Source organism: Acomys minous, assembly GCF_964271855.1.
Source record: "Acomys minous genome assembly, chromosome: 10".
Classification (NCBI taxonomy): Eukaryota; Metazoa; Chordata; class Mammalia; order Rodentia; family Muridae; genus Acomys; species Acomys minous.
This window is the reverse complement of record NC_140491.1, coordinates 28,973,133-29,261,490: the sequence shown is the minus strand read 5'-3', so window position 1 is coordinate 29,261,490 and position 288,358 is coordinate 28,973,133. Positions and strand designations below refer to the sequence as shown.

The 288,358-nt window shown below is 41.1% G+C and overlaps 2 long non-coding RNA genes and 1 pseudogene across 3 annotated transcripts; all 3 read left to right on the top strand.

Annotated features, from left to right (window-relative positions):
• Positions 1-118,959: 118,959 nt before the first annotated feature.
• Positions 118,960-268,650, top strand: LOC311606711. Its single transcript, XR_014782417.1, has 3 exons — positions 118,960-119,015; positions 262,475-262,528; positions 268,521-268,650. It is a non-coding gene; the product is annotated as an uncharacterized lncRNA (long non-coding RNA).
• Positions 203,281-204,078, top strand: LOC311606446 (glyceraldehyde-3-phosphate dehydrogenase-like; annotated as a pseudogene). Its single transcript has one exon. The product of its transcript is annotated as a glyceraldehyde-3-phosphate dehydrogenase-like (transcript).
• On the top strand, positions 213,389-217,426 carry LOC311607240. The gene is made up of 3 exons (XR_014782567.1): positions 213,389-213,718; positions 214,841-214,918; positions 216,653-217,426. It is a non-coding gene; the product is annotated as an uncharacterized lncRNA (long non-coding RNA).
• Positions 268,651-288,358: the final 19,708 nt, after the last annotated feature.

Sequence of the window (288,358 nt, the reverse complement as noted above, 5' to 3'; positions counted from 1 at the left end):
TTAAATAATATTCAATTTATTGTTTGATAATTTCACACATTTATATCTGTGGTTTCCTTTGTGACACACAAGCTTACCCAGGGCCCTATGAATGTCTACAGCTTTGGAACCCTCTGCTGGGCTCACCTGTGTGTGTACAAGTGTTCAGATTTTTTCTGAAAGCTCAATAGTTTCTATCTACAGCTGCCTCCATTCCCCCAGTACACATGTCCAGATGATTTTCATCTTCCAAGCATTAATCTTTATTTTTTTTCCCTTGAGCTCACTTATCTTGGTGACATGGCTGGCTTCTTTAGTCATTGAGCCTAAAGCCCCTCTTCTGTAAGAGGGTTTCTCTGAGCACACATGGAAAGTACTTTATATCCCACTCTCATATTGCTTATTCTCACCTCTTCATAGTCCTTTCACCATCAGAATTCCTTTTACAATTCCACAGACATGGCATTTCATCAATCCATGCATTCGTTTACTTGCAGTCTATTAAACACGTAAACAAACTTGATGCAAAGTATATGCTCACAGAACATCTACTGAGAATAAATGAATGAATGAATCTTTATTTTTGTATTTACAGGTGGATCTTTGTTTCTGTGGAGAATGTTCCTTTTCTTCCTCAGAACTTAACATCAGAGTTCCCTTACACAATAGGCACTTTATGACTGCCCTGATTATCCTTGAGTCTTTGTGTATGGGCAAAGAGCAGTTTTTGTTTGGATTCTGAAGGGCCAATTATACATTGACAGGTGTGCATGACTGCATTATGACAGAGGAGACACAGCTGGGACAGTGTCATGGAAATACCAGAGTTCTGATTTCATCATATCTAGGGGACTTTTTATATTCCCAGATGGTTGTCTTGTGCAATTCAGATGGTTTATGCTGCCTTTCTTGGCCTTACTGTTCACCAGTTATTTTTTACATCCGGATAGGAAAAGTATCTCATCTCACATGTCTTGCCCATGGTCATCTTTGGCCTTCACAGTCTTTTAATCACGCTACCCTATGTGGTGTCATGAGTAAACTTAATGGTGTTAATCTTTGGCTTTAAACAGTGTCTGCACCACTTGTCAGTTGCATGTCATTGGGCACATAACAATCATGCTCTCTGTAATGGTTACAATTGATATAAGGACCGTCAGTATTATAATAGCTCTGGTCTTCACTGGATGCCTATGATGGAAATGAGAGAAACTATGAATAGGACGTAGATCAGTACTGGTCCAGAGGATGTCTGCAACGAGATACAGTGAGATGATAGTCTCACCTATGTTAACCTCCAATGATGTCTCCAGCTCATTGTGTGCTTCCTCTGAACATAAACATCGTTTAATTAAGTTTAGACAGGATTTTGTTGCCTTCAAAAGCCATGACCTAAAGTTTCGTATGACTCTTGGCATATGGGGAAGGCAGATTACATGTTAGCTGAATGAGCAGAATCACAGGTGCATCTGGGGCCTTCTGCTAAGAAGCCTCTCCTTAATAGAACTCCTTAATGGAATTCTGTCCACTGGGACGGGGATATTAAAATAAATCCCACCATGGCTTTGTGAGTCAGCAATGCTGTTTCTTAATCATGTAACTTCCCTATTATTCAACAGAGTTTGCTTTCCTCTTTGAAACAAAGTATGAATTTGAAACTAAAGGCCCCCCCAGCCCCCCATGTGCACAAGGACAGTTTCCTGCTACCAAGCTCAGTCGCAGGACTGTGCAGAATCTAGAAGGTGGGATCGATATGAAGCCTGAGCTCCATGTGCCAATCCTTGCCTACTGTTTCCGCAGGGCAAGTGTGGGACAAGCACCATTCCTTGAGAACTGCTGCACCTAACAGATGTGGCTTGAGCACATCCAAAGTGTGTTATGGGACATTGCATCACTGGCTTACTAGTCTCAGGGTTCTATTTTCTTGAAGTATGCTTGATAGTGAGGAGCCAAGAAAGACTGCATTCTAAATTTCAGTGGCTGGCACAGAATAAAGCCTCAGGAAATTTGTTTCCTTTTTCCTCCACTTTTTTTTTCTGTTTTTCCTCTTACTTCTTCTTTCTCTTTTTCTTTTCATCCGCCTGTCAACTTTTCATCTCTCTTTTTTTGCTTTTCATCAACTGTTTAGGATCATTTATACACATACAAGTTCTAACTACTTTGGGATGTATTTATATACAAAGAAATACAGTGTAGATGCTCCATCAATCAAAGTAAAAATAAGATGGCAGAAATTCAGAAAAATTGATTCTTACCAAATGTTTGCTCATAACACACTAAACACTTATCTTGAAAACAAGTGTGTCTGATAAATGTTTATATTTGTTGAGCCCTATGGCTGAATCTGTCAGCCCTCTGAGGCCTTGAGGTAAGAGCCGAGCCTGGCTCGAGTTTGAGCAACAGTCTCTGGTAAATACTTCCGCATTGGAGACTCAGCACGGTCCGAGCCCTGCCTGCCAACAGCCATGTAACACAAAACAATTGGTCCCACAATATCAGGCCCCTTTACGTCCTGAGAGACGTCATATCTCCCTACGCCTTATACCCTGCCCACTCACTATACTCTATATAAGAGAAACCTGCCTTAATAAAGTTGAGACAGCGCTTTGACGAGACTACAGGCTCAGTTTATTTTTCCTGCAGAAGTCCTAGGAGGAGGCTGGGTTGCCAACACTCACCATCCCCGCTCAGCCCCCAGGGAGAGGAAATGGCGGTCCGAATCCTCTCCCTTTCCAGCCCTACCTGTCGGGTAAGAGACCTGACATATATTCTCATTTAAAAATAAGGATAAAGGAATTGATAGTGAGCAAGAAGAGATAATTATTCAAGGTTGGAAAGTCTGTAAGTAACTGACACAGCGCATGAATTCAAACTTGTCACACTCAAATAAAACAACCTCCACTGCGAAAAAAACATATTGAAGTGATCTTCTCTCTGGTATCCTATTGCTAACCTTTCTACTTGCTGCAGGATGTAGAAAAATGGCGAGGATGCCCTACATAATAAGTGATGTTATTTTGGAAATAAATTGAGATTGAATTTTCCACAAAATAGCCAAAGTTGTATTTCACTATTCTTTTGATCAAGTTGTAATTTTTCACACACCCCAGTTTCTTATTCTGTGTAGTGGGTGTGTGTAAGTAAAAAGAAATACTCCAGAGTGTTGGCCATCTTTACCATCCTCTGGTCCTGAAATGTCTTCACATTGATGCCTTCTGTCACATTGACCTCTTTGGCATACACTTCTGGTCCTGAAATGCTAATTTTCTTCACAGCATCTGATGGAATGCCAGGCACACACCATCCACTCAATAACCAGCTGTTGGTAGTTTGTACAATCGAAACTGGATCCAATTCAATGTCTGGAGTTTTTATTTTAACTGTCTGATTCAGTAATGTGCCAAGGCAATTTTATATCATAGATGAGGCTGATTTGTAGAGGCGGGGGGGGGAAGCTCTGATTATTGAATGCCTGCCAAGTGGCAGGCCCTGAGCAGAGGTTTGGGATGCAGGAGAAATCAAACCCCTCTTTTCTCAGAAAGTTTGAAAACAGCGAAGTGATTCTGAGGAAAATCTCCAGGTTACTTAGCTGATGTGGGATGAGGACTGAACCCAGATGTGCTTGGGTTTGCAGCTGGTGCTCAGCAAACTGTGAGCAACAGTATCCAGTGAGTCTTCAGGTCTTAGAGCCTTGGGCCTAGAGATTAGAGACAAGACTTTTGAGTGACTGTGTGAGTTGGGAATCCAGTCCTGAAAACAGATCACATGGTTCCCGTTCAGGTAATCATTGAGAAATATTTTATCAAATCTCTTGCTGTCTGAGTCTTAGCAGTGAGACAACACCATCCATTTATCCTCTATCCATCCTCATAAAGCTGCCAAAGGGCTCACCGGCCCTCATTCTACAGAACTGAAGCCTAATAGCTCAGGCATTTTCTATAAAGGTGCCTCTGGATTCTTAAACTCAACATACATTTTTTCAATTTTTTTTTTATTAATTTATTCTTGTTACATCTCAATGGTTATCCCATCCCTTGTATCCTCCCATTCTTCCCTCCCTCCCATTTTCCCCTTATTCCCCTCCCCTATGACTGTTCCTGAGGGGGATTACCTCCCCCTGTATATGTTCATAGGGTATCAAGTCTCTTCTTGGTAACCTGCTGTCTTTCCTCTGAGTACCACCTCCACGGGACGTGGTCAAAGGTGAGGCACCAGAGTACCTGTGGAAGTCATACCCCACTCTCTACTCAACTGTGGAGAATGTTCTGCCCATTGGTTAGATCTCAACATACGTTTTTTAAAAAAATTAACGATTTTTGGATTAAAGACATGTCTCAGTAGAGAAGAGTACCTGCTGATTTTTTTTCAGAGGACCCTGGTTTGAGTCCCAGCACCCACATCAGGCAGCTCACAGTGCCTACGATGCCAGCCCAGGATTCAATGTCCTCTTCTGACTTCCATAAGTACCTACATTCAAGTCGTGCTCAAAAACTAACAGAGGAACACGCACACATGAACACAAATAATAATTAGTAACTAATTGAATAAATGACTCAAAACAACAAATTAAAAAGTAATGTCTTTAATCCCAGCACTTGGGAGGCAGAGGCAGGCGGATCGCTGTGAGTTCGAGGCCAGGTTAGCCTACAAAATGAGTCCAGGACAACCAAGGCTAACACAGAGAAACTCTGTCACAAAAAACCCAAAACCAAAACCAAAAAGAATAAAAAATAAAAAAAGAAAGCAATATGTCACTTTTGGATTTTATGTTATTTTATTTTTAAATAATTTTTATTAATTTATTCTTGTTACATCTCAATGGTTATCCCATCCCTTGTATCCTCCCATTCCTCCCTCCCTCCCATTTTCCCCTTACTCCCCTCCTCTATGACTGTGACTGAAGGGGACCTCCTCCCCCTGTATATGCTAATAGGGTATCAAGTCTCTTCTTGCCACCAGGTCTCCACCTCCAGGGGACATGGTCAAATATGAGGCACCAGAGTTTGTGTGAAAGTCATACCCCACTCTCCATTCAACTGTGGGGAATGTTCTGTCCATTGCACTTTTGGATTTTAATTATCTACACATGCATTTGCGTACAAAGGAATTCCATTCTGCAAGTACAGTTATGGGAAAGACTGTCAAGACTGTCTGTCCTTGGTCATCTATAACCATTTTTCCAATATCTGTCTCCAATGGTCTCTTTATTTATATAAATATTGTGTTTTACAATTTTAAGCATTCACTCAGTATGGAAAAATGAGGGTTTGATTGTAAGTTATATTCCTTTGAATTTACCACAAGCTTACTTTCAATCTTCCACCTATTATAAAATTATATATTTAAGAAATTGAACTTCCATTACTTAATATTAGCTTGCTGCAACAATGTACGTATGTGAATTGTTGGTCTGTTTAGTTAGCTATGATGAATTTATTTCCTAGTGCAGTATTTTACGACCTCATTTGTTTACTTATTCTTAACTGTGCATTCTTATCAATGTGCTCAGAGTTTCTCCTGAAACTCTGAGTGAACTCTTGAGTTCACTTACTGGACGGGCCCTTATGCAACTTTTGATTATTAATTTCTTACTCATCTTCTTTTGACAATTTCCCTAGAATTATCATTATCTCGTCTCTTGCTTTGGTTTTCAGTGGCATTGTACCATTAAGCCTTTCACTGCCTGGTTTTGGTTTGCACATTCTAACATTCTTCAGATCCTGGTTCTCACTTATCCAAAAATATCTTAAGTGTACTGTTACCTTAGGATATGGTCACTCGATATTAAGACTGGGCATAAAATACTAGTTAAAATATTTTTCTCTTAGATAAAAAAAAATCCAGCATTTTCCCATCATCCTAGAGTTATGGGAATAATTTGAAACATTGTAGGGAGATTTGTGTAAATGTATCTGCCAAAGCTTCCTGGATTTTACCGTTAAGATCTGAACAGCTTACTGTAATAAACTATAATTCAGTAAATAATAAAGTAAAAAACATCCTGAAAACAGTATAAATTTTAAGGCTACTTTAATCAAAGGACAGGATAAGTGGCCAATGCCTTGAGCAGAATCGGAGTTGCATTTACACAACTCTCCTTTGGACAGAATGTTGATCCCCTTTTTGGGGGGATGCTAGTAGGATTTAAAGCATGACAGACGGCAGATGTCTTTGGCGTCTGTGAGCCATTTGCGTTGGTTCAGCTTTCCTCCTCTTCACTTCTTTCTGAATGCCCAGCTTTGCTTTTTGAGGTCTGTTAGCCTGGATAATGTAGGGAAAATTTTTGATATTTTATCCATTTATCTGACTTCATTAAAGCCATCAGCAGCTTGCTATCTCTCTTGGGCCCCATTCAAGTCTTTTTCCATCTCTTATGTCAAAGATGTCACTGCTCAAATGACAGAATCCTTCAGCCAGGTCTTCCTCCAATCTCTAGGAAGTCCTTCAGGAGAAGTCAGAGTAGAAAAGAGAGTACATATTAGCTCTGGATCTCAGGGCCTGCCTTCCCGTGACCTCGCAGTCACTTCTATGTCACTAGAATCTGTCCCTTGATGCTCCTGACTCTGAGAACAGCCAGCTATTCCTATCTGGGTTACTCATCTCTGTCTCCTAGGAATGTCACATGAGAACTCAAATCCATAGAGCAGAACCAATCCAATGACGTCAACATGGAGCAGGGGAGAAGAGACTGTTACTCCTGTGGTGAGCTGGAGGGAGTCCTCATGAGTTCTGACTCTAACCGCAGCCCCTGCTATCTCTCATAGAACAGGCATACTGTGGCATTTAAAATAATATGCCAGAATTATCATGACACCCAAGTCTCTCCTTCATTTCTCAAAAGGTAATTTTCGAGCTTTCTAAGTTCAGAAACATGTTACTTCCTATCCATCCATGATCTAACACTTTGAGGAAGGAGCAGAGAACACCTGTAATGTGACATTTGCTCCCCTTCCCACCCGTCAGCGTAGCAGAAGGTGCCCTCCGCTGTCTTCCCGAGGCTACCAAATTGAGATTAAAAACGTGGAAAGCTCTGGGGCCAGAATCACATAAATATTTGAAGAATAGTTCTCGTTTCATGTTGCATTTGAAGGAAGCATTTCTTTTTATGTTCCTTCCTTTCAATTAGTTTATTTTCTGTGGAATGCTAGAAAGTCACTCTGTTAATGTATATTAAAATGTGTCCCTGACATTTTAAGAAGAATTTTCAATAATGGCTGTAACTTTCTGTCATTCTAGGTAGTGTGGTGGAAAAAAAATGGAAATTGGAAAAACTCAAGTGAGTGGTTTTTGGTGTTTAGAATTTTATATCACTATAGATTCATCAATATTTATTAGGTACGTCAGTGTGTAAGACTAGCATGTTATTTAACATTGGTCTAATAATGATGATGCTGCTAATTGATATTAGATAAATTGATTAGGTCCTATTATAATTTTGTTATTTAAATATCAAAGGCTATAAATTATTGTCCTCTCTCTCTCTCTCTCTCTCTCTCTCTCTCTCTCTCTCTCTCTGGAAATCAGCTTTAGAGAGTAGAGATGGAATACTTTGATTTCTCTAGCATGTCCTAAAAGCAGAGGTTCCAATGCAGATTCAACTGGTTCTAATGTTAGCTTTTAAAAAAAAACTGTTCAAGCAGAAGCAGTTGCTCCTTGTGCCCATCCCCCCTTGCTTTGCCTAGTTTCTAGCTATTAGCTCTGACTTCTCGAAAGCCTCACTGGGGTCACACTGTGCATACCTCCCATGGCTGAACTGCAATACTGGAGTGCCCCTTCCCCCCTTCCTGGCTGTGCTTTAAAAAAAAGTATCACGGGACAGGATTAGAAATGTCCTGCTCATCCCCAGGCACATGGTCTATGCTCTTATAGAACTCTCCAGGAGCCCTCCGTTTTCTGCTTTCTGCTTTCCACGTTACTTTCCCAAATAAGAAGTGGGAAGGAAAAGAAGTGCCTTATTTAGAAAGAAATTCGGAACTCTCCAAGGAGTGACAACCTGTGATATGAGCACAGGCTGGGAGATCTTCAGCTTTGCTCATCGCACTGTAGGCAACTTAGTCCCAAAAAGGCAGGAGTATCTATCTATACATTGAGAACTACAGTGTGGCTGTGGAGGGCAGGTAGGATGCTGAGAGAGGCAGAGGAGTCCGGGATTCACGCCAAAGGAAGGACTGAAGAGGAGAAGACAAGAATGAAGCCATTATAGAGGCAAGCAAGGCCTGGGCACATAGGCAAGGGTTGCTACAGAGTGCTTTTCCCATGGTGTTTGCATTCATCGATACTGCAAGACAGCAGAATTGGAAAACATGTCATTCGTGTATCCTATGCTATAGGTTGTTGGGGCTAGAGAGATAGCTCCATAGTTAAAAGCACATATTTATTGCTCTTGTGAAGGACTGGAGTTCAGTTGCCATACTAGGCAGTGCATAACCACCTGCGTCTCCAGACCACAGAATTTGATATTGCAAGTAAATGCTAACTGTGATAGAGTTGTCAACTGGACGGTCTAGCATCATCTGGGAGACAGGCCTCTTAGTAGACTTATGGGAGACTATCTTAACTACACTTACTGAAGTGGGGAGACCTGCCCACTGTGCTTGACATGCATGTCTGACTGAGGGAAAGTACATAGGTGCGGAGTTTTGTTGTTTTCTGCTTCTTGGCTGAGGAGATGGTGCGACGGTGGTCAGGTGACTGTGTGCACTTGCCTCTATGACTCTGAGGCTATGATAGTTTGGAACCTGGAACCGTCAGTTAAAACGAACCTACTCTCCTGTACTTTTATTATCTGAGAGGTCAGGGTAGTTTACTACAGCAACTGAAACTAAGACAGATTTCAATCTTCCTCGTGCTCTTCATGGCAAGTGTTATTATTTTCCATTTTAAAGATGATGAAACAGAGGCATAGGACAGCTAAGGTATTTAGAGCTGACAAGAGATGCACACTTGAAAGTAGGGGAAGAAAGACGTACATGGACAGTATAACTCCCGTTGGCTATCTATGCTTTACTGAATGGTGGGAATTATATGTATGCAGAGCTTTGGGAAAAAAAAAAGATCTCTGACCCTGAGCAGGGCTGAAGTTTCTATGTCTGTGATGAAGTCTTTTCTCCAAACATACAGATTCTGCAGCAGCACTGGGCCACAGCTTCTGACCATCTGGAAGTTGTCTGCATTCGGAGCTACTGTTTCCTGCTGCCATTTGCATTGACTTCCCCGTTATCCCTCTCAGCACTTTGTTGTGTCAGAGACTGAACTACAGGCTCTGTCTAACACCAGTAGGCAGGGAGGCAGGAAGGGGCCGTGGCAACTCACCACTATTGAAGACTGTAACTTCTGCCTGAATTAAACAGAAGCAAGGGCTCTGCGATGTGCCTGCTGCTGGCAATCGATAAAGACTGATTGGTTGGCTCATAATGGCCCTCCAGTGATGTTCATGCCTCGATCCCCAGAACCTGTACCTTATGCCACCTGGTAAGAGGGCCTTCAGAAAAGTGATTAAAGATCTCAAGAAATGCTAATCCAGGGAGCTCAAAGGAATCATAAGGGTGCTTATAGGAAGGCAGAAGGAAATGTGAGCGCAGAAGTAGAGGCTGGACTGACAAGCACTGAAGAAAGAGGAGGGGACCATGTGCGAGGCATCACACATGGCTTACAGAAGCTGGCAAAGGCATGGGTATAGATCAGTGCCTGGACTCTCTGGAAGGAGCTTACTCTTGTGACCCACTTGGGACTCCTGACCTCCATACTGTGAGAGAGTAAATGTCTATGTCATTCATAATAATTGGAAGTAGGAAGACGTGAAGGCACTGGCTAATAATTCCATCTGCACGGTGTCAGGATAGCTCTGTGTACTGATAGTCAAGCCAGAAATTGAGTGCCAAGAATGGGAGTTTTAAAGTGAAAGTGTCCTGAATTTGAATCCTGGCAGGGCTGCTTACCAGTTCCGTGGCTGTGGCACATTATCTTCCATGCCTCTTAAATTATTCATGTGTAGTTTGGAGCTTGCACCAGCTCCCTTCCAACATTCCTGTGATTGTGTCAGACGGCACATCAAATGATCTGAATTCTGGCCTTTGAATTATACATTTGCTTTGTTCTCATCTTATTACCCCCTTCTGTCATCCAGTAAGTATATTCTTTCTAAATAATCCTAGCCTAGTCACCTAACTAGTCACTACACTTCTAGACAGCACTACATTTCTCTCTTTCATAAGTCAAAGGTAGTTCTTGCTTTAAGATTTTATAAAGAGGTTCGTGGAAGAAAATATGCCCTTGCAGTGAATTCAATTGTTATATACGATGCAATGAAAATATACAATCACCCATTTCCCCTTCTCAGGGTCCTTGCAGCTCTGATCTGAGCCAGCTCCAACCTTAAGAATAATGGCTACTTTCTTTCTTGTATATTGACCCTGGGGTGGTAGCTGACTCTGACTACAAAGCTGTGCATCCCTAAGGCCAGCCTTTTGGTATCTGTGTCATGGCATTTCTCTGCAGTTTGTAGAAACTGACACCTATACTTTGCAGACGTTTCTTCCTTTCACTTACACACCCCACCCCCCTGCAATGATCTCTGGTAGTCTCTGCTTCCTTCTTCTATAGAGGAAGTATATTTACATTTTTACTTGTAGAGTAGAAAAATCACAGCTTTGGGGGTCAACCCTGCCTCCTGTATTTCAATGACTAAAACTGTAGGTAGGAAAGATGTTTTCCTCAAGGTTGCCAAATACAAATAACCAAAACACTATGGGCGTAACATTTATCTAATTCCTGCTTGTTTCATAGTTTATATTATATATGTGTAATAATATAAATGTATATGTAAAAAAAAGACAGAAAAAAGAGAAATACTGAAGGGGGAAAATCCTCCGTAGGCATGTTTCCCACTGTCTTTCCTGGTGTCTCTGTCAGAGATGTTCAACTTCGACCACTGAGTCCAGTGAAACTGACTTTTGCCTAAGACACTCATAGTTGTTTGGCTCCTTGGATCCCCTGCAGAATAGTTTTTTTTCTTATATGTACAAGAAGAGTTAGTTTCTGATACCTAGTACTGGTCTTTCTCAAATATAGAGCTGCTGTGAGATAATCTCTAAAGGCAGATTCAGCAGCACGAGACCCTACTACCTTCTAGGCTAATTCACCTGTCCCTTTGTGACACTGAGAATATGCTAGCAAATACAGGCCTCATAGCATAGGCTGAGCATGTAAATACCACAAAGAAACACATAAACAAGTGAATGTGCCTCTTCTTCATGTATGTCTTGTATGCATGCTTACAATACCATGAGTTAGAAGAGCATGGATCCCTATCATTAGTGAAAACACAGTCTTAGTATGTACAAGTTGTTGGATCCATGACACTTGAAAAGAAAGATAGGATAAGCCAGCATTACCTCTTTTCTTTTTCCTCAATCATGTCTTTGTTGAAGTCTTGCTTAGGCTCTGAGGTAGCATCCATGTTAAGGTTGACTTTACCTGCATACCTCCAAGACACATAGAGGCAGAGACATCTTTAAGGAATGTGGGGTCACTGTGCTTATATCACAATTAGTACTAAAGTCAGCATTTCCCCAAAACAATGAGTTGCAGGCACAGATGATTCTGGAAAGACAAAGTTCTACGTATGGAAAATTAGAGTTGCATTGAAGAGTTAGCATAAAAACCACAGTGAAATATTATTCTGCTTTTGTGGTTTTATTACTTATGGGATGAGAGTTCACATCAAACTGTCAGATTACTAACTTCCCAGGGTTTTCTGGTGCAGTGCCACGAGGGTTGAGGAACACTTCCACTTGCTGGTGAAGAAAGAGGAAGATAGTGTTAACTGAGGGCCAGACAAGAGATGGATTAAGAACATTGTGGGTCAGCATTTAGAGACACAGATAAAACGGTTTTAAATAGCAAGCCCCAGGCAAGTGCCCTGCCTTCAGTGCTGTGATCACAGGAACCTGCAACAGGGCAGGAACCCTCCAAAAAACATCTAAGAGCAAAGAGCAAGAACATGCAGTGGGGCGAGTGAGGGCAGGTGTGCACACAGTTAAATATATCCATCCCCTCAAAAAAAAAAAGAAGTTCATCTTGCCCTAAGAGCTGATGTGTGAGATGGGTCTAAAGATGAAAGCAATACAAGTTTATTGTAGTTACTGGGGCTTCTCTCTTGCATTCTGTGCAACTGGAAGGAAGTAAAGGAGGATGATGACAGACACAGAATAAAAGATTCCCTTTAACACCTATAGGGCTGAAATGCAGGACTTGGAGAGAGCCACTACCAAGCAGGCCTCCTGACACCGATGGTCATCCCTGGACAGAGTCACCCACTTGGGCATATGTGATGCCAAACCCTCCATTCCCTTCCCACATCAGGGTCTATCTTGAGATGTAGACCATAACATGTTGTTCCCTAAGGGGCTCCTTTCTATGTGATGAGCCATGTCCCAGGGTCTTCTTGACAAATTATCAGGAGCTATAAAGCATCAAAAACGTATTTCCTTACAGTTACAGAATTCAGAAATCAAATTGATAAGAGGGCTGCGTTCCTACAAAAGCTCTAGATGAGGGTTATTCTTTGCTTTAGTTAGCTTCTGGTGGCTCCATGTATTCCTTGCCTTGTAGCTATTTTGCGCCCATCTCGGTCTCTATCTTCAAATAGGATACCTGCTATTGAATAAAGGCTCCACCTTAAACCGAGGATGATGTCATTATGAGATTCTTACCTTATTACTTTGGCAAACCCCATTTGCTAAATAGGATCATATTCATAGATTTCAGGCGTTAGCCCTTGTGCTTCCCACTTTAGGAGTCGTTCTTCATGATGATTACTTTTAAGTGTCATTTGTCACGGTGTAGCAAGAGAGTCTCAGTGACGGATTGTCTAGAGCAAGTTAGTCTGTGGGCACACCTGGGGCATTGTCCTGATTAGGTTAATGCTTAATGGAAGACTCAGCCCCAAAATGGGTCTGAATTGGGTAAACCTAGAGGAGTGCACTGGGCAGTGAGTACGCACACATTTATTCTATCTCCTCTTTTGTGAATAGCCATGCCTAGCTGACTTAACTTCCCTGAAATGAAGGACTGATTGCATGGGATTGTAAGTAAGCCAAATAAAACCTTTTCTCTCCTAAGTTGCTATTCATTGGAGTATTCACCACAGCAGCAGGAATACAGTCAGATATTCCTCAACACACCACACTCTGCCTACCCTCTCCTGCCTCCAAACTCATGACCAAGATAGGTCCGTCTTGTTCCCATTGTGAATAATACATTTAAAGCAAACAAGAAAGAGCTAGTGTTTTGACTACAGGGGTCCAGTCACTTCCGGGAAGGGAGCCATTGTTCTTTTGACAGTACAATAAGGTAGTTATGAACTGACAGGTCAGGCACTTTGCAGAGTGGTTTTCAGATGTTGCTTGATTCAATTCTCCCACAACCTGTAGAGGAAAGACTTCCCTTAGTATTTTTGAAATGAGGGAGCTGAAGCACAGGGTGCTGGGAAACTTGCTGGAGCTGAACACAGGTCATTGGTCATTTGGGATTCACTGAAAGTAGGCTGCTGGTGGGGACTCTTCTTAGCTCCTGACTCACTATGCCACGTGGATCCCGATCCAAGACTCTGGGACAGTGATGTCTGGTGCTCTCCACTACACGTTCAATAGAGAAATGGTTCAGCAAATTATGTTCTCCATTCTTATGCCACTGAACAGGAACTTAATGTCCTGAAAACATTTCATGATACTTTGAAATCTCTATGAGATAATGTTGCATGAAAATAATCAAATAATTTAAGAATATATAATTTTAGAAAAATAAGCCAGACAGAGAATGGTGCAATGATAATATTGGTGGTTTCTAGCTTGGAATATTGTTCATTCTTGTTTCCTTTATAGTTTTCAGATTATCTGTAACAAATCTATATTGCTCTCATGGCAGGGTAAAAATCAAGACAAAAACAAAACGAAACAAAAAACTGGAATTGTCCCAGTATCTTATCTCATAAGATAAGAAGCATAAATAGAGCAATGAAAAAAATATCTCATCCTCAAGCCTGTGGGAAAGTAGAATCAGGAGAACATCAAACGCCAAAGCATGGTGATTGGAAGGAACCACATAAGTACATCCACAGTGGTGAGGACTGTGTGCCAGTGAGCCGAAGGCATATGGTGGAACCCAGACTGTCCCGAGGCTATCACTGCTTTTGGAATCAGACACCAAGTAGGCTTCAGGGAGATCAGAAGATGGCTTAGCCTCTCATGGGATAAGTATCAGAGCTAATTCATTTTATTCACTCAGTATTACATGTTCTGAATGTGAGCTGGGTTAGAGTCTGACCTCTGTAGTAATTAGGGAGCACCGTGGCAGACCACTCAGTGGGACAGGCTTTCTTTTGTCCCCTCCAAATTGTAGTTCTCTTTAAAACAAGCCTGGGGGGGTGCTTAGTCCAAAGCACATGGGCACCATGTTCCTAAAGGAATAGAGCCCCCTCCAACTACTGTAAGTGGAAAGTGTGCCATGGAGATACATGTAGACAAGAACCAGACTGAGGTCCAAAAGGCTAAGGAGGCTTCAGTCCCCAAGGCTACCCAAGGGCCAATTACCATGTCTATCTTGTCTGCCTGCACGATGTAGTATATTTTGGCATAGTAACCCCCCTTTGTATTTCATATATGCTAACTTCTGTCTTGCAGTCAGTGGGCTTTTCTTGTTCTGTATGTTTGTCTCCACTTCATAGGTAATTCATCATTTTGGCATGTCCCCTTTAATCTGTCATCTGCTATGGCTTTGAGCAGCAGCTTTCTTTGACAACGGTGCCATTGCTCAATAGCAGGGCACTAGCTAACTCATGGGTCAGCTGCTTTGCCCAAGCTTCTGTGTCTTTCGTCTGTTCCAGTTCTTATGGATCCTGTGAGTAGGGAATTTCCCATAACTGGATGGCGTCCATGGAAAGGGCTGTGAGAAATGGATGTTCTACATGGTTTGTGCAGTAAGGAAGCCCCCCCCCCAATCCATTTTGGAGGACTTTATTGGAGGTTAAGGTTTAAGTAGAAGGTCAGACTTACATATTTCTAAGCACTTCCAAGTCAAAGTGTGGTCCTATCCATTATTAATCCATCATGTGCTATATGTTATGCCCTCCAGAGACCACCTCATAGACACTCTTAAAGGCAAAGAGAAAGTCTTTATTGCTTGTTGGTGGTTGTAGGGGGATCAAACCCAAATCATATGGCCCTGAACCTAACAGCTCTTTGTCTTTTATGCACAAAATCCACATTCTGATCATGACAATACAGTTAGCAAGAAGCAGAGCTACAGAAGGCAAAAACAAACAAACAAACAAAAAACAAAAACAAAACAAAGTTAGTACATTCAGGGACTGTCTTAGAGTTTTTTTTTTTGTTGTTTGTTTGTTTTGTTGGTTTTTTTTTTCCTGCTACAAAACACCATGACTAAAAAGCAAGTTGGGGACGACAGGGCTTGTTTGGCTTACACTTCCATATAGCTGTTCATTATTGAAGGCAGTCAGAAGGGGAGTTCCAACAGGGCAGGAACCTGGAGGCAGGAGCTGATGCAAAAGCCTTGCAGGGGTGCTTCCTCCTGGCATGCTTCCCATGGCTTGCCCAGCCTACTTAATTATAGAACCTAGGACCACCAACCCAGGCAGGGCACCACCCATAATAGGCTGGGCCCTCCCCCATCAATCACTAATTAAGAAAATTTCTTACAGCTGGATCTTATGGAGGCGTTTTCTCAAACATGGTTTCCTCCATTCAGAGAACTCTAGCTTGTGTCTAGTTGACGTAGACTAGTCAGCACAGGGAGTTATTTGGAACCATGGAGTAGGTCTCTGTTCCTATTTTGCAGGTGTTGGGACCTATGTGATGGGTTTTAAAGTCAGAATTGCCTCCACCATGTGTCAATTGTGCTAGGGTCTGGGAGCCTGTTACAGTTGTCTCTCCAGTATGACTATCTGACAAATTGTAAATCTCTTTGTGTGAGAAAAGTTTTGTCTGTCTGGTCCAGAAAACTTTCAGCTTTCTGCTCTATTAGTGTGGGACTCCTAGGGGTGAATTCCAGGTTTTTAGGATCTGTTTTTTCAGTAGTCCAATAGTCAAAGTGAGGGACATAAGTGTCTCTTCAGAATATTTCTCCCACCAGGCCAGATACACTTCCTTACTGTCTGTTTGAATACTTCAATCCTGAGGGGGAATATGTTAATGCATGAAACAATATTGTGAAAAATGCAAGTAGGAACCAAATAATATCTTGCTCTTCCGTGTGTGTGTGTGTGTGTGTGTGTGTGTGTGTGTGTGTGTGTGACTATTGTGAAGAGTTTCCTTTTATAATTTCTTTCTCAACCTATTTGTCTTTTGTATATAGGAGGAATACTGTTTTTATTTTCTTGAGTTAATTTTGTATCCAGCTACTTTGCTGAAGGTGTTTATCAGCTGTTGGAATTCCCTGGTTGGATTTTTGGGGTCACTTATGAATACTATCATATTATCTGGGAATAGTGATACTTCGATTTCTTTCTTTCTAATTTGTATCTCCTTGATCTCCTTTAGTTGTTTTATTGTTCTAGCTAGGACTCCAAGCACTATATTGAAGAGATATGAAAAGAGAGGGCAGCCTTGTCTTGTGCCTGATTTCAGTGGAATTGCTTTAAGTTTCTCTCTGTTAGTTTGATGTTGGCTATAGGCTTGTTGTATATTGCCTTTACTATGTTTAGGTATGTGCCGTATATCCCTGGTTTCTCCAAGACGTTTACATGAACGGGGATTGGATTTTTTTCAAGTGCTTTTTTGGCATCTAAGAAGATGATCATGTGGTATTTTTACTTCAGTTTTTAGAGGACTCAGGCAGTCCTGATGAGACTCGAGAGGCTGGAGTCAGTTGGTAGGGGAGGAGGCCACTCCCTTTTTGAGGACTCAGGGATGGGGAGGGTGGGACCAGAAGGAGATGGAGAAGGGGGCTATGATCAGGATGAAAAGTGAATAAATAAATAATAAATAAATTTAAATAAAAAACTCAAGCTGGGTTCAAACTTATGATCCTTCTGCCCCATCTTATCAAGAAAGTGTTGGGATTATAAGCAAATATCTATGTTGGGCTAAATCCACTTATAAGTGAGTATACCATGCATGTCTTTCTGGGTCTGGGTTATCTCACTCAAGATGATCATTTCTAATTCCACCTATTTGCCTTCAAATTTCAAGATTTTCTTGTTTTAATAGCTGCTACTTATTCCATTGTGTCAATGTACCACAGTTGCTTTGTCTATTCTTCGACTGAGGGAGAACTAGGTTGTTTCCAGATTCTAGCTATTATGAGTAAAGTGGCTATGAACATAGTTGAGCAAATTTCCTTGTTGCATGACGGCGCATCTTTCAGGTAAATGCCCAGGAGTGGTAAAGCTGGGTCTTGCGGTATCATCACTATTACTAATTTTCTGAGAAAGTGCCAGATTGATTTCCAAAGTGGTTGTACAAGTTTACACCCCCACTAGCAATGAAGGAGTGTTCTCCTTTTTCCACGTATTCACCAACATGTGCTGTCATTTGAGTTTTTGATCTTAGCCATTCTGACAGGTATAAGATGGGATCTCAGAGTGGTTTTGATTTGCACTTCCCTGATGACTGACAGTGAGCATTTCTTTAAGCATCTTTCAGCCATTTGATATTCCTCTGTTGAGAATTCTCTGCTTAGTTCTGAGCCCCGTTTCTTAGTTGGGCTATTTGGTTTGGTGGAGTTTAATTTCTTCAGTTCTTTATATATTTTGGATATAAGCCCTTTGTCAGATGTAGGGTTTGTGAAGATCTTTTCCCAGTCTATAGGCTGTCGTTTTATTCTGTTGACAGTGTCCTTTGCCCTATAGAACCTTTTCAGTTTCATAAGGTCTCATTCATTAGTTGTTGATCTTAGAGCCTGGATTGTTGGTGTTATGCTCAGGAAGTTGTCTCTTGTGCCAATAAGTTCTGGCTCTTTCCCAGTTTTTCTTCTAAGGGATTTACTGTGTTTGGTTTTATGTTGAGGGCTTTAATCTCCTTGGACTTTAGTTTTGGGCAGGATGATAAATATGGATCTACTTGCATTTTTCTATATATGTATATTTTTTCTATGTCTTGGATTCAATTACATTGATCAACCAGCCTATTTCTATGCCAGTACCATGCCATTTTAAATACTATTGCTCTACAGTACAGCTTGAGATCAGTAGTGGAGGTTCCTCTGGAGAATCTTTTATTATACAGGATTGCTTTAGCTATTCTGCATTTTTTTGTTTTTCCATATGAAGTTGAGAATTGATCTTTCAAGGTCTTTGAAATTTGTATAGGTATTTTGATAAGGATTGCATTGAATCTGTAAATTGCTTTGGTAAGATGGCCACTTTTACTATGTTGATTCTCTCAATCCACGAACATGGGAGATCTTTCCAGTCTCTGATGCGGTTGAAGACCAGATAGTTTAGTTTTACAATTAAGCTTACTTGTTTAGGGGTTAAGATATTTTTATGTCTAGATAGATGTTTTAAGTTGATAATGATGAGATAGGATAGATATTGATTTACATTCATAATTTTAGACTCACCAAGATAGGAAAGGTGTTTTCTTCAAGGGTTCCAAATACAAATAGCTAAAACACTATGAATGTTACATATATATACATATATATATAATTTCTGATTGCTTCCTGCTTCTTCTTGCTGTAGGTAGTTTATTGTATATATGTGTGATAATATAAATACATATGTAAAAATTTAATAAAAAATTTTCTTGAAGACATCATTGATCAACCATCTTAGGTTTGTTCTCTGCTCTTTCTCATCACCAGGGTCTGTTTTGTTCCTATTGCTCAGATTTGATCTCATGTTGGGCAAGTGGTGGCAGATGTCAAGGAGTTAGTGCATTAAATCAATTAAAAACCCATTTTAAGCAACTAAATACTATAAAAGGGATGGCCTTTAGGTCAGGCATACATGGAGTCTATTCTGTTTGCCCTGTGGGTAATGTGATAGCCTCCCAATATATTTCATGTCCTTTGTAAGAAGCTCTACTGCTGCAGAATGCTATCAGCTAACAATTAGTCAAAAGTCTTTATCAAATTATTAAGAGCAAAAGCTTTTGAAGAATGTTCATGGACAAAAGTCATGAATCTTGCAAAAGAGTAAAGCTAATTTATAAGTTACATCCCCATTCATGAATTAGTCAACACTCAATATTTTTAAATCATAATGATGCAATGCTTGCTGTATTCAGTGTTAAAGTCTAATTGTCCTTGAAGAAGATAATAATCACGATATAATTAGGAATATGCAAACATTAAACCTGGTTAGCATCACTGAGAATTTTAGTTTAGAGAACTTCATTTTCATAAGCTGTTTTCTTACGGTTTGTGTCATAGAAGGCCCAATAGTACATACAAGAGGTGCAGCAACAGTTAACATCTTTGCATAAAAAATTACCAGAAATTCACACACACGCGTGAACACACACACACACACACACACACACACACACACACACACACACACACCACATCACACCACACATATTCATCAACTATTCAAGTAAAATCCAGACTCTTTAGCTTAGTATAATAAAGATGCAGGACTGAGAAAAACAACTTTTTATCCCATACTTTGTTAGAGGAAGCAGATATATGCCAAGGTTTCAAATTGCAAAATTGTCCAGTTTGTATATTTTTTTTGGTGCCTCCTTCAGCCTGTAAGATACTAAGAGGTCAGCGCTGTATCTCATGAGTAATGGATCCTTTGCACAGAGTGTAGGCAGGATCTCTGAAAGCCCATCATCATCCAATTGGTTTCAAGAATCAGTGTTTTAAAGGAACTGGAGAAAAATGATGGCAAGGTCTATTACAACAGTAAAAGATTCCATCTCTGGTATCCATTGCTCATTCAAAGTTAGGTATAGCTGTGGGGGTGGAAGGGCTTCTCTTATTAGCTTTCGGTTGTGGCTTGTCCTTCCATAGTACCCTATGTGGTCCCACGTGGCATCTTGTGTTTCTACACAGTTGGTGTGGTTTATTCCAGCTCTTCCATCTGGCTCAAGGCCAAGGAGAAGCATGGGTATTTTTCTGGCCTTCCGTGCCCATTGCTCAGGCCAGCACTGGCTGTAGGCCTGGTTTCTGTCACTTCTTCAGGCACACATGACTGCTGAGAAAGCCCTGTGCAAAGGTCAAACTTTCTCAAGACTCCAAACCAAAGTCCAAATACTCAGTTTTCTGCCTTGCTGAGTATAGATAAGGAATTGGTGCTGATGAAGTGGGAGGGCGGGGAAATTTCTCTGTGAGGAAGTGATGCCAGCAGCTGCTGGCTCCTTCCAGTCTTTCCTTTCCATCTGACGTCAGTGTGTTGTGGAAGGCCGACATCACCAAATATGCCTTTCCTTCATGGTTGTGTTGGACCAGTCTATGCCCAACAAGCCACAGATTTACCTACCTGTCCTTGAGAAGCCAATTAAAACACCTAATGTAATAACAAAAATCAGATTTATTCAACGTGGCCATATTGCACAGATGAACAAAGTGTGTCCTCTTTGCTAAGCCCATCTTCACCAACATGGAACTTCTGACTAAAAAGCCTGGTGGAAGATGCAAAGTTAACTTAAAAATATGGTAAATCAGAAAAGATAGGAAAATGCAGTAATGCTCTTTTTTTTTTCTAGGCTACTGCATAAAGTCAAACGACTAAGCATTTACCCAGTAATTCATCTTTCAAAACTGGACACTTATTTTCACAAAGCATAAAAAACACAATTTTGTGTCTTAAAAAGACTTTGAAGTGTTGTCTTGAGGGAACCACTAAAGGAACTCTATCTTGGCCTCTTGTTACATTGGTGTATCTCTCCACTGATTGCTAAATTATGGTTCCAGAAATTTCAGACAGATTTGACCTAATTGGGGATACTGCACATGAAATGAATTTCAGGGCTGGGACCTTCAAAACTGCGTGGGCTAATTAACAGAAAGAAGAGTCGAACCTTTGCTCTGTTGGACTTCTTAGTAGTTACTAAATGACTGGATCAAGTCCAAAAACAGCTGGGAAGATGCAAGAACTTCAGGATGTAATTCTTAGGTACTATGTAGAGTAAAAGACACAGTCAATACTATTCCAGGTACACAGGAATTTATTTTACTCTACTTATTTTATTTTTAATCATAGTCCATGTTTAATCTTGACACATAAGTATTAAGTTCATGTAGGACTACTTAGATTATACATTCTCAATTTAAACTGAGGCCAGTTAAATAAAGTCAGAAAAAATGCAGAAAAAATATATTTATTAAGTGTTTAAATCTTTTTGTTTTGAACAAATTCTCTTTTGAATGCCTGTCTGCCCCTTTAAGTCTAGGCCCGGATTCTAATCCCAGATCCTACTAGCTGGGTTTTTCTCATGTATAATGTTCCATTTACACCTGCTTTCTCTATATTGTTGTGGCTGTTGCAAACATCATGTGACTTTGAATCCTTCTCAATAATTATTTTTCACACTTAGGCATGCCAGTATTTTATTATATTTTGGTAAAATACCACAAATGTCATAGTTTGACCTACCAGTGCACCATGTTCCCCTGTTCCATAGATTGCTGGGCTTAGCTGAGCAATTCTTGCTTGATTTCTCTCCAATAGCATCCAAATGGCCACTGAGACAGATCTGACACACTGACTTAGCTTAGAGCTAGCTAGGTTTTCCTTCGCCACATGGCCTCTCTTCACAGGAGAACAGTCTTTTCCCAGGTCAAGGTTTAACAAGAGCTGTAGAACCTTCTAAACAATACCTTTACAATATTACAATGCTGAAAAGACAGGTGCTGTCCCATGACCTGAGCCAGCAGGAGGTGTTGAGAGAGAGGACTTGGGATGAGAAATAAAGATGACACCAGGAGGTTTTACCTAAGCTGATAACTTATGCCAAGCAAGTTTATTAAGCAGCACAGATTCTTACATGGTGTGTGTGTGTGTGTGTGGTGTGGGGGGTGTGTGTGTGTGTGTGTGTGTGTGTGTGTATGTGTGTGTGTGACCAAAGTCAGAAGAGAGCTAAATCAGACAGTGTTGCCCAAAAGAACACAGGATACATAGAACACAGCTACTCTAGGATTGATAAGTACAACTTGAGAAGAGTCAGATGCCCAGACACTGTAACCTTGACTCCTCTGAGGCCTTGGCTCCATCCCCAGACCAGACTTTGCCAAGTCTACCACTGGACTAGATCAGAGCAGTAACATTCCCTTTGTCCTTTTATCCTGTTCTCAGAGAAAGGCTTGTGCCAACCTAGTTCTTTATAGTCTCACCAGCTCACTAAGATTAGTGGGGAAGACAAAACACTAGCCAAAAACTATAGCTTCTAACCACGCTAAGCATAATTCATCCCAATGTTATACGTGATGATCCTTACTGAGGGTAGGCCCCCAAAGTCCCCTTTGAGACACAGTCACTGGCAAAGAGTAGAAAATGGCTCAAAGGCAGAAGAAGACCACCCCCCTGAATGAATACTGAAGTGGACAGTGCTACATTTCTAAAAAAATAAGACAGCATAGAGGCTTTTCCTAATAGCTCCTCTAATTAAATTACACTTGGCCTTATCTCTCTTGGTTCCTGACCTCTGTTCTATGATTATTTTCTCATTGTGGCACTTAACACACCTGACATACTTTAAAAAAAAATTCTGGACTTATTTTCTCTCTGTTTTAAATACTAAAATGTAAGTTCCATGATTTAGGAAATTATTTTCTTTTTCTATTTTGCTCCCTCCTGTTTCTTGAAAATGGCTAATAAATAATATACAGTCAACATATGTGTAGACTGCATACATACATTGCTTTCAGCTTCTCTTAAATTTTCATTTTTCTTTATGCATTACAAGCTAGTTTTATATCCTATATTCATTTGTTATGCATGGAGAACATTGCATGGGCATCAGGAAACCCTGGATACTATGTCCCATCAGGGTGCTGACTTCCCACTTGACTCTGGACAAATGACTTGGCAGCCTTGTGTTGGTTTCTTCATACCCACAGAAAAGCTCTGGCTTCTGCAGCCTCCTCTTGGCCCAAGGATCCATCAGTCTTTGATTTTTTTTTGAACAGTGAAATCATTAGAAAGGGACCCAAGACTTAAACCAACTGATCTAATTCACACACAAGAGGGCCATGGAGAAAAGAAATAAAATTTTCAGAGGCAGCAGGCTGACAGGTTGTGTGATCTGTGGAGGAATCTGTGATTGTCTTTATCAGAAAGATATGAAGAATTAAAAAATAATAAAACCTTCATCCTCTAGAACCAGACTACAAAGAAGGAAACATAAAAAAATCATCCAATATTTTTTAAGGCTGACCAACACTTGGTCTGTCCTGGGCAGATCTAGTGTAGATAGGTAAAGAACACATTTCTACGAAGACTTTAAACATTATAGAATCAAAAAGTGCAGACTAAGAGAAGGAGGAAGCTGCATTTAGCTGCTCATTTCTGCTTCTCTCAGAGAGGCATATTTTATTCAGGTGGCTCTGATGGCAGCAACATCACAGAAGGACTATGTCCCAGTGACAGAAATGGTGTCCCGCACTTTGTAGGTATGTTCCATGGCAGGCATGGCCGTGGGATTGAGGCAAAAGGTGTGTTTCATGTACAAATGAAAGGAAGGTCTCATACTCAGATGGTGAGAGAGACACAGGGAGCCAACTTTCATTGAGGTTCAGGTCCAGGCCACAATCACTGCTTAGAACCAAGCCACCACATGGGACCCTACAAACTCTTCTTACATAGGCATCAACATGCACATGCATTCTGTTGGCCAGGGTAGAGCTAAGAGTGTCCTCAGAACTGGAACTTTAATAATCTTTCATGTCAGATGAATACAACCACTGACTCACTGAAACCACATTGAGACAAAGACCAAGTGATAGTTACTATTGCCCATCCTTGCCAGAAACCATTGCTTAATAGCATGGAAGAGAGACAGGGAGGGCACGATGGTGATTTGCATGTAATTTTCCTGTACATGTAAGAAACATTTTGAGCAACCGAAGCTTAAAAGCAGAAAATGCAGAAGCAAGAACAATCATGCCTCAAAATCACCATAAATGTTGGGGTCTGGAGTGTGCTATGTGCTGTGTGCTGTGTGCTTATATACCAGGCCTAGTCTATCATATGTTTTCTCCTGAGGAGAGGATTATATTTGAACATATGGACCGTCCATTCCACTGTGTTACATGCATCCAGTTGGTTGAGGAAGCCATGCTGGGCTTCTGAAAAAGGGAAAAAGAAGGAGCTAATAATGAGGAAGGTCGTGGGATTATTAGGAATGAAAAAGCCTTGAGACTGTTGGCAATACAGCCTTTGCTTCCCTAGCACCCGGGTCTAACATCATAGTCAGTACCAGTCATGAAATTTCCACAGACATAAATGGTAGCGTGGAGAAATAAAAGTTATACTGAATCATCAGAACCATGAGGTAATGATATCATGACGGGTGTGGAAGTGTTTGGGGAAAGCTAGTGTCACCCCAGGGCAAAAGAGAGATTGGAAATGCTAAGTCACGAGTAGAGAGAGTAAAGGCAGCAAACCTCAGGCTTTGCATCTCTAGCAGCAGATGTTGGATATAAATGTTTACTAAACAGCTTCTGCCTCAAAACTCTTTGGTGTTCCTTGTTTAAAACTATCCAGAGAGAGCAAGTTTTTTTTTTTTTTAAACAGAAACCCAGGAACAGATGGGTAGCTGGGAAGGCCGTCTTTAGCCTTGAGCACAGTGTGGCTCTCAAGATGAGCCCTTGCTCTCCAGGCAGCAGGCATTGGAAGGATGGATATTTCTTATGTGGTTCAGCAGCTACCCCGACTAAGGAAGCTTCTCTCTCACCACCACACATTTCTATCTTTCTTGTCCCAATTTCTAGTCTGGATCTGACAATGTAAACGTTGGACATGTGACTATTTTCTTTGAACCATTCCGAAATCTCAGTGATAGCTAGGCAAGTCAATGTGAATTAAACAATAGCATGACATGTCATTGTTGGGTAGCAAATAGTTAAAATAAAGGAAACTCCTTTAAATAGTCCTTTTCAATCTTCCTAATACTGTGACCCCTTAACTCAGTTCCTCACGTTGTGGTGATTCCACTTATTTTTGTTGGTATTTCATAATTGTAATTTTGCTACTGTTATCAATAATAGTGCAAACAGATTTGGAGATAGAGGTTTGCCAAAGGGTTTCAACCCACAGGTTGAGACCTACTGTCTTAGAATGAGCCAGAGTAAACAGAACACATATAAGATAGTGAATATTAATCACAGTGATAGCTTGGTTCTCATCATAATCAAAGGGAGGCAGAAGATAGTAAAATGGCAACCTTCAAACTCTTTTCAAAAGAAAAAAATACCTTGAGAGTTACAATTCCACCTCATGAAGGGGTCTGATTAAAATAGTATAAAAATATAAATTTTAGATAAGTGGAAACAATGACCGACAAAACTGGACAAGAATCAACAAAGAAGAAAACAAAAATAAAGGGAGAAAAGGAACAAAACTACCCAATGACTGATCTGGTTGTGTAGTTATACATTTTTAAAGAAAATATGAAAATTCTGAGGCCTGACTAATCAATCAATCTGAGGATACAGAAGAATAAGGAGTAGAAAGCTTGTGTCCATCTACAGTAACACTTGGAAAAAGTAAAATTAAAACTTCAATAGTTTTCAATCTCACACCAAAAAGACCAGCACTAGAATAGCAAGGAATGAATCTCCTGTAAACTGTTGAAAGACCTATATGTGGAAAGCCAGGAGTGTTGTGGAGTGGGCACTGATGTGTGATTTAATGTATGTATGTATGTATGTATGTATGTATGTATGTATGTATGTATGTATGCATGTATGTGTTTGTCTTGCTAGAAGGTTAACTATTGATGTTAATCCTTTCAAAATATGATTCTAGTCCATAAGATTCCAATCAAAATTTCATTGTAATTTTGTAGACACAGGCTGATGCTAAAATTTACCTTGAAAAAAGAATACATATTTACCTTGAAAAAGAACACATTAAAAGACCTTATGATTTTTAAGACCATAAAAAAATCACAATAATGAAGACAGTATTTTACCATGAAAAAGATGGACAAATCAAAACCATGAGAGCAAGAAGCCCGATGGGATGAAGTCATCTTCTGCTGAGGTGCTAATGCGGATTAGTGAAGAAAACAGTGTTTTGAGCAAAGACACAGGGAATATTCCGACTGGCCTGGGAAGCTGGACAAGCTCACAAACACTTGTGAGGCACGCATGAAGCACCAGGCTCAGCCCTCACCACTGCAAATAGAAGCAGAAGAATCAGAAATGCAAATACATCTTCAGCTGTGCAGCTCATTCAAGGCCACCCCCTGATACATAAGACCCTGTCTTGGAGAGGAGAAAGGAGAAAAGAGAAGCTCAGACACTAGGAAAGTAGCTGAAGATGCTGCTACACCTCTGAGCATGAGAGCTAGTGTCACGTAGGAAAGCTGCTCTGTGTCTTCACTGTAGGAATGATTTTTGTTAGCATAGCATTCAGCCATAAAAGCAGATAATCAGGTGGCAGGCTGAACTTGTTAAAAATGAATGCCGCAGCTCATCAAAAGTAACTTTCAGAAATGAAAAGACAAGGCCAAAATTGAACAGAATAATTTATAATCCTGTATCTGGAAGTGGATTTATATTCCTAGTAGGTAATCAGTTCCTACAGTTCAATAATAAAGGGAACAAAACTTTAAAAATTAGCGAACAAACACTAGAGCAGACCCCACATTAAAAAAAAAGACATATAAGATTCAATAATTGCAAGAAAAGACACTTATCAAGGTTAGATATTAGAGAAATGCATATTGAATCCACTGATACACGTAAAACAGACTGGGTGATATATTAGTATATACAAAATAGGCTGACTAGACTATAAAGGACAGACAGTATCAACCACGAGGGAGAGTGTATAAGCAAGAAGAAGATTGATAACACCATTAGGAGGGAAACACCAGGAAAACTATGTGGAAATTTGTTGTAATGTTTAATATACAATAACATTATAATCATTAATTTATTCCCAGATTCTTATCCTGCAATGATCATGTGACAAGAAGGGAGACTTTATATAGTCTCTTTTTACATAGTCATAGCTTAAGTCATGGTATCAATAATTCAAAGAAATACGAGATACAGAATCTTAAAGCCATTCCAGTGGCCACCAGTAAAAGAAATTGGTAGACAGCAATGAATACAGATGGGTGGAAAATCAAAATAGGCCGACACATATGATCGTCAAGAACACATAAAACAGATGCAAGCTAAAAACAAAACAAACAAACAAACAAACAAAAACCAAACACTACACCAGAGGGATGACCAGAGGGTGACACTCTGGGTTGCTGGTAGATTTGATGGTAAAGGAGTGACTGAAGGTTCTGAGACCCTAAGTCCTGTTGTATCTTAAATAGGGACACAGCTCATTTATAAAGTACCTTCCCAGCATCTTAGAATGGAACAGCGGTGAACAAAACAAAAGGCAAACAAACAAACAAGAACAAACAAAAAGCCTTTACAAACTCACAAGTTATTTGGCCAGATGAGATGGCCCAAGAGGTAACGGCACTTGCTGCAGAAATTGATAACCTGAGTTTTATCCCTAGAAGCCATGTAAACACAGGCTGAGAACTGACTCCACAAATGTGTCTTCTGACCTCTGTGAGCACTCCATGACATACATGCCCCACACAACACGCATGTATACACGCACATTAATAATAAACAAAACTTAAAAGTGAGAAAACAAACCCCAGAATGCATACATGATTACAGAAGTGAAAAGCATATTAAGATTAAGCACTTAAGATCCATGGGTTTCAATGGTAGTATTAATAATCGGGTTATAGAAAATATAATGTAAAAATCGGCAAGAAAACTAAGAAAAGACAACAGCCGCTTCCAAAGAGAGTGGAATGAGGATGCATTTAAGAAACTTCACCCATCTTACACATCAAAGGAGAACAGATATTCCATGGTCATGCTCATCTCTCTAGGGTGTCTACACCAGTTTATGACAGAGCTGAGCCATCAGGACTTCAACTACAACAAAATATATATGACACGGATTCTGTGAAATATATTAGTAGGAAACAAATTAAGAGCAATTCCTCTGTGGTTCATGGCGGACTCCCTTTGTTTTTCTCAGTATAGTCACTTTCCTTGTAGAAAGTATGTTTGAAGCTGTCTAGTAGACCAAGCATAGCTGGTCAGATATAGAAAGATACTGTACCTTGGGACACTATCTCTTCTGGCAGTTGTGGTGATAATGCAGAACCATGTAGTAGGGACAGGGTGTGAGAAGCCTATAGTAGCCAACATCTAAAGAAATTGGCATTGTAAAAAAAAAAAAACAAAACACCAAAAACTCCTTTCTTGTTATAAGCAAAAAATAAATTTTCTATTCAAGGATTTGGTATAAAATGATGTCAAATGTAGATATCGATTTCCTCAGCACAAGGTGGAGCCATTTGGGATTCTAAGCAATTATTGCTTTTGTCTGCTGGGAGACTGTATTTTTATAGCGTTTTAGCTGTGACCCTAAGACCTCTTTTGTTGTTATTTTCAAGCCTGGCTTGGTCTTGAATGTTATCGTCAGAAACTTCGTGTTCCTTTCTCCGATGGCTTCAATGAAGTGGAGACTCGGATCAGTGTGCTTTCCTGGTTCCCATTCTGATCTCTCCAAAGTACAGCACCCTAGGCAGGATATGAGAAAGGATGCAGGCAGGGCTGGATAGGGTCCAAACCTGGTACCTCAGCTAAGATGGAACAGTTTTACCAATTATGCTTCAGTTTCCGTAACTCTCAAATTGCACACACCAAAGCCTACCTATTTTGCAAAATTATTTTAAGATTTTAATTATATTTCTCAAAACTTTAATATATATAAATTCAATTTTTGAGAGTTTTATACATGTGTATTATATTTAAACCATTTTTACCCTTCCCTCTTCCCCTCCAACTCTTTCCATGTCTTCTCTACTCTATTTCAATTCATGACATCTTATTTGTGTAGACACGAGTATACATACATATGTATATACAAATTGAAACTATTGACTAACTCTTTGAGAATTTCATACATGCATACAATGCATTTTAATCATTTCCATGCCCTACTACTCTTCCTAACTCTGCCTTAATTCATCCTCCTATGCCCATCCTCTCCTAATTTTGCTCTCCCCACTTTCTGATCTGCTCTCTTTAAAAAAAACAAAACAAAACAAAACAAGCTGTCAAGTTCAATTGAATTGATTTACTTGTGAATATGGGGCCATAGGGTGCCAAATAGAAAGACCATTGCCAGGTGTGCGATACCCCACCTCAAGTTCCTAGTCAGAGTTATCCTGGCAACTTCCAAAAAAATATAGACTATAAACATCACTCCTGGCCACATCCAGACCTTGATGGTAAGACCTCACAGATGAAAATAGCACATACTTCAGCTACATGAATTTTATTTTCTCTCCCCCATATATGAATAATGTGTGTGTGTGTGTGTGTGTGTGTGTGTGTGTGTTCTGTAAAAGAGAGGGGAGAGAGAGAGGGGGGGAGAGAGAGAGAAAGAGAGAGAGATTCAGGAAAACATCCAGAAGTTAGTCCTTTTCTGCAACCATGTGCATCCTAGGTATTGAACTAGCTTGGCTGGAAGTGTCTTTACTCACTTATCAGCCCTAGTTAAACATAATTAAATGTATTCTAAGACAACTCAAATAATAGTACATGGCCAATTGCTAGGTTGTTTTTTGAATCACCCCAACTCCTATTGTGTTGTGAGCTTTTACTACAGAAAATTCTTTTGTAGATTTACTTGCTTCTGAGAATGACTCCTCTTCTGTACAAGAGTGCACATCCTACTTTCTTATTTACACATTTCAACCCTTTTATTAAATTCTAATGAACAGTCCCTGGCTGGCTACTTTACAGAAGGCACATGAAGACATTTTTATGGAGACAGTCATAATTCTCAGCAGTGCAACTAACTTATAGACACATACAGCTGGTGCCAGATTGATTTCCAAAGTGGTTGTACAAGTTCTCACTTCCACCGGCAATGGAGGAGAGTTCCCCTTGCTCCACATCCTCTATAGCATGTGCCATCACTTGAGCTTTTAATCTTAGCCATTATGACAGGTATAAGGTAGAATTTCAGGGTCATTTTGATTTGCATGTCCCTGATGACTAAGGACATTGAGCATTTCTTTAAGTGCTTCTCAGCCATCAGAGATTCCTCTGTTCAGAATTCTCTTTTTAGCTCTGTGCCCCATTTTCAATTGGGTTACTTTGTTGGTGTTTACTTTTTTTGAGTTCTTTATATATTTTGGATACTAGCCTTTTGAAAAATGTAGGATTGGTGAAGATATTTTCCCAATCTGTAGACTGTCACTTTGCTCTATTGACAGTATCCTTGGACATAGAGAGCCTTTTCTTAATTTATTAATTGTTGATCTTAGAGTCTAATCTGTTGGTATTCTATTTAGGAAGTTGTCTTGTGTGCCAATGAGTTCAAGGCTCTTCCCCCATTTCTCTTTTAATAGATTTAGTATATCTGGTGGTATGTTGAGGTCTTTGATCCACTTGGACTTGAATTTTGTGCATGGTGATAAATATGGATCTATTTGCATTTTCTGCATGCAGGCATCCAGTTAGAACTGCACCATTTGTTTAAGGTGCTGCCTTTCTCTCCCCCAACCCCCATTGTATGGTTTTAGCTCCCTTGTCAAAAATCAAGTGGGTATAGGTGCGAACGTTTATTTCTGAGTCTTGGATTTGATTCTGAGTCTTTGATTAACCAACCAGTCTATTTCTATGCCGATACCATGCAGTTTTTATTACTAGTGCTCTGTAGTACAACTTGGAGTCAAGGATGGTGATAACTCCAGAAGTTCTTTTATTGTATAGGATTGTTTTAGCTATTCTGTTTTTTTCCATATAAAGTTTAGAATTTTTCTTTCAAGGTCTGTGAAGAATTGTGATGGTGTTTTGATGGGGATTGCTTTTGTAAGATGACCACTTTTACTATTTTAAACCTACCAATCCATGAGCATGGGAGATCTTTCCATTATCTTATATATTCTTCAATTTCTTTCTTCAGAGACTTGAAATTCTTGTCATACAGGTCTTTGGCTTACCTGGTTAGAGTTACACCAAGCTACTTTATATTATTTGTGGCTGTTGTGAAGGATGTAGTTTCCCTAATTTCTTTCTCAGCCCGTTTATCATTTGTATAGTGGAGGGCTACTTATTTTTTTTAATTAATTTTTTTTTATCCAGACACTTTGCTGAAAGTGTTTATCAGTTGTAGAAATTCTCTGGTGGAATTTTTCCAGTCATATGCGTAGTATCATATCATCTTTGTATAGTGATATTTTGACTTCTCCCTTTCCACTTTGTATCCCATTGATCTCCCTTAGTTGTCATATTTTTCTAGTCAGAACTTCAAGTACAGTATTTAAGAGACATGGAGAAAGTGGGCAGCCTTGTCTTGTTCCTGGTTTCAGTGGAATTGCTTTGATATTCTCTCCCTTTAATTTTGATATTGGCTATTGACTTACTGTATATAGCCTTTATTATGTTTATGTGTGGGCCTTGTATTCCTGATCTCTCCAAGACTTTTATTGTGAAGGGGTGTTGTATTTTTTCTGCATCTAATGAGATAATTGTGTGATTTTTTTTCTTCCAGCTTGTTTATATGGAGATTACATTGATGGCTTTTTGTATGTTGAACTATTCCTGCATCCCTGGGATGAAGGCTAGTAGATCATGGTGGATGACATGTTTTATGTGTTCTTAGATTCAGTTTGTGAGTATTTTGTTGAATATTTTTGCATCAATGATCATGAGAGAAATTGCTCTGTAATTCTCTTTCTCTATTGAGTTTTTGTGTGTTTTATGTATCAGGGTGACTGTTGCTTCATAGAATGAGTTTGGTCATGTTCCTTCTGTTTCTATTTTGTGGAACAGTTTGAGGAGTACTAGTATTAGCTCTTCTTTGAATGTCTGGTAGAATTCTGTGCTAAAATCGCCTGACCCTGGGCTGTTTTTGGTTGGGAGACTTGATGACTACTTCTATTTCCTTAAGGCTTCTAGGACTATTTAAACTGTTTATCTGATCTGGATTTAACTTTGGTAAGTGAAATCTACCAAGAAAACCATCTATTTCTTTCAGATTTTTTCAATTTTGTGGAATATATACTTTTGAAGTAAGACCTAATGATTTTTTTTTGGATTTCCCCAGTGGCTGTTGTTATGTACCCCTTTTTATTTCTGATTTTGTTAATTTATATACTGTCCATCTGCCTTTTAGTTGCTTGGCTAAGGGTTTGTCTATCTTGTTGATTTTCTCAAAGAATCAGGTCTTGGTTTCATTGATTTTTTTTATATTGTTCCCTTTTACCCCCTAACTTATTGGTTTCATTCCTGAGTTGGATTATTTCCTGTTGTTTACTCCTCTTTGGTGTATTTGCTTCATTTTGTTCTAGAGCTTTCAGGTGTGCTGTTAAGTTGTTAGTATCTGATCTCTACAACTTCTTTATGAAGGATCTTAGTGCTATGAACTTTCCTTTTAGCACTGCCTTCATTGTGTCCCGTATGTTTGGACATATTGTGCCTTCATTTTCATTGAATTCCAGAAAGTTTTAAATTTCTTTCTTTTCTCTGTCCCTGACCCTGTGGTCATTGAGTAGGGAGTTGTTCAGTTTCCATAAGTTTGTAGGTTTTCTGTTGTTGTTGACTTCTAGCTTTAATCTATGGTCATCTGATAAGATGCAAGGGGGTTATTTCAATCTTCTTTTATTTCTTGAGGTTTGGTTTGTGACTGACTATGCGGTCAGTTTTGGAGAATGTTCCATGAGGTGCTAAGAAGAAGGTATATTCTTTTGTGTTTGGGTGAACTGTTCTGTAGATATCTGTTAGTTGCATTTGACTTGTGGTGTGTATTAGTTTCATTATTTCTCTATTTAGATTCTGTCCAATAATCTGCACATTATTAAGAGTGGTACATTTTAGTTTCCCACTATTAATGTGTGGGGTTTGATGTGTGATTTAAGCTTTAGTAATGTGTGGGCATTCCAGACTGAGTGTCTTTGGGGCTTATGGCCTGGGGCAGTTTCCTCAAGGTAACTGAGGAAAGGATAGGGTGGAGGGCGCCCAGAGATGAGTATCTATTGGCTGGCTCAGAGATGACCTGAAGGAACCTGATTGGTTGACCAAACCTATATTACCTGCTGTCTCTTCTAGATAAAGGTGCCTGTAGCAGCTCGCCCTTGGTCTGTTTTCACCAGATTTCTGGTATCCTTGTGGTGACTCTGTGCACTGCTCACCCCCTCGGCCTGAAGCCCTGCCTTCTCCCATGGGCTGGACCCTCAGCCTGGGCACAGCATGTGCCCAATGTGGCTTTGGCCCCCTTGGCATTGGTGAGATGTCCTCTGATTCTCTTGGTGAGGCGAGTAAGCCCCTGCTGTGTTCCCTGTGCTCCATAGCTGCTCCTGCGTGAATGTGCATGCAGCCCCTCCTTCCCTCTTTTCCCCAGGATTGGGTCAGATTGTGTTTTCTTTATTGCTTCTAATTCCATTTTTAGGTCTTGAACAATTTTATTCATTTTTTTCTCCCACTTGACTGTCTTGTCCTGTATTTCTTTAAAGGGTTTATTCAATTCCTTCATCTGTTTGATTCTATTTTCCTGTATTTCTTTGAGGGATTTATTTTCCTCCTTTAAGAATTCTACTATTTTCGTAACCTCAGATTTAAAATCATGTTTTTGAGCTTCAGGTGTGTTATTATCTCCAAGGCTTGCTGTGGTTGGATATCTGGTTTTGAGTGGTGTCATATGGCCCTGGGTTTTGTTGCTCGTGAGCTTATGCTGACCTCTAGCCACCTGGTTGTCTCGGGTGATAGCAGGCCTTGTGGTCTCTGATGTCCAGGTAGTTTGGGAGTAGGCAGAGAAAGCTCTAAGCAGAATGTTGCAAGGTCCCCCACTGATCTCCTTGGGATGACGGACAATGGAGGTTGGGTCCTACCTATAGTTCACCTCTCTGCTGGCTGTCAGGTGGGACAGGTAGATAGATCAGGGTAATGACCAGCTGGCTTTGTCCTTACAAAATCAGCTGGGCAGTGAATGGTCACTGGCTCTGCAGAATCAGGAATTGAATGCAGCCATGTAGACCTTCGGTAGCCAAGGAGGTGCTGTGCTCCTGACATTCAGATTGCCTGGGCTCCACCATCTTGTACCCAGCTGGTCTCTGCAGGGGTACCAGCAGATTAGGGTTGGGATGCTGATGCTGACTGCAGTGTGTAGCACTGCTGCCCTCAGGGGAAGGGGAGGTATATGATGTCTGATTCCTGGAGTGGAGTGCCCCTGCAACTTGGAACCTGCCCTGCATATAGGCAGAATGCACCAAGTGCCTGGGGATCCTGTGTGACTCCTCCAGTCACCTCCATTTTGATCATGCGCAGAAACAGTGTAATGCTACCTTCTATAAAACAGAAAATATATTCAACAGATGCCATATATGTTGGCACTTTGACTTTGGAAATCTCAGGCTCCAGTCCTGTGCAAAAGCATTTCCGTCACTGGAGTTTTTTGTTACAGCACCACAGGCTGACTAAGGCATATTCATGCAGTCACATAGAAATTTTATAGTTGCATAATTGTAACAAGACAGCAGAGTTCTTAGAAGTAAAAGGTAGGATGACTGAGGAGAGGCATCAGATAGGCAGAATGACTGGAGTGTACTAAACACAGACAGGTGATCTTTTACGGAACGTATCAGTCTTTGTTACCGAATCATACACTGCATGTTTAAAGGGCAAGGAGTCTGGCTCAAGGTCATCTCAATGCTAAAAGTTAGACTCAGAATGTGAGTATGGGTATTCTGAAGCTCAGACCTCAGATTTGCCTTGGTGATAAAAGGAGCAACTGAGAGTCTGCATGCTTTGCTTTGTTCTGATATTTTTTCCCCCTGTATTAAATATCACACAGGCTAGGAGTCAAATGCTTATTCACATGGAGCTTTTTGGCTCAGACTCCATTGTAATTAGACTTAAGAAGCACCATAACTATCTGTGCCCACTGGGTACTATTAAATGCTGCACAGCATTATGGAAATTCAGATTTCCCTAGCTAGAAGCCATCCTTGCTGGCGGGTTGAAATATAATCTCTTAGCCTGATACTTAAGCCCATCGTTATTAGACCAGAGCTCTTAGCTCTTTTCTCCAGGATTTCTAAGAGCAGAGAATACCAGTTGCTCTCCAGGGAGATGGGGGTGACAGAGGACACGTCCGACCTCTGTCTTTTAACTCTCCTTCACCTATTCTCCTTGTAGCTGAGTCCCTTGCCCAGAGCCACGGCATCTGAACTCCCGAGCAGGAGAATGAGGCCTACATGTGAGACTTAGTGGTTGTGTCAAGAGCTAAGCTTTTTTTTTAGAGAGAAGAACTCATTTTGGCTTTCACTGCAATGTTTGCCTCTGCCCTAGAAATCATGGAGAACTTGCCGAACTTCATGAGGCTGATGCTTAGCCTCCTTGTCTAACATCTACACATCATGGCTTTAGAGACCAGAAAGTGGGAAAGAGGAGAAGACAGAGTGGGTGATGTTCTAAAGCCCGTGAACCCCTCCTGGAGACCCATTCATGCATTTTGACGTCAAGGCCCCAGATAAATTTGTCATCTTTAGTCACAGGCTTGATTTTATATTCTGGGATCTCTGCAGACCTTTCCTCTAGCGACTTTAGGTGTCACCCAGCTAAGTGTATCAGTCTCCCAGGGCTCTAGCAATAAGGTATCTAGGGCATCCAAAAATAACATCTTCTTACAAGCTTTGACAGTTGGGGTTTGAGGTGAAAGTGGGTAGCAGAGCCATAGTCTCTCTAATGTTTCAGACAAGGTCCTTCCTTGTCTGCTGGGAGATTCTCTCTGTTACTGGGACTCTGTGGGGATTTCCGTCTTGTAATGTATCACTCCAGTCTGGCTTACCTAGATACAGTAACTTGTTCACAACTTGCTAAACATGCCTTTCCCACTACATATTGACCCTGGTCATTCTCGTAACTTCTTAGTTGGGACCATCTGAGGATCAACTTCAGTGTCCTGTTTTTATGTATTTTTTTAAATTAAATTTTATTTTATTTTCTCTACCTCCATCTCCTGGCTTTCAGTCTCCAGTTTTAAAACCTGCTCACATCCTGATCACTTCAGATTTCCTTTTCTGCCCAAACCTCTTCCTTGAGGCTAGGACTTCTCTGCTTGTAGGTTTAATTGATTCCAAATTAAACATAACTGATAAAGAGCTTTGTTTGCTCTCAAGAACTTTCACAAACAGCCCCCCTCCCACTATCAGCCCCTCAGCAAATCCTAACTTTACTTTCAAATACATCCCAGCTGAGACTTTGTGAGATTCCCAGTGTTTATATTCTGTCCTTTCCTCATGTTCTTAGATTTTTTACCCAACTGAGAAGTCACACACTTTCCTTCTCACCTAAAGGCCACAGCTACCATAATTACAGTTTTTAAATCCCACTTCCCTGAAAGTGATGAAAAATTTTTCTGTTGTCAGGTTTTTTTATTCTGCTTTTCATTAATGCTTTATCTATTACTATATATGACTTGTGTGCTTACTCATTAACTGTGTTCTGTGCATTTCCCCCCTATAATGCAGTTTTTTTATTAGCTCTTACAGTCCTTTGTTAGTGACCGTCTATCACATTAAACACTGTCTGGGACATAACTACTGCTCAATAAACAGTCCTTGAACAAATACAAATCCTTGTATTCTTTCTAGGGAATCAGGTCTTACTCAACCTTCAGGGTTGCATGCATCTGCTCACATTTTCCTAAAGACATTTAAAATATCTTTTCACCTAGAACTAACCCTGCTCTTCTGGTATCCCCATGGATATTGATCATATATAGTTACTTGACATGTCCTATTTCTAATCAATAGTCCATTGTCTGTATCTTTTCAAATAATGATTTCAAAAAGAATAAAGGGATTTTTCACTAACATTCTACAGAATGAAAATTTCAATTCCTAGCGCTATGGAAAAATTATTTCTTAAAGCAGCAAGATCTTACAGTAGGTTTTCTAGTGGGTAAATGAGACTCTCGAAGAAAACCATGGTCTTTGACTCCACTTTTCTGTCTTCTCAATGTCAGTGAACTGCTTTACCCTGGGGGTCACCACCTCCCAGGCTAATGTAAGGGAGTAGGTTGCCTGCACGCACTGCCACAGAGTGCTTTGTATTCTGCATGAGAGATATTGAGGCACCTCGCAAAGTGGGAACAAAAGGTGATAGATTCAGTACTGCTAAATCAAAGCTGTATGCTGCTCACAGTGGTGGCTTTATGATTTTTCCCCTTGTAACCTTTATTGTCATGAGAAGAGATAAAATTCCAAGCGCCCGAGTGTGGGATACAAGACAAGGCTGGTGCTGCCCTCATCAAGTCACTCAGATGGAACCAAACAACACTAACCACAGTGAAAGTCCTGGAGGACGAGAAGGGTCAAAATCAAGAGAGTATAATAGTAGAAACGTTGAAGGCAGGAAGCTTTTTAAAATATAAAAATGCAGTCCTTTGAGTGCCTTTGCAATATAAGACCACACAACCACTGCATAGGTACCACGTGATGGAGTTAGGGTATATCCTGTAGTCCCTCCCCATCACACACACAAAAACTTATTTGCAGCAAATTTTCTCCTTATAACCATATATTCTTTCCCACATGCAACTCTCAGTTTGAGCTAAACAGAAATCAATCCTCTGGTTAGTTTCTAAAAGTAGTATAATTTAGCTGCATCTTGTAGTCTTGTTAAAGACAGCCTGATATGATCACAGTGGAGGGCTAAGGATAGGCCCACACTGCTTCTTAGCATGACCATACTTAAAAAACAAAACAAAACAAAACAAAAAACCCTCTACTATGTGGGTGTGAGAGTGAGCAGTCTGCATAATGTACATATGCAGAATTGTACAAAGAAATAATTTCTCTCTCTTCTATTTTGGTATCACATTGTTTACTTACAAAATACACTTCAAATTGAATATTCAAATCACTATCTCTCAAAAGAAAACTTTCACAACGGTTTTGAATCAGCGGGGCAGTGGAATTTAGTGCCTGTAGAGACAGACTGTGGGTAGGAACAAAGCAGGAAGGTGTTCTCCTTAGTAATCTACGTCCTCTGTCAGTTTCCCACCAGGTCTTCATTTTACAAGTCGTGCAAGTCCTCTGTGGTGTAAGAGAATGGTCTGATGTTTGCAAGAGAAGAAGTCAGTTGGGGAGGTAGGCTGACCCCACAGGCTCTTGTTCACTGTGCAGTTGCCATGAGTATGAGGTAAAAGGTCATCATCTCTACAGGTACGTGTATTTTCAGCTCTGGGGTTGCATCCAGTCAGGGGGATTCCTACTTGTGCATCGTATAATAGGCTTACAGTAGGAGCTTATGGATTCTTAGCTTCTTTTCCAGTAGTACAGGTAATAAATAAAACAAGAAATAATCTTAAGTGGTCTTGTGAAGAAAATTCAACTAACATGGTGAGAAAGTTGCTAAAGTATATCTCACTTGGCTGCTTATTTTTTCCTCGCATTGATTTCAATTTACGTTAAAAAATCTGTGTGTGTGTGTGTGTGTGTGTGTGTGTGTGTGTGTGTGTGTGTGTGTGTTAGTGTGAGTTCCAGTGTGCAATATCACATATGTGGAAATCACATACACACAAAATCTTGGGGGATAAATCTTCAAATTCTACCTTAATTACCTTATTTTAGACAGGGACTCTTTTTTTTTTATAATCCACATTTTTTTATTTATTGGGACAATGTCTGCTCTGAAACTCTTTGCAAAGTACATATGACACCTTCTGCATCTTTTCTCAGACCGTGTTCCATGTGAGCCGTAGGTGTTTGAACTGGTCTTCATCATGATCTGCAACAAGGATGCTTGTTATTTACCACTGGGTACAGCAGGCTAGCTGACCTGTGAGCTTTGGAGAATTCCCCTGTCTCCAACCTCCCATTTAATTTGCTGTAGGAGCATTGGGAATACAGGAATACAGGAATACAGGTCTACACTGCCATTCCCTGTTTTATGTGGGTTCTGGGGATCTGAACCCAGTTCTTCATGTTTGTGCAGTGGGCACTTTGTGTTCTGGGTCGTTTTCTCAGCCTCACATTCAATATTGAGGATGACATCTGTTACAAAGTCAAAGGGACAAAATAGAAATAAACAAGTGTCCTCCTTTCCCACTTTGGCAGCGATCTGTGCTCACTCTTGTTCTTCTAAACAACAGCCAGGTTGGTCAACATCTTGCAGGCATACGTTACACATCCCATTTATATAAATCTATACAAGTTCGGATCTTAACCTTTCCTCCAGAAATGGAGACAGAATGAAAACAAGATTCTCCATCAGCTTTTCCCATTTATTATAGGTAATAGGCTGCACTAAATTGGCATAAAGGACTGCCTTGTCCTTTCTCAACAGCTGTCTCATGTGAAGTGAAGGCAGGGTTCTGGTTTAATTTGCTATATTTTATATTAATGGAGATTAAGGCCATTATATTCAGTGTGTTGTTGTTAAAACGACAAAAAAAAAAAGCATAGCCGACTACGTTGGAATGCACATCATTTTACATATAGGCAAGATTATCTGCAGAACAGCTTTCTGAAACTGAAGCTGCTAACTCAGAATTTACTTGTGGTCTAATTTAATATGAATTGTTATCTATTTTTCCTTGAAGCTGTTCTGATTCAAGCGTCTATCAGCAATGAGTGAAAATGGTTTTTTCTACATGTGAGTATTATCAAGTGACTACATCTCTGTGAACAAAGTAGGTTTAGGATTATATTCTCTGAAGATTCACTCTGCTTGTGCTCACTTGGGAGTGCTTTCCACACTGTTGGGAGCTTCACTTGCTTCCCTCATCACTAACCCTGCTGTCTGTCAACTCAGTTATTTGCTCTTAATGTTTTTCTCAATGAGTAGTAGGGGATCCTTTCATGGCAATATATTAAACGTTAAGTCCAATTTTTTTTGGACATAGTCTATACATATTTTCCCTTGTATGTTACTGGCACCCTAGCTTTTGTTTGTACTATTACTTTCTTACATAAAACTTAAAATTTACTTTCATGTAGTCAAATATTTATACTGAATAAGGCAGAGTGGAGGAGGAAGATGTCAGAGGTTTCAACTGAGAAGTAAGTGATTGATTAGAGAAACATTAGAGACAGTACGGTGATTAGTTTTGGGGTGACAGGGTATAGGATTGAGATGTGGACAGGAACAGAACAATCATTGCTGGGACAATGAGAAGACTATGGGAAATGCCAAGGTTAAAGTGTGACCATAGGGGTGGTAGCTGGAAGCAGGTGGGTGACTACAGGTATATGCCAAGAAGAAGGAATGGAATTAAGCAGCTATCAGTGAATTTCCCAACCGCACAGTGATGTTGTATGTGTGTTGGCCAAAAGATCTGAGTATGGCTAGGGTAAGGCTAACACAGCATGCAAGGACTTAATAAATGTTCAACTGCAAGAAGAAACCAAAAGTGGGGAGAGGGCTGTAGTTCATCATGATGCTTTACTTGTACACTGGGATGGGTGTGTAGCACTGTAGTTGCAAGACTTCTAGAGCATACATCTGCCCAGATTCGCTTCCATGTTCCAAGCCTCAGGATTCTCAGTTGTTAAATTAGTCTGCTCAACTCAATTAATAGTATAAACTCTTCTGACTCTAATATTGTCTAAGTCTGCACTGCCCTGGACAGTATCCCTGCAAACTGACATGCTCCCTTTCAGATCCACAGTGCATATGAATTGGAAATGCTGGCATACTCCCCAAGCTCTCAGAGGGGTAGACCAGTTCTCCTGGTTGGCATCAAGCCATCTTCGGTGGGAGCCTTTGAAATATTGACAGCCAAATTGGATCAAGGCCCAGATTTAAAAGAAATCAAAAGCCTAGCCTTAAATAAAAACCAGCTGGAAACATAACTATTAAAAAAGATGTGGAGCGGGGAGCACATTTTGTAGGCTTGGACCTTATTGCACATGTAAAACACAAACACTAGAAGCCAAGAAGCAGACTTTCTGTAGAGTATTAATAGGAGAATTTGGACAATCATTTTGATTTGTGTAATGAGAACCTGCTGTTTCAACATGTTTAGTTTCATTAACCATGAGTAGGAAGAGGTATCTTTTATCTTGAGGTTGACAGAACTGTGGCATTTTTTTCCCCTGATAGAACATGGAAATAGAATTGGTACAACTCCTTCCACACCGTCTGACTTAATTTTCATATCAACCATCAAAGATGAGGAATATTGCTTTGACTGGTTGGCTGTATTTCCCCGAGGCTCACCATTTAACTGTTATCTATTTGTTTGTCTGTCTGTCTGTCTTTCTGAATCTATCTATCTATGCATCCATCCATTATCTATCTTTCTACCTGTCTATCATCTATCTATACATTCTATCCATCCATCCATCTATCATCTATCTATCTATCCATCCATCTATTGTCTATTTATCTATCCATCCATCCATTATCTATCTATCTATCTATCTATCTATCTATCTATCTATCATCTATCTATTCATCCATCTATCATCAATCTGTCATCTATCTGTCTATCTATCTATCTATGATTTGGTTTGGAGTCACTCACTATTACAGCTAGGATTTATAGGCTCATGTTTACAAAGTATATGGGCCAGGGACTCTCAGACTCAATCATACTAATGAGTACCACTTGGATCATTCTTTGTCATAGGGAACTCATAGGGAACTGCCCTGTGCACTAAGGATGTTTAGCAGTGTCCCAGGATTGGTCAGGAACACCTCCTTGCTCTGTGGTAGAAAATAAAACTGCCTTTAGACATGCCAACTATCCATCCTCTCAATAGGAGCAAAATTACTTCATTATAGTGAAAATTTTTACTCTGCAGAAAGTAATGCTAGGGAATAAAAATGTTAGGATAAATCTTTTCACAGAAATGCATATTGTGGATGGTTATTGCTAAAACTATACAAATAATTCTTTTAAAAAATGTATTTGCTTTTATTTTATGCACAGATGTCTTACTGTTGATATTAGAGTCCATGCCAGCCATAGAGGGCTTCTGTTCCACCAAAACTGGACTTACAGGTAGTTGTGAGCCATCATATAGATGCTAGGAACAGACTTAGGTCCTGTGCAAGAGCAGCCAGTGCTCTTAACCACTGTCAATCTCTTTAGTCCACATGGAAATAATTCTTAACAATGCATAGCATGTGGAGCCTGGACATGTTGCTGGGAACTTCAGTGAGCCAAAGCAGGGACATCCCACCAAAGTCATTGGACATAGGGGACAGAGACTACCAAGGTAGAGAGTTGATATTCTAAGTCACATACAGATAATGTTGGAGATTACAGGAAAAATACTACAGCCATCAGGGTCAGAGGGAAAAGGTGGCACATAGCCATTAGGAGTCAAGGTTCACCTACGAGAAGACTAATCTAACACTTGGGAACCACAAAGTATAGCACAATGACAGCAAGGGGAGTTGGAAGAGGGGACCCCACTGAAACCCTGAAGGCAGGAGGGTCTGCTTGTGAGCCAGGTATCTCAGGAGGGGCAGTGACCCATCAGAGACTACAGCTTAGTTAAAGTTATGTCATGGTAGAGATTCAGCGGCAGAAATTCCTCCCTTCCTTTCCCAGCTGGGGCTTTCTTTGGGCCTGGCCTGAATCAGAAACTAAGGACACAATAAAGAGGCATATTCCTTAAGCAGTGAGCCCCCTACTGAAGAGCAACAGATCCCAGTGGAGACTCAATGATCTTGTCAGAGAACAGGAACAACAGAGGGATCTCCTGATATTTAGCCCAATGGAGTAGTAATGGTGTTTTATCTAAGGATGCAGTTTGTCTTTATGTGTCAAGGAATTCAGTGTGCACTCTGCCAACTGAAACGTCAACGGCAGCTATAACTTGATCTCACTTCCACTGAGGGCTGCTTCTTCATATACATATACATGTGTCTCTGTAATAGTGGCAGGCCAAGTACTGTCTGTTTGGAGTAGTGTTCCCTCCCCCCACCCCACCAGAGTTTGAGAATCCTCTCATAGCCAAAGACCATGTGCTTACATGTATTAGGTGTTTGTAGTCTAACTTAGATTTTCCACTTGAAAGTAATTGTAAACCAATTCTCAATAGTTGCAATTTGCCTGATTATTCTTCAGCTGAGTCACTGGTACGCAAGTCTGTGGACTCAGACATTATCAGTGGATCATTAGGCTGTTAATGGCTTCACTGCAAAACTCATCTTTCTGCTGTGGATGAGTGTCTTTAAACGTAATGGCCACTCTCTGGCACAGTGTTGATGTTCCATTTTCCTATGTCCATATTAGACATCACTAATTAACTATAGCATGTGCACATAGAGATTGGCATGGATGACAGAATAATGTGTAATCCTTGCCTGAAAATGTACTTGTGACATAATGATATAACAGTGCTTATTTGGCCTATATTCTCCAACTGGAAGGATATGCACAGATGGTCAACATTTATGGAGCTAAATTTAAAACATAAACAAGACTTACTCCTTATTCATAACCACTGAGTAAGTACCTGATATGTATCAAGACTGTGGACAGTGAAGACTCCTCAAATGTAGAGGCCATGTTAATGGTGATCTGTTCTCAGCTCAGTGTGATTGGCAATGTCATCATCACTGTGACTTTAGGCCTACTTTAACAGAAATTATACCCACAGAGCAAAACTTCACTTCCACCTGGTGCTACATTACACAGTGTGCTCTCTCTCAACCCAAGAAATACCATTGACACGCTCTCCATATGGGGCTCATGGTCCTTGGGGAACAATCTTTTCTGGGTTTTTTTCATTTGACATTAGACAGCTGACTATGGCTTAATTCTCTGTAAGCAGGCCAGAAGACATTCCTCTCAACCCCAGGAAATAACTTGTCTCTTATTCTGAACTCATTAATACAGACAATCTGGAAAGGCTTAAAAAGGATTATTTCATTTTATTTATTTACATGGTCATCATCATCATTATTATTGCCACATTTAATATTTATTGGATGTCAGGTAACCTTGGGATAAGAGTAGCGTGACACAAAGGAGAGACGGTAGTCTGACATACACAATGAATCTCAGCATGGGAGTGGGAGCCATGAGGTGCTTTTGTGGAGTTGACTTCTGCTCAAGAGAACCGTTGGTTTCAGAAGCATAGGTTTAGCCTCTATAGTGCACAACACTGCTCTGGCCAGACTCATTTTGAGAGATGTTTTTCTGTGTCTTTACAAAGTCCCAGTGTCTTTCAGCCAATCTTAGTTGAACTAAATTCTGGTTGTACAATGCCCTCTTTCCAGGAAACCGGGTATCTCTTTCTCAGTGGGAAAGATAAGAGTGTCATAATCAGAGATAGGAGGTGGGGAATAAAGTAGTGATTTGGGATGTGCTTTAGCAACCCCATTCTCAAGTCTCTAAAGTGGTTTCTAAGGGAAAAGAAAAGGGGCCGACACACATTAAAAGCACAGCTTTCCTTCCTCAAGCTGGTGAGTGGCAGTGGACATGTCTTCACTGGCCGTGTCAAGTGAAAGGATTCAAACAAAACACAACAGCAACAACGAAAAAACCTTGCTGAGAAATTTCAGGAGGGGACAAAAACATAAAAAACAAAGCACTTCTGAGAAATTTGCCTCTATGGTATAAATGCAGAAGTCAATATTGTACCCTTGTCCAGTACAGACAGGACCATAGCCACATGGTGGAGCTCTGCTTCCTGCTGTGGTATCATTGCTCTCTCATCTGGTTTGAAACACCTTGATTTCTGCTTGGGAATCCATGTGCTTTGGCAAAGCCAATCACTCTTCGCTCTTTCTGTGTAACAGGGATTTGCCAGTGTTTGTGGTATTTGATTGGGAACTGGGGCTGGGATCTATGTCAGTGCAATTAGAGTTAGTGTCACATGGGCATCAAGAACAGGAGGGTTTGTTTTGCTTGTAAATAGTGTAGAATGCAGACAGGAAGCTCGCGTTTTCGTAAGTCAGAAGCCAGCCTGTGAGTGCAACCACACTAGAAGCCCGGAGTTCAGAGTTTCTAAGAGAAATGAAGCTGGAATCCTGAGTTTGTTATGTTGGAATCAAAGTGTGCTTGAAACCTGCTTCGATGATGCTTTGGGGGGAAACAGGTTAAACATTGTTATCATTTCCAATCAATCTAGATAGAATCTTCTACATTCTAGATACAGAACATGGCCACTGTGATCGTAGCCAATACAGTTCCACATGGCAGTTCACCTCAGGTGGATATTCCAATGTGTCCACCTTATGTCAATTTCTGGGAATTAAAGAGAATCATACAATTCCCTTATTCATTCTCTCCTCTTTCCTGTTAGGATTTGGAACTCTCCTCTGTTGCCCTTCACAGCTCAATGGGATCTCCACTCTGTATAACCCAATCCAGTCTTGCTCCTGATCTTCAAAACCATTCCTTCTTTGTTCTTATGATATTATATGCATCAAGATGAAAGGAAGTGGTTTCTGTTTGGTTGATTATAGGGCTGTATTCTTCCCAAGGTTATAGATCTCTCAACCCCAGGTTCAGGAAAGAAAACATTGTCCATTGTATATACCCAAAACATACCACTGGACATTCCAAGTATTCCTCAGTCCTTTTTATACTGCCAAAATGCTTTGCCAGAACAGTGGAGTTCAAAGATTAAAAACTTAGTCTTTCAAAATACATCATCCAGGGATGCGATATTGGAGTACATCTCTCTGCTAGTGTGTTATTAGTACACAGTAGAAGCCAAACATATCTGTAGTATATAAATCTATTTACTTAGCTATACATTAAATAGATGTGCTAGCTTGCTTATATTTAATTCATTTGTAGAATATAATGTAGATATTAATGAGCTAAAATTCAGCATAAATCAAGGACTCCTCCATTTATTGCCTATGCTCTGGATCTGGAGTCCCTCTCTGAAGACTGTTGGCCTGATGGATGGCTTATGAGTTGCAGGTTAAACTTGACTAAGTGAGAGAGCAGAGACTGCGATGAGCTCCTGTGCTCAGACCCTGGGGGTTAGGGCCAGGGTTCTGATTCTCAGTCTTCAAGCTCTGAGACTTCAGTGAGGGACAAAGCTCAAGACTTCTTCAGAGAAACATGACATTTCTCTTTCCTTAGACCAACTGCTGAAAAGCCAGCTTCCTGTGGAGACAAAAGTAGACTACCTTCCACTGAGAGGGAATCTCATTCTTTCTCTGTCACTCTGATTTCATGACTTCCTGCAATCCAGCTCGCAAAATGTGTCTGGAATTCCAAGCTACCCAAACAAGGGCCTTTTCTAATTTAAACCTTCATTCTGTGTTCAACCCCTATATTAAACCCAAAGCTTTAATGCCAAAAGATGTTTATCAGTGTCCTGACTCCCAATGTCTCCAACCAGGCAGAATAAAGAGGGCTCAGTGTTTCTTTCCCTTCCATGGGCCCCTGGATATTTTGAATGGGCAGAACAAATGAGCCAGAATACTTCATCATGTGTGTTATGCTCTTTGTGCCTGGCCCCATGAGGTATATACTATACAGCATCCCATCTTATAAATGTGTTGACTGAGGTCATGGGAGTTTAATAACTTCTGTTAAGGTGAGTTACCATACAGGAGAGGCAGGATTTAAACCAGAATTCTTAGGCTTTTGTGCCTTTTATTGTTCCCATTACACTGTTCTCTCACTCATGGTGGTCCTACAGAAGCCATAGTGAGAAGTATTAGATTCCATCTTAAATGAAAACAAGTAGAATATATAGGAAGTCATTGCTATGAGGGCTTGAGGGGCTTGGGGGTGGTGATAGTTTCTCCTTGAAGTCATATATTATTGTTTTGCTTGTTCCACGGCTATCTCTATCTGTTCAGTATTCAATTTCACCACAAAGAAAAATTAATTCTGTGGTGGAGTTGGGATGAGAGTCAATTATGCTTTCATGGCCGCATTTCTCTTTTACTACCCTATATACTTTATCTGACTTCTTGTGTGTAATGTATTTTTGTGTTGTATAACTAAGAGATACACACCACATGGCTCAATTTTACCCTTTCTCTATAGCCTATGTATTCCTCCAAGTTAGCAGAAGAGAGAACAGTGATGGTCAAGGTGGTCTGGGGAGCCAGGGCTCTAAGACAACAGGCTCTGCTGGCTTATGTCCTGCTCTGGTCTCCTCTGACTGCAGCTGATGATGGTTTTTAACTTCATAGTTTATGGAGAAGTTTATGATGTCAAGCATTATTTCACCGTATTCACAAGGAAGACAAAGACATAGACAGGCTAATCAACCCACCCCAGAGTGCACTGGGGATTACCCATAAACACCTGTAGCTGTAGTTTCAGGGAATCTCTATACTCTTCTAACTTCAGTGGGTTGCTACCTGCACAAAATACACATAAATTCACGCATGCGTATACAAATATCCAATAATATAGCTAAATAAATCTTTAAAAAGCAACAGTAGTAATATTTTAGAACCTATAGCTTTAGTGTTACAATTATAATTGCTCAGACATTCCCAGGGAGTAAGTTGACATTCTGTTTCTTGTTATTCTTACTTTGGAGAAAGAAAAATACAACCGGAATTACAAGGGATTTGTCTGACTCAGGATCTCAAGCAACCAAGTGCAGCTGGGGTCCTTCCTGCATAGCTTAGAGAAACTTTGGGGACAAGCACCTAAGAAGGGTCTGGGAACCTTAAGGGGAAAGGATCCTCTTATGTACGGAACATTCTCTAGCCCTTGCCTTCACTAAATGACTTCTTAACTACTTCACTACTCAGATGCCAGTAGAACTACTTGGTCATTGGGGTCATATCCTTCTCAAAGGACCTAAAGAGAATGGCATGCCCTGTGGGTTGTTTTCTTCTCAGTTAACATGGAAGTGGAAATGGTTTTTATTGATTGTTGAGTCTAGGTATGGCCCTGGCTATATGACACAGGCTCCATATTTAATCTGATTGTGAGGTAAGCAGAAACCCAGAGAATGGAAGAGTCACATGAGAAAAACAAAGAACAAGAGAATAATCCATACCATGAGATCTTTGTTCAACTTGTGCAGCCCTTTCACACAGTCCTTCCAAAATCCATTTTGATATGAGCTCTGCTTTATTTCAACTGATTCCAGCAAACATTGCACATTGTATTTAGCAGAAGTGCTCTTGGCAGCAGCAATGTAAAGAGATCCCAGCTGAAATAGTAAAGGAGAACCTGGGTAAGGGGAGATGTGCTTGTTTCAAGGTCAGTTTATGACAAGTGTTGTAATGGGCATCTCAACAAAAGCCCTTGGAATGGAAGTGAGTAGAGAAGTGTCACAGATTGTGGGAAAGGCACACGCAGTACAGAGTGAGCGTGGGAAAAAAGGCATCACACAGAGGTGAGCCATTCCACTGAGTCAAGAAGTAGAACAGAGGTGGCAGACATAGTAGAGAAGCAGGGCATATTCAGAACCCTAGGCACACCAATGCTGTGGGTCACAGTGACAAGGCACTGACCTGTGGTGGACATTCAGGGAGCAGTCCTACTTTTTAAACCATTTCTTTCCCCATATTTTGGTGATCCAGTACTACAACTTCTGAACTCCGAAGAATTTGAGTCACAAGACAGGAACAAATGCATAGGGACCAGATTTACATTATTGCTTATGGCACTGACCTCGACAACAAAATGTGGCTGAGAGGTGAGTTCAGTTGAGAGCATTTTAAAGGTACAGTAGTTCAAGGTGGGCTATCCTCAAGATAGGTGGGCTAGTGGTGTCTGTCAGGTCCAAAGGAAACTCCATTTCCCCAGATTCTGGTGGTTAGACAAAAGCCAGCATTCCTCAGGCACTTGTGAAGCAGGGTCCCCTCTGCCAAAGGAGCCATTTCCATTATCATTGGCCTGGCAGAAGGGACAAATGGCTCTCTGTGGTGCCTATTGGCATACCAAAGCAGTACTGGCCTCTGTGCTTCGTTAGTATCACTAGTACCTAGTACACATTTCAGAGTACATGTTAGCATCCTGGCTTTTCTCAGCTATTCTCACCTTCCCCCGCACCCTAGAGTTCTGTAGTTCACGGGCTTCCCTCCTTCCAGCTACTCATTTCTTCTTATAGCTCTGTTATTTTGGTTATGTTGTTTTGGTCCTCTCTTTTGTTTCCCCTCCTTTGTTTCCCCTTTGTCCTCTGTCCCATTGTATCTGTCTGTCTGTCTGTCTGTCTGTCTGTCTGTCTGTCTGTCTCCTTCTCCTTTCCTCCTTCCCCTGTCTCTGTTGGTCATATTACTTTCTGTCTCTTCTCTGAACTCTTCTACATATTACGGTCTGTTCTCTCATATCTACAATAAAAGCCTTCTCTTCAACTATACCACAGAGTGGTCCTGATATCTGTTTATATTGTGTCCAGGTAAGATTTACTCCTTAGAGAGGCAGAAAGTTAGTCACCTGAAAAGCTTCTTTCCAGGAGGAAAAGTGGAAAAATATGGCCTGTGCATGTTGAATGCTTCTTGGATTGTTAAGGGAGGCTAGTCACCATACTTCATGTCCAGGCCAAAGGAGACTGACTGGTGCTGGGGCTTTGAAATTTATTTTCTCCCTTCACGTATGCTTCTGAGTTCTTTCCAGTGATTCTCTCTGTCCCTAGAATAGTCTCAGTTTCCATTACATAGCCCAAGGTTTGGCCTATGAGTGTGATCGGGTATTGACGTTCGCTGCACAGGACAAGGGCCTTCTGTCTGTTTCTCAAGGGCCCATTTAGACAGCAGAATTTGGACACATAATTTATGTCTTCCTGGTAGACACTTTTAGCACAGCTGCCATAGAAGAGAGGCTTGTGTTTATGGCTGGTCCTCCCAGACTGTACTCTCCCTATCTGGAGCTCCCAATAGTCCATCCCTTTTAGAGTCTAGGCTGGATTCCTCCTTTGGAGTTCTAGCTGGTCCTGGAAAAACCCCTTTTGTTTTTGGTTAGCATTTCTCCTTCATCCTCTGCCAGGATATCTAAAGTAGGCAGCCCTTCTGACAGTTACCTCAATTATCATTTCTTCTAACTAATGGTCATGTGATCCCTAAGCTGTATCACACACAACTCTAGTCATTCATGATGCCACTGAAGTCTTTTGTTTGAGATAAGGAGCAAGCATCCCTCCTCCAGGTGATTTCGGGAGGTAGCTATAGGAATGCACCCAGTGCAGACACCCTTTTCAATGGGAATGCTTCTCATCTGCCTTCAATTTAAGTCATTTACTCCTGGGAAGATGAGCAATGGTCCAGCTCACTTATATACTTCTGTAGCAGATAGAATTGCATCTGTACTTTGGATGTGGCTGATTGACACCTATTGTTGTGGTCTCCAGGGTTCCCCACATGGAATCACAAGGGCACCTTATCAGTTTGTCATGCTGGCACTTTCTTGGACTTACTCTCCACCAAATGCTGCGCTAATCTCTGATTATTTTATTCAACCTTGAGCAAGATCTACTGGGTTGGCATTATTTCTCTGATGAGGGCACTAAGATTTAATAATTCAAGATTCAAGTTAACATAGCTTTAAGCCTTGGAGTGGAACATAAATCCAGGGTATCTGATGCATCCCAAGTGGTTGATAATTGCATTGGGTTTTCTGACATAAGAGTAGAAGATTGGGAAACATGCCAGGGTCATTTTCCTGCAGAAAATCATGCTGAGAACACTAGTTAAGAAAAGATCTAGAAGGGATCTGAGGAGTAAATGCATGCTCACCTGGAAACCCAATGGGTAAGGCAGTGTATAGGGGGTAGGCACATGCTTTGACGTCCAGTGAGCCCAGACATAACCTGTTACGTTTCTAGTACTGCTCTCTTGGGCAAATTATTTGACTAATATGATTCTTGGTTTTAAGCTGATCCAGGATGTACATACAAGTATGTGAATGCGCATTCTTCCACCGTGATGCTAAGATGAGAAATAATAAGATACTGTCAATGCTTACAAAATAGTGTGAAACGTGTTTGATAATTGAGGGCTGAAAATGTCATTCATGGGATGCTGACCACTTACAACGTAATTGCCACAATATGGCAGAGAATGGTCTAAACACCTGGAATGTGTTTGCTTGTTTAATCTTATCAACAATGTACAAGAACTACACATTTTTATGGAGCAAACCTGGAAATGGATGAGGAATGATCTTTCTATTGAAGAGAAAGCTATAACATGAGCTCAGGTGACCCTTGAGTGGTGACCACGTATGCCCATGTTGTCCTAATGTCGAGAGTGCACTAAGGAGGATACCGCTCTCCTCAATTTTAATAAATGGTAATGCATTGCTGTAATTATTTTTACAAACTCTTTAGGCAATAGGAAACCAATTAAAGTGCAGTTATATTATCAGAGTATAATTGAGAAATAAACATTTCCTAAATGAATTATTAATTAAGATGAGGCCAGACCAGTTAATTGCCTACTGCCCAATTTTGTTGTATAAACTATTGGAAAATTATTTGGTGGACAGAAAAATTTATCTCTCTCGCTCTCTTTTTTAACTTTTGGTAGATAAAAGGAAAAAGACAAACAGCACATGTGCAAGTGTTCTTAGCTTTTATTTTTCCCAAAGATTCCGAGTTCGTTCCTGATTCTGTTTGGAGCCTGCTTATCTGGTGAATGCCTTGGCTTAAGATGCATGTGCATAAGTGCTTTGGGAAGCAGAAATAGATTGCTCTGCTTTACCCCTTTCACCACCAGGACTTAATCTACTTGCAGTGATTTAATCAACAACAGTGAATTGTTTGCTGCAAACCTCCTACATAAATCAGAACAGTCCAGTGTGCATTTACTCATGACTTCTCTAGCGACCTGGGATCAGATGGGCTTAGCCACCTGAAATGCCAGTGTGTGTGTGTGTGTGTGTGTGTGTGTGTGTGTGTGTGTGTGTATGAGAGAGAGAGAGAGAGAGAGAGAGAGAGAGAGAGAGAGAGAGAGAGAGGAATCCGGGAATTATCACAAGAACAGAGCAGAATTCATTTTAATCTACCTTCATGTTCACTTCAATTGATTTTGTATTTACTTTGTTTTGGGACAGTGACTTTTCTGTCTATTGTAATACTATTTTAGCTGAGAGCTCATTTCAAAGTCTAACATCTTCTCTTTCCCCTTCTCCTTCCTTTCTTTTCTGTAAACGTCCTTTCTGTTGGGTTTATTTGGACTCAAGCAGGGTACAGAAGCTTAGGTTAATTTAGGTAAAACTTTTAAAGTGAAGAAAGGAAGGAAAGCTGCTAGGGGTAGGTTCGCGGCAGCTCTCTGTATAGAAAGGAGAACTAAGTCACAAACCTTCATTATTCATGGTTCTCCCCATCACTGCCTCCCACACAGCTCCAAAGCCATTGCCAGCTATTATTACTGGTGTCAGGTAAGGCTATGGATGCCATCAGGAGAAATCCTTTTCTTAGTGGTTCTGCCATCATATGGCCATCATAGGCTACACATACCCAAAAGAGGATGGCCACTTTCATTATCAATACACAGCATAATTTTATATACATTGCATGTATTGCATATGCACACAAGTGGCAATTCTTAGCTGTAATATTGCCACATGGTTCATAGTTGCACCTCTGTCTGCAGAACAGCCCTGGGCAGTGTCTCTAGGTGTCTATCTAAATGTAACGCTTAGCACAGCAGGCATTTGCTAGCTTGTGCTGGTAATTTTGTTTGGAAGGTCATTTGAACTAGCCAGGCTCATGTCTCATAGTTTGAAGGGAGGAATTGCTGACACATCAGAAGTCACAAGCCACTCAGCTGAGGTCAGAAATGACCACACCTGTTTTCCTCACTGGTCTGATACTCTGCCTAGGAGAAATTAAAAGAAGAAATCCCATGTGGTATCTCACAAGGGGATGGTTGCAACTTGTTTATAGGATGGAAGAACATGCCCAAGAATATAAAGTAATAATCAGAAGGGTTCAGGGTAGTGGGCCTGCCACTATCTATGCCATATCCAATGGTCAAACATTGTTAGTGGCAGGTCCACTTCAAGGTGAGATGTTATTATGCAGCCATTACCTCTAATAAAATCACACTGCCAATGAGGCATGGTTGTGCTATTTTTGCAAATGGTCCATTACACGTAGGGACAGCAGCCCCTGAAAGATCTGGCTAAGAGAAGAACAAATGGAGAACCCCTTTACTGCATCATACCTGCTTGGCAGACTCTGCACATTTCCATCTTTCTGCTCAGTCTCAACAGTAACCTAACCATCCCCGGAGTGAAGGAAAGTGTGATGAGATCTGTTGGGGGTGGGGGAGGGGGTCACAGCATCAGGATGCTACAGCATCAGGATGCTAAGTGTTTTAATACTTCAGCACTGCGGGGGCTCTGCATGCCTGAGGTCTCCATGGATGCCCTGAGCGTTGATAGATGACACCTGATTCCTGGGAGTAAGAAAGCGTTCTCACTAATACATGCTGCATATACCCCCCCGCCCCCGCCCTTCTGGCCTTAAGTTGATGAGCCCTTACCTGGCTGAGAAAGAGGTAGACATGCTGAGAAGATGTAAGCCTTTGTTGTGGGAAGTAAAGAGAGAAAAGGCCCAGCTGAGTCAGTCCAGAGCACAAGTTGGGAAGCAGATTCACCTGGATCTCATAATCTGGTATCATCCAACCTGCCAGAGCAGCCCATCCAAGGAAGGACGTTTGGTTTTGTCTTGCTGTTTGTTCTCAGTCCCAATGGGGAAAGAAATAGCTCTTTGTGGTACCCCCCAACAGAAGGAAGAAATGTTAGCGGATAAATCGGCAGCATGCTGAAGTTGGGAACACCGGGAGAGGCTCTGGCGGCTCATACTCCTGGACTAGAGGTCCAAGGTAGTCCTAACAAAATTCTTTACGTGCTGTTCTGAATCCTCTGTGTGCTACACTGGGGCTCTCATGAGAAATGGCAGAAGTTGTGATTGGCTAATGCACAAGATGGACTTAAAGAAAGGTGGCACTCAAAGAAAGGATAAGCAGGCTACCAAGAGGAGACTTGGTAGCCTATGACCATGTAGTGGGGAGGAGGTCCCCCTCCATCATAGACCTAGGGAAGGGGGATAGAGTGAAAGCGGGAGAGAGGGGGGAACGAGAGGATACAGGTGATAGGATAACAATTGAGTTGCAATCTGAATAAATTAATTAAATATAAAAAAAGAAATATTAGCATTTTGGGAAATACAGCAGGTATCAATGCCAGAAATGGGCTTAAAAAAAAAAAAAAAAAAAAAAGGAACAGTAGGACCAAGTTTAGGTTCTACCTGTAGCTTCTCATATTTATCCTGTGGATAAACTGAGTGTCCCCTCCTTGCTACCCATTCTATGGGGCTTAGTTTGGCTAAATCACAGACAGCAACAGCAGTGCCTCTCAATACCTGCTTCTGTTTGCCGTGCCCGTCTTTAAACTTACAAAGATGTAGGGCTAGTCTAATCCATTTTGTTATTTTCATCTAACTTTGCTGATTTGCGGCAAGTCTCTTAGTGGATTTTTCAGGAGGCCAAATTGCCCTCCTCACTACCCTTTCTGCTTCTCTTGTTTGAGACTCTGTGTTCTAGGAGAGAGATGCAAAGGGTGACATTATCCTAAGTGCTGCCTGCATCTTAGCTCCTCCAGTTAAGTGAGTTCCTGCCTGTCACACTGACTGTGCTTGAGGAGAGTTCTCACTGCGGCCCACGTGCATTGAAACATGCAACTAACACGCCAATTCTCCACTCACTTGGGGAGAATGGAGGGCATTGGGCTATAGAGGTTGTAGCATGGCCCTGCTTCAGTATTCTGCACTTCCTTTCGTAGAAAGTGACCTACAGCCCCCCAACTGTATGCTCACAAGAGTCCAAGCTGGGGAGATGGAGATTCAAACAAGTACTAGGTTCGCATGTCTCCGTGTATGCTGTGCTGTCTGCTAAGATCTGTCATTTCTCTACACCGTCACTGATGCTCTGTAGGAAATCTCCTCACCTCTCCCATTTAGGGCAGAAGTTGGCAGACTGTCCCACAGGCTGCTTCTTGTCTTACAGTTTTTGGAACAACTGTGGCCATTTGTTTACATATTGCAGCTTGTATCTATCACTGGGAATGAGACGTCCTGATCCATTTCTGGCCAGCCACAGTGCTGAACAGTTTACTATGTAGCTATTCACAGGAAATGCTTGTCAGATTCTCCTCCCGTTAACCACAGAGCATTTTTTTTTTGTCCTTAACTTTTAACATGGGGAGATTGGGCTGTTTGTTAATAGCCCAGCCTCTGACTGGGGCTTAGACAAGAATAAATTAATAATAAAAATTAAAAAAAAAAAGAGTTTAGGCTGGGACAGGAGAGATGGCTCAGTGCCTAAGAGCGTTTGTTGCTCTTGAGGACTTAGATACAGTTCTCAGCACCCACATGGTGGCTTACAGCCACCTGTAACAGCAATTTCAGGGAATTCAGTGCCTTCACCTGGGCTCTAAAAGCACCAGGCAATGTCATGCACCTACATACTTTCAGGCGAAAAACAAAACCCCCAAAAACCCAAACAAATAAAAACCCTCATACACATAAAATATAATAATAATAAAAAAATATCCAAAAAGTTTCTTAAAAGAAAGAGTTTCAGCCAACTCCTTTCTTGACATTGTAGCCTCGGATGGGCGTGCCTTATTTGAGGAGCAGATGCGTGTCTTCACACATCACAGGAAACCAAATAAGGAGAAGCCAGCTTTGAGCTAAAAACAGACAAGTGAGGTTTAAACGCCAGCCTTGCTGATGTTGGAACACCTACTCTGATGTTCTCTCAAGCTGACGGTGTCTCTTTTCTCCTCGGCTATTTATTTCTCTTCACACAGCACTTAGCAGCAGACTGTCTTGCCCGTGGCGTGTTATTATCTTGTTTAGTCGCTGAGTGGACACACACCTACATTCATTCACGCTGAAAAATGAAGGTGTGTGGTGGGATGGAGGTGGCATTGGCAGCCGGGAGCCATTTCTTGGTGCTTGGGATGCAATCAGGGACATACTGCTGGGCTCCTGGTGTTCTTATTAAACCCCCAAGAGCTTTGAAAACAAAGGCTTCTGGCTCCGTCAATTCCCCCACAGAAGCCACATCTTAGGAAACATTTGTGAACTGAAATTCTCAGAGCTTAGTCACTGAATCATGTTTAGGCAGCAGATTTAGGATTATCCAGAGCAAAGCTACGGCTCTCTTAACGTACTAATTAAAATATCAAGAGAATTTAAGTATTAAGGCCTATGCAAATCTAAATGTTTTTTAGTAGGACTATGGCATTTTTAACTTTTTTTCCCCCATTGGATCATGAAAGCTAAGACACAGACAAAACCAAGGGCAGAGATAATTTAGGCAAAACACCTACTATGTTCATGTGTATCTAGTAGGTACACCTCTGCTTTTGGTGTATTTAAAGCAGACCTCAGAGAAAGCTACCATTGTTGTTACAGTAATTTAAACAGAAGCTCAGAATGGTTAATGAAGTTTCTTAAATCACACCCCAAATGGGAATTTTAGCAGAGATTACAGCCCAGGTCGTAGGGCCCTGTGCTATCCTGACAGTGAAGGCTTGCCACCTGCATCGCTGCACACAGGGCACTAAACGAAGGCCTGGCTTCACTCCTTTAGTTGTTGTTCAAAGCAATGGATGTAAAGTACTGGGAGAAGTGAAAGTAGAGCCTAAGCATAAAGCAGGATCTCAGACTGCAGTGTGCAGCCTTCTGCATGGTTAGCTGCCTCTGCTATGTGTAATCGATTAAGTCTTAGCCAGTGTCTTGAGTATAATAGGATTGTTTTTCCACTCGCCACTATCAGCTTCTACATTTCTGACTCTTAGGACCGACTACTTAGAGCCCTTGTTCAGCCACGTGAAGAAGCCCACAGGTTTTTACAGTTTCTTTATTTATTAAAGTAGACCATGTCATTGAAGAGGGAGCATAGGGCCTGTGAGATGGCTCAGAGGGTCATGGAGATTGCTGACTGTCTGCATTTAATCCCAGGGATCCATATGGTGAATAACTTACTTCTACAAATTCTCCTTTGACTTCCATAAGTGTGCCCATTCCATATACATAGTAAAGAAATGTCATTTAAAAATTAAAATAAGCACAAAGCTAAGCCCCTAATTTAGCACCAATTTCATGTTGCTAAAAATAATATACCATATATGTGTGTGTATATATGAGTTTTCTTTTCAACTTTGTATAAAAACAAATATCTCAATAAAAAGAGAGCTGATAATAAATTTATGAATATTCAGTGACCATTCTTATATGGAGCATTAATGATCGATTAGCGTTCCCTCACTATCCTACGAAGGAGAAGACACATTGCCCTGTATTTCATACCCAAGGAATAAATGCCAGGGAAGCTAAAGAGCTTGCTGACTGTAACTAACCTCTGCTGACATCATTACAACCAGGCACACTTCCAAATACTTCACACGTCAGCTTACTGTATCCTCCTGAGGCCAGAGCTTGGCTAATGTCAGCTTTTCAACGCAAGTTCCACCCACCTACTCCACTCATCAGAACCCTCCTCGGTGCTGACTTGTCATTGCAAGACTGAAATTTTGTTTCTCATGGGATAACACATTTTGTAGGTAGCTTTTGTCTGAACACACCTCTAAAGGATGCACGACACAGCAAATAGTTGCATGGTTCTTTTCAATTTACAGATCAACAAGTCTCATGTTCTCATTTTCTTTACGACAATACCCAGAGATAATTATCACCGTGCTTAAAGTATACCAACTTAAGCAAGCAAAACGACCAGTCTCCCAGGCTGAGCACAGCATTTCTCAAAGGCTTATCAGCCTGCAGGATGAGCCCACCACTTCTCTGTGTTCTTGCTGCTGTTTTTTCTTGCCTATCTCTCTAGGCGACCAACGGTTCGTGGTGATTCCATTTTCCAGCAGCTGATTCAGCACAAGAGAAAACTCACCACATCAGGCGGAGCTGGTATAGCCTCGTGCCTCTGCCCACCCTGTACCTCAGTGCTGCACGAAGAGGCAGCACAGGTCTCCTGGGCCTTGGCTCAGGAATTAGATTTTATGATGCTGACAATGTCTCTCCGGAGGGCTGTGTTTTACCTCAAGTGCAATGAAAGCCTGTTTACGGGGGTTCTACCTGGAAGGAACACAGCAGGTCTAACTGCCCGGCCATGACTCACCTCTAGGAGTCTCTCTTGGTAACAGCTGTTCAGTTTGCCTTTTCTCTTTTGCATCATGCTTTTAATATTACACCATAGACCCTGTGGACAAAGCAAAACCCACACACTAGTGTTTTACAAGGGGATGATTTAAAATAAGTGTGGGGCGGAGATCAGAAAACAGATTCCACTGTTTCTCTCTATAGCTTCTTGTCTGCATCAGTGTAATAGTGAAGGAATAGAGCTAAGGCTTGGATTTTATGCTCTTAACTGTGGACACTTAATAGACAATATATTGCATTCATAAGCCATGGACCTTCCAGAATAATTCCTGCCTTTCTTTAATATTCAAATTTTGTCCCTCAACTTCCAGAGAGGCCTTGGCATGGAGCTCACTGTCAAGGGCAAGGGCTAGTTTTCCAGAATAATATTCCTCTCCCTTTATAACCATGGTGATTTATGCATTACCTTTGTCATGGGGTGTATTCACTGTGATTTTTCTCAATAACCTCTCTATGGCTAGCATGAATTATCTTCTTAAAGATTTGGTATGCAGTGCAGTTTTATGCACTTCCTTAAGAACTCTGACCCTGTGTAAAACTAATCCCAAATAAATTTTCATTTCTGAACACACTGTTTTGCATATGAAAATTTATCATGGCTGTACAGTTCCTTTTATGCTAAGCCTTATTTTAGAGGTCGCGTGAGCACAGGTGCCATGCACAAGTATGGGAATGGTATCCTGTGCATCTCAGAGGCTCCAGTGGCTCAGCTCAGCTCAGCCGTACTTTATCTCACATATTGTAGGCTTTAATTAGTCAGAGTGTTCAGGATCAACTCCCGGGTCACCCGCTAACTGCTATTTAACTTTGCACGCATCTTAGCTTCTCTGAGTCTCATTTTCCTCATCTGTTAAAGGGGGCCCAGGTCCAACAATGGCACTCTTCTGATGCATTTTGGTAACAGATTAAATAGAGCTAAATGAGCCAATTTATGCTAAGTGCAGTACATAATGTCTAGCACAAAGGGGTTGCATGGAATTGTCACAGTTGTCGTTAGAGATAGGGTTTATTAGAAGCTGGGTTAATCTCAAATCAACTTGGGAAAGTGTATCTCTATAAAATTCAGAATTTTCTGTTATTAGCAAGTTTCTAAGATATAGTGGAAAGAATGTATGTATTATGACCAGATGTCCCTCTAAGGTCATGTTCTATGACTTACTTGAGGCCAAGGCTTCTGTTATTCTGAGCTCTGTGAGCCTTTGTTCATAACAATGCATAATGCTAGTAGCTGCTGCCAGTCTTTGTCATGAAGGCTGCATCTGTAGAAACATCCTCCAGGGCAGAGTTTTTCAATGCTTAACTCCTTTAGCCATTTTTTAAAAATACCTTGCAAAGAAGTCCAATGAAAGAAGTAACAACAGAGTTAACTTCTTGAGGCAGGGATAAGTGAAATCCCAGAGTGCTCTGACCCTACTGTACCCCTCACCTGTGTGGGAATCACTCACAGCTATCATTATGGGGTCACACCCTCTGAAGTGCTATTAAAATCCAGGGAAGTGGATCACCAGTATTGCCCGAGATGAGCCACTGGGCGAATGTAGGATCTTTGCTTTGGTCTGGACTGCCAATCACTGACCAAGATCTCCTCAGAGCTGTGATGTTATCTAAGGCTAATTTTTTAAATTGTTTTATTTATTTATTTATTTATTTATTTATTTATTTATTTATCTATCTATCTATCTATCTATCTATCTATCTATCTATCTATCTATCTATCATTTATACATGTGTGCCTGCATGCCAGAAGAGGGCATTAGATCACATTATAGATGACTGTGAGCCACCATGTGGGTTCTGGGAATTGAACTCAAGACTTCTGAAAGAGCAGCCAGGCCATCTCTACAGCCGCCAAGGCTAATTTTTCCTCTGTTTCCAGGACTAGACCTATACTCCAAAATGTGATACCCTTACATACCTTCTAACTGCATGTGGCAATGGCTTCTCAAAGGACATGAATAGAATAGACACATCCCTAAACAGTATTGAGTGTAGACACTGAAACAGTGTTAACTCCAAGACTAAACAAGGTATCTGCATGATCATGGAGACACAGATGCTTTTCCCACTTTTAGTGACTGCTATCTTGTTTGTTTTCTGATAGTGGCATTTGCTGCTCAGTCTTTGGGGATTCCTTTACCTGTAATATGCCATCTTGTCCAAAATTGTACACAATTCCAGGATAAGTTATAACAAAAGACTAGTAAAATAAAAACCATAAAGGACTGGTCACTTCAACCCAACTCTGCACAGTTGTAAAGTCCATTCTAGCCCCATATGCACTGAGAACTGAGACAAGTCTCAGTCTCTCTGTCTTGTCTCTGTCTCTCTCTGTCTCTGTCTTTGTCTCTGTCTCTCTCTCTCTCTCTCTCTCTCTCTCTCTCTCTCTCTCTCTCTCTTTCTCACCCTCTTCAAGGCTACACATCCATCACTCTCAGGATCACTAACCACTGTTTTAGGATCTGCTTCCAGGGAAGCCAGTTGGCAGCAATGTGTTTTACACATGGGAAGCCTACCTTGGGCAGAACTAGAATTTAACTAGAAAAGTTTAATTACATATTTTACATATCCTATCCTTTCATAGCAGAGAAGAAAGGGGAGGGCTTCAGATTCCTGAGAACAAAGTAAGAAGCCACATTGGCTTAATCAGAAGCCAACAGGAGTCTTGCACCTGAGTGTGTACAGTGATACAAACTCCCGAGCAGGATGACTGAAGAACAGGTATGAGCACAGAATTTGAGCAGGCACCAGCACGGAGGCAAAGGGATGCCCAGCAATAGCCGAACGAACTACAATCAAATACATAGTAGTTTAAGACAAGGAAAGGCTAGCCATTCATGAGAGACTCTATAAGGTGACAAATATTAGGCATGTCTTTTATCTCTTATTAGTCATATTTTAATTTGCATCTCTGATCCTAGGAAGCAGCCATGACATTGTTTTGTAAAGATCTGTTTCTTTTCCTTTTCTTAAGGCCAAGGTATAAATGTCCATTAATAAATAAAGGAGCTTTACTGACTCATCACACCAAGACCACATCCAGACATTTCATTATGTCCCTATTTCTCAATTCTCATTCTGTGAAGTTGAGATTCTCTCATGGTTCTTAGAAATTAGGGTCCAGGTTGCATGTGATAGTGCATATTCATAACACCAGAGCTCAGGAGGTGGAGGTAGGAAAATCATGGCTTTATGAGATTCTGGAATGCACAGGAAAAAAAATCTTGATTTGAAAACTAACAAAGGAAACCAGGGTTTTAGAATCAGATTTCCATAAATGCTTCCATTCTACCACAGTAGCTGGGTATCTTCATATATGACAGCTGATTTCTCCACCCCACAATATCCTCAATTATGATGTAAGGAGGACTTAGTGGTGGGAACTAAATGAAGCATTGTATGTAAAAGGACTTAGACTAATGCCTAGTGTATTGGTATTTCTTGAAGACGTTAATTATCCACCCATCCTCTTCCACCTATTCTCCTATTTCCTTAAAAAGATCTTAGTGGCTGGAGAGACTTTACTGCTCTTGAAGAGGACCCATGTTCAATTCCAAACACCCATGTCAGGTAGCTCCTAATTACCTCTAACTGAAGCTCTAGGAAATCCACTGCCCTCTTCTGGTCTCTGCAGACTCCTGCACTCATGTGCACATACCCCCATACAGATACACAAATGCATATTTAAAACTAAAAAGAAATCTTAATAAGGTATTTTTTCTTCATGGCTTATTTTCCCATTATCCCTTGAAGCTATATGAAAGTACCCCAGAGACATTACATCATCATCTTAGTTTGCCTATTGCCTCTGTCATAGATAGGCTGTCTAGTGCTGTAATAACATACTATCACCAAAGCAGCTTGGGTAGGAAAGAGCTTATTTCAGCTTATGAATCTAAGGTCCTACTCTGTCATCGAGGAAAATCAGGGTTGGAACTGAAGGCAGAAATCTAGAGGCAAGCACTGAACCAGAAGCCATGGGGAGCACTGCTTACTGGTTTGCACCTTATGGCTTCCGCAGCCTGCTTCTTCTACAACACAGGACCACTCCCACATAGGTGGGACTCTACCCTCTCCATGGACTAGGCCATGCACATCAGTAATCAATCAGGACGATGGCCTTCAGACTTGCCTACAGGCAATCTGGTGGAGGCATTTTCTCAGCTGAGAGTCCTTCTTCCCTAATGACTCTGACTTGTGTCAAGTTGACAGAACACTAAGAAGGATAATTCCCAATCCATCTCCAAGATGATCCAAGAAACCTGGCCACATTTGGCAGCTGGGAAAGCCCCCTGATTATCTGGAACTTAGCATATCAACTCAGAAGTAAATTAGGACTGGAAACACCTTCAGGTTTGAAATCCTCTGGTTTTATTTTTCCTTCATTCTTTGTCAATTGGATTAATCATCAATGAATTGATAATTGGTAAAATGCTGGTCAGCTATAACTTCATCTGTAGAAAGACTCAAACTTCACAACTAGAGGCACGTACCACCCAAAACAGTTCCATGATGTCTTCAGCACAGTAGCTGACCAGACCTAGCGTCCCCTTCTCCATTCACGCTTGTTACTGCTTGTTTGGGCCAACCTCAGACTTCTTCCTGGAGTCATTAGAATCTTCTCAAACCCAGGAAGAGCACAATAATGTAAAATTTTGGGAACCACATATAGAAAGACGTTTATTGCAAGTATTTTCTGTCATGTACTCCTTGTGGCCTGGAGATCATTTCTCTGTGTTGAGAATTTCAGGCCTCAAGATAAATTTTTTCACTGGAAAGGCGATATGGTGACATATGTCTATGACTCACTTCCACAGGATGGACCAGGAAATACCAAATGACCAACCTTCTTCTACGGTAAGATAGGGAGTGTGCTTTTAGACATCCACTATGACCTTTTTTCTGAGAACTCTTGACTCCAACTGAAGCTGTGCAAGCTAGACCACCACACACCATGTACTCTATCCTCAGTGGCTCAAGTGTTGTGATTTGATCCTGAAGTACTCCCAATATGCTCATGTTTTGGAGACCTGATCATCGATAACCTGTACTATGCTGGGAGGCTGTGGAGCCTTTGCTAGGTGGGGCATAGCTGTTAGAAGTAGGCGAATAGAAGCGTACCTTCAAGGGTTATTCCCCACCCTTTGGTTCCGCCATGCAGTTTCTGCTTCCTGGTTAGCTTCATGTGGCTACTGCTCAAACTTCCACTGCCATAGATAGAGACCAGGATGGAGTCACCAGGATAAATTGAAAACCCTCTGAACCATGAACCCAAATACGTTTGGTGGAAGAAATTTTGAGGAAGCATAGCATTCAGGTTGTGGCAGATTATTTGCTTGTTGCTTTTAGCCAGTTTTATAGTAAGAATTGGGAGAAAAATACAGAGCAGAAGGATTGGAAAATGTTCAGTTTGTCATAAAGGAGTGTACTTAGTTGCAGGCTAAGCAGTTATAATTACCACCATTATAATTATTAAAGCAATTAATACAATTAAAGAAAAGCCAGGCACTTTGAACTGGAAGACAAGGGCAGATACATTAAAGGCAAGAACACCACCATTAAAGGCTCCAGGGTATAAAAATACAGAAAGCTATCATTTAAAAGTAGAGCACCACAGGGTGTCTAGGGAAGAGGTTTCCAAGGCTTAAGCACCCATGTTGAAGTTTTTAGCGTCTTGGCAGGACTGTTGAGGAAAGCTGAGGCACCAAATGGAGCTTGCCCAAGAGAGATTGCACATGCACTGCAAGTTACAGGATAAGAGATGGCCATGCTCTCTAAGCTTACACCATGCTACCACTGTGTGTCCTGGGCATAGAGCTACATGAAGCCTAGCTGCTTCTTTGTATACTGCCTTGTGACTAACTTCCCCCATCCCCCCTCCCAGTACTGATTGAACATGTTTTTCTTCTGTACCATCCTCACAATGGGGACCAGTAATATTTCTGAAGCCAGTACCAAAATAAGCCTTTCCTCTGTCAGCTATTATGGTCACAGAAACACAAAAGTTAGCAACATAGAACAGAATTTGTAAACCAGCTAAGTCACATGATTCCTCTCTTTGAAGACATGAAAATGAAAGCCCGAGACAATAATTCAAACATACTAGTTTGGCTTATTTAGAATAATGGCATCCAGTGATTAAAAGCATAGACTGGAGGTAAGCAGACTTGGAACAAACCATCCTGGTGACTGCCTATCTCAAGGATAATGTAAATCCTTGAATATTTAACCCTACCATCATCAGAGGCCATCAAGTATAGCCCTTGTTGCTAGAGAGATAGCTCATTTGTGCCCCTGTCATCCTGAAAGGGCAGTAATTGGTTTTCATAAGAGCAGGAGCATGTTCCTGATCTGAATTTTACATTTATACCCACAGAACCTCACCCAGTGTATGTCATTGCATCTGAGCATATGGTTTCTGGAGGGCATGACAGACATGCCTTCAATTCCCATAATGTGTTTCCCATTTTTAGGTAACTCACTTGATTTACTGTATGTTATTTGCAACAAAAAGAGGTTTATCATGTATGCAAAGTGCATAGTGTTTTTTTTCCCTGCTGCTTTCTCTGTATTTCTGGGGCCCTCTAACATTTATTAGCTCTTTTTCTCATCTTCAATCTATTATGTCTCACACTCAAACTGCAGGTGGTGATTGTCTCACATGTATTAAGATCATTTGGGCCCATTTCCATAATCCCTTACCAATGCTCTAAGGTCTGAATAAGGTCTGAAATATATTACTTTTTCTCTTTTGCTGTTAAGGTGTGCGTGTGTGTTTGACAGAGAGCAAGAGGAGTCGATGAGCAGTGAAGGCCATGTTAAAGGAAGCTTCCTAAGTCTTTGCTTCCTCATTGTACCATAAAATGTGTTCATAGCTTGGCTGATGGGCTTTTACAAACACCAAATATTTGTTACATACATAACCTTATTGGCAAAAGCCACCTGAGAGTCGTGCATTTGTAAGTGCCAAGACCACGTTATTGGCCCAACATGTTCTGGTTTTAACTTTCAGAGTCAGATTGTCTCCCTTTCAGGTCCTGCGGGCCTGGGATCAGGCAAGAGATGGCCTGTTCACATTCTACATCAGATTTATCTCTGTGAATACAACTCAAAGCACTGGCAATGTTTGTTTCTAGAGCAGTGTGGGCTAGCAGAGGTTCAGCTTAGGAAACCTTCGATCAACACATGCAGGAAGCGATCCCTTTTTGCACTAGACATTGTCCCAGGCACTGGCTATGGAGATGTGAAACTTTGGCCCTTGCTGTCACCTTCAAGGATGAGGCAGTGCCTTTTGCTTTATTTTAAAGTTGGATGTGTAGGCTCTTGGTTAATAAAGAGATTTAGAATTAGAGTTAATAACAGATTTCAATACTGATTTGTCCTAGATGCTTAGGAAATGAATTAAGTAATCTGCTCTTTAGTCTTTATTATTACAATGTAGATAGTAATGTTTATTTTCCAAGATTGCTGTGAATGCAAAATGAAACATCACTATAAGGTACGTGATAAAATATCTGAAGTATTTGTTCTTCCCTAAGTAATTGTTTTGGGTTCCCTCTCTCCCCACCCAGTCATTTTGCTTTATTTTCCCTGATCCTAATTATTAGCATTTCCCTCACAAAAATTTAGCTTATAAGAATTTTAACCCAAACAAGAATTTGACTTTCTAATGCAAAATAATGTTTTTGGAAACCACAAGATAGGAATGCACATTGCAAGATGGAGCAAATAAATGAACATACTTTAGGACTGTGTTATTCTGCTGTGGGTGGAAAGTTCTAGAAGAAGGGAAGACTTTCTAGCATCTGAAGAGGGGGATGCTGAGAAGAAGCTTGTGTTTCTAGAAACCTGTGTATTTGTTGTTGCTGTCTCATGCAGGCAGGAGTTCTCTGCCAGTATGGAGCCTGTTACAGTGACTACATATGTAACTCTCTTTAAAGCATGATAGCTTGGATTTCACAGAGCTGCCTTTGGCTCTTACCTCTTCTGAGATGGGGTACAAGCTTCTGGGTTTATGGCCATCGATGGGTTTCTCAATAAAAGATACACAATATAGTCTGTCTTCTAGGACTGTAAAGAGGGTCCCATGAGCCCCACTCATGTAGCTCACAGCTCTGTTTCCTTATAGCGTGACGCTTCACAGTCTTGCACCTGCTCTGGAACTCTGCACCCCAAACCCACCAGAGCAGAACAACTAAACACAGGAACAGTTCTGTTACACAGACAGATGTGGGTGGCTTGAAGTTCTACTTAACCCATAAAACAAGAGCTCATCCTATTGCTTCCCTGGTTCCTGTGGTCTCTTAACTTTTACAGTTAATGTGGAGGGGCCTTTGTACTGAAAACTGTTTGCAGAAGCGAACCTCATCTGTGTCTCTGATGTTCATCCTTGCAGCTGCTGCCTGCATGGGTCTTCCCTCCTGCTCTGTCACAGCATCCCTGTCATCTTGTAGCTGTTATAGATAGCCTACAGAAGTCCTAAAATGATAGCAAAGCTCATCCCATAGAGCTGAGAACTCTGGGAGCCCATTGCCCCTCCCCATACACACCTCAATTTCCCAGGCCATGCTGTGTCCCTGGCTTGCAAGGAAACACATTTTTCTTTGGTCCCTGCTCAGCCATTCTGCTTAGAGGTTTTAGATTGACAGACACATCCTTAGAAGCATAATATTACAGCGAAACTCTCTATCCACTCTGACCCTTACAGAAAGTCAGTACCTAACTAATACAGGCGTTTCTACTATGGGTGTTCATTGAGGAGAAAAACAGTGCTCGCAGAGTCTTGGTCCTCATGGCTGCTCTTCTCAGTGGGTTCCTCTTAGGGCTGTTCATCTCCTCCTGTGCTCCATGCCATTGTCAATTTAGTCTATCAAACTTTTCATAAATTTGTACTTCAAGAGAAAACCAACAGATTTCAGATTCTTTTCATCCATCTTGTGCAGACCAATGCTAGCCACTAAGTACATGCTGAGACAGAGTTCTGAACCCAAGCATCATCAACTATGCTAGATATTGGCTCCCTGCAATACCTTATTTTGCTGAAACAATGTCTATCAACATCTCAAGGCTGAGGTATTGAAAGAAGCTAGACTTCATTAGGCAGAAGCATGTTGAAAAGGCTATAAATAAATGGAGAGCACAGGGCTGAAGAGTCACCCTGCACTTTGGGAGTGATTGACTTGTTGCATGTAGCATGTAAGGTGAGAGATGGGGACATTAGTGTCTGGGGCTGAAATAGGACTCACGGAAAGACCATAGATGCAAGGTTAGTGGCTTGGGAATTTGTCACTGGCAAGTGGCTGTGTCAGAGACCATGTACTACAGTCTCTATGTGACCAGCCCAGATATTGTAGACTAAAAGAGAATATTTTATCCTGTATATCGCAAGGTGCTCTCACACTATTGAGGCTGGAGAGATCTAATTTTCTTTTGTAACTAATCTTCTATTGTCAGCTTTTCTTGACTTCCATGATTGAGTAGAAAAGCCATCTTAACTTGCTTATAAGTAATGACAATGATGGTGATGATGACAATTATGACTAGGAAGACTTCCTTAGAGATTATCTAAGCTGAGTAGTTGCAGAAAAATAGCAACTCAACTCTCAAAAGCTGTTCAAGCTATCCTGAGCATCAAGGGAAGTGGTCTGCAAATTCTCAGGCCCATGCTGGTCCTGCACTGATTTCACAGTTCTTATGTAGATTTTCTGTTTATGGCTCTCTCCTTTTGCCTGGGATCTGAGATTCTTGTTGGTAGGATTTGTGCTTTACATTATTATTTTCCAGCACCCATTAATTTGTGCAACTCATCACTGTATAATACAGCTTATGTAAAAAGCCTATACTCTACTGTAGTTGCCTTATTTTCCATGTAACTTAAAACACATTGTTCGTTTGGCTACTGTGTCACTCCTTGCGTAGCATCCCTTCCTTGTAACGGCTCTGGGGTCTAGAGAGTCAAAGATAGGAGTAAGTACATGTTAGAATGTTAAAGTGAGAAATGGCTCAGTGGTTAAAAACATATGCAGCTCTTGCAGAGGACCTGGGTTTAGTTCTCTGCACCCACATTTGATGACTTACAGCTGTCTGTAACTCCAGGTCCAGGAGATCCAATTGCTCTAACCTTTTTGGGCACCTGCACTCACATGCACATGCTCCTATAAGACACATGTATATAAAGATAATTTTGCAAATAATAAGAAAACCTTAAAAATGAGGTTAAAGAGAAATAGCATCTGCTACCCTCTGAGTATTTATGGTTAGCAGAGACACGAGCCAGGTGAAGAGTTGCCAGAAGCCTCAGTTTTACTGTGTCCTGCAATGGCCTCGCTGCTCCATTTATAGCTTCTTTCTCTTACTTGTCCTGATGAATGTCACTGCAATCCTCAATCTACTGTCACATGTTTATTTTAAATTCATAGATGTGGATCCCAGAAGACCTAACACTCTCCCACTGGTCCCTTCCATGATCCCAATTCAGCACTCTGTGTGTAGTTCCTGGGACTTCCATGTAAGCTCTGACTCCACCATGATAAGTCTAGCTAGGATAGACTCCATTTCTAAGGCATCATAACTGTGATAAACCTGGTTCCGTAGTAGTCTAGGTACTTTGTGTGCTTGACTGAACCTAACCTGATGCATACATATCACATTTTATTTATTATATAGTCCCTATGTTTATGTAAGCCTTTATTATTTTTTGTGTGAGTTTTATTGTTCTATGGGTTCACAGGCTTGGAGAACACACTGAAGGAAGAAGTCACTGTCATGTATTCAAAACACCACATTCCTGTCCAGTGTCCAGTAGGCTTCTCCTGAAAAGTATTTGCATTCCTGCTAGGGTCATTTCACAAGGAAAAATGTAGATACTAAAAACTCTGACTAGGATCAGGCAACCATATCTACGTGCTTCTGGTAAGTCCCAGGACATGTGTTCCTGTGGTCAACCACAGCCATCATGTTCTCAAAGCCTTGTTCACGGGGGGTGGGAGGGGACGTTCATGGAGAAAGCAGAGGGAGGAGTTTATGTCATATACTGATGAACTAGCCTGTGAGTCAGAATTAAACTATGGACAAACACAAGTATACATGTGTGCATGATAATGACCCCTCCACTCCTCCACACACTCAGGTTCAACCATGGAAGTTGCATCAGTAGGAATATTAAACAGAACTTTATAATCATCTCTTATGCAACTTGCAGACACTAGCCTTCCTTGACAGAGTTGAACAAGTCAGGAAGGAAAGTGAGCCAATACCTCCAGTCATTTTGTTGGGCCCACAGAAGAGGAGAATACAAGAGACTATGTGATATTTCTTGACATATAAATGTCTCTTCTTTGGCATATGCTCACAAACGGTAATTCTATCTGTGACCTCTTAGAGAGCCCTCACAGCATCCACATGATGAATTTATTAGCTTACATTCCCATTGATGATCTGCAGGGGTTGTTTGGCCCATCTGCTCTCCAGCTACTTATCTGTCATCGTTTTGATAAAACCATTCAACAAGACACAAGGCGACGTCTCACTGTAGTTTCATTGGCTGTCTCTGATTTATCTGTCATTTTTGTGTCCCTGTGGCAAAATATCTGACAGCAAACTTAAGAAAAAGAAGGGCTGGTTTGTGAGCTCAGGAGGCTTCAGTCCTTCATGGTGAGAAGGACATGATAGTGCTCAAGGCAATGAGAGCATGTGGGCATGTGAGCATGTGGGCAGGAGTCTCCACATCACAGCAGGTCAGGGGACATTGGATGCAGGTCAGAACCAGGACCTGAGCTATAACCACCAAGGCTCATTTCTAGTAACTCACCTCCTCTAATGGACTTAGAGAGGGCACTCCATAGTTACACCACAATGTTCAGCCCTTAGGCCCCAAAGGCTTATGGCCAACTTAAAATGCATGTGGTCCAATTTCAAGACTCTCTGTCATCTTTACAGCTCCAGTGTTGTTGTTCACCTCTCAGATGTGGGTCTGTGTAATGTCAAAAACAAAGGTCTGAATTTCCAATAGGCAACGGCATAGAATAAATATCCCCAATTCAGAAAGAGTGACAGGAAGTTGTGTCAAAAGAAAGATAACAAACCAATAGGTAATAAATAATTCCGGGAGGTGGTGGCGCGCGCCTTTAATCCCAGCACTTGGGAGGGAGAGGCGAGTGGATCTCTGTGAGTTCGAGGCCAGCCTGGTCTACAAAGAGAATTCCAGGACAGCTAAGGTTTGACAGAGAAACCCTGTCTTGAAAAACAAAAACAACAACAAAATAAATAAAATAAATGAATCATTATGTCCTGTCATCACACTACCAACATCTGTGGGACATGATCTTATCCGAGCTCCATCAGCCACACTCCTATGGCCCAGTCATTTTGTTAGATGTCGCTTCCAGACTCTCCTTGATACCTTCAGCTTTCCTTGGTACATGTTCCATGTTCCTGGCATCATTTTCCACTCTAGGATTCTGATTGCAACTCAGGCTTTACCTTCACATCTTGATACACAGCCTGTTCAGGACCTTCCTGAGGAAAATCTTATCCTGCCTTGTATGTGACGGCCCCTGAGGCTTTTCTCTGGAATACCACTTCAAGACTTAATGACCTGGAAACTCTTACATCCTGCATGCCTACAAAACATAAACATTTTGGTTAGTACAAAGTAAAAAAAGAGCCTTGACTAGCAAATAAAAGATTAGGGAAAGATGTACTACCTGCAGCAGGGAAGGGGAGAACTGGAAAACCGGGCTCCTTTCCAAAGCAATGGCCCCTTCAACAAAGAAGCTTGTAGAGTCATACATATTCATGTAGGGAGGTAATTTAAGAACAAGCACAGTTCAGGACTTCATTTCTGAGCATGCTCAGTTCAAGGACATAGTTCCAGAAAGATGACAGATACATTTTGGGGGCATGTTTAGGTTGCGATAATGGAGCCCATTTTTGAAAGGTTCAAAGGGAAGCCAGGAGTGTGTTGGGACATTCTCAACCGATGCAGTAAAGATGGCAGGCTGAGATACCCCCGTGTAAGCTTAGTACTCTACAGGATGATGTCGTAGCTGCATAAAAGAAAAAGGTACTTAGAGGGAGCATCACCAGGATTACCATGAGTGATTGCCTCTAACGGTTCTTACCTTGTTTGGTGGCTGCTCGGTGCTGTTTCCTCCCACACTTTACAGTACAAGTTGTTAACTCCATGAGCTGAATTGTGTGCGTGTTGTCGCATACAGAGTTAATTGCAGTACATCAGAGATGCATCTGTACTTCCCACTGTAGGCGAGACATTGATGGTCATCTCCTGGAGTCGTGGGTCAAGGGTTTCAATAAATATTTAGAAATATAGATCCTGGCCTTCTCTGCTCTTCCTTGGTAGCTTGGGCCAGAGCCTTTACTTATATTGCCATTCCCAATCTCCTGTGTTATAGCTAAATATATGATCTCTCAGAATTTTTCTGTAATTGGTACATGTTTTCAAAAACACAGTACAAGGAAACAAACAAAGACAGAGGAAAAAGGAGCTCACGTTGTCAGTTCTCTGTAGATTGTTCTCTAAATTATATGTAAATGAACACCTAGTTTTCTAGGTGTGTATATTTACAGCTTTCCAGAGGCCAACAGATTTCTGGGTAAATGATGAATGAATAAGGATTTGGGTGCTTAGCTGACAGTATGAAAGTATGAACACCTGCTTTCTAGTCTTCACATCCACAAACATGCGGTAATGATAGTGGTTTCCAATATGTATAGGCTCCAAGGCTTATCTCTGAATACGTAAAGTTTTACTCCAGTTAAATTCAATAGTGAAAGTCCCTTTTCTCCCTCTGAAAAATAAAAGATGGGAGGTCATTAAGTAATCATAGGCTCATCTATGGTTTTGCAGCAGTGACACATACATCATGTGCACACAAGCATGCACCCACATACACATATATGCACTTATACATGCACACACTTCCATGCATACCCTGAACAAGCTTTTAACGGTTCTGAAAATATGCTTTTATCACTGGCTTTCCTCTTTTGCTTTGAGTATTTGTCATAGATTTTTGGGTCTAAGACCTAATTTTCCCAGAAGTAAAAGTAATAAAGTCATCACAGTGGTTTTTACATTTTAAAAACCATCGAATCTCTCCAAGCACATTTGATCTCAACTATAGGGCAGGATGCTGCCAATGCTGGACGGCATGTCTCTCTTCCTTTTTAGAAGGTGAAGGGTGCACAGGAGACAAAGAGGAAGGGGATATTGTGACTTGGTGCAGGTGAAGACATGAAGGAGGAACTGCTTTACAGCAAAACAGTCACACAGAACAGAGCAGAAATTTGCATATTAAGGTATATATGTAGGAACTGAAAGGAGTGGGGGACAGACTCCTAATCTGAATTTTAGATACATACCACTAGTGCTTATCCCATCCAAGGAACAATTTGGACAGTGGGTTTCAAAAATCCATAATATAATCTCAAATAATGCTTACTGTTGTTCTTTTGTTTTTTGTTTTGTTTTGTTTTGTGTGTGTTGCTGAGATCAAATCCAGGGCCTTCTCAGGCCCAACAAGTGCTCTGCCCTTGGGATTGTTGTTCATTTTTAGATAAAAGGTTCCTTGGAACTTGTGATTCTTCTCCCTCAGCCGCCAAAGGGCTGGGGTTACAATTGTGAACCACTTTTTTGCCTTTGATAGAACCCATTTTAATGCGTGGAAATTTCTCCACTGCCTTAATGATGTGCAAAATGTTAACAGTGTGAACATCCAGAGAAGCCCATGTATGCTACATGGATTCTGTTGCGGTACTGGCCACTGACCTCCACCCACACCCTTCCAAGGCCACGCGGGTCCTTACTGTAGACCATAATCTGACACAATAGCCCACAGACCCTGAGGCTTGGGGGGCACTGCATTCTGCCTTGGTTCCCTCAAAAGACAACCCTAGATTCCTAGATAATGAATGAATGTGCACTTGGGGTTCAGGTTTGAATCTTGACCTGCCTTTACCAGCTAACAGATTTTCAGAATGCTCTCTTCCTGTACTGTAAAGATGGAGGGACACACCCTGTCCTATCATAGAAGATTTGGTAACAGGGAACAGAGCCTGTAATCATTTCCTGCAGCCTTTGTATGTATCAATACCAAAGCCCTCTCAAGCCCACACATGCTTGTGGGGTCACCAAGGGATGAGCTGTCATTGCTTATGAAATATGGCCACAAATATCGTGAGCACACCAAATAGGCCATTGATTTCTTTTTGGCTCTCCAGAAATTAATTTCAACGCTGAGCACTTACTGGCTCACAGACATTGCAATTGTAGGCCTCAGGCAATTCGTTTTGCAAACCCCCAAATCTGTAACCATGCGTGGGAATCAGGAGGAATTTGTTGTCATCAGCCTGGAGAGGTGTCATGAATGCTTTGGAGTATGACAGACGGGTGCGGGGTGGGGTGAGGTGGAATTGGTAGGACCTGACTGACTAAAGTTTGCTCAGCTTTGTTTGTGGGTGGTCAACACGGCCTCACTCATAATGGGGTGCAGTGATAGCCTTTAAGGTTTTTTGAGACAGAGCCACAGTCTGGTGTTTCTTGCAGTATCTCACAGGGGACCTGGAAGGTCATATCCGCAGTGGTCAGTGGTTTCCTTAGATGTGACGTTCACAGTCTGAGAAATGGGAGACATGGGGACATAGTAGATTAGATTGTTTTCTTCTTGTCAAAGCATTGCTTGTAATGATGCTTTCTTTCTTTTACAAAGAAGCATTTCTCCCCTTTATCACTTTATAAAAGGTGAAGGGTGGGAAATTTAAAAGGTCAGCTCAGTGAATACCCCAATGGGGAATTAAACTGTAGTTTTACAGTTATGCCAATGTCTATCTCAGTGTTCTGTATGTAGCCTTCTCACAAGTATACAGGAGTATGATGATGCCAACACAAGACACATGATTGACAAATGTGACTGGGATGTCCATCAAGTGGATGCCATGTGCAGACAGTTTTTGGATTTGTAATGAAGCACACAAACTCAGCATTGTGAGTCAGTCAAAAATATGCAATGCCAGGGAATTAACATTATTTTTGAAATAATATTTTATTCATCTTTTGATACCTTATATAGTATATTTTGATCATATTCACATATCACTACCTTCCTCCATCTTCTCCTAATACCACTCTACTTAGAATTTATGCCTCCCTTTAAAAAATTGTTATTTTGTCTAATTAGTGTTGCCCATATGTGCATGGATGTGGAGCCACCTCCTAGGGCAAGGGTAACCTATTGTTGATGACTTCCTCAAAGGAAAGTAACTCTCTCTCCTTCAGCAACCACCATTTGCTAATAGCCCCTCCCCAAGGGTGGGACCTCAGTGGACTGTTCCCTCAAGGATGCTGAAAGCTTGGCTAGCTTGATCTTGAGAATGCCTTGTGTAGGTAATCACAGTAGATGTGAGCCACCAAAATCAAAACAGCATGGGACAAAAATAGATGCATAGATCAATGGAATAGAATAGAGGAACATTGTATAAGTCAATGTAACTATAGCTATCTGATTTTTGACAAAGGTGCCAAAAATACACATTGGAGAAAAGATGGTGTCTTTAACACACATGTAGAGATAAAACTTAGCCCTTATATTTCACCTTGCATAGAACTCAGTGCAAAATGCATTAATGACCTCAAGGTAAAACTGAAACTTCTGGAAGAAAAACTATGGAGCATACTTCAGCTTATAGGCATTTGTAAGGACTTCCTGCATAGGATTGCTGTAGTACCAAAAGTAAAACTAGCACTTTACAGAAAGAATCTTATGGAGGCAAAACTCTTCTATACAGCAAAGGAAACTGCCAGTCAACTGAAAGGACAGCCCACAGATGGGAGAAAATTCATTACCAGCTAAAGATCTGACAGAGGCCAGAGGACTAGTGTCAAAAACATGTTAGCTTTGTTAGTTGCATTAGGGTAATGTTTTCTGAAAATGTCCCTATCTGTTAAATCTACATATGAACTTACTTATAAGAGGGACTACTGGTGAGTGTTGGTTATTGTGAAAGCTGAGCAATACCTGGGTTCAAAGTGTTCCTTGTAATCTTCACTAGATCTATACATTTTTTGTGTGTTTGTTTTCAAGACAGGTTTCTCTGTGTGGCTTTGGCTGTTCTGGACTCTCTATGTAGATCTGCCTGCCTCTGCTTTTCCAAGTGTTGGGGTTACAGAAGTGTGCCACCATGCCCAGCCTGTATAAATTTTTAAAAATTGTGTGTGTGTGTTTTTTTTAATGTTTCCACTGTCAGCTTAAGACTAAACAGCTCACAAAACTGAGGCTAGTTTGACCTGGGAGCAGCTAGCTAGCCACAGTCCACACAGAAGGGGCTATAGCCCAGCATGGAGGTTACATGAGCCTCACAAGTGATTGAACGCAGCACAGAGTGTCTAGGTGGAGCGAGGATTGTAAGTCCCTGGATTGCCACCTGTGGCAGACTTGTCCCACTTTGTAATAGTTACTTCAGACCATGTGAATTAACCCCAGGCCTGGCCCAAAGCTAGTTTCTAAAAGTCATATACTGAATGAATGCATGAACACTGTCAGATTTTCATGTGCATGAAGGAAATAGGAACCCAAGAAGCCAATGGTGGTGAGTTCAGAGTGGTGGCCACGGCCTGGAAGCAGGAGGCAGGGCTTTCACAGAGAGTGAGGCAGAGGGTCACCATCACCGAGGAGCAGCAGCTGCAGGCCTGACTGACACTCCCTCACACCTTTCCCTCCTCCACTCCTTTGAGCTTCTCCCGATGCCCAACCCTGTAGTAAGAGGTACAGCCCCTGCCTCTGACCTTTAATTAGGCAGCCGTCCTCTAGAAACAGGCATGCCTTTAGTCTTTACCTCTGTTATTTCAGACCTTGGAAAAAATCTCCTTAACCTCTCCGCGTTTCTGCCTTCTTATTTGTAAACTGTAGCTCACAAGAGCACCTGCCAGGTGGACCATGTCATAAAAAGGGACTGTCCCTATGCTTGAGGCTTAGACAGAGCTCCACAATGCTGTCATTGTTGTTATACTGTCAACGTCATTAGCAAGCTGCTCAAGCTTGAGGAGGCTCTCAAAGGTCAATTCCCTTTGCCTCGCATCCCATTCTATCTTTTTTTTCTTTAACGAGAAACAATGAGAAGAGATTTTCACTTCACAGAATGAGAAATGAGCTTCAGAGGAGTCGAGGGGCATCACACACCATGCTTAGTTCTTAAGTTGGAACATGAGAAGGAACACTGAAATAAACAAAGCCCTGTGAACCTCCTTACCTGTGGCTGGTGGTGTCTGACCCTCAGTGGAACACGCCTGCTCTCATATCATGCCTTGGGCTTCCAGATGATTCCTGCTTAAAATATGTCATGCCTCAGAGAGAACATCTGTCAGAGGTATTTGGCTATCCTTTCTAAATCTGGCTGTCTATCCAGCATCCTAGTGGCCTCAACTACTATAGCACTGAACTCCAGTGCCCCTTTGAGAGTCAGAAAGAAATGAATTCATATTCATTTGAAATAATTTTTCCCTACTTGACTTACCAAAAGGAACATGCACTTAAGACAACACATATGAACAGACATATGGGTGTGTTTGAATGCACACACATACCCATGCACACAAAGGTCTGTTTGCAAAGACATGAGTAAACACACAAACACACACACAGTCAGACACCATCAGGAGAAGGACTATAGTCTAGTCACTTTGAACATTCCGGGAAGAATTAAAAAGGAAGGAGGCAGGGTGGGGGTGGGGGCACATGAGCTCCTGAGCAGTCTCTACTGAGTTATTTCCTTCCCATCTAATCACAACAGTGCTGGCTTGGAGGCCGTTTTGCCTTTGGTATAGCACAGCCCTTTCTCCGGTTATTCTTCCAAGAGACTGTCATCATCTTTGTTGAGGGAGACTTGTGACTCCCAAACTGCAGTGCTAAAAAAATGTTAACAATTCACTCTCACCCAGAGCTAGAGGGTGACGGCCAGATTCCATATAGATCAAACTATATGCACTGATTTTGCTTCTAAGGGTGGCAGAGAAGAGTGGACTGGGCTACAGGAGACTTGGGGTTGGCTTGCCACTGGTTTAGAAGGCCACTTGTGACTCCCATCTGGAAAGGAAGGTCTCAGTATTTCCTGCATGGTAATTATTGACAGGGGATGTCACATTTCCTGATACATAGCAAAACTCAATAGGCATCGGCACACACAATTGCAGGTAAATTACTCTAGTCAGTGATCAGTGGTTTTCAGAGACTGGAGGGAAGATCATATAAACAGGATGAGGTTTGGTGATGGAGGTACACACAAGACGCAAAAGATAGGCCCATGAATGCGTGGATCTTTCTTTGGGGAAGGGGGACAGGTGATAACAGTAACTAGGCACAAATGGTAATAATTAAGTCGAGCAAATGAAACTCAACAAGAATTCAGAGTTGCAGTGCAGGGTACTTGTATAAAAGGAAGGGCTCTCTGATGGCTGAGTTTGAAAGATCCTGATGGCCTTGGAAAGTTTCAATAAGGCAATGGCACACCAGGGACCGATGGGGTGGAAAGTAGGGCTAGGAAGGTATTCCCGACCAAGTCACAGTCTCCAAACTTCTTTCCCTCCATAGCAACCCATGTGAGTCTGAAACACTCTACTTTCTCATTTCTCAGATAAATCACTTTTGTGTCCAGATGCATTATCACAGTGTACAGCAGATGCTTCAGATCTGGCCACTGGGACTCAGGAATGTCACCCAGAGCTGGTGTCAACCTCTCATTATCTTCAAAATTGCATCATTTACTCAGTGTGGTGGTGGTGGTGGTGGTGGTGGTACTGGTAGTGGTAGTGTGTGTGTGTGTGTGTGTGTGTGTGTGTGTGTGTGTGTGTGTGTGTGTGTGAAATTACTTAGAAAATAATGAAAATCTATTAGCCATTTGAATATCCAAAAACTTTGCCCTTGTTTCCCGGAGTGCAAAGACGTTTCCCCCTGTTTCATTTGAAAAGCTATTTGGCTGCCTGTAATTTCCTACTCTAAACTACCATGTCTTGAATTGGTCACCTATTTGTTTTCTCTCAACTCCTGTTCTCCTTTTCATAATTAGGCACTTGAACATGTCTCTTCCCATCAATTCACTGATTTACATTCCTTTTTATTTGTTTTTCTAAATTTTATTAAAAATTTTTATTCTTAATTAAGACACATCACCCACCCTGTATGAAATGAAAGCATACAGGAAATTATATAACAAGGGGCTGGCCATATCATTGAGCAAGTCAGGGTACCTGCCTCAAAAGCTTGATGACCTGAGTTTGATCCTTAAAGGTGGATGCAGAGAAGTGACTCCACAAAATTGTCCTCTCACTTTCACACACACACACACACACACACACACACACACACACACACACACACAGAGAGAGAGAGAGAGAGAGAGAGAGAGAGAGAGAGAGAGAGAGAGAGAATCATGAACATACACATAATATAAAATTTAAAATGAAAACGAAGTTACATATAATAACTATGGAAATTTAGCTTCCCTGTAGTCATGACGCTGATTGAGACGTAGACTGTAACTAGTATTTGGAAGCTGTTGAGCATAAGCACTAATGCATGGTGACCAATTGCCTTTGAGCTTTGCCCCAGAACAGTCCTAGCCAGAACAGAAGACCAAACAATGGGAGAAAGGCAGGGTCACATAAGACATCTAGTAAGCAGTCTGGTGACATAGTTTATGCAGGTCTAAGATGGTAGAAGTTAAAACATCCTTTGAAGGCTAATAAAACCTTGCAGGATGGAGAGAGGGACTCAGTACTGTAATTGTATCAAACATATTCTCAGATTGAGCTGTAGGCCTAATGCGATTCCGTTGAGGATGCCAACAGAACATTCCATAGATCTTGATAAGCTCAGACCTGAAAGATAATTGGGAGTGCTAAGGTCAATAACAGACAAGAAGATAAAGAGAAATGGACCAGGTGGCCTGACCTTTATGGACTCTATGTAGTATCATGAAGTTAGAATGATGGCTAACCATGTTAGTTAGGGACAGATTGACAATGGTCAGACTCAAGTACTCACAAATTATCTAGGTGGGATGATTTTGATAAAAATTGGTGCTTTAAATTTTAAAAATGGTGCCAGAACTGTGAGTTATCAACTGGGGAGGAAAAGAAATGAAACCTCTACATAACTCTGTCCGTAAAAATCAATTCTAGAAGGATTAAAGAATGAACGACAGGACAGTAAAAGTCTTAGAAGAACACCATAGAAGAAGATCCTTTAGCCTTTGAGGTAGGAAGAGCTTTTTGAGATGAAGAATGTGCAAACATAAACCCAATGATGTAATCATGGGGACTGAAGTGGAGGTCAGGGCTGTGCACTTCCTAGGTTTGCCCATGGGAACAAGTGAATGCGTGGAACGCAGAGCCTCTGGGGAATTGTGTGAAGTTCCGGCTGTACAGGGTTGTGAACGTCATTAATTCTGTGTTACAAAGCAATTATCTAAAACACACAGATTAATTAGAATTTAGGGAATGATCAAATAGAGACATGGATTGACATTTGGCACCGGCATTAAAAGAGCAAGTTTGAATTATGTACGGTTAGCAACAGCCCTGCCTCCTTTTTGAGTCTATAAATACATACACAAATTTAATCAGTAAAACAGAAGCCAAAACAAGACTAGATTATACCACAGCCTTCATCTTAACAAGCATGACGTGCATCCCAACTAGCCCGTGTAGTATATGTGTAGCCTTGTCAATCGCTTTACTAAAATTTGTAATCTTTGCAACCTTTTTGTTCAGTTCTCAATATAGCCCAATTTGCCCATTTCTGTTTATAGTGCATAGTCTGTCTTCTATGCATTTTAATTAATATTTCATTTCACATAAAATAATGGGTGTGCATGAGAGTTTTAAAATTAAGATTACATTTGCCAAAAGTTCTTAAGAACAAATTCTACAAATAGCAGTGTTCCCCATTTTGTTTTTGGGATTCTCTCCAATGACTTTTAAAAACAAGTTGATGGAAAAGAATGCATCACTTAAAAAAAGTTTGTGCAGTGGAGATATTTTCCATGAAGGTGGCTGATTCTGACAATTACAAACTTCACAGAATTTGCTGAGGACTTCTAATGTTTTTCCTTTGTAAGTGTCAGAAAAAATGACTGGGTGACAGGTGCTGAGGTCATTCAGTCTATTGCTTTGGGACGAGAGTCTAGGCATTGCTGTGAGTGACAAGACGTCAAGCTCTTTCTCCCAGATTTCCTCTGCTATTGTAAGAACTGAATCTTTTGTCATTCTCTTGGTGTTCTTTGACATTTGATTCTGTTTCATATTAAGATCTATATTTCACAGTTCGTTTTCACTCAGATTAATTTCATCTATAATTTTGCACCAAGACAGAGACAGTAACTCAGGAGAGGGATATCTCACAGTGTTGTCATTGAACATGTCAATTCTGCATAAATAGCAAGATTAATTATGGAGGCCAAAGGTATTAGAGATACAAACTATAACAAATAATATCAAAACAATTAAAATGATTGAACATATCATCTAAATTAACTTATGTAGCTGAGTTAGTGTTATGGAATGTCTACCAAGTAACATGATGTCTTCAAATTAACATATAGGCAAGAACAGTGAGTTGACTAATAGATAGATCCTAGGAATATACTCTTATGAAACTTATACACACATTTAAAAAATAACTATAAATACCATCATTGTGTAGAAAGTAGAGGAATAAGATTTCTCAGAGAAGCACATTGTATTACTGAAATTGTATAGCAGTGTTAACATTTGGTAGGTAACAAAAGCATACAGACTTTCAATATATTTATTATTTTTAAAACATTTCTCCATAAATAATATATCACGTTGTTTTCTGTTCCTTGATGGATGATTCTCTCTCTCCAGTTCTTAGTTTGTCACTGAATATGCCTTCAAACAAACTAATCGGGTGTATAAATGTTCATGGTTAGGTTCATTTTCTTTCTCTCTTTTTCTTTTTCTTTTTTTTTTTTTAAATAAAATTCTTATGACCAGAAATGGTTTAGAGGTAAGATTTATTTTTTTTAATTTAAGAATTTATATATAGTATTGAAATCTGCTAGGCATGGGACCCAGGTCTAAGCACAAAATTAATTTGTCTCATATATAATAGGTACCGAAAGACTGGGGGTAATTTAATAAATATATTTAAAAATTAGTGCATGAAACAAAGCTCATTTACTCCAACCCATCAGTATAACATTATATTGGTATTAAGTTTTAGATCCTGTAGAATTTTAAATTTGAGGTTTGGAAGTTGAAGATGCTTAAGCCACATTTTACTTTCAATTATTTAATTTAAAGATGACGATCTTTCAGTTAAAACCCATTTTAAAATTGTTTATTCTGGGGAGCTAAAAATTGTAACATCTACTTTACCATTTCAGAATTTCACCAGGATTGGTCACTGCAAGCTTCACATGGCATCATGCCAAGCCACTTTCATTCGAGTCATAAGGGGACTTTAAAGAACATAGAGGAAGAAAACAGTTCTTTAACTGTTTTTTAATGTATGCCACCTGCGACTGATCGCTACCACTGGCTTCAGTGGAATCCCTGAGCTCTCGGGCTCAGTGTCTGGCTGCCTAGGTCCCTTTTGAAAGGTTGACTTTGATGCCTTCTTCCTTTAGATTTCTCACATTCACTTGTGCTTTAGACCCAACGGAGCCAGTGATCAAAACTATGTCCTAAACTTGTCCTGTCTCATTTCTTCTTTAAGCTGTTGACATTAAAGGCTCATTTGGAGACTCTATATGCAACCCTCTGGAGACTGCCGTGTCAATGCTGCTGGTAATTAAGCAGCGACTTACACGGAGCTTAGTGTGATTTTTTTTCATACATGCACATGTGATAATGATACGAACAGATAAAATCAGAGTATCCTGAGTTTTTTGTAGCTTCATTATTTCTTCATATCTGTGGCCTCCAAGCTCTTCTCTTCTAGTCCTTCATGAAATATGCATCATGTTATTGTGAACTATGGTCCCTCACCACTGTGCTGTGGACTACAGGTAGTATTCCATCTGTTTGTATACTTGTTGCTCTGCCCCCCTCTACCCCATCTCTCTTGCTTCTTTCCCAGTCTCTAGTAAATACCATATCCATTGAGACTGACTTTCTTTTAGCTTGAATGTACATATGACAAAGAACATGCAGGGTCTGTTGTGGGGCTCGGTGGGAGAGGTTGAAGTCCGTCATTTACGGATAGCTTCTGAGCTATAGTGCTGAGTCTATAATGGTGTGCTCCCTTTCTCAGTGAGGGGATGAGGAGGGTCTCTTTTCACCTAACTAGGAGCCCCCAGATCCTCTAAGGAGCATTTCATAGCCCTCAGGGAAGATTGCAGGCCCAGCCCTTTCCTGATAAGGAACTTGTTCAGCAAGCACCTGGGGATTACCATACCATAAGCTAAGGAGATCCTAGCCTCTAACAAATGACCTTTAATCATACCTGAAAGTTCTTCCCCCTACCCTCCCATAGGATAATTAAGTATTGTGTTTTCTTTCTTATTATAAGACCCCATGCTACTGCATGTAAATGAGGTACTGACTGAACTACTGCATGTAGATTAAGTATTCTGGTACCTCTAGCCTGAGCAAATCACACACATTCACCATAAACCCCTCCCCAGTGCCCAAGGTTTATAAATAAAGGCTGGTTGGCATGCTCTCCTGGGTGCTCGCCATTCCTCCACCATGACTATCTGAGATTCCATTTATTCTGGGGAAGAACCATCCACTGCTGGATGCTTGGTGGTCAGGCAGCAATGGCAGAACTGCCTTGGCAGTCACTGGAGCCTGATCCATCACCTCTGCTAGCTCAGTGCTGAGTGCCAGTGAAGCACCAGACAGGGCCTGCATCGCACTGGACCTGCCTACCTGCCAGTTTTGAACATTCTGCTTCTTCTGCCTCTGCCGTGCTTAACACAGCAGCTAGACAAAAGGCTGTAAAAATTTTGGTACCATCATGGGCTTGAGGAGCTCCACCGTCTCCACTGCTGTCTGATACTGGCAATTGCATTCTAAAAGAGCTAAACTGTAACACCTCCTCTGATAAGATAGGGGACTTGGCCTAGTGCCCTGACCTTGGGTCTCACCCTACGTGCTCTGAGCTGCCCCTGGGCAGAAAACAGGACCTTGGGACCTTTGATCTCAAGGTCCGTCTGTTCTCATCCAGGAGCAAGCAGCACCCAGATGACCCACTGGAAGAGGAATGCAGGCTGCGCACCAGATTCTGGAGGACATGCTGTGGGTTTGTCTTTCTTACTTCTTTCTGAGTAATTCATTCTGTTATTCTTCTGAATCTTTTGGGGGTTGCTTCCTGGAACATTTTGGAAGCCTAGGTCAGGGTGCAGTGGGTTGCCCTTTTCCCCCTGTTCTTTCCATGCCTCCCTTTGCTTGCTCATCCTTCTGTTACTGTCTTTCTTTCTTTCTTTCTTTCTTTCTTTCTTTCTTTCTTTTTTTCTTTCTTTCTTTCTCTTTCTTTTTCTTTTTTAGTGTCTGCCTAATAAGGGACAACTGTTTCAATTCTATTTAAAGAAGTTAAAAGTTTGGTGTTAAGAGTATGAGTGTAAGAGAGACACCAAGAGCATGTTTAAGTCAGAGTTGACAAGTATTGCAAACACTATTTCCCACTCAACTCTCTCTCCCATTCTTGCCCCAACACACACACACGCACACGCGCACACACACACGCACACGCACATGCACACACACAATTTCCTTCCCCATATCACCATTACTCTTCCTCCTTTAGACATAAAATAATCTCTGAATTCAAGGGAACCAAAAAAAGACAAGAGGTGGATCATTCGCCTTTCTTCACTTCTGTTTCTAGAAAGACTACTCTCTGATTGCATTACTTTATACCTAGTTTTAATTTATTTTGTTCAAGTTAATTTCTGAGAATTTCCTCTCATCTGCTTTTCAGAACCAGTCTTATCTCTTTTACTAGAAGCATGGACTGGCTCTGGATGAGGTACTTGTCCTCACCCCATTTCAGTCTGTCATGTTGGGCTGTGGGAGACTCAGACGCTGCCTTGAGTAGACTCCATGGGCAGAACATTTGGCTTAAAGGGAGAGGAATACTGTAAAGCTGCTAAGGAAGGATGCATTAGTGTTTTCCTGACAACAATACAAGTCAGTACTTCTGGACTCTGTCCAACAGAGAACCTGAGGCTTAGAGAAATTAAGTAACAGGCTCACGACCTCATACCACTAACCATGATGTATGGACCTTTTCTTAAGCCAGTTATTTTCATGATGCATCTTTAGCATGAGCAGTTAGGGCCAGCTGATTAGATGGAGAATCCTTACATCCTCTTTAATTGGAATACACGAAGAACTTAGGTTCATTCATAGAAGAGCTGAATCTTAGGCATTACTTTTCCCATACTGAGAATATTTCTCAAGAGAAAGAAAAAAAAAAGGTACAAACAATAAATTACATTTTAAATCAGAACAAGAAATATTATGTGTTATCAAAAGCTCACAAACTAGGTGGTGACACTGGAAGCATGACAAGACCCATGGTAATTGGAGCAGCCTATAATATTCAAGACCTTCTTTCCTCAGTACAAAAGGCTCGAGTCATGTCTCAGGTTCCCAGCTGACTAGACGCTATTCTGTTATATAAGGAATGGTCCTTCAAAATTTTAAACAGCACAAGGTGGGACATTTACTGTTCTGAGTGAAAAGGGAATGTATTGCCTTAGTGTAATTGAAGACCCCAGTGGGCTAGATAAAACTTCAGATCTGTCTGGAGCCAGACTCAAATAGCATCATCAATGCCTTTTTCTATCTCTCAGCTGAATCTTTAGAAAGTTGATGACTCCCATCAGCTGGATACAACCATAACAGCCTCCCCCACCTCCCTCAGGTTTGTGGAGGCTTAGCATGATGGTTGTGGTGGCCACTGATCCGGTGGGTGTGACCTGTTATCAGTTATCTATCTATAGGGCAGTCCTCTTCGCCAAGCCTTCAGGATGGTTTGTGCCTGCTCTGCTAGCTATGAATAGTGCCCCAAAATGGGATCTCTAGCTAACAAAAGCAAATATTTTTTTTATTACAGAAAGCAGAAAGAACTGTATAACCCGTATGCCCTGGAAACACGAGAGGGGGGGGGGGGGAAGGATATATATTCCTTTGTAGCCCACATTTTAGTCACAATAAAGATGTTCTGCATGATACCTGTTAAAATAAGCAAGTAAAACACAATCTTGACAGTAATACTGGAGAATAAGACTATGTTGGAGAAGTCACACTGAAGTTAGACTCAAGAAATGTAAGGAAAGGCTCTCAAATAACTATAATGAGTGTCACCTATCCTGGCACGCTGACATGCAGAATTAAGCATATTTCATAGTTACATAGCAGAATATGGGATGCTGGGTAAAGTATTAAGAAATGGAGGCCTAATCATGATGTTGGTAGGTGGAGAGTCCAAAGAACATATTTATTTCATACTGCAATGGCTCCCTGGGCTTTGTTTTGACATGGCGGAGAAATGGAAAGGAAGGCCTGACTACAAGAGACAATCACGCAGTTGGTAGGAGGGCAGGCCTGCTGAAAAAAAGATCACTGTCGAGAACAAACTCAGTCACTGGGTACCTAACCCAGCATTCAAGGATGAAGACTCAGAACTCATCATCTGGCCCTCAACTCCATCCCAGCAGTCCAAACACACTAGATCAAGCTTCCAGAAACTTATATTTAGTGGGAAATCACATTGGTACCACAGCACAGATGTGTTTGGAAGTTTCCTGGATTTCAGCCATCTTCAGATATTAAAAATAGTTGATGGTACAGAGGAAACGACAGATGGGATTACAGAAGCAAGAGATATAAGCAAACAGGGCAAATCCAGATTGCCAATTGCTGATCTTACATAGAGCTGTTATTCAGTCACTCAGGCTTACCTGCTGCCTCCATAGTCACCCAGCCAGTTGCTCCCCATCCAGCACTGCATCTCCCTTTCATAATAGTGGTCCTCTACTGAACGTCAGCACCCTTGCTTCATGCCCCGGCTCCTTGCTGTGTTCTCTTTTCTTTTACTGCAGATGTTCAGGATCTGCCATGTGAACTGAGTAGTTCATCTTGTTGTAAGCACTGGAGGAGGCATGGTACCCAGCATTGGCACTCACATACACTGATTTGCTTTGCCTGAGGCATGGAACAAGTGCTCTAGCTACCAGAGACATTTCTCCAGGTTCGAAATGGGCATGCTTACATCCCCTGTCCTGTACCAAGTGAGAGCTATTCTTCATTGCCGAGCTCCCAGCCTTTACTTAGTTCCTTGTTTGACCAAGCTCTCTGCTATGTATGGTAAGAAAACAAGGGTGAGCAGAGAGCAAGATTCATGCACTCTTCTTCATACAGAATAAAATTCAGAGCTATAGGAACAAATATATAAATGGGACGATTAGTTACTTAATTAAAATAAGATAATATCAGCCTGGAAAAGATTACCAAGTGATTATTTTTCTTTGGATTCAAGTGGGAAACTTATCTATGTGCCTCCCACTATTGTGTTTCTCTTCCTCTTATGCAGAACAAAGCCAAGCTTGAGTTCTTCTGCCCCCTCTGATTTCCCTGAAGTCATCTGCCTCATCTCTCCCCTCTCCTGGATGCTCAGTTTAGCAGGGAAGTTTCATGACTGCTCATACTAGCCCAGCATCGTACCCCCCCTCCCCCTGCCATGCCTCTAATCCCTCTTTACCCACTGATACAGTGCTCATCATCCTCCAAGTCTAGGCTGGGTCACCCTTTCCTCATCTATGCGTCTGTGAATGGCAGGAGCATCCCCCATCCTGCTACAGCACCCTGTAAAACATTTGGTCACAGACTTGGTCAATGTTGGTTTATGTGTACATTTCTTCAACTAGGTTGAAAGATCTTTGGAGCAGTGCCTGAGGCTTGTTCCTGTTTATATCCAGCATCTGGCCTGTGGCCTGGCTCTTGTTGTTATTCAAAGGATAACACCTAAGGGTGGAATTTGCTAATGACATTTGTCTGGTCCTGTGATTTCAATCCATCATCAGGTGTCTCCCAGACTTTGATGGTGTCCCAAAGCTTGCATTTCACTTTCAAGGGGCAGACAGGGGAGGCTACATTTCACAGAAGAGAGACAGAGGCAAGGGTGTTTAATTCAGCCAAGTGAGGAATGAACCTATATTTTAATGTATTCATTTGTTTGCAGAAAGCCTGAGGCCAGTATTATCAAACACCAGGTTGAAGAACTTCCTTGGGACACTGAACTAGGAATGGTGGCAGCTTGCTTGGAAGGCGATACAGAAATGTGGCATTAATTAATGACATCTTCTCTCCACCAGGGAAAGTAACAGCATTTGGAGCCAGGCAGATGGGAATTTAATTTTTATCTTCTCCACCTGTGTAACCTTGGAAAAGTTACTTGGCTGTGCTCAGTCTCAGGATTAGGCCCATCTAGGGATGATGACACACCTTTTCAAGAAGTCAGCTTTTAGAACTTCACGAAAATATACAGAGTGCTATGGACAGAGCCTACAGGGCATTGCAATTAGATTTGGGGTGGAGCCTGGTTCTAGATCTTTTTCCTATGGCATTAGTTGCTGTGCTAGATTTTCAGGTCCCTGATGCACACCCACCCAAGCCATTTGCATTCTCTGCATTGAATGAGAGTCTGTGCAATGCGGACCACTTCTTTATTCCATGTGTTCATGTCCCTGAAACAAAGCCTGCCCTCACCAGTGTCACTTTACCCCACTTTTTGAGGGTTATACTAATGGATCCTGAAGGTTGGCCAACTCACAGGGCAGTTTGAGCCCTAGACTGCAACTGGCTCATTTCTGGGATGATCTCAGCCAGTGACTAAGATCAGCCAGTGATGAAGTTCTAGAAATTTCCACCTAACTATGGCTTTTCTTGGTTAACTGTCATCAACATTATGAACTTTCTTATGCGAGGTTTCTTGGCATGATTTCTGACATCTCCCTCAGCTTCTCTCTAAGTCTTTGTATTTTCTGCCGGTCTACATGGAGCTGCAAACTACTATCCACTCACTCACAAGTCAGCTACCAGAGGGACAGTCACCAGGCTTTACCAGCTCTGTACTGATGAGAACCCATTGTCTATTTCCATTTCCATTGTCCTGGGTGTTTGTTCCATTTATGATTCTTCACGTTTATGGCATCTCCTCATTCAACGTCCTCAGATATAAAGGTGTTGTTTGTAACTTCTAGAATGAAAGAAACCATATTCATGAAAAATGACCCATTCCTGCCATTTAATTTCTACATGAGTTTTTAGAATTAAGTAATCCGCAGTCAGTAAATACACACAAGGGCGTGGTTAGGAGTAAGCCTATGAGTACATCCGATGATTAGTGATGTGGGCTGAAGTGACCTTTGGCTTCTGGGATGGGCAATTAACTATTCCCCAAAAGTTTAGTCTCTTCCTCTGTAAGACAACAAAATAGGGGAAGTGTGAGAACAAATGAGTAAATGAAACACAAGGCAGAATAAAGAATCAGTTATCAGCACATGCTCCAAATGTGTTGAAATATCACACTGTTAATTTAGACAATATGTGAATCAAAAAATAAAACGAAGTGTTTTAAAAAGATCTAATCCAAACTGGAATCTAAGAAGCCTACACAGTAAAGTTTCTTTCCCATGAGAATAAGGCATTTAAGGACTGGCATCCTTTTGTAAGTTCTACTGGGTAAGTTCCATGGAGCTAGAAGTTCCAGACATGTGTGGGGCCTTGCCATAACAGAGAGCTCAGGGAATAGAGATTCTTTGCGGTCCCTAGGATGCTGTCTTCTCAAACAGTCATGGAGGCTTTTACCCTTCTATGTACTACTCAGATGTCTCCAATCTTGGTGCTCAGAGATGGGCGGATCTTGCTCTGCCCTGGTTCCAACTGAATCATGTACTCATGATCCAGAAACCATCTCCAAAGAGAGAAAAAAAGAGAATACGAGAACTGACTTAATCACATTATTTCAAGTACATAGTCGAATTCTTGTTTTCCTTCAGAATTCTTTGGACATTGGTTACCTCCCATGAAATGGGCATAGTAACAGCTACCTGATATGATTTAGTTTTTTGAGACCAAAAGGTAAACCAGAGAGAGAAATTCTGGGAATTTCTAACATTCTAAGACTTTGTGCAGTAGAGAGGAACCTTTTCATGGCCAAGTCCTATGTATCTGATAGGAGCAAGTGGTCTCAAAGCATAAAAAGCTGGGTATCAATGCAAATATTATATGTGCCATCAAGACCTTCTCTCGGAGTAAGTGCTGTCTCTCTTCCCAAATAGTGAATTCTATTGAAGATAACCTGGTGAGTCCTGGAAGGGGGCCCAGACATTTTAGTAGAAAGAATGGAAGCTGGCCCACTGTGTAAGTATCTGGGGGAGAGAGAGAGGGATTCTGATCTTCACTCCAAGTGTGCTGTGATGTAAAGGGAAGAGCAGGAAAGAATTCTTTGTTTCTTACCTCAGGCTTTTACCTCGTGTTTGTAGCTCTAACTTAGAATCTAGATCTTCAGATTTATCTGGGGTAGGTCTCTGCTTTCATGGAAAAGACCAAAAGGTTGCGTTTTCTAAGACAATGTCACTGATCTACAAAATTCTCTCTTAGGCATCAGCTTTCCTGCTGCCCAAGCCCGGTTAAAGGCGATTCTGGGTATCGATTACAATCTATGAAATACCTGCCCATAGTGGTACATGTCTAGCATTACAGAGACTGAAACTAACGTGTAGGGAACTTGGTCTATGTCATTCCTCACATTGGGTGTGGAGCCTTAGGCATCATCAGCCCTGCAGCCTGGTGCCCTAAGCTACGTAGGTGTGCATAAAATCACCAGCCCTGGCCTCTGTAAAATCCTGGCTCAGGATAAACGCATAACTAACTTTCATCTCTTTTGTATTTGCTTCTGGGTACAGGCTGTTCCTTCCTGAGGCACAACCAACTGCCTGTCCCCTTCTGGGTACCCTCCAAGGAGTGTGTCATGCATCTCCCCTTAAGCAAAATACAGAATATATATTCTGACTTCAAATCCTTTATCCTCACTGGACAAGCATGCCCAGGGGATTCTAGAGAACCCTTAGGGGGCCCTGTAGCTAATATGATGCTTAAGTAGTGTTCCCAGTCTTCAGGAGAAGGTAAGATCCACAAAGAGACTGGAGCCAAGTGTCAATCGAAAACTAGAATGGCCCCACTAGGGACCAGCAGAAGGTATGAGGCCAAATCCAGGCAGTGAGTATGGAGCCAATAGGGAAACTGGAGGTGTGAGTTGTCCTGAGTGTATCTGTCATGATTCTTTAAACAGAACATACAGCGTGCATGTGTATGTTAGCAAAGCGGATTGCTGTCATGACTCATGTTCTAGGGCTTGGCTTCTATGATAGCCTGAGATGGTCCAGTTGTCCCACCATGGCAAACTGGAGTCTGGTGTCAGTGTACGATGTAAGTAACCATAGGGTCACTTATGCTTTTATGCACTTATTCTTTTCATCTGGATCTCCAGTCTGTAAAAGCTGACACCCCCGTTCAGTCACTGTTCCACACACCGATCCTCTCTGGAAATGTTTCCATAGATTAAAAAAAAAAAAAAGAAAGAAAGAAAGATGAGTTTCATCATCCTAGACACTTAACAATCTAGTCAGTCATTGCACTGAGTAACCCTGGAAGTAAGACTACATCTGTGTTACTTTCTCACTTGTCTAGGGCCCTCACTGATCCTGAATCCATCTGCAGTGGCAGCAAAGCCAACGACAGCTCCTCTCTAGTTTCTGGGAGACTCTACTTTCTCCTCCGCTCAAATCCATGCATTGACTCTCAGAGCCCTTCTTCTTCAATGCTGAATGACTGATCCTTCCTCCCTGAAGTGGTCAGCTAAAACCTCTATCAAACCCATAGTCCAACGCGACCCAAACCAGAGCCTAGGGTTCATTATTGATATTACCAGCTGTGCGAACTCTGGCCAACATGGGGAGTACACAAGGTGTGCAGGCCCTGGAATCACATAGCACAGGTAGAACTTACAAGGACTCCATTCTCTCTTGCTTTGCACATTATTTCACCTCTCTCATCCAGATACCTGGTCTCTGCAATGAGAAACAAGGGAGGCAGTGACCTATACTTTGTTACATTACTATGAAAACTCAGCAAGTTCATATGGTACGCACCTACTAGGTAGCTGAGGCTGAGTCTGTATAAGGTATGTAGTTTTGCCATCTGATTTCGCCTCACAGCCAGTCGGCCCCTTCTGTGCTGTTCGTCAGAGACAGGCACAGTGGTAGACCTTATTAAAGTGAGAAAACACAGACTGCAAAGGAAATGCCTGCAGGACGAGGCATTGGAGATGGAGGAGAGCACGGGGCCTGCCTTGTAGAGATGATCAGTATGGACCCCTGCCCTACTTCCTAGCTTAGCTACATTTTCTTCTGAGTCCTTACTTAGAAATGGCTTAAGATTGCTACTAGAATTCTTGTTAATATCTCATGGATAAGAGGAAAGGCTATGAGCATGGATTTGTGAGCAAATGTTATTCAACATTTAATCTGCGAAACATACCCTAGGCATGTGCTGAAAAGCTAACCATAGGGTCGGCAAGATGGCTAAGTGAGTAAAGTTCTTCCAGCAAAGCCTGAGAACCACTACACTTTCCCTGCCCCTTCTCTTACACACACACACACACACACAACTCAATATAAAATAAATAAAGTTGATAACAAACTCAACTTGCTTCTTCAACACAGACCTATTTCTTGCAGGTCCTTAGGGTTTCTTGGCATGTAAGGCAAGGCATCCACACAAGGGCATACTTATTCACTTATTCTATGCTTTGTAGCATTTCCCCATACCCTGTTGGGAGGTTATGAATAGGATCATTGCAGAGTTATCTCTGGAAACCCTCATATCCAGTCTGCCAAGCAAAGTGTCAACCACCAGGACTTGATTTCTAGCAAGTGGACACTGATTGGTGTTATATTACTGGTTTTGAGAGCAGTATTGTGGATACATTTACTACAAGATTTTAATCATTGGGAGCCTTTTGCATTGGACCTTGCCTTGGATAACTTCCCCAAGACTGGACACCCTCTGGATTCCTTGTGTCCTACTCTGGAGTGTTATGCCTCTCTGCTGGAGGCTAATCTGGGTCCCTGTTGGTGCCACCAGTGTGTGGACCCTGAAATCTGGAACAGATGTGATTAAAGAAAAAGTATTTGGCGCTCAGTGTTTGCTGCATGAATATATGGATGAATAAATAGGATAAAACTCTCTCTTCCCCAGGGGCAGTCACAGGTTCTGCCAGCCAAAATGTTAATGTTCTTTCCTCACTGAGTTGTCTGTCACAATTATTTCTCCTTCAGCTCATCTCACTGAAGAAGTCCCAAACTAGACAATTAACCATGCCCCTAGTTGTGCCACAATCTTGACCTCTGTAGCATGTTAAGCCAGTAACTCATTACTTTCATTTTAAATATGCATCCTTTCATCGTGTACCCTAGCACCACTAGAAATTTTATTATGGGACAAAATACAGTACTTTTTTATTTTATTTTATTTTTTAGCTCATTGTAACATTTTAAGTGCCCAGCTGTGATGGTAGCTAGAACATAGACAAACTGAAAAGTATTTGCCAAATGAATGAGCCTATGGAAAGACTCTGTTTACAATGAACATGTTTGCTGCACTCTCATAAAGGATTCGAAAATGATTGCAAAGCCAGTAGCTTGCTTTTGTAGATCTCAAGGTTGGCCCAAAAACTATCTGGGAGAAGAAATGGCTTCAGGAGTGCACACAAGCTTTCTAGCCATTGTTGTAGAGGACGTCCAATTCATCAGGCAATTACACTCCTGTGCTCTCTTTCAGCAAACAGGCTTCAGATGAGAGAGATGCAGTTTGATATTTTTTCCCTAGAGCTGATTAGTGAATGCTTACTTAAAAAAAAAAAGTAATTCAAATGGAGGCTGGTTCGTCCATCTAAAGTACTTGTTTGCTGTCATATTCTTCCTTAATTGCTGTGTGGAGAATAGAGGCCTTGTTTAATAGATGGAATGGGGCGCACCCACCACTGTGTTAGTGGTACTGATTACTGCAAATGTACCAGAAAGTGATGGAATGAGATGAAAACTCACCATGCTTTTCAGTGGGGCATGAGCTGAGTTGATCCACTCCTGGCATACACATAATCTTGGGATATATGTTGTTGGAGGTAAATAAATTCCAGATACTGACTTCAATGCTATGGGACGTGTGGAAGGAGCAGGGGCCAAACACTTAACTGTAAAAAGAAATTTACACACCACAGCGATCTTCTCTCTGCGATGCTTATTAGCTGACACTCTCTGGGAGAACAGAACAAATGCAATACATATGTATTAAAAGAGAATTGATTAGGTTGGCTTAAAGCAGCATATAGCCTGGGGAACCAAACAATGGTTGACTCCATGCTGGTGAAGCTGAGAACCTGGTAACTCCCTCCAGGAGGCTGGATGCTTCAGCAATCGGAATGTGCTGCTGAAGAGCTGGAGGATTCCAGAAGAGCCACTGATCCATGTGGAAGCCTATGTTGGAAATCTGAAGAAAAGGAGTTCTGATATTAGCAAAGGAATGCAACAGTAAAGGCAGCAGCGCTGGCAGCATTAGCACCACCAGCATCAGCATCAGCATCAGCATCAGCATCATCGTCATCAGCAGCAGCAGCAGCAGCAGGAGCAGCAAGGGAATAAGGAACTTGCCAGTGAGGTACAAAAATAATGAGGAAAAACCTAAAGCTCTCCCCCCAGAGCCTCCTTTTATCTAGCTGTCATGAGAAGGTATCACTTCCATTTGAGTGGGTCTTCCTACTTCAAATAATCTGATCAAGAACTGCTCCCCCATAACACGTGTGTCCTTTCAGTTGTTTGTAATGCATCTTTTAGTTGATGCCAGGGCCAACCAAGCTGACCGTCAAGATTAAACATCAGATATGAGGCAGTGTCTTGGTGTCTATGCTTAGTATTATATGGAAATTGTCTTACCCAAGATTATAGTTGTTTCTTTTTTAAATCATATGCTTCACTGAGAGATTTGCATTCATAGGGTGTTTATTGATGTAGACCACTGTTTTGCATTGGTGTCTTTGCTTCTCTTGAAAGACTTAATGATGTAACAAGAAGTTCAGCAAAATCATTCATTCATTTCTTGCTTCAACTGCTTATCCAAGTGCTTGTTCATTCAGCGCACAGGACTTCTTTTACAATGCACAGCTTGTGAAGAATACCCTTTATCTCACTAACAACTGAGAACCCTAGATGGCAGAGTGGTCTCAAGGTTCAATATGTCCTCATCCTCATTTGGGCATCCTTGCTTCAGCTGTTTCTCATGAATTGACAAGGAATGGGATCACTAGGTGTTTGGTCTCTGTAGTGGTAAATCTTTTTCATCCAAGCCTTACCTCAAAGATGTAGAGATAGATGAGCTAAGGCGGTCTGAAACTCAGGCAGAAGAGACATGCAAGCTGCAACTCCCTGTGGCATGTGCTAAGAAAGACCTGAGGGCAGGTGTGTGCCTCAGTAGACAGAAATGACATACTCTGAGGGCGTGGGGATGAGAGACAATGTGCCAGGTGGTCTGTGCCTGGAGAGACAGGTGCTAGGGAGCCTGGTAAAGGAGAGGAAGAGGAGAACTCCAAAATAGGGAACTTTAGAGTGTTTCTGACAAAATATTTATTGAGCTTCTAAAAAGGGGGGATTTTTGGTAGTGGGTTGGGTGGATAACCACACAACAGAAGGTAAAGGCTGGGGAGAGGCAGTACAAATGGAGATTGGGCAGTGAGTTAGTTGCGGGGGAGGGAGCAGAGAAAGAGTGGGCTAGAGAGCTTCAGGAACACTTGAATTAAGTTTGCATGAACATGCATATGGAAGCCTGTTCCTTTGCATTCTAATTCAAAACCAAAAGAAAATATGGGGAGACTGGGAATTGGCATACTTTTCCTTAGCTGAACAAAGCTAGGCTAGAGAGACACACACAGGGGATAACATTCCCTCTTCTTCTTCTTCTTCTTTTTTCTGGATTTCTGCCTTTGCCTCCACATGGCTTAGCTCCTTTGTGCCCATGGGCACACGTTCAGGAAAGGGATCTTAGCATACATCCCATGCCTGTCTTTTCAGCTACTGCTAGCTCTGATGAAGTTCCCACTAGCCATCTGCTGAGCTTGGCTCCTTGGCTTTTTCTCTGAATTCTGCACCTTTTGTGTGAGATGGTGGAGAGTCTTCTGCCCCCAGGAAGCATGCGGGGCTAATTATGCTGATGCTGCAGGATGGGAAGGCAGACAGGCAGGGGCTGTTTGTCAAGCTGACAGCTGGAAATGAAAGGCCTAGAAGGCCAAATATTCACTGGGACAGGAGCATTTTGATGGGGGAAGTTGAACTGAATTATACTAATGAGGATAAGAGGTGACATTAAGCTTATGGTGTTTTTAAGTATTGTCCTGTAGAACCAGATAAAAGCAAAGTTGACTTAAAAGATCTCAAGGAAAGTGATAAGGTCTCTAGGAAGCTCCCTGTTCTTGCTATCTGCCCATAACATCACTTTATCAGCACCAACTCACTTGTAAGTCTAACTCTGAAACTCACAAGCGAAAGATGCCTTTTCAGACAGCTTAATACCATAGGAACCAATTAACTGGGGACAGACTGAAAGGGGAGATAAAATCGTGTATAATGAGATCATCAGGGGTATGCAAATGACATCTCACAGTCTGCTGATATTGTGATGGAAAAATATTTATTCGGATCATTATATTTTCATGTGGAGCATCAAAGAGCTGCTCTGGCCCAGATCATATGTAAAGTCACCCACTGGCTACAGAGACTGCAGGCACAGTTAGATTTCAGTGTCGGAGGTGTGGTACCCAGGAAGACCTGGGGTAGATGCATTACACTACAGGAGCCTGAAGGTCCATGCAGTCCCTGGAAGACATGGGCCAGGATTCTCAGCCAAGTGCTGTTTCAAATTTTATTTAGCACAATGTCACAGAAAGAAATTAGGGAACGGAAGAGAAAGCTGATGAGCTTACACATCTTTAATCTTCATATTCTTGCCAGAAACAGACTACTATCTTCTTTTCAAATACAAGGAACCCAAGTCAGACAGAGATGAAATGGCTTGGCCATTCGTGGCTGCACAGCGGAGGGAAAACTTTAGGGAATAGTATCTGAAAATATAAAGCAACAGGCATGCTTCCATGCTATGTTGTGCGAGTAGGACAGCACAGCCAGTCCTCGCTGAAACCAAACTCTATTCATTCCCTGTGCTTTTAATAGTGCCAACTTCAGAAAAATCACTTGATAATCCCAAATGCTTTCTGTAACATCTTCTTACATTCCCTAAGCTCCAATGACCAAGAGTAGGCTCGTATTTTCCCGGTTTTGATCACTGCGTGTCAGTAGTTCAGATGCATGGTGACTCTATCCCAATCCCCTGACCTGTTCTCCATCTCAGGTTAGAAGCTTTTAGGTTCCTGGGAGAATCTGTGATCTTTAAATGAAATGTTCTTACTATGTGTGAATAGCACTGGAATTGGGCAAAACCTAGAGGGGAAAAAAAAGGAAATTAGTTTGGCTAGTGCTTCTGGAAGTTACAAAACTAAAAGGTAGGTGCAGTCATCTGCTGGGTTTCTTGTGAGGACCTGTGCTACTCCAATTCATGGTAGAAAGTGAAATGTAGTGTGTGTGTGTGTGTGTGTGTGTGTGTGTGTGTGTGTGTGTGTGTGTCTGTGTTTGTCTGTGTGTGTCTGTGTGTGTCTGTGTCTGTGTGTATGTAGACAAAGCATAGAGGTCAGCCTCATTTATAACAAGCCATTTGTTATTTTAGAGTTAGCTAAGCCAGTCCTGTAAGAACTTTATTAATCTCCAAAGGAAAACGATGTCCCATGACCTAATCCCCTCTTGGTAGCTCTAAGTATAGCTGGTGCCACCATGATAATCAAACTGCAGCATGGGTTTATAGAGAATAGACAATACTCAACACATATCTTATTCCACTAACCCTTTACAATGCCATCTTTTCCAGGGTACAGAAATCATATAAGTTCTAATTCAATGTGCCTGGCTTTTATTGGTGTTTAGCAGGAGATGTCCCCATTGCCTTGTCCCATTGTATTCTGCAGAGCATTTGAAAGGGAACATTTCCTGCAGCTTCACTAAAGCGCAGTGACAGATTCACTATATATTTATAATGTGCAGGATGCTTTGATTCATCTGTGACTTCTAAGGTGATTGTCACCATCAAGCTAACTAAACATATTCTTTGCCTTACTTTCTCATTATGTGCATGTGTGCATGTGTGTATGCATATGTGTGTGTGAGTGTGTGTGTGTGCGTGTATGTGTGTGTTTTAGAGGGCATGCATGTGCACGCATGAATGAATGTAAAACACCAGGCTCAGCAAATTATATGTATGCGATACGATATCACTGTCTGCAGTTGCCATGTTAAACAGTAATGCCTCTATAATTTGTCCATCTAGTAACTGAAACTTTATACTGTTTAATTGTTAACTCCCCATTACTCTCATTTTTTTTTTTTAGCACCGAGTAACCACCAACATACTATTTGTTTTTTGTTGTGTAGCTATGTTGTCCTCCACTGTGCAAAGCACTTTTGCGTGGGACACTGGGTGAGGCCTGACCCATAACCTTTTTAAAATTTAATGTTTAAGTCAGTATATGACATAATAGCCTTCACTATGGCATTTCTATATGGCTATGCCATTATGTTCTGTTCTTATTCATCTCCTTCCCACATTGCTTTGCCTGTCTTGCTGGATTCCTTGTATCCATTCACGTAGTCACTCCTTGGCTTTCACAACGTTTGTGTGGCACAACTGTTTCTGTAATTCATCCCCCAGTTTAAATTATTTTGTTTCCCTCTCCTAGACCCCGATTATGTGCTTCATATATACACCCATAAATCTAGATTCTACATATGAAAGAAAATATAGTATGTCTTGTTGAGATAGGTTTATTTTGTTTAATGTAATAACTAATAGTTCTGTCTACTTTCTGAATTCATTCTTCATAGCTGAGTAAAATTCCATTCATATATGTATGTGTGTATGTGTGTGTGTGTGTACACACACATATACTACCACATTTTTATATTTTACATTTACTTATTTTTACCTTGGGAGTAAATATGCGTGTGTGGAGGCCAGAGGACAACTTGTGAGAGCCAGCTTTCTCTTGTCACCATGTGGGCTCTGTGGATTGCACTCATGTCATCTGGCTTCTCAACAAGCACTTTTGCCCACTGGGCCATCTCCCTGACCTCACTCGCATCTTTTGTTCATTTATCTGTTGATGGGCATCCAGGCTGGTTAAGTTTCTTGGCTGCCTTGAGCAGTGCATCACTCAGAAAACATGGATGACCCGAAGAGCGGCTACTCATTGCTCGCTGCTGTTTCTTTTTTAAAAAATTTTTTATTAATTTATTCTTGTTACATCTCAATGGTTATCCCATCCCTTGTATCCTCCCATTCTTCCCTCCCTCCCATTTTCCCCTTATTCCCCTCCCCTATGACTGTTCCTGAGGGGGTTTTCCTCCCCCCTGTATATGCTCATAGGGTATCTTCTTGACTGTGTTTGCAAAGGGCTCAGCTCCTTCAAGCTCCTGCTGCTGTGACTCCCACTGTGAGTTTATGTCAGTTCAGGGTGTGAGGACATAGAGTCTATTATAGCCTGAAAGGCATGGGAACAACAGGAGCCGGTACCCAGCAGAACTTGTCGTTTTTCCTTTTTTCCAGCCTGCGGCCCCAATTCATCAGACAGTACCACAAACATTCACATCCTCCTTTCTAAACCTTTTTTTCTGGAAACTTCCTCAAAGATTGGTAATGTCACTCAACTTCAGTTAAGTTTATGTGAATATTAACCGTGAGTGTCAGACCTGATTACTAAGATGACAACATTCAAAGCTACAATTCAGTACCTCACAAGAGACAGTCAAGCGGCTGCCTTTCCCTTTTCATCATGGCAACACATAGCAACCAGACACCGTCCACGTATTGGTTAATAAGCCCTTTGTTTGTTTCTACCTTGGGGGTAGTTGTCAGAGGACAACTTGAGGGAGTCTGTTCTCTCCTTCTACGATGTGAATTCTGAAGATTACCCTCAGGCGTTCACCAAACCAGTCTGCTATGCATTGATCTTAGGCCTCTCTGCCTCCACAGTTGTGAGAAATAGATTTGTGCTGTTTAGAAGATGCCCAGTCACTGGCATTTTGTTGTTGTAACCCAAGCAGACGGAGACAAATCTAATTACAAATTCTAGCATCTTGTGTTATCTATCTATATATACATATGATCTTCTGGACCTTCAAATTTGTCTTCATTTATAACTTGATGTAGGTTTTTCCATTTCTTGCAAAAAAAATTCTTCAAATTTTCTCCTTTTCTGGATGCTAGAGAGATGACAGTGAACACATGGCAATATTTGGAAAGCTGATCTTGTCCATTGTAAGAGCTACTATGTACATTTAGGATTAGCATCAGGGTACCCACTCAACTTGCATCTCGGAGGCCCATAAGGAGTAAGCTTTGTGCACACAGAGTGAGAACAGAGCCACCTATAACCGTAGCATTTATCACTGTCTGCACCTGTTCTGAAATCTCAACAGGGAAGTTCCGTTCTTATCGCTTACACAGTTTTTGCCGCTCCTGTTTGCTTATTTCTTTAAAAGGTGAGAGAGTGCTTGCAAGGAGGAAAGATTCCATCTTAGTTGGTAACATAGCTTCTTGCACTAGTTGTTACTAATTCCAGTGTGTGAAATACTCCGATGCTCAGAGTGCAGGTAGATAGAAGACAGCCTGTGATGAAGGTAAGATGCTTCAAGCTCCTTAACAGCCTCATTAAGGTGCGCCATTCTGTTCTGCACCCAGCATCTGGACTGGGTTTAGTAGCTGCTTTTTAACCAACAGAATGCAGCAGAGGTGACCTACTTGGAGCCTTACGATCAAAGGTAAGGAGGATGCCCACCGTTAACCCACTAGCTTCCTGAGATGCGGTATAGTCGCCTCCCACCTCGCTACCACGTTGGAAGAGAGCTCACTAGTCCATAAAGTTAGAACTTATGAAGAGGTCTGGAGGTAGAGCTGTCTAAAGAAGAATTAGCTTTTCTTATTAGTTCTTTGTGAATTTTTTCATATCATTTGTTTTACTCTTATTCATCCCCCTTAATAAACATGAAGCTTGACCTTGACATTTTGGAGCCAGATCAAGTCCTCAAGACTGAGGTACATTGTGTGAAATGAGGAACTTCCACACTTTGCAAAGAGTAAGACTGGTGTTCAGGCCTCAGCAGGACAGAGGATGGACAGAGGCAGAGAATGAGCAGCTAGAAGTGCATTCTCCTTGGATTTGAGATGGTTTTGTACTATTTCTACACTGGCATACCATTAGTATTCAATTTATGAGAATTAAAGAGGTGGTTGTTTTGACCTTATATGAATATTTTGTTATTAAAATTATTTCATTTGATATTAGATCTGGGCTAGGAATCTATTGGCTGGTTCCAGGGACTGTGGTTTTCATTTTAGAAAGGTAAGGGCTGATTTCAAAGCAAGGAAAACAAGGAAATTTGGCGTAGCAAGACAATTTTGCTTATTAGCTCCTTTAAACTGAAATATTAAAACTTTATTAGAAAATCAGTTTATATTATTTAACTTCTGATTTTTCCTCCCGCAAGACTCTATACAAGTTAAAGTTAAGGTTAAATAATATAGAGTCTTGAATGCAAACACAAATTGATTTCATTATCCCAAGTGAACACTTAGGAAGATTGTCATCTAAATATCCGTTTCTGTGTGTAGCTACAGGAGAGTTGTTTTATTCTTTTTCTTCTTGCTTATGAAGTTGCTCAAAGCTAAACCATCACTGAAGGTTATTTAGAACACACACACACACACACACACACACACACACACACACACACATCTGCCAGGGCACTAATAACCTATCAATGTCTACTTCCACTCACAGTCAAGTGACTCTCTCTCCCTCAGCAGCCATCAAAGCAAGCTCCTCAGTAGGCATAGGGCACAGGGAGTCCTTCCCCTTCATGTTCGAACTTTTAGTGCTTTTAGTATTGGGAAGGTCTTTCATTAGTAATTGCAATTAGTGCGAGTTCATGTGTCTCACAGCCATGTTGTATTCAGTAGCCAGCCTTTCACAATACTCTTTCCAAGGGTTTTGTATTCTTTCCACCCCCTCTTCTGTGATGGTAGGGTTGAGCCTTGAGGGTAGGGATATATATATATTCAGCCTTTCAAACAGGGTCTTTGCATCAACCACACCCTTAATTGAATTCTTAGCCTGCTCTTGGGACTCTTTTCCTCCTATTAGGTTGGTTAGTTCAGCCTCAATATGAGGGCTTTTGCCTTGTCTTATTATATCTTGTTTTGTTGTGTCTTTTGGAGGCTAGCCTTTTTAAAAGGTAAATGAAAGTAACTATGGATTTGGGTGAGGGGGAATATTGCAGGGGAGATGTGAGGAGTGGGGTGAGGGGAACTTGTAGTCTGGATGTATTAGATGAAAGAATAATCTACTTTCAATTAAAAGAAAGAAAGAAAGACCAATTGCAGAAAAAGAGCCCAAGAGAAGGCACACGATTCAGAGACCTGCATGTTCACACAGTCATAAATCCCATACAAACATTAAACTGGAAGCTTTAACACATTTGCAGAGGACCTGGTGCAGACCCATGAAAGCCCTGCGTATGCTGCTTCAATATCTGTAAGTTCATAGGAGCTTTACTCAGTTGATATAGAGGGCATTGTTTTCTTGGTCTTCAATGTTCCCTTGGCTCTTACACTCTGTCTTTTCTTTTGTGGGGGTTCCCTGAGCTCTGAAGAGAGGGATTTTATGGGATATCTTAATAGGGATGAGTGTTCCAAGGTCTCTCACTTTCTCTATATTTGTTCCCATCTACTGCAGAGGAAGCTTCTCTGATGATTGCTGAACAAGGCACTGCTCTATGAGTATAGCACAATATCACTGGAAGCCTTTTATCATTATATTTCTTCTTCTTCTTCTTTTTCTTTTTCTTCTTCTTCTTCTTCTTCTTCTTCTTCTTCTTCTTTTTCAAGACTGGTATTATTTGGTTTTACCCTAGGTTACTGGGCTGTCTAGTCTTGGATTCTTGGCTACCTAAGCTGTGTTGAGTATGGGTTCTATCTTATGGGGTGGGTCTTAAGTAAAATCAAGTATTTGTTGGTTACTCCCATGACTTTGTGCCACTATTGCTCTAAAATTTCTTTCAGACATTACAGAATTGTAGATCAAAGGGTTTGAAGCTGGCTCGGTGTTTAGGTTTCTCTTAATGGTAGCATGCACAGAGTATATTCTTATACCATAGACACTGGAGTGTAGGAGTGAAGGTTCTATGTAGGCCCCAATTAGACATCTCTATCTTTAATGAGTTGTGTAGGTGTGGTCTTCAACTATGGGGCCTTGATATCAATTTGTGGAGAGCAACCTATAGTCTCGGCAATAGCCTGGGTCGTTTGTGGATTCCCATGGGTCTCCTTTGACCAATGAATGAATGACCGAAGGAGATAATAAAAATCTAGCCACTAAGACAAAGGTTAACACTTTCAGGAAAATGAATTTTCTCCAATAAAGAGACACTGAGTATATCAACCACTCCATGGCATCCTCGTGCTTATGGGTAGTTGAGCAATGTATAAAGGACTCCACAATATTTTTGTGTGTTTTTATTTTGTTGCACTTTAGGGTGTAGATGTGTGTCTGTTTTGTTTCTTTTGGGGTATGGTTTCATTCATTTTTTATTTTCTGTATTGTTTGTTTTTCTTTTAAAGAATTTAAAATTGTCTGGGTATGGATGAGGAGAGGACCCAGAAGGATTTGGGAGAGGAGAATATAATCAAATATGTAGGGGAGATAAACATGTTTTTGTTTTGATCCTAAGTATGGGATGGGGAACAGACTTGTGAGAGAGCAGGTGATGTTTATCCACTTAGAAGTAGAAGCACTTTGTGGGGGGTCTTGGGTTTTCCCAGCTGAAAAACATCGCAGTGCAGACTCTGAGAGGGGACACACACACACACACACACACACACACACACACACACACACACACACACTCACACACATACATACATACACACACACACTCAAAACTGGGCTTTTTTCAGACTTGGTATTGTTTGGTTGTTCATCACCCCACTTCACGACACTCCCAGAGAGAACTGCTCCAGGGAAGGCTTCAAGGCTTTGGGCTTTGTCTGAGGCTCTGGGCTCCATTTACTCCAGGTTCCAGCAGCAACCTTGGTGGAATTGCTGTTCTGCCAAAACCCTGCTGACTATGCCAGGGGAATCATTCCCAGGAACTGATATCCAGAAGGTTTCATTCTTGTTTTCCTTAATCTTCTTTCCCTCCTGTTTAGGATAGTCGGCTTGTAAGGGAGGTACATTCATTTAATAAGGTCATAATAAAGTTTAATTGTTAAGGGAACTGAGCCTATACAAATATATTTAAATTTAAAAAGTCTTTAAAATAATATATGTATACAAAAATATGAAATCATTAAAATTGCAAATAAATGGACAAAACTGAAAAGCACTATACTTTATGAGATCAACTAGTTTCCCAAAGCAAAAACTGCCTGTTCTCTCATATGTGGGTAGTAGCCTGGGATCTTATTTTGTGTGCTTAAGAATACACAAGAAAGCCAGAAGACTAGTGAATAGGAGGGCATGCATGCTGGAAGAGATGGGAGTAGATTAGAGCTAAGATGAAGAAAGTAGAGAGAAGAGTGCTGCGACAGAGGTGTTTATACAGGTAAACAGTGATGAGAATGAGGAAACAAGACAACAGGGAAAGATTAACCTAGATAACGCACTACAAAAAGCTACATGGAACCCCCAAAATGTGACAATAACAGGGAATAATAACACTCATGTATGGCAGACCGAATAATCAATGTCCCTATAGACTCTGGCACTTAGATAGTTGGTCCCCAGTTGGTGCTGTATGGGGAGGTTTAGGTGGTGCAGCCTGGATGGAGAAAGCATGCCACTGGGGTCGGGCTTTGCGATTTCATAGCCTCTCCCTACTCTGCTTCCTGCCTGCGTTTGAAGACGGGAGCTCCTCTCTGCTTCCTGCTCCAGCTGTCATGGCTGCTGCTTGCTGCTGCACCTCCACCCCACCATGAATTGACTGAGTGTTACCTGGGACCGTTACATTTCATTTATCTTCTTCCAGTTGTCTGCTTCAGAGGCAGCCTGCCTGCATTCTTTCTGCCACTGTGCCTATCTCCCATCTTTCCCAGTTCATAAAGAGAGGTGTAGCCCACCTCTTTCAAATGAAAGCATGTTTAGAATTGGAGTCTATACTACACTCAAAAGCTTTACTTCTTTTCCTTTAAGCCTGGTCCTTACTATGTACTAATTGCCTTAGGAGTCTAGTCTTGTAACAACATTTCCTAAAAAGGACATATATAACAGGATACATACCTATAGTATTTCATACTTAGGACACAGACATTTTTTTTAAAACTTAAAAGGCAATTTGCAAATTAAATACTGAGTGACCCTTCTCAACTTTCTGAGGGAGTTGAAGACAAAGTAGCTTAGTTTTACAATGAAGCTTAGTTGTTTAGGAGTTCAGATGTTTTTAGGTCTAGATAGGTGTTCTAAGTTGATAATGACAATATGTGATGGAGATTGATTTATGTTCAGAAATTTAGATGCACCAAGATAGGAAAGATGTCGTCTTCAAGGCTGTCAAATACAAATAGCCAAAACAGTAAGAATGTAACATTTATATAATTCCTGATTGTGTCACGGTTCTTCTTGCCATAGGTAATCTATTGCATATATGTGTAATAATATAAATGCATATGTACCAAAATAAAATAATTAAAAGAAGAGTCACAGCATTAGGAAGATTGAAAAAAACTACTGAATGACATCTTTCCTTTCATGAATTACTAAATGACAAGTGGATACTAGCTCACAGTAGAGTGTTTGCATTATCAAAGCAGATTGGGGCTGGCTGAAAACAAGCCTGTTGTTCTCCTCTGACTTAGGGGACTGATAACAGTTACTTCACTTATTGTCTCCAGCTATGCTGGGCCACTCTCAGCAGAGCACAATCAATCTTCAAAAAAAGAAATCTCACCCTTGTTCATAGTTTGCCCTTCTGGTAAATGCCTCATTGATTGCATCCCTTAATTAAAATAACCCAGAGGAGCCTTGATTTTCTACTTTCTCAGTCTTCTCCAGCTTGGCCTTTGCCCCATCACTACAGGAAAAGAGCTTTGGTCAGGTGTCTGCCATGTCTATTATTTTCTGTGGTTCTATGAACTTCTCTGGCTGTATACTTAAACCTTTCAAAGGCAACGATAGATATAGCTACTCATCTTTCCGGAACTTTCTACCTGTTGTTATAACACAAATATTCTGTGATTATCATTTTACTGAGCAAGCTTTTCAGGCTCTTTTTATTTTTTTTATAGTCCTGGGGCACTTTTATTGCTAGTTTTCTATCACCACATAATCTCAGACAGCCTGATACTTTTCATGACACTGATATTTGATGAAGAAAACTTTCTATCTCATCACGACTACTGTCATCTCCAGGCTCGTATAGCCTGCCACCTGCATGGCGTCCCTATTTAGATACTTTAAAGGCTTGTCAGAACACACCTGCTTATGATAGATCACCTATTTCTCCCCCTGTCTTTCCCTCAGTGGCCAATCACACAGCTTCTAAATCAGGTATTTTATCTTGGAGGCAGGGTAGCTCCCTTATATTTCATTTCTCATCTCGTTCATCTAAAGTCCTGGTAACTGTTTTTTTTTTTCTTCTTCTTCTCCTTTTTACTCTTTCACAACCACATTTATTGATGATCAGATTTTATTAAAGTCCTATCTTCTACTAAGTCAAATTAATAGCATATTTGCAGATAGGTCTCCACGGATGTGGTCATTCTAAATCAGGGTCATTACTGAGGGCCATCATCAGTAAGACTGGTTTCCTTATAAAAGGGGAAAAACTGGAGATAGATATACATAAAGAGAACTCCACATGAAGAAGGTCAAAATGGTATCTAGAAGCCAAGGAAACCAAAGATTTCTACCTACCAGTAACTTGGATCTTCAGCAGAGATGTGGAAGAGATTCTTCTGTATAGCCTGGGAATAAATCACCACTGTGGCACCTTGACATCTGCCGTCCCTTCTGGATTATGAAACGTTACATCCCTGTTATGTCCTTATGAGCTGAATTCTTTTAACAGATCCTCTCTTGGATCTACCCCTGACCTGTTCCTCGCCTATGCTCTCTCTATATTCTCTCTCTATAGTGGGTATTTAAAGATTTATTTATTTATTATTATGTATACAGTATTCTGCCTGCATGCACACCTGCAGACCAGAAGAGGGTATCAGATCACGTTGCAGATGGTTGTGAGCCACCATGTGGTTGCTGGGAGTTGAACCCAGGACCTTTGGAAGAGCAGGTGGTGCTCTTAACCACTGAGCCATCTCTTCAGCCCTATAGTGAATATTTAAAAAGCCAGCTCCAATCAGTCCATTTCTTGAGTAGATATCTTCTCAATGTGTTTAGAATAAAGTTCAAGCTCATTGGGGGTGACTTGAGAAAATTGCATGATCTGCTTCATGTCTTCTGGACGTCATCTCATTCTCCATAACTCTCTGGGCAATCACATCCATTTTCTATTGCTTTTTCTATGCTGCCAAGTCACTTCTTACTTGCACATTTCCATACCAGCCTTTGCTTCATGCCAGACTCACCACACGGCTCCTTATTCTCATGGTTGAGTCTTCTGGTTGAATATTGGAATCCATTATCAGAGGTTCATCTGTTGTCTAGCTCAGCACATCATCTTTATTTCCATCTCAGTGTTGCACCAAATGTTTGCTGACTTAGCCTATTTTTAAGTTTTTCTTTTTTAAAGTGCCTATTTAATGCTTATCTCTGTGAAACACCAGAAGTCTCAGAGGAAAAGTGTTTGCCTTCATGACTTCATATTTGCAGAGTTCGACACAGTAACTAGTAGTACGGTAGCTGCTGAATACTTTGCTGATGGACAAATAAATAAATGGCCTCTAGTGGTATTCTTTCCCAACCAAGCAAAAAGGTTCTGGACTGTGTTAGGTTCAAGCAGGACTAGAACAGAGCAAATCCCAGATGGGGAAGGAAAAATGCCCAGGTATGCCTGAGGAATGGCACTGTGCCCACTGATATGGGGGAAGAGGAAAGCTCCCAGAATGTGAAGAATTGGCAAAACCAGCTATTTTCTTTGTGGGTAAGCAGGCCAGGAAGCACATGGAGCCTGTAAGGCTGTTTCTCCAGGGAGGAAGAAACGCTGAGTGAGGACTTGGCTGTTGGTCTGCATGGAGCGTTGAGATAAATGGTTGGATTCTAGGGAATTTTCAAAATAGAGTCCAGAGGAAATATCAGTGGACTGATTTGAGTGATATTAATAGAAAAAAGGCAATCCTGCATGATTCCAAGGTTCTTGACCCAAGCCACGTAATGAATGAAGCTGTCACTTTCTGAGACGGAGCTGCCCAAGGGAAGAAACACTGTCCCAGGAAAGGATCTTGAATTGGTTTTGGCCTTGTTGCATTAAAAATCTCTACTAGCTCCTGTGTGGAAATGCCACACAGGCAGTCAGCTATGGCGGGTAAAGTTCAACACTGAGGTCCCTCACAGTGTGTGGAATATTAGTGCTGGATTTAGCCTTAGGATAGCCTAATGCAGTCTACAATCACCCCTGTCTGTGAGCATGCTACAAACCCTCTTCTAAATAAATGTACAATCAAGTTCAGGGACAACTTAGACCCCAGTAATTTTCCTGACATCCTGTGCAATGATGCCTATTAATCAACTATTTAAAATATGTTAGTTACATTGATAATTAAAATGGAAGAAAAATGGTTCTACCTTTCTACAATAGCTACTCTGTTATGACGAAAGAATACTTTCTTTTCAAGATGTTTATTGGGTATGTTTTATGTCAATAGGCATTTATACAAACTCTATTACTTAGCCACTGTCTGTACCCAGATTATTTAATAAAAGATAACCTACAGTCTCCAGACTTAAAAAATTTAAAATCCTTGAAGAAACAGGGGACTGGATTGTAGCTTACAGCCCTTGATGAGACCACCATGATGAGTTTTTCAAAGGTTCCAGAGAGAGAAAATGGATTCATATTGTCAAATGATATTCACCCATGGGCCATTAATGTTCCCTTATTACATACACACAACTTAAGAACAAGTATATAGATGACTTCAGCAAAACAAATCTCAGCTTCATATTCTGATTTTCTATGTAAATTGAAACTTATTCCTGTGTTTATCTAAGCTAGTTTGACTCTTTCCTACAATCGATGCCTTTGAAGGTATTTTGTTACCTCTATCAACCTGAGTAGAAAACAATATCAGTTCCAAATTGCTTGTAAGTATTTTGGAAAATAAAGGATTTATTTTATTTTTAATTATGCTTGTGTCTATGTGTGGATATGTTCATGTGTAAGTGTAGGTGTCTAGGGTATCCACATAAGTGAATTTGATCTCCTGGAGCTGGAGTTACAGGCAGTTGTGAGCAGACAGACATGAGTGTTGGGAACCAAATTTAGGACATCACATCTACAATGCAGAGCCCTCTCTCTGGCTCCTTTTTTGTAGAAGTATTAATGAGTATTTAATTAGTTGCTGTATGGGACTATTTGAAATATTAAGTTGTGCTGCCCTCACATTTTCTGAATGGTCTTGGAGAAAGTGCACTCCCACTGGCCATCTTTACTTTGTGTGTGTGAAATAGGAGGAAGGATGATGATCTTGTGATGCTGTCAGCGAGCTGTAGGACAACTGACTCCCGTGGGTGTTCTAGATGCCTTGCTTTCTTGGCTGAGGCTGCACATCTTTACTGAATTTATCTACATCCTCCTATAGGCTGTATTAGTTCACTGATCTGACAAATGGATAAATCTTGAGTGATTTTTAAAATAGTGATAGGTTTACTTTTACTTTCTTGTCATAATAATAATAATAATAATAATAATAATAATAATAAGAATGTTTATTATTATTATTATTATTATTACTATTACTTGCTGTTATGTAGCCTCCCAGATCTCTTTAAGTTGGCTTCCTTCTAAGGAATTTATTGGTAATAATTTAAACACCATTAAAACAGAGCAGTGCAACATGCCTCTTTTTCTTAATTTCAATTCATATAAACCAATTTCTATTTATATAAAATGGTAAAAAAATAATTTAAATAATATATTTCTAAAATACTTTTCAAAATCTAGTTGATGCATTCAAAATGAGAACAGAGCAATGGCCTGATTTTACATGTTGGGGACTCGGCATTTTGCCTGGTGGAAAACCTGAGGGTCAGCCTTGTGTTCCATGTGTCTGACTGTTGTGTATGCGTCCCTATTACACATTTATACTTCCCTTAGTTTGACAAAGAGAGAAAGTGAGGGTTAGAGTGGCCATACTCCAAGACTTAAGTCACATGTGTAGTAAATGAAATAACGGGAAGCTAGGGGCCTCAAGTCTCAGCCTTGTATGCCACACTGTGTCATGACCAGCATGTATCGTGCAATAAATTGGCATTCCTTTAGCTTGCAGTGTTTTGTGTCTTTGCTATAGGTACTGGGAGAACAACAAAGGAAGTATATTTGAATGCTGCAGAGAAGGATCAGACTAGACTGTCCCTAACTCTGCTGAGGGGTCCAACCTTGGCACTTGAGATTCTATTCAACAATATTATACTGCCATTGAGGGACAATTCTATTATTTGAATTCTATTTTTGTAGCACCATTGGCTTCTACCTATCAGTGGCCTGGAGTTTTCTAAGTCATGGCAATCAATGCTATGGATGGTACAGCAATGTCTTCTGAGTACAGGTGTTCTCTGCTTGGAAATGTGACTTGAAGCCTTCTGGACCTCGGAATACCTGTTATATTTTGCCTTGAATTGAATTATTTGCCCAGGGCCTAATCATGGAAGATGCTTAGCAAATGTGAGCTGACTGGATGCTTTCTATGGAGATGAGTTAAATTTGCCCATTCTCCTCATCTATACTATTTATGCCTCTAGAGGTCTGAAACTCATCAGAATATCAGGAGAAAATTTAGTACCAGCTAAAGGCCACTTCCCTCAGAGTGCTTTTTTTCCCTGCCCTTTAGAAAATTGAGTTGGTGTCTTTTTTCCTTAGTTCCTCTGGGTCCTTCTGTCTGCAATCTAGTCCCCGAAGAATAAATTTTGATGTGCTCCAAACTCATGATCTCCCTAGAATTCTGTATTCCTGGGTAAATCGAGTCATTCTTCTTCAGTGTGAAGAGATACCCAATAAGGTTTTCAGTCTGGTCCTTTGCCTCCAATTGTTGTTGTGGCCCGGTGTCCAGCTGGCCTCACTGTCCTGTGTGTGTGTGTGTGTGTGTGTGTGTGTGTTTTTTTTTTCTTGTATAGATTTTTATCATCTCAGACAACTTTAATCCACCATGCTCCAAGTTGAAGTATGGTATGAGTCTGATATCTTCTTCATCACTTAGATAATTCCAGAATGTAGGACAAGGATATTATCTGTATACAGCAATAATCAACTGCCTTCACTTTTGAGTAAACATCATAGACTGAGCATCTCATAGCATCTGTGCCTTGGGTACTCACAAGCCATTTGTTCTGAAGGATGGCGACTGATGTAGCCTGAGATTCTTCGACTTCAGGATTCACCAGCCTGCTAGGGGGCAGAACAAGTGTTAATGCCATAGCTCTAATCTACAACATACAGTGGGTGAGACCTGATGCATGAGAACCTCAGCTTCTCCATGATGAAAACTACTTTATCATCTCCAGGAGACCTCAGTGTGCCTGAGACCTGCTATGAAGGTACCTGTGTGGCCTCCTCCTATTCTTGTCCCTTCCTCACCCTCATATTAGTTTGACAGGGCTAACCTAATGAAGTACCACAATCTGAGAGATGCAAGCAACAGGAAAGAATTATGTTATGATCTAAGGGTCAGTTCCTTCTGAAATTGCTCTTCGTGGCATGTGGATGACATCTTTCCCTGAACACATTCCTAAGTCCTCTTTTAATGACTCCAGGCCTTGTTGATCAGCCTAATAACCCTATTTTAGCTAGTCACCCATCAAAAGACCCCATCCCTAGATGCAGCGGTGTTCTGAGGCACCAGGATATGCATTTTGGGGAGGACACAATCCAATTTCTAATACTCACTTACCCATCTTCTGCCTTCATCTTTCAAATTAGATTTTTTTTTAATCTTAAGCTCTTTCTCTGTGTGTTCCAGAGAGGCCTGGTGCAAGATGGCTTTGCTTTGGTCAACTTTCCTCACATTAAAAAAAGTGCATTGTCTCTGTGGTATACTTCCAAAGTTTACTATCCGTACATACAAAGAAGCCAAGACCTGAGAGATGGAGCCAGGCTCTTGGGCATGCTAAGGAATAACTCTACCCTAGTTGACAATTGTTAAGGAGAAGATGTAGAGCTGTTGCTGAACACAGAGCCTTGTGGGTTGAAGATAACATCTTCTTCTTCTGACTTCCTGGTTCTGCTTTGTCTTCCCTGGCATCTCAAGTGAGCCCCTGGAAAGCCCAGGAACCCACACATGTGAGTTTGTGTCCTCCTCAAATGAACTTGCACAGCCCCCAGCTTTACCACCTGCTTAAGATCCCTGGAGGCAAACAGACTTGCAGCATTGCCCTTCTGCACTACAGACTTGCAACTCCATGCTCCTACACTATTGACTTGCAACACCACGCTCCTGCACTACAGACTTGCAACACCATGCTCCTGCACTACAGACTTGCAACACCACACCCCTGCACTACAGACTTGCAACACCATGCTCCTGAACTAGACACACTCAAACACTGGCTAGAAGCAGACACTCGGGGCTGCATCAGCCTGACCCAAGGGACATACAAGATGAATATATTACGGTTCTCAATGAACCCCTTATAGAAAAGGCCACGCAGACTTTAGTACAGGGAACAACTGTGTTTCTAATATGCAAAGGCCGTTCTCCTTTGTGAGAGTTTAGAGCTGCTAATTAACAGCGAATGTTTTCCTTTCAGGCAAGGCTGCATGAAGTATTAGGATTTCCCAGATCATTAATATATTTGGATTTTATTCCCGTTCTCCTTGATAGACTTTATGTCTACTCCTTCTGATATTTCATGATAGCAACAATTAAATAACAAATGAGCATAATAAGAATATTAATATCCATAAAAAGGCTTTTGAGAGTTTAGAATCTGTGACTTACAGGCAACTTATTATTTTATATAGAAAACTAGAGTATTGGTGACTAAGTTAGAGAAACTGCCTGACGGCTTCTCAGAAGACTCGCTGTGTCACATGACTGTGGAGGTCATGTGAGATTTCCGTGAAAGAACAAATTGTTAAACCTTCAGAAGTAGGTCTGAGTAATCAGGGATGTGTTTTCCATGATAAGTCACCTGTACTTCTATGCCTGGAGTGGCTTTTACAGAACATGCATGCTACAGAGAAGAGATAGGATCAGAGAGGGAAGGTGGAGCAACCGTTTGTGATGTAGCATAGAAAACTATACTCTTCTTAAGGTCAATGAAAGAGTATAACTATACTATCACAGTACCGTTAAGTGGAAGTACAGTGAGAGCTACAGACTCCAGCTATTTATGTAATTTTTCACTCTTTAATTAATTAACTAACTAACTAATTAATTAATCTACACTCTAGTCATAGCCCATGCCTCCTCATCTCTCTACCTCTCCCCATTCCTCTTCCCCTATTGCTCAGAAAAGGGGAGCCCCACTTCCAATCCATCCTAGCTCATCAACTCGCATCAGGACCGAACACACCCTTTTCCCCTGTGGCCTGACAAGGCCGACCCACTAGCGAGGAATTATCAAATTTGGGCAGCAGTGTCCATATCAGAGAAAGCCCCTACTCCCCTTTACTAGATGACCCACATGAAGCAAAGCCTGAGCTGTCCCCCTCTGTAGGGGGACTTGGTCCAGTCCATGCATGGTCCTTGATTGATGCTTTAGTCTCACTCAGTAAGCCCCTCTGGGCCCTGGCTAGTTGGCTGTGTTGGACTTCTTGTGGAGCTCTTGTCTCCTTCAGGTCTTCCACTCTTCTTCCACCTTTTTATAACACTCTCTACATATCGCTCACTGTTTGGCTGTGAACTTCAGTATCTGTTTCGAAGCACTGCTGGGTGGAGCCTCTCAGAAGACCCAATACCTATACCTGGAAATAGACAGGTGAAGATAATTTAATTATGGGCTTCATGTTCCCAGGACACTCAAAATGTGATCTTTCTGTGTGTAATCAACACAGCCTTGGGATATTTAACATATTTATTTCTTACCAGGTATTCAAAATAAAGTGTTATTTTTTAATCTAATAGCACAGCTAGATTAAAACTAGCCATATTCAAGTGGTAAGGAGTAACCTGTGGCCAGTGGAGACACACTATGACTTCTCTCATAGGTGAGAGAGGAAGCACTTCCTAAAGACTTCATGCAGAATTCTTCAGGTCATGGCCTGCTTGGCAAGAGATGGCTTAGTTTAGTCTCAGTGGGTAGCAGCTGAGGGGTTGGCAGTGAACACAGTGAACACAAAAGCCTTCTGGGTTTGCACCCAGCACCACAAAAGCCCCTAGTGCATATATGAGTGCATCGAAACTTCCTAAGGCTCAGTTGTTCACCAGCTTGGTAGTGATATCACCCAGATGGTCATCCTTCATCTCTGATTCTTGTGCTTGGTGTGAAAGATGAACTGAGGCCTAGATCTGCTCACAGGGAGTTGAAGGTAGGCACCTCCTTATTAAGCATGGTGGTGTCAAAGTAGGGGGTCCTTCCTCATTATAGCTATGATGAGCAATTCAAAAAGAGAGGGGGAAATTAAGACTTGTGTGATGTGGATTACCAGCCAGTGAGTTTCTCCATACTGAAAAGGATACGTATAGTGGCTTTCATCTATCCCCATCTGCCAAGACCAGAATCAGGAGAGTTATCCTCAGAGCACTAATTTGAGCTCACACACACACACACACACACACACACACACACACACACTGTGCATATTTAGGGAATTCTGAAGCCCCAATCTTTATTCTGGGCTATTACTCTTCCCTGTAGTAGGAGATATACAATGAAAACACAGCATCCCTTTCTTCATCAAACTTACAGAGTATATATAAAATGCATTTTATATATGTAATTATGTTCAGATACACTATGAATATATATATATATATATATATATATATATATATATATATATATATATATATTTCAGGAAGACAGGAATATACAGGAAGACAGAGACACAGGAAGAAAGAAGGGAAGACTGAAGAATGACTTTTAGCTGAGTGGCCAGGGAGCATCCGAATGAAAGTGGCCTTTGCATGGAGATGTGAATAAAGGTGATGTAGGTGCAGGTGGGAGTGGGCAAGGAAGGTGCAGTGCCTGGGGCCACCCAGAGAGAGTGAGCAGGGCAGTGGCAGGAGTCACATGGCCCCATACAGTACTGAACTCAAGCAGAGGGTGGCAGCTTATGCTTGATTTAGTGCCTCTGTGTGGGATGGTAGCACCATGCAGTATTCCTTTGAAAAGCTCAACCTGGCATCTCTGAGGAGACATGGAAGCATGAAGCCAGTTCTTCAGGGCTTTGAGCACCCATGGGAGAGGCGATGATGGCATTGAGGAGAGGTAACAGGAGAAAGCTGAGAGACCTAGGGTCATACAGCAAAGGTACCAGTCACCAGGCATGAAGGCAAGGATGCACACTTCCAAGTGAGAAAGCTGGATTAAGGCTTTTCACTTCTTCATTGCCAGCAGAGAAGTCAGGTGACTCAGCCCAAGTCTAAGGCATTCCTTCTTTGCTTCAGCTAAAGCCAGAGACAGCGGCTGCTTTTTATGAAGGTCTGAGTTGTCTGTCACTATTTTGACTTGGATGGCTGCAAAACAAAACATTAGGGGTTTAAAACAGCAACTGTGCGGTTCTTTCCTGATTGTGTGGGTTGAACATGTAATCTGTGACTTCTGATGAGAAGTATCTAGAACACACAGGCGACCTGAAGGTGGGGCTAGAGGCCATCATCTGGCCCAGAGCTGAAAGACTATCAAGTAGTTTCCATTGTCTTGTACATTGCTGTATCTCTGTAGCTTCTTAGGGCCCTTTCCATTGGAAGAGACTACACCCAGAAAACTGCTCCCTGTGCATAGGAACATATGAGCTTCTGAGCCTCAAGGCCCAGCTATGAAGTGGCAGTGTCACCTCTTACCATATTTCTATCACTAACCTTAGAGGAAGGAAACCATAGAAGTCACAGGAAATACAAGTTCAGGCTGTGAGCTAGATGTGGGTTCTTAGATAGTTCCCAGCTGTGCAGTTCTAACAAGCCACCAAGCCACTCTTGTGCATTTGACTTTTCACACCAAATGGGAATCACAGTTACATCCGCATATAGGAAGTTGTTGTTGTTTTGAGACAAGATCTTGACACCCAGGGTGGCTGCAAATGCATGCTCCTTCTGACATATCCTGCTCACTGCAAGGTATACAGACATGTTGTCCAGTGCCTAGTGCACGTAAGATTTGTGTGTGTGTGTGTGTGTGAGGACACAAAAAATCTTTACTTATTTGTGGTCTCTCTTTGTATATTTTTAGTTCTTCATGGTCATGAATAGTCGGAAAATACAGTACAATATAGTAAGATATTTATAGAAAGAAACAGAGAGGGAAGAAAAAATGGAAGGAGGAAGGGAAGGAGAGAGAGGGGGATTTAATTTCTATTTATTTCATTTTATAATTGCTTGACTTTAATATTAGTTGGTGATTTCAGTGGTGGTTTGAATAAAAATTGTTCCCTATAGATTTACATATTTGAATACCTGGTCCCCAATTGATGGCACTGTTTGGGAAGGTAATAAGACTGTTAGGAGGTAGAGATTTGCTATAGGAACTATGTCATTGGGGGTGGGTTTTGAGGTTTGTAGTCTTGCCCTACTTCCTACTTCTTGTTTTCATGTGTATGTGGGAATAAATACAATCAGCCAGTTCCCTGCCAACATGCCATGGAGTCTAATAATTCTTCTGGAATGGTAAATCAAAATAAACTCTTTTTTCTTTAAGTCACCTTTAGTCATGGTGTTTTATTACAGTAACAGAAACCTAATGAATACAACATCTTAGCATGCTAAATTAACAATTTAAACCCAGACACATACATTCTGGAAAGAACACACCATCCCTAAGAGATACAGTGTTGGGTGTTCTCAGGAGTGCCACAGAAGTCTTGGAATGCACCTCTCACACATAAGAACAGAGTGCTGTGTTATGTGGTAAACACTTGAGGGCTATTGGCAAAGAGTGAATACACTTTTGACAGCTGGCGTTTAAGAAGGGGTGGGTGGTCATCTTCACAATGCAAAAGCAAAGTGAAATGTCTGGAGAAATACAGTTTAGAATTATTTTGAGGTTCTGCTCTCCTCAGTCCAAATCGCAACCACCAGGGAAACAAATAACAAATACTGGCAAAGATGTGGGGAGAAGGAAGCCCTTATCCACTGTAGATGGGGATGCAAGCTAGTGCAGCCACTATGGAGATCTGCAGGGAGGTTTCTCAAAACACTAAAAATAAAACTACCATATGACCTAGCTATTTCACTCCCAAGGAGAGGTACCCGGAGGACTCATCGGCATATTGGCTTGTCACAGCACCATCCACAATAGCTAAGGAGTGGAATTGGCCTAGATATCCATAAACAGATGAATGGGAAATGAAAATATGGTCCATGCACACAATGAAATTTATTCAGCTATAAAGAAAAATGAAATTATGAGACTCTCAGGAAAATGTATGGAAATAAAAAATATTTTGAGCATAGTAACACAGTCTTAGAAAGACAAATGTTATATGTTCTTTGTCATCTATAATCCTTGTCTCTAACACTAAATATGTGTATCCAAGTTGGAGGAAATATGGGTAAAGGCAGAGAGAGAGAGACAGAGAGAGAGAGGGGGGGGGATGTGTGTGTGTGTGTGTGTGTGTGTGTGTGTGTGTGTGTGTGTGTGTGTGTGTGTTTGCAGTAGAACTAGGTGAAATACTGGATGAACAGGATAGAGGAAGGAAGTCAGACACAGGGAGATGAGGGGAGATAAGAACTAAGAAATATATGACATATATAAAGCCACATATGGAAAAGCCACATAGGAAAAAAAACAAAGAAAAATGATCTTGGATTCAACAGTAGCATCCAAAATCCCATGTCCAGGCTTTCCTGGCATTCCATAGCTATTAGAAAACTCATCAGAGCTGTGGTGGGTGTCACCTTGTTCATACTAGGAAGCGTATGTCAATGAAATAGTTGTCATAAAATCACATAGTAAGCCAGAGAGATTAATATTTGAGTTATTATTATAAATGAAATTATTGGAAATAAAAAGAGGCCCAAAGAAATGATATTTAATCATGCAAGGAAAGTGTAGGAGATAGAAGCATCGACATTTGATTTTTAAGCTCTTATTTCTGCCTTGTCGTACGCACTAGTTCACAAGCCTCCCAGCATGAACTTTACTCTAACATAACTGCTGTAATCTTCTACTGCTGATTAGACTCGGGACTCATGGCTTAGAGAGAGATAAGGTGACTCACCCAGGGTCACCCAGGAAGTGGGTGGAGAGAGCAGGGTTCAAACCCTAGCCCTTTAGCCCCAGAGGTCAAGTCCTTGGCTCTAAACGTGCTGATCCTCCAGTTAGCGCTTTGAGACTGGAAAGTTTCTGCATTTCTTTTTGCTTCTTCCCTAAACCACCCCCAGTGTTACAGACCAGAGACCACTAAAATTCTGTAGTTAACAAGGCTCACTTCTACACCAGAAACTAAGAAAACACATTCTGTTTTCCCCGGTGCTTAGCAATGATCCGTGTCTAAACTTGTTTACATTGCCAACTTAATACAATCTGGGAAGGGAGGGAGAAACTCCACTGAAAACTTGCCTCCATCAGATTGTCTTCCATGGGCATGCCTGTAAGCAATTGTCCTAATGGCGAATTACTGTGGGAGGGCCCAGTCCACTGTGGGCAGTGCCATTCCTATGCAAGTGAACGTGGGCTGTATAAGAATGCTAGTTGAAGGAACCGGAGAGTGAGCTTTCTTGCATGATTTCTGCTCCAGTTCCTCCTTGACTTCTTTAAATGATGGACTGTGACCTGGAAGTGTAAGATGAAATAAGCTCCTTTCACCCCAAGTTACTTTTGGTTATGGTGCTTGTCAGGGCACCAGGAAAAATAACTAGAGCAATCCACTTATTCTGTAGTCTTGGAGTTAACATTTGTCCACACATAGACTTTAGAAGTCACCCTTTTTTTTTTCCTTTGTCATGTTGAACAAGTGCCTTTGTGCTCTTTTGACAGCCTGCATCTCACAGAGCGGTGTCAAAGATTTTTCTCTTCTACTTTTCAGAGTGGTAGGGGAACGTGTCCTGTGTGCTGAGTCTTAAAGTATCTGTGGTTTTGAAGCAGAGCCTCTGAGTTCAAGTTGGTGCTCTTCTTTGTCTTCTTAGGTCTACATGTGAGCCATGAGTACTCCTGAAATAGTGATGAAATGCTGCACTCCCCAGGGTGTTCATAAACCTTGACTTGTCTCCTTGCCTTTGACTTTGGGGTTTCAGTCCTTCCTTTTACAGTAAGTACTGTCTATTAGTATAAGTTAAATACTGTCCCTCTGGGACATTCTCAAAGTTTAACTGCTGGGATCTGTGAAGATGGTCTTATCCCTAAACTAGGTCTTTGCACCCTACCAAGTTTTAGTTAAGTTAAGGTGGGCCTTAATCCAGTGTGGCTATGCCTTTATATTAAAGTTCATTTGGACATGGACACTCATAGAACAGACAATATGAAGGCATAGGTAGCAGAGAGTTGAGTATTATGTGGAATCAAGGTCGCCCAATTCTGGGTGACAAAACAGGACCAGGATCTCTCTAGCAGAAGTACCCACCCTGACCACAAATCAATGTCAGTCTCTAGCCTTGAGGACCGTGCCAAATGCCCTTTCTGTCTCTTAAGCAACTCAACTGGTGCTACCTAGTTATAGCAACCACAAAATAGTGGACAGTTTTCCCATTGTTGACTTTCTAAGATTAATGCAACTTCACCCGGAAGGCCTTTCTCATATATTTCCAAAGTTGCCTCCAATTTATGCTGTGTATTATCTCAACTGGCTACTACTCTCCTTATGAGCATATGCAAACATGATTTTATATAATTATTTCTCAACTGTGGAGTCAGCACACTTGAGAGTCAGAGTCCACAGTAACAGATGAAATGGTACCATAGATGTACACAGCCATGGAGGCAGCATATGGTTTTGGCTGATTTCCAAAGTCTTGATACAGTGGTACCCAAAGGGGTTCAAAAGGACACTTTCTGTGAAGCCACAGAGAGAAGCCAGATATGAAAGTATCAGAAAAGAAAAAAGAAGCAGAGAAGAGTAGAGTTGAGGTTAGTATAACAAGTGAAAACAGGGCTGGGAGATGACTCCAAGGCTAAGCAAGCATGCTACATAAGCATGAAGACATTGGGCCCAGTTCCTAGTAGCCCCCACAATAGCACCAGAGTGGCCAAATGGGAGAAGAGTCCCAGTGTTGTGGCAGGCAGAGATGGAGATCTCCAGCTGCCAGCAGCTGTAAGCCTAGCTCCATCTTCAGTGAGAGACCCTGTCTCAAGGGAATAAGATGGAGAGTGATAACTCAGGATACCTCTTCCTCTGGCCTCTGTAAATATACTCAGGTATGTGCAAACACACACATGTAAACATACCACACAACACACACACACACACACACAAACTTACATACACACATGGATAAAAATATGAAAATGCAGTGTATCTCAATGATGTCTTCAGGGTAACCGTTTGATAGCTGCCATCACACTTTCTTTCCTACTTGACCCCTTTGGGTACCACTGTGGCCAGATTTTAAAAATCAACCAAAGACACGTGCTGTCTCCATGGATGTGTGCATCCATGGTTCCTTTTCACCTGCAACTGTGGAGTCTTTGACTTTCAAGTGTGCTGATTCCAGGATCTACTAAAAATAAATGTTTGCCTTATTGACATGCTGGCTCATTTTCAAATTGCTTTTTTAAAGAACACCAGAGTCTTTTCTGCAGCTGAGGTTTGTGTAACCTTTATCGATCTTATTTTACTTCTAATTACACGCGTTCTTCATTTGTAGCTACCAGAAGCTCTTGTCACCGATCCTGTCAAATTTGATCCATGACACTTTAATTATTGTAATCTTTTTTTCCTGCAGTAGGTATCAAGGTTGTCCATATCCATTTTTGTTAGCCTGATTCCTTATGTAAAGAAATGAGAAGTTGAGTTTTAAGACTATGGCTTTGAGCTGCGGTCTCCATGCAGGCTCTTTTGGATGTCTGCAGATATGTGTGTGTGTGCACACTCGTGTGTGTGTGTGTGTGTGTGTGTGTGTGTGTGTGTGTGTGTGCGCGTGCATGCATAGGTTTGAGTGTGCATATGGAGGCCAGCATAATACCTTGGCTGTCATTCCTCAGCTGCCAACCAACTTGTGTTTTTGAGACACAGTGTATGGGTGTGCCAAGGGGGCTGAAGTGTAGAGTAGGTGTGAGATAGATTTGTGTGTGTGCATGTGTGGTGAGGCAAGGGGTCAGTAAATGAAGCAAGCTCTGTACTTCACAGCTCTTTGTCAGTCACTAACTCTGCAACCAACCTCAGCCTTATCTATCGCTCTTGGCCATTGTATAACTTAAAAAGATAACTGGTCAAACAAACAAACAAACAAACAAAATAAATAAATAAAAACCCTTTGGATTACTGATCTTATGCAGATGCCCAATACATCACAATTGAAAGTGTTTCCTCCATTCTGTTACCAAGCATGGACCTCTTTGGTTGTGGGTTTGGGCATCTTCGGTGAAGTTTTCATAGTTGCATGGCTTGTCTTCCTGGTTTTCCTGGGATGTTGGAGTCCCTATAGCTTGGGGATCCCATCCTGAGATTCTGGAGGGCTGCAGGAAAAGGGGGCTGAAAGAGAGGGAACCGACACACCTTTAAAATGGAGGAGACCATGCCTTACAGTGTTCTGCAAGTCATGGAGATGCCTCAAGGTCCTTAATGGTAGGCATACATGTTCACATAACCATGGTTTCCCCACAGCTGGCAGGCTCCTCCATGGTCCTGACCTTTGGCAGGCCTTGCAGTAAGGAGAGTGTAGGGTTGTAAGAAGCAGAAACAGAGCTGCCTTGTGGGACCTCTTAAGATATTCAGGAAGATTTTATTTCATATTGAAGAATATAGGAATATGCTGTACTATATTCCTACCTGGTCTTCCTCTCCGCTCTCTAGCTGTCTATCTCCCAGAACCCCAAGGGAAGATGCGATAAATATGCTATGTCAATGATGCAGCAGAGAAGTATTATTGGAGACATGGGTGATTTGGGACTACATGATAGGAAGCAAGGAACATGGTTGGTGAGCAGAGGAGAAGGTTGGCTTCTTCCCCCTATGCCTGCCATGGTCAATCTAAAATGACTTACTATTCCTTTTTGAAAACCTTTGCCATTCATGTAGTGCTTTTCCTTCTCAGGTCCATTCCTCCAAATCTAGTAGTGGCAATGTACCATTCTGCTACCCATGTACTTACACTTTCTTAAAAGCTTGTCCAGCCCTTTGTAATTTTTTTCATTAGGATGCTATCTACATTCCTATTTTGGATGTGCTTTTCTATGGCTAATGTAGAACTGTTGCTAGGAGAAACACTCATTTCCAAGGCCATCCGTTCTTTTCCTCTTGTTTCAAGGTGGGTTATATATCTTATTTCAACCAAGGGAAGATGAGGCTCAGTGGAGCGTGTTCTGGGTGCATTCCGTGCTCTGGACCATTTCCAGGGCCATTCTCCAGACTGTGGCTCATGATGCTGTCACATGTTATGGAAGAAAGCCTCAAAGGTCATGAACTGAGGCTGATTCCAAGAATCCATGTGGTGGAGGAGAAGAGCCTGACCTGGAAGGTTAGTGAAAAACTACATTGTGACATGGTAAGCTGCTGAGCCTGGGCACTGCTTCCTCACTTAGTCTCTCTTGAGTGACAGAAAGATGCTATTTCTATTGTACCTGCTACATTCTGTTTCCTTGGATACAGTACTTCTGATCTCTACACTAAAACTTTAATATGACATTTATCGACACTTTGTGGATGAGGAAGTGTAGGCCCAGCATGTTGCTCTTAACTCACACTGCTATTGTGGACCGAATTGTGTCTTCCAAAAAAGTATACTGAAGCCTCACTTTCCTGCTCTCCAGAATCTGAATGGGTTCGGAAGAGCCTTTTAAAAAGTAATCAGTGTTAACTAAAGCCTTTGTATCTTCATAATATGCCTGATGTCCTTCTAAGATAAGGAAGTGTAGGGTAGGTATGAGATAGATTTGTGTGTGTGCATGTACGGTGAGGCAAGGGGTCAGTAAATGAAGCAAGCTCTGTACTTCACAGCTCTTTGTCAGTCACTAACTCTGCAACCAACCTCAGCCTTATCTATCGCTCTTGGCCTCCACCTACAGAAGGGAGACCATGTGAGGCTGTGAGGACTCAGAGGGGGAAGAAGCGAAGATCCAAGCCTGCCCACATCTTGATCTTATACTTTCAGTTTAGGACACCACAGGGAATTAATCTTGCTGTTTGTGCCTCCCAAACGTGTCTTCTCCTTACACACTCCCTGTACTTTCTTTGCCAGCCCTCTTTCTTCCCCACACTCGGGCAACATTCCATCATGATATCCTGCAGTTAGGGTTCCTACCGCTGTTTTCCAGAAGGAGAGCTTCAGCTCTGAGGCAACATGAGTTCCCAGAGGTATCAGTGTGCTGTCCTGTAATTCTACCAAACCTCAAAGGACATTGGAGCTCAAGGAGGAGATGTGGAGTGCCTTGTCCATGGGCACCTAAAACCTGGTCTTTTGACCTTGATGTCACTTCTTTGCCTCACAGAGTAAGCAGAGTAAATCACTTTGCAAAAGACAACACCTCCTAGGTGCTATGAATTGTACAATGTTCTCATATTACAAAGGATCCCAGGATGCCTAGAGAGATGAAGGAATGATAACGAGAGATGCGTGAACTTCTGCTGGGGTCTGGGGATGTAAATGAGCCAGATTTGGGTAGATCAAGTAGGGAAGAAAAAGGGGATGATAATCATACCAGGCAAGGAGGCGGCGGGGTGGAGGTGGGGATGCTGTGGACAGCAATGGAGCCCTGGTGTCTTTGTTTTTGAGGCACTCATCTGAGCAATGCTGGAGTCAGCCTCCAGCTTTCAAGGTCTCATTTTGCATTCATCTCTGGATGCCTTTCATTTGCACAAAACACCGTTACCTACAGTTAGAGTGAGGCACCCAGAGGTCATTCTGGTTGTATGACCTTGGGCAAATCTTTTAATCTCCTGATGCTCAACGTTCTTTTCAAGAAAATAGCAGTAATCAATACATCGTAGGCCTGATGAGAAAATTAAGCATTTTAAATGTCTGATATGAAATTTAAGACATCATATATGTGATGCATCAATTCTGATTCCCCTGCCTTCACATCAATTTTCTATCCCTGGGATGTACATAACACTTCAGTTGTTGAGCTCTCCGGGTAGTTGTTGGGGTTAAATTAGGTGATCTATTTTCAGGCAACTAAAAGATTTTAAACTGTTAGAGTACGTGTAAGGTTATAACAGTTACTCTCTTTCTGTTATTATGTCCCAAAACACTGAACGTGAAATTTGCTCACTAAAGCTTATTGAATCGAGTTCTATTAAATCAAATTCTCTTGCTTACATTTTGTTTTTTTTTCAAGCAAGAAAATTTCAAATTTGTTCTGACTCACAGCAGTACAGTTGTTAGCATTTATGAGTTAGAAAGGAAGAAGCACAACAAATATTGGTTTAAAGTTGTAATGCCAATTTGTAAGAAACGGACACTCTGGTCCATGAAAGACTGCACATTACAGATCATCTATAGAGGGACCATTTACGAAATACAGGCTGTCACATAGTTAAGGATAAGTAATGTAATTCATTTTTAAGATAGGCTGTTTGCAATATTTTAAAGAAAATATTTAGGAAAACCCTTTGTGTGTGTGTGTGTGTGTGTGTGTGTGTGTGTGTGTGTGTGTGTGTGTGTGTGTATGTAGGTGGGCATGGTTGGAGATGAGAGGAAGGCACTGGTTGTCCATCTCTGTCACTCCCCTCTTCATTAACACTGAGGCAGAGTTTATCAGTGAACGTGGAAGCCACTGTTTCATGGCTACTCAATCTGGTCAGAAAGTTCAACTTGATTCTTCTAGCTCCACCCTCTCCCCACAGCTCTGGGGGTACAGGTGTGCATGACAATGGTCAGATTTGATGTAGGTTGGGGGGTGGTGTCTGAACTCAGGTCTACATGCATGTGCAGTAAGTGCCTTTACCTGTTGTATCACATCTGGACCCCAGTTAGCCTCTTTTGACTATATTTCTGAAGATGGACCATATGAGTTCCAGGTACAGATTTCTAATCATTCCATCTAGAGGAGAACATAGTTTCAATGAAAATTGAACAGCTTTCTAACAATCAGAGTAGCAGACAAAGTAGATCAAGGCACAGCGGGAACTCCTTGCACCCCAGCTTTAATAGTAGACTTTCTTCTAGGAAGAAGAAAGTCTGATGAATATTTAGTATTTTCTGAAGCATTTCTTTTCTGTCTAGATGAGGTTTCTGGTTCACATGGTAAGGCTCCTTAGCTTTATCCTTACATATAAACATAAAGTTTTAATCAGAAAGGACTTCTGGATAATATCTCAAATCAACCTTATGTTAAAAACAATGGATAATTTCAAATCTCAGTTAATAACTGATAAAACCACACCTCTGACAAGTATGCTTACATGATGGATTAATAGTTCATATCTCCAGGTCCCCAGTTAGTTCTCTTTGAAGTATATGGTGCTGGTTAGTTTTCACGGGGCTGAAAGGTGATAGGCATGCTACTGGAAGGAAAAAGAATCATTGATCTCAGAGCTCATTGAACCCCGAAACCTACAAGAAGGACTGGCCTACAAGTTATGCACACTGGTATAATAGTAGCACAGATGTTACGGAAGTAACAATCACTTTGAAATTGAATCTAACTAAGGCCCATTCTGTGAGGTAAAATAGGTTTCTGGTCCTGTTAATTGGGCCAAGAAAATGTGGCTAGGTAGGTCACAAGCCTCAGAGGAGAACCTACTGCTACTATCCTGCTAAATAGATATAGTATGAAAAGGACCTCTAATGACTTATTGCTATACCCTTAGATCAGTGCATCTCTCAACCTTCATCAGGGAAGCATCTTCTTGCAGTTGATGATACTTAATACAGAGATCCTCACCTGGTCTGTGTGAAGAGAATAAAAGACTGTGACACGCTCGGCCCTAAATAGAAAATACATATGACATTCTTCTTACCAATGCTCAGGGAACTTCACAGAAGAAGGTGTTGAAAAAGACTACAGGAACCAAAGATGGAGGTTGATTTCAAGAAACTAGTATTTAGAGGAAGCAGCAGGGCAGTTGCACATAAGAATTCACAGAGATTGTGACAGTATGAACAAAATACCTGTGGAGAGGGAGAGGTGGTCATGAATCTCACCCCTAGTAGAGGAAAAAACATAAGTTAAGAGGAAATCGTGATGGTAGAAATGAAGGAATTGAAGCAGAAGAATGGGTATATGACTTGATCAAAATCTATTGTATAAATATACAAAAATCTCAATAAAATTGTAGATAACTATCAATTAAGGTGACAATTACACAAGTTTACTGCAATAGATTATATCTAGAAAAAAATGTTCATGGGATGGTGTTTGCAACCATGGTGACTGGTACCCAATTCAATCGTGAAATCCAAGAATGTATGGTCTTACCCTTGGGAACACAGGCGCAGAGAAATAGAAGCTATTTGTATTCTAGTACTGTACTATTATCCAAGGCTAGCCACAGCCTCATAAATGGGCTGTCTGTGTAAGCTGCCTCAATATCACAAAGAAATCTGGGAAAGTGGATGATAGGAAAGTCAGGCCTAATGGAGAAGCCTCAGTTCACACTGTTGTGAGCAAATCTCTGTGTACACAGAGCTCATTTCTGATGCATGAGAGAGAAAAAAAGATATATAGACAGATATGAACCATACCCAAGGGGTTCCTAATACTTATCCCATTCTATCTTGCTTCCATGTTTCCTTGGATAGCTTAATGTGCTTAGCTAGTTGTTTTACTGAATGAATCAATGCGATGATGGTTAACAAGGCAGTATCCAGCACACAAGCCAGGACTGCAATAGCATGGCCTTGCTTTCCTACCTGTCCCCCTTAACATAGAGTTCTAAATCTTTGTTTGGCCTTCTTCAGCTCTCCGCAGGAACCCACAGTAAGATACTCTCATCTCCCTTGGTGAACAGGACATAAAACTAAGCATTTGTGAGTAGATGAAAGAGAGGCTCACACTCCCAAGCCAACAAAACCACAGAAAGTCACTGTGTTTGTTCTTTGGGCTTGATCTTTAAACACAAGCCTTTTTTTCCCCAATCACAAAAAATATCTGTATAGGATGAAAGCTGATATTTTTTTTAACATGAAGGACTAGATTAAGCCTTAAGCATGTGTACTCAAAAGAAGAAAAATAAAGGGCTCCCAGGCACTGTGTGGACCTTTGGCACAAGATAAATATACACATTAATTTCAGTTCCTATATGCTTTTTATTGAGGTGAAAAGCTGTAAGTAACAGTCCACAGGGCAAACAAAAAGAGTTTCCTGAGTTTAGTAACAATATCATGCTGTGAACATGAAAGCCATTTGATTGTCCTCTATAATGAGGAAGGAGGTCACAAAGCCAGAGGTGTCCCTCAGAGAGTCACTGGAGATATAAGCCATGGGCAAGATCAACAGGATGCTGGGGACTGTCTTAAAAGGGACTGTCTAAAAAGCTTAGAAAGGGCCCATGTGTTCTCTTAGCTAAGTGCTTCCACCCACCACACTGTAGGCATGATGCTTATGAATATAGGTCTTATTATGCAATTAGATAAGACCTCTAGGGGAGGTGGAGGTGGATAGCTTTGCTGGGGCCCCACAGTCACCTAATAACACTTCTGATAGCCCAGGGTAGGTAAGAAATGGTTCCTTTCATGCTGAAATTAAAAACAAAAACACAAACATAAAACAAAACTAGATGCATGCAATTTGGCAATCATTAATCTGGTATGGAGCATTGACTCTTACGTGGTAAGGAATGCAGTCTTTAGCATCAGAGAACTTAAGTCCAACTCTGTTCTTGTTTTCTTTTCTTTATCTTTTATTTTTTTGTTATTATCTCGTACATTGCATCCCACCTACAGCTTTCCCCTTCCACTCCTCCCAGGCCTTCCTCTCTGTCTCCTCTCCCCCATTTGCCTTCAAAAAAGAAAAAAGAAAAGAAAAAGAGCAGACCTTTCAGGGTTATCAATGGAACATGGCATAATAAGTTACAATAATATTATGCACCAAGACTTTTATCAAGGCAACCCAGTAGGAGGAAAAGGGTCCCAAGCACAGGCAAGAGTCAGAGACACCCCTGTTAGGAGTCCCACAAGAACTGCCACCTACACAACCATAATGGATATGCAGAAGACCTATCTCAGATGTGTTGGTTACTTCAATCTCTGGGAGCTCTATGAGAAAATTGTCATGAGAGAGACTTCACCAACAACTGACGGAAGCAGAGACAGTGAGCGCAGCCAAACACTAGTCATATCAAGAGGAGCACCAGAGAGCAGTGGAGAGGAAGAATTTTAGAAGCTGTAAGGGTTGAAGACACCAATGAAAACATGGTCCACAGACACAACTGTACTGGTTTTTTACTAAATCACTGCATCACACAATATATTGCTGCTAAGAAAGGCAAAATAACTTGCCCCTGAACTGTGTGAACAAGTATGAAAAAAATAAGTGGCAGGCGTGAAGTATTTACAAAGCCTGTCATATATAAAATCCAACACATGTGATTTTACTCTTCTTTGTGGGATGCGGTGCACAGAGGGATTATATCCATCATAGCCATGGTTGAGGTGTGTCCTGTGATCTCTTTCTCTATATATCTATCATAGTCAACCAAAGAGAAGCTTTAGAGCTGGCAGAGAAGACTTCTGGTTATCAGTAAGACCTTGCTAGGGGAGGGAAAGATATGAAATCTATGTTATCCGTGGCCCCCAAACTGCCATATCCCCATTATTTCTTTTGTTTCTCTGTTCCCCAAGAGCACTCCCAAAGTCATTGATTTCAGGGAGGGCTCTGCTCCACGTTAGCCTTCAAAGGTTGTTCCATCTTTATGGCTCTCAAATGATCTTCCATCACTGTTTTTGCAATGATTAAATTTTTGTTCATGCGTTTAACACTTTATAATACCACACTGCTTTTATATGCTCATTTTATATTATATCTTTTGTTATTCCCGCTTTAGTGATGTAAGGCTGACAAATTAAAAATTGACTCTACTTAAGAAATAGACGCACTTTGATATATGGACACACTATGAAATTATTGCCACAATCAGGCTAATTAACATATCCATCATCTCACATGGTTACCTGATTTTTATAATGAGAACACTTGCGATTTACTTCAGGAATATGATACATTATCTGGACACAAGCCGCACCAGCTGAAGACACAGAACTTTGCTGGCACGTCAGATATCCTAGTGTCTCTCCCTAATGGCATGCCTCTGGTGGCTCAGCCTCAGAGGTGTTCTGTACACTCAAGCTTAGTCAAATCACTCCTCTGCTTCTCCCTAACTTATAACTTATGGCTGTTTAATATTTTACTTCAAGTAAGCATGCATTTCAGGCATAATGTATAATCTGATACTCATTGTGCTTGATAATATAACTACAGGTATGAATAATACTCTTGCCATGAGTAGCCACCATGTTCTTTTTTATGCCTTCCACACCCAGATATAAACTCTACCATTTTCCTTCTCCTGTTAGATCACCAAATAAAACTAATGGATACATGAATAAATCGTTGGAAATGCCAAGATTTGGGAATAGAAATCCTCCTTGGATTGCCTCCTCTTTTATTTATTTTCCTAAATTACACAAAATCTCAGCTCTAAATTCAGACACTCTCTGAAACTTCCCTTGACTTCAGGCTCTACATAAAGATGAGGGGACTCGGTTTTCTTACGAATTCTATCTTGCAAATTTCCCATTAGAGGCAGATACGTGGGTGATGCAAGTGGGCAATGGTATCTGATGATGGTTGAAGATTGGGTCCCATGCAAATCTGCCTATCTCTGCTGTAGAAATCATGGTTCATTTGGGCAACACCCAGGGCACCACCTCTCTTCTCGTATTAGTCTTCACTAAGCTCAAGAGTGTAACCAGGAAAGTATTTCCAATAGCACTGACCTTTTCAAACACTGCCTATTATCATAAGAATTTCAGGATTTTCTACTTCTCCAGCATTATTTTATTCTCTAAATGTGAATCTGGGCTGTGGCAATAATGGCGTACTGTGAGGCCCTTATAGATTATTTCTAGGCAATTATCTGTGCATCATATTGCATTGTTTGCTCCTGTTCAGTTTTCTGTGTTTGTTATGCTGTGTGTGTGTGTGTGTGTGTGTGTGTGTGTGTGTGTATGCAGATGTGTGTATATGCACTGGGTGCACATATGTGTGAAGACCAAAGACCAACCTTGGATGCCATCCTTGGGAGCCATCTGCCTTGGTTTTGAGGCTAGTTTTCTTGTTATACAGTGCTCTTACTAGGCTAGGGTGACTGGCAATGAGTCCCAGGAATTCTTTGGTCTCCATCTCCCCAGAACAAGAATTAAAAGTCTGTATCCCCATGCCAAATTTCATTTAGCATGGGTTATGGGAATCAAATCCAGATTCTAATGCTTGGATAATAAACACTTTACTCAGCTATCTCCTGAGGCTAAGTTTAACAATGTCTAGAAACCAAAGACTATACCTTGTCGGTCTTATATCTACAATATTATCACTATAGTACTCACCCCAGGTGCTCAATGTATGTAAAGAAAAGAGCAGTGTCCCATGCATGTCCTGTGTGTCTGGAGAGAAAACATCATTCTTCTTAAATATGGTCAAATGATAAAAAAAAAATGTTTCCAAACTTACGTTTTGAAAACCAGATACTAAACCTTGATGATCCCTTTAAGGTCTAAAAGCAAAGTGTCAGTGTTCCTAGTTGGCCATCTGCCTCCTGTTGGTCATTTCTGTCTGGTTCCCTCTCTTCAACATCAATACTTGTTACAACAAGAAAAGCAACCAGGAGAAGATCTATAGCTCAACAGGGTGGACTAAGCGGCGCTTTCCACTTTAAGACAAAGCGTGAAAGCAAAGCATTCAATATTGACTCTCCATCAGGCCATCAGGGTGACAGATACAAAAACAGTTGGTCATGAACAACACCTCCTGCTGCCTGGGAAAGATGCCTCTGTACATGCCTTTGTTCAGAAACAGACAGGAGTGTAAGCTGCGCACATTTTTTTCCCCACAAGCTCAGTGCAGCGCAGCAGCAGATCAGGAACTTTCAAACAGGGCTCGGCACACACTTGTGTTTACTTTGAAGGGTAGAAAAAGGCCCAGGGCTTCATTAACGGTAGGATATGAGGGCGCATTGAAGAGACCCATGAAAGAAAGTAATGGCACGAACTGAGTGGATAGAAACATGTTAACAAAACGACAGCAAGGATTTGGGAGAGGATACCAGGGGCTGAGCTGATGGCATTGTGTTGCGGCATGCTGGAGATTGTTGGCTTCTTTGCACAGATGTTGTAGATGTCAACATGGAGACCGAGAAGCAAAGAGAGTTTTCTAAGGCCAGATGGAAAGAAACATGGAATCGAACCCAGGATCCCAAATCAGTCCTAGGCCAACAGTACATCTGGTAGCCAGTGTTCACGAACACTAGTGAATTCCTTCAAGCCTCGTAGTTTAGACAATCCCAGTCTGAGAACTGAATATCATTTTGCTTATTCTTCAAGCCATTGCTTTCCAAATGATCTTCCTTCCATGGATCTAAGTAGTGAAGATATTTTAGGTCCACACAGGAAATGGAATCAACCTTGTGTGTTCAATTCAGAAAGTAAATGGGAAGAGAAAGAGCCAAGGATGAGAGTTTATATGTGAACTCTCATTTGGCCAACAATATCCATATGGGCAGCAATAATTATAATAGCTTCAATTTTCTATACAGCAATGGCCATACATATGAGCACGAAGGTCAGTTTGTAATGTCCAACTGAAACAGCTTACTCTAAGAATCCAGTATAGCACTTGCGTATATGGTCTCTCTACGTTCTCCTCATTCTAGAGAAAGGGGAGCAATGTCTAAATCTAAACTCAATATTTGAGATAGACCTTTGGCTACTGTCAGGAGCTGGGAAGCTTAATTAAAAAATGACTTAGATCTATGGCACTTGGTGAACAGTACATTTAGAAAATCCATAAGAAACACTTAAAAGTGCATCTGGAAACATCATCCTCTGTTTCTAACTGTGTGAAATCCATCTGTGTACAAGGGTCAAAAGCAGTCTTGACTCCTCAAGGAGGTTAGTTGGGAAGGCTCAAAATCATAGGGTATTTAGAGAGTTTATATGGTATTCATGATAAGTCCACCTGCATAACTGTACTTACATGTAATACTTGTGTTTGGTACTAGTGAATACAGAGGGAGTTAGCTTCTTATGGGGTTTATATTTTAACGCCTGGTAAAAGGATCATAAGACAGTTGTCTATAACTCTTCTTTATTAGCACGTTCTCAAAAAGTGAGTGTTGTGATAAACTAAAAACCACAAACCACATTGAAGCTTTTACCTTGTCAATCAGTGAACTATGAACCCATTGCTTCCATTTCTCTCAGATTCTATTTATGGAACAGGGGGATAACACTTCTTTTTAACTTATCTGTGCCAGTCTGAACTTAATGGTTGCCTAAAATACCTAAGTGCAGACCATTCATTCTTTTACATAGGCTCTAAGATACAATTATACATAGGGTGCCCCATACATGTGGGGCTTACAACGTAGTGAAGGATCCAGGTACCAGTTGAGATCTGGCCAGAATGTGAGGAATTCTTCTGCAGGCCAGGGAAGGCTTCCTGGAAGGAGACACGTTTAGGCAGACACTTAGAGCATGAGTGGAAACAGTTAACTGCACAGGAGCCCAGGGTCATGCAAGAAGGAGGGACCCAGTGCAAAGAGTTTGGTAAGCACAGATGCAAGGCAGCATGGGAGTGGAAAGGCATCTGGTCCAGTTGCATTACAGAGTTTAAGGTGAGAGACAATACAGAGACAGGATACACCGCTCCCTGTTTCCCTAAGCCATCTGAGCTTAGAATATAGAAATCTTTCAATATTTTAAACAGGTAGCCATTATGATTGTCCTCATGAATCACCTGTTAATCCATCTGATAACACAGTTATGCTACAGTTCCTATCAGCAGTAAACTGGCTGACAAACAGAGGTCCAAGATCATTAATTATTTTTCCACCCAAACAGGAGCACCTCAAGCTCTTTTTTCTATGTTTTAACAGTTTTTATGAAAAGTTTCTACTGCCCTAATGCCCTTGGTATTAGTCTGCCTTCAAGAGTAAACATCTGACAGCATTGTATGGTGAGTGGGAGTGGGGCTGGGGGTAGGCAGTGGGGAGTAGTCAAAGCTTCTATTCATGAGATAAAAACATCTCTTTGGTGAGACACTTCAGGGCCCCCTTCATCCCTTTTCTTTGATTTCCCACTGCTGTACAGAATGCCAGAGGGATTCCGGAAAGCCTACCTACCTCGCTAGCCCTTTCACTGCAGTCAAGCAGACCACACCATGTTTTTCTCTGGCTCTGCTTAATATTGTCCCTAGCCTGTGAGGATGATTCTACTGGTGTTGAAAAAGGAGGAGATGAGGAAATACAATCAAGAGTGTGGATAACAACTGCAGGTTTCTGAGTCTCTGTTTTCTGAGGTTTCATTAAGAACGTTATGCCCCGCCCCCACCCTCTGTGGCAATGGGCAAAGAGACTCCTTGTTCGTGGCGAAGTTCTTATATGGCAGAGCAGATGGCAGGCCTTTGTTCATTATAACATGATGCTTGGCATGGTGGCCAAAGCTGTCTCATACCTAGGATTCATAAAAATCAAATCAAATCAAACCGAGGATACACAGTGCAGGAGGGGGAAGACAGAGAGAGGCCTGGGGACACCCATGTCATGCTCAGACCTGCCCTCCAGGGCACTGTACAAGTGGGCCTTAGATATATACTTGCCACCATGAGATGCAGCATGGATGGAGGTTGTCTCTGAGGGGTTCACTAGCTACATGGCTAGCCTGCAGTGGGAGCCGCCACGACGTGCAAGTATGTGGTGGTTGGATGGGAGAGAAAGAGAAGTGGAACAGCTTGAGCATTATGAAAAAGGATGGAACTGGGAAACTTGAGAGTGGAAAGGAGTAGCCTGCTGTGAGTGGCCAGCCCTACCATCTGGAGCCATGGTGAGGTCTCAGTCTGAGCTACTGCTGAGGGTCAGGTCTGAGTTCATGGCTATGCAGTGGCAGGTATTGATGTCCTTCCTGTGTCTCATATTACCACTAGAGATCGTGAGAATGTCCTTGGCCAGGGAAGTCACTGGGATCAATATGATGTCTAGGGGCTGTGTGTAACTGGCCGTGTCCCTCAATAGACTCTGGAGGGCTGACCCCATCTCTCACTGGCAGCAGTGGGCCCTGCCCCTCACCCAGGCAGCACAGTGGAGCTGGTTGTCATGACAGAGGTGTGAATGAGCCCTCCCTGAGGGCATGACCATGGGAGAGCTGATCCCACCACCCGTCTGCCATGGGGTGTCATGAGTGCAGAGATGATACACCCTCACACCCTCTCCAGCATTCAGGAAAGCTGCCCACATGGTTATGAGCTCTGGAGAGCTATCTCTGCCTCTCACTAGCTGTAGCACTCAGGAGAGCAAACCTTGCATCTCCCTGGTGTCAGGGACACAGGTGATCCAGCCCTGAGGGCTAGAGTGTCACTAGCATGAGGTGGTGTAGGTACAGCGGTGAGCCACTCCCCATGTGGGAAGCTGAGGAAACTCCAAGTGAATGTGTGTTATTGACAAGGGTCAATGCCTTAGGATCATGGAACTGGCAAAGCCTTCCCTGGTCCCCATGTGAAAAGTTGACAGAGTGCATAGAAAGTGTTGATCATAATACTCTTCTGGGATGATTACAACCTGAGACTTCTGAGGGACAGAGACCTCTTACAGAGTCCAACTAGCCCCTCCCCCTGTGCTTACATAACAAACTTACTGAGGTTCTGGATTGTTGTGAGATAGATGTGTTGTATTCACGCCTTTCTTTGCTCCTTCTTCACAGTCAGGTTTCCTGGATCAGGGCTTGCTAGTCATAGAATTGCATATAGTTGTTCTTGATCAGTCACCTGATATGCCTTGGGCAATGAAACTGGAGGAAGTTCTGCCATACCTGTGTGAATCAGGAGCTTTCAGAGAGTCCCTGAAAGTGCCATCATCCACCAGCTAACTATCTTGCCTGCCTGCTCTCCACTTAAGGAGAGGTCTCACTTAAGGAAATCTGCTTTTCTGAAAGCCCTGGGATGAAGATAGGGACCAGGTCATGCTGAAAGAACCTATCTCTTAGAGCATAGCCCGTGCTTGAAATGATGGGCAAGAAAACTTAATTGTCTTAAGTCAAAGATGCATTGGGGTTCTGTTCTGGGTTATATCCTATCTTCAGTAAAAATTAGAAAATTCAAAGAAAATGAAGGGACCAGTGAGGTAGCTCAGTGGACCAAAGCACTCGCCCTGTGCAAGCCTGACAGCTTGAGTTCACTTCCCAGAAACTATGGAAAAAAGAGAGAAGTGACTGCAGACAGTTGCCCTCTGACCTTCACACGTTCACTCTGGCAATTGTGTATCATGTGTGTACATACATCACACCCTGAGGCATAAACAAATAAACACTTTAAAAGGCAGGAAGGAGAGATGGTAAAGTAGTCTGTAATAGGTATTTTAGGCCTTCAATCGTCTGTAGTTTGTTTCATTGTGTTTGAACTAGGTACCACATGCTATTTTTGATACGACCAATTTGCAAAATATAAAGTTACCCATTTGTATCATTTTTAAGTGTTCAGGTAAGCATCATTAAATACATTCATAAAACTGTGTAAAGATTACCCCTGTCTGCAGCATTTTTGTCATCCCAAATGGAAATGTTTTACCTAGTTAAAAAAAAAATCACTGAATTCTTTTTGAAAGAAAAAAAGGCCATTCGCATACTTTTGAGTGGTTAACATTTTATATGTGTGCCAAGGTGGCTGATTAAAATATTTTCATTGATGTTCATTCTGCATGTCCCCTGACCCTGATTCAGGCTGTGAAAAGACTTTATTTCTGAGATAAAAACACATTCCCAGCCCTTAATGTCAATCTTTGTCCTTTGCCAAGGTCTAAGCTCACTGAAAAGCCTTTCTGGGAAAGACAAGGGGAACGTGAAGCTACAGGGACAAGGAGAGAAGGCCAGGAAATAAAGGGAGGAGAAAAGGATGAAGGGAAATGGTTGGCTAGAGTCTAGAAGAGGCTGGCTGCCCTGAGGATGGAGAACTTTCTGTCTTTGTCCATGGTTGTGACCAGCCCTGTCCTGCAGTTCCTACTGAGCATGCCCAGGAGATAGCCCACAGAACCTGAACTGCCAGGAAGCCAGCAGATACCCAGGAGCTCCATCAGTGGAGACAGCAGAAACTTCATGCAAACAGGATGGCTCGAGGGTGGGAGGCTCTGCATCCTTTTCTAAGCATTGCTTACAACTTTAGACTCGCAGATGGCCAAGCCCAACACTGATGAGGATTCAATTTCCCACCTAGCTGGGGATTCATTTCATTTGACTTATAGAAAGAAGAGATATAACAGGGATAGGGAGATAGATGGCTTACAAGATGGGTGTGGTCAGTGCACCTGTCATTTCAGTGCTGTAGGGAGCAAGGACTTGAAGATCAGAGAACTTTTTGTCACTAGTCTATCCCCAGGTTCAATGAGCCTGTGTCCTAGGGGAATATGACAATGACAGAACAGGACATCAGGACACTGAATATGCTTTGGCTCTTGTGAGTGAGCACCTGCATGTGTAGGCGCATGCATACTTACCTTACACACACAACACACACACACACACACACACACACACACACACACACACACACACGCCCTAAAAAAGAAAAAAAAAGTAAAAGTGTGTGCCTGAACTTGTTGGTTAAGTGTTTAATACTTATTCATTGCATCCTCCTCTGAGGATGCTCTAGGAACATCTTTTATCACCAGGACTAAAAACAAGCAGCCTTATTCATAATAGCCAGAACATGGAAACAGCCGAAGTGTCCCTCAATAGAAGAATGGATAAAGAAACTGTGGTACATATACACTATGGAATACTATTCAGCTATTAAAAACAAGGAATTCCTGAAATTTGTGGATAAATGGATTGAGCTAGAAGTGATCATAATGAGTGAGTTAACCCAGAAGCAGAAAGACTCAAATGGTATATACTCACTTATATCTGCATACTAACCCAAAGGGCATGTCCCACGAAAGCCTTCACTTACCAGGAAACTGAGACAGAGGAGAGAACATTCTAGTGGGACTCTAGATGAGAGAATCATGGGAGAAAGGCAAAGTAGAAGGACCCAGAGGGTCCTAGAAGCCTACAAGTAGAACATTATGATAGGCAGATTTGGGCCCAGGGGTCCCGCTCAAACTAAGGCACCAGCCAAGGACAATACAGGCGGTAAACCTTAAGCCCCTACCCAGATCTAGCCAATGGACAGAACACTCTCCACAGTAGAGTGGAGAGTGGGATATGACTTTCTCACATACTCTGGTGCCTCACCTTTGACCATGTCCCCTGGACGGGGAGACCTGGTGGCAATCAGAAGAAGGACAGCAGGTTACCAAGAAGAGACTTGATACCCTATGAGCATATAGAGGGGGAGGTAATCCCCCTCAGGAACAGTCATAGGGGAGGGGAATAAGGGGAAATTGGGAGGGAGGGAAGAATGGGAGGATACAAGGAATGGGATAACCATTGAGATGTAACAAGAATAAATTAATAAAGGAGAAAAAAAAAGAGAGTGTTTGGCAACTTCAGCAAGGCCATTCCTTTAGAAGCTTGTCATGTTAAACTCTATACGTCACAGAATACAATCAGAAAAGCTCTTCAGAGCATAGGCACCTGTCTGAAATGCTTTTCAATTAATACTATTATCATAGAGATAACAGTAAACCATCCAGGTTATTATTATTATCATTACTATTACTATTATTATTATCATATTTTATCACTATTATTATTTTGAGACATGATCACAGGTAGCTCAAGTTGGCCTTGAAGCTTGCTATATAGCTAAAGATTACCTTGAGCTTCTGCTCCTTTAATCCTCCTCTTCACCTTCTGAGTGGTGAGACTGCAGGCACATAGCACTCTACACAGTTTATGTAGCACTAGCAATTGAATGTAGGATTTTATGCACGTTAGGCAAAAACTCTACCAACAAAGCTGTATTCTCAGTCAAGACAACAGAAGCCGGAACTGGAAGAGGCAACCTGTCTATTCTTTATACATGTTTCAATATCCATGGCCTTGGGGCCTGAACAAGATTTCTTCTTTATTTTAGATTCTGTCTTCAATCAGCTTCAACCAGTGATTTGAAAAATCAAAATGCCTTGATTGAAAGTAGTTAAAGGGAAGCAGCATATGAAAAGCCAACACATTGTGGTAGCAACAGCAAGCAGCTAAATCCTAAGAGAAGTGGTAGAAAGGAAAGAATAAAAATCTAAAATGGATTACACTGTTGAAAAGTCAACATTGAAAAATAACCCGAAGAACCTAATCTTAGTAAAAACACAAATATTGGGCCAGTGTAACCAAGAAAATTAAAGCAAATGTTAAGTAAATATTAGAGCTCATAAGAGTAACCCTGCAAACAAGGCACTTAATGCCATAAGAAGCAAGATGCTCTGTGCTACAGTGGCCAAAACTGTACTGGCTTCTTGACCATCCTCTTCAGAGCTGGGTCCTTGAAGGCTGGGTCCTTCCTGCTCCACCCCCTATGACCTAACATCCTACTTCCAGTACTTGCATGGCTTTCACTAAGTATCAGTGACATTTGTCTCAGCTCATTTGAATGGGAAAGTGACTGAATGACATGGAAACATGAATAGGAGAATCACAAAGCTCATTATTAAAAGCCATTATAAGAAGTTATTGCTACAGGAAAGTTTAAGAGGTTTTAAGACTTAACAGGGGTGGGGTGGGGTGGGGTGGGGTGGGGTGGGGTGGGGGATGGTACAAATACATACCTTATTGCGCAGGATAGTTACTTCACTTCAGATGATAAAACTAACAGATTTTTGGATGAAATATTTATCTATCCATCTATATCTACAGCTCATTGTCTCTACCTACCTTCTTTTTACTTTTTCATCTATCTATCTATCCTCCCATCATCTGTCTATATCTATCCATCTATCTAAGTCAGGGTTTCTATTGCTGTGATGAAACACCACGACCAAAGCAACACTGAGAATAAATAACTTACACTTCCTTATCACTGCTCATCATGGAAGGAAGTCTGGACAGAAAGTCAAGCAGAACAGGAACTCTGAGGCAGGAGCTGATGCAGAGGCCATGGCAGAGTGCTGCTTACTAGCTTGTTCTACATGGCTTGCTCAGCCTGCTTTTTTTTTTTCTTTTTAAATAGAACCATCAGCCCAGGCATGGCTCCACCCACAATAGGTTGAATTAATAACTAATTAAGAAAATGCCATATAAGCTTGCATACAGCTCGATTTTATGGAAGGATTTTCTTAATTGATGTTTCTTCCTCTGGGATGACTTTTGCTTGTGTCAAGTTGACATAAACTATCCAGCAACAATTGACCACGTGTCAACTTGACTCACAAACACATCACCATTAAGCCACAGCCTTTCCTTTCTCATTCATTCCCAAGATGTTACATAAAAAATTATAAGTAACTTTATCAGTACCACAGTCTTTACAAATTTAAACACAAGAAAAATTCAGTATCTTTAAAAATCCAAAATCTCTTTTATTTTTTTTTCTTTATTAATTTATTCTTGTTACATCTCAATGGTTATCTCATCCCTTGTATCCTCCCATTCTTCCCTCCCTCCCATTTTCCCCTTATTCCCCTCCCCTATGACTGTTCCTGAGGGGGATTACCTCCCCTAGCTGTGGGATCCTGAAAAAATCTAAGCTTAAGTGGATACTTCAGTACTTCAAGAGGCAAGAACCAAGGCACAGTCCCAATCTGAACAAAGCAAAGTCAAACTTCAACAGTGTAAATAATTCAGTGCTCAGTTATTTGGGATTCACTCATGACTGGCTTCTCCAGAGGCTTGCTTTACTTCTCTGGCTCTGTCTTCTCCAGCACACAGTGTGATTTAAAAAAAAAAACAATTTGGGGACTAAAGGGTTTATTTGGCTTGTATCTCCACAGAACTGCTCATCATAGAAGGAAGTCAGGACAGGAGCTAAGAAGGAGCAGGCTTCTGGAAGCAGGAGCTGATGCAGAGGCCATAGAAGGGTGCTTCCTACTGGCTTGCTCAACCTGCTTTTAAAAAAAATTTAACCATTTAATTTAATGTTTAATTAGAGATTAAGTTATTTACACCCTGATTGCGACTTCTCTCTCCTATCCTCCCAATCCCGTCATCTCATGCCCCGCCCCCAACCAGTCACACTCCCTCTCCCGCTCCTAAGAAAAAGGAGGGCCTCCCATGTTTATCAAGCAGCCTTGGCATATCAAGGTACAGTAAGACTAGGCACATCTTCTATTGAGTCTAGACAAGGCAGCCCAGTTAGGGGAAAGGGATCCAAAGGCAGGAAATGTAGTCAGAGACAACCCCTGCTCCCACTTTAGGAGTCCCCACATGAAGACCCAGATGCACAACTGTTACATATGTGTAGAGGGCCTAGATTTGTCTCATGCATGCTCTCTGGTTGGTAGGTCAGTCTCTATGAGTCCCTATGGATTCAAGTTAGTTTATTCTATAAGTTTTCATTAGTATCTTTGACCCTTCTGGCTCCTTCAATCCCTACCACCTCCCACAAGATTCCCCAAGGTTTCCCCAAGCTCTACTTAACGCTTGGTTGTGGCTTTCTGTATCAGTTTCCGTGAGTTGTTGGGTGAAGCCTCTCTGATGACAGTCATGCTAGGCTCCTGTCTGAAAGCATGGCAGAATATCATTAATAGTGTAAGCCTGATTTCTTATTGAACCCAGGACCACAGCCCCAGAATAGCACCACCCACAATGGGCTGGGACCTCCCCCATCAATTGCCAATTAAGAAAATGCCCCATAGGCTTGCCTACAGCTGGATCTTATAGAAGAGTTTTCTTAATTGAGGTTCCCTCCTTTCAGATGACTTTAGCTTATGTCAAGCTGATTCAAAACTATCTGGCACAATAGATGTTTCGCCAATCTATGACCAATGAAAGACACTTTGCCAAGGTAAAACCTCAGGATTTTACTGCTGTGAAAGTCTAGGTTTCAACACAGTTTCTGCTTTCCCCTGATCTTGGGATCTAATGTGCCTTCCTGAAACACTGTGCAGGTCCAGTTTCCTTATTTGCTTCTACTGTAGTAATTACATTTCCTTTGAGCCACTTTCAGGTAGAAATCACTGCAATAAAATGATCATTTTGATTTATTTAAAGTAGGCATGATTTATTGATTCAAGGTTAATTCCACCACCAGAAATCACAGGCTGTGGTTTTGTGTTGTATTGTGTTTGTTGCAGTAGATCATAAAATATTTTTTTTACTGTCAAGTAGCTCATGGTCTGGTCAGGGGCATGTACCAGCCCACAGCTGATCACTCTTTTAGCTAACTGGCAGATCTCCAAGTTCTTTTAGAAGGCCAAAAGGAAAGGCTGTTGTTCCTTTATTCATTTTCAAAATGACACAGAAAATGTAAGTGGAACATGGATCTTCAAAGTGATGCCATTGCCATCACTAAAGGAAGGTGAGGTTTATGCTAAATTATACACACACACACACACACACACACACACACACACACACACACACACACACACACACACTCAATAGGAACAACTGGCCCAGAAAATAGGTCTCACAAGCTCAGTATTTTGTGATGTCCATAAAAAGTTTCTAAACATTTTTAAGTCCTTGAGCCTCTTTAGAATGTCAATGAGGTTGTTGGATCTTCTGCCTATTAAAGGAAAGAATTATATACAATGTCACTCACACACACACACACACACACACACACACACACACACACATGTATGCACATATATTTGCATTCACTTCTGGGTGACAGCCTTGAGCATCCTGATATATGTCCTTGTAGACCCTGGTTATCCATGATCCCTTCCTCTAAGAACTTGTGGATCCAATTAATTGTACAAGGTGTTCTTAAAACTAGAAATGGACTTTAGTTCTTAAAATACAAAAGTACAGTCTCAAAATGTCTAGGTTTTTTTTTTTTGATGGTTTCAGATATTTTTTTCACATGACAATCTTGTCATATCTTCTGAATGGGAAATGTTTCTCTGGTTACAATGAGATGAAATAAGTGGTCTTATTATTTCCTAAAATCATTATATCCCAGGACTGTCTTTCGTAACCTGTCATTTGAAGTCTCGCTGATCTATGTGATCATTTAAATACATCCAGAATAACAATATTCTATTTAGCGATTAAAGTTTCTTTCTGAATAGATGAAATAAGTCTATATTTCATTTTCCAATATATTGAAGGAACTCCGGGTTCTCTTTTCTTTTGATGGACTCAACTGAATTCTCAAAGAGAGCTGAGCAATTTATTGTTCCCATATAATTCTATCTCTCTCAGCAGAGATGGTGTGGCAATTATCCTGATTGGAGATGTGCCAAGAGTGTACTTACATTGCACTTTAGTGATATTTTGGAAAGAGAGCTTTATTTTGCAGAATGCATAACAGCATCACAAAATTATTTACTTCTTCAAGACTTTCCCTAGTATTCTACACCCGTGAGATTGAGCGACTTTCCTCCTGCACTTTATCTGGATTTACATAGACTCTCCACATCTGATTATGGTCAGTGCTGCAGGAGCCACTGCCCTGCAGATAGTGTAACCTCCAAGTTAATGGCTATTGTGTACTAGAGGCTAGGATTTGGAGCCAGCAAAGTGCAGGTATCATCAGTAAGGAAGACTGTGTCAAATAGGCAGATTATAAAAGGTTCCCTTGGCTGAAGCAGACAGAAGAGCCACGCTGAGGAAGACGTGATTGGGTTATGTGAGTAGATGGCGCAGGCAGAACACAAGAGTTGAGAGGCTTCACTGACTGACGGGAAACTTAACAGAACTTTCTGTCTTGAGTGACTTGAAGGTAACATTAGCCCATCAGATACAAGTGTGTGTCTTGAATCAGAAAGGAGGGCGAGGAAGTGGAAAGGAGGGGATGGAGGAAAGAGGAGAAAAAAAAATGAATGCCTCCCAATGCAAAGTCTCTAAAGAAGAAAGGTTGAATCAGAGGAAGAAGAAAAAATGGTGCCCCAAACTTTTGATAGGAATTGAAAAATTACAGTCTAACCTTCTGTACAACCCAACTTGTTGACTGTGGCTGCAGCATACTCTGTGTGTGTAGGGGGGGTGGTGTTTGCATCTATTTAATGTGCGTTACAGGTGTTCTTCCTCCAGATGCAATGTTCCTTACTTCGGTTTAAGCCACTGAACCACCCATTGTCTAGAGGTAGCTGGTGCAAGACCAATAGCAATATTTTCAGAGCTGTCTTGTTGCTAGCTTCTGTCTTTGTTTTTTAATTTTAATTTTATTTATTCATATTACTACTCAATTGTTATCCCATCACTTGTATCCTCCCATTTCTCCCTCCCTCCTTATTTTCTTTCCCTAGGTCTGAGGGGGACCTCCTCCCCCACTATATGGCCATAGGCTATCAAGTCTCATCTTGGTAGCCTGCTTATTCTTTCTTTGAGTGCCATCAGGCACTCCCCTTGGTGGGGAGGTCATCAAATATGGGACACCAGAGTTCATGTCAGAGTTAGCTTCTGTCTTTGAATAGAAACAAAAGCATTGGACCTGTCAGATCTGAGAGCATGACACTTCTGGGTAATGACAAACTGAACTTTACTCCTTGTTCCCAGAGCTCAGGGACAGGTTCACTTTAATCTGAAGACAGTATTTCGGCTGCAAGTGTTCATGGTTAAGTCTTGGCTTCAATCTCCAGCCCTCTCTTTTTTCTGCCCTCCTCATCCCTTTCTGGGTAGTCACAGTTTTCTGGGATCTACTTTTAACACCATAAGAGATACAATCAGCCCCTGCCCTGGGTGGTGTCATGGGTTCAGGAATATTTGATTCCTGCCAATGGTGACATAAGGATCTGTCCCACTTGCATGGTACATTATGCATGCCACATCCCCAGTGTATCCAAAGCCTCCTTTTGTCTCCAGGATGCCAAGTGTTCCTAAAGTGAACTTCAAGTCCTTAAAGGAGAAGTGTGGCTCTTAGGTTCAGGACCTTCTTCTTTGAGTAAGACTAGGTACCAAACAGTGTATTGGAGAGTAGAAAGAATTGCTATGGTTAAGCCCTTAAAATGTATGAGGCAATGCTGCTCATCCATGAGAGAGTTCTGATTCCCAGTGTCAGAATCCACTGCCCCTTTGTTGTCTGCCCTCTCCACCACCACTATGGGTTCGAACCACTGGGCTACTGATTTTTCTGAGAGACGCTGTGTCTTAGCCATCTTTGTTCTAATCACAGTAGCCAGTTGATTGTCTGGCCAGTCATAGCTTCTTCCTAAAGCTGTGGTGAAAGTAAAACACACTAGTTGATTTTGTTCACATCTAAACTTACATACTTCTTACTGAGGACGTGGCTCGGCGGTAGAGCAATTGCTTAGTCTACATAAGTCCTTGGGCCCCGTCCACACACATTGTTTGCCCACTTCCCACAAATCAAATAAACAAAATAAAATTGCATACCCTTAATGATAGTCTATATAATTAATGTTCAAAGCTGTCTAAAAGACTGCTCCATGGAGCCTAATGGAGAAGACGTGGTGAGCCTCTTCATCTGTCAAATTGAATGCTAAATCTTTTATGAGGAGATCCTTATTTGTGACCCATGAAGTGGCTAGCTTGTTACCCTCTTGTCAACAGGAAAGCCAAGGTTCAAGAAGGGAGTCCTATGGAATTCAGGGTTTTATTCCATGTGACATTAAATGTAGGCAAATATGTAATACGAAGATGGAAAATCCCCAGGATTATCAGTTTGGCCTCACACAAAGAAGGCTTCCAATTGCTAGAACTGTCTGGGAAAGTAATAAACTCTCTGCCCTTGGAAATAATTTGTAATCCAGGGCTAGAAAATTATTTGACAGGAGCACTATAGAGGAGTTCAAGGACGAGAATGTTAAATGTTTGAAAGAATCCCCTCTAATCCGAGACTCGCCTCATTGCTTTACATCATTATGCGTGTTTCCGTATGTTCTGATCCATCAACCTAGCCACCTCTGTGTTTATAGGGTCTGTTTTATTCACTAACTCACAGCGGTGTAGCAGGCTTTCTGTCTGAGGCAGTTTCACACAAAAACGGGACATTTAGTTGTGGTTGTTGGGTGTTTTTTTCCCCTTGAAAAACAAAGCTGAGTTTCATTTAGAGATAAAAAGTGGTTTCAAAGTAAAGGTCTTTGGGAGCCAAATCCAAGCCAGCAGCACTTGAAGAAATTTACTTGGAGTTCCCTTTGGAGTTTATCATTTTTGTTTTGATATTTCCCACCCTTCCCCCACCTCTCTCTCTCTCTCTCTCTCTCTCTCTCTCTCTCTCTCTCTCTCTCTCTCTCTCTCTCTTTCTTTCTCTCTCCATTTTGCCCCCCACCCACCACCCACCCCCACCGCAGGCACTCCTAGAAAGAAAGTACTTTTAAGAGTCTCTGGGAATATTTCTCAACCCCAGACAGGAGAGTGGCCAGAGGCCAACCCTCATTTGAGAGGCCCTTCCCTCTTCATTCTCCTTGTCTGGTTCACTGCCAGCCCCTTGCAAAAGAAGAGCCTTATTAATAAGCACAGTAATGCCTGACTGGCAGCGTTCGAGAAACTCCTGCGCTGCCTGGTCCTAAAGAACAGCCAGGAAGTCCTTCCGTGTCTCACAGAGCGTGGTGAACACTGTGCTCTTCCTGAAAAGAACTGGGCTTCTCAGTGGTTCTGTTTGTTTCAGAACCCTGACTGCATCATCTCAGTGCATGAGCCAGCTCCACACCACTGCATGGCGGCTTTGCTTCAGTTAACCCTGTCCGAAAGTAGATATGGTTTTCCTATGTGTCCCGTTTCCTGCTGCTGCCTCTCTCCTATGACTCAAGCTCTTATTTTTATTTTTAGTTATATGTTCACTTTACATCCTGATTGCAGTCCTCTCTCGCCCCTCCTCCCGGCCCCTTTCCATTCTCTTCCCCCTATACCTCCCCTCCCCTCTCCTCAGAAATGGGGAGACCATCAAGTCACATGAGGACTGAGCTCATCCTCATGCACTCAGGCCAGGCAAGGTAGCCCTACCAGGGGGGTAGTGATCAAAGACAGGCACTGGGCTCCTGCTCAGCCATTTCTGAACTGACTTCCCTCTTTCTTCCATTGGAGGAGTGATCGCAGACAATGTTGGTAGGTCTCAGACAATTCATTACCACCGTAACAATACTTGAAACATGCCTCAGTATTTGTGTGTGTGTGTGTGTGTGTGTGTGTGTGTGTGTGTAACAGATTTTCTGGGACTGAGTAATTTATAAAAAATGGAAATGTCTTATTTTATGATTTTATTTTATTTTGATTTTTGGTTTTCTCTGTGTAGCCCTGGCTGCCCTATACTAGCTTTATGGACTAGGCTGGCCTTAAACTCACAGTGATCTGCCTGCCTCTGCCTCCTCTACAGAGTTTGAAGGCAGACGATTATGATGAAGGTGGCAGTAAAGATAAAATCTGGGAGAACTAGTCTTCCTTTCCAAGACAGCATCTTGACAACAGCATTCCTCCGAAGGAAGGGACACGATATCCTTGTGGGACAGATGATCGGAGGCAGCAGAGCCACGACCAAAGTCCTATTACCCTGTTTCCAAGGGTAGATCCATCAAGGTCTAATGGTTCCCTATACCTTCACTTTCCAATGCATTGTCTTGACTACGAAGTTTCTGACAGACAAATTTGAAAGGTACTGGAGCAATCAAAACCTGCAACATGCTTTTAGTTATTGACTCTGACTCTGTGGTACCTTGGATAGGTCCATTAGCCCACTTAGAAGTGGATCTTAAGATATACACGGACTATGTGCTTTTCAAGGCTTTACAAATGATGGAAAGCCAGCTTTTTATCTGAGCAGGCTGGACTCCAAATTGTTCTGTATTGCACTGTCTCCTGTGATTTGACCTGTTGGCCTGACAGTGCAGCACAGCATGTTAACACACCTACTGCCTGTGTTTCCTCTCTTCTTACATTTATTTAGCATGTTTTTTGGGAACATCATGCATAAGCACGCCTACCTTTGTCCCAGCATCCCTCCCCATTCTTCCTCCTCTCTGTCCCCAAATAAATGGTCTCTTCTATAGTCATTCACATCTGTATGTACAGCCTTCTGAGTCCATTAAGCATTGTTAATATGGGCATGTACCCAGGGATGATCACCTGATATTGGATAACCTAAGTGGGAACTTGCCCATGGAGGAACACAATTCTCTCTCTCTCTCTCAGTAGTCATTGGCCACCCATAGCTCTTCATCTAGGTGTGGAGCCTTGTACATTTTTTTTCCTATCAATGTTGGCGTGTCAATTGATATTGTCATTAAGTAGGACTTCTTCCTGCAACCTAGCATATTGTTGGAATTTCATGGGTGTATTTTCTTTTTTTGTAGTGGTGCCTGCATGTAGGGCACTGCCCTTATATGTAGTTCTTTGAAGATACCATCCAATTGCTAACTTATGTGTATATGACATGATACTTAATATGGTGGCATCTGACTCTGCACAGAAATGATGCTTTGTCTTCAGATTTTTTTTTTCTTGGAAAGAAAATCTCTGCTGAAGACATACCTTTCAAAACACCTCATATATTTGAACATGTGGCCCTGTATGTGTACTTTCTTCAATGGCTCTGAATAAGAATCCCCAAGATTATGAGTATTTGCTACACTGACTTATACAGAATATGACCTGCAGCTATGGAGAGCAGATCTAACACGCCATACTTTAAAGGGCATCAAAGTGATGCTATTTTAATATTATCATTGTCCTAGTTTCATTTCTGTTGCTGTGATAAAAAAAAATACTGACGAAAATTAACTAAGGGCACAGTGGATTTATTTTAGCTCTCAATTCCAGGTTACTATTCTTCAAAAAAAAGAAATTAAGGAGACAGAGACTTGAACTAGCTAATCACATTATGCCCAGTCAAGAGCAAATAGAAATGAATGCAATGTGTGCTCAGTCAATTACTTGGTTGTTCTCAGCTTCGTATCTCCACTCATAGGGAATTCACAAGTTTTGTAGGGAATAGTGTGTGCTACAGTGGCCCGGGTTTTCTCACATTGACTAACTTAACAGAAACAAACCCCCACAGTCATGCATACAAGCAAATCCAATGTAGAAAATCCCTCACTGAGGCTCATTTTCCAGATGACTCTAAGTTGTATTTAGTTGGTAATTAATGTCAGCCATCAATTATTATTGCTGCAAGTTCTTATGTCTCATTTATTTATTTAGAATAATTCTACACTCATAGAGAATGTAAGATAAACAGACATCGCCAGAATTAATAATTAAAAGTATAACAGATTAGATGCACTTTCTAAATATGAATATGATGTGTGGCTTGTGTAGTATCCATAGAAATTAGACAGTCTAGGAATACAGACCTCGGTCCTACACTTCTCTCCTCTAACTTACTCCGTCTTTATGAGACTACTGAACTCCTGCTATGCTTCTTCATAGACACTTACTATCAAGAGGCCCTGGATGTTTCTGTCCTGTCATAGGATGCAGAGGACAAGATATGTTCAGATAAGTTTTCCCCACCTACTCAAAAGCACTATGCGAGCTTTGATGAGACCAGCCCATGGCTCCGTTCTTGAAATTCTCCAAGGTCTATTGGAGAATTTGTTGTTGAAAGAAAGTATATCTCTTCAAATCATTTCTCTAGGAAAACAGAGGCTGGGCTGCCTTGTACAAGTAGACAGATTGTGGTAGGAAGTGTACTCTTGTAAGTACCACACGCACTTGTGTATTTCTCTGATGCCTTTTTAATTTGTTGACTGAATAACGTTCCCTAACTATTTATACACATACTTATCTGAGTATCAGCATGAAGTTATTTTGCAAATGTGCCTTCAGTGTGTTCTACTAGTTACTATTGCAGCTCTGTGATGAATCTTGTTTTAGTTTTAGTTTTGTTTTGTTTGGATTTTTTGAGACAGGGTCTCTCTACGTTAGCTTTGGCTGTCCTGGACTTGCTTTGTAGACCAGGCTGGCCTAGCACTCACGGTGATCCACCTGCCTATGCCTCCCGAGTGCTGAGATTAAAGGCATGTGCCACCACACCCAGCTACTGTGATGAATCTTTAACAAAGGCTTCATGACGAGGAAGGATTCATCTTGTCTAACAGTTTAAATATATCAGGGAAGACATTGAAGTAAGGCTTAGTCTTTGGTAGCAAGAGAGGATGGTAGCAAAAAGCTCACAGGATGATGGCATAGGGAGCAGAGAGAGCAGGTCAGAACCTTCAAAGGCCCAATCATAGAGGCTTACTGTTGGCATACTGTTCTCCTGCACTGCACAGTTCACCCTTATTCATTCAAATGCTGATTTCTCTACTCCGCTCTCTTGATCAATCTGGACATTGCATTGTGATGTTTATTTTATTCTAAGTATCCCCAGTTTCCAGTTTGTGTAAATATGTCACCATTTGTTCTCTGTGTTGTCAATAAAAACAAACTAGCCATTGCTGAGCAGTAGCAGAGAATAGGGTGGGACATCTTGATCCAGTGATGGGAGGAGAATGAGGAAGAAGGAGAGGATGGAGCCATGAGGAGAAGACTGGGAAACATAAAGAGAAATGAACAGGGCCTACGAGATTATTTAAAAGCCAAGTATAATGTTGGAAATCTGAATGGGAAGAAACTATACAAGCATAGAGATTTAGGATGGAGTAATTATTACACAGCATTGTGCTATAGGCTAGTTAAATAGATCCTGGTCTCTCTGTGTGGTTATTTGGGTGTGAAGTTATTTAAAGAGTAACCACTGATTTTACTAAAATAATAATTAAATATTAAATATTAATAATCATTCAACACCTTACATCTGCCAACTAAGCCCTTCCTGTGAGAGTTCCCATAGTTGTACAAGATAGAGCAACAGGCTGGGGACTGAGTGTTGAAAACATAATCCCAGGCCTGGGAATGTAGCTCAGAGGAAGAATGCCTAGAACATGTAAAGTCCTACAATCAATTCCCCCTCAAAAAAGAGCAAAAATACATGAGTCTGTGTAGGACAATTTATACTTGAAACATAACATCCTGACTTTGACCCACAAAGACTCATGACCATCTCATACAGAAAAGTGTAATTAGTTCGAATTTGAGACTCATCATAGACTCAAGAGTTCTAACAATGTCCAGAAAAAAACTAATGTCTCTTTTGGTATTCAAGGTAATCACTAAGCTGTAAACCCCTGTACAATAAGAATGGTCGTATAACCATGATATACAGTGTCAAAGAGTAACATCCCACTCCAGTAAGAAGCAATAGAAGAGTATCAAGGAAAGACTGATATGAATATTATATGATAAGAATATCAAGCAAGACTGTGGAATCCATCAGAACAAATGGTCCATCCTCCAACTTCAAGTTGGGGAGCACTAACATGCACTCCGGTGAGCTTCAAAAGGCCATTCCATTGGCATCTCTCTCGAATCATCTCTATTGGGGGTTCCAGCATTTCTCAGCACGTTCTTCTATGCTGAGTCACAAGAGGACATAAACTGGGGAGATTACCAACTCCTGTTAATTTGTTTTGTTTTGTTTTGAGCTGGAATCTCAGTCTGTATCGCAGGCTGGATTGGGACTCACCTCCCGCCTCCATCTCCCACAAGTGCTGGAGTTATGGGTATGAGCTCGCATATCTGGCCTATTTATGTTAATTATATTTTTAAATGTACGTATTAGAAAAAACTTCCTCCTTAAGACTTCCCCCCTGACATCGTCTGGTTAACAGAACTCTGGGTTCTCCTCAGATGTGGAGGAGGTAAAGAATCGTTTGACTTGGGACTAGGAAGTTAGTTAGCTCAAGTACCCTTTGCACACACAGGACCCAAGTTCATCCCCAGCAGCTAGCCATGACACCCAGCTCCCATGTAATAGTCTGGTACTGTGGAGGTGGGGAGCAGACAGGCAGAGCCCTGGAGCTTACTGACCAGCCCTGTAGCCAGTCAGTGAGCTTCAGGTTCAGTGAGAGACCCATCTCAAGAGTTAAAGTGGACAGCAGCCAAGGAAGACCCCAGTGTCTACCACTGGCTTACACACTCACAGAGAGAGGGAATGGTTAGATTTGCTGGCACAACTTTTACTGGGTTGAGAAGAGTACAGCATGCTCAAAGGGCAGCAGGTGACACGTGGGCACTCTGTGCCATGGAAAGGCCAGCACATTCATCTTGGGTCACGCACTGAGACTTTAACCTTGGGGAATATGGTCAGCACAGGCCTCCTTGTAAGAATGTCCTTCCTTATTTACCAGACTGTGGGTCTTTGGAACCTCCAAGATACCTGAGACTAATCCATGACACCTGGTCATTTCCTGTGCCTTCCATCCTACCAGGATGCTAGTTGTCCATTCTCTCAATTGTTCTTAATAGTTGTTTCCTAAAGCCAGAGAAATATTTATACTAAAATGTATTTATAAAAGCAAAACAAAAATAAAACAGCAGGTTGATGGTGAAAAAAAAAAAGAAAGAAAGAAATATAGAAAGAAAGGAAGTGAAATACCCCGCATAGGCTCCTATATTTGATTATGTGGTCCCTCACTGATGGCTCTGTTTGGGAAGGTAGTGGGACCTTATAAGGTGGAACTTTGTTAGGTGATACAGATCACTGGCTTGGCTTTAGGTTTTAATAGCCTGGATCCACCTCCTAGTCTCTCCTTGCTTCCTGACTACTGAGACAACACGACCAGCCATCCTTCTGTTCCTGCCTACATGCCTTCCCTGTCATAGTAGAAGGCATCCCTTCAACCTTTAAACGATAATGCTCATCCAAGTGTCTGTTGAGAAAACTGAAGTTACTTAGACCATATTTACCTCTCTTGACAGTCCCAGTAAGTGTGATTATTTTCCACCACAGTATATAAGAAAGGGGTAAGAAAAAGTAGATCTCCTGACAGGAGGCCAGAGTTTTCAATGGAATCCAGTCTAGGTTGTTTTCAAGTAGAGATAACCTAATGAGCAACAAGCCCCTCCTGTTCAGCCAACTCAGATGTTTCACATGGTACACTTAAAGCAACTGGGTAGGTTTAAGCATTCATATTCTATACTGCTTGTTATAGCTTGATTTTGTTACTGTGATAAACTCCATGACTAAAAAGTGACCCAGGGTAAGAAAAGATTTATTTGGTTTACACTTCCAAGTCATACCCCACTAAGAGAAGTCAGGGAAAACACTGAAGTAGAAGCAATGAAAGAACTTTGCTTATTGACTTGTAGCTCAGCTAGTTTTATACCCAGCCTAGACCCACCTGCCCTGTGATGTCAGTGCCACTGTAGGCTGAACCTTTCTGCTTCAATTAGCAATTAAGACAATGTTCCTCAGACATGCCCACAGGCCAATCTGATCAAGTTTTTTTTTCCCCCAAACATGTTTTCTCTTTCATGTGACTCTAAGTTATGCTCTGTTGACAACAACAACAACATAATTATACCACTGTTTTGATTACTTTTCTCTTGATGTATAAAGTAGCCAGGGCAGTGAAATAAATATTTTGGAGGAGTAAAAGTTTGTTTTAGTTTATAGCTCTGGAAGGATACAGTCCATAGTGATGAAGAAGATACAGCTGCAGACAGGGAAGTCAGAGTGACAGGAGCAGGAGGCTACATGGTCACATTGCATTTCCAGTCAGGAAGCACACAGTGAATAGGAAGTGACTCTGGGTTATAAACCTTCAAGGCCAGTGACCCAGTGACCCAGTGACCCAGTGACCCAGTGACCCAGTGACTCACTTCCTCAAGCAAGTCTCTACTTTTTAGAACCTTCCATGACCTTTCCCTAAATGTCACCAGCTGGGGACCAATTGTTGACACAAATGAACCTCTGAGAGGCATTTCACATCAAAACAGACACAAAGGGTACAGTGAAAAATGAAAAGTGGTAGATATGTTTATTACTTTTTATGGAGGCAGCTATAACCTAAATCTATACATATATCCAAATTCATCAAATTGGATACATTAAATATGTGCACGTTTTTATGCCAATTTGACTTTCCAATGCTGGAAAATATTAGAACAATAACATTCTGACTACAGATGGTTATGTTATTCCTGAACCTTGAGTCCTAAGAATGGAGAAGCCCTGCTGAGGGGAAGGTTCCAATGGGCACAGAGTGGAGTCAGAATGTACTGTAATCTCTGGCTGCCTGTCAACCTGGATGTGGACTTCGTAGCAGCTGGAACAACTGTAACAGTTGTAAGCATGTGCACATGACAAGGAAATTGTCCCACGGAAGTCCTGGAAGATCACACCATATGCTTAGGGTTAAACTCCAAGTAGAATTTGCCTTGTAAATAGTTTGTGCAGGCTTGTGCCTAACCCCCTATGTGCATTGTAACAATGGGATAGATACGATTGTTTTCATTTTAAGGAAGAAGAAACCATGAATGAAAATGGTAATTTTCTATTATGTCCAGGTCTATGCTTTATAAATCCAGCTGTCTAGGAAGCAGAAAAATCAGGTTGGAAAAGGCGACAAATAGAATCTTCAAGGTTTTATACAAAAGTGGAAGGATCCCCGACTTAAGAAGATACCCTTGAACTACCCGTGATTTTAGCCCTATCTAGTTATGTCCTTCCTGCATATGACCTTATAATGCTTTTCAGCTCCCTTTAACGCTTTCATTATTTTTTGTTCCTCAGGGTAAGCTGTGAGAACCATTTCCTTTGGCCCACATTGACTACACTCATCAGAGTCTCACCCTTCATTCACCAGCATTCACGATTACCTTGAGGCCTCAAAGTTACTATCCAATGCCTCTCTATGTAGCTGCTCTATGACCTTAGTATCTGCAATTGGTTACTTCTTGATTGTAACACAACAATTAAATCTCAGGTCCATTGTCTTCTTTAGTTAGGATAGGCAAAATTGTAATGCAAGGAAATAACCACTCTCTCTTGATGGTTTCATTAGCACATATTTAATCCTTACCTGTATATTCTTGAGGAGAAGATTGTGGGTGTGGTTCCTATGTATTACAGTTTAGATATGTTGTGTGCTTCTAAAGCCCTTGTGGGTGAAAGCTTGGTTCTAGTTAGTATAATCATTCCTTAAGAGGTCATTATATTGCTCCATTTACAAATTTGTAATTTGATGGCATTATAAGGAGATGATGAAAATGAGGAATGTGTCTTTTAAGGGTGAGTCTCATCCCTGACTGTTTTCTCTTGTTTGATATCAGTGTAACAACTACCATGAGATGAGCAACGGGGGCCCTTCACACACTTTTTCCATCACACTCTGTTTGATCGCAGGTCTAGAAACAATGAAGTTCTCTGACTCTTGACAATAATCTTTGAAACCATGAACCAACATTGGTCCTTCTTACTATTTAGAAGGATTCTCTCTCTCTCTCTCTCTCTCTCTCTCTCTCTCTCTCTCTCTCTCTCTCTCTCTCTCTCTCTCTCTGTTTTGTTTGTATAAATGTATCTAAACCACATGTGCCTGGTGCCATGTAGGCCAGAAGGGGAAATCTGACCCCTTGGAACTGGAGTTGTGGATGGTCCTGAGTCACCATGTGGGCTCTGGAAATATAACTCAGATCCTCTGCAAGAGTATCAAGTGCCATAAGCTACTCTGATATATATATATATATATCATGCTGGTTCCAGAGGAAGCTAGACATGGGCATTAGATCTCTTGGAACTGACTTTATTGATAGTTTTAAACTCTCACTTGTACACTGAGAATCAAACCTGGGTTCTCTGGAAGAGCAACAAGCATCTTAACTACTGAACATCCTTCCCAGCCCCTGTGGTATTTTGAAACTTTACTTGGTTAATAGAACTCTTTTGTGTTAATACCTACACAACAGGGTACCACTGTTGCTTCAGAGTCACCCTCCCTAGAGTACAGTTTCTGAATCCTTTCAGTGTTTGCATTCTTCCTTATGTGATTTGTGAACTCAAGCACAGGGGAGGATGCTGCAATAATCCTTGAGCGTATTTATTTTCAATTAGAATCTCATTCCATCCTCTTGGTAGTCATTTCCACAGTTTTTCCCTTATCCTTTTCTGTTTTGAAATGAATACAAGTCCATGAAAATCATAGACACTAACTGGAATTTTGAGCCTTAGTCAATCTGATTCCCCGGGGAACCATCACTGGTGCCCTTACCACTCTGTGTCCTACTCTGGGAATTTTGAAATGAAACTTGGTTACCAGCCAGTTATGTTCAGTGGCCATGGATGGGCTGTGAGAAGACAATAGGGACAATTCTGCCACATATTTGCATGGACCAGGGATTTAGACATGATGTAGTACCCTGGAAAGCCATCATATCATGTATATTGTGTAGAGTAGAACCGAGAGGCAGGGTTAGAGCTTAGAGCTGAACAAGAAGGTGGCATTTATCTTGTAGAGCTGGATCAAGGAGACAAGTTTAGCTCATCTCAGTATGGGCAGTCTCTAGAGAAGAGCAGACTCCAGGCCATAAACCTCAAGGGCGAAATAAGCTATTGTGGACATTTTCTGCACACACTATCCACATCAACACATGGACCCGAGGCAGGCTTTTCCATTCTCTTCTGAGACTTATGCTAGAGGTGGTGATGGGAGCTTTGTCATTCCTCCCTGGACCTGACCTCACGGATGTGCCCGTGCTCATTCTGGACTTCACTTGCTCAGGCCTTCCTGTGCTCCCTATGCTATTGTATTCAGCAGTGTGGCTGCAAGCTCTCACAGTGTTGTGATGGCAAGGCTCAGAAGAAGCTAGAAAAGTTTTTGGTACCATACCCTCAAATGTGGCCATCAATCCGTAGGGCAACAAAACTCAGGAAGGTCGCAGGGGTGGGGTGGGTGTGGCGACTCACTGACTCTCTTCTCCTTGCACAGTCTCATTTCACTGTCTACCATAAAGATAATACAGAATAATGTGTTCTCTCAAGAGGCCTGTGAATATATTAGTGCCCATTACAGTGCATGGTCAATGTGGTTTGTTGCTCAGAGTGAGTAGATATCAGAACACTGAACAGTTGCCTGTCCCTTGGATTTGTCAGTGCCCTACTTGACACTGCTCAAAATAATCTTAGTCATTACCTCAGTCATCAGGCTAGTGTCCTGGCCCAAATTCCTGTCATTGACCTCATCGCTCTCTTATTCCATTGCCATCTGCCTTCATATCCGCTGTTGCCTTCATCCAACCAGTCCTTCCATCTGTCCTTCATATGTGTATCTCTATCCTCTGTGGTAACTCATGCTGCCACCTCTTTGTGTTTCCAAATGTAACATGCTTATTTTCAAGAAGCATGGGAAACCATCAGTAAAAACTCAGTCTTCTCTTCTCCTGAGGTGAGAGCTAATGTGTTTAAGATACTGTGGGGCCAGTGAGGTGGCTCAGTGGGCACAAGTGCTTTGTGCCAAGGCAGAGGACCTGAGCTCAAGCTTCCCAACCCATAATTGCAAGGAGAGAATGAACTTCTGCAAATTGTCCTCTGAACTCCATATACACACCATTGAAACACACACACACACACACACACACACACACACACACACACACACACAGTCATAAATAAGTGCACAGTTTTTTTGGGGGGAAAAAGTTGAAGTTACCATGAACTAGAGGCATTTGGTAGAGTGCATGTCTTGTGTGTATAAGACCCTAGGTTTCATCCTGATCATTGCAAAAGGCAGGCAGAGGAATGCATTTTTATAATCACAGAACTTGAGAGGAAGAAACAGGAGGATCAGAAATCCAAGATTTTTGTCAGCCATGTAGTGAGTTCGAGCCCAGCATGGAGAACATGAGGTCTTGTCTCAAAAAGAAAAAAAAAAAAAGAAAAAAAAAAAAAGAAGTTACCATGAAACCCATTAGGCTAGATACACAAATATACAGGTAATAAGCATAAGTAGAAGTATATGTTATATTTATCTATAAATATGAGCACATGATGTATCTGACTGTCATGAGGATGCTCCAGCAGCTTCGAGGGCTTCCATTTGCTTTTCTGCTGTAAGGACTTAAGTCCAGTCAAGACTGAGTGACTAGGGTGCTGCCTCACATAGTACTGAATCCTCGGGAGAGGCCCTCACCCACACTCATGCAGCTAAGCAGTCTGCACTCCACCATCAGAAACTGCAGTGTATATTTTTTCTAAGCCACTACATTTTGCGGTAATGTATACAGAGCAATCAATCAGTGACATAAATGTCTACTACATAGAGATTAATGCACTCCAAGCACTCTGCTAATTGCTTTCCCTGCCTCATAATGTATCCATCCTCTGTCTACTTCAGGGAAGGATTTCAGAATCTATATGTCCATTTTCCAGATGTGGATACCAGAGTTTAAAGATGTTAGCAGTTTATCAAAGATTGCACAGTGCACACATGGCAAGCCAGAATTCAAAGAGGCCCCAGTGGACAGGGCATAAGAATTATCTCTGATGTTGTGGTGGTTTATTGCACAGGGGCCTCGAGTCATAGCAGATTTCCTCCTACATATCTGTTGTTTTCTACATTTTATTCTAGTTTAAATTGTATGTTTTGAAGGCAACATTCTCTTAGCTAATCTATCATATTTAATGTTTGAGGTTGCAAAGGATTGGGCTTGCTTTGCTGAGACGCTTGTGTGTGTGTGTGTGTGTGTGTGTGTGTGTGTGTGTATTGAGTGTGTGAGTGGTTGTGTGTGTACACAAGTGAATTTGCATGTGTGCTTGCATGTGTGTACATATGCTTGTGTGTGTTGGCACATGTGCTGGCATGTGTATTGGGATGCATGTGTGTGTGTGTGTGCATACACATGTGCTTGCTCACATAATTAAAAGCATAGATACAATGCCACTTTGAAAACTATCACATATTATGATGAAGTCTCCAAATGTTTCACAAAAGCTTTGCAATTCCTCCCTTCCAAGTAAGTGGCAATAGAATAAGTAAATGTACAGGTGTAGGGAGAACATTTCAGCTTTTTTGTCAAGAGAGATTTGAAGGTAAACTTCTATCAAGGCAACTGAGTCAAGAATTAGGCATGGTCTAGACCTGTGCCCTTTCCAAGTCAGGAAATATGCAAAAGGATCTGGATACAGCTGCTTTATTTATAAGATGGTTTGAGGCTGCACACATGGAGAAGAGACAAGAATGAGGCCAGGAGGGAAGAAAAGCTGGCATCCTTATGGAGGTCATTGTTTACATGAAGGAAGGCTCCATTACTGTAACATCCCTGTGAACAATAGGAAACACACTGCAGAACTGTCACCGCAGGAAGGAAAACTGGAGTACAAAGATGAATGACTCTTCTCCCCATCGGTGAAGGATGCTTGTGAGGCTGGAACTCCCACACATTTCTGTTGCACAAGGATGACGGCTGAGGTGGCTTAATACTCTTCATGGAAGTCCAAATAACAAAGGGTAAAGGTTTGGCATGTGCCCTAGAGGGCAATATCTGCCTTTCCTGTCAAAATATGGACTCCTGAGCCTCCAGGAATGGGAACTACCAGAATCCTTGGCCCTGGCAGGCTGCTGCAGATGCCCATGTCTAGGTGTGGCTGGTGCTGGGGCAGCTGGTAGAGCTCACCAGAGACAGCAGCAGATGATGAAAGGGACGGGGGAGAGCTGTGCATGATCATGCCTTGGTTATTATTCGAAGTCAGCTAACTTGGTGAGTCACTCTACTTCTTCAGCGCGAAGTGAGTTAGAAATGAGCAAAGGGAAACCTAAAATTCATTTAGGCAATTAGATAGACAGACAGACAGACAGACAGACAGATAGATAGATAGATAGATGAAATCAATGAGTAGAACAATGAATGTCTGCTTCCTCTTCCTAGCACTTTAGGTTTCAGTTGAAAGAAACATAGAAATAACTGAAAACATGTAGAGTTCTTCACTGAGTTACCCAGACAGGACCCAAGATTTAACTCTTAAAGTGTTTGGATTTTTAAACTGTGTTCTTTTAAAGTTACACTTTATTTTACATTGTGATTTTTTAAAAAACAAGATTTTGGGAATAAACAAGAAGAGAGAGGTTATTATTTAATAATGTTGTATCTGTGTGTCATGCTTACAAAGGGTCAATTGTGCTAGTTAGGTTTTTGATAACTACATGTTTGAGTCATTTGGGAAGACCTATGCCCAACAGCTTGTCTTCCAGGTGATTCTAGATCTCACCATGTTGACGATTGTGACTAAGGATCATAGTCATAGAAGAGGACTCTCTGAGAATTTGTGTGACAAACCAGTACAGAGCTTTTGTAGGCCTTAGAGATACTTCTCAAATATTGGCCCTGTGAGTTGTAGACGTTTTCATCTCTCAGAATTAGAATGGGATTTTGTGGGGGCACACTTGGAACAGTGGGTTCTGATCTTTCATGGCCACAGTCGCTTCAGAGAACTGGAGCAAGTTGGGATGGAAGAACAACCAAGGTGCAATATGAACTGAATATAGAGTGCCCAGATCCATATTGAGAATGAGTATAGATTTGTGTTGCTTACAAATCAATTTGTTTGTATGTATACATGCATGTATGTATGTATGTAAGTATATATGTATACACATGCATACAAATGTACTGTATGTATTTGAAAAAGTAAATGTATAACAGTATATGTATAAATATGTGCACACATAACAAAATATATACCCATGCATTTGTATTAATACATTTATAAGTATCATTTATTAATCTATTTCCAAGGGCTGCAATGAAAAATTATTACAGCTTTTCTGGTTAGGCAATAATGTAGCATCCTCCATCTCCAGAGGCTAGGAATCTGAGTCTTGAAGGAGAATCTCTGTTCACCTCTTACAACCTTGAGTGGCTCCTGGGATCCCTGGGTTACCTGGGTTACCTGTACCACTCCCATCTTTTTCCTCTATGCTTTCTCTTTTCTACCCCAAATTCATCTCTAGTTTTCCTTTGTAGGAGAACCTTTATTGGATTTATGCTATGACCAGATAATTCAAGAGGATCTTATTTTGAGATCCATCACTCATCAAGTCTTCTAATTTACTTTTTCTAAACAGGTTCACTGTTACAGGATATGAGGATGAGAGCACATGTTTCACATTGGGTTTATATTCAACCTTTTTCCATACACACACACAGATAAATATGTGTACACACACACACACACACACACACACACACACACACACACATATATATATACATATACATATACATATATACACATATGCACACACATCAATTTCATTATTATTTAGCACTAAATAAACCCATATATATATATGTATATGTGTGTGTGTGCATGTATACACACATATCTTATATACACAGTTTAAGTGTAGTTTCACTTAACCTTTAGTAGGTGTTCCTGGGCTGGCAGAGATGGATAATGAAAAATTGCCATTAAAGGAGTAAAGCCTGCATTTGCATGGTTCCCCTTCTGGTTGTTAGCCCTCTCGTGCACGTATAGGTATTTAGGAGCTGATCTGCATCACTTAGGGGAAAGAAGAAGGCTGGTCCTACCACTCAACTGCTCCACTTTGACAGGAAGAGGCTTGGCTTCTTAGAGCCCAGAGCTTGAGACTGTGTACATTTCTAATGAAAGTTCTTGCATGAAATTTTGAAATTAAGTAAGCCATTATTTCTGCTTAATAAAGTGCAGTGACTATATTTTCATTCAAGTGCTTTTACTCAAAACAGAAGTGTCAAGAGATCAGAAGATTAGAAAGCACATTGCTGAGAAATATACCAAGGATAGAGAGAGTTGAATCCAAGAACACTGACAATGATGTCAATGAACTGAACATGAATTCTGCTCATTATTTTAAGTCATTTAAACTCGAAACTATATTGCTTTTGACAACAAACAGGCTTAATTGAGCATAGATAGTTAGAAATACTAATTAAAAACCCACTAGATTATGCAATGTAAAGATGGATTGCCAAGTCAAAGGATATAACAAAGATACTCTATCATTGATGCCATAATTCATATTTTTATGCTTGTTATTATTTACTTATCTAATCACTTTATAGCCTGATCCCAGACTCCTTCCTCCTTTCTTCCAAGTCCCACCCTCACAGGCCCCTTGATGCCTTAATTCTTAAGACCCTTCTCACCCCATAACAGCATCTTGTTTCTGTTTAAATGCGTGACATTGAGATTTCCTTTTGAGAAACATGCACATGGAGTCAGAACTTGATTTTGAAAATGGCATCTCTAATGACTATGAAATAACTTATACTGATTTAAAAATACTGATCTGGAATCACCATTTCTTTGACCAGCTCTTGAGTCAGGATCCTGGGTGACTGAGATCCTGTTTCATCTGAGCTGCTCCTGGATCATGCCTATGGCCTTAGAGTTATATCAAAGCCATCCACTCACTCTTCCTAGAGTTCTGGTTGGCAGGTGAAAGTACAGCACATGAGCACAGTATTATAATAAGACTAGGTGATAAGGCTGACTGATGGATGGGCACAGGAACTTGGCTGGTGCATAGTTTCCCTCTACAGACATAAAACTATCCCTACTTCATAAGTGCCAATCACTGACTAGACTGTTGATGCAAACAATGGAATGCTCTCTTTTTTTTTTCTGACAGTGACCAGAAAACTAGGCCTGTTTATCCAATGCCCAGTGAATACCCAGGGACATGACCACCAACTGACTTGTCATTGCATAAAAGTCTCTGCCTTTGCATCACTTGTATATAGGATGCACAAATAAGAGCTAACACATGCCATTTATCTTTCTAAGTATGGGTTGCCTCATTTAGCATAATATTTTTCAGGTCTATATTTTCCTGTCAATTTCATTATTATTTAGCACTAAATAAACCCTCATTGAGCATATGTACCACATTTTAATTCGCCTTCTTTGGTTGATGGACATCTAGGCTGTTTGCATCCCTGGCTGTTGTGACTAGAGCAACAATGAATACAGATGATCAAGTCTCTCTAGTACCACATAAGGTGCTTTGGGTATATTTAGACAGTGGGATAGCCGGGTCATTTTTATTTTCTTACTTTAGAAGAGCTTCTACAATTATGTCTACAGTGGCTGTACGAGCTTACCCTCCCCAAAATAGTGAATGAGGATTCCCCTTTCTACACATCCTCAGTACATTTGCAATCATTTCTCAGTAATAACAACTTGACTAGTATAAGATAGAATCTCAAAGTAATTTTAATTTACATTTTTCTGGTGACTGAGGATGTTGAATACTTTTAAAAGCATTTGCTAGCTTGTGTGTGTGTGTGTGTGTGTGTGTGTGTGTGTGTGTGTGTGTGTGTGTGTGTGTTTTCTTTTGAAAACTGTTAAGTTCCATGTGGCAATTTTAAATGTTTTTGGATTTTTTTCTGCTTTTATTTTATTTATTTATTTTCTGATAATATGATATAATTACATCATTCTCTTCTTTCATTTCTTACCTCCAAACCCTCCCATATCATCCCCTTGCTCTTTTTCAAATTCATGGCATACACACACACACATGCACACATACCCACTCACACACACACATACACACACACTCACACACACATACACACACACACTCACACACACATACACACACACTCACACACATACACACACACTCACACACACATACACACATACATACACACTCACACACACATACACACATACACACACACTCACACACACACATATCTATGTATTTATACATAGATATTCCTAAATACATAAATAAGCCTTTTCGGTGCTTATGACATTACCTGTATTTATATGATTTCAGGCCTGACCATTTGGTATTGGATAACCAGTTGATGTGTTCTTTCCTAGGGAAGACTATTTCTCCCACTTTGAGCATTCTTTAGTTTTCTATAGTTGTTTTTCTAGGGTTCAGACCTTGTGAGATATTCCCCACCATGTTAGCTTACCTATTAGTGTCATCCTTGTTCGGGTCAGGTGTTAGTCAAGTTAGTGATATTTCATCAGTGAGTTTCTAAAACTCGTAGGAAACATGATCTCATAGCAAGCTCCGTCTTCCTCTGGCTCTTTCAATTTTTCCATGTCCTTTTCTTCAACTGGTCCCTAACCTTAGGAGTAGGAGTTGGGTTGTTAATATATGAGTTCAGACTTGACTCCACAACTCTGCATTTTGATAGGTTTTTTTTTTTAGCTTTGTATATTACAAACAAATCAATCCTCTTACAATTGATTTGTTGACTTATTCTATTGTAATCAGAAGAATAAAAATAATTTTGTTTTTCGTTATGTGTAGAAATTTGCTTTGTGAACTAATGTCTGATCTAGTTTAGGGTTGAGTCTGTGGGCTCCTGAGGAAAATGTATATTGTGTAGTGTGAGTGGAATGTTTTACAGATATTTAGTAGATGCATTTGATCGATGGCATCATTTAATATCAGTGTTTTCTTCTTAATTTGTTCTCAGGTTGATCCATCTGATAGTGAGAATGTAGTAATGTCACTGACCATTACTGTGTTGGGACTACTCTATTATTTTATCTGGTAGTTTAATGAAAATGCCTGAACTTCTGTTTGGTGAGTGTATACTTAGATTTATAATTTCTTACGGATACATTTTCTCCTGATCAGTATGAAATAATCTTTTCATCACTTCTGATTAAATTTGATTTGAAGTCTATTCCATCAGATATTAGAATTGTGACATGTTTGGTCTCATTTGCTTAGAAGATCTACCATCCTTTCACATCACGTGTCTATCTTTGGTGGCAAGGTTTATTTTGGAAGGCAGTAAAATGAGAGATCTTGATTTCTAGTCCAGCCTGTTAGTCTGTCTTTTTATAGCAGAAATTTCACCATTAATATTCAGAGCTGCCATTGAAATGTACCGATTAATTCCTGTCATTTTGTCTTTTTTGTAGTTTCTTGTGTTTTCTAGTGTCCTCTTTTGTTGGCTTTGTTTGTTTGTTTGCAGCTTCTGGATTGCTTTTTACTTTCTCTTCTATTGGAAACAGTCCTTGCCGTGTCCTCTGTGTTCATAAATTCCTCTAGCCTGTTTTCCTTGTGGGAATATTTTCTTTCTCCTTCAATTATGATAGATATTTTTTTCTTGGTCTGTTAGGCTGGGTTGGCAGTTGTGGTTTTTCAGAATTTGAAATATATTTTTCAAAGCCCTTCTGGCTTTCACCATTTCCACTGAGAAGTCAGTAGTTATCCTAATGGATCTGGCTAATGTTCATTGGCCCTTCTCTCTTACAGCATTTGAAAGGACTTTCTTTTTCTGAATATTTAGTTAATTTATTTTTTTATATTTTAAATATTTAAATATACTTTAAATATTTATTATCTTTTTCTCACATAGAGAGTTCCTTTCATATTCTTGTTTTCTTGGTGTTCTCTGTGCCTCCTGTGTCTGGATGAACATCTCTTTATCTCAAATGGTAAACTAGAGATGGGGCCGAAGTATGGTCCCATTCACTCTCTATCTAACTCAATTGCAACATGTCCACAGCCACTGACAGGAACCACGACCAGTATGCCAATGTTAATGTCCTTTTGTTGGATGGGTTGTGGTTTCCAAGCTCAGTAGTTATCCAGGCTTACCAAGATCTATACGGAACACAGGATGAGAAAATGCATCCTGTGTCTAAATTTCCAAAGAATTTTATGTAGAGGGAAGTGATGCACTAGGAATGAAATCTCATTTTACATTTACTAGAGGAAAGTTCAGGAAGCATGACCCATGTAATGGAAATCACCATATCTAACACCTGGGTTATGAAAAAGAGGGAGGATATGCTATGTTCTGTCATGTATCTGGGACACATGTGTCCAGGAGCATCTCAGCTGCTTGCCTCCACTATCCCAGGAAATACGTGTTCCACAGCCCAGCATCACCTCTGCTTACAAAGTCTGGGTTCAAGGTCCACATATACTGACTATTGACTCTCTGATATTTCTGTGTAATGGCTTTAGAGAGACATATAATTTTTCAAATGAAATGTCACTTTTGTTTGCTAAACTGCTGACCCATGGTCACTGGTTCTGTCCATATTTTCACACACCCTGCCTCAAGAACAACAAAGACAAGGCAAGCTAGGAAGAAGGGAGCATGTCCCAGCCACCAACAGTGGTTCGTGCAGTTCCAGGTCTTTTGTCAAAGCTGATGGGCAAAGAAGATGACAGACACGATATGACCGTGGAGGAATCATCTGTCACTCCTGCTCTGCTCTCACATACCCTAGGACAGCCTTTATCTTCTTGTTCCCGTAGCTCTGTCATTCAGGTCATGGCGAATTACAGAGCCAGAAGAGTGAGAAAAGCTGAACTCTAATTCATTAGGGACATCAGAGTTCCTTCCGGGGGACAGTAGCTCCAGAGTCTGAGCCAATTAGCTGGGCAATAAAAGCCCAGGCACTTGCAAAGAGCTAGCGTTTATCATGTGCCCACATGTCCGGGGAGACACTGAATCACTTTCTGTACAAACTTCATGTGGGGGCAGCAGTTCCCCTTTCACAGTTGAAGAGTGGAGTTCCCCCCGCCCCCAGGTGGCTAAGTGAGCTGCCCAGAGCATCAAAGCCTGTGAGAGACAGTCTTTGCATGACAGTGGTCTTGATTTGAGGATGGTAGGCTTTTTGACCTCACAATTGTATGAAAGTATACTCCTACAACCATTGTAGGTTCCTTTGCGCACTATCATGTTTTAAAAGAATGCTGACTGTGTCAATCTACAAGCTTCAGAGGTCTTTCCACATTTCAGTGTCATCAATTTCTTTTTCTTGTGTCTGGAAATTCTCATTACAGAGGCCATTCTCATTTTTCTGTTGGGCTTATTTCTATATTTTATTTTATTTTTACAGCTATCATAACTAGAACTTTATATGTATTTTCTTCTTTAGTTCATTATTGATGTTTAAGAAAGGTGCTATTAAAAACTATTTTATGTCCTGCTACTTTATTAATATTTTCAGCTTTAAAAGTCATTTGTTGAGATCCTTAAGCTTTGAAATATAAAATTATTTCATTGCCATTCAGGGTGTTATTTGTGTACATTCTATTCATTTTTCTGCCTGAGGTGGAGCCTATAAAACAACATCGTTGTCTCATTTTTAACTTTAGGAAACTTTTTCAGGTTTTTTTTTAAAATTTAGTGTGATATTGTCTATGAGTTTTCAGTCAATGAAAAAACACTGCTCTAGTATCAATGAGAATAATAGGTAAATTAATTTTAGAACCAAATATGAGTAATCAAAGCCCAGAAAGACAGTTTTAAGGTAGTTTTAACATGCACTGTTAAAGTACCAGGTTCATAGTAAGAGAACAAAAAAGCAATAAATCAAAATGCTTTTCAAAAACATTGGAATATATTTATATATATTGGAATATATATATTGGAATATATATATATATATTGGAATATATATATATAGTCACACACACACACACACACACACACACACACACATATATATATAAGCCAAGTATGTTACAACAAAGATAGGAAATCTCTTCAACAGGTCTTACATGCTACTTGATGATATTCTTAGGAATTAAGTTGATAGAAATGGGGTAGGTCCACATATTCTAGAAGAATTTATCCAGATATCAACAGGATGCTATGTCACAATACATGGATATTTAAGAGTTAAGACAGCAAGGTCATTCGGCTTTGAACCTGCAACATTCTCACTCTTTAAAATCATTGACATCATATTCAGTTAATCAACCTTCTAGAAATTTTAATGTAGTTTTAGTTTCTGTGGGGGAACTTCAGTCAACCATACCCTTATTATATGGAGTTGTGATCTTTCTATAAAGTTTATCAAAGACACTTCTGAGAATAATCTTAGGAAAGGATAAGCTAAGGTATGATTTTTGTATAGGCCAGATGAATTAAACATATTTCAATTTACAACATTCTCACTACTTAAAGACTATTAAAGTCTGTAGTCTATTTGTGTCCCACTATCTAAGTGGTTTTTTTTTAAATACAGTGAGTTCCTTGGGACTTTATACTTTCCAAATTATCGGTGTGGGCAGGCCGAGGGTCCATAGACGATTTTAGACATGCACAAACTAGCTATTCTGTTCCTTGTCATTTTTTCATACCACATCAGTTCACTTAACTTTGGGATGACCTTCGGTTAGTGTGTGGTGGGGTCTTCTGGCCTGGATAGCACTAGGATCCAGGGAAGACTAGTACAAGAATGGAGAGAGGACGCATCCACGTCCTGCCTTGGGGAAATGTCCCACTGTGTTAGATACAGAATCTGAGATTCTAGCTCTGCACCCAGCAAAAGTGATTTCATGCAAGTTGCTTCTCTATCCAGCACTTCCTTTCAGTCTGTATTTCTTACACATATTTGACACAGGAAAGTAGAACTTGAAAATAGCTCATGAAAATAATCGCATGTAATAAGAGAAGGAAATTCTATAAATAAAGATATTAAAGTGAAGGTCTGCTGAAGCTAGGATGCTTGGGACCATATAGAGATGGTTAGATGGTGAAATTTACTCCCTAAGATTCCGCAGTTGTCACACTGTCTCAGGTTTCCTGTGAGATTAGAGAGAAGGAAGACAGGAGTTGACTAGAATAATTCCCATCATCCATAAGCTCTAAGCAGGTATCAGTGCCATGCAGATGTGGATCCTATCAGGGTTTTCCAGCTACCACTGTTATTTCAAACTGTCTGTATGCTACCCACCACAATTCTGAAGGGACTCCTCTAGCATCCACGTGCTGTCCTCATACCCTTTGGAGGGTAATCTCCTGTGGCTCTCCAGCCTTTCAGCATCTTGGGTATCCCTGCTGCATCTACACTGGTAGACGTTTCTTTGGCATCAACCTCTTTCTTCATGTAGTCTTCTCAGTGAATGTGTCCAGATTTCTCTCTCATGCTAGAACGGCTTATATTGGGTAAGGGGCCCATCGTTTAGTGGGGCTTCATTTTAATGAGTTACATCAACAATGTCCCTATTTGCAGGTAAAGGGACATCTTGAAGTACTCAAGGTTAGAACATCATCCTGTTTTATTGGGCAGGAAAGAGTGAGGATCAACATGCAACAAAGAATAGGAAGGATGATTTCAGCTCCAGGATAAGCTTGTCTTGTCTGATTCCTGACTCTAATGTCTGACTCTACTGCTCAATGTTGGACAGGTTATCCAACTTTTATCTTTCTGTTTCCTATTGGGAAAATTATATGGTGGAGATCAATTATTGAATCTTAGTAAAAGTTAAAGCTATAATATGTTTAAAGCTATTTAAAAGATGTTTAACTTAAGGAATATGCCCTGCTTTTATCACACAAGACCACGAAAACCCAGACTTATCCAAGTATGTTTTGCTAGTAATTGGTGAAGCTTAATTTTCAACTATCTACATGTAAGAAAAATGTATTTGCATAATACGTTAGGTGTATTTACACAATTGCCTGATATGTTTTAAAATAAAACATTTCAAAGGATAGATAGTAAAGAATAATGAATGGAGGGAGGAAAATATAGAGAGGAAGAAAAAGCAGACAGACAGGTAGAAAGGAGATAGTTTCTAGGAAATGGGGAATTAATTGAGGAAGACAGCTTCTTGTGACACACAGTAGAGTGGAATGCATACCCCTGTACATCCAGTGTAGCTAGGCAGTTGCATTAATCAGGAGATCAGCTTGATCTTGGTCTAAACTAATCAATAATGAGCTCCTTTCACTGATACTAAGATCACCATTTCCTTCCAGTTATTTAGCCTGTGTCACCATGGGTGGGGCCAGGGAGGGGCCAGGGAAGGGCCAGGGAGGGGAATGAGCCACTAGTAGCATCAATAAAATAGTTTCAAGAAAAATAGCTGTTCTTGGGGTAGATACACTCTACACTTTTTCTATTATTTTGTAATTTTATTTACATATAGAAAAATTGGGAAAATATGATCTGGTAAGAGCAATCAACTGAAAGATTAGATATTATATTTCATATGTTTTGATGTATTTTCTGTTTCTTTACATATTATCATTTTATTTCAATGCCCACATATTGTTATGAAAATAAACCATAGGTTGAGAGAGAAAGGGGAAATTAACTGTCCCCAGATGGCAGAGCGGACTATGGAATCAACTTGTGTAACCTCTGAAACAGGACTTGAGCTACATTCCAGGCTGTCACCAGTTTTTCCAGTCTGTCCTGTGTGCTGGTAACAATTGCCTTTGATACAATTCAGCCAACCAAGCCTTATTCATTCTTCTGTGGGGCCCATTCATTTGAAAGTGTGCTGATCCTACAGAAAAGACTGTTCTGTGGCTGCCTCCTGGGGAGGCCTCCGTTTTGCAGCTATGGAAGGGATCTGTGCAGAGCTCTTAAATTGCCTGCTTCCTTAAATCAGCCATGCTGTTAAGGCAGCACACACCACACATATTAGTAGGTCATGGTACCCATCTCATGGGGCTGAATGTGATAGAACGGCACGTTCAACCTACAAGGCCCTCCCCCCACGACCCCTGTCCCCCATGGTAGCTGTTCACTTCTAGCTCAGTGCTTTTTCCTTCCCAGCTTCCCCACATAGCATCTTTTAGGAATTATGATGCTCCTCCTTAAGAGGGATGTTAGCCAATTGGAAAAATGTGGGGTTCAGAGGCAGACAGATTGCAATAGGATCCCCTTCTCCAGTCTGTAGTTAGGGACCTTGAACATGACCCCATCAACTCTTGCATCTGTACAAAAGGAGGGTGGTGTTCTGTTCCTTCCACTCTCACTGTGCGCAGTGCCTCTTATGGGTTATCGATTTGAGAAAATTCCTAGGAAATTCCTACTAATAGATTTGCCTTTTGAGGTGGCATTTTTTTCCTTGGGAAAAATAATTTCTTCAGCACTTAAGCCATTACTGTATCGGAAAAGTATTGAAGTAGGTTACAGAACGAAATAAAGAATTTTTAAAAATGTTTTTAATGAGGAAACTGGGGTAAAGGAAAAATACTAAGATGGGAAAACAGCCTCAGCTGCTGGTTCATGCTCAAAAGGGTCAGTTCTCCAAAGCTGGGGGCATGGTTGCTACTGTTCTAGCTTGTGTACTTACTACAAATTCAGTTCTGAACACACCAGTGGACCAAGAGTGAAGATTAAATCAATGAATCCTGGAGATATCACTGGTAATAGCAGTGAGCAGCTGAGCAGTGGGATCCGAGAGAAATGTCCTTCATGTGCTACCATGATCAGAATCCTACCTGGAGCAAAATGTCCCTAAGAATCCCTACTAGAATGAAAGCAACCATTGCTTTTAAATGTGATATTTTGGATGGTGTCAAAAAAAAAAAATCTAGCTAAAGGCAGATTTGCTTTCCTGGTATCTAGAAAGTCAGTTATCAGAGTGCGACACAACTGAGAATATCTTCAAAAACAGCTCAGCTCTCCACCCTACGAGATTTTGCTTTGTTTTTTGTTTGTTTGCTCTTTTTTTTTTTTTAACCTAAAACCAGTATTTGGAATTAAACATACTAATATAGCCAGCACCATCGCAGCTACTTGATGGATTTGTGACATGACCAAGTCACTGGGCATTTTTGAGCTTCGCTATCCTCATCTTCAAGTGGGAGGCTTGCACATTGTAAAGTACCTGGTATGGGAGAAATGGAGTTTTCTCAGTAAATTACAAAGGGTGCAGCAGTTGTTCAATGAACAATAGATAGTTCGTCAATGCTTCTTGGTCTTTTCATTAGATACAAGGCATGATGGGTAACCGCATGTACAAGACTTGCACAAGATAATGCCAGACAAAACCCCAGCATGGATAGGGGAGGGACTTATGGTCCTGTCTTTAGACTAGGCAATATTTTCAGTTTATGGCTTCTGGGGAAGGAGAATCAGCTTTTCTCTGAGAAGAAAGATGCAGGGCTGCCCTTCCTCCATCTGTCCCACAAATGCTTCTCCTTCCCAACCTGCCCCACCCATGCTCCTATCTTTCCTCATCGTGTCTGTCCTTCCTCATTTAAATAACAGATATAATAATAGCAACCGAATTCTAGGCTTGTCTCAGGAGTGAATCAGATGACCACTTTTCAGAGTTTGGTTGCTGCTGCACATAGGGGTGGGCTTCTCCTCAGGAGAGCACTCGCAGCTTTAGGGAGTGCAAAGTTAAGCAGATTTCTGACAAGTAAGCCATGGCAGAATTGTGACGGCATCGGTGCATACCAGGAGATAACGGAGATAACATACAATTGAAAATAATAAGATGTCAAAAATGCATGTCGTCAGCAAAATGTATGAAGAAATTATCCAGTTTCCAGGCATCGTGTCATTGCGCAAATTGCAGTGATGTTCTGTGGATTTTCAGGTGGTGTTGTGTTCTGTGTGTAGGCTAGAGGGAAATCTTCACGTTCTATAGCACAGAATGTTGCAGGGTGCAGGATGACTTCTTATCTTGACTTGAGATGCTAAGTAGGTCACTGGAGTTTTGTTCATAAGTGTGGAAGACCCATTCTGGCTCATTGATGTGGTCCCTTGGACTGTCCCCATCCTCAGCATCCACCGAGCACTTCTCCCAGTCAGCGGTTTTCACCAGGGAAAACTGCTGAACACACTCTTGTGCATCGTCAGCAAGTCTTTATTGAATGCTGCTTATGGACCAGACACTGATGCAAGCCTGAAAGCTGCAGACATAAATAAAGTTAATGCTTGTTTTTGAGGACCATGGCTTTCAAGCTGTGTGGCTCGAAGGCAGGTCCTTTGAGCCCACCCTGCCACCGTAACTCTTTCGTTTTGGACTCATGCATATTCAAATGGCTACAGGTGGTTCATTCCATTTGGTGCTACAATGAAACCCTATAAAATATAAATTCCATGAGTGAAGGTATTTTGCATACTTCTGTTGCCACCCTACTTAGAAATATCTCCTAGCATTTGTTAGATGAACTTGCATGCCAGCCACAACATGAAGTCAGGCTGCTCTGCACAGGTGGTTATTTTCAGGGACACTTGTTCTTGAATGGGAAGCTATTGAAGGCAATGCTTGCCTCTAAGAGTTCCCAAGACCTCCAAAAGATATTTGGACATAACACAGAGGAAAGCCTCCATATTCAACTGTCTGTCTCCTCCTTCCAGCCTCCACCAGCCTCATATCCAAAAGACTGAGTCAGGAATTGGGCATGAGCCTTAAAACCCCCTTCTTCTTATTTCAACCCAAACAACAGATCCTGCCGCTTATGCGGCTGTGTACGTCTCTTGCTCTCTTCTTTTTTCTCACCTATGTGGTACAAGCTTCTCTTACCTGTCATCGGGTTGTATTGGTTCCCTTTGTGATCCTGTCATCTAAATACCTGGTAAAAACAAGACAGGAAGGCTTTTTTGTTCGCTTGCTTTTCGTTTTTGTTTTTTGTTTTTTGTTTTTGTTGTTGTTGTTGTTGTTAAGGTTTCAGAGAAATTTTGTCCCCTAAGCTGGAGAAGGCATGGCTACTTCATCGCAGCAGAAGCCTGGGATGGGAGCTCTTTTAATCACGATGCAAGAGGAAACAGAAAGCAGGATAGAAGGCGAGGCAGATATAACTGTCAAAACCCTATACTCGGTGATGCCTTCTTCAAGCTAGACACCACCTCCCAAAAGCTTCACCACCTTGAAATAGTACCACAAGCCAATGGCAACGTGAGCCTGTGGGAAACAGTTTCAATTCAAAGCCTAATAAGAACCGTGGTAGTTAGATTCCAAATGCTCTTTTTCTTTCCTAGTCTTTTTGTTTAGATTTATTCTTTACAGTTACATACTCACACCCTGAGAGAGAGAAGAGAGATAGAGATTGAGATGGATAGTTAGATAGATAGATAGATAGATAGATAGATAGATAGATAGATAGGTGATAGATAAAGATAAATAGATAGATGGTAGATAGATAAATGATAGTTGGTGTGACCCCTTATGTGTAATTAGGGTTGCCTGTATGAATAGAGAGCTAGGGCAACATATCAGGAGCTACACCACTGGGGAACATGATTTACCCCTCAACCCATTCCATAAGCCTATTTTTAAAAGTACAGTAAACTCCTGCCTCCTCTTACTTGAGCCCTTGAGCTCAAGACTACCCTTGGTGCTGGTAATCATCAATACAATGTAAAAGGAGTTTTATCTAGAAATTAAGTACCCATTCAGGCTTTATTCCCACTGACAGTGTTCTTGCTTAGTGTCCTCTGGCCTGGCCTTTAGTTCTTATCCAAGTCCCAAGAGCGAACACTGCCAACTTCTTCATCTTCTTGAAATGTGTTTCTCCACCTGTCCATCTAAGCATTTTTGCTCAATTGTACAGGTCCAGTGCCAATTTCTCTGAGTTTTCCAGTCCCACCCACAATAAACTGTCTGATCCATTTGCTTGTAAATAAGGAGGTGTACATAAGGAGTGTTGTACCTCACAAGGCCTGAAGAGGACTGCTGCAGTTACCATGCACCAAATCATTAGGGCAATGGTGACTCTCAGTGATCCCTGCATACTCAGAATGCAGAGCTGCTTCCAGGAACAGCAGCATGTGGGAGATAGCTGAAGATGTGACTCCTCATGTCCTACCCAAGACCTGCTAAATCAGGCACTATGGAGCAGTGTTTCACCAATCCTCTGGCTGATGATAAACACACTTAAGGGTTGAAGGCCACTGCATTATGCACACTTTAGCTTTTCCTGTGGATTCTCTCATCAGTATTGGCCTCAATCCATCTATACCTTTATGCACATGTTTTCAGTTTCCTATGGTGCAGGTGTTCACTGGGGTACCACTTACTGCTTTCTCCATGACTTAAAACTGACACCTATCCAGTAGTTACAAAGGTAGAAGGTAGACATCTTTGTTGAGAACCACATCCAAAAGCAATGTGGATGACTTCTTGTTCCACCACATCTCAACACTTGATAACAATGACGGTGAATTTAAAATCTGTGAATACAATATGCACGGCATTGTGCCCTTTGTTCGTATTTCTTGGGTTAGAGCAGTAAGCATCTTCTGAAATGTTTAGAAACCATTCCAGTCTCCTCATATATGAACTTTATGTTCATAGCTACTACATGTAATGTTTTTTCTTTTGGGTATTTTCCTCATACCTACTAACGTATCAGATTCATATTCAGAGACCCGTGTGATAGGAGGTATAAAGGAGTATAGAATTGTTTAGATACTGAACTCTCCAAGCACAGCCTAAGTTGTCTTCATTGTCATAGTAACGATGCTTGTTATTCTTGATTTATGAATTGGTCACATTTATTAGGATTCATATCATAGGCTCATCTAGTAAGTGCTTTATCTGTATCTGTGGATACAACCGCATCTTTTATTATACTAATGTAATAAACCATGATAACAAATAATATTGAATTAGACTTAAATAGCAGGAATATCTAATTTGGTTTTGATTACATATTTATAAAATGCCATATGCACTTTGTCAATATTTAGTTAGAAGTGTATAAAGCCATTAAGTGCTGGCACTTTCTGTGGCAAAATGATTTTTACTTATGTGTCTTTTATTAATTTTCATATTTATACAAAATGAAATGATAGAGGTTTTTATAGGTATGTGTGTGTAATTGGAGATATTTGTATATAAGTCTTCCATGTAGATGTTTGTTCATATATTCACATGTATATACTCATGCATATTCATGTATACTTACACTCTGATAAAATATTTGCCTATTTTATATAAATTTAAGGATTTTATCAGTATATTTCCCTAATATTCCTTAGTATTTATACATTCTGTTTATAATTTTAGTCATTTCCACACTGCTAGATTATTTTGCAATTCTAATTTTTCATTACAAACATTTTAAAATGTGCTGTCTCTCTTTGGCTAATCTTATAAGAAACTTATCTTAATTGCTGCCAGGGATTTCTCAGGAACCCAGAATGGGTTTGGATGGGTTTTCTGGGTTTTCTGTTGTTCTCTTCATATGAAAGAGTTTTCATTTCCTTCAATCGACTTCTTAGTTACATCACCACTTCTAAATTGGAAAGTGTAGCTCATTAATTATACACATATCTACATATTAACAGAGCCTCTCAAGGCTCTCAGTTTCCTCCAGAGAATCATTTTAGGAATATTCTGCAAGAGCATTTAGTCTCTAAGTTCTAATTATTTTCATTTCATCATCTTATTTAATATGCATTTAAAGTGTGTGTGTGAGTGTGTGAGTGTGAGTAGGTGTGAGTATGTATGTGAGTGTGAGTAGAATGTGAGTGTGAGTGTGTGTGTATGTGAGTGTGAGTAGGTGTGAGTATGTTTGTGAGTGTGAGTAGAATGTGAGTGTGAGTGTGTGTGTATGTGAGTGTGAGTAGGTGTGAGTATGTATGTGAGTGTGAGTAGGTGTGAGTATGTATGTGAGTGTGAGTGTGTGTGTATGTGAGTGTGAGTGGGTGTGAGTATGTATGTGAGTGTGAGTAGGTGTGAGTATGTATGTGAGTGTGAGTGTGTGTGTATGAGGTTCTAGTAAGGACAGAGAGTGGAAATAGCTCACAGGCCAGAAGAAGGCTTCCTGCATTTGAATTCTGTGTCTGCTGCTTCTCTGTCATAATGCCCCGGACAGACTACTTCTGTTCCTCAGCTTGGGCATCCATATCATTTTCCGCAGGACAGAGATGATCACTAGCATCACTAAGCGGACACATCATTGTTCTACTTTGATCTGTGGCTGTAGTGACCACCATGACTGAAAGCAGCTGATAGGAGGAATGGGTTTCTTTCGCCTTATACTTCAAGGTCATGGTCTATCACTAAAGACAGTCAAGATAGGAACCTAAGCAGAAGTTGTGGAGGAGTGCTACTTACTGGCTTGCCCTGTCACTCATGCTCAGCTAGTTTAAATATCCCAGACCCAACTGTGCAGGGATCGTGCTCCTCACTGGAGCCTGGACCCTCCCAGGTCAGTCATCAGTCAAAACACTCTCCCATGGATCTGGCCAGAGACCAATCAGATGGAGGCAGTTGTTGAACTGAGGTTCCTTCCTCCCAGTTCTTTTAAGCTGTATCAAGTTAGCAAAAGATAAATCAGCCAAGTCACCAAATGGTGAGAACAATATATGGCACCTTGTACAATTCTTATAATTGTATCATATATTGTGACACCTAGTGAACGCTGCTTTCTCTCCATTTCAGCTGAGGACTTTAGTTGCCATTAAGATCTGAGAGAAGCTTATGACTGGTGGTATTACTTCCTGTTTGCAGATGAGGAAACAAAAGCAGTGAGAGGTCAAATAGTTCTCCCCTGGCTTCCCAGAAACTGAAGAAAGAACCAGGGTTTGAACTCAGAAAGTTAAACTCTGCAGTTTGTGCTGATACATATTATTCTAAGTTTTATAGATGATTAAAGAGTAAAGTGAATGTGTTCAGCCCATATACCTTTTTTTCATGGTACAACCATTGGACAAATAATAGAAACTGCTAACAGTAATCCAATGAAAGACTTTATTTAGCCAATCATTGAATTACATGTATACCATTTTAAGCATTTCATATAAAATTAAAATACTAGAAAAAATAGAAAATTGGCTGGCCCCAAGGGAGAGAGCACAGGAGAGCTGGCCCTGTCCCTTGCCTGGGCAGCTTAGGGAAGCTGACCCAGAAGGCTTGAGAGCAGTGGGTGAGCTGGCCTCACTCCTCATAAGCTGCAGTATTCGGCCTAGAACCTCACCTGGGAAGCACAGCAGAGCTGGCCTTTGTGGCATGGGTGTGGAAGAACAGGCCTAGAGGGTGTGAGAGCAGGAAAGCTGGTCCTGCCCCTTGCTGGCTGTGGGACACAGGTGAGCTAGCCCCAACCTTGGCCTAGGCAGTCCTGGAAAGCTGGCAGTGATGGCATCAGTGTGGCAGGGCTGCCAGGCTGACCAAATCAGCTATTACCCAGGCCCAGATCCAGCTGTCCTACCCCAGGATCTACCCCATCTATGAGTGCATTGTGGGCCAGTGCTACAGATCCAAGCTGCAGGATCTCCATGACACAAGGCAACGACAAGATGTCTGAGAGAAGTCCTAGTGAGGATCCAGTATTGATGGTGCAGCAGAAGCCAGAGGCCTTGAATCAGACCAATAACTCACTGCAATGAACATTTGTAAGTAAAGAAAGCTATTTGGGTGAAAGACATACTGTGTGACACACCGCAGCTTCCACTGGTAGATTTTTATTTGTTTTTTTTTTTTCTTTGGGGGATGGTTGTGAGGGCAGAGGGCAGATATGGAGGGACGGGGAGATGAGTGAGACTGAGGTGCACGATATAAAATTTACAAAGAATCAATACAAAGTTTGTAAAAATTAATACTAGGAACCATGACTTATGGGGCACTTGATGAATGCCATGAATTTTCCTAGAATCATAGCTTCTGTAAACTTCAGTTTCTTCACCCATAAATTGTAAATAGATTATAATTTTATTGAGTAATACATTTTCTAAATTATTTTTTATTTCATGTGTGTGAGCGTTTTGCCTACACATATGTGTGTCTATTTCCCACATATGCCCACAGTGGTCAGAAGAAGCAGTCAGATGGAACTGCAGTTACAGTTGGCCGTAAACCACCATGTGGATGCCGGGAACTGTACCTGGGTCCTTTGCAAAATCAAGTCCTCTCACCCACCAAGCCACCTCTATCATGCAATTATAATTTTTTAAAAAAAGTACAACAATGTGATGTGATTTTTGTAGTGTGAAATAATAGTAGGAAACTATGGTGCTAATATCAACTCAGAAATTCTATTTCTGAACTTCCTTTCACTGTGGTGTATAGTAGCTCCATTTAGCAATTTGAGGAAGTAGAAAATAAAAAGTATGAAGTGATTTTCTTTGGTTCACATACAGTGTAATACTTGGATTAAAATTAGGTTGAACATTGGGAATTCCAACGTGTGTGTGTGTGTGTGTGTGTGTGTGTGTGTGTGTGTGTATGACTAGAGACTTTCAAGAATGGAGCAAAATTGTCGACCTGGGAGATTGTCAACATAATTGTTGGAAGAAAAGGCACTATATTTCATCTAATGGAAGATAGGCTGGGACCATTACAATTTGAACTTTCCACTATTAAATGCAGTAGGTGGTGCTCTGGTCCCTCTAAATCCTAAACTCAGCAACAATGGTACTATAAGATGACACCTCCAGGTAGCTGCTGTCCTGATGATTGTTCTTCTTTTCAGAGTAGGATTAGTAATAACAGCCCTGATTTAAAAACAAAACAAAAACCCAACAGAGTTGGACATGTTCACGTGTCTTTAATCCAGCAGTAAGGAGGCAGAGGCAGGCAGATCTCTGTGAATCCAAGGGCAGCCAGGTCTACACAGAGAGTTCCAAAACAGCAGGAACTACATAGTGAGACCTTGTCTTGGAAAAGACAAAACAAAACAAACAAAAATCAACGAGAGACCCCAGTTTGTCAACTTGCTCCCCGAGTGTGAAGAAGATACAAGGAAAAGGGGCTACCTCTGTACTAGATTTCAGTGATGCTCAACTTCTGATGTTAAACTTCTGATTCTCAGAACTGTGGAAAATAAGTGTTTGCAATTATAATAGCCCAGTGCATGGCTAGAGTAACATGAATGGACCACGATGGAAAAAAGCTTAAAATGATGCCCAAGAACCCCATTCCTGATACTAATTCTTATATATGCCCTCCTCCTGCATGTGGGGAAAGCAGATATCTGTTCATAATGAATAAGACTTACCAAAAGTAGTTGATGCGACTTCAATGACCAGGTTAAAAACAATGACTTTTTGTCTCAGCACTCTTACTATTGACAAATTAACTATTTGACACTCCTCCCTTAGTTTCTTATTTTTTCTTCATGAAGTAACTTTTCTCTGTTGTTGTTGTTGTTATTGTTGTTGTTTTCATCTTCAGATGTTCTTTTCAGAAAGCGAGGTAGTAAAATATTGAGGGAGACTTCTGACCAATTGGTGCTATAGAGTTACATCCTCCAGCAAAAACCTGAGTGAACTTGGAAGGGGAATCCCTCCACCCTTGCACGCTTAAACGTGAACACTCTCTTCTACAATTTATGTTTGAAACTTCTGAACAGAGCCTGAGGCAGGAGGCCTGGCCAAGTCTTCCGAAACCTGTGAGCTGATAAATTTATTTTGTTTGACATCACATTAGCATGCTTAGTGACAGATCCATAGATAACAGGTAGATGAAGAGTGGCACAAGGGATTATCACAATGGAGGGCTTTTTAAGTCTTCAGCACCTTATTTGTTTAAAACACTATGAGGAAGCATAGAATAAAATCTTTCAAACTATATAAACATATGTGGTGTGTGTATGTGTGTGTGTGTGTATGTGTGTGTGTGTGTGTGTGTGTGTGTGTGTGTGTGTGTCTGCTGGATCTAAATACACTGAAGTCCCAAATTAACAAATATAGCACCACTACTGGCTGAGCATCTCAAACTTTGGCCAAGTCTGCTGTGTATGAACCTTACATTCCTTCATTCTAGTCTGGTCAGGTAAAGTTCTTGGGCTACAGAGTACCAGTTCTTAGTCCTGTTTTGTTTCTTGTTCTTCACCCAGAGTACATTATAGCTCATGCTTCTTTAAGTTGTTAAACCAGCTCAGCTTCCTGTTTTATCTGGCATGCAACACCTTAGCAACATGAACCTACTTTTACCCACATTTAATTTGGCACCTGGATGCATATTGGTTGACACATCTGTGAAACTTTCATATTATGCCAAGGGAGAGTTGCTGTCCAACATCCTCCCACTAATTCAGGAAGGCCATCTGTGAGCTGCCTTGACTAGCATCCCAAGACTCACCTGCCTAATGCAGTAAAGACAGCATCTTCCCACAACCTCAAGAGGAACACTTTTGACACTCAGTGTCCCACAGTAACTCTTTCAAGCTCCACTCAGTCTTCTTATAGTCCACGGAGGCATTTATGTGCTGAGAATAATGAGACTTGGAAATGTTAAAGACACACTCTCCACTTTCCTCTTGGGCCATTAGCTCATATATCTGTTTTAGGTGCCCTATTTCTTAACCCAATTTATAACTGCATGTTAGTGCAAAGTTGCACTGAGTCTCCCTGACAGGCTTCATTTAAAATAAATAGAACAGATGTTAAATAATATATAGTACTCATCATCATTATAACTAATAGAGACTATTTACTAAATTTTTATTACTGAGTGTGATACTGCTATGCTTTTCAAAGCATAATGCCTTAGATTATCTTCTTTTTACTAACGAGGAGGCAGAGACCAAGAATGGTTTTGATTGACTGCAGGGCGTACAGCTAATTTGAAATGAAGCAAAGGCTCCTGTCTGAAGTTTAGTACAGTGCTCCCATTTCTGAGAGAAATCAAAAAAGAGGGAAAAGACCATCAATGACTAACAACCTTTTCCCAGCTCACTTTTAATTAAAGTGTCTTTTGGGTGGATTTCCCCCCTAGATTTTGTTAAAGAAATGGTCTTGGTAAACAGTTTGCTTCTTCCTTCTCTAATCCCATAAATGGTACCTGCTGACTACAAAAATACATCATTCAGCTACAGACCTAATACTTTTTCTGTGTTCAAGTGGTGTGGCCATGTTCCCAGGTAGTCTTTGGTGAGTCCCATCTTTGCTGAGACAGCAGAAACAGATGGTCACATTTACAGTGTAAGCAGCGACTGCTGTTAACTGACTTACTCACTGAAACCTACAAGGAAGAATATTACAAACATGTTCTACATTGAGAGCAAGCCATCTTAACAGTCAATGTGGCAACTGGGCATATGAAAGAAAGGGAGGGCCAAGTTGTGGCTTATTTTTCCCCGTTGAATTTGGGTGTTTTCATAACATCCTGCATGTATCTTCATCTTCAACATCTCCTAGGCTCTTATATGGCTTCTGGGCTCCACATTTTCCCATACCTCTTGCACTACCTGAACTTCTCTAAGCTGCCAGTAGTGCCTGGTTTGTGGCCTTTTGCTCGAGGTCATATAAGCTGTTTTAGGGGACCAGATCCTCAGTTATTTATATCATGCCTGATGCCCTAATAATTTATCATTACCAAGGAAGCCAGATGAGAGCCAGGCCAACAGGACCACATGATAATCACCATTTTGGAAGATCCAAACTGTTCCTTGTGTGTTGTAAAACACCTCATTTCACCTTGTTACCACAATTTGTTTAGCAAAAGTCAGAGGTTGGGAGGGAGCTCAGATGTTCTGCCTTCAAGATCATGGCCTTAAAAAAAAAAAAAAGTAAAACTTCCCATGTTATGGTGGCTCTGAGAAAAAGTAAGTGAGAGATAAATGAAAAGACTTAATATTCATATAATATCCCACTAGGACCCTTGAACTCCAAAGCTTAAAACAAAACTTATGCTAGCCTTGTGAGATACCTGACAGATCTCTCACTGTAAGCCAGAATCGGGATGCAAAATGTTAGGGGATTCGATGAAGGTCAAACAGAAAGTATCAAATTCAGAATTGCACACAAATTTTGGCTTCCAAAAAAAATCGATATTTTTATCCTACCATTGCATGCTTTCCCCAAAATGTAGCTTAAAATGGGCCTTTCATTCCTGTATGCAATTGAGCAAAAAAGATCTACCATAACCAAAAATAAAGAGCAAAAATAAACCCCGTGTGAGTTATTTGACTCACATTACAGGATGAGTCACCCCAGAAGAAAAAGGCAAAGCAGAAAGAAACTGGCCTGAACCTTTGATTTGCCCTGAACTGAGGGCCCTGGTGGAAGTCCCCTTTGGAGTCCAGACTTTTGCAAGTTGTCCCATCAAAGGGAGGACACCTGTCTCTGAAGTGTTTCTTTTTGTTTTGTTTTTAAGCTCTGGTTACATGCTTCAGTTGTTTCAAGTTTGCTGATGGCTTTGGGACCGAAATAGGCTATTCAGAAAGACGCAGTGAGAGCAGCAGCTAACTGGGACTAGAGCAGACGCTGAGATCTGATGTGCCATGGGGTCTGAGTGTCACCTTCAGCACTTTTGCTCTTAAGCAGTTTGAAGTGCAGGTGCCTTTCTTTTGCTGAGCCTTGTATAAAGCCCCGTCATTAAAAAGAAAACACATAATAAATATAATTTGTTAATTTTATTATGAGAAACAATTCTTCTGACATATATAAAATACCTGAGCTGGCACAGGTTATTCAGAATCTCTGTGCCCTCATACCTCACCTGAGAGTTGGCACAAATGTAAAACATAGGCTGTCTTAGGCATTGAGGGACCAGCAGCTTGCACAACACACCTCATATTATCCTATGGCTGCAGCTCAGTGGTACATACAAATAATCCTACAAACCTCTCCATACTGGTGATTTTTGTAAAAAGAATACAGAACTGAATAGTGTTACCCTCCATTTACTTGTTTGGATGGCTTTGTCATATTTGATGGCAATCAGCTGTTTATCAACTAAAGCTAATGAAACCCACACTTTCATTCATAATTGGGTCATAGTATCTGAAGCAAAGCAACGTCAAAACTCACCTCTGCTCTATATGTGAGGTTTCATAGATGTAATAATGTGTTACTAGTGATTATAATAACAGGTAATAAAAACAGAACATAAGATAAACACTATCATCAACTAGTTTTAGAAATAATCTTGAGGGTCAGGTACTTTGGATATGAGAAATGTCACCTTTTAGTTCTTCTCATAGTGTCTTTGACATGAGAGACACACTCTAGCAAAGACAGTTGTGGCTAGTTCTTCCTCAGCTTCTTAAGAAGCCTAGTGTCACCTGCATTCATGAAGTAATAATGACAGTAACCATGACAATACCAACAATGCTGAAACTAGCTGCCATCAGTCCTATGCACAGGGCACTGAGCTTGCTGCCTTATATAACCTGTAATGTTTCAAATTCAGGGGTTAGCATTGCGTGCTTACTCTGTGGTAATCTGGGGGAAGAGACCATGGCTGTGAGATACTCTCCTATAGGACAGCCAGAGCTATGTCATCTGTTGGATCTCCTTTTTGATGGTGTGCTTTGAATATGACACAACTTCCTGAGGCTTCTGTGTCTGATGATGTGGATTCCACCTGGCTTGAAACATTGTATGGCCCTGAGGATGTAGACTGTCACTGGAGGAAATTGGCCACAGGGGCAGGACACAGAGAATTTAAGCCTCATTTCCTGTGCACTCTCTGATCCTAACTGCAGATGAGTGACCAGCTGCCTTCTGCTCTCGTAGTTGCACCTTTCCCACCAGGATGGACTGTGAACTCTAAACAAAATACACCATTCTTCCCTAGGCTTGCTTCTTGTTGAGTGTTGGGTTTCAGAAACAAGAAAGGTCTGTTAATACACTGGGCCTGGTTTCCCTGGCTGAATGGTTCATATGGAAGCCAGGCATTGGGACACAATAGCACGGCTCCTCGAACCCCAAGTATGCCTTCTTGGTATTGTTCAGAAAAGGCTATTTCATATGAAGATCTGGGTATGTTACCCAGACAAGTGGCAGAGCCATTTGTTTTATTGCCCATGTGAGTGAAGAGTCCAAAGGGCACAGGGGACAGTCATAGCTGTAGATCTAATGGTATCTGCTCGTGATTCCTGGCTGTGGCAGAAAGGAGTGTCTGAAAGAAGGTCATTGAGAGTTCCAGCAAAAGAAGACCGTCCTAACTTCACTTTTTCTTCTAAGGCCTGTGAGTTTTACCAGTTGTGGGCAGAGTCACTGTGTTTGAGTAGTAATTCTGAGCATCTACCACACCAAGGAGGAGTGTGCCCCAGTATATGAGATATCACCTTCTAGCTCTGTTTCCCTTAGTCTTAATAGATCTCCGCTGACATTCAGTGCTCTGCCTTGCTGTTGGATGATGGTGCAGTAGGAAGAGTGGACCCCTTTTATGTACATATGATCATCACTCTTTTCATTGACAAATCTTTGTGGATGAATCAATTTAATGAAGAAATTTGTGTTTATTACCAAGGTGTATCGCACTTTGAAAATAGCCTGGTGGAAACCCTGAGGTTGGGAAAGGAAATCAGGTATCGTAATAACATCTACTTCTGTAAACACATTACTTCCCTGTCATCCAATATAACCAAACTGCAAAAGGGCCAGCCTGCTTGGGGATGAGAGTTCACATCTCTGCCGTGGAGAATCTGGATACACTACAACAGAAGCAGAGTTCTGTTTGGAAAGAGTCCTGCTTGTTGCCATCATGACTCCATAAACTCCGAGCTTGCAGTCCATGCCCTGGACAACCCTGGCAACAAAGTTGGTTGTGCTCTACTTGGGGATTCAGTGGTGTGATGACCACCTTTGTGTACTTGAGCCTCTGTGAGGTATTTTTCTAGACTAGGCTGGCCTGTGGGCATGTCTGTGGGGGCGATTATATTGAATAAGTTAATTGATTTGGGAAGATCTAGCCCAGTGCCCAGGGCAGGTGGCACCATTCCCTTGGCTGGGGGAGGAGAAGGAGGGGTTCTGAGCTGTGTAAGGGTGGAGAAATTGAGCGAGAAGGCAGTATCAGTGCATTTTCCTGTCTCTGCTCTTGACTGTGGATTAGGATCTGACTCTGCTGTTTCAAATTCCTACCTTAACCTCTCCAAAATGATGCACAATAACCTAGTAACCTGGAAGTGTAAGCCAAGGGACTTCCCCTCAGTTGATTTTTGTGAAGGTATTTTATCATAGCAACAGAAGAGAAGCCAGGACAGCAGGCTTCTGTGTCACTCAGTGTTCCTTCTGGGGATGGGTGTTTCCTGAGTATCTGCATGGGCTAGCAAAATCTATGCACTGTGCTTCTTCTTTCTAGGGTGCCTACCTGTATGGCTTTCTGAAACTTCTCATCTCTGAATTTTGCTTTTTTTCCCCTCCCAGTCCATTATATTCTAACTTACCCATTGTCCTCTGCTCCACTGAACTGTTCCCATGAAGCCAGGTGAAAGTCCTATGGTGTGGTAGTGGCAGGAGCAGTGAGCTAGTCAGCCGGTGGTGGTGCCAGTGTGTCAGAGTGTCACACTGAATTATCATTTCAAAGTGGTACCAGTTGAGCAGCTCTCAAGCAACAGCAACTGATTTGGAGGCGCCTCTGACCTTGTCCTAGCCGGCTGGACCCTATGGATATAGCCTTAGTATGTTCCTGATCCCGGATCCCTTCCCTTCTCACCCAAGGCTCATTCACCACCATCTCTTGTTTCCCTTTTAGTGAACATCTTCCTAATAAACTATACTACTATGCAGGCTGGGGACTTCTGTTTTAGTTTAACCACCAAAACTCTTTCTAAATCACTGTATGGTCCAACTCCATTCAGATGTATATAGATCCACCTAATTAGGAAGAAAAATGAAGAGGTGAGCAAGTTATATAAATGATTGTGATTTTGTAACCATATCCAAATTAGGATATAGTAATAAAAATAATAAAACGAAGCATTAATATTACTGATTTCTATTAGCATGTAGCTCTAAAATGCTTAAACCATTCAATGCAAAATTTCTAAGTCTCAGTCTTCGTGTTTTTAATTACTTGGCATGCTGGCAAATGTTTAACAGGAAGGCATTTCATTTTAGTGTCTTGCCAATCTCCATGGTGGAAATGCTGCTATAATAGTGAATTTAAAGCTGAGTGTGGGGCCAGGAGCTGATGCCCAGTGTCATCTCTTGTGGCTTGAGAGGGTCAGCTCAATGATCCCACTGATTTTGACTTTGAATAATTTTTTCAAACTCTTTCTATATCAGGCACACGAAACTTATTTAGGTTATCCAAGGACACATTCCTGGAGAAAAAAAAATAATAGAATTTTACATGTGAATTCAAAGTTGTGTGAAAGGTAAATTAAACATATCACAGTCGTTTTGATCAAAATATTTAGTGAAATGTGTGAGTTCATATTGAACAGAGTCAACTGCAAATATGTTTGAATGGATACACCATCACAAGAACCATACTATGATCAAATTTCCATTTTTAAACAGAAAAAAAAAGGAAATATGTTTGCACTTCAGAAATTCCATTGCCAGCTTGCTGGAAGTTTATAGACACAGGATTTCCACTGACAACATACACCAGTATGGTGGGCAAGATACCAGAAGGGAGGGCCTCAAGTAAGAGATGTGACACACAGGGAAGGAAGACACATGTAAGTAAAACCCCCAGCTTAACTCAAATGACTTCGGAAGGGTTTGTCTCACACTCCAGCAAATGTGTGGAGCCATACAGAGATTACTGAAATGAATTTCTTCCAAATTTGGAAGGCAAACTCTCCGCCTATCTAAACAACCTGCTGGAGCCTGCATGGTGGCATTATTCCTGTGTTCCACTGTGATGCAACTCAGCTGCTGACAGCTTCTGTGTTACTGGGGAGGGTGGGTGGGGCGGTAGAAAAGAACCTTTCATGGAACCCACAGTTGTGGGAGGCGAAGTTTGGATGAAAATGAATTCTGGTTAGTTTAAGCCAATGTCAGATCACTGTCAATTGAGGAATGGTTACTATAATTGGCCAAGATTACAAAAAGGGTGTCTGTTGAAAGAATGTGGCCACTGGTAGATTCCCCAGTGGAAGACCTCCAAGCCCATGTGCATAACAGCAGTACTGTTGGATCAATGAGTTAAAAATTAATTCCAATGTATAAAAGGAGAACAGGAGGTTTGGAAGGAGTTATGATGGGAGTTTTTTGAAGAAGTTGAAGGGGGCAGTGACACACACACACACACACACACACACACACACACACACACACACACAGCCTACTTTTAAATAAATTTTACAACAGACATGCCTATCTTCTACTAAATATTAATAGGATTCTTGGCTATTGGGCCACTGATCTAGGTTTGGGACATGATGGGTATGAGGAGATGTGACTTACCCTGTCATGGAGCATATGTTCCCCAACTAAAAAAGACTTTTTGGTTTTTTTTAAAACATGCTAATACATGTCTGAGTAAGCAGTGTTCAGTACTTTCTTGCAACATGATGCTGGGGTCGACAATTTAGTGATGGAGCCCTTCATTGATGTGTCATGAAACATTCTTCTCTAGGAGTCTGTCATGGTACAAGTTTTCAGGAATGAACCCTGGCTTGTAGGTTACTCACAGTAGCATTTTGCACAGAAGTGAAAAACACAAGTAATTTTAAAGTGTGAATAGATGAGGCAGGCAAAAAGACAAAACAACCTAGTAGCAATGAGTACACATGAAAAATGCTGATTTCCCACCAAAACCAACCAAAAGGAAAGTTCCAGAAGCAGCACTTTGTAGTACTTTGTGGAGCAAGCCACAGAGCGAATGGAGCCATTATCTTCTGTTTTGTTTTTTGTTTTTTTTTTTTTGACACAGCCAAAGATTCCATAAGATTTTCCCAGGTGGGTGTTCTGGGAGTTCTCAGGACCTGAGTGAGAGTTCTGGTTGATGAAAAGCTTTAAACATTGACAGGATAGAATTCTTGAAAGGAAGAGGGGAAAGAGTGACACTGAGAGAACTTAGGCATAAAAATATCATAAAGAGACTAACCTGGTGGAGATTTAAATGGTCTTACATAGGGACATTATGAGCAATTCAAACAAGCCTAAATAATTAGGGAGCTATACCTTATCAGGATATAACTACTTCTCCAAGTTATTCAAAAATTAGAGCTTTTTATTTTATGTGTAGTTTATGTGGGCTTGCTTGCATGCATGTGTGTTCACCACGTGCATCCCTGGTCCCCTTGGAGATAATTATAGACACAGGATCCTCCGTAACTGGAGTTACAGATGGTTGTGAGCCACCACGTGGATGCTGGGAACCTAATCCAGGTCCTCAGTGAGAGCAGCAACTGCTCTTAACTGCTGACCCATCTCTCCAGGCCCCTTCTCCACATTATTAAGATGATGGTGCTTCAAAAGTTGTTTAATGAATTCCATGCAATTTCTGTTAGGATCCAAACTAAACATTTTATTTTGCACAAATTGACAGACAGATATAAGCTGACAAACTTATGTGGAGACATAAATAATCTAAGAAAAACACAATAACTTTGAAAAGTCAGAAAGTTGGGAGACAAATACTAAATATTCATAGCTCATTTAGTACTCTTTAGGAAGCCAGTATAACAAAAGCACTATGGAGAGTAGATGCCGACTGCCAAGTAGACCATTAGGACAGAAGAGAAACTTGAGATATACGTGCACATATGTGTGTTTCACAAGGCTATAAAAGCAAGTTCTTATGGAAGGAAAGTCACCAACAAATGTAAAAAGTTGGATATGCATATACAAAAATAATCTCTATTCCTCATAAAATACACACAAATAAAAGCAAGGTTTGGCATCATCCTAAATATCATGTATACAAGATATACAGTCCAAAAAAAAAGTCCTATGGATAAGCCAAATCCTTTGTAACTTTACCTTATGTAAAATTGTCACTAAATGGAAAGTATATTCTTGAATGTTAATAATGCAAGCTGCTAACTGAGATAACAACGTATAACTAGCACACATCTTTCATTTTCAACATAGGAGGGACTCATAACTCTCAACAAAGTAATTTAAAACACACTGCAAAGACCTAAACAGATCAGCTGTTTTAAGAAGACATTTGGATGACAGCCAAGCATATGGAAAGATGCTGGCCATCACTGGCTCCTGGCACATGTGCATTACTCCACCATGACATATTGGAAGCATGTACCAAAATATTCAAACCTGATGATGATCCCAAATGTTGACAAACATATGGAGACCCTGGGACCTCAGATATACATGGTTGGGATAAAACCATTTTAGGTATAGTTTGTTAATTTCTGTAAGTGTTAGAATGTAAAAATAGAAAAGGCTTTTTCTATTATGTGACTTACTAGTGCCATTCTTAGATATCATCCAAAGGACAATCATGTTTTCACAGAGCCTGGCACATGCTTAACAATTTTATTTTCAATGGTTAAAATCCGAAGATAAAACATGCATCAACAAAATGTGCTATATCCATACACTGGAATAATACTTTTAGTAAAATTGATCAATTATTGATATACCATGAAGCATATCCAGTATAAATAATTTGAGGGTAAATGTATGGGTGGAAGTAGACCTGGCAGAAGTGGGAACACACTGTAGTGATTCTTTTTGTAAAATTCTAGGAAATACATACTGATGTACAGCAGCAGAAGACAGGGTAGAGGCTGCCTGCAGATTGGAGCATGAACATGATATGGGGTGTGTAGCAGGGAGGAATGCCAAGGAAACAAAAGGAAGCATTGGATGGAGTGAACCTTGATGATCCTCGTCTGTGGTAGTATGGATGGGGAACTTTCATCGTCCTTGCCACGATAATGGGATCCTACGTGCAAAGTTTGCCAAAACATGGACTTCAATTTCAATATGTCTAGTTTAGTAAGCTTCAATAAATTCTCCAGAAAGCCATTAAAAACAGAGGTCAAAGAAAAGCAGCAGTCTATGATATCCATAGGAGACCCTGTAAAGAATGGTGTTTTGTTTGCAGTGCTGTGAAGGGGAAAGGCTTCAAGCACCTAGTAGGTTTCTTCTCCAAATGGTGTGAAATGAAGTTGTCCCAAGTTCAAAGGTCAGCACTATGCTCTTTGCTTAGCTGATGGCATTGTGAGTTTCCCCTAGCTGACACCTGGACTGATAAGGAGCCCGGTGGTGACGTCAGAGAGACCCGATTGCTCAGAGTCTCAGGAGATAGCACTTGGATCTGATTGTGGCTGACTTGCTAAGAAGCCCATTCAAGTTCCACAGCAGCCTGCCCTGGTGTGAAGGCACTTGCATTCCACGGGGAGGGATGAGCTAATCCCCAAAGAGCTAACACACAAAATAGAGCACATTCACCCTCATCAAAGTGTGTCAGAGAGTTGTGTGAGCTCAGTGGGGAAAGAAAAGAAGCAAATGTTCTGACCAAAGGTTTCTGACTGAGGTGGAAAGTATGAAACTTTTGCAGAGAAAATCTTCCTTTTCTGGGCCTTCTGGGATGGGTAGGATGTGATCAGGATCAGGTAGACGGGAGGCACATTCTTTTTAGAAGACACTGGGTACAAGACTCCCTCAGAAATAGAAAAAAAAAATAGTATAGCTCTTGGAAAATGCTACTGCATCTTTTGAAGGAAACCTTCTAATTTTGTCACTATCCACAGATAAGATATAAAGAAAACAGTTTTTACTGGCTTTTAATTCTGGAATGTCAAAGTAACATGGCACTAGTGTCTGACCATTTTCTGGTCACATCTTAGCATGGCAGCTAAGTGGACACACTTTGAAGCCATGCACGAGATGGCAGAAGCAAGTAAAGACAGCCCCGCTGCCTCCTCCTTAACCCTCAGCTATAGAAACTAATGTGGTCCCATGTAACTTACTTGACTCACCTGTGCTACAGGGCACCAATCCCTACTAGAAGTAGGGCTGCCACGGCCCCATCACTTTATACTAGCCACACCCCATAAAGACCATGCATCTCTCTGTAGTCTGACATCGGGGACCAAGCTTCTAAGTGCATCAACTGCTGGCAGGTGGAGCATATTCAACATGTCCTAACACAGCAGATACATGTGAAAAATCCCAAAGAGCAAAGCAGATACATTGTTGATAGGGGCTATATAATATTGTATATTACACAGTGAAAAGACAATACGTTTCCTGGGTGGCCAGCAAACTTAGAATGAAGAAGCAATAAAGATGATGTTGTTCTGAGTCCTGGAATTTGGATAACATCACAGTTTTTCAAATACCCTACATGTGTAGAGAATTAGTCCTGAAAAACCAAGAAAGTACCAGAGTTTTTTTTTTTTTTAACATGGGTGAAGAGGTGCATCCATGGTGATTTTTCGATGACGACATCCACATTGTTCATTCCTTGTGTCCTCAAAAGGTGCCTCATTCTCCTTCTTCTGTGCTGCCAGCCACTTTCAGCTCAGGATCATGTCTTAGCTGCAATTGCACTACACAATTTTCTAACAAGCTGTTAAAGATAGGAACACTCAGTGGAGGTGATTTTATCACAGCAAACAACACTTTGAAGGAAGCAGATTCCTGTCTATAGCTGTGGGCAGCAGTCAAAAGCAGCCCCCTGGATTACTGCAATCAAGAAGTTCTTGGAATAAGGAGAAAACTTCAGTTTAGAAACTGAAGGTAGCATGGACTGAGCTTTATGCCTGTCAGGGTCTTGAAGGAAAAAGTGGACTTTCGGTCATGAAACACACAAGGCTGGGCTCCTGAGCAAGGATTCATATCACTGTTGTCACTTTGCGAATCTGTTCAGGCAGTGAGCATGTGTGAAGCACTCACCGTGTGTCACACATAATAATAAGGTAATTGGAATTAACAATTGCCATTTTGTCTCTTAAAGGTACCTTCTCTGCTTCCTTTTGATCATAGTCAACAATGCTCATCCCTACTTGGGGAATCCCTACAGCCATTGGTAAGAGAAGTCGACTCACCCGCACCTGTTTCCACTCAGTCACCTCTCCTCTAAACTTAGCAGATGAAGAGCTAAGCAGCCAGCCATCAAGTGTGTCTGAAGTTTATCCCAACAACTTCTTCCAATCTAGAAGGAAACTTTTCCACAAGATTTGTGAGCTCACTTGGCTTTGTGGCTGGAGCATCCATCATAAGACTGTAGCCTTTGAAGTACTGGGAGCTGTTTCCCACTTCCTCCAAGTGCCAACACTTTCAGAGCTCACCACATGTCGATGGTCAGGGTCCCCTGTGATGCCTCATCCCCCTGATATGAATGCTCAGAGTGAAAGCTGAACACCTTCACATCTCTGAAAATCTAATGTACTAGTTTGTCATTAATTATCCAGCAATGGGAGCATTTGGGCTTAATATTTTAAGAAGCAGAATTTTAATGAGAAATGAAGTGTAAATATTTATGCCCAAAAAACAACACAGCAGAAATTAATGGGAGCTTCTTCCTTCAGTGTCAGGGTTTCTGAGCACCCGGTTCCTTAATTATATTCTCCAGCCTGTATCTGAAGGCATGGGCTATTTTGACTCACCCTTTTGCATGGCCTCATTTTTTTTGTAAGTACAAAAGTTCAAGAATAAATATAGGGCCCAAATCGGTCTCTAAGAACTAACCTAGAATAGGCATGGTGAATCTATATAAGAAAACTGATTATATTATCTCGTGAAAGAAAAGATTGCTTCTTTTATGTCAACCTGCTATAAATTTCTATAATTGTCTAAGCAGGTATTCGTCTTCTCTAACATCTGCTAACACTGGCAGGCCCCAAAATAAACTTCCACATTAGCAACTTGCACTTAAAAAAAAAAAACATTTATCCGGAAACATCTGCTGAGCTATTTTCTGTTTTCTCCCTCCCTCCTCCCTCCTTCTCAGGTCTGTGGAAGCAGAATGAGGTGAGCGTTGTGACTTGGGGCTTCAATCTTGTGGAGCACGGCTCACAAGGAAAACAGCTGCTTGGGGAGGGAAACTGAGAGGGATGACGATTGCAGGAGGAAGGCATGGGGTAGGTGGTGGGTGACAATAGTGGGAGTTGGACACAGCCCTGGGAGCTTAGGGTGGGATGCTAGATTCAATTCTGTTCTCAAATCTTCTTCATGGGATGAAATAGTCAAGGATCTTTCCCTCTGAACCACACTTGTAAATAATTATAGCTCTTATCTTAGAAACAGCTCATGATTCTCATACAGAATGGCACACATGAATGTGTTCAGCATACAGCAACACTGGGTTTGAATGAACTGAATTGACTGTAAACAGACAAGTTAGTGATACAGAAGAAACAGTCTGTGAGAGTCTGAATGGTGATGTCACCATCACTCTGACACCTGGTATTTAGAAACTCAAATGTTCCTTGGACCATTGATACATCAGTTATATTGTTTTTTCTTTCTTTCTTTCTTTCTTTCTTTCTTTCTTTCTTTCTTTCTTTCTTTCTTTCTTTCTCTTCTTCTTCTTCTTCTTCTTCTTCTTCTTCTTCTTCTTCTTCTTCTTCTTCTTCTTCTTCTTCTTCTTCTTCTTCCTCTGTCACTGTGACAAGTGCCAAAGAAAAACAGCTTGAAGGAGAAAATGTTTATTTTGGCTTGGTGGTTCAGAGGCCTCAGCCTGTCGTCAACTGACCCCATTGTTTATAAGCCTCTGGCAGGGCTGAAACCTCATGGTGGAAAAGCATGGTGGAGGATACAGGGGACAGAATCTCATGGGAAAGAGAAAGGAGTGAGAGAAAGAGAAAGAGGGGGAAGAGAAAGAGGAAGAGGAGGAAGAGGAGGAGGGAGAGGAGGGGAAAAAAGGAAAGAGACAGAAGACATAGCTTCAGAGCTCTCCCTGACACTGCATGACCCACTTTCACCACTCATGACCTATCTCCCACAGTTTATAAACAATTTCTAGTGGTCCACTTAGTTAATAAATCCATCAGAGCTCTCACAATCAAATCACTCTAGTAGTGCCACGAGCTTAGGAGCAAGCCTTCCACACACTTGTTTTTAAGATTTTTTTTTTACATCTAGTTATGTCATATGTGTTTATGTATGTATGCTTCTGCTATAGCATCCCCGTTGAGACCAGAGGGTAACCTGCAGGAGTCGGTTTTCTCCTTCACCTATGTAGATTTGGGGGTAGGGGGCAAATTCAGGTCTTCAGGCTTGGCAGAAAGAGTAATCATCCCCTCAGGCATCTCGCAGGCCCCACACATGAACTTTCAAGTGGTCACTTCACATCGAAATAAGAACTCTTAAGAAATGCCAAATGAAGGATAGAGTACTTACATGAACTTGAACTATAACCTCATTCAAGGCTATGCCCATGTGTTCTTTCTTTGAAAATTCAGTCAGAGAATCAAAACTGACTGAATTTCAGTTATCTGCATCCCCACTGACTTTAACACAGTCCCGAGTAACCAGCAGGTGATGGTGGAAAACATGCGGAATCGGTGCTGGAAACAAAGATGGCGCCACTGTGCATCTGACTATTGCTTTTCCAGTGTACGCACACTGGATGGCCTGGGAAGTTCTGAGTGTTGGCCTCCTTAAAAGACATTGAATCTTCAAATTTAGGTTCCTCTGAAAATATAACCAGCTTTAGGAGACCTTCTCAATGTGGATTTAGTTGTTCCCTTCTTTTAGAGTGGTGTGTTGTCTCCATTGGGAGATTGCAGATACAGTCTGTCCTATACTTTATACACCCATATTAATTATATATGTTGTTATAATATATGCATTTTAAAATCTTAGTGCTGTCCATGAGGTGTGCTTCTTTCTTACATGATGAAGGCATAGGATATGGAGAGATAGATTGTTCTCACAGAGTCACCCAGGGACCCATGACAGTAGAGACTGGATGTTGTCAGAATGTGTCTTCCAAGGTCATCGCCATCTCCATGCAGATGGAAAATCAAATCATGAGCAAGATGCTGATGATTTTGAATGATGAGTGTAGCAAGTAGAATGTGCCCCCTCTGTCCTGGGTAGCAGATACCAGAGAGGTGACAATGTGCATTCTCTGGATGACTCACCATATATATCTTCCATACCAAGTTACATAGACTTTCCTTACCTTTTCATGGGACAGAACACTGAGGTCTCAGGACACTGGCTCCTGCCATGACTATGTGGCTTGACCTCCAATACCCATCTTACTCATTAATGGTTTGCTTACCTGTGAAATAGCTATGATAATATGTGTTAGAATAAAACACAAGACTTCTTATGCTTAAAAGGCATAATAGCATTGGTAATGTTATGTGATCTAGTGATTTCATGATATTTGTTAATTGCTTATTTAGTGGCACTGGGCATCAAACCCAGGGCTATATCCCAGCATTCCACCACTGATATACCTCACTAGGCCGCATGTTAGTTTTACGGCTTCCTAGCTGGTAGATGCAACAGATGAGTGATGTCTAGCCTGTTAGTGAGTTACCAGCATCCCAAAAGAAGTGCTGGCATCTCAGCTGTTTGGGACATCATTTCATAGCCCCAATTCCTTCTGTATTTACTTCACTTAATCTGAATGGACTATTCTTGTGTGTCATCAAAACTCCTTAACTTGTACTCTATATCACCTTATATTCATTTATGAATCTGTTGATATGAACTAGGTAGATTCTGAGCCATAGTACTGCAGCTCCAACAACTAAGCCCTCTCTTACCTATTTAATTTTTTAAAAGCAATTGACATCTTGGGTACACATATAAAGAGATTATCATATTTATAACAAATAATTTATACATTCAGGATTCTTCAGCCTGATAAGCCAGATGGCTGCTGTTATTTTATTCTTTCCTGTGTTTTCTAATAAAGGTTACTTTGTACTCCATGTTTGCGAAGGCGGGCTGTGTGCAAATGTTATGATTTTTCATTCTTATAATCACATTTTTAAAATTAATATTTTAAATAAGCAATCAATTTAACATTAATTGGCAGCCACGTGAGATTTTTTCACCATTACATTTATATTAGTGTGTATTTGTGTGTGTGTGTGTGTGTGTGTGTTGTTTCATGCCACAGCTTATATATATGTATGTGGTTGTCAGAGGACAAGTTGAAAATTGTCAGGGTTGGTTTTCTTTCTTGACCATGTGGGACCCAAGGATGGGACTTAGCTTGTCAGAATTGGTAGCAAGATTCCTTACTCATCCACCTCTCTGGCCAATAGGGTTTTGTGTATGTCCTTGAGAGTTCCCAGATCACTTTAACAGGTTCGTGAATTTTCTTCTTTAAGTCATGCAACTTCTTTCCAGTCTTTTGCAACATATTAAGTCTGATACGGACTTTGTTCAAATTGTGCAGAGCAAATGAGATTGTTGCTTGACTTCTGGCCTCAGGTATCTCCTCTCGGCACAGGCTCTTCTCATCCACATTTCAGATAAAGCACTGTGTTTTTGTTTTTGTTTTTTCAGTCTGGGCTTAGAAACTCAGTCCAGTTTTGTCTTTAGGAAGAGTATTGAGCATTCCATTATTTATTAATAGCCATTCCATTTTTTTTTTATTTATAAGCAGCAGCACAATGAGAGAGAATCTGTTCTCTTGATTCTCTGTGTCCACTGTCAGTGTTTCTTCAGGATGGTTATCAAGAGTTGTGGGTATTGCCAGTGTACTGTCTAAAGTGGGCTCTGCGGTGGTCACTCCTGCTCAACTGTAGGGGAGTGGGTGCCCCTTGATCCTTGGCTTAAGTGGTACCAGTCTTTCCATTTCACCCAGTCACAGGGCAGACATGGAGTCTCTTGTTAATTACGTTTGCATTTCACCCTGTTGGCACAGCCCTCATGCAGGTATTGCATTCTTGTCACCCCTTTTCCAGTTGTCGCATGTCAAAGTCTTTACTAGGCTATGAGTCTTTATTGAGTCCTGAAATTATTTATGTACCCGAAATACAGCCATTTGTTGCCACACACACCAAAGTTCCTCTTTTTCTGAGCGTTCAACGCACTTCTGCTTTTTTATTCCCTCTAATTTGTTTAGGGCTCCATTTACATATCCCAATGAACTCACATTTGGCTTCATTTCCTTGACATATCTTGACCTCATTTCTTGGACATATTTGTGTAGACAGCCGTATCTCTTTCAGATCTGCCCTGTGACAATGGTGGCCTTACTTGGGAACTGAAGTATAACTTGCTGAATCTAAGTGGTGACTTTCTGAACTTAAGGGGTCCTTTCTTTGAAGTCTGTTCTGTGCATTCTTGAATGGTTATGGGGTACATTCAGGGCCCATTCCCTCCCACCCCCACTTAAGTTGAATCTTCCTTGCTCAAGCCTTTAGGATTAGAGTCTGAACAAATCATAAAGAAGCACAGCAAGGCATTAGGAGGACATAATTCCTAATGCTTCCTAAGCTGATTCAGCACTGCTTCCTGTTCTACATAATAATGTTGATGTATTGAGAGCATGGTGTGACAGTGACTGTCTCCTGAAGCTCAAACCTGCATTTGCAGAAACCTTAGCTTGTTCTAACACTCTAGAATCTTGAGTGTAAAGTGTCCAAAGAATTGAAAGTACACTAAGTGTTCAGAAAAGAACCAGGGAGAGGAGGACAGCGGAGAGACAGGGAAGGAAACAGAATGTGAGGGATGAGGTTTTCCTAGTTGGAAAAAGAAATAGTCTATGAGTCATAGCATGGACCTTTTATGGGATTCCTCCAATTCCAAAAAACCTGAGAAACAAGGGCTCATGTCAGTCATGAAAGAAATAGGTACACTTTGTTCCCAAAGGATGCCCTGGGTTAAGCATTAATGAGGGGGGGTGGATAATAGAGGAACTAGAGATTTTCAAGACATGTGATTAATGATTAAGGGCATATTCAGTGGGAAGCAAGACTAGTATACAAGGCAAGTGTGTGCATGAGTGTGTGTGTGTGTGGCAGAGAGAGAGAAAGCATGTGTGCGTATGTGTGCATATATATGTGTGTGTAAGAAAGAGAGGGTATGTATGTGTGTGTGCATGTAGGCCTGTTGTGTACATGTGTGCCTGTGTGTATGCATGTGTATATCTGTGTGTGTATGTGTACATGTACATGTGTGTGTGCCCCCTGGGTGTGTATGTTGTGTTGTGTTCAATGTTAGAAAATAGCCCTTGTCTCCCTTACTTATCTTACATTAAAGGAGGACTGTACCACTGAGCTACATCCCTGCCTTCTGTCCTTCTAGATTGTTTCTTAAAGAAAGAATCTCACCAAGTTACCCAGGTTTGGCCTTGAACACATTGTATAGTCCAAGCTTACCTTGTGGTTACCAGCTCCTTGCCTCAACTGCTCAAATAGCTGGGCGTGGAACTATGTTACCATGTCCAGACTTAAGCAATAGCATAAATTCATCACCTTTCTTTAGCAAATAAAGACAGAGTAGAAAAATTATGTTGTCATGAGTCCTCACTACTCCATCTCCCTCCTTCGCCACATCCAAGTAATCTATTTTGTTTTCATATCCTTTTTACTAGTGATTTAACTAGAGAAAATTCAGTAAGTCTTTGAGTCATTCCACCCTTAATGCACTGAATTTGCTTTGTTTTTCAACCATAAACTAGAACCCAAGATTTTGCTTTTGACCACATGTCCAGAGAGACATGATATTTTGAAGAACAAAGAAAAAGAATTATTTTTGCTTGAAAATTCTGTTATTTGGTTTTATGCTATTTGGACTTACTATTAATATTCAGTAAAAGTTTTGCTCTTGGTATCTTAACAGTAGTGAGTTCACCAGTGGAGAAAAGTCTGGTTTGTTTGACCTATGTTGGATAATGATAGGTTCCTCTGGGCAACATAAAGATTACATTTTTCCAGATAAAATTGATTGAAGCAGAAGTCATGTCTTACTGTAAAATTTCCTTGTATTCTTTGAACTTTGAACTTTGCTACTCAAGATCCGGTCACGAGCAGACTAGGGTAGTATATTTTCATAAGCACAAAAGTAGCAGTAGGTCTCCTTCCTCGTTTATTACAATTTAGCCTAGGGCAACAACCCTGGATGTGGCTTTCAAGTCTGTGCGCACCCACATGCACACACACACAGACAGACAGACACATCTTCTACTTAAGTTTTGACATCATGAAAGGTTCTGCTTTTGCCTCCTAAGCATGGCATTATCACAAACCTGAAGATAATCACAACTTAACTTCCTTAGTCACAGAGTGTTTGAGGTGTTACAGTAAGTGTGGTGGATAGAAAGATTATGAGATTTAATTATTATTGATGCTACTGTTATAATTATACCTTGGAGCTAGAAAGGCATTTGCCAGGATATAAAAATACACGTCATAGAAGATGCTTGAATTACTGCTTCAATAGAGTATCCAGCGCATTTTCTTCAATCACCTGATGGGGCTGTTCAACTAATCCATTACAAGCTGGGGTTTTTTTGTTTGTTCGTATTTTGTTTTTGTTTTTTGTTTGCTTCGGTTTTCATTTTTTTCGAGACACGGTTTCTCTGTGTAGGCTTGGCTGTCCTGGATTCACTTTTTGTAGACCAGGCTGGCCTCGCCTCAAACTTACAGCGATCTGCCTGTCTCTGCCTCCTGAGTGCTGGGATTACAATGGTTTTTAAGTCAGCCAAGCTAGGCAGGGAAAATGACTGATGCCTGTGCAGTAATGCCCATATGACATTAGAAGTGAAATTAGCCTTTTTATCCCTCAAGACCTTGCCGTAGCATGTCCTACTTTGAGCCAAAGGTATCTACTGCAGAATCCTTTTATGTCATTCTTAGCCACCCTTGTCTGCTAGAGGTTATCCGCCATGCACACTGCTCTCCAAAAGCTTTATTGCAATACTTCCTCCTAGTAATAAACTTCCTGTGCTTCCTCACCTCCTGCAATAAAGGCTGTGTACTGCTGGGCTCTGGCTTGCAAAGTGCTTTTCCAGCAGTCTAAACGGGAGGTACAGAAACAAATGATGCTGCTTCATCCGTCAAGGCAACTGCACACGTGACTTCTGTCTGCGTATCCGGTCCTTTCTCCTCGTTTCATGCAATTCACTCTTATCCTTTGCTGACCCAGATCTTCCATGATGTTCTCAGGATGTCTCTTGTGACCTCTCAACCTTGAAAGAAATAACCTTTTCTTTCATTTAGCGGATTGTGTGCCTGTCTGTGGCTGTCTTGAATCTTGCTTCTCTCGGGGAGAATGTGAGCCTTAAGGGTTTGGGGTCCATGTGAGATGTAGGCTAATGCCTATCAACAGGCTGGTTTCTGCTGCATGGATGCCTATTAGTTTGAATGTCACTCAGAAGCTATTTCACCTTCAACTTAACTGGTATTTATTTTGCCTGGGCTGTGTGACATCAGTGAAGAGACTTAGAAGATCAGCTGTCAAGGATGCACAGGGATCTCTGCTTTGGTAGAACTTTCATCTCTAGATGCAGGCGGGCATTTTATACATACAAGTTTTATCTTCAACTCCATCAAAAGCTCCATGAGAGAAAGAAACATGTCTCCTGTTCAGACTGCTCACTGCGCGTGGACACTGTCAGCCTTCAATACATATTGAATAAATGATTGGGCTGGCCAGTCTACCCCCTCTACAACAAATTAGGTTCATGATTTGCAGTTTTGTCTATGGCATTTTTAAAATCTAGAATCCATGTTGGGCAATGGATCACACCAGAATGTCTGGCTCTAAATTTAGGAGACAGAATGTTACAGGGCTAGCAGCCATCTGTTTCCTTTGAGCAAATCTGTAACTGTGAAGTGTGAATGCAGATTTTTATAGCATTTATTGGATTTTTAAAATCATACCATTTTTGATTTATTGAAGAAAATTTAGAAATTGAAAAAAAAAAACAAGAAAAAGTAAAAATTATCTAGAGGTAATTTTTGTAAACTGTGACTAAGTCTTTATTTTTCCTTTTAGATGTTATGTGTATCTGCAAAGTGTATGATACATACATATATATATATATATATATACACACACACATGGCAATGGGGTAATTAAGTTTTGAATATAAGCAATGTACAATAATACATAATTAATTTATGGTACATTATAATACTTAATAAAACATTATCTGTATTGCCCAAAGCTACTACAGTATATGTGCTAATGGACATTATATATATATATATATATATATATATATATATATATATATATATATCCTCTTATTTGGAGTTTAAAAGAATTTGAAGATTATTTCTCTTTAGTTTTACTAGCAAATATTTTTTAATCAGGAATTGACAAAATTATATACAGTCAGTGACTGTGAAAATACAAATTAAAATGAATCTTACTTTCATTTATATAACTCAGGGAACTCCCGCTTATAGCTCCTCTCCACAGCACTAAAAATTACACATGCCTGAGAACGGGACACAGGCAGCTTGGACCCAAGCAACGCAGAGTTTATGGCTGTACTGGATGGCACCCACACAGGGCAGGCAGATTTACAACCACGTTCTTACGGACCTGAGATGCTGATGAATGACATCAGTAGGCTTACTTGCCAGGGCTGAGCAGAGTGGAAGGTCCTGTAGATATCCCTAATCACTTTGGTGTTAATCTCCTCACCAAGACCATTAATTTCTGTTAACTGTTATGGTTAATGAACACATCCCCTGGCGTATATTTTAGTGATGATATTTTAAGTGTTATGTATCCATGAGAAATAGAATGGTTCTCGTTATACTTACTTTAAATCTTAGGAAAGCCTAAAATTTAATTAAATTTTATCCACAAGCATTAAATTTTGGAAACATTGTACTGTTTGTACAAAAATATTTTAATTGAGTTGCCAAGTGAAAAATAATAGCAATAAATATCATTGGGTTAATGTACAAGTATATGTTAATGTATACACATACACATATGACTAACTGTAGGCTATATGTGGCCATACCACGTGGCTCCTCCATTTATTTAACTTAGAATATTAAATATCAAATACAAATTTCCCAGAATTTGTATTATATAGACTATATAATTATCTGTATTTCTCTATATTGCTTTTTTCAATCAGTAAATCATTTTGAACACTGCCTTCTTGTCATAAACATTCTTTAAATACTGCTGAAATTATTCCCTGAAACTTGTTTACTTAGACATTGTACTCATCTGTTGAAATAGGAAAATGACAACCATTTATTGAATGCTTTCTGTGTGTCAGAAGTGCTAAAAATTTCCAAACATATTCTCATTTTTTTTACATGTGAAGCTCAAAGTATTAAAGCTAAGTTTCTAACATCATTTGTGATGTCGTTAAATATTTTCTGATAAAAGATAATCCTATTATACTAAGCTGAATTAGAGAGCTTTGGAAAATTATAAACAGCAAACACTGACTACTTTCTCTTCTAGGTAGTACATAAGACCATACAAGAAAGCTAATTTTAGGAATAGGTATTTTTTTTCCCTAGCTGAGCTTGGTAAAGGCTTCTTGTTTACAGGCTGTCTTGTCTTTTAACCAGCTACATGAGGAGGTCCCAAACAGCTCCAGTCTCTGATAGTCTGCTGCCTACTTGACCTAAATCCTCCTCAGAAACAAGGCTTCCATAACAAAGGCAGACACACTGCCTTACAACAACAAAAGTTTCTTTGTCTGCTGGTTCTGGAGGTTACAGAGTTAAAAATTGCTACCCACAGACTGAAGCCTACTTTGTTGACTTCCAAGATAAACCTCTTTTGGCCTCTCTTCTCTGCTTTTTGTAACAACACGACTGTATTCTGTGTCTCCATCTTCACAGAACCTTCTCTGTCTTTTTCTTTGCCATTTCCTTTTCTCTCTTGTCAGGGCAACCCCCATTAGATCAGTTTTACTCTCATCCATGATGCTTTTTACTCAACATATGTACCATAGATATACTTGCAAAGACTTTTATTCCATAAACCCATTATATGTCATGGCGTTAGATAAGACACGCTTGACAGCCAGTATTTAACCAGTTGCACCATAGAATCTCAATCTCTGCCTTGTGGAAATTTATGTCAACTGAAAGAACTGGTTCTTCATTTATAAGATGAAGTAAAGAAAAATGAACGCCCTGTCATTATTATTAGTCTCAGTCTTGCTAGGTTATTTTCTATGAAATCACAGTGGCATCCCAGCCCTACCTCTTTGGGCAGTTCTTTGCATACAGAGACCTGCATCACTGCTGCTGCGCTTCCCCTCCACCTTCTATGATAGTTTAGGCAAGCAATTTATGCTCTGTGGAATTCAGGTATGGCTTATATAATGCTGGAAAAAAAAAAAAGAACCTGGCTGTACAGGGTTGCTTTGAAGTTTTAAGTAACAGCATCTGTGCAAGTTACCAAATCTCCTGGCACACGATGCACCCTTGGTATGTGTATAGAATTTATACTTTGGCCTTTTTCTGACTTACATTTCTAATTTGGGTTTTGCTCACAGGTGGCAGACCAAAGAACCATATCCATGGCATGTAGGCTCAGCTGTAACTCTCTGAGAGCAATTTTCTCCTGTATTTTAGGTTCACGTGAGGCAGCTCAGTCTTATGCTAATGTTCTGAGAGATATGTGAGGCTAAATCCGTCTGCCTTGGAGGTTTTTTTTTTTTTTTCCCCATCTTTCAAAAGCTATTGTCCTAGGCTTGTTCAAGGTTTATTAAATTACTCTCCCATGAATTTACATTTTAGACAAGAAAGATGGCTGGCTGTTCTTGATTCCTTCAAGCCCAAGAACAAACTTGAAACAAGGTGGGCCCAGCTCGTATTGCTAATGGCCTTTCATTTTAAATGACCATTCTTCATATCTACATATCCTTTTCCCTCCTCGGGGTTAAGAATCCATTTTCTTCTCTGCTTCATGGAATTAAGCTTTAATTTTGAGCAAGGCCCACTCCTTTTTCTCGGTGGGGAGAAGACAGAAGAGGTGTGCAAGAAGGAACCAGAGGTCTCTCTGCTTCTCCCTGTTCCAGAGGCAGGCACATCTTGTACAATGCCAGCCTTGTCCCTTGACATGATGGTGAAGGTCAGAGTAAATGGATTTGGCCACTTTGGGTGCCAGGTTGCCAAGGCAGGCTTCTCATATGGCAAAGTGGAGATTGTTGCCATCAGTGACCCCCTTCATTGACCTCCACTACATGGTCTACATCTTCTGGTATGACTCTACCCATGGCAAGTTCAACAGCAAAATCAAGACTGAGAAGAAATAGCTTGTCATCAATGGGAAGCCCGTCACCATCTTCTAAGAATAATATCCTGCTAACATCAAATGGGGTGCTGCTGGTGCTGCTATGTTCTAGAGTCTATTGGTGTCTCACCACCATAGAAAAGGCTGGGTCCCACTTGAAGGGTGTGGCCAAAAGGGTCATCATCTCTGTCCCTTCTGCCAATGCCCCCATGTTTGTGATGGGTGTGAACCATGGGAAGTATGACAACTCATTCAAGATTGTCATTAATGCTTCCTGCACCACCAATTGCTTTGCGCCCCTCGCCAAGCTCATCCAGGACAACCTTGGCATTGTGGAAGGACTCATGACCATAGTCTATGCCTTCACTGCTACTCAGGAGACTGTAGGTAGCTCCTCTGGAAAGCTGCTGCATGATGGTCATGGGGCTGCCCAAAACATCATCCCTGCATCCACTGGTGCTGCCAAGGCTGTGGGCAAGGTCATCCCAAAGCTGAAGAGGAGGCTCACTGGCATGGCCTTCTGTGTTCCTACCCCTAGTGTGTCCATCGTGGATCTGACATGCTAACTGGAGAAACCCACCAAGTATGATGACATCAAAAAAGTGTTGAAACAGGCATCTGAAGGCCCTCTAAAGTGCACCCTGGGCTAAGCCGAGGACCAGATTGTCTCCTACAACTTTAACAGTGATTCTCACTCTTCCACATTTGACGCTGGGGCTGGCATTTCTCTCAATGATAACTTTGTAAAGCTCATTTCCTGGTATGACAATGAATATAGCTAAAGCAACCGAATGGTAGACCTCATGGCCTACATGGCCTCTAAGGAGTAAGAAGCCCTGGACCACTCACCCCAGCAAGGACAAGAGAGCAAGAGAGAGGCCCCTGGCTGCTGAGGAATCCCTGTTCCAAGTCAGGCCCTGACACTGAGATCTCCCTTCAAAGACTCCATCCTAGACCTCCAGAATCACAGGAGGGGTCCAGAGATTCCTACTTTCTCTACTACCATCAATAAAGTTCACTGCACAAAAATTAACAAGCAAGCAGAGGGAGGGAAGAATGGGAGGATACAAGGGATGAGATAACCATTGAGATGTAACAAGAATAAATTAATAAAAAAAGAAAAAAATCAATAGAGAAAAAAAATGAAAGAAAACATTCAAGGACATTTTCCAAGATCCCAAAGTGGGTAAGTGGCAGTAGTTACAGTGAAAGTCCTCTCCACATCTGTCATCTTTTTTGACCTCCACATCTGTTGCTCTCAGCTTGTATGAGGTTCCCCTGAAGATACTAGCAGTTGAACCTTGATTCAAATCCTTCCTAGGGTCCTGTTGTCCCTATATAGCTAAGGTGCTGACAGATCAGAGTCAAACTGTTCTTTTCTGTCTGCAACATTGGAAAACAGGTCTGTTTTACTTCTTGCCCTCCATGTGGGCTGTCTCATCCCTGGTGTGGCTTGTCAAACGTTTAGACTCCAGATGGAGCTCCATCGCTTTCTTCTCCCTGTAAATATCATCTCTACCTTTGAAGGATCACTACAAGCACTTAAGACCCTTTGATGAAAGGCTCCTAATTGAGTCTTTTGAATAAATGAGTAATTATTATCCTTTCATCTGGAATATGCTGGGCAGGCCCTCATAATGGGAATTGGCAAGATCAGAGAGGTGCCTAAAGTTAGGTCTTGCAAGCCATCATTGCTCATAATTAGTAGAGATGTGTTCATTAGCTAGCTTTGTCCCTACTTACAAGTAGAGCGTGAAATGGAGTCCCTCGAGAAAGTGAGTTGATGAGTACAGAGAAACTGAGCCATCCATGGATAGTCAGACGCAGGGGCCATGCAAGGGCTTCCTCGGAGGCCTGATGCCCTCATACACAAGTCACACACAGGCTACGTTGGATAGCCATCGCTTGTCATTGAGACTCAGTTTCTTCATCTTCCAATGAGGAATGAGTTAAATTTTGACCAACCTTAAGCAGCTTTTGTGTCCCGAATGGATGCTGAGTGAAAGTTTTTGTAGTCCTAAGCACTGGGCTAGGCATCTGATTGTCACGTGTACTCGTAAGGTTCTACTTCCTATTTTATGCTTTTTGCTTGGCTACTGTGTTTTGACATGGACTTCTTACATCTTAATTCCAGCTACATTCTCATGGATATTCAACAACAAAAATCAATTCCCCATTATTTCCTTTCTCTTTTATCTAATTTTTCAAAGTTCCATTGGCTTCCTTCCTTCCCTTTCCCTCCTTTCTTTCTTTCCAATTTTTTTAGTTCCCTTACTGACATGGCACAATATTTGCTGCCATTTTACCAACACCAAATGTTACTTTTGTTCATCTTTAAACTGTATGTGTGTTTATGCACAAGCGCATGCAAAGGCCCTGCCTGTATCCTTCCTCAAGAGAAGTTCACTTTGTTTTTGAGACAGGGTGTCACTGCAACCTGGGACTCACTGATCAGACTGGAACAGTGAGATCCCGGTACATCCTGCCTCTTCTTCCCCAGCACTGAAGTTCCAAGAGTATCTCACAGTGCCCAGCTTTACACGTGAGTTCTGGGGATCAAAATGAGTCCCTGATGCTCACATAATGTATTATATTCCCAAGCTGGGGTTCACTTTTCCTACAGTAAACCTGGACAACATATGAGCTTTAACTGAATGGTATGCCTTATAAAGATGAATCCAGTTTCCTGTTGTATTTGCATTGACTAGAGTTTAGCCAGTCCTGGCTAAACTTAGCTCTAAGATAAAGGCTTGTTTCCCTTGACTTTCATCTTCTCGGAATAATCAGACACGTGAATTCTCTTCTATGACTTTGATCATAGAATAGGCATCTATGGAGGATAGAAACCCTTATGACCTATCACATTCTGCTGTTTCTCAAATGGTAGTTAGCACCATAGGTTACAGCAAATCATGGTGTGAAGACAACAGTCAGGGAGCAGAGTGAAATCAACAACGGTGAGGCAAGGCATGGTAGCCCCAAAGCAGATAGTGGCAAGATAGGATATTTGCTGAACAATATCCTAGCCCATCAGCATGATATTTCAAGTTGTTTATTCTCTGAAAATTTTATACATTTATCCATATATCTTGATCATGTCCAAAATACTTTTTAATTTAATTTATTTATTATTCACTTTACATCCTGGTTATAACCTTCTCTCTCCTCTCCTCCCAATTTCACCCTCTCTCCCTCTTCCCTCTCCCCTGCAGAAAAGGGGAGTTCCCTTAACTACCGCCCCCCTCCCCCACTCATCAAGTTGCATCAGGGATGAGGACATCCTCTTCCCCTGTGGCCTGGCAACGCAGTCCCACCAGGCAGAAATGATCAAAAAGCAGACAACTGTGTTCATGTCAGAGACAGCTCCTATCCCCTTATTAGGGAAGCCGCATGAAGCCTGAGCTACTACCCACTGGCTACATCTGTTTGACAAAAAATACCTTTATCAAATTGGTAGAAGAAAACCAGTAACTTTCATTTGTATTTCTTTGATAGCTTCTGAGAGATTTTTATCATCTGATCCGTTTTAACATTTATTACATATTTTTTAGAATTTTACTTTCCAGTTGTTCTCATGGAGTGTCTTTTCTTAGTAAATTGTCAGAGAACTTTATATACTCAGAACAATCATTTGTGAGTCAGGACGTCAGTAGCCTTCTGCCTTTCCTTGTGAGTAATACTTAGGAATGTAATGCTTGATGGCGTTTGGTTTATGAGTTCTGCCTCAGGGCATGGTTAGGAGCTCTTCTTACGACAAGGCTGTGTATCTGTGTTTCTTCTTGCCCTGTTTGGTTTTGATGCTTTTATTTCTCCTGTTTTTACCAATATGCTTTTCTCTAGTATGGCTTTGAAACAATGTTCTTAATTATCTCCAAAAATTCATCATATTTTATGTTTAAGACCATACATAAGATATGAATTCCTCAGGGACACAGGGGGCCTTGGAGAGTGCATAATTATGAGCAAAGTCAGCAAGAGCACATAGAACACTGAACCGACCGGGTTATTTGCCAACAAAGCATTTTCAGGGAGTTTTTTCATTCTCTCTCCACCAGGTAGTTAGGTACAGGAGAGAGGGAAGGAAATTCAGGAGCCAGATCACATTGTGGTCCAGGCTTGGAGTTTAACTCAGAGACAGTTGGTGGCATTACTTGCACAGTAAACAGCAAGGTGCTCATTGAAGGGCTCTTCCATCCAGCCTGAGCCATCCAAAATCAGCGGGCTCCTCTAAACAGCCATAAACAGTCAGCTTATACCCCCCCTCTCTTTCTCTCTCTCTCTCTCTCTAGTTCTTTCTTTCTCTTTCACGTTTTTGGTTTTGTGGTTCTCTGTGTAGCCTTGGCTGCCCTGGAGGTTTTTTTTTTTTTTTTTTGTGGATCACGCTGGCCTTGAACTCACAGAGATCTTCCTGCCTCTGCCTCCCTCCTACCTCGAGTACTGGGGTTACAGGCATGTGCCACTGCCCAGCTTTTACTTTTACCTATATTATAGAATCCTATTCCTATGAGCTTCTGAAATAAAGCTCTGGCATGCATGGTCACCAAGAGAAGCTAAAGGCAAACGCATGCAAAGCACTGAAGGCACGAGCTATATAAAATAAGCACTGCATATGCATACGTATTGAATAATGGCTTAGTGGGGTTTATTTTTTACATTTTAATTTTTTTCAGAACAAACCTGCTGCCCATGCCAAGCCAACCAAAGTCAATTTTTAAACTCTATCTGAAACTTTGCATATTTTTCTATCTCCTGAATTTATAAGCTATGAAGAAAGCCTTGAACTTCTGAACTGCTGGCATACCATTTTGTCTCTGCAAGAAGGTATTTCATTTAAGAATTAGGACAAGCATAGAGGAAGGAGTTCTGGAGGAAGGGAAGGACGGAAAGACATGCATAGAGAATGAATTATGTTGTGTTATTTGAAGCTTTGATTTTAACCATACTTCAAAGTGAACCTTAACCCCCTGAAATCTCTACGCAAACATTTTCTCTCCCTTACCTTGCTTTGAACTATAATGCTTATGTTTAATGGGTACAACAGTTCTTATTAATGGTGGTAGATTATTGTAAAAGTACTCTAGTGTACAGTCATGTAAAATTACAGAGTTATGAACATTGGCTCATTCATTCATCTGTTATAACAGTAGATTTGCTGGCCATGCCTCCTGTGCATGGTAAATGTTATGCACACACAATTCTTGGGAAAGCCTGACATATAGTGACCTATTGTGTGCTTGAGAAAACCATGTGTTCCAGTGAGTCAGGGCAGTGCTGGCTTACATCCCCTAATGCAGTCCTGTGACAATCATTTATAACACCCATCTTTACTCTCAGGAAGATTCTGGTTGTAGAGGTAGGTCAGCTGATTCAGAACACAATGGTATCCCATCTAGGAGGACATTTAAGAATGCAATCTTACAAGGTCAGGGTTCACTGGTTCATTTACTATTGTACCTGACATGTGTGGTTCACTTTATTAATACAGAGTACGTGTGTCCAGGGTCATATAGGGCACGTGACTATGAATGTGGGTCAACATGTAAAAGTAAACTGTCTTAAAAATGAGATTTCTTTTTTGTTTTTTATTACTTGAGCTTCTGGCTCTCTAGCACTTATGCTGTGGACGACAATGTCATATTACAGTGTCATATAAAGTAAATATGTTTTTGCAAAGAGTGGATCTTGGGTTTGATACTCTTAGATTATGATTCACAGCCCTAGACAAACCTTCTTTGTCCTGTGTGGTTCAGGAAAGACAAAAATCTTAGACCTCCCTAATAATTACTTGTCAAATGAATGATAAAAATACAGTCTGGGAGTTAATGCAGGGAAGGGAGCACTAGATTTGAGACACAAAGGCTGGGTAAGGGCTTTTTAAATGATCAAAAAGAAGCAGCATTTGTCAAGATAAATAGGATGTGTGTGTGAGGAGATGGAGGCCCCAATAACACTGGGTAACTCAAAATTCAAAGTCGGGGAAAACAGCACAAACCCAACAGAGGCCTGAACCCCAGAACTTCATGTGTGTTCTGCTCTCAGGAACAAACATCAGTTCTTCCCTGATAATAATGGGACTGACTGGGGAGAAGGGGGTAGTGAGCAGGTGATCAGCTTGTGGTCTTTCTGAAATCCTTTTTGCCAGAGTAGGAGGAATTCAGGAAAGGGAAAAGGGAGTGTGAAAGGCCAGTTAAAAGACCGTGTGTAAAGCAGGTAGATGACTGTGAACCTGAGTGTTTATGTGACTTGGTGGCCTCCTTGAGTAGATTCCCACATCTCCCCAGCATCATGAGAACAGGCTACACACATACATCCAATTAGGCACAGTTTGAATCTTTCATTTAAATGCTTTCTCCTCTCTGTAGCACCTAAGTCTGCAAAATTCCAGTGATTATTCTTTAAAAGAGTATTCCCGTCCTGATAACAAGAAGGACAGTTTTATGGTAACAGTGACCATCTACGTCACTATTGCCACCTTTTGGAAAAACTTTTTACACAACTCTCAACTCACTGAGATGATTCACCTTGTCTAAAGAATAGCGAGAGATGTCTTTGGGAGACTATTATGAAACCAAGCAACTCTTCATCTTTAGTGGTGCAGATCTGTAGCCCTAACATTGCAGAGACCACAGTATCAGCATTGTGTGTTCAAGCCTAGTTCAGTCTGTTGAGTGAGAGCCTTCTCATCCAACTAAAATAATTAAAGAAATGAGTAAAACTGAAGTGAAAAACAAAACAAAACAAAACAAAAACGGTAGCCACTGTAACCAGAGAGATAAAGCATCCTTGTTTGCATTAGCTGAATGTTTTCTCTGTTGTACATTTTGTTCATAGTCTTTGTATTCATCCTCAGGAAAAAAGAACTAGGCAGCTAGACTTAGTCTAGATGATCCCAATTCTGTTGACAACATCTAGAGCATCATCATCAGGAGTCAATGGAACACATGCCTTCTTCTCTCCATTAGGCTTTATCAGGTATTGGCTTTGGCCACGCCAATGGCATAGAGTGTATTTATAGCCTGTTTGATGTGGTGCTGGGTGCCTTTGATCTCCACAGTGAACTCAAGTGTGTTGTCTTCTGTCTCATCCATGCCTGATTCAATGGTCGGGGGGGGGGCGATTTGATGATGTCACACTGCTCAAGCTTGTTTCTTGTGGGCTAGCTTTTTCAAGAGCATTTGGGTTGTTTCCTGAGCAGCAGGGTCTTGAGCTGCTGGGAGGTGGGTGATATGCAGATCTTCTTCAGCTGTGGACGCTTTCAGCCTTGCCTTCTTGACCTTCAAGGCCTTTGCTTTGGCTTCGGCTTTTGGAGGGCAGCAACTTCATTCTTTGGTTTCAGCAACATCTTTGCAAAAAAGAAGGGCTTGTTCCTGGTCTTAATGCAAGTAACTCCCTCAGCTATCCACTGCCATGCCCTGTTGTATTTATTTCCTGCACTGAGATTACCACATCTCTTCTACTTGTGGAATATAAATATATTTTCATCTCTTGGACAGCAAGCAGCCTACTGATAGGTGAAGCTCTCCTCACACAAATCATCTGGCACTTTCTTTTCCGAAACTAAGATCCATTCCTTCATTCTATAATAGCGGGCCATTTGTGGTACATTGATTTATGCAAACACTTGGAAAACTCAAGTTCAGTTTACACCTTTGAATGATTTCTTCACTCTTTAAAGGAAATGTCACTGGGAGATGCATGGCTCAGAGACCAATGCTCATCTTTCAGACTTCAGTTTCACTCAGCAGAGAGAAAGATTATTGCCTTTAAATCAGTGTTTCTCCTGAGCTCTGTCTTAGGGTCTTGAAGCTCTTTCGAAGCAAATAGGCTGGTTTCCGTCCACCCACCCTATCCTAGCTTTCTGAAGTTTCGTAGAAAAGGCAAAACAGGATTTCTCTCACCACCAAGTCGTTATTAAGTAGGAACTCACTTTGACCCAGATAACTCCTCCATCTGAGAATCTCCCCATGTTTTGGAGTGAGATACAAATGTCAAATGCATTGGTGGGTCTGGGATTCGGTTGTTTTGTTGTCGTTATTATGTGATGCTCTTCTGAATGGAGAAAAGTGGCTAAAACTTCAGAACATAAACTCTCACCCTGAAGATTCTGACAAAAAAAGGTAAGATGCTTCGAGGGACATAAAAAGAAGAACCGAAGGAGAGGCGTTTTTCTTCAGTCTAAAGGGAGAGGTGAAAATTGAGAATTCACAGTCAATAAAGGACTGAAATGTGACCTTTTAGGCTTAGCATCAATGATCTGAGGTAATTGGGAGGGCCAGGACTATTAAGTTACCAGTGAGAGAGGAGAAAAGCCAACAAGAGAATATAAAGTTCCAGTCTGAAAGCAGTTCATAAGCTGTGGAATGTGGAACTAGTCAGTGACAACAGTCACCCAGGTGACATCACTATGATGCATATAAAGGCAACAGGCTCAGAATGAATCAGCCTGGGACCAGAAAGTTTCTTCCTTCAAAGATACAGGATGCCTCAGACTGTCACAAGTGAAAGACAAAGATCCTTGTTGGAGACTGACAGAGGGAGCCTAGCTCAAGCATGGACAGGAAATGCTCAGAGGGTTTGTGGAGTAAGGGACTTGGAAAAGCAAGACAGACTTCCCAGACCGGTTTCTGGGCTTGATCTAGACTCTCAGGGGCAGGGGGTGGGGCGGGTGTCCCAAATGGGTTTCTTGGAAGGGCTGATGTGTCATGATCTTGCCCCTGCCCATAGGTGACTCAGAGTCTGCAGATAGGTGACACTTCTGACTTCATTCCCAGGTCTGGATGTCTTTCATTTAGACAGCTCTCTTCAGATTAATTTCTCTGGCAGATTGCATTGCCTTTGTATTCTTCCGTACTCCACCTGCCTTCTCTTTCCACTTCAACTCTTGACTGTAATGGAGTCAAGAGTTCAGGAAGCCAAAGGTCCCTTTTGATTTTTCCTGTTTATACCACCTGTCACAGTGCCGGAAGTAATAACTGATGTAGAGTGATAACTAAACAATAGCCAATGAATGAGTTACTGAATGAATTATTATTATTATTATTATTATTATTATTATTATTATTATTTGAAATTTGTGTTTATTACTATTAATTTTATATCCTTGCGTAAATAAAAAAATCTTCAGACAAGAGAGAGAAATAGGGGAAAGTGTATATAATCAAAACATATTATGTACATGCATGAAAATATCTTAATGAAACCCATAGAATAAAGTTCGCACATGCTAATGACAACCTTGAATTTATCTCAGCTGCTTTTCCTTAATTCAGACCACAGTGATATCCATGCTACAGTGATAAATCTTCATCTGTAGTTACAGCTGAGATCCGAAGCAAGGATACAGACAGGAATTCCTAAAATAAGTCAGAAGTGAGGATCAAGATCGAAGTGCAGGTTACCAGAATACTACAAATCAATCTAGGTTCACTAAAGACCAAACGTAATAATAGTAGGACAGGTGGCTTTGGTGGATGCTCAATGAATCTAGCTCTAGGGAAAGGAGAGAATGAGCAGATGAGACCTACATGGACCAGTGTGTCAGTGAGCCAAGTTCTGCCAGCAGTGGCACAGAGAAGAAGGGGATTGCTACTCTTGCTAGATTGTGATCACTGCTGGTCATTACCAGCTCTGGGTAACCAAAAACCTTCACTATCATTTAAAAACTCAGTTTGTCCTGAAGGGCTGTTACTTTAAAAGTTAACTAGACAAAGATTTTCTAGATGTTTCCCCGGATAGTGTCTAATTTCAGAACTGGGAGAATGCACACAGATTTTTGGAAGTGTTCTGTCCTAAGCACCCCTAAAAACCAGCCACCACCCAGGAAAGTCCGAAAATCTGAGCTTATCATTTCTTCCTTGCAAGTCCCGGCTGGATCGCCATCAGATCATCCTCAGTACAAACTTTTGCAGGAGTGTCCTCAGACACCTGCTCCCCGCGTGAGCATGTCTGCTGTCATGCCTGTCTTTGGTGACATGCTAGTCCTCTGGCTTTCTCCTTTCACTTTTTGAAATGTCAAGCTTGCTTGTCTCTAGAGACATTGCACCTGCTTTTTTTTTTTTTTTTTTTTTGCCTCATCAGAGATGATTCTGCATCAATTCTCAGCATGAATAGGCCATCATTCTACAGGTCACAGATCGAGTGTCACCTCTCTGTGGAGACCTCCTGACACCTTATCAATAGGATCACCTCCCATCCATCGCTGTGTCACATCTCAGCGTGTTGTTTTTATTGTCTCATTGCAGCTATCACTCAGCCTGCCCTTACAAGATAAATTGCTGTCACCGAAGAATGAAAGCACCAAAACCTGGGACTCTTTCATACTCCCCCTTGTCCTGGCTCCATCATTTAAAAGAAGGTTTAGCATGGAGTGAATGGCCAATAATAGTGCATTCACTAGACTGCGAGAAGATGAATGACCCTGGGATAAATGGCAGTAGCCACACCTTGAAGCAAAAGTCCCTAAAAATAACGGTAGGCTGAAAGCAAAGTAGTACAGACATTTAAATCTTGGTCTTGATATTCAAACCTCATCTGCCTCTCTCTTGCCTCAGTACCAACTCTCCATAGTTTATCAGTTTAGACCTTTGTGCACCATCAGACAAAGCTCAAAGTCTGCCTGGTCTTGTTTCTTGCAGCTCCAGCCTGCTGAAAACCCAATGGTTCTAGGAAGCTCCCAGTTGCTTCTCCCTTGTGATCCTTGCTTGTGCCTACCACATCTAGTTTGAACTATTGTTCCTCTACTTATTCTTTCAACATCTTCTCCATCATCATCATCTCCAAGAAGCCCCCAGTACCCCCGCCATCTTTTGCCTTTCTAGTAGCTGTGTTATTATACTTTGTTTTCTTCTATCTCTTCCTTAAAACACCCTGAGTCTGAAGCACTTGTGAGTATGTTGTTATGTGTAACGTAAGAGTCTGTGTGAAGAGTGGGAGGTTCCATATATTGTTCCTGGAGCCCTTGGTTCAAATTTTGACTTTGCTGGCCACTAGGCTTGCAACTTAAGTCAAGGTTCTTCATCTTTCAGCAAACGAATTTCCTTATTTATACATTGGGCATGTAATACCAGTGCTTCTCTGGATCTGTAGTTTGCATAAAGCTCTGGTGTGATGCATTTGCATAGCTGTACTCTAGCAATTCCACTTCCTGTCATCTTACTAATCTTATATATAATGCCTGTCATAGAAGCACTTACATATTTCTGAACATAAGGGAAGGAGGAGGGACAAACGCAGAGCAAAAATAAACCACCAAGAAGGTTCCTAGGCTGCCACAGCAGTGTAATAAAAGTGATGTACCTTGAAACAAGAGAAAATGCCCATACAATTATGGAGACTAAAGATCCAAAATATAGGTCCCATGTTTCCCTTCGCTCAAGGTAAATTCTGCTGTGTCTCCCAGGCTTTTGGAAGGGATTTGGAATCCTTTGTGCTTCTGGCCTGGAGCTGTAGTAGCCAAGCTCTGATCCTGTCTTTCATATAGAGTTTACCCCCAGGTTTGTGGTTTCTCATCTATTCCCAGGTCTTCTTATGAGGTTATCGGCTATATTGAATTAAGGAGCCATGTACTTCACCTCATCTTAATTATACCCATAGGGAATGCTTTGCAAGGACTCCAGAAAGCTGTTTTATAAGCAACCAGTTAAACAGATACCCCCATCTAGAGACTACCTGGTAAGTTGCAGATCACTGATTCTTCCATCTATCTCTGAATTATACAAATGCCTCAAAAACATTATAGACTGAATATGGGGTTTCCCCAGCTACCCAATTGCCAAATGGCACAGAAGAAGGATTTATTTCTAGACTACCTTTGGGAGCCCTGGCTCCTTATTCACATATCTAACCTTCACCAGTACATGAAGAAACAGATGCAGGACACTATCTACGCATGGCCTGCTACAGGCGACTCAAGGGATTAGGTCTATGCCCAGTTTCCAAGTCCCTTATGAATGATGACAGGTACTAGCAGTTCAGAGGAGACACTATCCCAGAGTAAATAAGCAGGGACAGCTTGGTGGAAATGGGTGGAAAATAGGTTCCCCAAGGAAGTGCTTGGAATCCTTTTCTTTTAGCTTCAGTCCACATTCTTTTTTCCCCATGTCTTTCTTTTTTACCCCCTTCTCTCTTTGTTGAAATATTTTTACATATAGTTTATTCCTACTAATCAAAGATAGAGAGGGTAATGATGGGCTAAAGGAATAATTGTATCAGAGTCTATCTTGGTAAAGAGATGAGTTTATTGGAGTTATTTACAGAAGCATGAATAAGGGATTATTTATGTGAATATGGAGAATGTGGGCAGGTACATCAGCAAAAAGTCCTCCCCAGCATGAGGGTGACTTAGGAAAGCTGGGGCAGTGGAATCCGTGTGCTACTGGCAGGCAGCTCTGGAAGTGTCTGAAGAGTCTCATCCTTTCCAACCTCCTTACACAACCTTGGAGAGGGATATCCTGAGTCCAGTGAGCTTCATGATCCTCCTGAACCTTCCTCTTCTTCAATGAGTGAATGGTTCAACCAAGAGATAAGAGCTAAGTAACAGCATTTGTGTGTGAGGGCGTGTGCGTCTTTCTTGCTATACACACATTATAATGAATTGATTGATGTATCTGCCGTGTCTGTTTTTAGTACAGAACCGACCATTGTAAGACTTCTCCCAACCCATTCCATTCATTCAGCCCTGATCTAATCCGAGCTAGAACCTTTAAGTGGTGGATGCCCCTACATTATAGATTCAGGCAGACTCTATTTATGTTATGTAGGACACTGAACAAATCTGCCACTTCTTTCCCTCTGCTTCACTGTTACTCGAAAGAGAAGATTAAGAACTCCAACATTGCACAGCCAGCCACATAGGCTCTGGCATCCGGCTCAGGATTATTTCCTCCTAGGAAGCACATGAGCCTTAAAGAGGGCCTGCTTTGCCTCATCCTCTTCATCTCCATGCACCTGTTTCCAAGATAAGCTTCCAGGAACCCTGTGTTCAGTGCAAGTGGCGGTATGTGGAGTTCAGAGACAGCTGCCTCCCCAAAGTGACACACATCAACGGGAAACTCATGGTGCAAAGGGGAAGCCGCTGCCTGCAGAAGTTTCCCGGAATGAAAAAGTAGACAGCTTGCAGTCCTTCACCTTTACCAATTTTGTTTTGCTGTGAGCAAAACCATTTAGAACCCTATGGGTCAGACTGCATGCAGTGCATGGAAGCTAGCCTTCCCATAAACTACAGAACCATTTTCTGCTATTGGAAGACTGTGATAGAAAGCATCCCTCTTTGGCCCACAGTGTTGGGAAGTTATTGAATGAAATCTATTGTAGTGAACAGAGTCTAATCAGCCTTACCTCATTTTAAAGCACAATATCTCTTTTCTCTTTTTTGAAATATTTCAAATGGCTCTTCAATATTTGAAGTGAAGTCTAATCACCTGTGAAATCAACCGTGGACTCTCAGGACCTCATAAACAAAAGAAAATGCTGGAACTATTCATCATTTCAAGTACATATATTCTATAATTTCTTTCAGGAAGTGACATTACATCTCTATTATTCATTTTTTGCTATCAGAATGTAGGTTGGCTTTAAGCATAATTCTACCATAAATTCAAAAGTTTATTATGGAGACTTATTATAGTTTGATTTAGTACCGATCTATCCTATTGCAGCCAGTATTTTAAGTTACTTGCAGTTGCTTTCTGAGATTGTTGTGTGGTCTTTTGTTTTGCTTAGGAATATGTCCCTCTGCAGAGTGGTGGCAAAGATAAAACACTTGCTATTAATTCTTTGAATTTGTACAAGTGAGAAATGGGTGGGGGAAATAGAAAAGCCCACTGGATTTGTTACATTCAAGAATTTAAACCAAGAAGAAACATTAGAGTTTTTCTGTTTGGGGCTCCTATTTGGTTGTTCGGCTGAAAGATAGTTACATTAGTTCAGTAAGAGTCCTTGTGATCTGTGGCCTGCCATTAGCTATATAGCCATCCAAGACACGGGTCACATTAGAGAAAGTAGATGGTACTCAAACCTGTCCTTCTAGGATGTCACATGCCACTAGAACTGTGTCTGCTTCCCCACTTTTTTTTCTTGTCAGGGTTTCCCCACATAGTTAATCCTAAAATTTGAAGATCTCTCCTAAGATGTCCCAATTCTCCTATTCTGTAAGCCACACCTACCATAACTTCTGGTTTTTGGGCAAGGTTTGAGTAAGTCACATCCATACATCAATGGAAACTATTGTTGTATTTAAGGAGAGATTCAGTGCCCCAAATATTCAAAGAAATTGTGTCATCACCATTTTTGTGACCGTCTATTTTTTCCATAGATATTACCAACAGCCCTCTTAGCTTCTGAGTCCATTCTACAGTTCACCTGCCAAAACTTCTCTGATATTCAGAATGAGATTGAGTCTTTGTCACACTAACCTTGCATTCTTGTTGATTGTACTTGGCTTGAATCACACATGCTGTGGTCTTTTCTCAGTCCAGGCATTTGGAAACGTCGATCTCACATCTCTATCATTTGAAAATGGTTTTCTTGGAACCTCTGTGAGAGCGATGTAGTGATGTAGAAGCAGATTACTGGGATTCAATACCGTGATGTATTCCAAAACACATGACATTTTCTTCCTTTTAAAAAAGATTTTATTTCATTTTATTTATTCCTTATAGATCTCTATGGTAGGCCCTCCATCCTATCCTTTCAGGCTTGGTCTCCCTCCATCTTCCTCCTATCCCCCCTCTCTTATTCCTCAGATAAGGGGAGCCTCCCCAAACCTATGGCCCCACATCAAGTACCATCAGGACTGTGCACATCTTTTTCTCCTGTGTCCTGGCAAGGCAGCCCCACCAGGGGGGATGTGATAAAAAAGCAGGTAAAGGAGTCCATGCAGAGACAACCCCCACTCCTATTTCTAGAGGACCCTCATGATGGTCAAGTCAAGTTCAAGCATGGTCCTTGATTGGTGTGTCAATCTCCGTGAGGTTCCCGGGCCCAGGTTAATTGGCTCTGTTGGTCTTTTTGTGGAGCTTTCTGTCCCTGCTGTGCTGTGTCCTTCTGTTCTTCCCCCAACTCCTCTACAATACTGTCTGAGCTCCCTGCAGTGTTTGGCTGTGAGTCTCAGCATCTATTTTAATCTGCTGCTGGGTGAAGCCTCTCAGAGGACAGCTATGCAAGGCTCCCTTCTGCAAGATAACAGAGTAACATTAATAGTGTCAGTGGTTGGCTCTTTCCCATGGGGTGGGTCTCTGGTTGGTCTAGTCATTGGGTGGACATTCCCTCAGTGTCTACTCTGTCCTTATTCCTGCTCATCTTGTGGGCAGGGTACATTTTTGGGTCAAAGTTTTTGTGAGTGAGTTGGTGTTCCCTTCTCTCCACCAGGAGTTCTGTCTAGTTAGAGTGTGTCTTCTTCGGTCTCCATGATCCATGCTCCTAGGACTCTCAACTAGAGTCACCCTGATACCCTCCCAGGAGCCTACTGTGTGTAGGTCTCCAGCTTGTCTCAGAGATGCCCCTGCCCAAACACATTTTCAATCATTCAATTGGGAAAAGATCTAGTTTGCATTCCCACCAGCAATGAAGGAGTGTTCCTCTCTCCCCACATCCTTGCCAGCATGTGGTGTCGCTTGAATTTTTTATCTTAGCCATTCTGATGGGTGTAAGATGGAATCTCAGAGTTGTTTTGATTTGCATTTCCCTGATGACTAAGGAAGTTGAGCATTTCTTTAAGTGTTTCTCAGCCATTTGATATTCCTCTGTTGAGAATTCTCTGTTTAGTTCCAAGCTCTGTTTCTCAATTGGGTTATTTGGTTTGGTGGTATTTAATTTCTTGAGTTCTTTATGTATTTTGGATATTAGACCTTTGTCAGATGTAGGGTTGGTAAAGATCTTTTCCCAGTCTGTAGGCTGTCGCTTTGTTCTCTTGACAGTGTCACCTGCCTTACAGAAGCTTGTCAGCCTCATGAGGTCCCATTTATTAATTGTTGACCTTAAGGCCTGGGCTGTTGGTGTTCTGTTCAGGAAGTTGTCTCCTGTGCCGATGTGTTCCAGGCTCTTTCTCACTTTTTCTACTAACCGATTTAATGTCTCTGGTTTTATGTTGAGGTCTTTAATCAACTTGGACTTGAGTTTTGTTCATGGTGACAATTATGGGTCCAATTGCATTTTTCTACATGTAGACATCCAGTTAGACCAGCACCATTTGTTGAAGATGCTATCCTTTTTCTATTGAATAGATTTGCCTTCTTTGTCAAAAATCAAGTGACCATATGTGTGCAGATTCATTTCTGGGTCTTTGATTCAATTCCATTGATCAGCCTATTGCTGTGCCAGTACCATGCTGTTTTAATTACTGTGCCTCTATAGTACATCTTGAGATTGGGTACAAAAATTTCTCTGGGGGATCTTTTATTGTATAGGATTCTTTTAGCTATTCTGCATTTTTTGTTTTTTCCATATGAGGTTGAGAATTGATATTTCAATGTCTTTAAAATATTGTGTAGGTATTTTGATAGGGATCACATTGAATCTGTAAATTGCTTTTGGTAAGATGGCCATTTTTACTGTGTGAATTCTCCTGATCCATGAACAAGGGATATCCCTCCATCTTCTGATGCCATGTTCAATCTCTTTCTTCAGAGATTTAAAGTTTTCTTTTTCAAACAAGTCCTTCACTTGCTTGGTTAGAGTTACTCCTAGATATTTTATATTGTTGGCTATCATGAAGGCTATAATTGAGAAATGGGCCTCAGAGCTAAATAGAGAATTCTCAACAGCAGAACATTGAATGGCTAAGAAACACTTAGAGAAATGCTCAACATCCTTAATCATCAGGGAAATGCAAATCAAAACAACTCTGAGATTCCATCTTACACCCATCTGAATGGCTAAGATCAAAAATTCAAGTAACACCACATGCTGGCAAGAATGTGGAGAGAGAGGAACACTCCTTCATTGCTGGTGGGAATGCAAAATAGTACAACCACTTTGGAAATCTATCTGGTGCTATCTCAGAAAACTGGGAATAAGGCTTCCTCAGGACCCAGCTATTCCATTTGTTGGAATATACCCAGAAGATGTTCCAGCACACAACAAGAACATTTGCTCAACCATGTTCATAGCAGCCTTATTCATAATAGCCAGAACACTGAAACAGCCTAAGTGTCCCTCAGTAGAAGAATGAATAAAGAAACTGTGGTACATTTACACTATGGAATACTACTCAGCTATTAAAAACAAGGAATTCCCGAAATTGGTGGACAATGGATTGAACTAGAAATGATCATAATGAGTGAGTTAACTCAGAAGCAGAAAGAGTCAAATGGTATATACTCACTTATATCTGGACACTAGCCCAAGGGGCATGTCCCATGAAAAACATCACTTATTAGGAAAGTGGAACAGAGGGGAAGACTTCCTATTGGGATTCTAGGTGAGAGAAGCATGGGAGAATGGGGAAATAGAAGGACCCAGAGGGTCCTAGAAACCTACAGGTAGAACATTATGATGGACGGATATGGGCCCAGGGGTCCTGCTCAAACTATGGTACCAGCCAAGGATAATATGTGCAGTAAACTTTGAACCCCTACCCAGATCTAGCCAATGGACAGGACATTCTCCACAGTTGAGTGGAGAGTGGGGACTGACTTACACACGAACTCTGGTGCCCCATATTTGACCACGTCCCCTGGATGGGGAGGCCTGGTAGCACTCAGAGGAAGGATAGCAGGCTACCAAGAAGAGACTTGATACCCTATGAGCATATACAGGGGGAGGAGGTCCTCCTCAGCCATAGTCATAGGGGAGGGGAATAAGGGGAAAATGGGATGGAGGGAGGAATGGGAGGATACAAGGGATGGGATAACAATTGAGATATAATATAAATAAATTAATAAAATATATTTAAAATGTGATGAAAAAAATAAATATAGTGAGCTTGTGATTCTAGTAGAATCCTTTTATCAGATGTTTTCATAGTTAGAAAAAGAGGAGCTAGGGAAAATGTGGTTAGTGGCAGTTGACTTTCTAGGAAGACATACAAAGAAGCAACCAGTAGTAGAAAGAAGCCACTGGGGAAAAAATCTAAAGGAGGAAATAAGATATTTCCTCAACCACAGAGTAGCTTCCTTCAGTAGAATATCATGACTAAAGATGTGAGTTGAAGGACTCAGTTTCTTTGGACCCGTTGATGTCCAACTTATTGTTAGCTTAACCAAACAGAATCACCTGGGAAGGTAGTCGTAGTGATGGATGCCTAAACTGAGTTGGCCTGTGGACATGTCTGTGGGAGATTGTTTCTATTAAGTTAAGTGATGGGGGAAGACCCAACCCAGAGTGTACACCACCATTCCCTAGGCATCGGATCCAGAACTATGTGAGCGAAACAAAGCCACACTCCTCCATTTTTCCTCTGCTTTCTACTGTGAATGTGATGTGACTGGCTGAGTGCCTACCATGATGCTTCTGCTATTATGGATGATAACCTGGAATTGAAGGATGAATAGCCCTTTCCCCCATAAGCTGATTTTTATCAGGGTGTTTTTTTAAATCACAGCAACAGAAATGATCTAGGACAGGTTGAGGAATCCTGGAAAACTTGTTTAACTTCTTGGTGCCCAGGAGTCCTACACAGAAGGAGCTTAAGATTGCTATGTCTGTGAAATGATCTAAGCAAAGTGTGCAGGTTAATAACGGCTGCACGATGTGAGCAAACTGCCAACTAATGTGAGCTGAATGTAAAGCAAACATGTTTCAGCTCCCTGTAATTCCTTCTTCTCCTGCAAAAAGCCTCTCTTCTCCATTTCTTTTCTCTGTTCCTGAACATCTATTGTGCATCTCTTGAAGCACTGAGGGCACGGCAAGTTCAAATATCAACTTAGTAAAGAATAAGTGTGCAGTTTAGAAATGTTGAAGAAGCTGTCAAAGGGCTAATGAGATGGGTCAATGGATTAAGATGCTTGCAGGCAAGTGTGATGAGAACCTGTATTTAGTTCTATACAGAGAGAGGAGAGAATCAACTGCAGAAACACGCCCACATACACACATGTCTTCCACACCTCTTTGTTGTGGTACACACTCACATGATAGGAATTTTTTCCCAAGAAGTAAATACTTGAAATGGATTTGGAACAGTCCCAGGAGTTTTCCATGGAAGCTGAGCCTTTGCAGCAAACATAGGGCTTTGTGCTAAGTACGGAGAGAAGCTATGGGACAAGAAGAAAGGGTCTCCAGTGTTACCATTTCCCTGCTCTGCCACATAGTCTAGGTAAGCAGCCCACTCCTAGACATTGGTGCTCCATTGAAAGAATTTGTTTTACTAGAAGCACAGAGTATATATGCATTATATGTATGCACATCCACTTATATGCATAACATATACACATATACACATATAAAGACACATGCACATATATACACATACAGACATATACAAATATTCAGCAGACACATATACCCCACATACAGATATATGTATGTATACACACATACCATAGACACATGTACACATATATACAAACACACATACATATATACACATACAGATACACACCATATATGTATATATGTATACATACCCACTTACATAACATACACATATAACTACATAGACATTCACATATATACACACATACAGATACACACAATTGCCTACTCATTTGTGCATATATAATTTTTGCTGTGACAAGTCATCTTTTGAAGCCAATGTCAGAAATAATTGTTTTGAATATCAAAGTTTTATTTCTAAGTAATTGCTTTCTCGTTTGTGTTTTTCATTTATAACAGGAGACTCTGAACACACTACAGCTCAACTGTGTGGGAGGAGAACTTAAAGAAAAGGGGTTTTTCATTTCTCACTTTGAGTTAGAACTCTTATAGGCAACAGGAAAGAGATGAGGGACGGGGGGGAGAGAGGGCGAGAGAAGGGAAGGAGGAGGAGGAGAAGGGAAGGAGGAGGAGGAGAAGGGAAGGAGGAGGAGGAGGAGGAGAAGAGAGAGGAGGGGTGGGGGAGGACTAAACAAAGAGTCACAACCTTGAACGTGTGAGGAATCATTCAATGAGACTGAGGTTCAAGTTCCTCTCTCTGCCTTTGGGCCTATAGAATACAGGATGCATAGATGTGATGTGATGGGGGTCCTTCCTGCCATGTCACCTGCTGCCTCACTGATCAACAGGGCAGATTCAGCTGAACGGGCTGGCAGAACTGAACTATGCAGGAGTTCCCTGCCTCTCTCACCACTTGAGATGTCTTTGTTCTGAAGTTACCTGCTCTGTGGAAGAGGACCGTTTTCAGTCAATAAAACCCTAGCATTGGTGCTGCCTACTAAACTTCTAAACAAACTCTGGAGGATAGAGGCCCATGGTTGAGGATCTCATGTCATAGGCCACAGGAGCCATCATCAGGACCACTCCAGAAGGTGGGTTGCCAGCCGAGCCAGCAAATCTCCTTGTCCAGCCTAGCAGGGGTGTACTCAGAGGCATGGAGTGGCATGTGGAGACAATGGACGTGTGAACTAAGCTCCTAATCTCTAGCTGTAGAGAGTGTCAGAAGGGGAACATTAAAGCATGCCTTATATGCCAGAAAAGGGGAAGGCATTAGTTGAAATTGGCTGCATGCCTTAAGGACCAGGGAAGGGGAGGTAAGAAAGCCAATACAAGTGACTGAATCAGACAAAAGGGATGTGGGCAAAATCCATGACATCAGAGCGTGTGTATAGTGGTCAGTCACCAAGGAGTGCTTTGCACACCTCAATGCCCTGAAGTCTGAAGTTAAAACCAACACAGAAACACAACTAAGGAAAATCTTGAATGAAAACTCTGTAGGTGTTGAGCTAACTCTTAATTGAGAAAGTAAAGTTTTCCACAGGAAGACAGAAAGAAATAGAACCACAAAGCAAATTAATTTGCTTATTGAAAACAAAGTACATTTTGGCCACTATCCTCCTTTCATCAGTGAATACGCAGGGGCAGTATAAGAGGAGCATCTATGGGGACAATGAAAAGGACAAGCTGAAGAAAGATAGACAAATTTAGAGGGAGGGAGGGAGGGAGGAAAGAAAGAAAGAAGGAGGGAAGAAAGGAAGGGAAAGAAAGGAAGAAAGAAAGAAAGAACATAGAAAGGGAGAAAAAAGAAGAAAAAGGGAAGAAAGAGGGATGGGTGGAGGAAGGCTGGGGAGGGAGGAGAAAAGTAGAAGATTAAATGAATGGTGGCAGGGATGAGTGGATGAAAAATCAGTAAGGTGTCATACTACATTGATGAAACAACTTTTTCTTCACGTTCCTGAGCCCTTATACAAACATACCTAATATGTATGGAAATTGCTTGCCTGGAACTATTTGTTGTTTGAATACAAACAAACCTTGCCATCACTCTTGGTAGAGCCAGTGCTTTTGAGGAAGGCATGCATTCTTACCTTCTTCCTTGGACATTTTCCTTTGCTCTTTGTCTCTCTGCATATGACTCTGCTGTGGGTTAATGGGCACCTTGGCCATTTAAGAACATAAAATGTACAGTGTCTTTATAACCCATCATGTGTAACTAGGCATATCCCATCTTAAAGGCATTAAGCAGCCTAGATTATGGTCATATCAAGGGCAATTATCCCTCTGACTTCATTTTATAGCCGTAAACCCTTTAAATTAGCAATAACAGCAGCCCCCATACAGACCACCAGGACAGAGGGCAGGAGACAAGTAACCCCATGCCAGTGTCTGGACTGTTAACAAGTGGAAAATGGAGCTGTGCTATACTGCCAGATGGTCACCGTGAAGCATGTCTCACCAGAAAGAAGGTACAGACATGGATCAGTGCAGAAACAGCTCTGCAGGCCAGACTTTGTGTCAGCCCTGGACCAATTCCCCCTATGGATGCCTTTTGAGTTGCAGCCCCATTCATAACACGCAGCCTCCGCCAGAGGCATGTTTTCCTGGCCACGTCCTCTTGCAACCTGCTTGCCGTAATCAGTATCTTGTCTTTCATTTATTGAACATCCCGCCATTAGTGTAATCCTCCTTTGACCTGTCTCATGCTTTCTTCTGAACCAACATCTGCCTTACTGAAGCCTTTCTGATTAAAAACAAAAACAAAAGCAAAAACAAAAAACAAATATAAACATGAAAAAAGATAGACCCACTTGTTAAACTGTGGGTTGGGGGACCCTGGGATAGGATAAACCAAATGCTAAGATTAAGATGATCTTGACAGCTTGATGAATATACAAAGGTGGAAAGACAAGTCTTCCTTCTGGCACACCGAGAGCTGCTTTTTCCCTGTGTAAAAAGCGAGGAGCTTGCCTCCAGCTCTTGGAAAGCATCACATGCCATCTGTTGCATAATACCATTATCCAAGTAGCTATGATGCAGGAATGCTCTTAAAAGAAGAAGTTTTCAAATATTGAAAAGGAAACACATTTTGTGGTTATCTAATATTTAAAGGGCTCTTAGGATAGGGTGTTATAGCTGACAGAGCAAGTTTTAGTTCCCTTTGAATCTGTCTTGTTTTTACAAAATACAATAAAATGACCATCACGGCATTGCCTACTTGCTTTGTCTAAATGTCTCGTATGTTTTATTGTATTTTCCTCACTTACTATTGATAAAAGCCACAGGACCTGGCACACATACAGGGACCCCCTCTGAGGGCACCTCCTCCTGGCTCCACATTCTCCATTGCTGAGGAAAGAAAAGGTCACATACCTCCTAACATTTATAATGAAACAGGGTGATCTTTGTCTGACTATGAAGAGTGATCTGACAGGGTTTCTTCCCATTTAACAGATGAGACTATTTATACCAGCAAGACTAAACCATGCAGAAGTGGCCAACAGCTGAGGACCCCTTTCTAGTCCTGACTACACTGTGATGCTTATGTTTTCAGGGTTTAGTGTTGAATGATGCTCCATGGACCAGTGATGCTGAGGGAATGATCTACCTAAGGCTGCTTTCTTCCTTCCCTCCCCGACCATCAGAGCATGTAAGAAAATGACATCATCAAGGATTTGAGTAGCTCTTAAGAGATGACACACTTGAATGCTGTTCCCAAGATACTCAACCAGAAAAGAGTTAACACTGCCTACAGTGGGAAAAGACATGTTCTCTTGATTAGCTTACGAGAAGTTAAGGGGACCTTAGTATATGAGGAATCAACTAACTGTGCCTAAAGGCTTCCTTAAGAATGAAGTAGAACACAGAAGAGTTCATGGGACCCTTTTGAGATCCCACATTTATTGCCTAAAATGATCAATAACTAGATATCTCTCATCAGTGCTCTTTTCCATTCTGACCATGAGAATCACGGGACTTCCCATGACTGTGAATCCAGCAATCATTCATCACTGACCACTGCATTGAGAAGTTGTGGTTTTTTGCCGCAGCCATGTACTGGATCTCTCTGTGCAACTCTATCTCCAGTGTTTGTGTTGAGTGTATGTATGTGTGCACTTGTGTGTGTGTGTGTAAATCCATGTGTCTGTGCATGTATGTGTTTGTGTAAGTGTATACACACACACATTAATGTAAGCTATGACTGACAAATGCAGGGACTACACACACTTTCTAGAATTCTTTGTGGAGCTACAAATGAGGCTCCTGCCTGCCTCCTGTAGCTCTATCCGGATGACATGTTCTGAAAAGTAGAGTTTAAAGAAGAAAAAGAAAATCACACCATGAAAGGAGGCCTTCAAGTTCCGTCCACAAGTGCGTTGATCACCTGAAATGCAGTACTCCATGGTACTTCTCTCCTTCAAAGAGATAGAAGTCCAGGAGAGGGATTTGCTGAGAGCATCCCTTTGGGATCCACCCATGATTCAGGCCATGGCTTTGCTTCTCTGGTTTGTTTTCAAGAATGAGTAGGGAGGGCAGGTCCCTGGAATCAACCCATCCTTAGCCAGCATGGCATTCTTCCTAGGCAACCTTTACTCTAGAGTTTTCATCAGCCTGGTTATGACACTTCCAATGCTGTGCTTTAGCTTCTCCATCCCAGGACCGTTGGTTGTGTAGGATATTACCAGAGATAGAGAGTAAGATTTGAGGACCCAATTATTTCTTATTTAGCTTTAAAGTAGCTCTGGCTCTGGGTAGTGTGTGTGTGGAAGGAGCCCTTAGCCATCTCTTGGATGTGGAAAAGGGTGATCTTACAGTGTTGGAAGTAAAAATGACGCTTAGGGACTAGAATAATTACCATGGCTTCACTGTTAGCACAGAGGTATAGTGACATTCAGATGGTGAATGCCCTTATAGCTACAGTCTAGCTCAAAGTGTACTGACTGGGTCTGTGAAAAACCTCTTGTAGCAATTTCCCTAGTCTCTCGAGTGTGCAGTAAGATTGTTCAAATTAAAGTCTGTTTGTGAAGAATCTTGTCATGGGACTTAAGCTGTGGGGTCAGGGCTATCATAATAGGAATGCCACATGATCCCCTATGGCAATGCTGTGTTTTCCTACATGTGTTTGCTATGGAAGACTGCAGGCATTGTGTGAGCCAGAAAAAGAAAACATCCCTATAGTAGGTCTATTCTGTGGTCTAGGCAACTCTTCCAGCAGATCTGACAGTGATGATAGTGGTGGCAGAAGATGCACTATGGAGACTATGTCAAGAAATAGTGGGAGGTCAAGAGTCCCAGAACAATAACATTCTATGCAGAACAAGTACTTATAAGGTAGTCACTTTCAGGTCTAGACCACTTTTCCAGAGCAGGGAAGTTTGAGAGGAATGATGCTGCTCTTCTATGGCAAACACACACAGTTATAATAAACACAGAGCCTTGATCATGAGTCACCAAATAAGCATGTATCCTGCCTGCCTTCTAAAAGTATATGCCCGAGCCTCCTGGGTACATATGACAGATAGCCCCACAGCATTTGACATCTAATATGAGATGAAAATCAGACACTGAGAATAAAGACTAAACAAAAAAAGAGGCATGAGTAGTTGGCAAAGCCACATGGCCTTGACTCAATAGTGTGCATGTGTGTGCACGTGTGTGTGTGTATGAGTATGTGAGTGAGTGTGTGTGTGTGTGTGTGTGTGTGTGTGTGTGTGTGTAAAGGAGAGAGCCAGAGAGACAGAGCCAGAGGCACAGTGATCAACACATCATGTACTGAGCTCCTCCTGCCACAAAGCGTTAATGCACCAAGTGACTTCTTGCTTTGTTCATTTATTTGTCTGTTCTTAGCAACAGATTGAGGAGTTAAAAATGGCTTAACTCAACTTGCACGTTGACATCCCTCTACATGAGGAGCCATTCTGTCATCTTTGGTGCTGATGTGCAATACAATGATCTCTGCCCTGTCCTCACCAAAAAAAAAATGTTGGCTAACTAATATTTCTTCCTTTTTTCAAAAAGGACTGTGTGAATGTTAAGGGTCTCAGGGTTGGTCCAGGAAAGAACTATAAACAGGAAAGAGGCTAACACAGCACCTGGGGGATGTGCGTCTACAGAGTTCATGGGTGAGTCTCATAGGAAGAGAACTTGCTGTGATCCTTTCACAGTTACCACCTAGACGGGAAATGGACCAAGAGTAACAGAGAGAAAATCTTACTGGGTTCTCATCTCACTAGGTGCTACACCTTGTGTCTCAGCAGCGAAAGTCCTGAGGTAGAGAGCTCCTTTGGGGAGCAGCAATGGGGGTTTATCATCCTCTGGTGAGCTGATGTGGTGCAGTTTTGCAGGATGTGAAAAGATTAGTCTAAGCACTTGAAGTACATTTCCCTAGACTCTACTTGAAGTTGGATATACAGAATTCCGATTTGATATCCACAGGCTGCTGGCTGCTGGTTCTAGCTGACTGGGATGATAAGAACAGTTTGGGGTTGATGCATCAGAACCATGGCTGGCACCTTACATAACAGAATCAGGTGTCTTGCCCTGGATTGCACACCCTGGGAAAGGTGAAACAAGAACTGAACTGAGATTAGCATCCTCCATTCCATCAGACAAGCATTATCTGTGCCATTCTTTGCAAGATGAGCTTTCTCAGCTCACAAATAATGGGTATCAAGTACTAAGGGGAATTGATCTCCAAAGTGTCACTAACGAAGACAGTGAGGCAGAGTTTCAAAGAACTGGTGCCTTCTTTTCTCTCTGAAATCTTACTGGAGAGAGGAAGGAAATGAGAAGGAAAGAAAGAAGGGACCTGAATAGGGAGAAAGGGGAAGGGAGTGATGAAGGAACATGGACAGAAATGGTGCAATGTCTACCCATCAGAAAACAGCATGTCACATTAATCCAGGGCTGTTTTCATATGGATTTCTTGGAGCTTTGAATTCTCACCACACAAAATAGACTCCGTTTGTCTCTCCACATTCACTTCCCTCCTCTTGCCTGTTTGCCTTTGCCTTGGCCTTTATTTGAATGAGAAGGGGCTGCAAATAAACAAAGCCTGTTTTGCCTCCAGTGTTGATAATGAGAAAATGAAATCTATGTCACGAGTAACTTACAAAGGAAGAGGGCAAGCACCTGATATAGCTGAGTGGAAGAGAATTGTTAAAATGCTGCTGTTCTTCAGCTCTTAAATTTGACCTCCTAAGCAGCTTTGTCTGTCTACCACCCTTGTCCTATTTTCTTCTTTTGAATATTTGGCCTTTCTCCCCCTTTTATGTCTCCCTACATTGTAGGAATCCACAGGCAACAACTTGGATGCAAGATGCTCACCTGTCAAAGCATGTGACTCTTCAGAGAAGAAGCAAAATGCATCGCCTGTGAATCTTAGCATGCTGAAGAGCACATTATGTGGATAAAGGAAAACTTAGAGAGGCTATTTGCCCTTTAAGTCAATAGAAAGGGTGTCTCTCTGCTCTTGTGACCTCTGATAGACTATCTTAATTTCTTTGGCTTTAGTTTTCCAACTGGAAAAAAATTGGAAGGGAAAAAATATATTAAGCACTTAAAATGTGTCAGCTATGTAAAATCTGCCCATCCTACTTTCTTTCACAATGACCTGTATGGAAGGCAGGGGGAGGGGGGCGGGGATCAGACAGAAATGTTTTGTGTCCAGTGTTAGAAGAAAAGTTCTAGGTCACAGACCAGAATCTGTGTGGAGACCTGACATTCTAGTTCAGTTGGTTAGTCCCTTGTGCAAGTGACTCCTGGGAGGATGGCTCACCTCAAGCAATGCTAAAGACATAGGTGGAATAATTAGTCCTTTAATCAGGCACTAGATTTTCCTTCCCAGAGTCACTGCTCCTAGTGCAGATGCTTTTGGACTGCAGTCACCTAAGGTTGCAGGCCTCCTCACTTTTCTAAAAAGTCTAACTTTTCCTTCTTCTGTCTCTTCTCTGAGCATGTTTTTCTTAACACTGTTTCCAACCTCTATATGTGGGCTTTCTTTCTCTTTCTTTAAAGCCCCTCTCTCCATGGTGTAGGTGCTTGTCCGCCATATGAGCTCCATGCCAACTTAAAGTGACACGACTTCTTTTTATTACTCCCCTTCATTCTCCTTCTCTCAATAGGCACTGAGGTTTTACAGTTTTCCTACCCTGGATTCTTCTTTTGAAAATAATTAAGTTGTCTTGGAACGCCTGTTTGAGTCTATTCATAAATTCTTTTATTCGCAGACTAAGAAGTCTCCAAAGGGACCCTCAACATTTTAATATTTTTTCCTATTGTTTAACGTGTATAGTGTGTGTGTATGCTTATACATAGGTATGTGTGTGAACACGCATTAGTGTGATGGAAGCCAGGTGCATGCTGCCATGTTTGACATTTACGTGAGTTCTGGAGATCCAAACTGAGGTATTCACAAACAACCACTGAACCATTTCTCACCTTGATTTTTCTGACTTTTAAGCTTTTTTCATCAATATTATTGACTTTTCTGGTTTCATTATTAAATATATTAACATGAAACTATTAACATATTGTTTGATTCTCTGAAGGAGTTGATGTACTTTGGGTTTATTTTTGTGTGTTTGAGGAACTACACCTAGGGGGGCTAAGGCTGTGTGTTAACTTATTATACTAACATTATATCTTGGATTAAATTCAGAGATTCAGAAAAGGTGTAACAATATAACAATGGATTTCATTCTCTCTCTCTCCCTCCCCCTCCATAATCTATATGTATTTTATGTTATATAATTGTGATCTAGTTGACACAATGGTTGTAAACTTGATGCCACTTGGGTGAGATCTTCAAATGAGAAATTGCTTCCATTAGATTAGCCTGTGAGAATGTCTATGGGTTATTTTCTTCATTGTTGCTGATGTAGGAGAACCATACCCACTGTGCTTGGTACCATTCCTAGGCAGGTGGCTCTGGACTGTATAAATAAGGTAGCTAAGCAAGCCAAGGGGATCAAACCAATAAGGGGAGTCCCTCATGATTTCTGCTCCAAGTTCCTACCTTAGCTTTCCTTGGTGATAGATTATATCCTGTAAACCAAATAATCCTTTTTCCCCTAGATTAATTGGGCTAGTGTTTATCACAGCAACAGAGAAGGAAACTAAGGCAAAGATGTATAAAGGAAAATTATAGGTGTTATGCCCTTTTCTTTTTTAATTTAATTAATTTATTCAGATTACAACTAAATTGTTATCCCATCACTGTATTCTCCCATTCCTCTTAATCTCCTGCTTTCACTCTATTCCCCTCCCCTAGGTGTAAGACTGATGGCAACCTCCTCCCCCACTATATGGGCATAGGCTATCAAGTCTCATCTTGGTAGCCTGCTTATTCTTTCTTTGAGTGCCACCAGGGTTCCCCACCAAGGGAAGGTGGTCAAATATGGGGCACCAGAGTTCATGTCAGAGTCAGTCCCCACTGTCCACATAACTGTGAAGAATGTCCATTTCTATAGAATAAAAATGTTTAGTTCTTATCAACAAGAACATTCATTCATATGACTATAATATAGTTGTCAAAATTAGGAAGCTGGCCACTGATGCAGGCTGGTTAATTTCTTGGGTTTTTTTCTTTTATGTGAATTAAATATCTATCTATCTATCTATCTATCTATCTATCTATCTATCTACCCTTAAGTCTTCATATTCATTAGCCAGAAATTATTTAGGATAATTGATTGTTCTTTCCTGTGCCCTCTATGTTGGTATTATTTTAATGATTATTCTTGTTGTTTTATTAAAAATTAATTATTACAGAGGGTTTGTGGAGGTTTGAGTGAGCCCCATCAGCTCATATGCTTGGGTACTTGGTCCCATGTTGGTAGAACTGTTTGGAAGGAATTCTTGACCTATCATTTTAATCTCTTATGCAAAAATATCATAACCTTCACTTCTAGTTTTATGTGTTCTTGTTGGGAGAGGGGTATCACTGACGGGGAGGGACATCAAGATTTCCAAAGCCTACACCATTCCCAGTGAGCTCTTTCTTCTCTGCCCTGTGCTTATGGATCAAGATGTATGCTCTTGGCTATTGCTCCATCTCCACGCCTGTCTGCATGGACTCTAACCTTCTGAAAATGTAGTTCCTAAATAAACACTTTTATTTATAAGCTGCCTTGGTTATGGTGCCTTATGCCAGCAACAGAACAGTAACTAAGACTGGTAACTAACTTTTTCTTACCTCAGACAAAATGCTATTTTTTTTCAATGTTATCTGTGTTCTGTTTGCTCTAATTCAAAGCACTTTTTAGGCTTGGCACTTCCTTTCTACTTCTTGTGTATTTATGATACATCGGCTCATCATCTCTTCATGCAACATTGGTTTTCCATGTGGGATCAATTCAATTAACTTTGATAGAAGAGCACTAAAATGCCATTGATGACACCAGTGTTTGTTAGAAAGTGTCATTATTTTACCAATACGCAAGAAGAAAAGATGGGACATGCTTGATCTAGAAGGAGGAGTTGGCAGTGAGGCTCCTTGAGCGTGCTGCTGCTGACTTCTGCTGTTGCTGTAGAGTGGTTGGCTACTTGGGCAGGTCCTTCTGCAGGTATCATTTACTTTGTTCATGGAAGTATTTAGAATATTCTCATGCCATCTAGTGCTTAGTGCCTCATCATGGTGCATCTGAACAAGAATTTTTTTTCCGTCTGAGTTCGGAGCTGTGAGATCAGAAGTGTACATCTTTCTATCATTCTTGATTGTTTTTAGCTTTAATTGTATTTAAATGAATCTCACATCTCTTGTCCCTAATATCTGTATCTGATGACTAGATCATCACACATTTTTCTTTCATCCATACTTTTCCTTGTCCTCCTGTGCTGGAATTTGGAAGAAAGCTCTTCTCATGCTACCTTACAGGTCCCTATCCCTTCAGCTCTTACTAACGATTTTGCCTGGCATATCTGTTTTATTCCCAAATTTTAATTGCTGCTGTCATGATTAAGTATTCTATTTAGATACTTCAAGATCTGTTTTGTCATGTTTAGAGTCTCATGTTACTTCTTTATTAGAGTCTCTTCTTACTTCTTTATTTCTTACTTAATAAAGTGTTTTGAGTGCCATCTTTCATAATTCTGAAACCTATAATTTTTGCATGTTTCTTTCTCTTATGAGACCTTTGTAATATCTTCCTGGAGTCCCATCATGATTTTTCTTATAATTTTTTTGAACTGTGTGAGGGTAGGGAAAAAGAGACAGACTATCCCATGTTATACATTAGATCCCCAGAACTTAGTGCATTTTTGACAGGATCTCATACATCCCAGGTTTGTTTACAACTTTATACAGCCAAAGATGAGCCTAAACTGCTGAGCCTCCTGCATCTACCTCTGAGTGCTGAGACTAAAGTAATGTAGTAGCGTCTGTAGTGTAGAGTATTGTAATGGCATCAGTGTGAGGGAGCACATAAAACGTGTGAATAGAAGCTTGTAAATTGGAGGGTGCTGGTGAGGAACATGTAGGAATGCAGGCAGATGTGTGTGTGTGTGTGTGTGTGTGTGTGTGTGTGTGTGTGTGTGTGTATTGTCTGTGTATGCAAGAAGAGAGAGAGAGAGAGAGAGAGAGAGAGAGAGAGAGAGAGAGAGAGAGAGAGATCACTTAAGTATGCTTATCAATTTATCATCATAATGTCATCCAAGTTAAGGATAACCCCAACCAGGAGCCACTAGCTTAGCCAAGTGTTTTTATAACCAATGATGAAAAGTACACTTTGTTTTTTCTCATTGTAGGAGAAAATCAGAACTCATTTAAGAAATTATACCTCCAAGAAATACACCAGACACAGACCACACACACACACACACACACACACACACACCAGCTAATCTGACTCAAGATTTCCCAAGATTCAGATTCCGTGTTGTGATGTGGGGCTTAGAAAAATATCTTAGAGGACTGAGCTAATATATAGACCCTGCTCAGCTTGTGAACTGAATAACTATTCTAGATACTCTTTTATTTGAATCAACAGTAAGTGAAAGAGCCAGGCAGTAGCAGCACACATGCCTTTAATTTCAGCACTTGGGAGGCAGAGGCAGGTGGATCTCTGTTACTTCTAGGCCAGCCTTGCCTACAGAGTAAGCTGCAGAGCCAAGGATACACAGAGAATCTCTGTCTAGAAAAAAATAGATAAGTGAAAAAGGAATGGCCTTGCCTAAGCCCACAATGGTGCTAAGGAAGGACAAATGAGGATTCGAACTTGATTCCTGCCACCTGGAACAGTATTCATATGCAAACTATAGAAACCTCGCTTTCTATAGTTCTGTTCATTGGAGCAGAACTTGGCATTTTGAACAATGTCTTGCCTCACTGACAAGAAATAACACAAAAGTAGTTTGACAGATCTCTCACATCCTGTGCTACAGCAAAAAAAATATATATATAGGGAAGGGATTTAATTCTCTGGCCTCCTAAACATATGCCCTCAATCGTCTACCCTAGAGAAAAAATAATTTCCATTTAAAAGGTATTTTGACGTTGATTAGTTGAGAGTCAGGTCCCATGTAACTCAACTGCTTGAAAATAAAGTCATAGCTAATGGCTCTTCCTGGACTCAGGCAAAGAAACAGGGTACACGCGCTGAAGAAGCATCTGTCTTTTCATATGTATGAACAGGTCTGTTATAAATCCTACAGGATTCTGCAGCTTCATTATGACGAGGACTCTGTATGATCATTTGAAAGACCATCTGCTCCAGGGTTAGGATCATATCCTAGCTGGGCTTCCTGGAGAGCCCGATCCTGCAGGCAGGAAACATGCGGTGCAACTCCCTGCTCACCTCACCCTGCCCTGATGAGTAATGCAGAGGGGACTGCTGAATTTTCCTTTGAATTTGTGGCTTGAGAAGAGCCAAAGTTTTCGTACCCCGTTTGGATGTTTTTCAGCTCTTTGAAGTAATGCTACCTTGGAGCTAAGAACCATTTTCGGAGCTCTAAAGCTCAGGCTATCAACACTGGGAAATTTATTTTTATCAGTTCTTTTTTTTCCCTCCCCATTTGATACATTATTGGGCTTTTAGAAATATCAGCTGAGTACCGTGCAAAGGAATATTTGTCGAGCTGTCAGCACCTTGTGATTAATACAAATGTGGCTTGCAAAGAAAAAAAGCGTAGAAAACGTAGTTGGTATTATTTGAGTTTGAAACCAGAAAGACATCAAAGACTTTCTTGATGTTGCTACAAAATTTTACCAAAGCAATTACCATTTTACACCCCGCCTAAGCAGTAGCATCTGCGGAGAACTCTGCACTTCATAAGACAGGAAGACGCTACTGGAAAAACTCGGTATCAAAAATGCAGGGACTTTAGTTTATCTGCCATCCTTATTGAGATGAAGCTATCCATTGACTTTACAAAGCTACAAGCTCCTGTTCCCCTGCCAAATTCCTGCGGCCTGGGAACAACATTCTCTAAGTGAGAAGCATGGATTCTTCTGAGGGTTAGAAGCAGGCACACACAAGCCATTTGTTTTCCATGCACTCTCTCCCTTTCTGTTTCGCATAGAGTCCAAGTGGCAATTCCCCTAATGTAAGCTCAAAGATAGGATAAAATAGGGATTTCCACGTTGTTTCACCAGCCTGAGTGTGGGGCATTCTTTACAAGGGGGGAGAAGGCAGTCCTCTGCTACTTACCTGTGTGCAACTGCAGGTAAGTTGGGTTTCTCTTTTCAACCTATTTTCAAAAAATAGGACGCAGAACTAAAACACAGTCATGGATTGCAAAAGAATGCCAAGGGACATCCTCAATGTGGCTTATAATTTACCATGGAACCTGTGTTTGAATACTCACTACTTATGCTGCCTTATATTTCTCCTATATGTCTTTTTTTTTTTATCTCTCTCAAACAACCTTTTTAGTCTCCTCTGGGCAAAAGATCAAGTTTATACATTCTTTGTATTTTATTAGAAGCCATTTGAACTAGAAGTATACAAGTTGGTCAATTAGCATTGATTGGTTGTAAAGTGTGCTTAATTGATTGTGTAGCTAGTACAGTAACACTCCGTTCCTTGATTTGGTTTCTAGTCACATATTAATTTGGGGCTTAGTATATTTGACCACATATATACTACTGCTGCTGTTGCTGCTGTTACTACTACTACTACTACTACTACTACTAATAATAATAATAATAACAACAACAACAACAATAATAATAATAGTTAAAGTCAAGTACTGCTAAACTTGGATAGAGCCTTTTGCATACTTTTAAGCATTCCTGCAGTTGGGTCACATCGTCAGCTGTGACATCACAGAGAACACAGACAGGTCCTATTTCAGGCAGGGCTGGCCTTGCTTACCAAACAGTGGGATGAATGTAAACTTTCTCTGTAAGTTTACTGGATCATTATCCTTCATCTGAACATGAATTATATCTTTTCCAAGGCCCATCAAAAATTCATCTTCTGCTTATCCCATAGATGGGTTGAGAAGTAAATATTTGTCAACACATGAGGTAATAAATGATGAATAAGTAAGGAACTAAGTCTTTAATGTTGCACAGTCCTTCGTATGGAGGAGTGCTCAGTTCCTCCACCCTTGAACACAAGGCAGTTTCTCCAGCAAGTTACTAAAAATAAAGGATGTTCCAGGTTCTGCTCTAGTCTAGTCCAACTTCGATCGAAGCTTACATCTAGATTTTTTTTCCCCGATTCAAACAAAAACACCAGGAATGTGAAGGAATCTTATCTTCCATTTTTTTTTGGGGGGGAATAGATTTCTATGGAAAGAGTTAGGTATGCAATTAGAGATTAGAAACCTCAGGGGAGCATCCTGCTTCATACTTTTTAGTCATCCCTTGAGCTGGTCTTTATATTGTCTGGATTTCCCACATCAATCTGATGGATAACAGTAACTGCCTGTCACATGAGAGTTGGCACATGGTACAGTGGGACAAAGAGAAACAGATAAAGGCAAAATCCCACTCACAGTCACACCATTTGGGGAAATTTCAGAAAGAAAGTCTCACAGTAGAAAATTGAAAGAGCTGAAAAGCCATCTGAAAAACTGAAACAGCCATCTTATGACATTCTGGTCATCTGACTTTGGGTCCTGCACTGATCACACATGACTGGATATGGTATTAGTGCACCATTATACCCAGCAGATATGAGTCCATTGAATGTATGGTATTTGTCATAAGTGAATGCTAGCCTCCACTAAGCCACGTCTGGAAAAGATACATTCCTTAAAGCATTAGTTAGATGCATCCATATATCTGCTTTGGAAAGCAGAGATATTAAATAAGAATCATGAGTGAAAGCACATGGCTTAATATCTTAAGAACAATGATTAAATTATATCATAGTTATCATAAAATAGTCTTAATGATGGTTACCTCCAAGAAAGGAGAAAGTGGATGGATATGGACAAGTTCTTTGGTCCTACAAAAAACTAGTTCATGTTGCATTTTGACTTGAATTTTGTACAAAAGTACAGGTGTCTGGTTTGGGGGTTCTTATCTCTGTGTGTTTATATATATATTATGTATTTTGCAGGGTTTCTGTGTGTGAGAGTTCTGTTGTGTGTCACTATAGTGCATACAAGTGTGTAGATGTACATGCCCATACACATGTGAAGGCCAAAGCAGGACATTGGGTGAGGTTTCTCCCCTCTTGCTCTCCATCTTTTTGTCTTGAGGCAAGATTTCTCACTAAACTGGAAGCTGAGCACTTGTGCTAGCCTAGCTGTCCAGCAAGCTCTCAAGATATGTCTATCTCTGCCCTCCAGTGCTGTAGTCATATGCTAAGACAGCCACACCAAGTGTTTTAATTTAGATACTGGTGATTTGAATTCAGGTCCTCATGATTGCAGAATAAGAAGTCTTATCTAGAGAATTATCTCCCCAGCCCCAAATAATATCTGGATCTAAGATCAAAAGCAAAGTTTATAGAAAGCATTTATTATTGAAAATTATGCTCTGATTGTAAAATATCCTATGATGTGTACTGACAGTGTTTAATGCAGCCTAAAAGAACGAGTTTGCTCAGATTGGTTTAATTGGTTATCATATTTACGTCAGCAGATACAGTTGGATAAACTTTAGTTCTTTGGTAACTTTTTGTGACGTGAAAAGTCCCAATTCACTAAATAATAGCTGCTAATGTGAGAACCCTGTGATTCATCAGAGAACACTGTTCTCTTTGCGGCAGCGTGCTTTAACATCCCAGTTTCAGTCACACATAGATTTTGAAATTATTTCTGAATTCCCTCCTGGCAGTGGGCAGTCTGGTCAACTTTTATCCAGTGAGTCACTAGATAATTCATAGATGGTCAGGCACCCTACTTTGTGTAAGCACAGACGTGAGGTGTATAAGTGTTGTAACATCCAGCACTGGAAGCCAAATGCAAGATGGCATAGTGGCTGCCTCCCCGACACAGCAGGAGCTGAACCAATCACTTCCGGTTGTTCCCCTTTGTGGGGGCTTTGCTTGATTCACCAGTTATCACCCTACTCAACCTTCTTTAAAGACACTAAAAAAAGTTTAATTACATCTGTGAGCCCCTCACTCTGCCCACATTTTATTCCTCGTTGAAAAAAAGTCACGTTGATGAGAAAATTATGTTCTGCGGCATTCTTTCGCTTTGCTTGGCTACTGAGCAAACATTACCAGGATCATAGGCACACTGTGCCATAAGAGAAGAAAACATTGTAGGATTCAGTATAAAGACTTAATGTGTCATGAACAAATAGCTATGTACATGTACATGTATTGTAAAAGCGAACAATCTTCAAAGAAACATGAACAGAGAATGGCAGATTTTCCTGGGGGCTAATGTGGATTGCGCTGTATTGTTACTATGATAGTCTTTGTGAAAATGTTTTTGAAAAGCAAGAAGAAGCTCCTGAATGGAAGGGACCTACAGGCCATCCAGGTCTTCTGACAGACTTTGCAACTCCACATCTTATGGAATTGTGACTTTAAACCTAATCCCTCAGATACACTCACTCTGTATAGGCTTTCACCAATGCTGAAGATCATATTCGTTTACCCCCAGGTACACTCTGTACAGACTTGTGCCAACCCTGAGTATCATATTCATTTCTTTTCTTCCCTCAGCATCAACCTGATACAGGACAACTTAAGGTGAGGAGGACTTATTTTGAGTCATGTTTCAGGGTATATAGCCCATCATAGTGTCAAAGTAATAGAAAGTTCAAGATAGCAGACAGACGAAGCTAGGGCTCCTCTGGTTCCTCTTGTTGGAGGCAGAGAGAACCAGATCCTGTGAGGCACTCCTAAGAGATAAGACCTACCTCGTAAAAGTAGGTACCTCTGACAGAGGGCCAGATTATGGGGCCATAGCATCCAAGTATAATACCCTACAAGAAGTTTATCCTCACATCTTTAAAAGGCACATAGGCTGAGGTCCTTCCATCTAAGAAACAAAGATGTCGCTGTCAGGTGTCTGTACTCTGATCTTCCCCTCTTGCTGGCAAAGATGGTTCAGACAGGAACAGTGATACAAAAGTGAGCTCACTGTACTTGTGCTCTGACGATGCTGACATGGGCTGAAGGAATGACAAGAAACTAGGCACAGTGTCTGCAAAGTGCAATGGAGTCAGTGTACTCATCATCTCAATGGTGAGGAAGAGGCCTGAGAGTGGGCAGACCTGAGATGCTCATACAAGGCGTTAACCAAGGAGGGTAGCAGTCCTTTAGATGCCCTTCATTGATCTTTTATGCTGTCCAATAGGCACCGTAAGGCTTCTATGTGACACTCCCAGGAGGCAACCTCAGATCTGACATTCCCTCCATGGCTAGTGCTGAATAGGGCATGGGCGACAGATAATTTTTATCTGGATGCGTAGCACACTATTAATCCTTTCTTGTGCTCCTATCTTGGCTGGAGAAGAGAATCACAGAATCAGAAAAGAAATCTAAAGAAACTAGGAACTGAGAAACAGAAAGAAAGCTAATTTGTCTGTTACAGTTCATTTCCCATGTAGAGGGAGTTAAGACAGGAAAAGGATATCTCAGAAGGTAATTATATATTGTCTGCAATCAATAGAACACACTGGGGACAGAAAAGTGACTCATGTTACACTCAGAACTGAGGTTTTACTCGCAGCTTGAATTAGTCTTCCCTCATAGCAGCTGGGGCAACACAAAGCCCTAGGTGTCCTCAAAGTTTGTGATTCAAGTTCCTCTGTCCTGATACCTCTTTCAGGGAAAGCATTTGTTCACCACCACATTCAAAGTCCTAATAAAACACTGTGACCTGTCATGACAGATGATGGGCATCATTTTCCACACTAATATGTTATTAAGTGAGGGTCTCTCTGAGGACTTTGCTTCCCCCACATGCTTTCCTGACACATTGGTTTTTCATATGTGTGACATAGATGTGTATGTATGCATATTTGCATGTGTGTGGTCACATGTGGGTGTACACATGGTTTCATTTTTATGTGAAGGCCTCTGGTTTATGTCAGGAATCATCCATCAACTCCTTTACTTTATTTATGAGTCTGTCATTCAAACCCACGGGTCACTTACGTTACTAGTCTTGCTAACTTACTCTGGGGACCCTCTATCAGAGTGGAATTTCAAGAGGACAAATATGACCACTTAACTTTTATGTGAGTTCTGTGGGTTTGAACTCCAGGCTTCATACATGCATGGGAAGAGCATGAACCACTGAACTATCTCCTATTCATTGCTTCTTACAAGGGTGAGGATGGAATGGAAGACCTGGTACATTAACAGTAGAATTTAAAACAGGTTATACCAAAGGCTTTATGACCCATGCTAATGTCAGCATGTGTCACAATGAAAACCACTTTCACATCATGATCCTTATTGACAGGTGCTTCCAGGTTATGTGTTCAAGTAGGACTTCCTTTTCTTCCCACTCTGCCTCCCTGCCACTTGTCATCCTGCTGACTATACTCTTGTTTCTCTTTTTTGAATACTCAAGTCAGGAGTCTTAAGCTTTCTTAATTTCCATGCTGTCTATTTCAGAACCCTGTCTTTCCAGAGGATGGAAATGCAGTTCAAACAGGTTTTTGAAAAGAATAAATATGTGTGTGGAACTGGCAAGTCAGTTTCTGAATCTGCAGTCTGAGGATTCTAACAGTAACAAACATTTATTTTCCCTTCTCTTACATTTCTTGGCATTTATTTTCATTGACTTCATCTTAGCATATTATATTATATAGCATATATTATATATAATATACTACATATTAGCATATTGTACTATTTTCAGAGAACATGACCAATGGCAATTCTAGGCTATATTTTACACATAAAAGAACAGATTACAATTCCAGAAATCTTATGGCAGTCTCCAAGGACTGTGTTTGGGGCTTTCCAACCTCGACAAGATGGAATTTATCGACCTAGATTCCATCCCTCCCCAACTCATGACATTAGATGCCTTAGCATATGAAAGATGATGAATGAGAGGAGAGTAATCAGCAGCATCCGCACTCCTCTTCCTAGGTGCCAGGGAACTGGCAAGCCATGTGGGTCGTACATTCTAATTATCTCTTGAAATACTTTCCTCTTCATGCTCATCTGCCATTTCCTCCATTTGGATCACCACTATAGCACATGGTTGGTTTTCTTGGTTTCTTTTCTGGTCTTCCATTTATTTTCGAGTCATCTTCTGCAAAACCAAAACTTTTCTGAGAGATTCTCAGATGCCCCATCTGTATGCATTGTCCTTGTGACCTACTAACATGTAAGTTCTTCTCCAGAGTCAAGGTGCTTCCTGATGCTTCACATGTTTTCACAGACTGTTCACCATCTTTGTTCCTTGCTCCTTGGTGAAATATACATCTCATACATTGACAAAGATGGACGCAGAACTATGTCTTGTAGGGAATTGTCTGGTGCTATGTGTTCTAATGCTAATTACTGACCCTAAAATCTGGTTGCCCCACAGATGAGTGGATTCTCACATACACCAAGTGTTCTGTAAACTTTGCTTGCCAATATTCTCTAACTGGTTAAATAAAGTAGCTGACAGCCTATAACTGGGCAGAAGAGATGTAATTGGAGTGTTCTCAGGCTTAAGTTATATGGCAGGAGAGAGAAACAGAGAGTAGAAGGAGAGAGGGAGAGACGGAGAGAGAGAGAGACAGACAAAGTTGCCATGAGGCAGTATGGACCTTGAGCACAGGGCCATGAGGGCTGCCTTGATGGAACAGAAGCAGTCCCCGCTGCATCAGTACGGAAAGTAACTTGGGGAGTGTAGCTGAGAAATAGCAATATAGCTTAGAGGGTTAATACTTCCCTAGTTACTGTTCTTTAAAGCTTATTGTAAGCCAAGAGGTTTCTGTTATGGCTTTTTGGGAACTACCCGGTGTAGGGAAACTCCCTCAAATCTAATTGCCACTTTACAACAATGTCTCATCTCACAGGGTCTCTTGGACCTTACCACTCTGCCATCAATGCCCCTCTCCACATTTGTATGGAATGCTTACCCACTCATAACCAATAGAATTGGAAAAAGAGCTGCATTAACAGCCTAAGTCTAGGAAATAAAGCATAATACAGCTTCTGCCTTATAAATTGGAGTACATAGCTTTGGGGTTCTGAGCTGCCAACATAGGAAGTGTAAGTACCTGGACACTGTCATGCTGTGAAGAAGCCTGGGACACATAGAAAGTCACATGTCAGCAGGTATTAGAGCTGACACACAGCCCCCGCTGCCTTTCAGTGCAGAGGAATAGCCCAGTGACAGCATCAACACTGTAGATTGTCTCAAGCACTCTCAGCTGTGGCCACACATCCTCTCTCAGGAACAGAGGCAAACATCCTCCATAAGGTAATCAATTCCTTAAGCAGAGGAACTGAACACACTCAACAGTTTAAAGGTGCTGTATTTGGAGGTGGTTTGCAATTCTCATGCATCACTTGGGGCCCTCTGTCTCATCCCTAACCTGGTAATTTGTTTTAAACAATTCAAATTTCTATTTAACTAGACAGTACTTTTTTTTTTTTTTGTAAATTTGTGGGTGTGTAGGATCCTATACTCTGATGTGAATTCTGTTGGTACATATACCAACTCTCATGTTTGCAGTTCAGACAACCAGTGCATAAGCAAGCAAGTATTCATTTGTTCAATGAATGTATGAGTGAATCAATGCAGCAGGAAAGACTCTTGTCTGCATAATAGTTTGGATATTGACTTAGAATTTCTGTGAATAGAAGAAATATTAAAATCTAAGGACAATACCAATGATATAAAAAAGATCAGTAGCCGAGTATGAAAGACTACTCTCTAGTTCCACTGAGATTATAAATCAGACTTTAGAAAATTGGAGAAGCAAATATGTAAGGAAAGTGGGACTTTAATATAAAGAAAGACAACAAAACTAATTCAAGACATGAGCCTTACAACTAATGGAAGGAAATTGAGGACAGAGACAATACTAAGTTATTGACTTCATAGTTAAGGCCAGAAAATAAATCTTATCCTATGAGTACATAAAGTCCCCAGTATCCAACTCCTGATGCCCCATTCTCAGGGATTGAATAATGGCATACCAGCTGGGCTTACTAATTAAAAAGCGAGCATGTTGATGACTGGCTTAGCCTCTGCAATTGCATTTACACTATTTATTCCTTGTTGTTTCATGGTTCTAAAAAATGGCAAAGTTTTATTTTCATAAGCCTTTTATTCTGCATCAAGAAAACATTTAAAGTAGGAACAGTGTCTTAAGGATGAAATACACTTCTGAATAATATCAAGCTGATAGTGACTTTTCCAGGGTTCAGTCCAAGATGCAAAGGTGAGGCCTTCATCATCAAAACTGTCAGGGACCATCAATCAGGTAGCATTGTCCTGCCTCACAGTCCTGGAGAGTGACAATAATTATTTAAACTAATTCAGAAATCTTGAAAATGGGCTTATTTGCCATTTTGCATTGCCTGCTGTTCAGCAGTCAGTCTGTCCATCACTTGAAGCTCAGATGCCCATGCTTGAAAGAAACACTTCAGATTACATTCAGATCAATGGGCTTCTGCTCCCTTCGTACTGCACAGCCCACACCATGATCTCTATGATGGAATACATTGCCTCTGTCAATCTTGCTTCAGCAAAGCTGCACTTTGCTAAATATTTATTTTGCCACTCAAGATTTAGGGCCTGCCTCTTCCAGATGGTTTTTTTTAAAATGAGTTATGAAGAATATTAATTGTAGTCTACTACAATACTTGATAATTCATTGAAGTTGTGTCTTAAATGCCTTGTCCTAGTAACTTCCCAATGAGGGAGGACTCAGATATCTTCATTATTGTGTACCTATGATGAGGTATAAATTCTTGCATCATTTATTATATTCTTTCAGCTGGAAGAAGCACCAGATACCATTTGATTCAACACTACATCCCACTTAATCCCTCAAGCATCTTGGGAGATTGATTATTGGAGGCACAGTTAAAGCCTGTGGAACCTGAGTGACAAGCAAAGTATCAATTCTTCTGTCTTCAAGTCACCACATACTCTCTAAGAAATAAAAATGAGCAAAGATTAAGGGAGCCATCTTTTTTTGGTAACAGGCTGAGTTTCTCACTCTTCGACCCTTTCACATCTGCTGTTGGCAAGCCTTGAATGATGGTTTGATTCATAAACAAATGTGCTTTAATAGTTTGAAGTAGCTTTTCATGTCACTAATATACCATCCTGTGACAACAACTGAGACAAAAATCAAAGCAAACAAATAAACGAACAAACACCCTGGCTTCAAAGGCTCTGACCCTTTCGAAACACATCAGTAAAAGGATTGACTTGTGGTTGTTAAGAACAGAGATTGGAAATTTAACCCATCTTCCTCTTCAGAAACAGCAATAGATAAAGGGGTTAAGTAGCTCCAAGTCTTCACTGGGGCCTGGATACAAGTTTTAGTGTCTTCAGACAGTGGAAGAATTGCAACACTCAGCACAAGATGCCTATAACAAAGCTGTCTGGTTTCAGATGTTGCCTGCCTGTCATTATCTTGGTTCTGGTTGCACACGGTACTTCCAGGGAATTATGGCGGCCATCGGTTGGGAGAAGCAATCTTGTTCCCATGAGCTGATTACCTACTACAGGTGGCAGACATGCCATCAAAGATGCTTGCCCTCATTTTGGGGTTGATATAGTTTGTGATGATCACTACTGCTTGGGGGAAGGTTCTGTCTCTTAGAAAGACGCTTATTGATTGATCATGTCATTCCCAGACTCCAAGGTGACTCAGGTGTGGGTGCCTGTGGGGAGTCTGGAGCAGGTCATTGTGAAAACTTATACTAAGATGCCTCCAGGATATGGATGTAAAGTGAAGGCAGCAGTGCCAGGCTTTCATCCTATTTTTAGTTGGCTTGTAAGCCCAAGTGAGCAGTCAATGCTTTTTAGCAAAAGCAGCTTCTAAGTGCCTGTTAAAATTTGGCAACATATATCTAAAGCACTGAATTTTAAAAAAGTCAACCAAGATGGTCACTGGCTTCTGCCTATAGAAATCAACTTTCGGTTTATGATATATCAACTCTCAGTTTAAGAAAAAACTGACAGGCGAAAATTTGCATTTTTTATGATTAACATTTTGACTGAACCAATAACATCATCCTCATCTCTATTTTAATTACTTCTTTGTAGAATACATTAGTATTCCAGAAACTGGGCTAAATATAATATAATCATTGCTTGATTTGGTTAATTTAGGTAGATATTTCTGTAATGAAGAAATCAATTTTTTAAAAAAGGCTTTACAGTGTTCCATAGAAATCAGTCAGGCTCCAGGGGTCATTCCCAAGGAGTCAGCTTCTTTAATTTGCTTTCAGTTCAATAGCTTTATTTTAACTCTATATATTTTAAATGTATGCTTACTTTGTTTTCCAGAGGATGCCATATTTATGGTTCCAGTGGCTTGTCCATTTGGTTATTGAATTGCACATAGCACATAGGTAGACAAGACTGAGGGAGAAGACAGTCCTTGAGGGCAGCTGGACTTGGGAGTCTGAGTCATTCCTTGACAGAACAGCTCTAATTAGGAGCAGCAGCGTGCAAAGACAATAGTGCAGTGGTTCTCAACCTGTGAGTCAAGACCCCTTTGGGAGTCAATCAACTCTTTCACAGGAGTCGCCTAAGACACGGAAAAAACATATTTACATTGTAACTCATAACAGCAAAATTACTGTATGAAGCAGCAACAAAAATAATTTCATAGTTGGGGGCTCCACAACATGAGAAACTGTATTAAAGAGCCTCAGCATTAGGAAGTTTGACAAGCGTGTCCCAGTGACTTCCCTAAGCAGATACTTTGACATCCCAATGGAATTTGTTTTCCATTGCATTGAGGATGAAAAGTAACTTCACTGTGAAATGAAATAGGGGTAAAGAATTCAAGCTGAAGTCTCAGAAAACCCCAGCCTGTGGTATGTTAGTTGACTCAGGCCAAGTACAGGGACTTTTCCACAACAGAGTTCTGGGGTTCAGTCAGCCTTGATAACACCCACTGTGTGATGCTGTGAGCACAACAGTTACTCTATGAATCATCCACTTAATGGAAAGGTGGTAGGCACTTGATTGACCTCGTAAATCATAAACATCAAAATGTAAAATGAGAGATTGGCAAGGGTGCATTTTATGTGACTAAAAATTGTGTGAGAAACAGTGTCTTTAATCATTGTAAAGTGCAGTGTAGGATTAAAGTACTCTAATTATGTAGTAGATCCTGAGAGTATTTTTTATGTATTTTAAGCCATACCAGTCATAAATGTGTAGTGCATATACATATAAATATACACATTTATTTCAGCACTGCAAATGTCAAAATTAGATGATATTTTCATATAGAAAAATAGCTAGAAAGAATTATTTCCCAAGAATTAGTGGTTCAATTTTAAGACTTTTGGAGAACAAAGTGTTGTTATCTGACACGGTGAAATTAGTGAATAAAGATGTGGGTATAAAAGGATGAGCAGCACATCTTTTTGTAAAGATTATTTCACCTCAATTTTAAATAGATGTCCATGAACAAGATAGTCTCATCCTACTTTTTACATGAAGGACGTAACATTCACAGGGGCTGAACTCATAATGATCACAGGTGGGAACCGGTTGAAACTCGACTGGCACTACCATCTTAGGATCTCAGTTTGATAATCACTTGGTGTATATATATATATATTGTATTTTACATATACAATATATATATGTGTGTGTGTGTGTGTAGAATATTCTTTCAACTCATGATTAAGGCTACAGTTTATTACAGAAAAAGAAGTAAAGGCAAAAATGTGAAGACTCCAGTTAGATCCACATGAAAAGCAGAGAGGGATAGATGAGTGCATTCCTAGCTTGTGCTCAGCACTTTTCCCTTACACAGTCCAGGATTTCTGTCTAGGAACTGTTGCCAACAAAAGCACAGTGTTAGAGTGTTGTAGGCTGCACTGAACGGTGCATGTACTTAATATCCATGAGGGACAGCTGTTTCTGAAAAGTTAGGGTGCTGTATGTTGCCTGATCTCTCCATCTTCCATGAGAGGATTCCTGTGACTCAGGATGGAGCCTGGAGCACAGAACACCATTTAAAAATCACTAGGAGTGCTCTGCGATCCCAAACTGTTTGTTTGAGATCACTTAGTGCTTGGTTAGCATCTAAAGCCAACTGGACTTCAGCTTCTAGAATGGAGATTTCCTGGTTCTGTGTCCAACACATGAGAAGAGCAGAAATACACTCTCTAAGCAGATTTAACTCCGTGAATGGGCCTTGACCCTAACATCATGTAAGCAGTCTTAACTGATGTGATTCCCCTACCCTGTAGGTTTTTGTCATGCTAACTCTCTTTTCTAATAAGAATCTTAACTTATGCAATGCTAGGGGCTCATGTATGACATAAAGTAGAGGAACTAAATTCAGATGGATCTCATTCGAAATCCAGCACGGCTTTGAAAAGCCATTCTCCACAGGCCTCAGGAAGCCAAAGTCCTCTATAGGCAGATTATAGTTAGGGCAGAAAAGTAAAACATTTCTTTCACTATTCCCTGCTTTTTCCAAAGGAATTTACCCCTCTACTTAGCTGAACTGATTACACAGCTAGTGATAACAGAAGATCCAAGGAATAACTGACAAGGAAAGACCGAGGTGGCTTAGAACCTTCTCCAAACATCATTATCCAAAGGGAAAAAAAAGTTGAATCTGCTTTTAGCAGGTGATATGACTTTAAGTAAATTTAAATAGGGTATCCACGAGACACGATTTCTATATTTATAAACTAAGAATAGTGCATCCTCATTGTGATGAGCTAGGGTTTAGATCGGATGGAAATTGAAAGTCTCTAGTGGTGCATTATTTCACTTTTTGTTATGACAAATTAAACCGAGGCAGGCTACTTTATAAACAAGGAAGGTTCCACCTCATTCACAGTTCTGGAGACTGAAAGACCAAGATTAGTTTGCTTTATTGTTTCACTCGCTGATGAGAGCCTAATAGAAGATGACGTATGGGAGTTGATAGGCCAAGGAAAAGAATCCCAAGGCCAGACAAACAAGACACAGAGAGGTCCCATTATCCCTTCTGGGGAGATGCTATCTTTGACCTAAGTGTCTTTCATCACACTAAGCTTCACTTCTTAAAGATCTTTTGACTCTCATAGAAACATTTGTGGAATTCAGGCCACATTCAAACCTATGGCTAGGGTGACCAAGTTCTTATCAACTACTGGTGTTTGATGTATTAATAACCAGGGCAACATACAGTAGCGACTCCAAAATCAATGGCATACCATACCCTGACTCCTTGTACAAGTATGATGCTAACCAGCAATGTTTATTCAGAGCTGACATTTTGCAGCTCACCAGAGCCTGGTACATTTCCTCATCATCCAGTCTTCCTGCTGTCCTAGTCAGGTGTTGTGGGATTCCCCACTTACTTTGATCATTATTTTGATGCTGCCTGCTGCCCTGGCTATGTCCCCAAGAGAACACCACAATGAGTGATCATCTGAAGTTCACAGTGACCTACATTAGGCCTCATAGCATCCTTGCAGCCTCAGCTACCCTGGCTAGGACACTTGGGATAGTCAATGCAGATGCTAGAGAAATCTTACGTTAATGTTCATTCCAAAATGGGGATGATTAATACATGTCACAGCAAGCCAAACTCTGAAGTTCATTTGTTGTTGTTGCCTCCTTGTTGATTTCTTGACTGAAATTAAATTTTTTTTCATCAAGACTTTTTGTTCTTTGAAATGAGTAATTCAAAATAAAAATTTAAGCTTCTAAAAAGCATTTCAGGAATACCACAAATTATTTGATTCTTACTTCTCTACTTTCCTGGTACAATGCTACTTTTGAAAATGCTAAAATGATAAAATGATTCAAAGCAATCCACATTGTCCATGTGTGTAAACTTAATGAAAACAGTAAATAACCAGAGTAGTTTCTTCTTGGGTAAGAATAGGACTTGACCCAATAAGGGAGACTTTCAGCTTTATTTGAGAATGTCAACTTTTAATAGTTACCTCAGGATGACAGATGGTTCTACCAAGAGAAATCCTGCTGGGGGTGGTGCTGTCTTTTTTTTTTTTTTAATATTGTTTCTCAGTTTCAATAAGTGTCTTGTAAAAATCTTCCCTGTTCTTGCACACAGCTAGACTGTGTCAGGGATGTTCAGGGAATGATCTACTGAGAACAGGTGCCTGTACCTTGCCTTCCCCAACTCTCTAGCAGAACAAGAGACAGGTGGTCCCATAATTCTACTTGAGGCAATGCTGTCCTTGACCAAAGGATCTCCCACAACACCATCCCTCACATCTTGAAATCATCAGGAGGCTCATTGACTGCAAGCCACAAACCCCATCTCATTGTTACTGTTCATGTAGCAGGGAGGGCTTTCAGGGCCCCACTTACAAGTTCCTCGCATTCCCTTCTCAGGGTCCCAACCAGTAGATAGGCAGGACCCTAAGATTATGGGTTAGCCTAATCTTCCTACACTATCAGGAGCAGGTGAGGTGCTGAAAGTGTAGGGTTACGTCTTGAATGCATCATTAAAAGACTTCTTTTAAGGAAAAGTCTTAGAGAATATTAGATCATCTGTTTCCTCGTAGGACTTTCTGTAATAAATGGTACCTGAAGAGTAAGAAGAAGCATTGACAGCTAGCTAATTATGTCTCCTTTCCCCCTTGAAAATCATTACTGCCTCCATTCCATTTCCCACAAAATGCAATCCAGCCCATCATAGCAGGCTGGCTTCAGAAGCAGAAGAACCCACCCCACCCCACCCACCATAAAACACATGAAAAGAGGTCTTGTATTTTCCTACCGCCCGATACTACATTCAGTACAGAGATACACTTCAGTGTGCTTGACTTCTCAGTTGCTACTCAATGTAGGCCAGTGTTTTACGGCCAGCTCCAAAGGGTAAAATGATATCAATAACTTATAGATGGAGATCCTAGAACTCCAACATGTCAGTTTCAACCGATTTCTACAGTGAACAGATGATAGAAGGGGGAGGGGTGATGGAGGATTGTGGTGGTAAAGAGCAGGGATCCTATTTCTCGCATTGTGTCCCCAAGATTAAAGATGTGAGTGATGTCACTGAAGGAAAGAGAGAGAAGGCATTGCTGTCCCATGGCCATCTGCTCAATGCCAAGGGTTGAACTACATGGAGTCCTTCTAGTTCATCATGGGGTGCTTGCCAACAGGAATCACCGGCACTGCAGTATTCCCTGAAGAAGGGATATATTATGTTATTCTTTTGTTTTGGATATGCTTGGGATAGAACCCAGAGCCTTACACATGTTGGGTCAGCACTCTACCACTGAGCTTGGTACCTCCAGCCCTTGAAGGCTTTCCAAGATTTATTTGTTTGTTCATCTAAACTGTATTATGCTTGTTTCCAACATTTAACAGTTTGTGAAAAGAAGAGGGGACAGGATATGAAGTCTTCCTTGGCCCATCAAGATCAAGGCCCTGGACAAAAGAGATGAGGACAGGGAATGAGAAAGAGGGAGCATGGTGGAACTCACCAACGCATGCAAGGGACCCTGGATCTATGTTCTTCTTGTTCTGACTGATTTATTTTCTATTTCCTGTTGATATATTTTTTAAATTTAAGTATAATGACATTGTTTTCATGTTTTCTTCTCTTACCTCCAATCCTTTTCCTGCCCCCCATTTTCTTTCAAACCCATGGCCTCTTTTACTTTATTGTTGTATATGAATAATACATACATACACACATACATACATACATACATACATACATACATACATGCAAACAGTGTGTGCTTACATATACAAACACAGCCTGCTCCATCCATGTACTGTTATTTGTATATGTATGGTTTCAGCCCCACCACTCCTTTCATGAAGATCTAGAAGAACTTTAACTCAAAATGAACTCATGCAGTATTTCCTGACTTTAATTTTTCAAATGCAAGTTCATATCTATTGCTCATTTTTTATTCTCAAAAGCATGGTGGAATATGATATTAGTGTCATTAGATAAGCGTGGACCAGGAGAAGATCCACTTAAGGTTGGTCCTATCTGACTGGCATAGTCATAGCAAACCTGAAATTCTCTTTGTGTGTTCTTTACAACACACTCCTTTCTAATCTATGTTGGAAAGTCAGTAATTGACATTGTACCATACAGATGCTAAGAGCTTCATAAAGACACATATACTTAGGTTAATTTAAAAAGACATCTTTCTATCTCCATATAATGCCACCTTCTTCCCCTCCACAGAGACATATCAATGACAGCACGCTAAGATTTCCATCTGAGACAACTTTGTTTGGTTTCATCCCAACCTAGTCCAGTAGTGATTTTTCTATTATCTCTTATTTTTTTCCTCTTGATAGTGGAAAAATCCTCCTGTGATATGCCCTGGAAAACAGGATTTGGATCTCTGATTAGCAGCAGGCTGATCTTATTTTGTGTTGGTGTAAATTAATCTCTCATGTTCAGAAAGTCCTGTCCCCACAGGATCCTAGCTTCTGTGTACTTCAAAGCATGTCCCCTGTGTCTAGGAAGCTGTGAAGATTCTGACTTAAACACTAAAACATAATGGATTTTCTTATGCATAACTAAAGGCAGGTTCTGAGGTCAGATTTGCTTTTTGTTGTTGTTGTTTTATTTAGAATCAAAGAGATTTTGAGTAGTAAGAAGTCACTGGGATTTTAACATTGTTTAGGATCATTGCTGAGGAATTGTGACTTCTGTTTTCTGTCTGTCCTTGAGGATGATGTTTCCACGCATTGGTCATATTCTTGTTGAATCTTCTCCCCTCATGCATGGGAAGACTCTTCTATGAACTTCCTGCCATTCAACAGCCAATCAGCTAGGACATGGGCTCCTCTCTACCACTCAACAACCAAATAGCTCTGCATGCAGCCTTCTCCTCTTCTGGTGTTTCTATAGGTTCTGTACAAGCATCACATTATTTGTCATCACGCTGATTTCAAATATCCAATCAACGGTCTCATGAGAGGTTGTGCACTTTCTGAGAGAAGGCATTGGGATAGCTGTCATTTACAATAATGAACAGAATACTCAGTGTCTAGTAAACCTGAATTAATGCTGATTGAGCAGATAGCAGGGAGCATGAGTAATGGAATTAACAGCCTATCTTCACAACAACTTTTCATGAAAGGTAACAGTCCTTAAAGTTTTGAGATGGGAAACTTAAGAATCACAATTCATAACAACATGTGCATAAGAACAAACCATGGAAGTAAGACTAAATTCCAAGGTTTCAAATGTCCTTTTCCTATATTAAAGTTTGTAAAAATATATAGTTCTGACTGCTTGTTCATATTTAAATTGTTTACATTTATTTATTTTGTGTGTTTTGTGTGTGTGTGTGTGTGTGTGTGTGTGTGTGTGTGTGTGTGTGTGTGAGAGAGAGAGAGAGAGAGAGAGAGAGAGAGAGAGAGAGAGAGAGAGAGAGAGAGAGAGAGAGAATCTGCAGGCATGCCACAGTGTACTAGGGTCCAAGGACAACTTCCAGAAGTCACTTCTCAGTTCCCTCCTACAATGTTGGTTCTGGGAAGTAAACTCGGATCATCAGTCTTGGCAACAGGTGGGAAGAAGCTATCTGAGTTATCTCAGGTGCCCAGACATTAATCTAAGTTAATATCCAACTGTTTTCAGGTTTGTTTTTTTTTTTACAGTTGCAAACAGTGTTTTAGTATAGTCTTTAAACACAGAAGAACAAAGAGTTCTTGGTCTGGGGTGAAATCAGTGAGATTCATGATATGGTCATTGGTGTCGGGTTTTATATAATTTCTCCTCTATGAGCCATGTCAGTATCCATATTGTATCAGTCAAGTTCTAAGGGACTCCAAGTTCTCACTTACAGTTATAGTCATTAAAAAGGAGCTAGTTCACAGTATTTACAATGCTAGGGCATTATATTCTGAAACATAACAAATGGTATCCATACCAATGAAATGTGATCATTTGTCTTTTTAAAATTATTAATTATAGTTATTACCAAAAATACATGCACAATATATACTCACTTTATAAGTGGAAATTAGCTCAACATAGATGTCCTTTGAGAGACTCCACCAAGTGGGGGATCAGAACAGATACTGAGACTCAAAGCCAGATGCTTGGTTAAGAGCTGCAAGTTGTATGGAAGAGCTGGGGGATGGAAGGACTAGGAGAAGGATGGTTGTCAGGAGCCCTGACTATTCTTAGAACAATTATTTCAAGTGGTAAGTATAGTCTAGTGGAGGGGGAGACCTGGTGGCACTCAGAGGAAGGACAGCAGGTTACCAAGAAGAGACTTGATACCCTATGAACATATATAGGGGGAGATAATCCCCCCCAGGAACAGTCATAGGGGAGGGGAATAAGGGGAAAATGGGAGGGAGGGAAGAATGGGAGGATACAAGGGATGGGATAACCATTGAGATGTAACAAGAATAAATTAATAAAGTATAAAAAAATTAGTAATGCAAGTTTGACAGCTACAGGAGTGCTAGAAGATGTTTTAGATGTATTAGAAAGAGCATCTGTCTCAAAAGACAAGAAAGGCTCTGTTGTTCTGGGATTCAACAAACTAAAGAAAACAAAGGGATATGATCCAGTGCTGAAAATAACAAGAAAACGGTCATGGATGATGACACCCAAGGACTTGCAGACTGTGGATGAATCACAAAGGGGGTGGAGTGGGGTGGGGTGTTATATAGGTACTCCTGGGTTCTGCTGAGACTGCACAAGTCTCTGGTCCATGGGATGGAGGAACCTCATTGATAACCAGCACATTTACTTCTGAGTTAACGGATAATTTTACACATTGTATGGCCTCAGACACAGCATCTGAAGGTCAACAAAATCCTCTTCCATCGAAATTTCATTAAACAGTTTGGAAAATGGCTGCAAAATTTGAAAGCAGAAATGAACATAGCTAGCCAGGGTATCTAGTGAACTGCACACATGTCAAGGTAACCACACTTCAAGTTTTATAAGGCAAATGACTATTTGAAAAATTTTAAAAGATTTCCATAGCTTCATTTAGTCTATTAGAAATGTACATCAGCAAAGGAATCTGAGATAGCCATAGGAACTTGTGGGGTTCTGTGAGAACACTGAGTGTTCAGGACCAGCTCAGCTCTTTACTGTGATTTGGACGTTTTGCTATTTCTATGATCCTCAGACTCTTAATATGGGAGTCCTCAAACCTTTCTTTCATGATAATGTGACTTTATGAGACAACTTGCCATGAAATACCAAATGTCATTTGTTGTAGAGCTCTCATGGGGTGGGATAGGGTGGGGCTGTTTTTAGCCTTCTCACCTCAGCTTCATTGTCACTAGCTGTTTGAATTCAGCAAATTCTGTCACTGATCTGACCTTGCCTATTTCTCATCTTCAGAACCAAAAAATTTAATAAAAAACCTTACAGGTCTATTGTGAAAATGGATGTATTAATACTTACAAAACTCAGATCGCCTAACAAAGCAGGCATTCTGAGAGCATTGTGTTTCCTTTATTAGAATCCTTTCTCTCAGGAAGTTCCTCCTACTATAAATCAGAGATTCATAGTAGCTATTGCCAAAGGTGCTGGTAACCATCGGAGCTCTGTACTGATCACATTATAAAGCCTCACAAAACTTCAGCTGTTAATATTATGAGACAGTGACTTGTGGTATGTCATTGTCAGTCAATTCTCTGTATGTAACGTGCTTTTTCTTAAAGTGCGGATAGCAAACAGGGTTCACATTCAGTAACTTCAGGGCTGGCCTTTTCTGTACACTCTCTGACAAGGCATTGCGTTAAGGAGAGCTGTGCTTGTGTTTTGTATTTCCAGATTGAAAGACTGGGCCTTTTATCCATGCTCACTGGAGCATGGTGCACTTCTTCAACTTTCAAAGCGTGCACTCAGATACGGGCAAGCAAGCTTCATAAAAGCTGACAGCATTTTCCATGCTTCTCAAAGCCTTTGTGTGTGTGTGTGTGTGTGTGTGTGTGTGTGTGTGTGTGTGTGTGTGTGTGAGAGAGAGAGAGAGAGAGAGAGAGAGAGAGAGAGAGAGAGAGAATGATGCTGATGATTGCCATGTAAACAGATCAGAGATGATTAATAAATCAGGTGTAATGGCAAAGATCTCAATTGGTTATGGATGAATAGATGTCTTTCACTTACAATACTACCATCATCTAAGTGAATTTTCTCTGGGGTAAAGGAATGACTGTTGTATTAGAAAAAAAATGTACAGTGCATGAAACCTGAAGTCCTGGTTTTCATCTCTGTCTAAGCAAATGATATTTGCATTCTGGAGACAGACGTGTGAGCGTCTTGATCCTCTTTACCTTCTTGGGTGGTCATGTAAAGAGTGAGTCCGGGATGTTGCATATGGTTACAAGGTACCACTTCACAGATTCTGCCATGTCTCACATGTTATCATTAACGATTACTATGCCACAGGACTGATCACCCTTTGTGAAGTGTTAAGGAAACAAACTCTAGTAAATACGTTCAAGAAGCTACTATCTCTCTCTGGAGAAAGATGAGATTCACGTGTTTTATTGGATGAATAGATGATGCTTATCCCCATTTATATTCATCTCAGAAACACTTTTTAAGTCCCTTGTCTCCAAAACGAAGAGAGAAAAGTCCCGTTTTTGAATGTCCATCTTCACATGGATACTCAGTGATGCTCAATTACGTGAGACATCTCCAACATAGTTTTTAAGCATGATTTCTAGACCAACTTTGGATGTGATGAAAATCACTTTTGGTTGGGATGTGTGTGTGTGTATGTGTGTGTGTGTGTGTGTGTGTGTGTGTGTGTGTGTGTGTGTGTGTTGTGCATGCGCACATATCAATAAGTGTCTTTCTTAATCACTTGCCTCAGATTTTGAGACAGTCTTTCCCTGATCCTGGAGATTATCGATTTGGATAGACTGAGTAGCCATCATGTCATGGTCCAGGGTACATGCTACAAGAACAAGACAGTATGTGCACTCTCAGGCCAACCTGGACAGAAAGACTTGCTTTGTATACTACCTGGGGCACTTCTGCAACAGGGCACTGAATCCCCTTTTCCCTTGTTTCTCTTGCTTATTAAGTGGGAAGAGCAAGTCTTCCTTTCCATTGATAAACAAATGAGCAGTGAATTCGAGTGGTAGGAGGGAGTTTTATAAAACAGATAAAACAGAGCTTAGCAAGCCATAAAACTCTTGCAGTGTGGGTGTTAGGTATTCTGCCAACCACCACCATGCCTGACACATGCTTGAAGTTTCATCAGTGTCTATCAAATGAATGTTCTTTTGCGTTTAGCTCTGTTGTATCTGCTGAGCCTTGCTAGCCCTTCCTCAGCCAGTGTCAGGCAACTCTAGAAATAGCATAAGGATATGTACTTACTCGCTCATGCTATGTTAGTTCTTCACACTTTTCATGTAAAAAGTAATTTTCTTTTAACAACTTCTAGTAATGCATTGAAGGAAATTACAGTTGTTTGCATGAACAAAGTTTCATTTGGATATTATTAATAAAGAAAAAGTTTCTAAGCAACTTTTTAATTTATAATAGATACCAACAGGTTATCAGTGACTTTTAAAAAAGAAATATTTACTACTCCACATCATATTTATAGTTCCTGGCTTCACTAACAAAACACTAAACATTATAATGAAATAACACATGGTTTTATTTCATTTTAACATCTTTTTTGATTCGATCTTGTCAACTGTGTGTATTTATGTGAAGCCAGGTCATCTTAGGGCAAGTTCTGGGTCTGAATCATTTGTTGTTCATGAAACATGTAAATAAGTGAGTTGAGTATGCACAAATTCAAGTTTGTAGGAGCCTCTTGTGTTGTTCCAGAAATAAACCTACTGTTTCAACTTCCAGAAAGCAGGTTCACTGGGACCAGTGATGACCTCATGTGAAAACATCTCATTGCCACTCGCTCTTGACACCATGCCTATCAATAAATCTAAATATTATCTTTTATTCCACAGCTTTCTGATTCACCTTAGCAAACAATCTTAACAATCATGAGCCAGAGGAAAAGCTATTTCTCTTGTGTATGGATCTGCTTCGTTGTGAAACACAGAACTTATTTTCTTGAAACACTGGAGTCTAGAAGTTGAAGACTTCTTCAACAACTTGCTAACATGGACATGTCTTAGACAGAATTTTTCTCTATTGCAAACAACAGCTTTCTTACTGTGTCCTCTCAAGAGGAACAGAGAAAGAGAAAGAAAGAAGAGGAAATGAACAGGGAGATGGTGGCTGAGAGAGGAGAAAGAAGGAGGAGGGGGAAGAGGAGGAGGGGGAAGAGGAGGGGAAGGGTGAATACTCTGTTTCTTTCCCAGTACATAACTCCCTTTCTAAGCATCTCAACCAGTGACCTCAGTTCCTATTGGCCATCACAATGGCCCCATTTCAAATACCATCACTTTGTGCTTATGGTTTCCTGGAAGAAACTGAGTCTACACCACCTCATTCTCCCACTAAGGGCATTTTATCTCAAGGAGAGCATCTGCCTTGCCCCAAGGGTTGATCAAATGCAGACAAACAGAAATGAAGGTAAAAATGGAACCTTTCAAAACTTCCCACTCCTTATTTCTACAGTCTTTCAAGGGAAAGAAACTCTACAATTCTTTACTTTTGAGTCCAGATAATTCTCCAATCATTCCCACTTGACTTGGCACCAAGTAACAGATCAGTCAGCCTCAGCTGGGAGATCTTCTGGTCACGAGTAGTGGGAAAAGCTCATATTAGATGGTTGACTCTAGAGTTGCTGCTTACCGTGAGGGAATATTCAGTTTAGTTGATCCCATGAAGAATGAGGTGGCCTATAAATTCAACAGTGCCAGGGTTGAAAATCCTGGACACAGGAGAACAAAGACACTGAGTGTCTTGTTTTGGTCTCTGTAGTTTCCTTATGCATCAGGTGATCTTACAAGTTTGGTGACCACCTTCTGTGGCCAGAAGTCTCAGCTACCACTTAGTACTCAGAATTGCTGCATACCCAACTTCCGATTTTAGTTTTAATAGTCCCTGATGTCTCTCAATGTAAAAATCCTCTGTTCTCTAAAAGCTGGTCTATTTGTTTCAGGTTCAAGGGCAGCTGCATTCAAACAGGTGAATCACTAAAGAAGGGGGAAGGAGAAATAATTATACAGAAAAGACTGTCATACCATGGAAAAGGACAATAATAATAAGAGGTGGAGCATGGAGAAGAGTGGCAGAAAAAAAGAGGAGGAGGAGGACTGAGGAGGGAGAAGGATGTCAATTTGGGATCTAAAACTTTTAACTAGGGCTAGTAATGTCATCATAGGAAAGTTTAGTTTTTCTGAACCACGATTTTTTCTTTCTTTTTCTTTTTTCTTTCTTTCTTTCTTTTTTTTTTTTTCCTCTTTTGGTTTTTTGAGACAGGGTCTCTTTTTGTTACCCTTGGCTGTCCTAGACTTGCTTTCTAGACCAGGATTGTTATAACTTGTTCAGGAAGGTCAGAGATAGACATTGATAGTTGATCACTTATAAATCTTACTAAATACTAAATCACGTAATTATAGAATAAGCTTTATTTAGTTTTGAGTATATGGTTTCAAAGGAATAGATAGATGATAGATAGAATAGATAGATAGATGGTCTTCAAAAACTCAGAGATCTACAGAAAATGGAATTTAGTAATAAAGGGCTTTTATGACAGAGACACTTCTGTTCCTGGCAGCACCTCCAGTCTAATTATACGAGCATGAAGAAACGATAGTGGCAGATAGCCACTGGTCTGAGGAACTTTGCTTATTTTTTCTGCTGATGACAGAATGACCATGCATTATGATGAAGCCTGATACTGAGAAACTGGCTGCCCAGCCTTGCAGAGACCAGGTGGGCTAGTCCTTCAGGATTCATGCTTCATAGCAGTCTGTGAGATGCTTTGAGCTGGGTGGCTGAAGGTGGGATGCACCTACGATGGAGAGAAACTTGTGGCAGCCCAGAAACAGTCTGTCAGATGCCTTGGGCCAGCTGGCTGAAGACTGGATGCCCCGACAATAAAGAGCAACTTGTGAATATCTAGACAGTCAGCTCTCTGTCCTGTCAATACTTGTGGAAGTTGCTTGCTTACACTTCCTTCATATTAGATAGTCTTTCCTTCTGGGGTCTCTGATGGGGTTGAAGACTAGATAGCCACAGTACTAATATAAGTTTAGTAAAAAAAAAAAAAAAATTAGCCATTAGGATAAGAATCAGTAGCATAGGATGGTAGAATAATTTCTTTCTTCTTTTTTTAAAATTTTCATTTCATTAATTTATTCTTGTTACATCTCAATGGTTATCCCATCTCTTGTATCCTCCCATTCCTCCCTCCCTCCCATTTTCCCCTTACTCCCCTCCCCTATGACTGTGACTGAGGGGGACTTCCTCCCCTTTATATGCTCATAGGATATCAAGTCTCTTCTTGGTAGCCTGCTATCCTTCCTCTGAGTGTCACCAGGTCTCCCCATCCAGGGGACATGAAACCTACAAGAAGAACATTATGATAGGCAGATTTGGACCCACGGGTCCCACTCAAACTATAGCTCCAGCCAAGAACAGTACAGGCCATAAACTTCAAACCACTACCCAGATCTAGCCAATGGACAGGACATTCTCCACAGTTGAGTGGTGAGTGGGGTATGACTTTCACATGTACTCTGGTGCCTCATAGTAGAATAATTTCTTAAAAATAGTTAACAACAAATGGACTGGTCTTTGTAAATTTTGACTTAATGGATAATTCTTATTTTGTTGTATATAGCTTATTTTATTAAATAAAAAGGGGGAGATGAAGGAGAAACTAACCTGTATTTTAGGATCCCAAGTGTGGGATCGGAACAATCTTGTGAGAGAACAGTGAGGGTAATCCACTAGAAGACCAACCACCTCGTGCAGGAGCTTGATTTTTGTCAGTTGAAAAGGTCCCATGAACAGATTCTGGGAAAAAGATGTATAAATGAGCCCAGAACTGGAGGCAGGGCTTTTTGGAGACTTTGGATAGTTTTCACTGTTCATTGCTGCACTTCAAGATGCTCCTAGAGAGAATTGCTTGAGGGAAGGCTTCGGGGCTCAGGAAAGGCTTTGGGGCTCTGGCTCCTACTGAGGTTCTGGGTTTTGGTTCCAGGTTGCAGCAAAAGAAATCCTGCTGATTATGCCAGGAGAATCCTTCCTCAGAACTGATATCCTTACGGTTTTATTATTTTCTTCCTTAAACCTCTTTTCCTATTGGTTTGGTTAGTCTGGTTATAAGTGATGTATGCTTGGTTAATAAGTTGTAATAAAATATATTGGTTAAGAAAAGTGAGCCTACACAGGCTAGCCTCAAATTCAAAGTTATCCACCTGCCTCTGCCTCCTGAGTGCTGGGATTAAAGGTGTGCGCCACCATGCCCGGCCCCCAGTTTTCTTGTTTGGAAAGTGAAACTAATTCTATATATCTTACAATATTGACTATTTGTATACAATTATTTGTGTTTGGCAAGATGCCAAATTAAAGTGATGACAGAAATAGTTATTAATGACAAACAGTCATTAGTCATAATCAAAATACACTATACTTATAATAGTTATATTTCATATTTTTTACTTATAGGACATATTCATCTTACTATACATTGCTTATTATCAAATATTTTGTTTATCCTTATATATTTTATGCATTTAAAATTACATAGCAGTCAGTTGAAAGTGGTATTAATGGTGGAACCAGGTCACATTTCTGCACCACCACATGCTTTCATGCTTTCAGCTACAAGTCAGATGTTTCAGAAGGTTAAGTAACCTGTGTAAGCAACAAGGCTGGAAAAGTTCAGCCCTGGGATTCAAAGTCAAACTTGATTACTTGTGAGGGCTCATTCTCAGTAATGCTGCATTTGGTAATGCAAGGCTTTAAAAGTGGTACAAGCATAAGGCAATAGTTCAGGAGTAAGGAAAGTCAAGGTAGAGCAGAGAAAGAGTTGCTGATATCCCTGACAAAGCATGGAGACTGTGACCACATGGTTCCTGTTGCCTCCTTGGGCCTAGTAGAAGGTGACCTGCTTGCATAAAGGTAGCATGTGGTACCAGAAATGTTCAAAGGGACTTGATTGACTTTGCTCCTGCATTAAACAGCCCCTGCCACAAAGGTCCCCAGCAGTGGGAATGTACAATGCAGTACTGCAGAAATGCTAAAGCGATTGTTCTCCATACGACCTCCTATGTGAACCACTCTGTACAGGGTATCCATTGCTTCCCCCATGGCTTGCATTCAGCCTGTACTTGCTCTCTCATCTTCAGAGTATGCTCTGGGAGTATAGCTCCCAGGTCTTTGGTTAATTATCCATCTAAGGGATGCAACTCCTAACAGGGTGTCAAATTCTCTTTCAACTCCAAGGCCATTGTTCCCTCCCCACCAGGAACAGCTGACCTAGAAAGAAGCTGTATTGTGCCAATGCTGGGACTATTTATTAAGCAACCTATTTTCTGTTTCAGGTCAGCCAACAATGGAAGTGGCAGCACAGAGAGGGGTGACTTCTGCATGGAGAGGTGAGTCCAGTCACCCGTTGGGTGGTCATGACAAAAAAGAGAAGAAGAAGCTGTGTACAATTGATGACATTCAAGTTTAGTAGTGCCATATGCCTGGCAGAGGACATGTAGTGATACTGTCACCCCCCAAACACACACACACACACACACACACACACACACACACACACACACACACACTTCCACTGTGGTGTCTCTCTGTCTTGATTCTCCTGTCTGCCTGTTGGACTCTGTTGCACAGATTGTAGTCTGGACCCAGAAATTGATGGTGATGATAGAATTTTAAGCTGTGGCTTTTCTGGAAGGTAAGCTGTGCATACTACCCTTGTCCAGGGCCCCACTCACCGACCCAGTTCTCTTTGCTGGGCCAGGACTTATCCCCCAAGTGGCTGATGTTCCAAACCAAGTCCTTGGGCAGTGCTTGCACAGATAATTCTTGCCTTCTGCCAGCCTTTACTTCTTTCTTGTGGTCTCTGACTTGTATTATCCCCAACCCCTACCTATGACTTAACATCTCCCCATAACAGGCATGCTTGGAATGCAGTCTTGGGCCAGGTAGGGGTAGAGACAGTTGCAATAGGAAGTAGACATTTTTCACAGATTACTAATGTAATAATGATGAAAGAAGTTGGGACATTTTTCTTGTTGCAGTATTAAGGTAAATCATTTCTCCATGCTTTGGAAGACACCTTAAATGCTGATGATGCTTCCAATGGATGCAAAACCATACCATAGCTGCACAGTCATCAAGAACATTTCCAAGGACAAGAGAAAAACCAAGCAGGTACTATATCCTTTTGAGCATCTCACAAATGACATCACTGACCTTCCTAGACTCCAGGACCTTAGTATTTTTTATGTTAACATAGTCAATGCAGAAGATAAAAGAATGCTAAGCTACTATTTACACAGGGGGCTCAAATCTGCTGGAGAAATTGTGGGAGTCGTTGAAGTAAAGCACCCAAGAATTTCAACCAGGGACTGGTTTGCTAGAGAATGTGAGGCTCCCTCTTTTATCTATCCGTGAAAGGGATGAAGGCAGATGTCATTTGGTTGGCACATCCTTGCATCTTCCAATGACTCACCCAAAGGGCAGCAGAACAATCTGTCTTGAGGATAGACAAGCACCCAGAAAAATGTATGCAAGTGTCAGCAGCTGGGACCTGAGCAGGCATAATCTGGGATAGCAGAGCCAGGGTGCAGGTGGCACTGACCACAAGTCCTCAAGGTGCTTCATTCATAGAATGGTCAAATCATTGCTAGAAAGCATCCCTTTGTGCTTTCTTTTCTGTGTCTTGTGATTTGACCACTGTACTAAATTCTCATAGTGTTATAAATGCAAGGTGTTATGGGATTTCCAGTTTTGTTTTAAGGGACAGAGACCCCATAACCACAGGGGTTTGTTCACACTTACATTCAGTGTAGACACAGGTTTCCCTGACAGAGACTTTGAGCATCTGCTCTGTCCTCGGTCCTCGGCATGCCTGTAAGGATTCAAGTGGGAGTCTCTTCTCCTATCACTAGAGAAATAGTTGTTGATTGAAAAATGACTGAGGAAATATGATCAGGGAGATGGAAAGAAAAGTGGGAGATACAGATGGGAGGAACCTTTGTGTCCTGTCTAACATCCCCATCAATCACCTAACAGGGGAAGAAATAATCCTTTAGCAGAATGTATGGTCTGCATTTGGAAGCTGTAATCATTCACTCCGTGGGACCACGGACAGGACCAAGTTTGTGCAGAGAAACATCCAATAACTTATCCCCATTCAGTCCATCTGGAACTCAGACAAGGAGCAATAGAAAGAGCCATTAGCTCAGCCCCAGAGCAAATTAACTAACGGAAGACCTTAGCCAGGAGGAGCCTGAGACGAGAAAAGCAGACATGCATTTGACAGCAGCCCTCGGAACTTTGCACATTCAAAAAATGCCAGAGCTATTTCTAGAAGCAGGATAATTGTGGTGACATTTGATCAATGTGGGAGGAAGCGATAGATCCTTTTTTTTCCAAAGAGCCTGGGGAGACCACACCCTGACTCAGGCCTTATTTCCAAATTGTTAAATGATAAGAGAACATGAGTCCAAGCAAATAGCAAAGATCCTACTGAGAAATTGAGTGAATGCATTATTGCAGAAAGTGTGGGGTGGTCTATGTGGAGAGCTTTCTCTAATGATGGTTTCCCTGGGCAGTCAATGGATCCTGGATCTTTTACTCTTACTATGGGGCTGCCTAGTAAGAATCCCAAAACACAAACTTTGTTCTGGCTTACTTGCAACTGGGAAGGATGACAGCTGGGAGAGGAAGGCTTAGAGCATGCAGGCAAAGATCTGTCTGTTTTCTCCTTCTCAAACTCTTCCACCTTTGGGGGACCTACTTTACAGTATAAGATGCAGGAGAAGAAGCAATTTCACATTTTTATTCCCCTCTTTTTTGGGGGTCGGGGAGGAAGTTGGTTTCTGGTTTTGGTCACAAATACTGCTTCAGTGAGCATAGGCATGTATGTGTCTCCTCAGTATCTTAACTACCTATCTTTTAAAAATAAAATTCAATGCTCCAAGTCATAAATGGATGGACATTGTTCTGGGCCGGTTTTGGAGTCTGTTCCCTGAGTAGATGGGACATGAGAGTCAAAGAAAAATAGATATCCAACTGAGATAGGGTCATGTGACAAGACCAAGGGATTGAGTACCAGATCCAAGGTTGATCCCTCCACTACTTCTGACATTCTCCTGCTAGAAAAGGTTTCCTTGGGTGTTCTTATCAAATAGCGAAAGAATGGATAGCTTCTTTGCAAGATCCAAATTACAAATAACTCCCATTTACTATTTTTTTCTCTTGAGCCTTGGAGGATGGGTTTGAAAAAGACATCCTATTTAGACATGAGTGTGCCAGAGTGTCTCACTCTGCACAGTGTCCATTTGTGGGTCTCTTTGTTAGTTACCATCTTGTGGGTCTCTTTGTTAGTTACCATCTTCTGCTAGAAGAAGCTTCTCTGATAAGAAAAGCACAGATCTGGAGTACAACAACGTGTCACTAGGAGTCATTTAATTGTTCTTTCTTTAGCAGAATAATAGTCATAGTTTTTCCCCAGGGCCCACTACCTATCTAGGCTCAGGTTCTTGGTCACTTAGAAGTGTCAATTATGGATTCCTTTTCACAAAGAGGGCCTTAAGTCTAATCAAAAAGTGGTTGGTTACTTTCAAACTTTTCTGGCTACAGGTCTCCATTGAAAAGTCAAGTGTTATTCTAATGGGGCCTATCTTTACACATGCGTTTAGTATCCTTTGTTGTTGTGTTTGTTTAGTGTTTTGATTATTATATATCTCAGGGACTTTCTTTTCTGATTGTGTCTATTTGGTGTTTGATATGTCTCTTACACCTTGATAGGTATCACATTATCTACATTAGGGAAATTTTCTTCTATTACTTTATTGAAAATATTTTCTATGTTTTTGACTTGGGTTTCCTCTCTTTCTTTTATACCTACTATTCACAGGGTTGGTCTAGATTTGTTGGTTTGTTTGTTGGTTGGTTGGTTTATACCTACTATTCACAGGGTTGGTCTAGATATTGTTCTAGATTTTCTGAATTTTTTTCTGGGTTTATTGAGGTTTAACATGTTTTGACTGAGCTATCCATTTCTTCTCCTTATCTAGGAGACCTGAGACTCTATCTTTCCCATATTTTCATCTGTAGATGAGGCTTACCTCTGAGCTTTCTGTTTGACTTCTTGGAGTTATCAGTTTTAGTTTTAAGTTTGTTTTTTCTTTGATGATTCTATTTCTTTGTTAAATTCTACTTTAAAGTACTGAATCCTTTTTAGTTAGTTTTTTTTTTCATTATTTGATTGTGCTTTTATGATCTTCATTAAGGCTTTTATTCATTTCCTCTTTAGGTTGATGATTGTTATTTTGAATTACCTTTCTTGAGCTTCATCTCACTTGATTTCCTCAGGGCCTATTAAAATAAAATGTTGCCTTCTGGTAGAGATGTGTAGTCTCTTGATTGTTCATGTTTGTGGTTTTGTGCTGGTATCTAGGCATCTGCAGTGATGATGTTTGAGGTATTTCTTGGTGTAGATATCTGGTGTTCTGACTAGTCTTATGTCAAATTCACACACAAACCAGGATTATCTGAAAGGAGGGAATCTCAATTGAGAAACTGCCTCCACAAGATCCATGTGAGGCATTTCTAAAATTAGTGATTTATGGGGCAAGGCCCAGGCCATTGTGGATGGTGCCACTGCTGGGCTAATAGTGATATGGGTTCTATACGAAAGCAGACTGAGCAAGCCATGGGGAACAAGACACGAAGCAGCACCCCTACATGGCCTCTGTATCACCTCCTGCCTCCAGGTTCGTTCCCCATTTGAGTTCCTGTCCTGACTTTTTTCAATGATGAACAGTGATATGGAAATTTAAGCCAAATAAACACTTTCCTCCCCAACATACTTTTTGGTCACAGTGTGGCATCATAACCATGGTAACTGAGACATGTGTTCTAGCAGTTGATGGCTTGACATCTCATTCTTCTGTTGTTGTTGTTGCTTCCCCATTCTGGGCCCTAGCAAGTGTAATAGCTGTGGAGAACCGGAATGCCACCAAGTGGCTTTGGATCCTTGGTAGAAAGTGTTTCTGTGCATCAATGAGGAGTCGCCAAAAAAAAAAAAATGAAGATGGCCTATAAGGAAAGGTTGAAAAGTGGTGGCAGGAAATAACTAAAGGAATGCTGGGTCCACATCAAGAGGCCGTCTCCCAAGGTGATGGGGTGGACTGTGTGGGCTTAAGTGTTGAAAGTCTAAGGGGATGGCCGCACTTTCTCTGAGAGTTGTCTGAAGAGGCTAGGATGGAGGAGGGAGAGCAGGTCACCTCTCACCTACTTGGGTCCTAGCCAAGTGTGTGGATCCCTGTTAGAAAGAAATGTTCAAAATAATTTTTGGTTTTGGGGGTTGCTCTTCCAAATACATAATGAAAATGTGGGTCTCATAGTAGAGGAAATTTGGTTTTCATTAAATTAACACCCATAATCACAAATAATTGGCAATTTCTTTCTCCCAATTTTTCAAAAGTAGATTTTGCACATTTATTTGCTTAATACTCTACAGACAGCATAATGCTTTCATTCAATTTCATATTGTATCCATAATTCAATTTAAAATTTTAAATTAAGTATTTAATTTAATTTTAAAATTATAATTACTTTCGCAAGAACCCAATCTAAGCTAGTTTTTGTTGAAAATGTATAAAAAAAAAAGAGAAAGAAAAAATGCTTCTCTTGACCCAAAATTACTAAGAAAGTACATCAGTGATCAAAAATACAGAAAATATTTTGAAAGTTAAAGTTTTCAAAGAGAAATGTGAAATACTCACCCACAGTGAGGTCAAAGGTGTGGTTTGAATATGCTTTTCTTTCGGTGCAGTATCTCCTTTCAACAGCTGTGAGCTCCTCACTGGTAAATGACCCACAAGTAGAGAACCCATTAATACCTAAACAGGGTCACCTGAGAGTCCTGAGGAAGGACTACTGAAGTGACTGCCTTTCAGCTGCATTCAGCTGTTCCACCTAGTGTCTACAATTACAACCATCGGACAATGACTCTTTGGCCTTCTTTCCTGAAGTGTTGTTGAGTGTAACACTCACAAGCAGACAGGTTTGGGGAGAAATGACTCCATGATGAGGAGTAGTTTATGCACCTCTAGTTTCCCCCATACTGTGACTACATCGACGTCCTTGAGTCCCCGGCCCTATTTGCACACACCTGCTTTCATTTCTTGCTTTCCTTCTGACAGCCTGCACAGATTCCTGGGCCCAGTTCTGACTGGCTCCCTTGTCCTCTTCCTATCCATCTATCTGCTATTGTATTTAGCACTTTGGGCGCTAAGTATCTGTTGATGGTCTGTGAGATGCATGAGGAAAGGAAGGCTGGAGAGTGTTTTTCTTCACCTGGGTAGCCAAGTGCTTCTCACATGTCTGAATCATTTGTTATACCAGAGTCTGAGCATCCACCAGAAGCTCTGCATGCCTGTCTAGACAGCTTATCTGCTGTCACCATCCTACTGCTGTCACCACCCTACTGCCATGGTCCTGGTTTGTGTCCTCAGAATTCCCCGAAGCCATCAATACTTGCAACTGGCTCCAGGTATCAGAACCTCAGTCACAGTGCCCAGAAAACATTCATTCTGCTGCTATGAATTGTTAAATGATAGTGAAACTATATTCATTCATTCAATAATTTGTCTAACTTTAAGTCAAAAATAGAATTTTATTTCTGGAAGAATGTAATCCCAGTCACCTCATTTCTTACATTTTATTGTGACCTTGTTATAATGAAGTCACAAGGGGGTTCAGGATGAATGTAGGGGTCTCCCACCTTGCACCTGCTTTTTCTGTAGTATTTCCCGTATTCATAGACATGTTGACAGAGTTCAGTTGAACAGTCATATTTGGGGTAACTAGCCAGGTTCTAAACAGTTTTAGTATGTCTGAAATCTGCCATCCAGCTTAGCTGAGAGAGATTCACAGACCACCTATGGTAAACAGGGTTTAAGCACAATGTTTGGTTATTCGGGATACATTTGGTTAGTGCCTAATGACGTAGAACAAAATCCCCCAAACCATACTCCAACAAAAGTACCTCCAGAAAAGAACTGAGACTAAAAACACAAGGCTGTGACAATCACTCCAGGAAATGATGGCTGAGGTGCAGTGACCTAGGGAAGCCTGTTTTTTCCCAAACCTGGGGAAGAAAGGTGGAGCTCCACGTCTCACAGAAGCAAAACACCCAATGAGAGCATCAGTGATGAGGATTTGCTGGGAGGTATGGATGTTCAAGGGCTTTATGGGGTTCTCCCATGTATTCCTATTATTGTGGGAGATTGTTCTCCTCCATCTCAACAGGATGGAGCAGGGGTTCTGAGTGCTCTTCTGGGATGGATAATTGCTTATGAGCAAGAGGATCTTTTTTTTTTTTAAGATTTCTTTATTTATTATGTATACAATATGCTGTCTGCAAGCCAGAAGAGGACACAAGATCTCATTGTAGATGGTTGTGAGCCACCACGTGGTGCAAGAGGATCTTAATCAAAACCCAGCCTCATGCTACTCAAAGGTGTGCATTCCTCAGTGGGCTCACGTGAGTCTGGTGAATGTCAGGAAATCTGGAGATCAATACCCAGAACAATTTAATAATAGGGCAGAAACATTTCTACACAGAAAACCTGGAATAAACTGGCCATATTGACAATGTTTCTATTGTTTGATTTGTGGAAACATTATAATGACTATCACATCTTGTATAAATGATGCATTTGTTATCAGATAATAAAAGAGTATTTTTTTACATTATCTTTTTGCCAAGAAAGTGTATCTGTGTGTGTGTGTGTGTGTGTGTGTGTGTGTGTGTGTGTGTGTGTGTGTACACTCCTGTTCTAGATGAATGTCTCCGGTATTCAAATTGGCTAGCTCTCCTGTGGATCCGGAGAACACGCAGATTATTCTATCTAATATGGAAGCATGTGTGATTATCTGCAAAGTGTTCCCAAGTGTCCAGTAAGCATGGTTTATAAGGCACCGTGTGAGCAGAGCCTGGCAGTGAGAAATGGTGAACGTCTGTCTCACAGGTTAACAAGGCTGTATGGAGTCATCTTCCCGGACAGAGTATTTGCCTTCCTGTTATTTTCCTTTTATTATTAGAACTACAATAATAACATGAAGCATTTTGAAATTTGGCCCCAAGACACCAAGATCGCCTAGAATTATGGACAACATTTTGTTTAGTGCAGACTGTTCTTGTCTCAGCATGAAGCTCACAAAGATATTCACAGATCCCTGTTACAGAAGTTTATGAAGCATGATGTGAGGTTACCCAAGTTCCAGGAAGATATGCCTAGGAGGAGAGCCCAGGGAACAAGTCTCAGGACCCTACCAGGCATCAAGATACTTCCACAGCTGTCTAACTCTTCCTTGACTCCTTTGTCCTTCTGTCCCTCCCCTCTCTCTTTCTTTCTATCTCCTGCATATTCATATGAACACACACACACACACACACACACACACACACACACACACACACACACTACCATATGAGTGTACTTGTCCTTCAAAGGTTCTCCTAGGTCTTTACCTTGGAATTAAGCCCAGTAAACTGGCATGAGACAGGACCTTGAAGTCTAATCATTTTTATGCAAATGTCATGCACAGGGTCCCCATCATCAAAAGCCTTGTGTCTCAGTCATGACACTTACAAAATGGGGGGAGGGGGAAAGAATTGTGTATTAACAGTAGGATTGAAGGATTTACTGAAGGTAAATACATATTAGCCTGGTGTCTAATAAGCATGTCACTGGGAACAACCATAATACTGTCCCAGAGTCATGGAAAGCAGAGTACACCCTGAGAAGCCTCTAGGAGTGATGGTTTTCATGGTCAGGGACCTTTAAGTACAGTTATAGGCTGAACTATGCCCTCTGAACTCATGTCAAAACCCCAACCTTTGGGACTTGGGTGTGTTTGAAGATGTCAGTGAGTAGGGTGAAAGGAGGACCTTAGGTTGGGCCCAAAGCCAAGGTAGCTGATGTCTCATTAGAAGAGGTTAGGGAAAAGAGAAATCAAAATACATATACTAAGGAAATGTCATCTGCACCTTAGGAGGTGGCAGGGGGCGGGGCAGTGTTAACCTGCAGCCCCACAATCTCCCAAGAGAAAACTCTGTTATTTAATGGCTCACAATGGGGTCCTCTGGCACTGGGGTGGAGTTGGGGGGATCTAGTAAGACACCAAGATTTACAAAGTAGTTTTTAATTAGTTGACTGGAAGCAATGTACTCATGTAGAGAATCATACAACAAGTACCCAGAGTCACCCTGGAAATGAATGTGCTGCTTATTTTTGTCTTCTTAATTAAAAAAAATCTATGGAAAGACTAATAAGCACATATTATTTCTAAATTGAGATTCTTTTCTTGCAATTAGTGGTGCTCCATGCTTTGGAACCTGGGCCCATGCTTCACTTAATTTTGCTCGTGTGTGGAATGCCATGTTATGAACTTAGTGCTTTTTATCTCTCAGATCTAGTAGACATTTAGGTTTCAATCTGGATCTGCACTATATTTATTGATACTGAACACCTTTGGGCAGGCCTTTTGGAAAATCACTAGAGAAAGCCAAACCTTTTCCTAAGAGATTATTCAGATGCATTCCTCTCTTCAGTGCAAAAATCTCTCACTGCTACCACAACAGTGCCATTTGTTCTCTGTCATACCTTGTGTTGGGTCTGTACTTGTGTGTCTTTCCAGTTTAAAATGTAATTTTCCCAAGCAATAATGAGAGTAAGCATGTTTTCAATGTCTTATAGGTAGGCATTTGAAATTTTTCTTTATTCAGACATCTCCGCATGTCTTTTTTCTTCTTTTTCTCTTATTATGATTTATTCAGATTACATCCAGACTGTTAGCCCCTCACTTCTATCTTCCCACTCCTCTGTCTCCCTGTTTCACCCTATCCCCCTTCCCTAGGCCTCTGACAGAAGGGAACTTCCTCCCCACCATATAACCACAGCCTATCAGGTCTCATTGGGTTTCCTTTCCTCTGTGTGCTCTCCAGGCCTCCCCGCCAAGGGGAAGTGATCAATTCAGGGCATCAGAGTTCACGTCAGAGGTGGTTCCTGCTCTCCCAACAACAGTGGAGAAAGAGCTGTCCATTGGTTAGATCTGAATAGGGGGTCTAGGTTTACTGCATGCATCATCCTTGGTTGGTACAGCAGTTTGTGCAAGATGGTCTTCTTGTGGGGCTCCTTGACCCTCTGGGGTCCTTCTATCTCCCCATTCTTCCATACCACTCTCATCTGGAGTCCAACAGTGATTCTCAGGATCTGACCCAATCCCCTGCTGGGCGGAGAATCTCAGCACATATCTATGTTTGGCTAATATTCACTTATAATTTTTGTACTGTTTATGTTTGCTGGTGAGAAGGAGACCGTAATAGATTCCGGAAGCATGCCCTTCATTTGTTATGCTATGGGGTTTGGTTTCCCTTTGTGGATCTTAAAGTTTTTCCTTTACTAGTGGGAGTCTCTTCGTGGTGGAAATGCTTAATTTTACCTTAGCAATCTTGTTTTTCTCTCATATCATGTTAAATAAATGAGGCTCTGTCCTGAAGACATTATGATAATCTTCAAGATCATATCCTACCGACAGTGCTGTTTTTCTGAGTCCTTCACGTTGCGTTTTTGGAGATACTGAATTTCCACCCTGTCCACTCTCATGAATGAAGCAGCATGTGGCCTTGTGACGTGAGTCAGCCAATGGGAGTAGAGGGGATGTGATCATCATACAGCCACTTGGGGTTTGATGTTCTTACTCCCCACCCCTTCTTTGTAAGCAAGTATGGAGAAGCAGGGGGCTGAAGGAGGCTGAGTAGGACATGACTCACACTCTGAGGTTAAATGCAGTGTCCCCTACCTCGGAGCACAGAAATCCCTACAAGAAAGATAAGAATGTTTCATCATAATGGAGCCCCAATTTTTAAGGTGACCTTTGATACATAGTTATGAGCATAGGCAGGGAACAGCCCACCTGAGCCCAGCATTATGTGTACAGTGGCCTATTAAGAACCTACTTAATCCTCCGGGTCTTCAACATCACTGAAACTGCAGTATGGTTTCTAAGCTGTCTCTTATAGTCAAAGAAAGGTGGCCTAGAATGGAAGCACTCAAGGACTATTTGGGCTACAGGCCTTTTATTGAACTTGTCTTGGATAGGTTTTACTACCTTGTCCCTTCTGTGATGTTGACGATAACGTTTTAAAGATGCACTTTATCTTTTAAAGGCAGTTAGGGGTTGATAGCAACACAAAGGCTAGTGCAGAGGGCATCTTTTCTGTCACTTCCCTCTACTGATGCCTACTACCTACCATCAGTATCTCTGACCAGAGTGGTCTATTTGTTCCAAGAGATGAGCCTGATACAAAAGCCACAGTTTCCTTTATAGTCTGTGCTTGGTATTAGACCTTCCATGGCATTAGAAGAATGTTCAATGAGATGTTTATGACACTGTGCCTCTTATAAACAAAGTTCGGAGCCTTAAGGTGTGTGTGTGTGTGTGTGTGTGTGTGTGTGTGTGTGTGTGTGTGTGTGTGTTTCACCTCTCCATCCCTCTAATGCCCTGGCCTCTGGCAGCCACTCATCTTTCTCTTGTCTCTATAGCTTTGATATTTATGGATTGGTCTGTTATTGTAATAATATATTGCATATCCTTATCTGATTTCCTTTGCTCACTTAGCTAGGCACATTTAATTTTTTTCCGTATCTTTTCACGACTTGAGAGTCCATTTCTTTGCAGCATAGACTATTACTAGCTTCATTTCTTACAATTTTTCTTATGCACTCTTTATTCATTCAAACTATTGCTTTTACTGTCTTTTTTTTTTCTACCGCACTGTGATACATTCTCAGATCTCTGTGTTTGTATGATAAGTTTGTAACTGGAATAACTTCTCACTGTTTTCTATTGGGTAAACATCAAAGTTTGGTTTAAATGCTATGTCATCATTGATGATTCCACCATACAAATAGGTATGATTTCTTCCAATTTTATACACTTTTCATTTTGAAAATCTTATTATATAAGTGTCATTTTATTTTGATTGCTTTGGCTTATAACTATTTCCCTATGGGAGCTATGTTTTATTTTTATTTAGTTATGACTCATATAATGGAGACATTTTCCTCAGAGATGCTCAATTTATATTCACGGATGGATGTAGGTATGGTGGGGGGGCAGGTATCAGATAATCTTCATTGTTATCCTATTTGAAAAATGATGCATTTAAAAATTATTAATAGCTTCAATAGACCAATTTATTATATTTTATTCTACACAGAAATTCCTGAATTATTTTGAAGGTGTTATTCAATATAATATTAATAATACCTATTTATTTCATTTCCTAAGTAATGCTTTGTTGCTTATCTGGAAAAATGAGAAAAAATAAAGGGCACAGAAACTGAAACCAAAGTTCTCATGGGCCCAGTAATGTAGAGAATTGATTTCACAGAGTAATCAATGCAGTAAGTTGGGGGTTCAGGGCTCCTCAGCAGCGAGGGAACCCAAGAAATGTCACAAGCACAGAGTTGGAGAGACATACAGCAAGAAGAATCTGGGGGTGCAGCCATGAAGTATATGTGGGTTTCTCGAGGTCTTGTGCTGTGTGAACTAGGTTATATGGTGTCATGCCTGTTGCTGAATTTGAGGGTGTCAACTAAAATTAGAACAGAGGTGGGATAAAAAGCACCCAGTCTTCCCTCTGCATCTCATTCTCTGGTCTGGTGAACGTGAGTTTGCCTGACACTCCGATGGAGCCTGAGGATATACAAAGCAGATGAACTCTTATGCTCCCTAAATATCGCAAGAAACTAGACATGACGGAGACCAGAGCAGAGAATTTAGCTCCATTTGATGCTTAGTCTTCCAGGAACCTAGCTGTTCGTATTGATGACTAAATTCATGTCTATCTGAGGCCATAATCTCTCTTCTCTTGTTTAAAGAAAGCATCTCAAGATACGTGTGGAATTAGATCTCCAGCATGTCTAAGCAGAGCTCACTCCCCAGCTTCGAGACCACATTTCTCTCTCTCTCTCTGGTAACCTAATTCCCAGTGTCTTGGAGCTGGGGAGAAGTTACTGTCTATTGCTTTAAGATCCAAGCAGAGGTTACTCACTGGGGTAAATAATCCACCCCTCCCCGCCATCAGTCACTCTAAACCCCAACCTCTCAGGACCCATTCAGAGCACATTAATCAGTGTCTCATGTCTTGAGGAGAAACTGCTACTCAGGTTAAAGCCATATTGCCTTTCTCCATTACTTTAACCATACATGCCTCAGTACCCATATGACCTTATTCCCCAGGGCCTCAGTGGAGTCTCCTCTGCTCTCTGGGTTTCAGGTCCTGTTGTTAGCACTCCATCATTCTAAAACCCATGCCACAGGACCTCACTCCCAGAGGCCACACCCATACCGACCTTTGGAAGCCTAACCTCCCTGTCCCATGAACTATGAAGGCTACCTTCATGCTCTAAGGTCACCTTTTTGTCATTCTATTTCCACCACCCTAGGCCAAGTGTGACATGTCTTTCTTCTTTTTATAATAAAGTTCACTAGACTCCTGCAGCTGAACTCCCAGATCTTTAATACCTGCTCAAAGTGCCTGCTTGCCTCTCACGTCAGAGGCCACACATTTGACTACCCTGGCAACTCACCCTTCTCTTTGCCAACACACAGAATGCTGACTCATTAGATCAGAGGCTACATCTACCCTTCTTGAGCTGGGGCCACTTCAGCCACCACATCCAAGCATCAGCAGCAGTAACCCCAATATTTAACTTTAAATAATGCCCAGCTGATGCAAATCCAGCCACATGGGATTAATAGCAAGCAGAGACCCAAATGGCCATATCACCAGGTGGACCAGGAAGTCATACCAAAAGACACAGCAATGAAAGATATCCAAGACCCATTGAGAAAATACAGGCAATACTATATGGCAAGACCGTATTTGCCACCCAAATGTCACAAATCCCAAGCCAGCTTCTAAATATTCATGTGTCCATTGCTAACTGTCACCCTCTGTCTTATTCAGAGAAATGGCTCGTTTCAGTTACTAGCCATGAATGCTGAGACTCAGAGATAGTCAAATTGCTGAGAATAAGTAATTATTAAATCCTCACTCATAAACAAGATTATACCAGCCCCTGCCCTCAAGACTCAATAAACATTGTGGAAGAGAGGGCAGAAAAAAATGTAGGATCAGGATGCAGAAAGAGCTGAAATGTTATCTTTAGACATGACACAGACACTGCAGCCATGAGCTCACAGGAGCTGCCCTGGGTATTCATATGACCAATCCTAACAATAACTGCTCATGGATGAGGCAGAGGCTCCTAGTCTCTACCCTCCCTTACTATTGGCTGTTTGGGGGATGCTAGAGAAGGAGGTTTAATGAGGGTGGAAAGGAGATAAGAACGATGTGGGGTGAGAGTCATCAGAACCAAATTGCAAAGGAACAAATTTAATTAATAAAATAAAAGACACATTAAGGAAAAACACTGGTGAATTTTTCATGTTGATAACATCCATGAGTTCATCAATAGCATCATTGAGAATCTTGGATTCTGTTCATAAAAAGGTCTTAGTTAAAAGTTAATTTTTTGGGGGCGCTGATGAGCTGGCTCAGCAGGAAAAGGTGTTTGCCATCCTGCCAAGTTTAATGACCTGTATTATATTTCTGAAACCCACATGGTTGTCACCACAGAGTTGTCCTCTGACCCTCATACATGTGCTGCTGCACACATGAGTGTACACATACATGTGCATATGCATACACACACACACACACCACACTGAATTACTTAATAGATAAATAGAATAGTATTGGTATTCACTAATTCTAAATCCCCTTGCTTCTGCAAATTAGGATTTACAAAGACTTCGCCCCTTGTCTCAAAGTATCTATGCATCTTTCCATACTTGTGTGTCCAATATGGTTCTGTCACAATTTTGGCCACAGCAGAATGTGTGAGTTACTTCCTTTTCCCCAGGTTTCACAACTTGTGTCTACTCTCCTTTGCAGCTTTTTTCAGAAGGGCTATCTGTTTTCTGTATCCCTTTAAAGAATTTGCAATAACAGTTAGTCAAACAAAGTAAAAGACTTTAAACATGCTAATGCTGTGGTATGATTTAGAAATATGAGTTATTCATAAGAAAAATGCTAAAATATTTAAAAGGAATTAGAGTGAAGGGGGCACAAGACTGTTCTTATTCTTGGTAAACAATGATGCTGCTTTATCTTTTTGAAGTATGTGTCTGTGTTAATTTGAAAATAAAAATAAAATTCAATTAAGAGATGGATCTGAGAAGTACCTCCCTTATAGGTTGCTGCAATAATGCAATAAGGCGCATCATGAGCTAGCGGGTAGCATAATATAGGAATTCAATAAATGATAGCCATTTTATCTGCTATTTTTTACAGAACACCATTATAAAAACATTAATGCATTTCTAAATATAATGAGAACATTTCACCTACCAAACACATTATAGGCTGTTCATTTATCTTTGTTGTTTTATTCCACTACATACATAATTTTGCACAGCAGAAAAAATAGCTATACTTACAAGAATTGGATCAACTAAAAGTCTTGTGTTTCTTTAGTTATAATTAGTGCTTTATTCCCTATCTGATCAGTGTTGTACCTTTTTAGAAGTATAATCATTTTAATTAATATTAATTAATTGGACATGCTTATGGAGCAGTGTGATATTGAAATACATATATCCAGTGTGTGATAACTACATCTGGGGAATTACTATAGATATCTGCTCAGCCATACATCATTTCTTTGTGTCAGGAATATTACAAAACCACTCTATTTTCCGTTGTGAATATTCAATTAATTGTTATCAGCCATTATTATCACACTGACAGTGGTGCATTGTTTCTTTCTTTCTTTCTTTTTTTTTTTTTGTTGTTGTTTTCAGTATTGTAAATGGAATTTCAATGGCACCTTTAAATATATAGTGATTTGATACTGGGATACTTTCTTCTCTTAAATTCACAGAAGAGTGATTGCTGTGGGTTTGTATATATTTTTCTCAACCCACTTCCACATTATTTTCCAAAGTGGCTTTGACAATTTACATTGCAAATAATTTCTGGGGATATTGATCTCAGCAAAGGCTCTAACAGCATACCCCATTGTGAGCATTTTAATTTCATGGTAAATTCAAGAATTTGATAAAGATAATATGCTATTTTCAACCCAGAAAACTGAATATCATAGCTCAGTGAACAATATTATTTATTACTGTTCCGTTACTCTTGGAAATTATTGTTAAAAATGCATATTTCTGTGGCTTTCAGCTAAGGACTACAACTTCTCTTCCCTCACTCAAAATTCTGACTTCCTAAATGGGGGGGGGGGGGGAGGGAGGGCTGCTAGTTAGAATTTACCGGAAGGGAGCATATAGTACATTGTTTTTCCTCTTCCCTTTGTTTACCGTAAGCCCTAGTTTGCTTTGAATGTGAGTCTTTGGTCCTGCCTGACTTCTGTCACACCGTTGTGTTGCATCACTTCACAGTCTTTCTACACTGTATCACCCACCATCACTCAGCTTATCACTACCTTTTGAAAACTTCTGCATTGGGAAGAAAGCTTTCCTTCAGTCACATTAGAGGAGGACCCAACCATTTTTTTTTTTTAAAAAATATGCTTTGACAAAACAGAAAGGAAAAGAAAATAATTTGTTCAAGTCATTTTATAAGGCCAATAAAATCTTGATATCAAAACTGGATGGGAATATTATAAAAATGAAAATTACACACCAATCTCTTACCAATATAAATGTAAAATTTCAAAGAAATTATCAGCCATTTTGGGCCTCGCAGAATATAAGAAGTGTGGGGTAACAATAATGCTTCATTGAATTGTATAAACAATTAATAAATGAATATCAACATATAAAATCAATTGTAAAGATAGCATACTTTTAAAAACAAAACAAAACAAAACAAAACAAAAATAAAACAAGGAAAAAAGTACCAGTATTGTTCTTATCTTAATAGAGATAAACAATGTATTTACTAAGCTTCATATACATTTGTAGCTAAAAGACAAAAAGAAGCATTTCCACAGTATAATCTACAATATCTTTAAATAAATAAGTATACCCAAACATAATTAATATATTCAATGGTAAATTTAAGAAGTTTCCTCCAGGCAATTAAGAATGTAATAAGATGTATGCATTTCATCATAGAACTTGTTCAGTATTTTTACTGGAAGTCCTAGCTAATACAATAAGAAAATAGACACAACCAGGAAACTGGGACAGAGGAGAGGACATCCTATTGGGACTCTAGATGAGAGAAGCATGGGATAATAGCAAAGTAGAAGGATCCAGAGGGTCCTAGAAACCTACAAGTAGAACATTATGAAAGGCAGATTTGGGCCCAGGGGTCCCACTCAAACTAAGGCACCAGCCAAGGACAATACAGGCGGTAAACTTTAAACCCCTACCCAGATCTAGCCAATGGACAGAACACTCTCCACAGTTGAGTGGAGAATGGGGTATGACTTTCACACGAACTCTGGTGCCTCATATCTGACCAAGTCTCCTGGAGGGGGAGACCTGGTGGCACTCAGAGGAAGGACAGCAGGTTACCAAGAAGAGACTTGATACCCTATGAGCATATACAGGGGGAAGAAATCCCCCTCAGGAACAGTCATAGGGGAGGTGAATAGTGGGAAAATGGGAGGGAGGGAAGAATGGGAGGATACAAGGGATGGGATAACCATTGAGATGTAACAAGAATAAATTAATAAAAAATTAAAAAAAGAAAATAGACACAAATATAGTTGCTTTGTTTGTAGCAAATATGTATGGATAAATATTATCCAGAAGAATTTATGAGCCAGCTAGCAGAATTAATAAGTACATTCAGAAAATTCTCTGCATAGAAGGTAATGAAAGAAATAGAAATTAAATTTAAAAGCTATCATTAATAAGAGAATCTAAACCATATACACAATATGTCAGGTTTTTGTTGCTCTCAGCTTTAAATCCAACTGTTTTAGCATGGATTTTGACACTGTAAGCCACAATTCAGATAATCCTTTTGGTTTCTTAATTACTAAGAATTACTTAATTAGAGTCACCTAGGAGACACCCCTGGTTGTTTCTGTGGGGATGTTTGGGTGACGTTTACCTTAGGAAGGGAAGACCCACTCTGAGTGTAGTTGGTGGTAACACATGAGCTGGGGGTCTGGGCTTAGAAAACGAGGCAGAGTGGTGTAGGTCAGGCTTACATGGCTTAACACTTCCATAGCTTGTTGGCTGCTGAGCTATTACCAAGTTGGTGCTGCACACTCTTGCCAGCAAGCCACACAAGCCACGTGTAACTAAGATGTTGCCACTATGGTGGACTATATCTCTTCCAACCATGAGGCAAAATAAGCTCTCCTTCCTTCAGTTGCTTTTTGTCAGGTATGTTTGGTCACATCAAGAAGAAAAACAACCAGAGTAAGTCCTGACTTGCCTTGCCATCTACGGGCTGGGCCTTTGTCTCTTTAAGGAATCCTCTTCCAAATGGGGATCATTTCCTTTTTCAGCTCTTTCTCAACTTGTTTACTCTGCTCAAACACCTGACAAGATGCAGCTTAAAGAAAGAAGGATTTATTTCTACTCACCAAGAGGATGTAGTCGACCATTGTGGGAACGCTCGGCATGATGATTTTGAGCAGGATGCACACCGTGGACCTGAAGTCCGGCCAGGCCATCACCATCAGTGCCAATTCTGCAGTGACCCACATCCTCCAGCTTCACTCCATGCCCTGTAGGTTCCGCAGTCCACCAAACCAGCCTTTCTAGCTGGGGACCGACCGAGTGTTCAAACATGCCAGTGGGCCCTTGACTGGCAGTTCCTGTTAAAGCAATAATGCTGGTCATGTCCAATGAAAGGCCATTCTGATGATCTAATCTTCTTCATCTTTCCCAGGTTTCTCCCTACTTGCAGTTCTAGCTTCCTCTTACTCAGTGTCCCCTTCTATTCCACTATTACTTTTGTAGGTGGTAGAAGAGAGAGAATGAATGATTTTGTGTAGGAAGGTGGTTTTTTTTTCCTTCATATTATTAGTTGCTGGATGCAACATAATACTTCTGCTTTAGTTGCAGTGCCCAAAATTGTGTGATTCTGCCTACATGGCCAGCGAATAGTTATGGTAAGCAGGTGTGCTGACCAGGTGATTAGCAAACACCTGTGGTGAAACAGCACATTAAGCCCATGTACAGCTTTCCTCCTTCCGTTTCCCCCTTTAATTCTACCGGGATATTTTATAATAGGAACAAAAGAATCACAGAATGGACCTGGAATGCTTACATTTTACTATCGTAGCTAGGATAAAGATACTACCATATTTGACACAAAAAGAGACTTGAATGTTTCTGTACATTAACTATTATTATTTCTTTAATGAATGAATGCCATTAGTACATTTGCTTCCTTTTATTATGATTGAAGAACCTGAGTAAGTGTGAACTTTGGTACTTTTTCTGACCCTGTCCACTTCATGAGAGGTGAAAGTGATATTGGATCCAAGAAGTCTTACCTCCAGAGCACACTTGAAACCACAATGGACCATTGATTTTGGTAGAGTGTTTGGGATGCAGTACATGAAACTGAAGTCATGTGACTTCAGACTACTCAGACAGCAGCACAGACTGCTTGATCACAATTTAACCAACACACCCTGGAAATTCCTGCTCCCCGTACACTATGCTTTAAGCTCTGGAGCACCAAGAGTGAAGAAGTTGACTTTATCCCTGACATTATGGAGCTATAATCCAATATTCCTTCCCCATTTGCTCTTAAGCTTCCCAGGGAAGAAATATTTACTCCTGGGCATAGTTTGTTCAGGTTCTTGGATGTTAGTTTGTGAAATCTGGGTAAGGCTCTTAACTGAGCTTTTTATGGCTAGGTCATCCTTCATGGAGATTTAGTCTCCAGACATCTAAACCTCTTCCCTAACCAGCTGGCTGTTGCCAACTTCTGGGTCATGCATCTAAGGGAGCTCACCTACTGAACAGCAATAGTCTTGTCAGAGCCTCTCTATCAGCTCCCCAATGCACTAGCCAATTCTACCACCCCTTGTTCTTGCTGCTTTGTCCTCAGAGGATAAATGCTACCCAGATTCACTGAACCCACATTGCTCCTTCCAATTCAATATGCTGCCTGCCCCAATTTCTTTTTTCTGGAATGTCATTCTAATCTTTCTACTTATCTTGTTTTCTATGATCTCCATCCTATTATCAACTTCTGCACAAAATTAAATCCTCAGTCCCATGAAATTTTGGTAGGCAATCTTTGAGAACTTTCTCTATGCCATGCTTTGACCACATAGTGTATGCTTGTTTAGCTAACTGTATTCAGAATTCTTTGGGGGCAAGGAAATTTACCTTATTAGTCTTGCTATGGTATCGTTGTGACTCATGAAAATTCATATTGATCCGTTGGTTAAAAGGAAAATGAAAACAAGGTTTTATTTATTTTGATGGTCTATATTAATTCTCTCTCTCTCTCTCTCTCTCTCTCTCTCTCTCTCTCTCTCTCTCTCTCTCTCTCTCTCTCTGTGTGTGTGTGTGTGTGTGTGTGTATGTGTGTATGTGTGTACTTTTCTGGGTATTCTGTCTTGCTATTTTAAGGTAAAGTAAGTTTTTTTCTTCCCAGATGTAGCAAAAAGTCTTGGGCTAATTATGGCTGTTCCTCAGTCATTTATAATTCAGTATTACTGAAATAAAAACTTTTATTAATTCTTTGAAATCAAAGTATTTTGATCTCATTCACCCTGACTCCTCCCCTTAGTTCTTCCCAGCTCCAACCTCATCTTCATATCCCCATATCCCTATCTCCTCATTGTCCTGTCCTCTTGTTTTTTAATACTCCATTGACTGGCTTGATCTTGTGAAAGACTTGTGGAGCCCGTACTGTGCATCCATGAGCAGCGGTCCTGTTACTGCAGATACTGAATTCCTCCAGGCCTCTGGTTCAGAATATCTTCCTATTTATCCTCCACAGTGGTACCTGAGTCTAGCAGAGGTGATGTTAGAAAAATTCCCATTTGTAGCTGCTGCACTTTGACCAGTTATAAGTTTATGTAGAGTGTTAAATACAATGAAACTTCCCCCGATGAAGTCTGAAAACTGCATTAATTTATAGTTTTGGAGATGTGAATTTAGATGGGGTTTGATACTGTGCCCATTTAGCAAAATAATAGTAGGAGGTTCGTGCCTGAGGCCTGTGAGCTCTCACCCGTGGGTCCTTGACTGGATTTGCAGTACCAGGCATGTTTCTCCCTGTGGAACAGGCCTCAAATCCACTCAGAAATCCAGAAAGCAGTTGGTTATCCTCGTAGCTTTCATGCCTCTGTTTTGTACCCATGTGCACATCCTGCCTTCCCAGTCATTATTTCAGTTTGCAGATAGGTAAGACCATTGACGGTGCATTGCCAGACTCTATCCTCACAGCAGATTGTACGTCATCTTCCAGCACCATGAGAACCAGCTAATGGGCAGGAGGCTTCCTGGTCAGCACTGACTTGATTTGTCCATGTCCTGTGGCCCATGTGTGTGGCATCTTCAACAATGGCATCTGACCATCAGGCTCTGTTGGCAACTACGAGCAATGGCAATAGTCTGCAATGTTTTAGGGGTGACCAGGACAACTTTGCCCAATCAGTACATTAAGGAGAGGTATCCCAGAACTGGACTTCTTTCTTTCTTTCTTTCTTCCTTTCTTTCTTTCTTTCTTCCTTCCTTCCTTCCTTCCTTCCTTCCTTCCTTTCTTTCTTTCTTTCTTCCTTTTTTCCTCCTCTTCTTCCTCCTCTTCTTCCTCCTCCTCCTCTTCTTCCTCCTTCTCCTCCTTCTTCATTTGCAACCTATGACTTCTGGGATAAGCATAGACTTCTCTGTAGGACAGCCAATTAAACTCTTTCATGAGACTATGAGCATTAAACTTATATGTACTAGGTTTCCATGTGCACTTAATATTCTTGGATTCACCTATCTTTCCTCTAATTTCTCTGCCCTCCCCTCCCATTGATGGTTTTGTCATTAGAAGGATTGCAAAAGGCCCATTTCAATTCAACGTGTACCAACACTCTGTGGCTCTAATTTTAATTGTCCCCAAATATTAAACCATAACCCCATACTTTTCTTCTGACATGGCTGTTCCTTTAGTACTCCGATGCTTCAGCTAAAGCTTGAAATCATGTGTGGTTTAAATTTATTCATGACTTTGTTGTGTGACTGGCTGTATTGAGACTGTTCCTAGGTGAGAAAAGCCAAGTCAATTTCTTATGAATGGAAATTTGAGCTGACTTCATCCTCTCTGGCTTTCTGTTTCCAAGGGCAGAGCTCCACTCTCCCAGCTGAAAGCCCCTGCTTCCCAGTTTCTTCTGCAGGAAGCGCATATTTCAGGCTGCCTGACAAGTACCAAGATGGAGCAATGAGAACTCTCTCTGACTAGGAAAAAAAAGAATCCCAAGGAGGCCTTTCACACATTCCAAATTCAAATGCAAATGCCACACATGGGAACCCTCAACCACCTTAGGACCTAGGTCCAGCTCTGTCAGCAATGAAATGCAGTGGACTTTCCATGAAGCTCAGATCCCTTATAAATAAGTTGTTAGTTCAGGATCCCAGGTGTCTTTCTGATTTAAAATCTTACCATTCTGAAGTTGGCATGTTGCAAGGGCATTTGTACCAAAATTTAAATGTAAAATGTGTGGGGAAGGTACCTAGCAGGATACAGGGAGCAGAATGGAGAGCATATTCCTGGGATTTACATTTGACTCCTGATTCTGAGGCTCATAAATGGGCCTTGAGCCAGCGACATTTAAAGCCAGAAAACAGCTGAATACCTATCTTGTTGTCACCTCTTGAGTTGCACTTAGTAAAAAGACTGTCGGGTTTGTACATCTTCCTATCCAAGCCCGCAGTGACATACCTGGACCCCCTCAACCTAGAACTGTCAGCCCTGATTGATCCTGGGCTGGGGAGCATGGATGTTGCTGTTTCTGGCTGTTTGCACAGCATCTGTGTGGCAGCCAGGACAGCTGGGCCCTTAATAAATGCTTTGGTTGCTGTTTCCCTCTCCATGCCAACAGCTCAAATGGGCAACGTGTGAGCATGGGGGCTTCCATATCACTTGGCGGCTGTTGGGAAAATCCACCCCCTCTCATTTCAGGACTCGGGACATTTTTATAGCAATTGCTGGCAGGGTGGCAATATTGGAAATAATGAAGTATGCAGCATCTCATTTCTCAAAAAGCCACTTTGCTGTCACACCCTGTAATCCCTGCAATGCGTGGGCCGGGAAATCAGCTGTGACTTTATGTTGCCGTGAAACTGGGAGCTGCAAGGAACTGCCTCATGTTCTGTTTAGTGTTTGCTTTTCTTTGTCAACACGCACAAAAGCCAGATTAAGATTAAAGCTAGCCAAACTATTCTCAAGTAATGTGAATAGGCTACCTGTAAATACATTTAAATGAGCCTGTTTCTTCATGGTAAAACCAGCCTTTGAAGCCTGTGCCATTGCCACACACTCCTATTTACTGATCTCTCTACCTGCACATTGTGAAACACAGGTGTACAATCATTAGGGCATTTGGGGAAAAAGTACAATTCGCTTGGCCATAATAATGGAATAAAACAGATTTTATTCAGATTTTAATTGACATTCTCTAATTTCTTAAAAATGTATGCTTGTGAGAATTTCAAGCATATACACAAGGAAATAAATTATAGCCATTTCTAACTTCACCTTCTCTAAATCCCCCTGTCCTCTCAACATATTCGTCCCAAATTCATATTCTCTCTCTCTGTCTCTCTCTCTCTCTGTCTGTCTCTCTCTCTCTCTCCTTTAAAAATAAACCACTAAGTTTAATTAGTGCAGCCCATATGTGCATAGGTGTGGGACTATCCAGCAGAGAATGCCTACCCGTGCTGATTTGAATGAGAACTCCCTCTGTAGGCTTATATATTTACATGCACAGTCCCCGGTTGTCATTACATAGTTACTGAGCCTAAGTTTACAATTCTACTAAAGCAAAATGGACTAAGACAGAGTGACTGAGGGAAATGAAATATATGGAGTTCCAGGATGACAGCTTAATGTATATGAAGAGGGACCGGAGAATGAGAAAGACTTTTAGGCTGAATAAATATAGAAATGCATTTGAAGATGTAGAGATGAAAATCCTACATGGATTCTTAGGAAATTAATCATTTCTAATAAAATAGTTTCTACTTTCAGCAGAGCTAATGGATGCTAAAGATAAGGGACACGTGAAGAGGGAAAGTATTTTTTAATTCAACAAGGCATTTGGAAAGTTTGAAGTATTTTTTTGACAATTATGTGAAAGAAATAAAAAAAAATGGGGTGTATACATTTGGTAGATGATAGAAAAGGAAAGGAAATATCAAACCAGTTTAATCTTACTCATGGCAGGAAGTGTTTGAAACTGCATTATCCCACTAAATTCTCGCTGTGATGAGGTGACATTGTCTGTTGTAAAATCCTGTTTGCATGAAATAGGAGGAAACCACACAAAGGATTATCCTAGGATGTGACATCTATGGTAGCTGAGCCCTTGCCATTCAATTCCATCAGTTGAGTAGGATTCCACAGCAGCCTGGATCTCTCATGTAGTCCTATCACTACTGGCTTGGGATGCCTATTGGAGCCTGGATCAGTAAACTTGTTATAGGGTAAGTTTTGCAAACCATCTTTCCAAATTAAACTGTTAAATCTAACTGTGGATGTCCTAAACCCACTATAACAGAGTATGACCTTGTTGGGATATAAAGTTTTACAGAGGCAATCATGTGAAAGTTGCACGATGAGGAAAGAGCCTAATCTAACCTAACTGATGTATTTATGAAAAAGGTGATGCTGGGCACAGAGGTACATACAGGGAGAACTCTGTGAAGTCAAGGCAGAGACCAGAGTGCTACACATATGAGCTGGGTATAAAGGTAATCATGTTGGCTCCATTGGCCTGAGATTCACTTGGGAGATTAGCAGGCAAGCTTTTGGTTTTGGGCTCAAAAATAATGGATGCAGTCCATCCAGATGAAAACATCTGAGCCTGTGACCCTAAGTAAATTCTACTTTATGCCCCCAGGCATTTTGTCACAAAGATGAGAAGTCTGAAGGGTAGAGCAAGAGATGCTCAAGATCTCCGGAGCTTTCCAAAGCCTGCAAACACCAGGAACTTGTAGACACCAGTCCTGCTTAGCAAGTAATTTCTGGTTGGTTTGTTTATTTGTTTTTAAGCCACGATGTCTCTGGTACTTTGTTACAGCAGGCATAGGAAGTATGTGTCTAGTGGGACTTGACATTCCTTCCTCATCCATCTTGCCATACATCTGCTAAAGAACATGTAAAGTGTCTGGTATATGTATGGCAGTGTGATGACACTGAGTGAGGCTGACAAGATGTCTAGGACATTAGACATACACAGGGATTTGCTCTGTGAATCCAAATAAGTGAGCTGAAGGTATACCAGTGGCCTGAAAGCTACTATACTCTTTGGTTTCAGTCATAGAAGTCTGACATCAGCCCAAGGAGGTGACAATCCCACCAAGGCCATATCTGCAGATATCATTCCCTTCTGAGAACACTGTCCAAGATAGATATGGGCAATATATAAGAGACCGTAACTGAATACAACCAAGATTGGCATAGTCTTTCATTCCTTTATCCATTCGAGATGATTGCTCTGCCCATTTCTCAAAACTGCATGGACCACATGAGCCCACCCAAAGAGTTAAGATGGGCTCCTGCATCCAATTAAAAATGTAGAACAAGAAGATTGCAATCTAACATCATGCCTCTCTCTCTCTCTCTCTCTCTCTCTCTCTCTCTCTCTCTCTCTCTCTCTCTCTCTCTCTGCCTTTGTGTGTATGTGTGTGTGTGTTATAGTGCATGCCCATGTGTTTGTGTGTGTGCATTTGTCTGCATGCATGTGGAGGCCAGATCAGGTTGTCAGCTTTTTTTCTTTAAGGTTCTCCACCTTGTTGTTTGAGATGGAACATCTCACTAAACTGAATGCTCACTCTTTCTGCTAGGCTGACTGACCAATGAATTTTCAAAATCTGTCTGTCTTCATTTCCCAGTCCTATGGTTACTGCCACCGGAAGCCACTCCCTGATTTTAGCATGGGGTGATGGGGAATCAAACTCAAATGTTCATGGTTGTAAATCAATCGCTTTACCCATTGATC